General features: G+C 40.8%; 1 protein-coding gene, 1 non-coding gene and 5 pseudogenes across 5 annotated transcripts; 4 read left to right on the forward strand and 3 right to left on the reverse strand.

Annotated features, from left to right (window-relative positions):
• Nucleotides 1–35,440: 35,440 nt before the first annotated feature.
• LOC142422718 (ADP/ATP translocase 2 pseudogene) lies at nt 35,441–36,458 on the reverse strand (annotated as a pseudogene).
• A 47,016-nt stretch (nt 36,459–83,474) lies between these two features.
• Nucleotides 83,475–84,759, reverse strand: LOC142422719 (RWD domain-containing protein 4 pseudogene; annotated as a pseudogene).
• Nucleotides 84,760–109,769: 25,010 nt separating this feature from the next.
• Nucleotides 109,770–221,951, forward strand: ERCC6 (ERCC excision repair 6, chromatin remodeling factor). Of its 4 annotated transcripts, none has more exons than XM_075564170.1 (21): nt 109,770–109,862; nt 116,413–116,863; nt 119,021–119,141; nt 135,295–135,403; nt 140,447–141,149; nt 156,774–156,902; nt 162,659–162,817; nt 170,230–170,365; nt 188,630–188,797; nt 189,305–189,481; nt 195,761–195,877; nt 196,214–196,309; nt 202,715–202,930; nt 203,314–203,424; nt 204,022–204,141; nt 210,913–211,007; nt 212,187–212,332; nt 212,419–213,075; nt 216,097–216,301; nt 217,045–217,123; nt 218,055–221,951. In XM_075564170.1, the coding sequence occupies exons 1-21, from the start codon at nt 109,784–109,786 to the stop codon at nt 218,466–218,468; spliced, it is 4,488 nt and encodes a 1,495-aa protein (XP_075420285.1). In that variant the 5' UTR covers nt 109,770–109,783; the 3' UTR covers nt 218,469–221,951. The 4 variants fall into 4 exon arrangements, with proteins under 4 accessions (XP_075420285.1, XP_075420288.1, XP_075420286.1 ...); XM_075564171.1 differs by having other exon boundaries at nt 109,852–109,909; XM_075564172.1 differs by lacking the exon at nt 109,770–109,862 and adding an exon at nt 109,935–110,232.
• Nucleotides 110,011–113,512, reverse strand: LOC142422233 (eukaryotic translation initiation factor 3 subunit I-like; annotated as a pseudogene).
• On the forward strand, nt 187,835–187,895 carry LOC142423589 (U7 small nuclear RNA). Its single transcript, XR_012779210.1, has one exon. It is a non-coding gene; the product is annotated as a U7 small nuclear RNA (small nuclear RNA).
• Nucleotides 221,952–225,977: 4,026 nt separating the features above from the next.
• On the forward strand, nt 225,978–226,415 carry LOC142423317 (small ribosomal subunit protein eS19 pseudogene; annotated as a pseudogene).
• Nucleotides 226,416–241,675: 15,260 nt separating this feature from the next.
• On the forward strand, nt 241,676–249,074 carry LOC142422720 (PRELI domain-containing protein 1, mitochondrial pseudogene; annotated as a pseudogene).
• Nucleotides 249,075–263,326: the final 14,252 nt, after the last annotated feature.

Raw genomic sequence — 263,326 nt, forward strand, 5'->3', positions numbered from 1 at the left:
ATTAGTCCTGCCATGCTTCCTGCACTCCAGGAGTACCACTGAGCAGTGCAAAAAAAACCCTTGGCTTTGGAAGCAGGCAACTGGGTTATAAGACAGGATGTTTTGTTTGTTTGTTTGTTTGTTTGTTTTGGTGGAGGGAGAGGTGTTATTTCATTTTCTGTTCTTTAGGTTTCTTATCTATAAAACTGGATAATAGTATTACTGCTCAGGTTGGCTGGAACATAGTAAGAACAGTGTAATACTTACTGATGTTATTATCTGTAAAGTGGTCTGCTTTATCTCTATTTCACAGCTTTGGGGTTCATGAAGAGCAGATAAAATATAGAAGGCACCCTGCTTCCTTGCTGCTCCCTCTGAGGTTAGGTGGACATTGTGAATCTGGGCTGTGTCTTGAGTGGTGAGACCCAAAGAGCATTGTCTTGGCTTCTATCCCTGAGACAGCTCTGGGATGAGGTGATGGAGACCAGTGCTTCAGCACAGTAAGGCAGCAGCTTTGTTACCTATTGGCAACTCTTTTCACCCACCTAGGCATCCAAGAGAAATTCATTCATTTAAGAAGCTATCAGGACAGGCTCTGCAATAGCCACATTGCCTTCTACAGTTTCCCAGCGGAGGGGAAAAACTCTGGTATGGACTGAATGGTGTCTTCCCAAAATTTGTCATTGGGGCAGTTTTACATAATTCTGATGTAATTACCCCATGCATTGTAAATCCACATCTCTAGTATGTTGATGAGATAGGGTTAGAGACAGTTATGTTAATAAGGCAGGATTAGGTTTTACTGGGAGAATCTTTGTGTGTGTGTGTGTGTGTGTGTGTGTGTGTGTGTGTGAGAGAGAGAGAGAGAGAGAGAGAGAGAGAGAGAGAGAGAGAGAGAGAGAGAGAGAAGAGATTAAAGCAGTGACATGGGAAGTAATTGTCACCCAGAATTTCCAAAACAAAGACTTTCCTTGGAACCAACAGAGAGAAAACCTGGAGCTGTCACCCAAATCCATAGCTCCTTAAACTGTGGGAAACTTTCCACTTGTCTATAGTATTTCTATGACAGCAGCACAAAGACAGAATGTTGCATTGAGTAAATGAGGTGCTCTTCTAGCATAGCTGAAATGTGGAAGTGGCTTTGTAATTGGTTAATGAATAGAGAGGTTCTGGTGGCAACTACTGCTTTCAACACCAGTCTCCACCCCGCCCCCTCCCCATTCGCTACTCCTCTGAGCAAGAAAGATAAGACCTTCTTCTCCCGTAAAGGCGTTCAACCTTGGAAACCCTATATCACTATCAGTTGGAATTGACTTGACGGTAGTGGACTCATAGGGAAAGGCTAGATTGTCTCAAAGAGACCATTGGTATTATTTTGGACACCTAAGAGAATTCCAGTGAGGATTCAGCTGAAGTGAGGATTGCTGTCACCTTGGGGATGGTGCAGATGGGCAGAAGCAGCAGCAGGGAAACACTGACAGCAGAACTAGGCACCAGGAAGCAGAAGCTGAACAGACAAGGAGTATGTGACAACACAGCTGCCTTGGTCTCAAAATCAGCTTGCCATGACTTCTGAGGTTCAACAGGTGTTTCCTCAAAATATGTGTCATATATCACAATATGATCTGATGTGATCAGCTAATCAGTTTCAAGGGATCAGGGTGGGATGCAGCAATAGGTTCCCTAAGGTGTGGCTGGCAACACATTGTATTTTACAAGAACGAGGAAACAGTAGAGAGAGAGAGAGAGAGAGAGAGAGAGAGAGAGAGAGAGAGAGAGAGAGAGAGAGAGAGAGAGAGAGAGAGACTTAACTGCTTAGACAGTGAAGCTGGGAGTGGAACATGTGCTTGGGACCCAGGGCCTCCGTGCTGTGACCTTCCTAAACCCAGGGCAAGACTGATGTCAAGACACATGGAGATCTCCAAGGGATGCCAAACCCACGGATGTTGAAAGGAGACAAGGATTGTCCTCCAAAGCCAACAATGAGAGAATGCTTTCCTGTAGAGCTGGCACCCTGAATTTATACTTTTGTCTTCTACACAGCGAGAAAATAAATTTCTGTTTGTTAAACGCTTCCACTTGTGGTATTTCCATTATAGCAGAACTAGATGGCTACTGTCCCTCTCTGGGCCATGTTGTTCCCTGTCAAGTAAGGGATTAGGTAAAAGGCCCCTCACTATAACTCTGCAACACCAGAGCTTCAACAAGGTGGTTTGCGTTGAAGAATTATCTAAAATTTTATTTAAGACCGTTAGTCAGTATACACACTCTTACTGAAGCCCACCACCCACCACTCATATATTTTCTGAACACTTGTGTAACTTGCCTGGTTAATTAAGTTTGAGATCTCTAGACCAGCAGTTCTCAACCTGTGGATTTCTACCCCTTTGGAGGTCAACCAACCTTTTCACAAGGGTCACATAAGACTATCAGAAAACGCATATTTCCAATGGTCTTAGGAACTAAGACACCACTGCTCTATGTGTCTCCAGGCAGGTCTGCGCACATGCAGATATGCCCACATACTAGTACCTGGCAAGATGACATCATCGCACCAACTCCATCACATACACCCTGTACAAATACAGGGGTATGTGACTGTGTTGACACCATAATGTACTCATATGGACCAGTCACATCTTTGTAGAGAGCAGCTACTGTGTAAAAAGCAGCTGCTGTGTTGAAAGCAGCTACTCTGTTAGAAGCAGCTACTGTGTTGAAAGCAGCAGTATTGGAGGTAAAATGACACTTCATGAATTATAATTACTGGATAAATGTAAAATCATATACTGTAAAATCATCAACTACTGCTCTCTCTATATATACCTGTACCATGAGACTTTAATCTAGATGATGACTTGTCTTTTTGTATTAAGCTGTGGCTATGTTCAATTTTTAACAGTGAATATATATCCTGCATATCAGATATTTACATTTCAATTTATAACAGTACCAAAATTGAAGTTATGAAGAATCAATGAAAATAATTTCAAGGTTGGGGATCACCACAACATGAGGTCTTGCATTAAAGAGTCACGGCATTAGCAAGCTTGAGGACCACTGCTCTAGACTCTTCTGCTTCTCTCTTTACAAGGCTTTTGAAGTGCTGGTCTTTCATCCTCCAGCACAAAGAGTACTTTCTATTGTTAAAATAATTATGGTTTATTTACTGTTTTCCTTGTCTGTTTAAAAAAGGGAAACAAAGATTTGAGGCAGAGATTTTCTACTGAAGAATTATGAAATTCTAATTGAGAGCAACTTTTCCAAAGTCCTGCAAGGTGGCCGACGTAATTCTTCCAGCCATCTGATCCACATAATTTGTGGTTTTCTAAAGTATTAAACCAGGTTATCTCTGGCTTATGCCCATCCGTTCACTCTTCAAACCCTGTTTATTCTGTGTCAAGACTAATGTATGAAGAGGCTTCAAAAATTTTGTGGAAAAATTGAATGAAATTCAATGGCTTTTTGTCCATTGACTTTTTGATGTCTTCTTGTACATGCAATTTGATTTAATCTTCCTTCTATCCTGTTACAATGTAAGTAACATTCCCCCTGTCTTCTAAAGGAGAACCTTGAGTGTACCCAGGTCCCAGCAGCAACCTGGATGTCAACCAGGCTGACTCTGTCTTGTGGTCCTCATGCTGCTCTCCTATGACCTGTGCCTGCTTGTGCTGTTGATGCTTCACAAAGTGGGCATACTCGAAAGTATAAAGAGATACTGATGGAGACTTCTGGAAAGAGACACAAACTCCCTTAGTCCCTAACCCCCACTCCACTCCCAGCTCAGAAGGCAAACACTATTCATCAGCAGGCCCAAAGGCTAGATTGTGGGTAGGAATCCTGCTGGGAAAGGGGGCAGGAGGAGGCAATGGTGCTCTTCAACTTAAGCCTACTTCCTGAAAGGCAGGATTTGAAAGACAAGCATAGTCCTTCCAATTGTACGCGTGGAACTGTCCGTGGTGCTGGCGGTCTGGCTCTGCAGCTTGACAGACAGCCTCCCACAAGCCACTTAACTCCTTCCACTTACTGTCATAGAGGGGATTTCAACTCACAGCAACCTATAGGCCAGAGTAGAATTTTTTTTTAACAATATATTAGGGCTCTTACAATTCTTATCACAGTTCATACATATACATACATCAATTGTATAAAGCACATCTGTACAGTCTTTGCCCTAATCATTTTTTTCTCCTCTTTTCTTTTTTTTACATTTTATTAGGGACTCATACAACTCTTATCACAATCCATACATATACATACATCAATTGTATAAAGCACATCCATACATTCCCTGCCCCAATCATTCTCAAGGCATTTGCTCTCCACTTAAGCCCCTTGCATCAGGTCCCCTTTCCCCCCTCCCTCATGTGCCCTTGGTAATTTATACATCGTTATTTTGTCATATCTTGCCCTATCCGGAGTCTCCCTTCCCCCCTTCTCTGCTGTCCCTCTCCCAGGGAAGAGGTCACATGTGGATCCTTGTAATCAGTTCCCCCTTTCCAACCCACTCACCCTCCACTCTCCCAGCATCGTCCCTCACACCCTTGGTCCTGAAGGTATCATCCACCCTGGATTCCCTGTACCTCCAGCCCTCATATGTACCAGTGTACAGCCGGCCAGAGTAGAATTAACTACCTTTGTGGACTTCCAACATTGTAAATCTTTTTTTAAAACAGTTTTATTGGCACATAATTTACATATCATACAATTCAATGATTAATCATTTAATCATATCAATGAGAATTGATTGAGAATTGTACAACGAGAATTGTACAACCATTACTACATCTATTTTAGAACAACCCCCCCATAGTTAAATAGCTTTTAAAGTGAGTTGTGCAAGCACAGTCAAGTCTAGTGCTCCCTCCCACCTCCTACCTACACTTTTTATTACTGAAATCCCCTTTTCCTCCCTATCACCCACTCCCGATGCCTGCATCCCCAATCAACCCTAGTATTAGTTATTTCCTCTATGCATCCACTCTTCCTCTGGGTCGCAATCTGAGAATCCCACAGAAACAATAAAAACCAAAATCAAAATAAGTTGGAAAGGATAAAATAATAATAATATAAAGAGAAAAATACAAATAATGAGTAAGAAAGAAAAGACCCTCATCAACATTTCAAAAACCAGGGAAGAAATTTCCATCAGGGAACAAGTAAGAGATACTAGCACCCAGAACCAATTCAGGTTTGGTCTGTAGGTAGGTCATCTGACCAAGTATTGGGGTCGATTCAGGATATTCAAGTGGTCTGTATGGCTGCATGATAGTAAGACTGTTCAAGACTCTTAAAGCAGATCTGCCAGTAGCTCAATCTGACCAGATACTCTGCAGATGGCTTATGGGTTCTCACTGTCTTCCATAGCCTTCTAAAAATTGGGTGTTCATAATTTTAGCTCTGATACTCTCCTCTTTGCTATATTCAAACTTTTTAATTGTCATTTTTGGATCACACAAGCTGGTGTGCTTCTTTTGTGTGGACTTAGTTGACTCCTCACTTAGATGGCTGTTTGTCTGAATACAAGCCTTTAAGACCCCAGACACTATACCAATTGATAGCCAGGCACCATCTACTTTCTTCACCACACTTTACTGTAGTACTCTTATCTTCAGACATCATTTCATGAAGATGAGCATCGAGCAGGGCCATGTTATCAGAACTAACTGTTCTTGAATTGGGGCTAGATGTATGTAGGAGCCTAGGCTCCATCTGCTTTTCCATGGGGTTTGCACATCTCAGGTTTACTTTGGCAGTCATAATATGACAAATTCACAACCCTATAATATAAACTGCATCAATAGCAGCCATAAACCAACCAGCAACCAAACAAACAGAATACATACACCCAAAAAGAAAGAAAGATAAACAAAAACACATAAAAGCAAGCTACAACCAGGAAAACAAAAACCCATATAAAAAAAGATGTGCAGCATTGTCAATCAACCCCCTTGCATATAAGTTGATTGCACTATTATCATCAATTTTCCCCATGATTCAGCACTCCAAACACTGTCAGTATGAGGAGTCTAGGTGTGTACACTTTCACCTTGAGCTGCGACCCTCAAGTTTTTGTCCTACACAGTGTGATCTCTCATTTGACGGGGTTCTGCTGACCCTAAGTATGGGAGTTCACATCAGCAGAAGCCTTCCTGGGTCAATTCGTCCAAGTGTATATCCCTGTTGAACTGTCATGTCACTGCAGGGTGGGCATTGAGGAACTAACTACATGTATGGTGTTCCTGGGACCTTTCCACTGGACACCTGCCAAGTTGGAAGTTCCCCCCAATGCCCAGTGACTGCCACTTCCACAATCCTGGGGCAGCCTCTGCTTCCTCTCCCATCCAAGTACCCCAGCCCTCAGTCCAAGAGTGCAGGCAGCTTCAAGGTAGGGTTCTGGTCATTTAGCGGGACTTCTATGTTAAGTCCTTCTGGTGTAGCCCCTCCGTTGTGCCCTGCTGCCTGACAGGTCAGCTTCTGTGATCCTGGTGTTTCATGCATGGTGTGGTTCATCAAAGGTTAGGTAGGAATGAATTTGTAGTATCCAAACGGATCCCTAAAATCTGACCAGTTACCTCCCTAGTTTCCCTACACTCATTGTTTAACATCCCTTCCTGCTATGTGGTTAGTTCTCCCCAGTCACTCACCATATTCACCAACAGATCAGTGTCTCCTTCACAATGTAAGTGGTCCCCTCTCATGGTTTTGCCTTGAATTTCCAGAGAGGTTCTTCTTCCATTCCTGGGGGGTGGGGGAATATTTTCCCCAGTCTTGTGTTCAGCTGTAAATCATTATGGGAGTAGAAAATCTCATCTTTTAAACAGCAGCTGCTCCTTGGGAGAAAAAGGAGGGTTTCTACTCCACGAAGATTGACAGCCTCAGAAACCCACAGGGGCAATTCTACCCTGTCCTGAGCATCAGAATCAACTCCGTGGCAGTGAGTTTGGTTTTGGCTTTTTAAATGAACACTCAAAAACTGAATGTGTACAGTTGGTTTTGACTCACAGAGACCCTGTAGGATAAAGTAGAACCTCTTGAGAGGGTTTCTCAGGCTGTAAATCTTTACACAAGCAGAATGTCACATCTTTCCTATGAACCCACTGGTGAGTCCCAGCCACTGACCTTTCCGTTAACAGCCAAGAACAAATCACCTGTACTAAACAGAACTCTTGGTAAAGTCCTTTTCTTGTCACTTTTGTCTAAGCATAATTTACCGACAAAACTTCAGATCCACTTCTATAGGAAAATGTGGAAACAATTTTCTACCTTTTCTTAACCAAACAGTTCTTGTTCTTAGTTGGCCCAAAGTCATATTTTTACTCATATCAACAGAACAAAACATGGCCTGATTCTGTGCCGTCCTCAGAATAGTTGCTATGTTTTGTGACTGTGCAGCCACTGTCGATGTCAATCCATCTCATTGAAAGCCTTCCTCTGTTTCTGTGATCCTCTTCTTTAACGTGACAGTGTCCTGCTCTCAGAATTGATTCCTCTTGATGATATATCCAAAGTACATGAGATACAGCTCTAACATTCTTGCTTCTAAGGAGCATTCTGGTTATACTTCCACCAAGACAGATTTGTTTATTCTTCAGCAGCCCATGTATACTCATTATACATCAGTTATTTGGTGTTCCTTATGCATTGTCCAACTTTCATATGTATATGACACAATTTTAAGTGCCCTGGCTTGGGTCAGATACACGTACTTTGCTACTCAAAGTGACATGTTTTGCTTGTTTGTTTTAACACTTTAAAGCCATCTTTTGCATCAGATCTGCCCAAAGTTTGTTATCATTTCTTTTTAAAATTACTGCTTCCATGATGTTGATTGTGGAACTAAGTAAAATGAAATTCTTGGTTATCTTCTCTTATCTCAATTTATCATGATGTTGTCATTGGTTCAGTTTTGAAGATCTTTAAAAATCATTTTAGTGTGATTTAAGTGGAGGTTTACAATTTGGACAATCAAGTTTGTATTCAACAACTTAAAATAATAATCAGCATCCTTAATAGTTTATCCTGAGTTCACTTCTCTTTGTTCTTTTCTGCCTCCTTGTGAAATACTGTCCTTCTAGGCCTCACGGTAACCATCAAAGTCTGTTTCTTTTCGTATTGAGGTAATTAGTTTATTGTGCCAACCTGACCAATAAACACATGTGGGATTAATTTAAGGGCAGAGGGATAAATGACTCGGTGAACCTCACCTTTCTAGTTTTCAGGTCTCTTGCTTTCTGATGGTTAGACCAGGGTGCAGCTGCCTTACCCAGTTCCCTGCATCAGCTGGCAAGGCTCACTTCCTGCAAGACATCTCTGAGGAGAAGCCACATGGACCTACCCTGATAGAGCCCTGGGTGCTGGAGCACCCATGTGGAGAACCCTGCCAGTGCTGAGATGCTTACACCTTCACTGACTGGGCTTTCCTCCTGCAGTCGGCATCTGTTTTGTGAGATGGAAGAGGACTCTGTGGATTGGTGTTTGGACATATGGGTTGATGGGTTAATGTTGCACTTGTGGACTTGGCAGCACTGGGTTGGGATATTTTCTTGATGCGCACTTAACCTTTACATATAAAACTCTCTTATACATGAGTTTCTGTGTGTTTGTTTCTCTACAGTACCCAGACCAGTACAGGTATGAATACTTTTGTCTTGATTTTTTTTAACTTTATAACAGTGATCTCATACAATATTTGTCCTTTTGTGATTGACTGGTTCCAGTCAGCATAATGTTCTTCAGGTTCATCTATGCCATGAGGTGCTTTGAAGTTTCATCATCATTCTTTAGAGATGTGTAGTATTCTCTTTCGTGTATGTACCAAAATTTCTTTATTCATTCTTCTACTGATGGATACTTAGGCTGTTTACATCTTATTAATATTGTGAACAGAGTTGCAATGAACATAAATGTGCACATATCTGCATATTATGATGCTTACTTCTATAGGGCAAATAGCCATAGGAAATTTCTTTTGTGTGTGTGGTTTTTGCTATTTTTTTCCTTTTTTACATTTTATTAGGAGCTCATACAACTCTTATCACAATCCATACATATACATACATCAATTGTATAAAGCACACCTGCACATTCCCTGCCCAAATCATTCTCAAAGCATTTGCTCTCCACTTAAGCCCTTTGCAGGAAATTTCTATTACCAATTGTTTAAAGTAGCAATATACCACTTTCCATAGTGGCTACACATTTTTACAGTCCTTACATTCTTACAGCAATTTAGGGAGGTTCCAATCTTCCAACATTTGTTATTTTTTTGTTTTTATAACCTTACTGTCAGTGCCAGTGGAAGGGAACATCTCATTATTGTTTTGATTTGCACATCTCAGATGGCTAGTGATTGGGAGCATTTCTTCATATGTTTGTTGGTCCTCTGGATGTCTTCTTTGGTGAATGCCTCTTTATGTCCTTTCTAATTTTTTCAACAGTTTTATTAGCATATAATTCATATATCATACAATTCAACAGTTCAGTCACATCAAGAAGAGTGTACAATCATCAGCATAATTAGTTTTAGAACGTTTTTCATCCATTCTTGTACTCATCATTATTAGTTCCCCGTTTTCCCCCAACCTCCCCTGTCACACACTCAAGGAAACATTAATTCAAGTACTGTCTTTACACATTTACCTGTCCTGGATTTCACATGCAGAGAACACTAAAAAAGAAAAAAATTAAAGCCCAAAACTTCACAAGAAAAGAAGGCAGAAAACATAAAAAACTGTTTCAATTTTTTAAATGAATTGTAAGGGAAATCAAATGATGGGATGCTAACCTGTAACCTAACCGCACCTGCAACAATCCACTTTCCAGAAGCACTCTGCATGATAGCGAGGCTCTTCACACCCCTCTTCCATGGTCAGAGGGGGTTCACCAGGGCCTCAATCCACCTGTATTTCCCATTCATTTTTTTTTTTACTGAAAGAGCTTTAAAATGGGTCAAAAGGGAGAGCAAATGAAAAGATATTACATTTTTAACCTACTAACTATATCTGCCATAATCAACTTTTCAATGCCCTCTCCCTGGTATCCCTCAACTATGATCAGAGGGGATTTGCTGGAGCCTTAATCCATGTGTGAACCCTGCACATGGATTTTGGGCTCCTGCTGTCATCTATAGCTTTCTGCACACCAACTGTCCCTAATTCAAGCTCTGGTGCCATTCCCTGCTTTAGAATTAGATTATACTCTTTACAATCTTTGAATAACACAGGCTGGTGTTCTTCTTCCATGTGGACTTAGTTGATGCTTCATTTAAACAGCTGTTTTTTGAAAAGTGAAACAAACAAAAAAGCCATTAAGACCCTAGATGTTTTCTTTCTGAATGTCGGGCATCATTCAGTTTCTTCACCAGACTTTACCACCCATATCTTCAGTGATCTCTTCATGAGGTGACTGCCAAGCAGGACCATGTTTTAAGAACTAATTGTTCTTAAGCTGGGGCTAGAATTAGGTGCAAGTCCCAGATACATTGATGGATTTTTTTATATATGTCTCTGGTTCACCCTAAAGACATCATTGTCATTTTACATTAGAGAACATTATCACCCTGGAGCATCACTTCCACTATCATCAAATAAATTTTGACTCATATAGACTCTTTTTAAAATGTAAAATATTATTTTAGTAATATTAAATTCTTAACTTTTAATGTTCTTAATCTTATTATATATTTTTTATTTTATTACCACATACTCCACATCATCCAATTCAATCATGTCAAGAAGAATTGTACAATCATTAGCATAATCAATTTCAGAACATTTTCTTTTTTCCCCCATGACTAAGTCACCTTTAAAGTGAGTTGTGTAAAGAAAAATATTTGTGTAATCACATTCAATTCTATTGCTCCCCGCCCCTTCTGCCTTCACCGTTTACTCCCCACATCTCCTCACCCTCCTCATTTCTTCTCCTTACCCACCCTACATCTCCTATAAATCCTTTCATCAGTTATTACCTCTATGCATCCACTTCTGTGCTTCATAAACTGTTAAACTCAACAGAAACAATAAAGAACAAAGACAAAATGAATGGGTAAGTATAGAACAGTAGAAATATAAAGGTAAAAATACCACTATGAGCAGGAAAGAAAAGACCTCCATCAATATTTAAAATGCCAGGATCAAGCAAAGATACTTGCACCTAGAACAAATTCTGGTTGGATCTACAGGGAGGTCAACTGGCCAAGAATCAAGTTTTATCCAGCCTGATCAGGATTACAGTGATCTGTGTTTGATAATAAGACTGTTCTAGACCTTTATCTGTGGCTAGAGGGGTTCTACTAGCAGGTTAATCTGACTAGATGCTTTGCAGATGGAATTTGGGCTCCCACTGTCCTCCACAGCCTTCCACAAATTTGGTGTTCACAATTTAATCTCTGATACTTTACTCTTTGTCATATTTAAGTTTTGTATTTGTCATCCTTTGATCACACAAGCTGGTGTGGACATGGTTGGCTCCTCGCTTAGATGGCTGCTTCTTTGAACACAAGCCATTAAGACCCCAGACACTATTCTGACTGATAGCTGGGCACCATCTTCTCTTTTCACCACACTTTGTTATATCATCCTTATCTTCAGTGATAGTTCATGAAGGCAAGAATGGAGCTGGGCCATGTTATCAGAACTAACTGTTCATAATGACCTAAAGGGTCTCTGAGACTGCAAATCTTGACTGATTTTACTCATTTAAAAAATTGTACTATTTATCTTTTTCTTGTTGAGGTAATGTAATTTTCTATGGATTTTAGAGATGATTCCCTTGTCCCAAGTGTCATTGCCAAAATTTTTTCCTGGTCTGTGTGTTTTCTTTTCATCCTGTTTTTAAATCAGCAGTTCTCAACCTGTGGCGCACGACCTCTTTGGAGGGTTGAACCACCCTTTCACAGGGGTTACCTGACTCATAGCAGTAGCAAAATTACAGCTATGAAGTAACAACGAAAATAATTTTATGGTTGGGGGGGAGGTCACCACAACACGAGGAATTGTATTAAAGGGTCGCAGCATTAGGAAGGTGAGAACCACTGCTTTAGATGCACATAACTTTATATGCACATTTCTTGAAGCCCCAGTCATCTCTTTTGTCTTCTACTGTGTTTTTTGCTTTTCATTAAGTTGAGTAGTGTGTTTATGGCCTGTATTCAGGCCCTTTAAGCTTATCCTTATTTTCTCATTGATAGTTTTTTGCTGCTCTGTGATTTGCAGTTAGGTCTTTAATCCATCTTGATTCACTTTTTGCATATGGGTCCTATTTGGCCAACACCCTTTGTTGAAAAGACTATCTCTTCACCATTTAATAGGAGCCCTAGTGGTGTACTGGGGTACATATTGCATAAACCATCAGCCACTCCACAGGGAAAGATGAGGCTTTCTATTCCTCCAAAGAGCTAGTAGTCGGTGAGGAGGATGTAGGAGACCTGGTAAGGCATGATCAAGGGTAATGTAACAAGGAATTACTGAAACCCAAATGAAGGCTGAGCATGATAGTGGGACAAGAGGAAAGCAAAAAGAAATAGAGGAAAGATCTAGGAGGCAAAGGGCATTTATAAAGGTCTAAATACAGGCATGTACATATATAAATATATTTATATATGATGACAGGGAAATAGGTCTATGTGCATATATTTATAGGTTTAGTGTTAAGGTAGCAGATGGACATCGGGCCTCCACTCAAGTACTCCCTCAATGCAAGAATACTTTGTTCTATTAAACTAGCATTCCAGGATGCTCACCTTCCAGACACAGTCGCTGAAGACAAAGCGGGTGCATAAGCAAATGTGGTGAATAAAGCTGATGGAGTCCAGCTATCAAAATATATAGTGTCAAAAAAAAGATAGTGTCTAGGGTCTTAAAGACTTGAAGGTAAACTAGTGGCTATCTAACTGAGAAGCAACAAAGCCCACATGGAAGAAGCACACCAGCCTGTGTAATCACGATGTGTTGAAGAGATCAGTTATCAGGCATCAAAGAACAAAAAATTATGTCATTGTGTGCACACCTCCCCAATATGATCACTGAAGACAAATAGGTTCATGGACAAATGTGGTAAAGAAAGCTGATGGTGCCTGGCTATCAAAAGAAATGGCATCTGGGGTCTTAAAAGCTTGAAGGTAAACAAGCGGCTATCTAGCTGAGAAGCAACAAAGCCACAAGGAAGAAGCACAACAGCCTGTGTGATCATGAGGTGTTGAAGGAATCAAGTATTAGACATCAAAGAACAAAAAAATCATATCATTGAGAATTAGGGGGAGTGCCGAGTGGGGACACAAAACCCATCTATAGGCAACCGGACATCCCCTTACAGAAGGGTCGTGGGGAGGAGAAAAGCCAGTCAGGGTGCAGGGTAGCAACGATTAAACAAACAACTTTCCTCTAGTTCCTAAATGCTTCCTCCCCCCACCCCACTATCATGATCCCAATTCTACCTTACAAATATGGCTAGACCAGAGGATGTACACTGGTACAGATAGGAACTGGAAACACAGGAAATCCAGGACGGATGATCCCTTCAGGACCAGTGGTGAGAGTGACGATACCGGAAGAGTGGAGGGAGAGTGGGGTGGAAAGGGGGAACTGATCACAAGGATCTACATATAACCTCTTCCCTGGGGATGGATAACAGAAAAGTGGGTGAAGGGAGACGTCGGCCAGTATAAGATATGAAGAAATAATAATTTATAAATTATCAAGGATTTATGAGCTAGGAGGGAGCGGGGAGGGAGGGGAAAAATGAGGAGCTGATGCCAAGGTCTTAAGTGGAGAGCAAATGTTTTGAGAATGAGGAGGGCAACACATGTACAAATGTACTTTACGCAATTGATGTATGTATGGATTGTGATAAGAGTTGTATGAGGCTCCAATAAAATGATAAAGAAAGAAAAGAATAAAAGGAAGTATAGTCGTGGAAACCCACAAAAGGCAGTTTCACTTTGTCCTGTTGGATCACTATGAGTCAGAAGCAACTGTATAGCGGTGAGTTTAGTTTTTGGTGTCCCATTTAATGCTTTAAAAAAATTTCTTTTTAAACAAAACCTTTTTCAAGATCAACGGTATTTTGAATGGATTTATTTCTCGGTTCTCTACTCAGTTCCATTGGTCTACATATTTGTCATTGTACCAGTACAAGGCAGTTTTGATTACTGTGGCTGTAGAACAGGTCATGGGGGCGCTTGCTTTTTCTTCTTCTTGAGTACTTTGCTTATCCCGGGTCTCTTTTCTCTCTAAATAAAGTCAGTATTAGTTTGACTGTTTCTTTAAAGAATAAAGTTGAAATCTGGATTGGAATTGCATTATATTTATAGATTGCTTTGGGTAAAATTGACATTTTCACATTATTAAGCCTTTTATCCATAAGCATAAAATATTCTTCCATTTATATAGATCTCTTTTGGTGTTATGTAGTGGTGTTTTGTGGTTTTCTTTGTGCAAATCTTTTGTTTCTCTAGTTGTTTATTCATAAGTATTTCATCTTTTGTGTGGCTATTGTACATGGTATTATTTAAAATAATGTTTTCTTGACGAGTCTTTAGAGTTTTCTATATATGGAATCATATCATCTGCCAATAGATCTTTACTTCTTTGCCAATTTGAATTCATTTGATTTCTCTTTTAATTGCCTAATAGCTCTGGATAACAGTTCCAACACAATGTTAAATAAAAATACTGATCAAGGGCATCCTTGTTTGGCATATTGGGTTACATGTTGGGCTGCTAACTGAAAGGTCAGCAGTTCAAAACCATCAGCTGCTCTGCAGGAGAAAGATGAGACTTTCTGCTTCTTTAGAGAGTTGTGGTCTCAGAAACCTACACGAGACAGTTCTTTTATGTTCTACAGGGCCACTATGAGTTGGAACCAACTCAATGGCAGTGATTTTGGCTTTTTGGTTTTGTCTGGCTCCCATTTGCAAGAAGAATGCCTTCATTTTCTATCCATTTGTCATTGACCTTATATATATGACCTTTATTATGTTGAGAATTACCCTTATATTTTTATTTTGTTGGATGTTTTTATCAGGAACGTTGCTCAATTTTATCAAATGCCTTTCTGCATCAATTGATATAATCATGTATTCATTTAATTTTACCTAAATAGTGAATTACATCCATTGTTTTTCCAATGTTGAATTATTCCATCCCTGGTATGAATCCCCTTGATCACAATGATTTATTTTTGTCTGATAGCTCCGGGTAAGATTTCTAGTGTGGTGTTAAATAAGAATGAAGCTAGGGACACCCTTGTCTGGTTTCCATTTTCATGGGAAATATTTCCATGCCTGAGGGGGTTTAAGCATGACATTGTCTGTTGGTTTTTCAAATATGGTTTTTATTAAGTTGAGGAATTTCCCCTCTCCCTACTTTGTTGAGTTCTTTAAAAATTAGAAATGGGTGTTGTGTATTGTTGAATGTTGATATGGTCTTGTGGTTCTTGTTCTTTGTTTTATTTATGTGGTAAAGTACATTGATAAATTTTTGAATGTTGAATTGTCCTTGAATTCCTGGTATGAATGCCACTTGGTCATGCTGTATTATTTTTGATGTGTTGTTGGAGTCTATTGGCCAGAATTTTATTGAGGATTTTTGCATCTATCCTCGTAAAGGAGGTTGGTCTGTAGTTTCTGTCTTTTGGGAATCTTTGCCTGGTTTTGGTATCAACGTTATGCTCACTTCATAGAATAAGGTTGGAAGTTTGTTGTCCTTTTCTATTGTCTGAAATAGTTGGCAAAATATGGATGGCATTTTCTTCTTGAATATTTGGTCTAATTTCCCAAGAAGCCTCTTAGTCCTGGACTTTTCTTGGTTGAAAGTTTCTTGAAGGCCTCTATTTCTTCTTTCGTTATGGGTTTATTGTGGTTTTATACATCCCTCTGCAGCAGTTAATATTTTTCTATGCATTTGTCCATTTCTTTTAATTTATCAGATTTATTGGTGTACACTCTTTTATAGTAGTATGTTATTGTCTTATTTCATTTGGATCTGTTGTGATGTCACCTTTTCATCTTCTCTGTTAGGTATTTGCATATTTTCTTTCTTTTCCTTTATTAAGTTTGTCCATAATCTGTCAATTTTGCTAATCATTTCAAAGAACTAACTTTTTGTAGAGTTGCATTTTTATTGTTTCATTTGTTTCTTTTTGCATGTTTATTTCTGCTCTGTTCCTTATGCATTCTTTTCTTTAGTTTTTGGAAGATTTATGTTGTTGCCCTTGTTCCGATTGTTAAAGATGCTGTGTTAAGGTGTTGATTTTGTATATCTCCTTTGTTTCCATGTGTGCATTGATTGCTATAAATTGACCCCTAATAACTGCTTTTACTGTGTCCCAAAGATCTTGGTATGCTATCATTCCAGGAATGTTGTTTCCAGGAATTTTTAAACTTCATCCCTTATATGATTTATTACCTCATTGTTTTTAAGTAGTATGTTGTTCAATCTCCAAGTGTTTGTCTTAATGTTTCTGTTCTTCTATTTTTGATTTCTAGTTTTATAGCATTGTGATCTGAGAAAATGAATTGTAGGTTCTCAATGTGTTTTAATTTGTTTTTTATTTGTGGCCTAGTATATGCTCTATTGTTCAGAATGTTCCATGGACCATGTGCACTGGAGAAGAATGTACACTGTGTTTTTATTGGACAGAGTATTCTGTATGTGTCTGGAAAGTCGAGTTACACAATCTGGTGTCAATTTGGGACTTGAGAGGATTCTGAGTGAATGGGTGGAGTCTAGTCTGTCAATCAGGTCATAGCCAATGAGCCCTCTGTGTGGGGATGGTCTTCTCCTGAGGATTCTGGGAACTCTGGGATGTCTTCCTTGGAGCAGAAGACACTCTCTCTCTGCTCACTCCCTTGAAGACTCTCTACTGACAAGGCTCACTCTGAGTAAGACATTTCTGAGGAGGAGCCAAATGAAGCTACCCCAAAGCAGCCAGAGTTTCGGAGCTGAAGGAATCATGTGGAGACACCTGCCAGCGCTGAGATGCTTACAAAGCCACTGGATCCACAATACTTCCCACCCACAGGCCTGTGATGTTCCTGTATTCAGTATCATTGCATGTGTTTTGTGAGTCTGAAGAGGACTTTATAAATTGGTATCAGACATATGGGCTAATATCGAACTTATGGGCTTGAGCTGGGATGTGTTCTCAATATTCAATTGCTCTTATATATAAATCTCTTTCTTATACACATATGAGTGTCCATGAATTTGTTTCTCTAGTCCACCTTGTCTAACATCCACCCTATGTAACACATTTAGTTCTTTTGTGTATTTATTGAGTTTTTTTTTCCTGATGATTTGTCTTTCCTGGAGAGTGGCATATCAAAGTCTACCATTATTTTAATGGAGCTATCCATATCACTTTAATTCTCTGAGAGTTTGATTAATGAATTTTGAGGGTCTTTAATTACATGCATATATGTTAATACAGTTATGTCTTCTTAGACTATTGTTCCTTTAATCACTATATGCCAACAATTCAAGTTTCTCATTATGTTATTTGCCTAGAAGTCTATTTTTTTCAGAGGATGATATTACCACAACTGCTTTTCCCCTTGGAATTTTATTGATAAAATTCAAATATTATTCACTTCCACAGTTGTCACTTCTTAAAAAGGACTGTATTCTTCCCACTTCCCCTCCACCCATTCCCAATAAACTATTACATCAGTTATTCTCTCTATGTTCCAAAAGTTAAGACGCATCAGAAATTACAAGTTAAAAATAAAACAGAAAAACATATTAATGAAAATGAAGCAAGAAATGACCTCCCAGCAATATTGAAATTAGCCAGAGATAAAATTTATGTTGTGAAACAAGTGAGAAATATTTAAACCTAGAGCAAATCCAGGATGCGTCAAGAAGGAGGTTGATTAACCAGGTATCATTTTATACCATACTTCCATACAACATAATCAAGTTTACAATAGTATCCATCTGATAGCAAGTGAGACAGTTAACGTTTATTGTGCCAACATGGCCAATGAACACATGTGAGATTAATTGAAAGACGGAGAGATAAATGTCTCAGTGAGACTCACCTTTCTTGTCTTTTGCTCTTTGATCATAGAACCAGTGTGCAGCTGCCTTGCTTGTTCTGTGCCTCAATTTGCAAGCTACACTACCTGTGGGACACCCAACCTGTGGACTATGTCACTGTAATTTGAGGTTCCTTCAAAATCTGCTTCACTACACTATTGGAATATACATCTCTGGAAATGGGGACTGTTGGACCCTGTCGTCTGGCTGACTATTGGTAACCTACCTGCCTTGCTATTTTCTGCCTGTGGCTGGACAGCCCAAATTGCTCTATAGAGGACTACCCGGCCAACCTCAAGACTAGATGTAGCACCGATGAAGAATACAGCTTTCCTCCATTTCCTAAATGCTTCCTTCCCCCTACCCCCAGCCCCACTACCATGATCCGAATTCTACCTTGCAAGTCTGGATAGAGCAGAGGTTGTACACTGGGGCAGATAGGAGATGGAGGCACAGGGAATCCAGGGTGGATGATACCTTCAGGATCAGGGTTGTGAGGGGCAATACTGGGAGGGTAGAGGGTGAGTGGGTTGGAAAGAGGGAACCGATTACACGGATCTACATGTGACCTCCTCCCTGGGGGATGGACAACAGAAAAGGGGGTGAAGGGAGATGCCGGACAGGGAAAAATAATATGACAAAATAATAATTTATAAATTATCAAGGGCTTAAGAGGGAGGGGGGAGCGGGGAGGGAGGGGAAAAAAGAGGACTTGATGCAAAGGGCTTAAGTGGAGAGCAAATGCTTTGAAAATGATTAGGGCAAAGAATGTACAGATGTGCTTTATACAATTAATGTATGTATGGATTGTGATAAGAGTTGTATGATTCCCTAATAAAATGTTAAATAAATAAATAAATATTTTTTTTAAAGAAGGGGGAAAAAAGACTTATTAAAAGTGTTAAAGAAAAAAATAAATAAAATAAAAGTGTTAAAGAGCAAGGATGTCACAACAGGGACTAAAGTCCACCTGATCCAAGCCATGCTATTTTCAAGCACCTTGTATGCATTGGAAAATTGACAATGGTTAAAAAAGAGAGAAGGATTGATGGATTTGAATTTTGGTGTTGGCGAAGAATATTGGATGTACCATGAACTGCTAGAAGAATAAATAAACGTATCTAGGGAAAAAAAAGACTAGAAGGCCTGCCAGTGTCTCACAGCTGTGTCACGGAGTGAGTTGACTGAGCCAGTTTTTTCTGCTTTATAGATTAATTAACTTTATTTCTTATGCTATCTATCTATCTATCTATCTATCTATCTATCTATCTATCTATCTATCTATCTAATTATTAGTGTTCTGGTTTTTTTCTCTAGAGAACTCTGTCTACCTTAGCAAGGCTGTTCACTTCCCTTGACTGTGGCCAAAGTGTTGTTGGCCCAAGACTTAATATGAATTTTGAGCCTTCAACAAGTTGGGCTACAACTGTTGTCATTTTGGTTTTTTTTTAAGTTGCCAATTGCTTGATATGCTTTGGTCCAGCTTTTGATTTTTAGTCTGCTTTTGTCTTTCTTTCTGAAATGTGTTTCTTGAAGAGTCTTATTTTCTTATCCAGCCTGCTACTCTTTCATTTACTGATGTGTTTAGTCCATTAATGCTCAGTGAGGTTTTGCGTTTGAGTTTGTTGTTTTCATTTTGATTTGGTTTATGAGTGTGTGTTTCTGTGGTGTGATTAGTTTCTTTGATTTTTCTGTATTTCTGTGCTGTTTTAGATACTGCTGTGTGTTGTTTTTTGTGAGACATTGTCTTGTGAGTTGGTCTATGTTTATGTGCTGCTGTTGTTGATTTTTTGGGCTATAGTAGTTCATTTAGTAATTTTTGTAATGTGGTCTTCTTTTTGAAAATTACTTTAATTTATCCTTGTCAGGGAGTACTTTTATTTCTTCCTTATATTTGAGTTATAATTGAGCTGGATACAAGATTCTTGGTTGAGAGTTCCCCCTACCCCCCATTCAAAACTGTATATAAGTAGGTCCATTGATGTCCCTTTGTGTGTGATTGTTCTTTCTTCTCTGGCTCGTCTTAGAATTTTTTCCTTATGTTTGATGTTGGAGAGGTTGACTAAAATGTATTATGGTGTTTTTCTTTAGAGGGTCCCTCCTGATTGGGGTTCTTTCACCTTCCTTGATAGTTGATTTTTCATCTTTTATGCAGAGAGAAAATTTTTCCCCCAGAAATTCTTGTACTATTCCTTTTGAGGATATTTTTGTTTCTTCCCTTCTGGAAGCCTTCAAAGATATAGGCCACTCCTCTTGATTGTGTCACCCATTGTTCTTTGGCTTTATTCAGTCTCCTTTTCTTTGGTAATTTCACCAAGTTTTCTTTTTTTTTTTTTGGTGTTATAGTTCATTTTATTTTTATTAATAATTTTATTGGGAGCTCTTACAGATATTATAACAATCATAATTCAGTTAGATCAAGTATAATTGTACAATTGTTACCACCATCAGTTTCCAAACACTTTCTTTCTTCATGAACTCTGATATCTGCTCCCTTTCATGCCCCTCCCTACCACCCAGGAACCCCTATTATTATATTAGATTATTTTATTTTGCCATAACTTGAACCATCCTATATATCCATTCCCTACAATTCTGTTATTCATTCCCCTCAAGTGGGGTTCTATAATCATCATTGCTATCGGCTTCCCCTTCTCCCATTTCCCCTCTCTTCCCTTCCTCCTTCTCCACGATCTTCTGGGAGCCTCAGGGACATTACTCCTATTACTGTTTCTGAAGGGTTATCTATCTTGGCTTTCATGCATCAAACAATCTTAATTATATAAATGAACATACGCAAGCCTAACAAGGTTAATGAGGTAAAGCAAAAATCATAATAGTCAGGGGAGAAAATCTTAAAGAACTAGAGGATAGTTATATGTTTCATCAGTGCTATACTGCATCCAGGTTTTATCAAACCTTCTGTGTGGCTCTTCTGAGAGGGAGGTACTGTACAATTACCTTACAGTCAGGTTTTGGTTCTCCACTTTGTCCATGCTCCCTCACATCAATTTGATTACTTGTTGTTGAACTTCTGATACCTATTTCTGTAGACACCTCATGATCACATGGGCAGCATTCGTGACTGAAAGGTGTGCTTCTCCATATGGGCTTTGTTGCTTTCCTGCTAGATGGCCGCTTGTTTAATTTCAAGCCTTTAAAACCCCAGAAGCTACATCTTTTCATAGCTGGGCACCTTCAGCTTTCTTTACCACATTTGCTTATATGCTCATTTTGTCTTCAGCGATTGTGTCAGGATCCCCCTTTAGTCCTTAGCATTCGTGACTGAAATCCACACATCCTACAAGTCCCCATTGCTTGTCCTACAGTCAGGGATGGATCAGTCTAGTGCCCCCCACCCCACCCATTACACTTTTAGACTTTAAGTGTGGTCCCTTTGTAAGTAACCCCCAACAAGTTCAGATGAGTTTCCAAGCACTGCCCTCCTAGTCAGAAATTTACAATTGTGATTCCTCAGGGACGTCATGGCTTTGCTCCCATTGCTGCTCTGGTGTGCTTCCCTTTTGGCTTGCTCCCATGTCTGCGAGTCAGATTGGCCACTCTTCCTGAGCTGTATTACCAGTGCTGATACAGTTGATACAGTCCTCTGTAGCACTGTCATCTAGGGAGGGGACATCATGTCTTGAGCTGAGACCAGCCCTGCAATCCTCTATGTGAATGAGTGAATGGGTTGTTCTGAACAGGAATGGCACCCTCAAGGACTGGCGCACTGGAATGTGGTCTTCTCTCTCTTTCTCTCTCTCTTTCTTCTGGAGACATAAACAATACCCTTCCCTTGAGTGGATTAGTTCCCTGGTCCCCCATTGCCATCTTTTTTTTTTCTTTCCCCACCCCTCTGTGAGCCTTAAGGGCATATGAGAAGTGGTGGTGGTGGGGATGGGGGGTAATGTCTTTCAACAGAGGTGTTATCTGCATTTTAAATTATTTATTTATTAGATCACATATAAATCATTGGGTTTGGTCTGGCTCATGCCATAGTCCTCAGCCTGGGAACTATGCATTGGGTGCATTTCCCCCATCCCTGTTTTGCTGTTTGACTCTCAGCGGACTCATGTTTCACTTGTCCTTTTGTGCTTGCCTAACTTCAATCAGAAAAATATCTTCCAATTATTTCTACAACACAAGGTACTTAATCTTTCTTCACTATATTTTAGGGATGTGTAATACTCCATTGTGTGTATATTCCAGAGTTTTTAAAAGTACATGTCCAGTGGTGGAATTGCTGGATTGTAAGGTAACTCAGTTTCCATGTTTTAAGTATTGTTGTATTGCTTTCCACACCAGCAGGGAATGAGAGTTTCTATCTCATAACAACCGCCTCCAACATGTGCTGCTTTCTGCTTTTTTGAATTGGGCTATCTCTGTGGGTGTTAGCTAGTATCTCATAGTTGTTTTAATTTGCATTTTCTGCATGACTAATCATCAGGAACATTTGTCATGTGTTTATTGGTCATTTGGGTCTCCTCCCTTGTGAATCTTCTGTTCAAATCTTTTGCCACCTCCTCAGTGGGCATTTTTTTTTCTTTTGTGTGCTTGCAGGGTTCTGTGGATTTAAGTAATAAGCCCGTTGTCTACTGTGTCATTACTATATATCTTTCCCAGTCTGCGGGCTCCCTTATTTCTCTTTTGATGTATACGAGTGTTTTATCTTTAGTATGTCCTACTCATCTATTTTATTTTCCTCTGAGTGTGTCTCTTTCCTTATATCTAATAACCCATGTATTTCCTGCACTAAGGTTCTTAGATTTGTCTCAATTTTATCATTGATGATCCTGACAATTTGAGGTTTTACCTCGAGGTCTGTGATTCACCTTGAATTTGTTTTTGTGTATGGAGTGATTTAAGGGTCTTGCTTCATTTTTCTGCAAATAGATATCAGTTTTTCTAGCACCATTTGGTAAAAGCACCATTTGCTTCCCATTTGATAGTTTTGGGGCCCTTATTGAAGATCATTTGTTTGTATTCTGCTGTTTTTATTTCTCTTTTTTTCTGTTCTTATTGGTCTGTGTATCTATCATTATACCAGTACAATCTTGTTTGACAACTCTGGCTGTGTAATAAGTTTTAAAAGTGAGGTAGTGAAAGCCTTTCCATTTTATTCTTCTTTTTGAGGAGTTCTTTGCCAATTCTAGGCTTCTTCCCTTTCCATATGTAATTGGTAGTAAATTTTTTCCATTTCTTTTGAAAAAAGACACTGGTATTTGTATCAGCATTGCATTGAACTTATAGAATGCCTTAGGTAGGATTGACATCTTTGCAATATCAAGTCTTCCAATCCATAAGCATGCAATATTCTTCCATTTGTGAAGGTCCCTTTTGGTTTCTTCTAAGACTGTTCTGTAGTTTTCCTCATGCAGATCTTTTGGGTTTTATTTTTGGTTAGATATATACCTAGATATCTCAATTTATGCTTGGTTATTGTGAAGAGTATTTCCTTCTTGATATCATTTTCTGTAATCCCATCAATTGCAGTTAGCAATTCAAAATGACTTCTGTTAGTTGATCTTGTATCAACTACTACTCTACATATTCCTCTTTCACTTCCAGGATTCTTATTGTGGAACTTTTGGGGTTTGCAATGTATAAAATCATATCATCTGCAAATAATGCTAGTTTCACCTCTTTCCTCAGATGAATACTTATGACATCCTTCCTTTGTCTTATGTTATTAACTAGGACCTCCAGGACGATGTTGAATAAAAGTGGGGACAAGGAGCATCCTCATCGCCTTTTTCAGTGGGAATCTTTTTGTCTTTTTCCATTGATTGTAAAGCTCTTAGTGTTTTTATATATAGCTTGTATTATATTGAGATAATTTCCTTCCAATCCTTCTTTTTAAATGTCTTTATTAGAAATGGGTGTTGAATATGGTCAAATGTCTTTTGTGCATGTATTGATATTATCATGTGGTTCTTGTCAGTGTGATGGATGATTTTTCAGACTTTATACTATCCTTGCAGCCCTGGTATGAATCAACTTGGTCATGATGAATTATTCATTTTATATATTTTTGTATTCTATTGGCCAGTTTTGTTTACAATTTTTCCATCAATGTTCATTAGAGACATCGGCCTATAGTTCTTTATGCTTGTGGGATCCTTTCCCGATTTGGGTACCAGTTTTATATCTTTTGATAGCCAGGCACCATCAGCTTTCTGCACCACATTTGCTTATGCACCCCCTTTGTCTTCAGCAGTTGTGTCGGGAAGGTGAGACCATAGAATGCCAATTTAATAGAAGAAAATATTCTTGCATTTAGGGCGTACTTGAGTGGAGACCCAATGTCCTTCTGCTACCTTAATGCTAAACCTAGAAATATATGCACATAGATCTATTTCCCCATCCTCATATATAAATATATTTGCACATATGCATGTCTTTATCCAGACCTCTATTTCCCTTGACTTTCCTCCTCTCCCACTACCATGCTCAGTCCCCACCAGGGTTTCAGCAATTCCTCTTGGTTACATTACCCTTGATCGTGCCATATTAGGCCTCCCACACCCTCCTCACCACCAATTTTGATCACTTGTTGTTCCCTTGTCTCTGGGTTTGTAAACACCACTTCCTTTCACGCCCCCCTCCTCCTCTCCCATGTCCCCCCAAGAACTGTCGGTCTCATTGTTTTCTCCTCCAGATAGTTCATCCAGCCTATCTTATTTTGACAGACCTGCGGAGATAACATGCACAAAAACAAGACAGAGCAAAACCAAGCAACAATATACAACAAAACAACAACAAACAAATGACCCAAAAAAACCCAACTACTCCAACAACAAGAAAGAAAAGCTTGTAGTTAGTTCAAGGATCGTTTGTGGGCCCTTACGAGTGTTTTCCAGTCCAGTCTGTTGGGGCACCACGCCCTGGCCCCAAAGTCCACCTTCAGTATTCCTTGGGGACCTTGCCACTCCATTCCCTTGCTGTTCTGCTGCACCCACTTAATGTTTTGCCTCAGTGTGGCGGGATCAGATCGGTGCAATTCCCTCACTGTGTCTCCAGTGTTGTCCTCTGTAGAGTTATGGTTCAGTGAGGGGCATCATGTCTCATAGTGGGGTTGGCCATGTGGTCCTCTCTGTGGACTGGCTACTCTAATTGGGGTCATCGTCCTCACGGCTTGGTGGGCCAGGGATGTGCTCCACTCTCTCCTCCTCCCCCTTCATCAGCACCCTTGTGCTCCAATCAGATATGTCCCTCTCCCGGAGCTGCAGATTCAATGCCATCTTTTGAAATAAATTCTTCTGGGCAGAGGGGCAGGTGTCCACTTAGGAGTTGGGATTGGGGCCGGCCCCCCAGACCTCTCCACTGGTTCTCTACTCCACGCTGGCATGTTGCATTCACATCTTGGGGCACTGGGTTGAAGTCTGTGTCGAAGTCTGGTTCCTCTTTTCCTGTGGAGATATAAAAAATACCCTCCCCTTGGGTTAGTTATGTTAGTTTATTTTTATCTGTAAAGTGGAATGTTATCTATTAGTCCTTGTTTTAATTTGTTTAGTTTGCTTCACTTTGAGTACTGCTTAAATAGAATATTTTCTCCATAATAATTTCTTTTCCAAAATTTTTAGATCGTTGTCTGTTGTTGTAGATTTTCTGTCCATAGAATTCCTTTTTACTACTTTTGGTAAAAGTGGTCATATTTGTATAAGTTCCTTTAGTTTTTTTCTTATATATAAATCTTTTTATTTCTCCTTCATATTTTGAGGGATACTTTTGCTGGGTTTAGGATTCTTGGTTGGCAATATTCCCCACCCCACCCCTGAATTTTGAATGTATCATTCCATTTTCTTCTTCCTTGAATGATTTTGCTGGAAAAAAAATCTCAACTTATCTTGATTACCTGGCTTTTGCATATTCTTTTTCTTCCGTGCTGCTCTCAGGATTGTGTTCTTATCTTTATTTTCAGAACGTTTGATTTTTAAAAAGGAAAAAAAGAAAGTTTGATTGTTCTACGTTGAGGTGATTTTCTTTTAGGGTCTATTCTGTTTGAAGTTCTATGGATGGTCTTAAACAAGCAGCCCCATAAGTGAGGCTTCCACTAAGTCTGTATGGAAGAAACGCACCAGCCTGTGTAACCCAAGGATTGTAAATAATAAAAAGAAATCTCAAAGAGGAAACAGGATCAGAGCTCAAATTCTGAACATCTTGTTTTCAAAAGGATATAGATGACAGTGGAAGTCCAAACTCCATTTGCAAGGTCTCCATATGGATCAAGCCTCTGATGAATTCCCTCTCTGACGATAGTTTAGGGCTGTGAATGGCCTTCCAATCAGACAGAGAGCAGTATAAAGTAATTTATGGCAGAGACAGTTGAATTAAAATGTACCACCTTATCATTGGATCTCCCTTTTGACCTATTTCATTATTTTAAAATTTTATGATTCTGTTTTCTTTTGGGACCTACTTTAAAGTTGTTTCAGTTGCTAATATTTTCTGCTTTCCTTTTGGTAAGTAAGGTTTTTCTATGTTTTATTTTGTCATTTTTTATTGTTTGTTTCATGTCTTTGTTTTGTATGATATTCTGTATAAGAAATTTGAGATTGGTATTATATATGTAGTTTTGCATATATGTGTGTATGTGTATGCTTCAGGACTGCTGAAGGCTGGCTATAAGTGAGTTATTTGAAAATGCCTGACACTTTGTTCTTGCTAGCTGTCTTAGAGTAGGCTTCTGACTCAGAGTCCCTACAGCACAATAGAACAAAACATGCCCAGTTCTGCACCATTCCCATTATATTCTATAAGATTTTCATTGACAGTTGTTTATAATCAGATCTTGAGCCCTTTTTCCCCTAGTCTGTCTTTGTGTGGAGGCTCTGCTGGAAACCTTTTAATATCATAGCAATAGGCAATACACACATATGTATGTATATACGCTTATATAGCTATATATAGGTATACATTGGTATATATACATGTGTGTATATACACAGACTTATACACACATGCCATATATAGGGATACATATACCTATAGCATACTTATATAGGTATATGTATACTATATATCTATTTTAGTTTTCATATACAGAAAATCATACAAAACAAAAACAAGAAACAAACAACAAAAACCTAACAATGACAAAATAAAACAGAGAAAAATCTTACTTAAGCAAAAGTAGTCATATATATGTAAAAGAATATATGTGTAAAAGAATACACACATATTCATATATATATGTGTGCATATATATATATGAAAGTTGAGCTATAAAGGTTGACTTCAGCTGCAGTCCCAAAGACTGACTAGGGGCCCTAGTCTTGGAGAGTTCATCAGTCTCCATCAGATCAATAAGTCTGGTCTTGAGTTTTATTCCACATTTTTCTCTTACTCTATCTAGGAGATTCTATTGTAATCCTTTCTAGAGGGATGTGACCATTCGGAAGCAGATCACCAGGCCTAACTTTTGAGATACTGTTGGGGTGTTTGACCTTCCAACCTTTCAGCTAGTAGTTAAGAACTTAACCATGTTCATCACTCAGGGAATGAAAGCAGCCATAGGTGACATTTAAGCAATGAGCATGGATGCTGCATACTCATCCTACTGATTTTAAAACAGGCAGTATCCTCTTCTTTGTTTCAAAGTACTGCCTCCTGGTTAAGGTACAGATTCTTCAAAATATTTATCTGATGTTCAATGTATGCTGAATGACTAAAGGAAGTGATTTATTCATTAGACAAAGAGAAGGACTTAAACTCTGTCAGGCAGTGTTGTAGCATTTCCAAAAATTAAGTCATTTAATCCTTTACCAGCCTTAGGAGGTAAGGACTCATTTATATTACTTTTCTATAGACAAGGAAATTGAAGCAATGTAGTTTATCATATGTCACAGAGCTCGCAAATGGTCAAAACAAAATTCATATCCAAGTAATTCAGCTGTAACATACAGCTCTCAAGCACTGTTCTGCACTACTTCAGGACTGCTGACGGTTAGTTATAAGTAAGTTATGTAAAAGTACCTGACACGTTGTTGTTAGCTCTCACAGACAACAGAACAAAACACTGTCCAGTTCTGCACTATTCCCATGATGATCTATAGGATTTCCCCTGACTCTTCTTTTTAAGTAGATCTTAGGCCATGTTTTCCTAGTCTGTCTTTGTGTGAAGGCTCTGTTGAAACCTTTTCAACATCATAGCACCAGACAAGCCTCCACTAACAGATACCCATCTGTTAGCTGTATACGTGCTGCACTTTGCCAGGATTCTCACATGGAAGGCAAAAAATACGACCTCTGAACCATCAATTTCCCCACGCGAGCTACTAAACATGAACTTAATTGTTACTTTGGATAGAGATAGCTTGGTGATTTCGAGCTGAAAACTTTCATTAACTGGCTATAGCTGCAGCGTCGGCCTGATAGAAGAGTCTGTTTCATCCTGGACCGGTGTCATAATCAGACCTTTTTGAGGATGTCGGAAATTTTGGTGCACAGGACCGTGTGTGTGTGTGGAGATGGATAGCCTCTCAGCCTGAGCCCCAGGACCACGTGAGGTCTGGTGTGTGGGAGGATCTTAGGCGGGTACTGAGGGGACACTCGTGCAGGGAGTCATCAGCTCACCTCTCATTTCGGGGAAGACCATGAGGCGAGTAAATCCTTGGGAATCGCTATCTTTTGATTTCCCAGAACATTGATCCTAAAGAAGCAAAATCATCATATTTCTGTGGAGAAGCAGTTTGGTGTTAGTCTCAATAGTGAGTGAGTGGGGCACACACTCATGAATTATTATTTCTTTGTCTCCCTGGTAGTGCTTTAAGACAGGCTTAGTTTCAGTGAAGCACGGAAACCTATTTGGATTCCAGAATTGGAAATAAGGTGGTTTATCCAGCCCTTCACTCCCCCACCTAGGATGCTGCCTCCAGAGGGCTTTAGCATCACTTAATTAATTTAGGCTTCCCCAGCCACATATTCTCAGATCCAAAGGAACAGAGGGGCCCTGCGTCAGCCTTTCCCGGAAGCCTATGAGTCTATTGGCTGGAAGCCAGAGAGACTACGTGCCTGACTGCCCTTGGCCAGCTCTGTCTTCACAAGCTCCAACATAAAATGTTCTTAGTGGAAAAAGAATACTGTACCTCTGCGCTCTGGGCAGACCTTGGAGCTCTTGCTGTATCTTCCCCCACAAGGAGGTCTCTCCCATTTGATTTTCCTCCCCAAACTGCACATGGGCGGCATGATCCTGAAATCCCCTTTGATTTCTGCTCCCTCAAGTCACTTGCCATTTCAATCTGTTCCGCCCTCCCTCCTCCAAGTCCACCCATGCTGTTGCCCCTGCTCCTGCCCAGACCCTACATCTTCCTTTGTGTCCTGACAGTTGTCGCTCAACTTGTCCCTTGCCTCCTGTCCTGGTCAATGTATCCCCGTGCAGGTGCCTAACTACTATTCTTTGTAAAGTTTCAGGCCTATTCCTAGACTGTTCACAAACAGGGACCCCTTTGCTCTGGATGAGAGTCCAGTCTCTTCTCTGAGCCATCATGGACTTCCACAGTCTGGTTACATGCCACCTCTCCTGTTTTCTCTTTCTTCTTCAAGCAAGTGCCTGAAGTTCCCTTCCCTGAAGCTCCTTTCAGTCTTTGGTCCTCTTGAATCTCATACAGATTTACCTCTCCTAGGTTGTCATAAATTCTTCCCTAATCACTAAAATCCTAGGGACGCCTCGCCCTCCCGCACCAGTGCAGAAATCCCGTTTTCTTCTGCCCCTGTTCTGGAACTTAGTTTATGCTGCATGGGATTGCTTCTCTCTGACAGTTCCTTGGACACAAGATGTTCATCTTAGACTTGCTATGTGTTCTGCATAGTAATCATCATGCAAATAAATACACAGTCACTGAGTGGATTCCAACTAATAGAAACCGTATAGGACCAAATAGAACTGTCCCTCTGACTTTCCAATGCTGTAAATTTTTGTGGGCATGGAGAGACTCAACTTTCCCCTTGGGAGCAAGTTGTGACTCCTTATAACTTGCCATAGCACATTTCAATTGGGCTGAAATGTCAGTAGTTTTTGAATCCATTTCTACATCTATTAATATGAATATTTATCACACAAGTAACATACCAATGCATTGTTCATACAGAAATTAAAACATAATTAATATATATTCCTAGTCCTGAACCTGGTCCCCTCTAATGCCTCTCAGATATGACCATTGTAACTTTTTACGTTTATTTTCCAAGACTTTCTAAACTTAAAAAAAAAATAAATCTTCTTATTGGGGCTCATACAACTCTTATCACAATCCATAAATACATCAATTAAGCAAAGCACCCTTATACATTCTACTGGGCATATACTCGGTGGAAGCAGCAAATAAAACACGACCAGTCATATGTGCTCCAATGTTTATTGTGGCACAATTCACAATCGCAAAGACTTGGAAACAGCCTAAGTTTCCATCGATAGATGAGTGGATTAGTAAACTTTGGCACATACACACAATGGAGTACTATGCAGCACTGAAAAGCACGGATGAGCACATGAAACACGTTATTTCATGGAAAGAGCTGGAAGGAATTATGTTAACCAAGGTAAGCCAGATTCAAAGGGACAGGTACAACATGAGTCCCCTGAGGTTAGTATAATTAGCATGACAGAAATAGAAGAATAAACACCCATCTCACAATAAACGGGGGGAAGCATAAACCTTTTTAAAAATCATTTTATTAGGGGTTCATACAACTCTTATCACAATACATAGATGCATCAATCGTGTAAAGCACATTCGTACATTCATTGCTCTCATCATTCTCAAAACATTTGCTCTCCACTTAAGCCCCTGGCACCAGCTTCTCATTTTTCCCCTCCCTCCCAGCTCTGCCCTCCTTCATGAAACCTTGATAATTTAAAAATTATTATTTTGTCATATCTTACACTGTCTGACGTCTCCCTTCACCCACTTTTCTGTTGTCCTTCCCTCAGAGAAGAGGTTATATGCAGATCCTTGTAATCGGTTCCCCCTTTCCAAGCCATTCTCCCTCCACCCTCCTGGTATTGCCACTCTCACCCTGGTCCTGAAGGGATCATCCACCCTGGATTCCCTGTGTTTCCAGTTCCTATCTGCACCAGTGTATATCCTCTGGTCTAGACAGTTTTGTAAGGTAGACCTGGGATCATGATAGTCGGGGTGGGGAGGAAGCATTTAGGAACTAGAGGAAAGTCGTATGTTTTATCATTACTACACTGCACCCTGACTGACTTGTGTCCTCTTCGAGACCCTTCCATAAGGGGGTGTCCAATTGTCTACAGATGGGCTTTGTGTCTCCACTCCACACTCCACCTCATTCACAATGATAGGATTTTTTTTTGTTCTGATGATGCCTGATACCGGTTCCCTTCAACACCTCGTGATCGCACAGGCTGGTGTGTTTCTTCCATGTAGGCTTTGTTGCTTCTGAGCTAGATGGCCGCTTGTTTACCTTCAAGCCTTTAAGACCCGGTGAGATTGTTAGTTTATTGTGCCAGCCTAGCCGATAAACACAAGTGGGATTAATTGAAGGACGGAGAGATAAATGGCTTGGTGAGCCTCACCTTTCTTGTCTCTCACTCTCTGATCATCGGACCAGTGTGTTGTTACCTTGCTTGTACTGTGCCTCAATTTAGAGGCACACTACCTGTGGGACGCCTAGCCTGTGAACTGTGTCGCTGTAAGTTGAGGTTCCTTTAAGACCACACGATTGGAATTTACATCTCTGGAGCTGGAGACTGACAGTCGGTGACCTGGCTGACAGTTGGTGACCTGCTGTGCAAGCTGTTTTTCCACTAGGACCATATGATCCATCTGACCCAATGGTGCTAGAGGTGTCAGTTGTAGATAAAGATGCAGTGTGGAGTCTTTGGCAGACCCAGAATCATAGCGTGGACCATTGGGATTTTGCAGTAAAGTCCTGCCATCCTCTGCAGGCAACTACTCCCCCTTTGAAAAACAGCTGTTGGCCTGTTACTGGGCCTTGGTGGAGACTGAATGCCTCACCATGGACCACCAAGTCACCATGAGGCCTGAACTACCTAAAATCAACTGAGTATTGTCTGACCCACAGAATCATAAAGTTAGACGTGCGCAGCAACACTCCATTGTTAAATGGAAGTGGTATATATGAGATCGGGCCAAAGCAGGACCTGAAGGAACAAGTAAGCTACATGAAGAAGTGGCCCAAATGCCCATAGTCTGTCACATTACCTTCTTTCTCCCAGTCTGCACCTATGATCTCCCTATCATACTTTAACTGAAGACCAAAAATGTCATGCTTGGTTTATGGATGGCTCTGCATGATATGCAGGTGCCACTTGTAAGTGGACAGCAGCAGCACTACAGCCCCTTTCTGGGATCTCCCTAAAGGATAGTGGTGAAGGGAAATCTTCCCAATGGGCAGAACTTTGAGCAGTGCACCTGGCTGTTCAGTTTGCATATCAGGAAAAATGGCCATATGTGAGACTGTATACTGATTCATGGGCTGTGGCTAATGGCTTGGCTGTGGCTAATGGCTTGGAAGGACCATGATTGGAAAATTGGTGACAAGGAGGTGTGGGGAAGAGGTGTGGATAGACCTCTCTGAATGGGCCAAGAAAGTAAAGTTAATTGTATCTCACATGAACACCCACCAAAGGATTACCTCTGAAGAGGAGGACTTTAATAATCAAGTGGATAAGATGACACACGCTGTGGAGACTGGTCCTCCTCTTTCCTCTGTCACCCCTGTTATCGCCGAATGGGCACATGAACAAAGTGCACGTGGCGGCAGGGATGGAGGTTATGCATGGGCACAGTAACATGGACTTCCACTCACCAAGGCTGACTTGGCCACTGCCACTGCTGAGTGTCCCATTTGCCAGCAGCAGAAACCAACATTAAGTCCAAGATATGGGACCATTCCTCGGGGAGATCAACCAGCAACTTGGTGGCAGGTTGATTACATAGGACCACTTCCATCATGGAGGGGACAGCATTTTGCCCTTACTGGAATACTCTGAATATGGATTTGCCTTCCCTACTCAGGATTTGGATATGGGTTTGCCTTCCCTGCACGTGATGCTTCTGCCAAAACTACTGTTCGTGGACTTACAGAATGCCTCATCCACCGGCATGGCATCCCACATAGCATTGCTTCAGATCAAGGAATTCACTTCACAGTCAATGCAGTGCAGCAATGGGCCCATTCCATGGAATCCACTGGTCGTATCATGTTCCTCATCATCCTGAAGCTGCTGGCTCGATAGAACGATGGAATAGGCTCCTACAGACACAATTATGGCACCAACTAGGTGGTAACAACTTGCGGGGCTGAGGCAATGTTCTCCAGTAAGCTGTATACACTCTAAACCATGGCCAATATATGGTGCTGTGTCTCCAATAGCCCGAATGAATGGATCCAGGAACCAAGGGTTGGAAGCTGGAGTGGCACCACTCACTATTACTCCTAGTGGTCCCAGGAAGGATGCCAGTGTATTAAGTGGTGTGATTGATCCTGATTACCAAGGAGAAATTAGACTAGTGTTACATAATGGAGGTAAAGAAGAATGTGTCTGGAATCCAGGAGATCCCATAGGCTGACTCTTAGTGTTACCATGCCATGTTATTAAAGTAAATGGTAAGTTGCAGCAACCCAATCCTGACAAGACTTATAATGACCCAGACCCCTCAGTATTGAAGGTCTGGGTCACCCCACCAGGCAAAAAACCACAGCCAGTTGAGGTGCTTGCTGAGGGCAAAGGTAATACAGAATGGGTAGTAGAAGAAGGTAGTTCTACCTATCAATTACGACCACATGATCAATTGCAAAAGCTAGGTTTGTAATTGTCAATGTATTTTCTCTTTATGTGCTTATTGCATATCTTTCCTTTGCTCAGGTATGATATATCAGATACAATTGGACTCAGTGTGTTTTTGTTTATATGTATGATAGATGATTGATGATAAGTATAAGTGTGATTTCATCAATTTCATCCAGAAATTATATAAGTATATATGGCTAAAGAATTGTGTACAGGTGCCAGGTTGGCAAGGGGTGGATTGAGATAGTTTATTGTGCCAGCCTGGCCTATAAACACAAGTGGGATTAATTAGAGGACGGAGAGATAAATGGCTCTCTAAGCCTCGCCTTTCTTGTCTCTCTCTTTGATCATCGGACCACTGTGTGGCTGCCTTACTTGTTCTGTTCCTCAATTTACAGGCTACACTCCCTGTGGGACGCTTAGCCTGTGGACTGTGTCGCTGTAAGTTGAGGTCCCTTTAAGACCACATGATTGAAATTTACATCTCTGGAGCTGGGGACTGACAGTTGGTGACCTGACTGACAGTTGGTGACCTGCCTTGCTGTTTTGCTGCCTGTGCTGGGATAGCCTAGCTCTCTCTACAGAGGACTACCTGGTGGCTCTCAAGACTTGAAGGACTGCTAGTGTCTCACAAGTCTCTCACGGGAGTGAGTTGCACTGAACCATTTGTACTGCTTTGTAATTTAACTGTTCATTTCTTGTGTTATCTATATATCTATCTGTATGTAATTTAACAGTTTATTTCTTGTGTTATATATCTATCTTTATAAAAATATATATACATATAATTATCAGCAATCTGGTTTTATCTCTCTAGCGAACCCTGTCTAATACAGCCAGGCACCATCGGCTTTCTTCAACACATTTGTTTAGGCACCTGCTTTGTCTTCAGCGATTGTGTCGGGAAGGTGAGCATCATGGAATGCCAGTCTACATCTGTTTTGTATACATTCATGGACCCATAGAAATGTAATATAAAGAACATTTGTATTAAAATATGTATATTTAACATAAGTGTTGCTATATAGATATTATTCGATTGTTCTCCCCTCTCAATAATGTATCCACTTTAGTCTATATGAAAATATCTCATGTTCATAACTACTGAGTAATATTTTGGGTTAGGGACATACCACAATTTTTAGATATTGTTCCATTGCTGGACATGTAGGCTATTTTTAAGTGTTAGAATGTTGTGATGCACAGCTTTTTTGCATTGATCATGGTTTATTACATTGCAATTTTAAAATAATTATTTTTCACATAAAGTGTGAAAACATCAAATTTGTCAATGGACATTATTTTGTAGCAAAGCAATTAAAGATAACAAAAATAGTAATAAGATATCCTATCTTTTCTAACACTTATCTAAAGGTGTAAAGTATAGTGGTTATTCTTTTTTTAAAAAATACTTTCTTTTTGTGTGTGTGTGTTTCAGGTATTTTTTATTTCTTCAAATTTATTTATTTATTAGGAGTGACTGAAATAAAAAACAGAATTGAGTCCCATCATCATCATGATCATTGTGGAAATGGCTTTAAGAGAAAACTGGTCAGATGAATATTATTGCTTCCCATTTTCAATCAATAGGTAGTTGCCATTGATCTAGACAGCCAACCGTCTGCCAAGAATGCTTGGGATATGTTATATAATACAACATGCCCATTCACGGGGAAACCCACTAGGAAATAACTTATGTGTACTTCTTGATTTCATCGTACAAGACCAGCACAAAGGCACCACCCATGCCTCTGAGCACATTGGACCAGGCGCCCTTGAAGAACGCTTTGCTCCCTTCATCCCGAGCGATCTTCCTCCAGCAGTCCAGCATGCCGGTGTAGGTGATATCAGTTCCTTTGCACCCCGACTGCATCCTCATTCGGCGACGAACGGTGTCCAATGGGTAGGATGTCACCCAGCTACGGCTGTGACGGACTGTGCAATCATCCAGCTGACGAAGATGTGGTGTTCTTGGGATCCAGAAGCATTCCCTTTGCGGTGTCATAGATGCCGAAGTAGGCAGCCCCGTAGATGATCATTCCCTGCACAGACACGGGGAAGCCCTGGGACAGGCCCCCAATCCCATCAGACTTGGTGATTTCAACCAAGCAGTCACCGAGGCCTTTGAACTCCCGTTCGGCGCCGGCTTTGCCCACATCAGCTGCTAGACGGGTACGGGCAAAATCAAGAGGGTACACAAAGCACAAAGATGTGGCCCCCGCAGCACCGCCCGATGCCAGGTTCCCTGCAATGTAGCGCCAGAACTGGGTCCTCTTGTCCACACCACCCAGGAAGATCTGCTTGTATTTATCTTTGAAGGCAACGTTGAGAGCCTGGGTGGGGAAGTATCGGATGACATTGGCCAGGTTACCATGCCAGAAAGACAGGACTCCCTGCTCCTTGGGGATACGAACCACACAATCGATGATGCCCTTCTACTGCTTATCTGCGGTGATTTACTTGCTGGCATGCTGCACCTGCAGCAGCAGCTTGACCTGTTCGATGGGCGCTACCGCCGTCTTGGAGATGGCCGCGGCCACTCCACCTGCCAAGAAGTCCTTGGCGAAGGAACTTGGAAGAGAACGAGGCGACGGGCGACCGCTTAGATGGAACAGGAACCGGCTCTGATTCCGGGGCTCTGGGCTAAAAAATACTTTCATTGGGGGCTCTTACATCTCTTATCATAATCCATACATTCATCCAGTGTATCAAGCACATTTGCACATTTGCCACCATCATCATTTTCAAAGCATTCTCTTCCCACTTGAACCCCTGATATCAGCTACTCATTTCTTCCCCTTCCCTCTCCCGCCCACCCTCCCTCATGAACCCTTATTAAGTTATAGATTATTATTTCCATATTTTACATTGTCCTCCGTCACCCCTCACCCACTTTTCCACTGTTCGTCCCCCTGGGAGGGGATTATAGGTTACATGGTGATAGGTTGTGATTGATTCTCCTTTTCTCCCCCAACCCTCCCCTAATCCTCCTGGTATCTCTACTCTCCTTGTTGGTCCCGAGGAGTTTATCTATCGTGGATTCCCTGTGTTGTGGCTCTTATCTGGAGCAATGTGCATACTCTGGTCTAATCCAATTTGTAAGGTAGAATTGAAGTCATGGTAGTGGAGGGAAGGAAGGACAAAAGAACTAGAGGAAAATTGTGTGTTTCATAGGTGCTATACTGCACCCTGACTAGCTCATCTCTTTCCTGTAACCCCTCTGTGAGGGCATGTCCAATTGTCTACAGATGGGCATTGGGTCTCCACTCCATGACCCCCACCCTATTCACCGTGGAGATAGTTTTGTTCTGAGTCTTAGATGCCTGACATCTGATCCCATCGACACCTCATAGTCACATAGGCAGGTGTGCTTCTTCCATGTGGGCTTGTTGCTTCTCAGCTAGATGGCCACTTGTTTATCTTCAAGCCTTTAAGACCCCAGACACTATATCTTTTGATAGCTGGGCATCATCAGCTTTCTTTACCACATTTGCTTATGCACCCATTTTGTTTTCAGCGATTGTGTTGTGAAGGTGAGCATCACAGAATGCCGGATTGTTAGAACAAAGTGTTCTTGTGTTGAAGGAAGAATTGAGTCGAGGCCGAATTTCCATCTGCAACCTTAATTCTTGACATATAGATATATATGAGTACATAGCTCTATTCCCCTCTCATATATATATATATATATATGTACATGTCTGTATATAGGGCTCTATAAATGTCCTTTGCCTCCTGCTTTTCCCCTCTATTTTCTTTTACTTTCCACCTGTCCCACCATCATGTTCAGCCTTCCTTCAGGTTTAGTAATTCCTCGCTGTTACCTTGCCCTTGATTAAGCCCCACTAGGAATCTTATGACCTTCCTTCCATTGATTATAGTTAACTTGTTGTTCCCTTGTCCCTGGGTTTGTTACCTTGCCCCTTTCCTTTTGCCCACCTCTCCTCCCATATTCCCCCCTCCCAGAACCATTGGTCCCATTCATTTCATCTCCAAATTATTTATCCCACCTATCTTACCTACATAGACATACAACTACATTAATAAGTGCAAAAACCTGGCAAAGCCAAATAAAACAACAACAAGGGAAGTCAAAGCCAACAAAACAATAACAACTACAACCAAAAACAAAAACAAAATAACAATAACAAAAGAAAGTCACTGACAAAAGTGGAAAAGCCTATAAATAGTTCAAGGTCTGTTTGTTGGCCTTTACAAGTGTTTTCCACTCAAGTATGATGGAGTGCCACACTCTGTCTCCAAAGTCTATTTTTGGCATTCCCTGGGAGTTCTTCACTCTGCTCCCCCTGCTGCTCTGCTGCATGCCCTCAGTGCCTCGCCCCAGAGTGATGGGGCCAGACCATGCACTATTCCCACACTGTGTCTCCAGTGCTGTCCCTCATAGTGCATGGTTCAGTGAGGGATGCTGTGTCCCATGGTGGGACCAGCCTATGGTCCTCCCCGTGTGTTGTCTGCTCTGAACAGGAACAGTGTCCTCGGGGCTTGGTGGCCCAGGATGTCCCTCTCTATCCCTTTGCATTTCTCCTGTGTGCTCTAATCTGATACAGTGCTCTCCCCAAGTTGTAACGTCAGTGCTGTCCTCTGAAGTGCATTCTTCTGAGGGAGGTTGTCCACAAAGTTGGGGTTGGGGCCGGCCCTGCAGATTTCTCTATTGGTTCCCTGGTACATGTCGGTATGCTCTATTCATGTCTTGGTATGTCGGGTTGAAACCTGGTTGCTCCATCTCCTGTGGAGATATAAACAATACCCTCCCCTTGGGTGTGTTAGTGTCCTGCTCCCCAACAACCCATGTCTTCCCCTACCTCTTTCTTCACCCCCTTATTTAGTTGTCTGTCATATGTATCCCTGGATTGGGTTTGGCCCCTGCCTTAGTTACTGGACCTCACCCCAGGATGTATGTATTTAGTAGTTTTCCCCCCATGACCCTTTATTTTTTTAAAAACTTACTTCAGTGGACTCATGTTGTAATTATCCTTTTGTGCTTGGCTAACTTCATTTTGCATGATTTCCTTCAGTTCTTCCCATGAAGCATTGTGCTTCATGCATTCATCACTGCTTTTTAGGGATGTGTGTATATATATATATACCACAGTGTTTTGATCCATTAATCTGTTGATGGAAATTTAGGTTGTTTCCAACTCCTTGCAATTGTGAACTGTGCCGCGATGAACATTGGAGCACAGATGTCTGGCTGTGGTTTGTTTCTTGCCTCTTCTGAGTTTGGGGTATTGCTGGGTCGTATGGCAACTCAATCTCCATCTGTTTTAAATATCGTCAAATCTATTTCCATAGTGGCTGTACATACCTACAGGTCTACCAGCAGTGGATGAGAGTTCCCATCTTACCACAGCCCCTCCAACACTTGTTGCTTTCTGATTTTTTGACTTGGGCTATCTTTGAGGTGTTAGGTGGTATCTCAGAGTTGTTTTGATTTGCATTTCTCTGATGGCTGATGATCGGGAACACTTTCTCCTATGTATATTGGCCATTTGGATTTCTGCCTTGCGAAACTTCTGTTCAGGTTCTTTGCCCACCTCCTTAGTGGGCAGTTTTTTTTTTTCTTATTGTAAGCTTTCAAAGTATTATAGATTTTAGTAATAAGGCCTTTGTTTGATGTGTCACTGCTAGAGATATTACCCAGTCTGTGGGCTCTCTTATTAAACTATCGGTGAATTCTTTCGATGTACACAGGTGTTTTATCTTCAGTATATCCCATTTGTCAATTTGTGCCTCCTCTGTATTTGTGTCCTTCCCTATTTCTGATCGCCTATGTATTCCCTGTGCCAAGATTCTCAGGTTTTTCCCAATTCCTTCATAACTGGTCCTAATAGTTTGGGGGTTTGCCTCAATATCTGTGATCCACCTTGAGTTTTTTCTTGTGTATGAAGTGAGATAGGGTCTTGATTCATTTTTCTGCAGGTAGATATCCATTTTTTCCAGCACCATTTATTGAAGATAGCATCTGCTTCCCATTTGATATTTTTGGGGCCCTTATCAAAATTCAGTTGTCTGTATGCTGATGTTTTATTCTGGGTTTTCAGCTTTTTCCCATTGGTCTGAATATCTCTCCTTATCCTACTACCACACTGTCTTGACCACTGTGGCCATATAATATGATGTACAGCTTTCTTATTCGTGGGTGGAGATGTCTCCCTACAAGATTCAACACGTGGAATTACTATGTCATGGGGCCTGAACATTTTACATTTTAGAAGAAATTTCCAAATTACTTTAAGTGTCTGATTAAATATTTACTCCAACAAGCAATGCGTAAGAGTACAAGATTTCCCACATTCTTGAGAAAATATGTTTTTATACGGATATTTTTGGGAGAAAAATTATATCTGCTGTTGTTTTATTGCATAAGTATTTTCACATACTTATTGGCCATTGCTATTGTCTTCCTTCTTCCTTTTTTTGTCAGAATTACCTGTTATTTTCTATCTCCATTTTTCTATGTCCTTTTTCTTCTTGGCTTGTAGGAATTTCATTATTTAAAAAATAGATTATCTTTGTCCATGAACATGTCTATTGTGACTGGGAACTATTACTACTTATTCACTACTGAATTTTATAATGTATAATTATTGGACAGTGTAAAGTTGCATTGATGCACCCAATTAAAACCCTTCAGAGTCACTTCAAATTATTTAACGTTACAGAAAAGGTCTCTATAATTTATCTCACTGCCATCGAATTGATTCTGACTCAGAATAACCCCATCATGCAGACTAGGGCTGCCGCGGTGGTTTCTGAGACTGTGATTGTTTACAGGTGTAGGAAGCTTCATTTTTCTTTCACGGAGGGGCAGGTTTTGAACTGTGGATCTTGCAGTTAGCAGCCCAGTGCATAATCACTACATCGACCAGTGGAGCTCCACCACTTGTCTGTCAGTTTGTCATACTGTGGTGACTTATGTGTTGCTGTGATGCTGAAAGCTGTTGTTGTTGTTGTTGTTGTTGTTAGGTGCCATCGGGTCCAGTCCCACCCATAACGACCCTATGCACAACCGAGTGGAACACTGTCCAGTCTTGCGCCACCCTCACAATTGTTTTCATGCTGAAAACGATGTCACTGGTATTTAGACTATCAGCAGAGTCAGCCAACGCGAGCAGTCTTCACTTTCCAAACGAAGAATGAACTAAGAAGAAGGAAGTGGCTGTCCACTTCTGAGGAGTCCCTTCCTTTGTTTCACTGCCATCGAGTCCATGCTGACTCGAAGCGACCCTATAGGAGAGGATAGAACTGCCCCCAGGGAGTTAACTGTTTACTGGAGCGGAAAGCCATATGTTTCTCCCGCAGAGCAGTTGGTGGTTTTGTATTGCTGATCTTGTGGCTTGATTAGCCACAAAAAATCTATGGATAGCGTCAAAATGTTATCAGTTATGGAAAATCTCATGTAGACATGCAGAATATTATAATGATTGTGAGGATGGCAGACACGTCCTGTTGTACCATTGTGAGTCAGAACAAATCTGATGACACCTAACAACAATATAATCCATCTAGATATTCCTGCGTGGCACAGGTAAGTACTTGATGGTCCAAATCCATCTAGAAACACTTTGAGGGGAAAGGCCTTTTAATTGGCTTCCAAAAGATCACAGATACGGAGAACTCACCTTTGACACGGGGTTGCCAGGAGTCAGGATTGATTTGACAGCAACTGTTTGGTTGATTGTTATAATCCATCTACCTCTATAGTTTTATTAAGATGCTTCCATTTAATTCTAGATTCTACTACCTGTCTAATACCTAACCCCAATCACATTTAGTTCAAAGCTCGACACAGTGTTTTCCTCATCCGAAAGATGCCCTGCTCTGCCAGTTTCTAACTCTATGACCTTGTACAAATGACTAATCTCTTCATCCTCATCCATAAATTATTAAAGTGGGTGCAATGTTGGCTACCTTTTAAGGCTTGGTATTGATGAAATGAGAATACTGGTGGAGTGCTCGACACCTGGTAGATCTACGTAAATGGATGCTATTGTTAATGACTTACTCTCCTGTTTGTCTAGACGGCTTCTCGCCATCGTTTATGATCAAATGAGGTCTCATTGTTCACTCAACTTAAAGCAATCCCTAGCATGCCTCTACAAGAGGTTTTAAAAATCTCATGAATAAAGGAATTAAAAGGTAATGGAATTTTTTCACAAAGTTCTTGAAGTCTCCTTGTATCATTGAAATTACCAAATCCCGTCACTAATACGTGTTCACATGACTGTTTCTGTTACAGATTTTACACCCTTGAAGGTAGAAACTGAGGTGGCTAGGTCCCACTCGCTGCCTAGAATACACCTCGTAGATGATTGTAGGATGGAAGAAAAATATATTAGCTATTTTTGAAAAGAACAGGACTTTCCTAACTGTGTAAAAATTTTTCCTGAGCCTGGAGTTAGGATATATTTAGTGGAAAACTAAAAGTTTCCTGAAAAATACCTGGGCACAAATTGGGAAGAAGAAGGAATCAGAGATCCCAATGGCACATGAGCACTGTTACTTGGTTTAAAAATCCCGATTAACTAGTCTGATGGATAAAAAGTTGAGAAATGGGGGACTGGCCACAACCCCAACAATTAAGTGGACACCTGCCCCTCCCCTCAGAAGAATTTATTTTAAAGGATGGCATTGAATCTGCAGCTCCAGGAGAGGGACATATCTGATCGGAGCACACGGGAGCAGATGAAGGGGGAGGAGGAGAGAGTGGAGCACAACCTGGCCCACCAGGCCGTGAGGATGATGTTCCCAATTAGAGCAGCCAGTCCACAGAGAGGACCACATGGCCGGCCCCACTATGAGACATGATGCCCCTCACTGACCCATAGCCCTATAGGGGACAACACCAGAGACACAGTGTGGGAATTGCAACCGACCTGATCCCGCCACACCGAGGCAAATCATTAAGGGGGTGCAACAGAACACCAAGGGAATGGATCAGTGAGGTCCACAGGGAATGCTGAAGGTGAACTTTGGGGCCAGGGTGTGGTGTCCCAACAGACTGGACTGGAAAACACTCGTAAAGGCCAACAAACAATCCTTGAACTAACTACAAGCCTTTCTTTCTTGTTGTATCTTTTTAATCATTGTTTTGTTGTTGTTTTGTTGTGTATTGTTGCTTGGTTTTGCTCTGTCTTGTTTTTGTACATGTTATTATCTCTGCAGGTCTGTCTAAATAAGATAGGCTAGATGAACAATCTGGAGGAGAATACAACCGGGCCGACAGTTCCGGGGAGACATGAGAGGAGGGGGAGGTGGGGGGAAAGGTAGTGGTGTTAACAAAGTCAGGGACAAGAGAACAACAAGTGATCCAAATCAGTGGTGAGGAGGGTGTTGGAGGCCTGGTAGGACATGATCAAGGGTAATGTAACCAAGAGGAATTGCTGAAACCCTGGTGGGGACTGAGCATGATAGTGGGACAGGAGGAAAGTCCAAAGAAATAGAGGAAAGAGCTGGGAGGCAAAGGACATTTATAGAGGTCTAGATAAAGACATATACATGTGCAAATATATTTATATATGAGGATGGGGAAATAGATCTATGTGCATATATTTATAGGTTTAGTATTAAGGTAGCAGAAGGACATTGGATCTCCACTCAAGTACTCCTTCAATGCAAGAATACTTTCTTCTTTTAAATTGGCATTCTGTGATGCTCACCTTCCTGACACAACCACGGAAGACAAAGAGGGTGAACAAGAAAATGTGGTGAAGAAGGCAGATGGTGCCTGGCTATCAAAAGATAATGGCCATCTAGCTCAGAAGCAACAAAGCCTACATGGAAGAAGCACACCAGCCTGTGAGATCACAAGGTGTCGAAGGGATCAGGTATCAGGCATAATCAGAACAAAAAATCTTACCACATTGAAGAGGGGGGGAGTGCGGAGTGGAGACCCAAAGCCCATCTGTAGGCCACTGGAGATCCCCTTACAGAAGAGTCTCAGGGAGGAGACGAGCCAGTCAGGGTGCGATGTAGGAATGGTGAAAAATACCACTTTCCTCTAGTTCTTAAATGCTTCCTCCCCACCCACCACTATCATGATCCCAATCTTACCTTGCAAGTCTGGCTAGACCAGAGGACGTACACTGGTACAGATAGGAACTGGAAACACAGGGAATCCAGGACAGATGATCCCTTCAGGACCAGTGGTGAGAGTGGCAATAGTGGGAGGATATAGGAAGGGGGAACCAGTTCCAAGGATCTACATGTGACCTCCTCCCTGGGCGATGGACAAGAGAAAAGGGGGTGAAGGGAGACATCGAACAGGGAAAGATAAGACAAAATAATAATTCTTAAATTATCAAGGGTTCATGAGGGAGGGGGGAGCGAGGAGGGAGGGGAAAAATGAGGACATGATGCCAGGGGCTTAAGTGGATAGCAAATGTTTTGAGAATGATGAGGGCAATGAATGTACAAATGTGCTTTACACAATTGATGTATGTACAGATTCTGATAAGAGTTGTATGAACCCCTAATAAAATGATTTTTTTTAAAGTTGAGCAAATTTAAATATTACAATCAAATAACTTGGCTAGCAAGACAGATGGAGGTTGCTGAAAATCTCTTCTGGTATGGGAGACTTGCCTTAATTGGAAAGGCAAGCAATGGTCCGTAAGAGGTTCTTCCATCTTCAAACTTGAATAGTGTTGATTTGGACCAAGGAGATCCCAGAAGCCAGTTAAAGACGGAAGACAAGGCATAGGGACAGAGAATGTCTCAGGAGGACTCTATAATCTGTATTAGTGCATACAAGGCTGCAACCAGCTCCCTGCCCCATCTCTCAGAGGGATACAACCTCTGTCAGAGGAACTCCAGCACCTAGCACAATGTCTGGCACAGAGAAGGTCTGAATGAACATCCAAAGTGACCTGAATTGGTCTGAGGAGTTCATACTTATTAATAAGTGGAGAAACCTAATGTGACTGGTTATTATGACCATTGGTTCAAGATGCTCTGTCTTGAAGTTCTGAAAACAGATTCTGTTATGGATAGAATTATATCTCTCAAAACTATGTGTTGAAAGCCTGACCATTGCACCTGTAAATATAGGCTTGTTTGGAAATCATGGATTTTTTGTTATGTCAATGGGGCCATACCCCGGTAGGGTAGATTGTGTCCTAAAACTAATCATTTTTTAGGTATGGAGATACACACAGGGGAGGCCAAATACCAAGGGCTGCCAAGGAAAACCAAAGAACATTAAGGAATGGTAAAGAATTCTTGGGGCTGCCAAAAACAAAAGGCCTCCTCCAAGAGCCACAACCTTGGACTTTTAGCCCAAGAACTATGAGAAAAAAGACTTTTGTTCTTTAAAGTCAACTATCTGCAGTATTTGTGCTCCAATAGAAAATAAGAGAGCATTTGCTATCAGAGAGTGGGGGTGCTGCTCGAACAAATATCTAAATATGGAAGTGATTATGGAATGAGGAAATGGCTAGTGGCTGGAGGAACATTGATGAATATGACAGTGAGATAACAGACTGCCTAGAAGACTCTTTGGTAGAACCAGGGACATTAGGGGTGGTTCTGAAGAGAGAGCTTCCATTGAGTTAAAAAGCAAGGAAGCTACTTCAAGGACTAAGGGGTACCTGGTCCAAGCCATGGCATTTTCAATTGCCTCATATGCATGTGAAAGTTGTGCATTGAATAAGGAAGATCAAAGAAGAATTATGTGTTTGAATTATGGTATTGGCTAAGAATAATGAGAGTACCATGAACTGCCAAAAGAACAAACAAATCTGTCTTGGAAGAAGTACAACCAGAAGTCTCCTTAGAGACAAGGCTGACGAGACTGTTTCATGTCCTTTGTCATGAGGGACGAGTCCCTGGAGAGGGACATAATGTTTGGGAAAGCAGAGGGGCGGTGGAAAGAGGCAGATCCAATACGAGGTAGAGGAACGCCTTGCTTGCAACAATGGGTTCAACCATCAGCACAGTAGTGACCGTGGCACAGGACTGGGCCATGTTGCGCTCTGTGGCTGAGCGGGAACTGACTGGATGGTACCTAACAACAACAATGTTGTTAGCACGGTGGGTGCTAACATGTGCTTCCGATGAGACTTAACAGAAAACAGTGACCATATTATTGGATAATGGAGGAAAGACAGTTTTGTTACAAAATGGCCAAGGAATTGTCTCAAATATGTTAGAGTGTTTTGTGAAAGGTACAGCTTGTAAGCAATGAACTTGCAGATTTCACTGAGATTTTTTAGTAAGATTTCAAAGTTTTTATATGGTTTTTCCTTGTTCATCGTAAAATGTAGGAAGAAAATTACAGGTTGAGATGTGACTATACAAAACAAAAATGAACCAAAGAGACAACAAAACCCAAAGATATGGTAAATTCTGTTGCAAACATTTTTTTAGACACATCTCTTTTTTTTAGAGATTAGGTCTGAAATATGAATCTAATCAATCATTTCGGAAAAAAATTCTACCAGCTAAGACTGAAAAGGACAGAGACAGGACAAACTTAAGGAAAACTATCCAGCTCCTGAAATTCTGTAAGCAGGAAATGGGCCAATGAGCCACTTGGTTGCAAATATCTGCTGTCTTTCAAGAAAAGGAAAGGCCTATTCTGGAAATAAGCCTGTCAGAGGGGCATGGGGGCAGAGGCACTATTTCTTTGGTACAAAGGATATAGTTAGTCACTGCCCATTAGGCTTTACAAAAAATATTACTCCATTATGTTTTCAGTGAAGTTTTGCATAGTAGTTTAGGTTCCTATTAAACAATTTCTACACAGGTTATTCAGTGGCATTGGTTACACTGTTCACGATGTATAAACATTCTAGTTCTTTTTATTCCGGTTGGTCTATTCATCTAGTTTTCCTGCCCCTTTATGTTTTCATCTTTGTTTTAAAGTAATTGATGATTTAGTCTCATATACGCAATTTTAAAAAGGAGCATCTAGTACTTATGGGGGATATTTATTTATGCTTGCGCAGTTGGTTATTTAGCTAAAAGGTGACCTTAGGGGTTAGTTTTACTTCAAAGTTTAAGGAGTAACTCAGGGCAATAGTTTTAGAGAGTTCTCGTGTCTCAGTCATCCCAGTAAGTTTTTCTCTCCTCTATTTGTCTTTTTATAAATTTGCAACTCTGTTCCATTTTTTCCTTCATTCTATCAGGGTCCACTTCGAGTGGCCCTTATTAGACTGTGTGACGTTGGCAGCTAGACAGCATCTAGTGATGCTGGTCTCAGAGCGCTCACCACATTTTAAGGGGTAGACCTCTATTTAAAAGTGGAGCAGGTACCACATCAGTTCTGGTGGGTGGAACTGACTTTCATAAAGCCATTCTGAAACGTACTCTAAATTTGGAATGGAAAAAACAATGAAGTAGAAGAGCTGGACAGAGATTTCGAAGGTGACTCAAGGAAACATTGTAAAGTATTACAATGAAATATTCAAAACCAGGAGTTGTAAAACCAAAAGGGAAGAAGATATTTGGCATTTCTCAAGATTAAAGAAGTTAATAAAAATATAATATTTAGATGGAGGATGATGTAATATATGGAAATAATAATCTATAACTTATCAAGTGTTCATGAGGGAGGAAGGGAGGGAGGGCGGGACAGGGAGGGAGAAGAAATGGGGAGCTGATATCAGGGGCTTAAGTGGGAAGAGAATGCTTTGAAAATGATGATGGTGGCATATGTCCAGATGTGCTTGACACACTTGATGAATGTATGGGTTGTGATAAGAGATGTAAGATCCCTCAATAAAAGTATTTAAAAATACAATATTGGACTGGCAATAATGAATAATTCTATTGGCAAAATATTGAGTGATGTAGGAAGCATTAAAAAGATGAGAAGAATATGCAGGGTCACAATATCAAATAAACAAAGAAAATTGCTCAACGTGCAACCATTTCAGGAGGTGCAAGTACCAACGATACTGAAGGAGAAAGTCAAAGCTGCACTGAAAGCATTACCCCAAAACAAGCCACTGGGAATCCAACAAAGAGAACCTCACTCATCTGGGCCAGGAAAGGAGGAGGACAGCAAGAGTCTTTTGAAACTGATTGTGGTAGCAAATGTACAATACTGCTTGATGTGATTGAGCAATACAATGGTATGATATTTGTATTAACTCCCAATAAAAATTATTTTGAAAGAAAAAGCTGGACAATGAATAAAGAAGACTGAAGTATGTAACATGAATTGTGGTGTCACTGAAGAATGTTGAATATACTATGGACTGTCAGAAGTGCGAATAAGTACGTCTTGGAAGGTGTGCAATAAGATTTCTCCTGGAAGGTGAGGATGGCGTGGCTTGTCTCATGCATTTTGTACATGGTAGTAGGAGGAACCGGTCCCTGATGAAGGATGTCATGCCTGGTAAAGTGGAGGGTCAGAAAACTATAGAGGAAGATACTGAATGAGATGCATTGACCTGTGAGTTGCAACCACGGGCTCCAACATCGGGACTATTCAGAGAGTGGCGAGGAGAGCCGGTGGCCCTCTCGTGAGGTCGCTGTGAGTACAAAGGACCTTTGGCGTCTTTGTAGTTCTCAGATACACTCATTGGGCTTGAGAGTATCTGATACCAACAAAGACACCAAAGTTCCCCTCACGAAGGCCTCCGAGTGCAGACTGACAGCATGTGAGGAAGAAGGTCCATTTGGGAAGAAGGTTTGTTCTTCAGGCCCTGTTGCCCCCTGAAGCTCAGCAGGAGCCTCAACAGAATATCAGTGCCTATAGAGGCTCTGCCCCGCCCCCAGTTGTGATGACTTAACCCTGAGCAACTGAAGCTGACTTTTCTCAGGCATGTCTTTGCTTTCACAGGGAGGTCATGGGGTTCCAACAATGTGCCCAAAGCTTTTAGGATGATTAGCTTTCCTCCTCAGAACATTCTTGTGAGGTAAATTCTATTTTTGGTTTCATTTTATAAATTGAAACTATGCAGCACAGGGAAGCTAGGTAATGGGCCAAGGTCACTTGGCTGTCTGACTCAGGCCCATGTTTATCTACTTGGATATGTAGCTCCAGGGCTTTGGGAGTCTGTGAAATTCTGCTGCCTTCACAACCCTATTTTCCCCACTTCACCCCTAACTGCCGCCTTTCCTTGTAGATTGGGTACCATCCAGCCCAGGTCTCCTTTTCTAGCTATTTTACCCTCTGTCTTTTGCTAGGATTATTGCAGTTGTCTCTGATCTCCGACGTTGCCCCCAAATTCTTATCCTGACTTCTTTCAGAACAGATATTTAAACCATAAATATTCCCCATATATATTTGTTAAATATCCTTGCAACTCCCACTGGCTGAGGGTCAAGTTCACAAGCTTATCTGACTTCCTAGGTCCTTAGTGGGTGAGCTGAGTCCCTCTCCACATGGCTGTTGCTTTTGTAACTCTTCCGGCCACACTTGCACAGGTGCCTTCCCAGGCCTGGGTGCTGCGGTCCTGGTTCTACTGTTGGCTCTGTGGGCTTCAGGATTTAATCCTATTACAGCACTGGGTCAAGTTTTTCCCACTTCTCAGAAGAAATTGGCTCCGGAGCCCATGCCTCTGTCCTATTAGCATGGGCCGAGTTGCTGGGGCTTGAAGGAATGTGTTTTCCCATCATGATGAAGAGCTCCACTCATGCTCCTAAACTCAAAAACTGAAACTCACTGCCACCTAGTTAATTCTGACTCATGGTGATCATATAGGTAGAGTGGAACTTCCCCAGTGGATTTTTTGTGGAGCGGCTGGTGGTTTTGAACTGCTGAACTTTCTATTAGTAGCCTAATGTATAACCCACTATGCCACCAGGGTTCCCCTCACCTCTTGTCAATGTTTTTAATTGATATAACATCTCAAAAGCCCTGAATAGGTCCACAAGGCAGAGCATCACTAGGGATGGTTTGCAGACATACACACACAGATGTGTGCTTTTAGCCCCTCTGAAGGGAGGCACATACTTTTTCTGTCCTGTTTATGTTCCATGCTGGTCACAACTCACTGATGTGATTTTATAACCAACAAATGATTACTGACTCTAAAAGCTTTGTGTTGACACATTAATTCTTCAGAAGAAACTTGCCCTGTTGATGTTATCTTTCCCATCTTTTATATGATGAACTTGAGGCACTGTGTTAGTCCAGGTTGACTAGAGAAACTAAATCATAGACTCTCATATGTGTGTACGAAAGTGCTTTATATCAAAGAGTAATTGTATACTAAGGAAACATCCTAGCCCAGTCCAGATCAAGTCCCTAAATCCACTATTAGCCCATATATCCAACACCAGTAGATAAATTTCTCTTCAGACTCAGACACACATGCAATGACTCTGAATGCAGGCCAGTGGGTGGAAAGTCTTGTGGATGCAGTGGTGGTGGCAGCATTTCAGTGCTGGCATGGGTCTCCACACGTCTCCTCCAGGTCCAGGGTGCTGGCTCCATTAGTGTAGCTCCATGTGGCTTGTCAACAGGAATATGAAGCTGAGCATGTGTGTCTGGCCTCCAGTGAGCAATTTGTCTCTCCTGTGCCTCCAAATGAGGGCATCAAGCTGAAACCTGCTTGACAGGCTAGACTCTACCCCTTTGCAAGTTGATAGGAAATTATGTAACTGCCACAGGTATGGAGAGGTTGACGCACTTATTCAAGGTCACACAGCTAGCAGAAAACAAAGCTGTATTTGAAGCCAGGCAGGGTGGTCCCAGAGCATGCTTCTAACTCCCACAAAGAAAGTTTTGATGGTTGATGAGAGAGTGAATCAGTAGTTCAAGAAAACATACCTCAACAAGAAAGATGGCCACAGGTAGCGGTGAGTCCCCTCCCCCCACTGCCTGTAGGGGTCCAGTGGCTCTACCCAGAATACAACTCTTCCCCACTAGAGTTCCTGGCCATTTAGTTCCTCATTGAACCTCCCAGTGTTGACCTGAGGAGTATCAGAATCATCTCCTCATCTGTGATCTGTATGCAAAGGCCAAAGTTGGGACCAGGAGAGTGGAGCATGTGGAGATTCCAGTGAAACAGATATTTTGATGGCTAGTGGATGCGTGGGAAGCACCAGAGGACAGACAGCAAAGCATAGGACCATGGCTTTCCAAATCACTGGCAGTCATGATCTGTACTCTATGACTCCCTCCAAGTCAACATCCCCATCTCAGCATTTGTTCCCAACTGCTGACTTGCGGCAGCACCATGACTGATGAAGGAGGTGGCTCTGTCCAAGTGGAGGACTCGAAGCACTTGCTGATGAAGATCAAGGATTGCAGCCTTTGGTATGGATTGCAACTCAGTGCAAAGAAGACCAGGACCATCACAGCTAGACTAGTAGGTAACATCATGATAAACAGAGGAAAGTTTGACGTTGTCACAGGTTTCATCTGGCTTGAACCCACAATTACTACTCATGGAAGAAAGAGCCAAGAGATCAAAGGACACATTGCATTGGATAAACCTGCTGCACAAGACCTCTTTAAAGTGTCGAAAAGTAAGGACATTACTCTGAAGATTAAGCTATGTGTGTTGACGAGCGAAACAAATCCAGTGACACTCACACATCTAAGAAAGAGCTTTGTGTCAAGGAGCAATTATACGACAAGGAAGTGTCCTTACCCAGCCCAGCTCAAGTTCATCCATCCAGTGCTAAGAGTCTCTCTTTAAGCTCATGCCATCACATGCAATGACGCAGAATACAGGATGATCGAAGGTGGGTGGGTGCGTGGGAAGTCACATGGATGCAAGTCGGTGGAAGCACCACAGGCCCCATCAACTCTCAGCGTTTCCAGCCAGCAGGAATGTAAAGAAAGGCAGAGAGAGGGGGAGGTTCCCCAGACCTTCCTTATGAGAAGGTCATGCCCACAACGAGGCACCATCTGCTGCGACCCGATTGAGGGCAGATACTTGAAAAGGGTAGATACCACCCCTACAGTTTTATATATCTCCATGTCGACATAAAAGCACATAACTATCACACCCTGGTATCGTCAATCGCCTCATAGGCATGTGGAATTTGGGCATTGAATAAGGAAGATCGGAGAAAAATGGATGCATTTGAATTGCGGAGGTGGTTAAGAATATTGAAGGTACCAGAGACTGTCAAAAGAACAAACAGATCTGTCTTGGAAGAAGTACAGTCACAGTGCTCTTTAGAAGCAAGCATGGCGAGACTTCATCTTATATACTTTGGACATGTTATCAGGAGAGACTAGTCCCTGGAAAAGAATATTATGCTTGGTAAATTAGAGGGGCAGTGGAAAGAGGAAGACCTTCAGCAAGATGGATTGACACAGTGGCTGCAACAATGGACTCACATGGAACAATTGGGAGGGGGGGTAGGACCAGGTGGTGTTTTGTTCTCTTGTGCATAGGGTAGCTACAACTGGAACTGACTTGATGGTACCTAACAACAACAACATGTTGTTGATAACTAAAAAATATGAGTACTGGAGTCCTCAACTTCTCTTGCCAAGGCACAAAGATGTTACAACGCGTGTGGTGTGTGGTTGTGCCTGAACGTGGGCATACTGCCAATTAGGACAGGACCCTGCGAGGGCCTCTCTGTGATGGGAGGACCTGAGGGGTCCTAGCTCCGATGCCCCAGCTGATGTGTGGGAATGGCTTGGATCAATGCTTTCGTTTTCACTGAAAGGTCTGGAGAAATTGGAACTCAGGAAAGTGGCTATGGCTATTCTGATTGAGCTTACCTTTGGACACATCTCCCAAATTCTACAGTGGAGTCGATTAAGGTTATTTGAGGGAGAACAACATTTCCTGAAAACTTCTCCAATTGGTGGATGGAGAGGGCTGAATGAGATATTTTGTGATCTACGATACAGATGTGGCTGTGGCCCCCACCTTCCTGCAGGCATGAAAAGCAGTGCCGCGGATCCAGGCGCCCAGGCAGCTGGAGAGTGTGTCGTATAAAAAGTCAACCCAGCATTAGACTCAGCTGACACATGATCCATTTTGTGTGTCGAGACAAATAACCAGACCACTTTTCCCCCAGTAATTAAAATGCTATTGATTCCCTTCATTTAAAGCTGGTTTCAGACTAATTCTTGATGACACAGATGAGTGAATCCTCATAAGAACCAGACCTGTCTGTCTTCCAAGGTCTACAGGGTCCCAGCAGGGTGCACTTTAACCCTCTGTGAATCCAGGGGCCCACAGGGGCTGGCCCGAGACCTGTGAGCTGCTGCACGATGGGGTGATGAGAGGACCGGGACAATTTCCTCACTTGAACTTGCCAGATGTCAACTGGCAGCGTACGGCGTGACTTGGAATGTTCTTCTGGACTGACCCAGATATTGAGCATATTCCAGACTAAACATCAGTGGAGTGTTCACTCTGCTCATTTGGTTATCTCAGAAAGCCTCTGTCCCTTCCCCTGATCACCAGAGGGAGAAACGACCAGTAAGTCCAGGCCATCACTGGTGACATATGGGGTCACTCTGAGCACAAGTCTCTCAGATGGCCGCTCCAAGCTGTGCCTCTTCTCTGTCAGACCAACCAGCTCAGCCAAGGGTAGAAACAGAGAGGCGCTTGGCCCAGTAATGTGGGCACCTGCAAAGGAAAAGGAAAATAAGATTTTCCTGATGGAAAGTTCCAGAGAAGCACAAAGGGCAGAAAGCCTGACAAAATGTGCAGAGGAAGTGTGTTAGATCGGGTTCTCTAGAGAAGCAAAACCAGTACGCTTATAAGTATGTATGCATAAGTAGATAAGTTTATATAGTGAAAAATAAAATGAACAGTAAAGCCATCCACAGAGCTCAATCTGACTCACACAAATTAATAGACTGAAGGACTTCCCAACTCTGGAGGCCTCTAGACTCAAAGGCCAAAGAAGCAGAAAGTAGGGAGGTGAGGTGGCACAGTGCAGCAGAGGCCAGTATCAGAGCGTGGTGAAGGAAGTCTGGGGGAGCCACGTGGCATAGCAAAGTGAGGTGGCTGGCTGATAGTGCTGGCTGGTAGGTGTGGCCAGTCAAGTGGAGTCGGCCCACTGGAAGCCCTACCCACAAGGTGGAGCGGCCAGGCTCTGAATGGCATGGCATGGTTAGGTGGCTCCACAACGTGGTACAGAGCACACGGCACAGCCCACAGGTAACACAGCAAACAGGATGCAGCTGGGCGGATGGATTAGTCAGCGCACTGATCGGACCAGCAAAGAGGAAAGGAGAGAGGCCAGCTTCCATAGGGCCATTCTATATTAGGCCACACTTCCAGGGAGATCGCAAGGCTGCAGCCTCCCCCCACGTCTTCTTGCAGGTGCCATGCTGACACACAAAGTTACCTAGCACAAGAAGGCATGCTTCGAACAGTGCTGGGGGTGAGGCAAGTGCTCCCGAGGGGAGTCAGGGGCAGGTGCTAAGGGGGCCTGTGGGGCATGAAAAGGAGGTGCCTGGGGCTGCGGGAGTAGTGTGCAGGGCTCCAACGGGCTGTGCACAGCCAAGGGGAAAGAATTAAAATAAGAATCCCCATGTGTGAGATTTTGAAAGGATGCAGTCATAGATCCCGGAAGATAGAGCCATTTACTTCTCATGATACATGAACCAAATGACTAACCAATAGGCTAATACCTGAATTTACTCTCTCCCTCTAGTAATGTCAGTACCTTCAAAAAAGGTCCTGAGATGACCTTTAAACCATCAACAAAAAGCACCTCCTGATATCTACTTAAAACCAAATACGTAATATTTTAGCAGCTGTGGAAGTTAGGTAATTCCACGTCAACTTACAGATACATAAAACTGTAGGGGTGGAGTCTAGCCTGTCAATCAGGTCACAGCCTGATGGTGCCTCCTTGTGGGCATGGCGTTCTCATTTGTTTTGAGAATGATGAGGGTAGCGAATGTACAGATGTGCTTTATACCATTGATGTAGCTATGGATGGTGATAAGAGTTGTATGAGCCCGCAATAAAATGATTTTTTTAAAAAGAATGACTTGGGACCCTCTTCCTTTCTCTCTGCCTTCACCTTCCTGCTGGCAGACCGCAGTTGCTGTTGATATATAATTACTTCTTGATATCAAACTCTCTCTTACACATGTATGAGTTTCTCTGTGTTTGTTTCTCTAGTCAACCCAGCCTAACACAGCGGTTAAGTAGCTGAGAATGTCTGCCATGAGCTTTATACACTTTTAAGATATATCCATCTAGGATCACCTTGACAACCACAACTGAGGAAATTACAGGATGACCTTGGGAGGCAGTGGTTTATGTTAATAGGGGAGAAAAGCTGGTGGAAAGAGGCTGAGGCTGGCTGAACAACTCCAAGAATAGCATGGATGCCACTGAGCTGCTCATGTAGAAACTCTTGGTTGGTGCATGCTTGCTGTGCGTATTCTCCATAGAAACCAAGTACACTGTGGGACCCCCACCTGGAGGAGAGTTGGTCAGGCTCAAACTAGGGATGCTTAACGTAGGTGGGCTGCATCTTGAGATCACAACACCACCTTGTGGCTTACACCTACACCCTAAGCTGCTGAAAAAAGAAGTACCCTGTACATATGTCAATATATTTATATATGATGGTAAATGTATTTATATATGATAGAGAAATAGATCTATGTACATATATTTATAGGTTTAGTATTAAGATAGCAGATGGATATTGGGCCGCTACTCAAGTACTCCCTCAATGCAAGAATAGTTTGTTCTATTAACCTGGCATTCCACGATGCTCACCTTCCCCGACGCAATCACTGAAGACAAAGCAGGTGCATAAGCAAATGTAGTGACTCACTTGCCCTGTGATGATACTCACTCCATGGAGACAGCACCAGGGTGATGATGATGCCCAGGAAGCGGAGACACCAGTCTGGGACATGGAAAAGGAGAGACACCAGCAGCATGTAACCATAACTGTCGTTGACAGCACTCACGGAGGCTTTCTATTTGTGTGTAACAGCTCCATGTCTCACCCACACTCACTCTCTGATCCACTCATTCATTCCCACTCTCTCACCCACTCATTCATTCCCACTCTCTCACTCACTCAATCCCACTCTCTCACTCACTCATTCATTCCCACTCTCTCACCCACTCATTCATTCCCACTCTCTCACCCACTCATCCATTCCCACTCTCTCACTCACTCATCCATTCCCACTCTCTCACCCACTCATTCATTCCCACTCTCTCACTCACTCAATCCCACTCTCTCACTCATTCATTCCCACTCTCTCACCCACTCATTCATTCCCACTCTCTCACTCACTCAATCCCACTCTCTCACTCACTCATTCATTCCCACTCTCTCACCCACTCATTCATTCCCACTCTCTCACTCACTCAATCCCACTCTCTCACTCACTCATTCATTCCCACTCTCTCACCCACTCATTCATTCCCACTCTCTCACTCACTCAATCCCACTCTCTCACTCACTCATTCATTCCCACTCTCTCACCCACTCATTCATTCCCACTCTCTCACTCACTCAATCCCACTCTCTCACCCACTCATTCATTCTCACTCTCTCACTCACTCATTCATTCTCACTCTCTCACCCACTCATTCATTCTCACTCTCTCACCCACTCATTCATTCCCACTCTCTCACTCACTCATTCACTCACTCACTCACTCACTCTCTTATTCATTCTCATTCACTCACTCATTCCTCACTCACTCACTTGCTCAGCCCACTTAGCCGGCCACACTCCCACCACCACCACCAGAGAAAGACCTCGTAATATGCTCCCATAAGGAGTGCAGCCCAGAAACCCCTACAGGACAGTTCTACTTTGTCACAGGAAGTCCATATGAATCAAAGCAGACTTGACTTGACACTTACTGCAGAAAGTTGAGGACAAAAGGGACAAAGATAGATATCGAATGGAGAGCTCCAAGGAGCACCACAAAGAACATTAGAGACACAGAGAAAGACATCTTGCCCAAACGTTGACAAAGTGCTTCCCTTAGGGCTGTTACTCAGAAATCAGATTTCTAGTCAACCAAACTGTGAGAAAATAAAGGATTGTTTCTCAAAGCCATATCCTTCTGATATTTCTGTTATAACAACACTAGATCACTACAACACAACTCATGTCAGGTAGCGTCAGTTTTTGCCGCCAAATGAGTTTAGGCGTGGCATTCCTTGCAGCCATGTGAATTACAAAAAAGTGTTTTGGTGCTTTTTAAAATTTGAAATTGCAGATAAAGTACTATGGACTGTACTTAATCTCTAAACTGAAGCTCAGAGCGATTAAGTGATTACACAAGATCGCACAGCCAGGAAGTGGCAGAGCTGGGGCTGTACCTGCTCTTTGTGGTTCCAACAGACAGGGTCTTAACCGGTGTGTCTCTGATAGCGCCACGACGCTCTTACATCTGTAAGCATTGCTTTACAGCACCAAGTATCAGCATCAAGGCTGGGTATGGAGAAAATGTGTTTTCTAAAATCAGAAACTAACAGAGATTTTGCTGGTTGAAATCATGTGAGAACAGGATAAAGCCCCTTTTGGGGGCACACTTCAGGACTGACTTTGACCCAGAGATCAGTTCCAATTGCGTCGACTCCTGGGTGTCAGAGTAGAACTGTACTCTTCCGGGTAGACTGGCTTTCCACAAGTAGATTATTAGACTTCCAAGGTCTTCCGGGTGGGTTCAAGTAGCTACCCTTTCAGTTCTCAGCTGCATATGGGAAACGCTTTCACTACTCTCTTGGACTCCTGACTCCATCTCCCTTTCCTACTCAGGAAAGTCTACTTCTCAGAGAGCACTTCGTGGGAAGTACACGCAAAGCTTTGCCTTGGCTATGCAAAGTGCTGCTTCATTTAAATTGTGCTCTAGCTCCACAAGTTGCCAGACCCGATGGCAGCCATGTCGCATGCTCCGGTAGGACATCCATGAGTCCCCTGTGTGCAGTCTCCCTCGCTGCAGTAAGTAAACCTAATTTGGAGGACACCAACGGTATATCTCCAATGGTCTCTGTCAACGAGCTTTGCAATATTACAAATGAAGAGAAACACCTCACGCGCGGGCCTCCAGCACCTTTCACACGTACCATTTCTACTTCATTTAGCTGTCTCCAGAAGCTGGCAAAGTAGCTCACTGCCATCCAGAGGATTCTGTCTCATGGCACCGCGCTAGCATGGGGGGTTTCTGAAACTGTTAACGTTTTTGGATGTAGAAAGTCGTCCCATCTTTCTCCCACAGAGCATCTGGTGGCTTTAAACTGCTGACCTTGACGTTAGCAGCCAAACACATAACTATTAGGTTCGCCGCAAAGATAAACTGAGGCCAGACCAGAGAGAAGGAAAAGGAGAAGTTTATTCTGCGCTCCCGGGTTAGATTCATGGGCTCCAGCGAAGATTCATGGGCTCCAGCGAAGATTCATGGGCTCCAGCAAAGATTCATGGGCTCCAGTGAAGTCGTGCTGCCCAGGAGGGAGGAGGGAGCAGAGAGAGATGGGAGCCATGAGCTCTTGGATGGGGTTCATAGACCCCATCCGTCCATCCAACAAGGGCAGGTCAGGCTGTTCCTAATGCCCCCCACTGGTGCCTGACCCAACAATAACCACTAAGCTACCAGAGCTTCTCAGCTCTCAGAGTAGTAGTCATTAAAAGAAAAAAAAAACATTGAGTTCTTTCTTTTTAAAAAAGTCTTTTTTATTGTGTATTAGGTAATGGGTTGTTTTGTTTTGTTTTTCATTCAACAGCGTATCGACCTTTCCAACGGCTTACCTTGTTTCTGGAACCTTTTGCCCGTCTCCCTCTTGTTGGCTATTCTCTGCCCCTTTACCCGAGTGAACACTGTCTACTGTCTAGCCTGTAACTCCCTCCTCCACCCCTGTAACCACCAAAGTCTGTTTCTTTTAGTGTCAAACCTTTTCTTGATGTTTCTGTAAGTGTGGTCTGTACTCATCCTTTTGATTGACAAATTTCACTTATCATAACCTTGACCTCAGCAGCTGAATCCCTCCGTGTCATGAGGGGTTGCATATATTTGTTGTTATTCTTTAAAGTTCCATGGCGTTTTATGGTTGACTCACTTGTTTTCTTGCAGTAATTCTTTATAGTTTCCTTTGCACACGTCTTTTGTTTCTTGGATTAAGTTGATTCCTAAGTATTACATCTTTTGAATAGGTATGATAAGTGGTGTTCTTTTCTCCCCAAGCTTTTTTCTTTAGTATTCAGGAATCTGTTCAATTTTTTTCCTATGTTGATCTTATACTGCACAATATTGCTGAATCTTTCAATTCTAACAATTTTCTTGTTGAATCTCTGGGGTTTTCTACATATAGAATCACATCATCTTAAAATAGAGAGAGTTTAACTTCTTGGTCAATTTGGATGCCTTTGATTTCTTTCCATTGCATACTATTTCTGGCTAAGACTTTGCAATAGGTAAGGTTTATGGTCCAACATGGTTGATAAACACATGTGGGGTTAATTGAAAGGTGGAGAGATAAATGGTTCAGTGAGCCTTGCCTTTTGAGTTCTCGGGTCTCTAGCTTTCTGATGGTCAGACCAGGGTGCAGCTGCCTTAGCCAGTTCCCTGCTTCAGCTGGCAAGGCTCACTTCCTGCAAGACATCCCTAAGAAGCCGAATGGACCTACCTCGATGCAGCCCTGGGTGCTGGAGCAGCCGTGTGGAGACCCCTGCCAGCGCTCAGATGCTTACACATTCACTGACTCTGCTTTCCTCCTGCAGTCAGCGTCATTGCGTGTGTTTTGTGAGATGGAGGAGGACTTTGTAGATGGTGTCGGACATATGGGTTAATGTTGGACTTGTGGGCTTCGGCTGTGCTGGGTTGGGATGCTTTCTTAATGCACATTACTCTCTATATAGCACTCTCTCTTATACATATGAGTGCCTGTGGATTTGTTTCCCTAGTTTACCCAGACTCACACCGACTTGGAGTAAAATATTCAATAAGAGCGTCCTTGTCTGCTTCCTGTTCACAGGGGAATGCTTGCAGTTTCTCCCCATTGAGCAAGCTGTCTGCTGGCCTTCCATTGCTTCCGTTCTACTGCCTTGCTCTTTGAAAGTCTTTTCTGGTTTTATTGTCTTAGTATTAGGGTTCTGGATTCCTACTTTTGTTTTGTTTTCTTAGTTTTTCATTTATTTTTAAAAGCTCCCGACCGTCTTCTGCATCCCGTGAAAGGACCTCAACGCCGTTCTCCTGAATCCCTTCCAGTCTCTGCGGTGCTGCTTCTCCCTTGGGAAGGTCTTTGCGCGAGCACATTGGTCACTTTTTTGTGCCAGCTCTTTTGGCTTTTTCATGTGAACGGACATGACTGTTGTCTCCAAGGTATTGTGTTGCGACGGTTGAAACCGTGAGGGCAGCTGGGTTGTGCGGAGCAGTTCATTTCGTCAAGTGGTGTGAGAAAGGAATAATAAAAGCGACAAATCCAAACATGAAATCAATAAAAGTCCGCTCTCATCCGCTCTGTGGGGTGGAGGAGCTGCTGCCAGGTTATAACGGTCTGGTTCTCAGGGCGTCACCACATGCAGCCCCACAGCTGGAGCAGCTCGGTGCCGCTGAATTTGCCAACGATCACTGCGGGCTCTGCTTCCTGCTTTCCCTGTATGTATATTTGGTCCCCTCAGCTACCCTTTCCTCAGAGATCAGGACTCCGCATTTCTCCACTGCCTGCACTTTGGGGACGCTATAGTAGATGGGAGGAATCACACATCCGTCTCTTGCTGCCGTCTTTTACTGGAACCAACGTTCCGATCTTCACAGAAGCAGAGCGCTACATCGTTCTCCTTCATTAAAAGCACCAGAATCAGTAAGCACCACAACTCAGAAGCGCCTCTAAGTGTTAGCACTGAACTCTAAATTCACCTTGCCGACCGACCCAGTAACAGGCTCTTCCTGTCCTCCGGTCAACTGCCCCTCCGCAAACCTCCGGGGCCGCTTTCCTCCCAGCAGAGCTCTAGGAACCTGGGGCAGCATTTCTCCTGGAAAGTTCTCAGCTTCCTGTTAAAGTGCACATGTCTAGTTTCTCCTAAAAAATAGAAATGGGACCATTCTGCTTGGCGGCGGCAGCTCCCCGGGTGGTAGCTCTGCCCCATCTTGTGCCTCTCGGGCCCCATCTAAGCATTGCACTACTTTTATGCCTCCTGCATTTTGTGTGCATCCGGCTTTATTAGCTAGCAAAATGAGCGACAATCTCTGCTCATATCCTGCCAGACACTGCACCTTCATGAGGGAAGAGTGGGATAGCTCCTCCTATCAGGGGCCTATGCTCTTTTCAAGTGTACTACCCTCCATGCTAGACATTCGGATTTAGAGAACCCAAGACAACTATAGAATAAACTCCATTTTACAGATATGAACGTCGAGGCATGACAAGCTATGATGACTTCTCCAAAAGCTACAGAAACCTGGTCTGCCTTTTCTGCAGTTCAGGCTCTTTCAGCTGCTGACCCTGAACTTTTATGTCAAGGTCTTTTGGACAATATCATATTCATCTAATCATCTGCTGCTGTGTTCATCGATGGGTATGACTCTGGGTATGGCCAAAGCTTTCGAGAATAATCCAGGGACCAAGTGGTGGAATACGAAGGCCGGGTTTCGATTTCCCTCTGCTTTTATTAATTTGGGACTATGGAGCGGGAACTCTGTGGTATGTGATATCTGACCTCTAGTGGCCGAGTTGGGAGGAGTCAGGACTCAGAAATAAAGACGATATTTCCTGGGGAGGGTCATGGGATTCCTTCCCAAGAGGAGACCTCCAGGTCAAGGATAAAAGCCCGTGTCCATGCCAGCAGTGTGAGATGCCTTGAGACAAGAGGAGGCAAGGCTGCAGACAGCTCCAGCAGGAGGACAAATGGCACCCAGGGGTGTCCTTAAAGACACAGAATTTGAACCCGGCTTATCCTTGGTTCAGAACTGGATGCTGGCATTTTCTTTAGTGGTGTTTTTTTTTTTTTTTTAAGTAGTCTAGTGGCTAGGCACACGCTGGTAAAATAAGTACATAATTAACTCTTACAGGAGTGCTTGCTAATGCTGAAGGGGAAACAACCCACTGCATTTGGCTGGACAGTGGTGGTTCTGAAATTTGGTCGTTGTTTGTGGCTGTGAAGATCACTGTGTATAACAGATGAACATTGCCTGGTTTAGGATTGCTACAGGCTCTACTCCATTGTTAGGCCTCTGTATATTTTGAGTTCCTTCCAAATTAACGGTGCTAATTTTTTAGCACTGATCCCAATAATACGTTGTCACGACCCACAGTTGCTACTGGCTCATTTTCCGCACTTGGTCACTAGGCTTTTCTTCCTGATACATCTTCGTCTGGCAGGTACAGCTACGTCTGTTATCCACAAGTGATGCAGTTGGCGCAATCAGAGGCAGTTTCCAGCATTATCGCAGTGTGGAGGCCACCACAGTGGGGCTACTGACAGATGGGCGGTGCTCCTTTAACTGCATCGGAGCCCTCTGGAGGACTTCTTAAAATATGCATTGCTATGCCTCAGTCCTGAGGTCCTGATTCAGTGAGCTGGGGATTTGTACTCATATTAAAATAAGTTCCATAACATTTTATCTCTATTTTTTTTTCTATTTTTATGGAGGGCTATAACATTTTTCTCAGCAGAGCTTTGTTTGCTCTGATTGATATTCTTTAGTATCTTCTGAATTTGCAACAAAGAACCCTGGAGGTAAAGTGGGTTAAATGTGGAGCTGCCAATGGAAAGGTCCATGGTTTGGATCCACTAGTCATTCTGTTGGAGAAAAATGAGGCAGATTACTTTTATAAAGATACACAGTCTCAGAAACCCCAAAGAGCAATTTTAATCTGTTCTCTAGGCTCCTTATGAGTGGAAACCAACTTTATGACAGTAGGTTTAGTTTTGGGTATTGGCTGCTTGTCAGGAGACTGTACTTTGCGAACCACTGAGGAAAGGAGCCCAGTTCAAAACCACCGGCCTCTCTCTGGAGAAAGGGCTTTCTATTCCTGTAAACAGTCACAGTCTCACAAGGGTAGTTCTACCCTTTGCTGCAGAATCACTCTGAATGGGTATTAACAAGCCAGTGCATTTAACTGGGGTGATGCTTCACTGGTCTTTGCTCCCATCGTGTGGTCGCTCTGCAGAACAACATGGTCTTCCTCTTGTGCTGTCAATTACTCTTTCTACTTGGTTGTTGATTTAAAATGTTATTTCCCAGAAAGTAATTTCACAGGGATAAATTTTGGAGTTATCCCTTAGGTTTTAAAATCTTTGTGAAAATATCACAGCATGTTGTGACACGGTGGTGACAGCATGAACAACGTGAGAAATGTTACTGAATTGTATATGAGGAAGTTGTTTTGGTGTGTGTGTCTTCACTATCCCCCGCTGTCTCCCCCCGCCAATTAAGAGAAGAATCTAAATGGTGTGTGTGTGTGTGTGTGTGTGTGTGTGTGTGTGTGTGTTTCAATGTAATTTCTACCTCGGGGAGTTTTATAAAAGGACGTTGTTTATTATTGTTGATGGATTGATTTGAAAAATAAACTACTCATCATGTGTTTATCCTACTGTAGTTCGTGGCTTCTGTGCTAGCTATGACGCTGTTGCTGCAGCATTTAAAATACCAAAAGCACCCCCCGTGGCAGACAAGTTTTAGAAGAGCTTTCAGGCCAAAAAAACGGACTAAGAAGAAAAACCATACATTCTATTGAAAAGTAGCCAATGAAAAATTTATGGATCATATCAGAACATTGCCTAACTTATTTTCTTTGAATGTGCCATTAGGAAGGATTAATCGCTGGTGGAGTATATAATGTTTGGTGAAGGAGAGGGCCAGCCAGGGTCCTGGAGAACCTCAGTCAGCTGGATTGGCACCGCAGATGTAGTGATGGACTTAGAGATGCCAAGAATCAGGAGGATGGCACAGAACCAGTCAACATTTTGTTCTGCTGCATTGCCATGAGTTGGAGCTAACTTGAAGGAAGTTATCTTATCTATCTGTCCCCCAATCTCCCTCCCTCCCTACTTACACTTTATCATCTATCTCTATTTTCTAATCAGTTGGTGTTTTAATCTATGCTACTTTACCTATTTCATTAAAAAATATTTCAAATAAACCTCTCTTTTCCCAGGTGATTTGGCCAGAATTTCATTAGAGTTAAAATGGCAGTGTCATCCAATCCTGCTCTCTTTAATTAACTCAGGATTGTGAAGTGACCACTTTCTAAGCAGCAGCATCCAACCTGAAAACAGTAGGATGAAAGACCCGGATTTAAATTCAGGATCTTTCCATTACCATGTGATCTTCCAGCACTTCACTGCTTTTCTGCTTCCTGAGGTTAGATAAAATCATGTCTATTAAGCGCCGAGTGCATAGTAGGTGTCTACGGCTGCAAGGAGGTAGACTGCACCCCTCTCTGCTTAGACTGTTTTTGTTTTCCCTAAAATGGAAATAGCCCCACCCCAGAATGATGGTTATAGACATAAAATACATATACAAATACATTATAGACGTCAAACACATAGATGATTTATTGACATAAAATACATATCCAAATACATTATAGACATCAAACACATAGATTATTATAGACATAAGATATATATATACAAATACATGATAGACATCAAACACATAGATGATTATAGACATAAGATACATGTACAAATACATTATAGACATCAAACACATAGATGATTATAGATGTAAAACACAGCTCCCAGTAACAGTGTAGTCATCTGAAGATGATCCCATGGAGCTGGTGGTTTTCCTTGGCCTTGGGGGCAGATGTGGTGTTTTCCTGCAGCCTGAGTTAGGCTCCTCTAAGGGAAACTAGGCAAAAGTTGCCCTAAGGAAACTTGTCCCAGAAAAGGGTAAGAATGTTCTGACCGGTTTTGCACTCTTTGGGGCAGAAACTGTGTGTCCATGGTGAGTACCGTGCTTGACCTTGGTGGGCATAAGGGTATGAGCACCACCTCCCCACCCCAAGCCAATTCGTTGACTGAAATATATGCCAAAGCAAGTAGGATCTTTTAAATGAAGAGGAGCCCTGGTGGCAGAAGGGGTTAAGTATTGGGCTGCTCACCGCAAGGCAGCAGTTCAAAGCCAGCAGGTGCCCTGTGAGAGGAAGGTGAGGCGATCTGCTTGTCTGCATATTTACACCCGCAGAAGTCTCTGGAGCAGTTCTGGAAGGCTGCTCTTGAGTCACAAGGAACTCGACGCCACTGAATGTTGTTGACTTCTTATATACCACATGCTGACTTCAGTAGTTTATAGCACGGCATGAAGGCTTCTGGAAAGAAGTAGACTTTCATGCATCTGTCTGAGCAGCAGACGTGCATTCTTTCCTTTAAAACAAGTCCCTTTGTTGGAAGAGCTTCTCTTAAGAACATTCACTGCGCATCGGCCCCGCAGAGAAGAATGGTTTCTGGATCAAGCTATTCCCACAGCCCCACTCAGAGAATTTTTCTGGAAGTTCCCCATCGGTATTATTTTATTAATATTTGGGAAGTGCTACCTGACACCAAATGTCAAAATATTCAGAAATTTTTCTTTGGTTTGTTAAATCCCCCCCCCCCTTTTTTTTAGAACTCAGTACATCATTTTCTGAAGTGACTTGGTTGCATAGTGGTTATGCAATGGGCTGCAAACCACAAGGTCAGCAGTTTGAAACCACCAGCTGCTTCCAGGAAAAAGACAAGGGTTTCACTTCTTATAAATTTCTAGTATCAGAAACTCACAGAGGGGGCCCCACTCTGTCCTGCAGGGTCACTGTGAGGCAGAATTAACTTGATGGCAACGAGTACTGGTGTCTTGAAAATTCACAAAGGTTGAGGTTGAAGAGCAACAACATTAAAGTTTGTTTGTTTGTTTTAAGGGGGTTGTTGTATTTTTTATCTGTACAATCAAAAACATCTATGAGCATTACGTTTTTCTTCCAAACTAATTTATCCACTCCAAACGTTTATTCTCTTGAGCCCTGGTGGCACAATGGTAAAACACGTAGTTGCTCATTAAAAGGTCAGCAGTTTGAACCCACCAGCCACTCAGAGCAAGAAAGATGTCGCAGTCGACTTCTATCAAGGTTTGCAAATTAGAAAACCCTATGGGGCAGTTCCGCTCTGCATTACAGGGTTGCTATGAGGGCGAATCGACACAACAGCAACGGGCTTTGAGTATAGTTTTAAGGAGTAAATATGTATAAGAAACACCCATATAATAAGAAATTACTTGGAGATCAAACTGGAAAGACCAAACATTGTCAACTCCTTCTGTACTCCCAGGTTTCATGAATCAAACTGGATCTCCCCCCTGATCCATGACCATATAGTAACTATGCCAACCCCTGGGAAAGGATGGCTGCTGCATAGATTAGTGTAAATATGCTTGCTGGCTCTTGAGGCAGAAGTCTCCAAAATGTACTGATCTAGTTAGCATCTCTAGTTTCGGGACAAGGAAAGAAGCAAGACTTTATTGATCTTTGTCTTACACAATCATATGTTTTCATGAACAAACTGTGAACACATTGCTGAGCTAGCTGCTAAAGGCTAGGGTAGAGGTCAGCAAGAGTCCTATATCCAGCCTCTTAATACGGCTGCATGATTTACTGAAGTTGATAAGACCGACTCTCTGGTGAAGTCTTTTGTGTTAGGCTCAGTTGTCCAAAGGAACAAAACTAGTAATACTCACATATGTAGGAGAAAGAGTTTTATATCAAGAAGTAATCTTATATTAAAATGGCAGCCTAGTCCAGTTCAGTTTAAGTCCATGAGTCCGATGCTACCCGGAGCCCTCCTCAGACTCACATAGCTGCAGACCAATGACCCAGAAAGGTGAAGCAGGCTGCAGGAAGACCCCAGGCTGGTGACTGTAGAGTCACGTGGATCCAAGGACACATGGCAGGTTGCTGATAGCTCTCAAGGTCAGGCAACCCACCTGTGGCCACCCTTGGAGGCAGGCACAAAGTCCAGCAAGCAGGAAAGAAAGGGGGCAAAGAAATAAGGAATATTCCCAGTTTCTCCTTTAGAAAAAGGCCACACTCCTAGGAGACATCCTCAAGCTGTGACTTGATTGACAGGTTGGACTCCCCCATCCCCCCAAGTGCAAGTTGACATAAAATCTAACTATGACATCGCCAATAGATTACACTGTGTATGTACTATCTTCCTTGCTGTCCTATAGGCGATGTATCCTTCCTTGTTCCACTGGAGTTGGTTTAGGTCTTGTGGTTATTCTGATTGGTGGAATTGTGTTCCGAGGCTTAGAATCTTGTGCTCTGCCTTCTTCCTGAGAAGGTCCTCCTAGGGTGCTGGTGGTTCCAGCATGGAGTCATACTCAGCTAGTATGACACACTGACATGCAGATCAAGAGATTCTGGTTCAAGTAAGACATTGACTTTGGTTTTGTGAAGTGGTAGAATGTTTCCAGATGGTTCAATGGTGAGTGTGCTGCTTACCCAAAAGTTGGAAGTTTGGGTCCACCCAGAGGCATGTTAGGAGAAAGACCTGGTGATCTACTTGAGGAAAACCAGTCATTGAAAAGCCCTTTGCCAGGGACAAGGCAAGAACAAGGGATCCAAAATCAGTGATGAGGAGGGTGTAAGAGGCCTGGTAGGGCTTCATCAAGGACAGTGTAACCGAGAGGAATTACTGAAACTCAAACGAAGGCTGAACATGACAGTGGGACAAGAGGAAAGCAAAAGGAAATAGAGGAAAGAACTAGGAGGCAAAGGACATTTATAGAGGTCTAAATATAGGCATGTACATGTGTAAATACATTTATATATGATGATGGGGAAATAGATCTATGTGAATATATTTATAGATTTAGTATTAAGGTAGAAGATGGTCATTGGGCCTCCACTCAAGTACTCCCTCAATGCAGGAACACTTTCTTCATTAAACTGACATTCTATGATGCTCACCTTCCTGACGTGATCGCTGAAGACAAATGGGTGCATAAGCAAATGCGGTGAAGAAAGCTGATGGTGCCCAGCTATCAAAAGATATAGCATCTGGGGTCTGAAAGGCTTGAAGATAAACAAGCAGCCATCTAGCTAAGAAGCAACAAAGCCCACATGAAAGAAGCACACCAGTCTGTGTGATCATGAGGTGTTAAAGGGATCAGGTATCAAAGAACAAAAAAATCATATCATTGTGAATGAGGGGGAATGCAGAGTGGGGACCCAAAGCCCATCTGTAGGCAACTGGACACCCCCTTACGTAAGGGTCGCAGGGAGGAGAGCAGCCAGTCAGGGAGCAGTGTAGCAACAATGAAACATACAATTTTCCTCTAGTTCCTAAATGCTTCCCCCAGCCCCAAGCCCCACTATCATGATCCCAATTCTACCTCACAAATCTGGCTAGACCAGAGGATGTACATTGGTACAGATAGGAACTGGAAACACAGGGAATCCAGGACAGATGAGCCCCTCAGGAACAGCGGTGATACCGGGAGGGTGGATGGAAGGTGGGGTAAAAAGGAGCAACCGATCACAAGGATCTACATATAACCCCTTCCCTGGGAGACAGATAGCAGAAAAATGGGTGAAGGGAGACGTCAGACAGTATAAGACATGACAAAATAATAATTTATAAATTATCAAGGGTTCATGAGGGAGGGGGGACAGGAAGGGAGGGGGAAAATGAGGAGCTGATACCAAGGGCTCAAGTAGAAAGCAAATGTTTTGAGAATGATGAGGGCAACAAATGTACAAATGTGCTTGACACAATGTATGTATGTGTGTATGGATTGTGATAAGAATTGTACGAGCCTCCAATAAATGATTTTTAAAAGAAATAAAGAAAAGCCCTTGGAAGTTCAGACAGGGCAAGGGACTGCCCTACCTGTCTCCACCAACATTCAGCTGATGCACACACACATACATCCTGTTGTACAGCTCACATTCTTGCCTTAGGTAATGCTGCTTCTCTTTCCCTGTGATAAGTGGTTTGGATCTTTTCTTTGGTTTTCAGAAAATCCCAATGCGAATGAAAGGAGAAGGGAGAGAGAAAACAGAGTAGAAAGCTAATCTTCTAACAGCCAGGTAGTGGTAGAGCCTACTTCCTGGGCTCTCAAGTGGATGCAAGAATAGGTCAGAGTCAGCTGAACATAAAAGAGAAGGAATTGATCTTCCAAATGAAGGCACAGCTCATGTGATGGGGGCCTGCCCTCTCAGAGACCCAGAGGGAGATTAGCAGGGCTAGAGAGAGGTGGTTGGGTGAAAAGAGAAGGCAGAGAGGGTATGATTTAACTAATGGACCGTACCTATAGGTATGTGGTTCTCAAGTTCGATTGCCCATTAAAATAAGTAGGTGAATTTAAAAATCCTGGTGCTCACGTATTATCCCAGAGCAATAAAGCATGATACTCTAGAAGTAGGACCTATGTAACTGTATATATTAAAGTGTCTCATTTGATTAATAAGCCATCAAATTTAAGAAACAATGTTCAAGGGGTTTTCTTAGAGCAGTGATTCTCCGATTTGAGCATACACCAGAATTACCCAGAGGGCTTACTGAATATAGATAACTCGGCTCCATACTCAGAGATCTTGTCTAATTTAATGATGTACACTTAAGTAATTTCTAGAAAATTCCCAGGTGATGATGATGATGATGCTAGTTTGGTGTCACACTTTGAGAAATGTTATGAGTGAAGTTGGGTCCCTGCTCTTTCTGGGTTGTAACTTTGCAAAGGGAAATGAGAGTCATCTTTCCATATTGCAAGATGCTAGTCTTTTTAAAAAATATCCCCCAGATTCCTAAGCAGATAACCCCAGCTGGGGACTGCCAATGCCTCTATGTAATTACCTAATGACAAAGAATACTGGCAATTGGACATCTGGCAGCCAGGGGTTACTTGTACCAAATGACCATGGCTTTTGTACTTTGAAGCTAATGATGTCTCCCTAGGAGTCCAACCCACGGTGGCCAGTGGGGGTGGTGGGGTTTTTAGTAAAGAGCTAGCAAATGCTCATGAGGATGACCTTCGCATATACCTTTCCCCAGGCTTCCTACTCTGGAACAGGTATGAGCAAAATGAAGTGGTCCTTTTAAATGAGATGCATTTAAGTGAAATGGACTTATGTCATCATTATGTTGAACTGGGTTCTTACTATGAAAACCAAGGATAAAATTTGCTTACCAGTATAGCTGGAGAAAGAATGTTGTTTGAGGTTTCACAGAGATTACAAAAGCAATCCACCACTTGCCTCTCCGTTTATTGTACTGTGTTGGCTCGTGTGTTGCTGTGATGCTGGAAGCGATGTCACTGGTATTTCAATGCCAGTGGGTTCACCCGCAGTTTCAGCAGAGCTTCCAGACTAAAAGCAGACTCCGAAGAAGGAATAAGCTGTCCACTTCTGAGTTACAAACTAGTTGTGGAAAACATATGGACAGAATGGAAGCATAGTTTTCAGATACCCAAGACCTCCTGAAAAGAAACAGAGCATTGACAGAGGTCAGAAGGTACTCAAAACACGACTGAGAAGGAGCTCCCTTCTCAAAGTAGAGTTGACCACAATGACACGGATGGAGTAAAGCGCGTGGGAGTCAGGCCTTCAGGACCTTCATTTGCTGCTGGGCACAACTCAAAATAAGAAGAAACAGTGGCAAACAGCAACTAATACTCAGAACTTGGATTCTAGGAAGTATGAGTCTAGGTTGCAAGTTGTAAAAAATGAAATGGAAAGCATAAAAATCGACATTGTAGACCCTAGCGCAATGTGTCCTTTGATCTCTTGACTACTGCTTCCATGAGCATTGACTGTGGATGCAAGCAAGACAAAATCCTTGACAACTTCCACCTTTTCTCCATTGATCATGATGTGATCTATTGGTCCAGTTGTAACCATTCTGGTCTTCTTTACATTGAGTTGTAATCCATGCTGAAGGCTGCAGTCCTTGATCTTCATCAGCAAGTGCTTCTAGCAGGCAAGGTTCTGCCATATACTTAGTGCAGGCTGTTAACAAATCTTCCTCCAATCCTGATGTCTCATTCTTCTTCATATAATCCAGCTCCTCTGATGATTTGCTCAGCATACATACTGAATAGGGATGATGAGACGCTGAGCACATCTTTTCTCATTTTAAACCATACAATATTCCCTTGTTCTGTTCACACAACATCTTCTTGATCCAGATGTTGAACATTGACTAGGAAAGACTGAACAAGAATTGATGTATTAGAATTGTGGTGCTGGGGAAGAATATTGAAAGAACCATTGACTGCTAAAAGGACAAACTGATCAGCCTTGGAAGAAGTTCACCCAGAGTCCTCCATGGAGGCAAAGATGGTGAGACTACCTCTTACATACTTTGGACATATTATCAGGACAGACCAGTCCCTGGAGAAGAATATCATGTTTGATAAAGTAGAGGGGCAGCAACTCAACGCCACCTAACAACGACAACAATAATAATATAATCTACAAAACCAAATATCAAACGCACTGCCAATGAGTAGAGTCTGATTCATAGGGACCCTAAAGAGCAAGTAGAACTGCCCATGGGTTTCCAACCCTGTAACCCTTCACAGAATTAGAAAGCCTTGTCTTTCTCCTAATAAGCTACAAAGTGGATTCAAAGGTAAATGAGACTTGGCCCAGCGATACCTCTGCTGGATATACAGCACAAAGAAATGAGAGGCACACCATGAATGATGTATGGGAGACCATGTCCATTGCAGCTCAGTTCACAACAGCGAGAAGTCGGAAACAGCCCAAACACCCATCTAGAAGAATGGATAAAGAAACTGGTACGTACACACAGTCGAATACTAAGCATCCCTAAAATATATTGACGAAACCACAAAATGTCTCATGACCTGGAAAACATTATGCTGAGTGAAGTTAGTCAGTTTCAAAAGGACACATATTGTATGAGACCATGCAATGGTGTGCCTGCCTAATGTTCACGATCCATATATCATCCCTTTATTTGTACATCTTAATAACCACTTCAACAGAGGAGGTCTCACTTGAGCTAGGATCAGTTTATCATGCTGGGGTCACGGAGGAGAAGACAAATCACTTCTTGCCATATAACATTGTTCGTTCGAACTTCACCCCAAACCAACAGACCTTCACACAATGATACTTAGTGAACCTTAATGGAATTTCAGGTCCAGGGATGGAAATAGGAGATATGTGTTGGAGAAGGTGATTTTAATTCTGTTGGTGGTAAACCAGATGGGGCAACGAGACATTGGGAAAAATATTTATCAAAATGTGAGAGGGCATTGGAGAAGAAGATGACGACTGGTGGGGGGCGGGGTGTCACTGACTTGCCTTTCAATATCAGCTACTCCTCCCCAAAGCACTGCAAACAAGGGATGCCAAACCATGGCGCCAAGCCCCAACCAGGGACTTGCCCTACCCAGATTTTGCTAGGACTGCCGAGGCATGACTGGCCAACTGCTGGGCTTCTCCCTCAAATATCCTGGCCGTGTCTGACCCACTCTGGCCCATCTCCACTGAACTCAGCTGGATCCCCAACTGAGCAATTCCCTCATTGTTTTCTTAAGTAGTATTCAGTCATTTTGTTTTTAATTTGTAGAAGTTCCGTGCATTTTAATCTAATAAACTTTCATATATATATATGTATATATATATATACATTTTCCTTTTCTCACTCATGTTTTAAATTATAAAGTGATATAATTATTAAAATGTCCCTTGAAGGTTATCTATTTTATTTTGCAAGAAACTTATGTTTCTATAGTGACCCATGTGGCATAGCAGGTATATCACTGGGCTGCTAACTGTAAGGTCAGCAGTTCAAAACCACCAGCTGTTCCAAGGGAGAAAGATGAGGCTTTCTGCTCCCATAAAGAGTCACAGTCTTGAAAACCCACAGGGGAAGTTATACCCTGTCCTGTAGGGTCCTCAAAATACACAGAATGATGGCAGAAACCTATTATGAGAAAGTTTTAAGAAAATTGAAAAATATATCGATGAGAAAAAGTCTACAAAATTTATAGAAAGGGATTCCCTGACACCCAGCCCCCCCTTTAATATGACAACACATCTACTCATTCTTCAAGGTTGAGTATATTTTTTCTTCTTAAAAAAAATCACTGTATTAGGGGCTCATACAACTCTTATCACAATCCATACATGCATCATTTATGTAAAGCACATTTGTACATTTGTTGCCTTCATCATTTGCAAAACATTTGTTCTCCACGTAAGCCCCTGGTATCCGCTCCTCATTTTCCCCTCCATCCTATTCCCCTCTCCCTCATGAACCCTTGATAATTTATAAATTGTTATTTTGTCATATCTTACACTGTCCGACGTCATCCTTCACCCACTTTTCTATTGTCCATTCCCCAGGAAGGAGGTTATATGTAGATCCTTGTAATCGGTTCCCCTTTTTACCCAACCCTCCCTCTAAGCTCCAGGTATCACCACTCCCAGCATTGGTTCTAAAGAGATCATCTTCCCTGGATTCCCTGTGTATCCAGTTCCTATCTGTACCAGTTTACATCCTCTGGTCTAGCCAGATTTGTAAGGTAGAATTGGGATCATGATAGTGGTCATGGGAGGGGGGGGAGCATTTAGGAACTAGAGGAAAGTTGTATGTTTTATGGTTGCTACACTGCACCCTAACGGGCTCCTCTCCTCCCCCCAACCCTTCCGTAAGGGTATGTCCAATTGCCTACTGATGGGCTTTGGGTCTCCACTTCACACTCACCCTAATTCGCAATGATATGACTTTTTTGTTCTGATGATGCCTGATACCTGATCCCTTCGACAGCTCTTCATCACACAGGCTGGTGTGCTTCTTCCATGTGGGTTTTGTTGTTTCTGAGTTAGATGGCCGCTTATTTACCTTCAGGCTTTTAAGACCCCAGATGCTATATCTTTTGATAGCTGGGCACCATCTGCTTTGTTCATCACAATTGCTATGCACCCGCTTTGTCTTCAGTGATTGTGTGACAATCCCTGAAGGTGAGCATCATGGAATGCCAATTTAATAGAACAAAGTATTCTTGCATTGAGTGAGTACTTGAGTGGAGGCCCAATGTCCATCTGCTACCTTAATACTAAACCTATAAATATATGCACATAGATCTATTTCCACATCCTCATATATAAATATATTTATATATGCACCTGCCTTTATTTAGACCTCTATAAGTGCCCTTTTTCCTCCTACCTCTTTCCCTATTTCTTTTTACTTTCCTCTTGTCCCACTATCATGCTCAGTCTTCATTTGGGTTTCAGTAATTCTTCTTGGTTGCATTACCCTTGATCACGCCCTACCAGACTTCCTACACCCTCCTCACCACTGATTTGGATCACTTGTTGTTCCCTTGTCCCTGGGTTTTTTAACACCACTTCCTTTCCCACCACCTCCCCCTCTCCCACATCCCCCTGGAACTGTTGGTCCCATTGTTTTCTCCTCCAGATTGTTCATCCAGCCTATCTTATTTAGACATACCTGCAGAGATAATAACATGTACAAAAGCAAGACAGAGCAAAACCAAGTAACAATATACAACAAACCAATGACAAAAAAGCAAAACATAAGAAAGAAAGGCTTATAGTTACTTCAAGGACTGTTTGTTGATCTTTAGGAGTGTTTTCCAGTGGAGTCTGATGGGTTGCTAAGTCCTGGCCCCAAAGTCTATTTTTGGTATTCCCTAGGGACTTCGTTGCTCTGTTCCCCTTGCTGTTCTTTTGCACGCCCTTAGTGTTTTGCCTCGGTGTGGTGAGATCAGATTGGGCAGAATTCCCACACTGTGTCTCCAGTGTTGCCCCCTGTAGGACTATGGGTCAGTGAGGGATGTCATGTCTCATAGTGGGGCCAGCCATATGGTCGTCTCTGTGGATTGGCTGTTCTGAGTGGGCTTGGTGGGCCAGGATGGGCTCCACTCTTTCTTCCTCCCCCTACATTTGCTCCCGTGTGCTCTGATCAGACATGTCCCTCTCTCTGATCTGCAGTTTCGGTGCTGTAAATTCTTCTGGGGGAAAGGCAGGTGTCCATGTAGTTGGCACTGGGGTCAGCCCCTCAGACCTCTCCACTGGTTCCCTACTTCATGCCAGCATGTTGCATTCACATCTTAGAGCACTGGGTTTAAATCTGGTCCCTCTTTCCTTATGGAGATATAAACAATACCCTACCCTTGGGTGGGTTAGTGCCTTGTGCCCCCACTACCCATTTATTTTATTTTCTTCCCTGCCCCCCCTTCCTTTTTAATTGGCTACCATATGTATCCCTGGATTTGGTCTGGCCCCTGCCATACTACCTGGTCTTCACCCCAGGGATGTTTGTATACCATAGCTTTTTTCCTATGCCCCTCTTGCATTTTTTTTTAAGCTTACCTCAGTGGACTCATGTTGTACTTATCCTTTTGTACTTGACTTACTTCGCTTACCATGATTTCCTCCAGTTCTTCCCATACAGCGATGTGCTTCATGCATCCATTACTGCTTTATAGTTATGTTTACTACTCCATTGTATGTATGTATCACAGTGTTTTAATCCACTTGTCAGTTGATGGAAATTTGGGTTGTTTCCAACTCCTTGCAATTGTGAACTGTGCTGCAATGAATACTGGAGCACAGATGTCTGGCTGTGGTTTGTTTCTTACCTCTTCTGGGTATATGCCCAGTATGGGGATTGCTGGGTTATATGGTAGCTCAATATCCATCTGTTTTACATATCACCAGATCGATTTCCACAGGGGCTGTACATATCTACAGGTCCACCAGCAATGGATGAGAGTTCCTGTCTCAACACATTCCCCCCATCACTTGTTGCTTTCTGATTTTTTGAATTGGGGTATCTTTGAGAGTGTTAGGTGGTACCTAATTGTTATTTTAATTTGCATTTCTTTTATGGCTAAAGTTCAAGAACATTTCCTCATATGTTTATTGGCCATTCAGATTTCTGCACCTGTGAAACTTCTATTCAGGTCCTTTGCCCACCTCCTTAGTTTTCAACTAGTTGTTTTTTTCTTTCTGGAAGCTAGCAGAGCATTGTAGATTTTAGTAATAAGGCCTTTGTCTGATGTGTCATTGCTAAAGGTGTTTTCCCAGTCCGTGGACTCTCTTATTACTCTCTTGGTGAATTCTTTCAATGTACATAGGTGTTTTATCTGAAATATATCCCATTTGTCAATTTGTACCTCCTCTGTATTTGTGTCCTTCCCTATTTTTGATAGTTGATGGATTCCTTGTGCCCAAGTTCTCAAGTTGGTTCCAGTTCCCTCACTGATGGCCCTAATATTTTGGGGTTTAACTTCAAGGTCTGTGATCCACCTTGAATTTATTCTTGTGCATGGAGTGAGATAAGGATCTTGCTTCATTTTTCTGCAGGTAGCTATAAATTTTTTCTAGCACCACTTGTAGAGGATGAAATCTGCTTACCATTGGATATTTTGGGGGGGGGCCTTATCAAAGATCAGTGGTCTGTATGCTGATGATTTTATTTCTGGGTGTTAAGTTCTTTTCCATTGGTCTGAGTATCTGTCATTGTACCAATACCATGTGGTTTTGACAACTGTGGCTGTATAATATGTGCTAAAGTCAGGTAAAGCAAGCCCTCCCACTGTGTCTTTCTTCTGGAGGGATTCTCTGCTAATTCTGGGCTTCTTCCGTCTCCATATGAATTTGGTAATCAGTTTTTCCATTTCTTTGAAGAAAGATGAGGGTAATTGTATGGGGATTGCATTAAACTTACATAGTGTGTTGGGCAGAACTGGCATATTTACTATAGTGAATCTTCTGATCCATGAGCATGGGATATTCTTCCATTTGTTGAGGTCACTCTTGGTTTCTTGTAATAGTGTTCCGTAGTTTTCCTCATATAAATCTTTTGTTCTTTTTGTCAGGTATATCCCTAGATATTTCAATTTGTGCTTGGCTATTGTGAAGGGTACCACCTTTTAAATCTCCTCTTCTCTGGTCTTATCCAATGTGTATAACAGTCTGATGGATTTCTGTCTGTTGATCTTGTATCCTGCCACTTGGGCAAAATCCTCATTTGCTTCCAGTGCTCCCCTTGTGGGATTTCCCCAGCCTCGGGCTATGCAGCACAGTGTAGAGCTCACCTAACTGGGTGGGGCCAGGTGTAAATCCCCTAGGCTAAGGGCAGTGGTCTGGAGGTCAGCAGTGGAGTGTGAGAGACCAGGGAAGAGACAAAGAAGAGAAAAAACAAACAAACTAAGCCACTGAGACTGTGGGGTGATAGAGAGGCGAGGGAAACAAAAGTAACAATATAGCTGAGCCCTGAGCCCTGCCCTTGGGGATGCAAAGGTTTAGTTCCTGTCCCAAGGCGGTGGCAAGCTGTGGCTGTGTAGCGATAAAGCCCCTGAGCCACTTCCAAGTGGTCCCGGGCTCCAGCTGAGACAGTGGCAGGGCTAAGGTCAAACCCTAGCCGGCCTCCACTGTGGTAAGTCAAAAGCCCTCAGCCCCTCAAAACCTTGTGGATCTGTGCCTACTTATCTTTATGATGCTCCTCCTGTGACCCAGCAGTGTTGGATTTCCCTCTTAGTAACTCTCCTGGGCTGATTTCTGTGGAGTCCCTCTGGTATGTGTTACTCAGTCGCCATCTTCCCGGAAGTCTCTCCATGGTGAGTATTTTCTGAGCTACCTTACCCCATCCACCCTGCATCTTACTCCTTCAAACTTCTTTTTGTTCTCCAAACTCAAAGAACTTTAAAAGGAACACAGTGTGCGTCCCTTGGGGAGCCCAAGGCTGCCATTTTGATAGGCTATAAATCAAAGTGGACAGAATTCTTCAAGAGATGTAAGCACCACATTCAGAAGTATACAGACCTAGATGGAGGTTATTTTGAGAAACAATAGCTTCACATTTTGGTATATTTGTTAAATAAAGGTTTCCATGATTTTAAACCAATACTTTTTAAACTTATTTTCATATAGCTTACACAAGCATAGTACCTAAGGCAGGCATTTTTATCTAGTTAGCAACACAAAATAGTGCTTGATTTAAAGAGATTCCAGGACGTTTTTCTATTCCCCCTGATGCAATTAATTGTAACAACACTACCCAGTCACCCCTATGCCTCAACAGCTCCAAAGAGTAGGCAAGGATCACTACCCACACCTTTACCACCTGATCAACAAATTGAAACAAATATACTAAACAACGCAATGTCTTGAACACACCATGAATTTATGTTCACAAAAAGAAACTAGCTAAAAGATGGCAAATGACTGACTAATGAACAGATCAAAAGGACCTTTCTGGGGAAGAAAAGGAATGGGAACTACTGTAAAATAAGTCAGAAGATTGGTTCACAAGAACTTTCAACAGCTTGAAAGAGCTGTGGAAAACAGAAGAACTCAGGAAAATGCTAAATGAACAATCTAATGAAATAAATGAAAAGGTCAGAAACTTTACAAAAACACCGTAAGGAAGTCCAGAAGATTATGCCTCCTTCAATAGCTTAGCTGGCAGAGCAGTGGACTGCAGACTGGATGGTATAGAAATCTAGAGGATTAATGCTAAGATAAAAGAATTAGACAACACTTTGAAATACAAAGTAGATGGGAAGCAATAGAAGGCCCAATTAGTGAGAGAACTCTCTCAATTCCAGTCTACAAGAAGAATCAATAAAAAGCAAAACAAAACAAAATCCAAAGAAAGTCTAAGAATTAATTATGTGAGACACAATCAAGAGAAATAACTTACACTTGATTGGTGTTCCAAAACAGAATCAAACAAAAAAATCCCACAGAGAAAATAGTCCAAGAACTGGTGGACTGAAATTTTCTCAGCACCATTAAAAAAGTTCAAGAAGTTGAAAAAACCCTAAACAATATGGATTCCCCAAGAAAATCACCATGACATGTGGAAATCAAACTTTCCAATATGTAGGACCTGGACAGAATCATAAGAATATCTTGGGAAAAATAAAAAAGGTACCTACAAAGAAGATCAATAAGAGTAAGCTAAAATTTTTCCAAGAGTGTAGCTATTTCTGAGAGTAGAAAGCCCAGTCTTTCTCCTGCCGTGCTGCTGGTGGTTTTGAACTGCCAGCTATGTGAATCATAGCTCAATGAACAATCACTACCCCACAGAGGCGGTAACCACTTAATTAGTCATCTCTGCCCCTCTAACCAACTCTTACCTCTTCTCCATATCCATCATGCAGCAGATAAAATTTTGCAATTCCAAGTATGCTCTGCTGAAAACCATTCAGTAGTTCTCTACTACAATTAGAATAAAACTCAGACTCCTATCTGTAGTTCAGAAGGCCATGCATAACCAAGGTCCTGCCCATTCTTGGCTGCATACCATCCTTAAACCCCACTCGATGCCACCCCATGGCTGCTCACTCTGATCACTTCCCTCTACTCTTTAATTACATTTGCATCCTTCTGACCATAGAAGCCTTGCACTCTGGTCTTATCTGCAATACTAACAACTCCCCCTAGTTCTTTCATAACTGGTATCCTCTTGGTTATCCGACCTCAACTCAAATGCTTCTTCGCAGGAAGCCTCTGGACAAAGTCTGTCTATTTAGACACCCCATCACATCACCCTCCTGGATTTTTTTTGCTTGCTCATATCTATACTGTCTTACTTTCCCTATGCAAATGTAACCTCCTCTAAGAAGGGAGTGGAGATTGAATCTTTGCTATTTGCTGTTGTGTCTTCATCACCTAGAATAGTAAAGGTATAGAATAAGCACACATAAATATTTGTTCAGTAAGTGAAAATTAAGGCAACCAAGACTGAGAAATATTAACTTATCTGACAAAAGCACACATCAGTGACTGAGCCAAGACAAAAGGCCAGGTGAGTTGCTTCAAAGCTTGTGCCCTTCCACACATTCCATGACTATAATGAGGAGGAGTATGTAAATGTTCTCTTACAATTCTATGCATGGCAAGTGTTATTAATTAATTTATTTATTTAAAAAACATTTTATTAGGGACTCATACAACTCTTATCACAATCCATACATATACATACATCAATTGTATAAAGCACATCCATACATTCCCTGCCCCAATCATTCTCAAAACATTTGCTCTCCATTTAAGCCCTTTGCATCAGGTCCTCTTTTTTTTCACCCCCTCCCCGCTCCCCTCTCCCTCGTGTGCCCTTGGTGATTTATACATTGTTATTTTGTCATATCTTGCCCTATCCGGAGTCTCCCTTCCCCACCTTCTCTGCCGTCCCTCTCCCAAGGAGGAGGTCACATGTGGATCCTTGTAATCAGTTCCCCCTTTCCAACTCACTCACCCTCCACTCTCCCAGCATCGTCCCTCACACCCTTGGTCCTGAAGGTATCATCCACCCTGGATTCCCTGTGCCTCCAGCCCCCATATGCACCAGTGTACAACCTCTGCCCTATCCAGTCCTGCAAGGTAGAATTCGGATCATTGTAGTTGGGGAGAGGAAGCATCCAGGATCTGGGGGAAAGCTGTGTTCTTCATCGGTACTACCTCGCACCCTGTGTGTGTTGACCTCTAACCCCTGTATTTATAAATACATTCCAAGCTAGGGTAGATCCTAAACCTAATGCTTTATTGAGCTACAAAAATGACAAAATAAGAAAAACCAAAATAACAGTAGTCACATACAATATTTGTCCTTTTGTGACTGACTAGTTTCACTCAACATAATCTTCTCCAAGTCTGTCCATGCGATGAGGTGTGCCAAGATAACATCTTCTTTTTGGGCAATGCATAGAATCCCATTGTGTGTGTATACCGAAGTTTCTTTGTTCATTCTGCTACTGGTGGACCTTTAGGTTGTTCCATCTTCTTGAACAGCGCTGAGATGAAGAAGGGTACGCATTTGTCTGTTCAGATTATGGAAGTGCACATTGGGGTGTCTACTCAGCAGAAGGCTTGCTGGGTTGTATAGGATTACTATGTCCACTTGTTTGAGGTAGTGTCACCTTCCTTTCCACAGTAGTTGCACATTTTTACAGTCCCATCAAAAGTGATTGAGGGTTTCAATATCTTTCCACCCCCCCATTAGCATTTGTTATTTTTTGCTTTTGGGGGCTTTGTTGTCCATGCCGGTGTAAGAGGTTATCTAGATACACTGTTGTTTTGATATACACATCACAGATTGCTAGGGTTTGTGAGCCTTTCTCTTATGTTTGTTGGCCATCTGGATGTCTTCTTTAATGAACTGTGCTTGATTTCCCCTCCTACTTGCTTGGGACCTTAGATTATTCATTAAGAAAATGTGAAAAAATGCAAACAGTGAAGAACTGCCAAAAGAATAAAATGCAAACATTGTGTGGAAGGACCAAGAACACACACTGAACATGCAAGATTCGCATCCGAGTCTAGAGACAGAAAGGGTGGGGTGGGTCCTGGATGTGCTGTAGGCACCTTCTTTCGCCAACCTTCCAGATGCTGCATCACAGGGGACCTGACTGATGGTTAGTTTGGATAGAGACACATTTCTCCTGGGGAGTTTCAGTGGACTAGGAGGAAAGGGTTTCCTGTGGGGTAAAGGTATACAGAGCCCAAGACTTTTTGCTTTTGTCCATCCCACACCCATCTCCACTACCTTAAGAAATAGATCCAGGCTAGGGCAAGAAGACCCATTATGCAGCCATCTTTAATTTGCTGAGCCTTCTGTGCCCAATAACTGTGCCCCCTCCTACCCCTGCCCACATTAGGACAGCCTCATTTTGCTTCGTTTGCGATTACTATTGCCCAGATCTGACATGCCACAGCCTTGTATTTTTTTCTAGCTTTATGATGTCAAAGATGACTCATTAGGTTGACACTAGCTCCACTGATTAATCTTACTTATGCACATGTCTTATTTCTCCCGGAAGGCTTGCTAGAGCATTTATTTCTACTACACCAGGAACAAACTCACAGGCAGGTCTCTGGAGCATTGCATATTGCAGACGCCATCTCTTTGGCCCTCCACATTAATTTACTTCAAATGACACCGAGGGGCCAATATGTTGCATGCACACCTTTGTTTGATGAAATTTTCACTTTCATTTCTAATCATTTGTGTAGAAAGCTCGAGTTCAGATTTGTTTAAACCTTTTGAGCATGGAATTGAGCTCCTCCAAACAATTCCCAAATTGCTTCCACTTTGGAAATTTGCCGAGGCTGGCGTTTTCTCTGTTAAACCAAAAGCTCTGATTCCTTTCTCCATCAGAAAACAACACACACCATATAAGTTTGGATTTATAGTACTTAGCTCCAATAAGGATTTTTATTATTTTAAATTAAAGCTATGATCTCAAGGAATTAATTGTTTGCAAGGGCTTTGTATGATTTTCTTGCATATTGTTTTTGTTAAGTTGGGATTTTTACCTCCTAGGCAACTGCTGATTTCTATACATTTACTCCTTGTTTCCTACCTATATCACTTCTATATGGACCTGCAGGCTAGTACAACCAGTTACAAATAAAATACTACCTTTTGTGAATGGGAAGTAGAAAACAAGGTAAGTTTTTAAAAAATACAATTTATCCACTGATTATTTCTGGGAAGATAAAGAGGTTGGAGTGAATGTAAGGAAAACAGATGTTGGCCAAACCCAAGGCAGTGTGCTAAGGATGAACAATGAAAGAGAAAGGGGCATTTCCTAAAGATAAGATGGGTCAGATATATGCCACTTTGTCTGAGGGTCTTAATGACTAACTCTCATCCTGTATGTGGCCCACGGAGCTAGGGGCATTCCTCGCCGATCCCATATGCCAGCTCCTCATCCATTTTTATAAAAGCCAAACAAACCCAAGGGTACTTTAAGTTTCCACTCTGACCTAATACCATGTAACAATAGGGCACATAAACAAACATTGGAACACAGGTTTACGCTGATCAGATGCTATGTTGCAGTTTAAAACATATCAGTAAATATATATATTGAAATAATTTTAAACTCTTATCACAATTCCTAATACATCCATGGTGTCAAGCACATTTGCCCATTTGTTGCCATCATCATTCTCAAAACATTTGCTTTCTACTAGAGCCCTTGGTACCTTCTCCTCATTTTTCCCCTCCATCCCTGCACCCCTCCCTCATGAGCCCTGGGCAATTTATGAATTATTATTATTTTTTCACCAGTGTCAGCAGTTCAGATCTTGTGTCTGGTTTCAGAATGTGACTGAGACTGGTCTGGGAGAGTTCTCTAGGATATTGTGTCTGGATGCGACACACACACACACACACACACACACACACACTTGTCTGATGAAGGTTTTTCATGTGCATAAGTGTTTTATTTTTAATAGGTCCCAGTCAATTGCTCTGTCTTCCACTGATTGTGCTTCCTTTATTTTATCTGGTAGTCTGTGTATGCCCTGCAATAGAACACATAAGTATTTCCAGTTTTTCTCATTGATGATTCTGATAGGTCTGGGGTTTACATTTAGGTCTCTGATCCATCTTGAATTAGATATTGTGCATGGGGAGAGGTATGGGTTTTGTGTCATTCTGCTCCAGATGGACATCTAATTTTTCCAGTACCATTTGTTGAAGAGGTCCCCTATTTCCCATTTAATTTGTTGTTGTTGTTGTTGTTGTTTTGTCAAAAATTAGTTGTCTGTAGGTGGATGATTTTATTTCTGGGTTTTCTATCTTGTTCCTTTGGTCTCTGTATCTATCATTATACCATTACCAGGCTGTTTTGACAACTGTGGCTGTATAGGATGTTTTGAGGTCAGGTTGTGCAAAACCTTCTACTTCGTTGTTCTTTTTTGAGAAATTATTTTCGTATTTTGGGCCTCTTCCCTTTCCATATGAACTTGGTAATCAGTTTTTCCATTAAAAATGATGTTGGAGTTTGGATTAGGATTGTGTTGTATTTGCAGATTCCAGCTTTCTCCTTGTCTCAGATTTCAAGTTTTATAGTCATCTTTAACCACACCAACTCAGTTCCATCCATGAGGAAGTTTCCCTTTGTTACCGGTTTTATCTGTCAATTTACATTTCTGGGCTGTTGAAAGTTGTTCTTTATTGTCTTTTTTCTTACTTGATGGGGTGGAATTAGGAGTTCCAACTGAGATGATATTGTTTATGGATGTCGTAGAATGAATGGGATGGTGATTCTCCATGACCTGTTCCTCATTTTTCTTGGCATATTCAAATAATGTATAGGTCATAGAAGTTCCAAGATTAACTTCAATTGCTCCTTATAACTTGGCTAATATACTCTGCTTTATAGCTGATGATATGGTATTGTTAAAATGCATTCATAGATATTATCGGAGCTGTTTGGGGATATGTTTCTTTCCAGAAAATCTCTATTAAGAAGGCTTTTCTCCCACATGGAAGAAGCACACCAGACAGTGCGATCAAGAGGTGTCATCAGGGCCAGGTAACAGGCATCAGAAGATTCACAACAAACAGCAAACAAAGAAACCAAAAATGCGTTGGTGAGAATGAGGGGGGTCGGAGCGGAGCCCCAAAGCACATCTGCAGACAATGGAACATCCCCCCACAGAGTGGTCCCACGGAAGGGATGAGTCAATCAGGGTGTAGTAGAGCACCGATGGATCATGCACTATAACCCTGGTTCCTTGAGGCTTCCTCACCCCCCTCTATCATGACCCCAGTGCTGTTTCCCACTCTGGACTGGAACGGAACATGTACATAGGTGTAAGAGCTAAAGCTCACGACACAGAGAACCCAGGAACAGGAATGGGAATAGCAATACCAAAAGGGTAGGGGGAAATGGGGAGGGGTGGAAGGGGGTACCGATCTCAATGAATGGCACATAACCACAAATCCCCCTCCAGGGGGAAGAACAACACGAAACCAGAGGGGAAGGGAGACAGTGGTCGGTATGAGATATGAAAATAATAACAATCTATAATCTATCAAGGGGACATGAGGGTAGGGTGGAGGAGAGAGGGATAAAAGAGGGATGATCCTAAGGGCCCAATAGAAAGTAAATGTCTAGAAAAGAACAATGGCAATATATGTACAAATATGTAATACAATTGATGCATAAATTGTAACAAGATTTTTAAGAACCCCAATAAAATGTTTTTTTTTAAAGAAAGGTTTTTCTCTTATCCTATATTGAAATGAAACTGGACTTAATTTCCAGAAATTTTAATTTCCCTTGTAAATAGAGCCCAACAATTCTTGTTCCATCTCCTGCCCCTCGAGGCACCACATTGAGCTAACTCTGGGGCGTCTCCTTGTGGACAGTCTGTGCCACAACTAAGAGAAAGCAAGGACAGTGATTTGGACCGTGTGACGGGTTCTTGCATGCTCTCAGCTGCAAACACGTCGTGAATGCACACATGCAGATGGGTGTCACACACACCCCTCTGACTTCTTTTGTTGTTTCCTACATTGTTCAATATTTTATCCATAGGACTTTTAAATATTGAAATTTGAGGCTTGATTTTTTTCTTCAGTTCTTTCAGTTTAAGGTGAGCTGAGCATACTCTTCTTTTTGGTTTTCTAGCTGTAGACCTCAGATACTCTTAGCACACTTCAATCCATGCTGATTTTTTCTTCATTTCCTATCTTTTAAGTGAGTTTTGTTTTCCTCATATATAAAGTCTTTCATGTCATCCCACAGCTCATCTGTCATGAGTGTTCAATGCATCAAGTCTATTCTTGAGATGTTTTCTAAATTCAGGTGGCTATACTCAAGGTTTTCCCTTAGCTCTAGTGAACTTGTTTGAATTTTCTTCAGCATCAACCTTAACTTTCATTTACGTAATTACTGGTCTGTTCCCCAGTCAACCTCTGACCTCATTTTAGCTACTGATTTCGAGCTTCTCCATTACCTCTTCCCACAGATGTAGTCACTTTTATTTTTGTGTATTCTAACTGGAGAAATCCATGAAAAGGATCACCATTTGGGTTCTTGAAAGAAGGTATTTGTTATAAAGATGTCATTGATCATGCAAAATCCATCATTTAATCTCCACTTTGTTTCTATCACACTGATCATAGTTTTCCAACTATTGTTCCTTCTTCTTTGTTCCCAACTTTTGCATTAAATTCACCAATAATTATTCATGAATTTTGATTATATGTTTGATAAATTTCCAATTGAAAAATTCTTCAATGTCTGCATCACTAGTGCTAGTGGTTAGTGCCTAAATTTTAACAATTATTGTGTTAGTCTGGGTTGACTCAAGAAACAAATTCAGAGACACTCATATTTGTATAAGAGAGAACTTTATATCAAAGAGCAATTATACATTAAAAAAAACCCAGCACAGTTCAGATCAAGTCCATGAGTTCAATATTAGTCTTTATTAGATATTAGCCCATGAATTCCTCTTGAGATTCATGCTGCACATGCAATGATACTGAATGCAAGATTACCAGCCAGTGGTTGATCCAATGGTGGTGTGAGCTTCTCAGGCCTGGTGCGAGTCCCCACATGGCTCCTCCAGCTCAAGAGCTCTGGCTGTCATCAGTAGGGTTCCATGTGGCTTGTCAACAGAAATGCCATGCAGAGAGGTCTCCCACCTCCAGGGAGGAATTCAGGAGTTCCCAGAATCCTCATGGAGGCCTCATTGAGGCCTCATTGCCTATGGTCTGATTGACAGGCTAGACTCCACCCCTTTGGAAGTTGACAGGAGATTATGTAGCTGCCACAGTTATATTGACTGGTTTTCCTTGTATGCAGATAATATAATCTGATCAAAGACAGCATTGTGTGCTTCAAGATAGATATTGAAATGTCCTTTTGGCAATGAATGTGACACCATTCCTTTTGAATGTAACTGTTCCTATCATATTAAACCATATGATTTTCTGATTAAAAATGGTCAATACCAATTCATTATAGCTCACCAAAGCCCAGAATATTGATATTTATGTGTTATATTTTATTTTTGTCAACTGGGAATATTTCTAAATTCATACTTCATACATTCTAAGTTCCAATTATTGAGGTTAGCAGTTGTTTCTTTTCACCTTGTGTCATGACCCATCAACAAATGAAGGTCTCAAAGGCTTTATCCTCACAAGCCTTTCTTTTTTAAAAATCATTTTATTGGGGGCTTGTACAATTCTTATTACAATCTATACATACATACATGTGTGAAGCATTATTTGTACATTTGTTGCCATCATCATTCTCAACATTTGCTTTCTACTTGAGCCCTTGATATTAGCTCCTCGTTTTCCCCCTCCCTCCCTGTTCCCCCTCCTTCATAAACCCTTGATAATTTATAAATTATTATTATTTTGTCATATCTTATAGTGTCTGATGTCTCCCTTCACCCACTTTATTGTTGTCCATCCCCCTGAGATGAGGTTATATGTAGAGCCTTGTAATCCATTCCCCCTTTCTACCCCCACCTTCAATCCATCTTCCAGGTATCGCCTCTCTGAAGGGATCATCTGTCCTGGATTCCCTGTGTTTCCATTTCCTATCTGTACCAATGTACATCCTCTGGTCTAGCCCGATTTGTAAGGTAGAATTGGGATCATGATAGTGGGGGGAGGAAGCATTTAAGAACTAGAGGAAAGTTGTATGTTTCATCATTCCTACCCTCACCCTTACTGGGTCATCTCCTCCCCACAACCCTTCTGTAAGGGGGTGTCCAGTTGCGTACACAAGGGCTTTGAGTCTCCACTCTGCAGTCACCCTCATTTACAATGATATGATTTTTTGTTGTTTAACGCCTTGTACCTGGTCCCTTCCACTCAAGTACTTACTCAATGCAATAGCACTTTGGTCTATTAAATTGGCATTCCATGATGCACACCTTCCCGACATGATCACTGAAGACAAATGGGTGCATAAGCAAATGTGGCGAAGAAAGCTGATGTTGCCCGGCTATCAAAAGTTATAGTGCCTGGGGTCTTAAAAGCTTGAAGATAAACAAATGGCCATCTAGCTCCCGCATGGAGGAAGCACATCAGCCTGTGTGACCACAAGCTGTTTTTAATCCACATCATTATGGTTGAGTCTACTTTGAAAGACCACTCTTCCTCGGTCATTTTGAGTGCCTTCTGACCCGAAGGCCTCATCAGCTGTAACTACCTGAAAATTTTCTGCTTGTATTCATGAGGTTTTCCAGTATTTGGCAATATTTTGATGCTCTCCATAAGGTTTTCAATGGCTAATTCCTCTGAAGTGAACAGTCTATTTCTTCCTCATTGCAGCAGGGCTGGCTTTTTCCATGTCTTGTTTTCTCATAACCCACTCATAGGACAGGATGCTTTAAACTGTCTGAAGCAGTGAGTGATGATGATAGGTCAAAGGGATGGTTGAGGAACAGCTGCAGACATGCTCTTCCTAAAGCACTTTCCACCCCATCAGGGGCCAGTGTGTTTATGTATTTGCTCTCTTGGATAACTGCACCTTGGGTTGCACTTTTTCTAGAATGCCAACTGCCTTAACTATATGCAAATGAACGTCTGGCAAGATGGTGACTGAATAACACATACCAGAGGGACTCCACAGAAATTAGCTCAGGAGAGCAAATGAGAGGGAAATTCCAATCGTCCAGGTCACAGGAAGAGCATCATAAAGATAAGTAGACAAAGATCCACTAGGTGGGCTGTGGTTTTTGGCTTACCACTGTGGAGGCCAGCTAAACCCTGACACAGTGTCAGCCAGAACCAGGCTCTTTGACCAGTCCAAGAACTTTACTTCAACACAGCCAAGGCTTGTCACAGACTCTGGGCAAGGTTTTAACCCCTCCAGCCCCATGGTCAGGTAGGTATTCGGGGCTCAGCTATATCTTTACTTTTGTTTCTCTCTTATTTCTTTCCCCCTAGTTTCAGCAGGCTTAGATTTTTCCCCCTCTTCTCTTTCCTCTCACATGCTTCAGCTGGTCTCCAGACAACCACCCTTCACCTAGGGAAATTACACAAACCTTCCACCCAGCTAGGGGAGCTCCCACACTCAACAGTATCACATGAGGCTTGAGGAATCCCGCCTGCCTTCCACCATAGGGGAACTCACACCTTTCATCCAAGTCTCTTTAAGCAGCTGAGGGAATTCCTGTCCTCTCTTTGGGGTAATGCACGTGGCTGGGGGAGCCCCTACCCATCGCCATGGTCTCACGTGGCTGAGGGAACTTCCTCACACTTACCATAGTTCTTTACATGGCCTAAAGCAGCTCTGACAACCCTCTCCAGCACTCCATGCTGCTGTAAGAACCTTGGCCTGACCTAAGTGGTGATCTAGCTGAATAAATCAATTCTGCCCACCATCCAGTCTTCTATACAAAAGCGGGCATACCCACCTGCCCTCCACGGCCCACCTGCCCTCCACGGAATTCCCCTTGCAGCAGGCACCCCAACATGCCATCTAAGGGGCTCCAACTCACCCTGAGCCACACCACCATGGCTTCCTGTGAGATCACCTAGTGCAGCGGCATCGTAGAGGGTTCAAAACCACCCAGCCAACATCCACTGAGAGGACTATCCAACTTGCTTCCTAAATAACAGAATACTGGTTGGCTGGGAAAAGAGTGAAACCACAGGAGGATAAAGCAGTAGTTCAACCCGCAGTGGAATTAGCTGCAGGTAGTTCAAAGGAATATTTCTACAAGTCTTCCAAAGAGAAAGCCCAGTGCTCTTTGGTTCTCTGGAAAATGGTGCAGGGCTCCTCTAAAAGAACACAACGCAAACAGAAATCAGCCCAAACAACCTCAACAACAAAACAGGAGAAACAAAAGGCAATGTTGGAAGAAGTCCTGAATCTAATGACGGGCATAGAAGAAGCAGCCATTGATCTGCCACAGAAAGAAATCGATAAAATGCTGCTCAGCATCATACAGGACATAAGGGAAGCAATAAATAAAAGGATGAAATGATAGCGATAAACACCATACACCAAAGGGAAATACAAGACCTAAGGGATGAGATAACAAACGCCAGGAGCAAATTCACAGACTCGAGGAGTCAGAGAATCACACCAGTGACCTAGAGGATAACCAGGCAGACTTCAACAAATGGGAAAGACACTGAAATAAGATAATCAGAGAAGCCGAAGAAAACCTGAGAGCCATGTCTGATGCTATGAAGAGGAACATTAGAATAATTGAACTACTTGAACAAGACAAAACAAAGAAGTCAATGGCAAAAATAGTGAGGGAATTATTAGAGGAAAACCTACCCAGCTTAATGAATGAAAACCAGGCAACCATTCAGGAGGCCAAAAGAACACCAGTTAGACAGAATCCTAAAAAGAAGTCACCAAGGCATATTATAGTTAAACTGTCCAACTTGAAGAAAAGGTGAAAATCAAAAGAGCAGCTAGGGGAAAAACACAGTCATCTATAAAGGCACCCCAATAAGAATATGCTCAGACCCACCAGTGGGCAGTATGAGAAAGAGGAGAGAGTCGAATGACATATTCCAAAAATTGAAGGAAAATAATGCAACCCTAAATACTCTATGCAGTCAAATTATCTATCAAGATAGATAGAGAAGTAAGAGTCTTCCCAGACAAGGAAAAACCAAAAGAAAAATACATGAAAAGAAACCCAGCCTTACATAAGATCCTTGCCGACCCAGTTTGGGCAAAGGAGCAGCACTCACTGAGCACAAATAAGAGTCCACCACATAGAACAACCCCACCCAGGAGAAACAAAGAGAAAATAGCTCCCAAGATAACATTGGCTCAAAGGTGGAAAGAAGGCAAGAATAAACCAAACACACACATATGCACAAAACACTGATAAGAAAGGGAGATAGATACAAGGTACAAAAGGTACAAGATGACATCACAGAGTCCACAGATGGACGTAATAACCCCGAATATTTATGGAATTAACTCAGGAATTAAATGGCAGAGGCTAGCAGACTGGCTTAGAAAACACAACCCATCCATCTGCTCCCTATAGGAGACATATTTCTACACTACAGCCAAAAATAGGCTAAGAATCAAAGTCTAGAGAAAAATATATCAAGAAAATGGCAATTCATAAAAAGCAGGGCTTGTAATTCTAATCTTGGACAAAATTGATCTCAAGGTGCAAACTGTAAGAAGAGATAAGGAGGGGTACTATATAATTCTGAAAGGAACAGTAGACCAAGAACAAGTGAGCATAATAAATATATATGTACCCATCGAGAGACTTACGAAATTCCTCAATGAAATGCTCCAAAAGATGAAAAAAGAAATCACAGTTTCATCAATTATAATATGTGATTTTAATACACCACCCTGCGAAAGATAGGTCACAGGGAAAATAGCTTAACAAGGAGAGAACAAATGTAAACATTACAATTAGGTGACTTCATCTGATAGATACCTTCCGAGCTCTCCACCCAAATGCAAAAAAAATCCACATTCTCTTTAAGTTACATGGCACATACTTGAAGATAGATCACATGCTGGGACACAAATCGAATCTGTGTAAATTGAAGCATGTAGCGATTATACAGACTCCTTACTCTGACCACTATGCCATTAGACGATTATAAAAACAAGGGCAAACAATTGGACAATGAATAACACTCTATTGCAAAAGGAGTGGGTACTGACCCCGATCAGAGATGAAATTAGGAAGTTTCTAGAAACCAGTGAGAATGAGAATATGAGGTACTAAAACCTTTGGGACACAGCAAAGGCAGTTATCAGAGGAAGTTTGATAGCAATACATACAGCAATTAGAGCAGAGTCAACAGGAAAATCCTACTAATAGCAAAAGAAAATAAATAATAAAATAAGGGCTGAGATTCATGAAAGGAAAAACAAGAAAACGATGGAAAATTAATGCATTAATACATTAAAATTAAATTGATCCTTTGAAAGGATTAGCAGAATCAAGAGAGCACTGGCAAACATAACTAAAGAAAGGAAAGAATAAATTTCAATATAAAGGATGAGGGATGAAGCAGGGGACATTGCAATGGACCCCAATGAAATCAAAAGGATAATTACACAATTCTATGAAGGACTGTACTCCATAGAATTCAACAAATTGGAAGACATGGACAAATACTTGGAAACACAATCCCTTCCTAGACTATCCCAGATGTATATCAAGAATCTCAACAGACCCATAGCAATAGAAGAATTAGACAAGATTATCAGGGGATTACCAACAAAAAAAAATCCCCGCAGACCAAATGGCTCCACAAGAAAATTCTACCAAGCATTCAAGGCAGAACTGACACCAATCCTATAGAAATTCTTTCAGAATGTAGAGAAAGACAGCAAACTCTTGAACTCTTTCTAGCAAGTTAGTATAACTCTGATACTGAAACCAGGCAAGGATCCCACAAGCATTGAGAACTACAGACCAATATCCCTAATGATCATTGATGCAAAAATCCTAACCAAGACACTGGCCAATAGAAAACAAAAGTATATAAAACAAATAATTCACCATGACCAAATGGGATTCATACTGGGGATGCAGGGATGGTTCAACATATGAAAGACCATTAATATTATTTGCCACATTGACATGAAAAATTATAAGAACCACATGATAATATTGATAAATGCTGAAAAAGCATTCAACAACATCCAACACCCATTCCTGTTTAAGGCACTCAAGGCGATAGGAAAGGAAAGGAAAGAAAATGCCTCAATAATATAATACAAGCTATATATGAAAACCAACAGTCAATGTGGTAGTAAATGGGAAAAAGACTAAAACAATCCCACCGAAAAAAGGGACCGGACAAGGATGCCCCTTGTCCCCACTCTTATTTAACACCATACTGGAGGTCCTAGCTAACAAGATAAGGCAAAGAAAAACATCAATGGTATTTGCCTGGGGAAGAAAGAGGTGAAACTATCATATTCGCAGATGATATGATTTTATATATGGAAAATCCCAAAAGCTCCACAAGAGGCGTACTGGAAGCAATAGTGGAATAGGGCAGAGTGATAAGATACAAGATCAACAAACAGAAGTCTATCGGACTGTTATACACATCAGAGAAGACCACGGAAATGGTTATAATAAAGGTAGTACTCTTCACAATAGCTAAACACAAATGGAAATATCTAGGGATGTACCTGACTGGAAAAAAAACCCACAAAAGATCTGTACGAGGAAAACTAGAGAACACTATTCCAAGAAACCAAGAGCGATCTCCACAAATGGAACAATATCCCGTGCTCGTGGGTCAGAAGACTCAATATAGTAAAAATGTCAGCTATGCCCAACGCACTATATAAGTTTAATGCTATCCCAATGCAAATACCATCATCTTTCTTCAAATGGAAAAGTATTACCTACTTCATGTGGAGAGGGAGAAGCCCAGAATTAGCAGAGAACTCTTCAAGAAGGACAGTGGGAGGAGGGTTTGCTTTACTTGTCTTTAGCACATATTATACAGCCACAGTGGTTAAAACTGTGTGGTGTTGGTATAATGACAGATACTCAGATCAATGGAAAAAAGCTGGAAACACAGAAATTAAAACATCAGCATATAGACAACTGATTTTTGGTAAGGGCCCGAAATATATCAAATGGGAAGCGGATGTCCTCTTCAATAAGTGGTGCTAGAAAAAATGGATATCTATCTGCAGAAAAAGGAAGCAAGACCCTTATCTCACTCCATGTACAAGAAAAAACTAAAGGTGGATTGCAGACATCAAGGTAAAACCCCAAACCATTAGGGTCATCAATGAAGGAATTAGGACAAATCTGAGAACTTTGGCACAGGGAATACACAGGCTATCAGAAATAGGGAAGGACACAAATACAGAGGAGGCACAAATTGACAAGTGGGATACACTGAAGATAAAACACCCGTGTACATCGAAAGAATTCACCAAGAGAGTAATAAGAGAACCCACAGACTGGGAAAATACCTTTAGCAATGACACCTCAGACAAAGGTCTTATTACTAAAATCTACAGTACTTTGCTAACTTACAATAAGAAAGAAAACTAATGCCCACTGAAAAGATGGGCAAAGGACCTGACCAGAAGTTTCACAAGGGCAGAAATTTGAAAGGTCAATAAGCACATGAGAAAATGTTCCCAATCATTTATTCTCCATAAGATAAATACAAATTAAAACAACAATGAGATACCACCTAACACCCTCAAAATTAGCCCAATTAAAAAATCAGAAAGTAACAAATGGTGGAGGGGCTGGGATGAAATAGGAACTCTCATCTACTGCTGGGAGATTTGGCGTTATCTAAAAAAGATGCAAATCGAGGTACCATATGACCCATCAATCCCCCTACTGGGCAAATAACCAGAAGAGGCAAGAAACAAACCATGGCATACATCTGTGCTCCAATGTTCATCGCAGCACAGTTTACCATCACAAGGAGTTGGAAACATCAAAATTTCCCTCAATGGTAAGGTTGGACAGTCCCAATTTTTAACAATTTTTCCTGCATCCTGCGATGTTATAAAAGCCCCGATTTTTGGAAAGAATGCATGACAAGCTAGGGTATACGGTTTTCGGCTGCCATGTGGCTATTTCACCAGGATATGAGTTTTCTCAATGGTGTCCTGCTTTACCAATGTTAAAATCTAATTACCTTAGTCAATGGGCTAATGGATTTAAAAACTGTGGTACATACATACAATGGAGTATTACATATCTCTATAAAGCAGTGATGAATGTATAAAGCACATTGCCACATGAGAAGAATTGGAGGAAATTATGTTAGGTGAAGTAAGCCAAGCACCAAAGGACAAGTACAACATGAGTCCACAGAGGTAAGCTTAAAATTGCAAAAGGGGCATAGATGAGTAGATCTTGTATACCTACATTCCCTGGGGCGAGGTCCAGGTACTATTGGCCAGACCCAATCCAGGGATACATTTGACAGCTGATGAAAAAGGAGGAGAAAAGAAAGAGAGAGAGAAAAAAGACACAGGTCGTGGGGTTCAGGGCACTAACTCACCCAAGGGGAGGGTGTTGTTTATATCTCCACAGGAGAGGGAGTGAGGGATCAGACTTCAACTCAGTGCGCCAAGAGGAGAATGCAACATACTGGCATGAAGCAGTGAACCGATAGAGATTGCGGGGCTGGCACCAGTCCCAACCACATGGACATGCCCCACCCCCCACTGAAAAATTCACGTCAGAGGACAGCACTGAAGCTATGGCTCAGGGAAAGGGGTGCATCTTATCAGAGCACACAGGAGCAAACGAAAGGGGAAGGAGATAGAATGGAACACATCCTGGTCCACCAAGCCCCTGGATGATATTCCTGCACAGAGCAGCCAATACACAGAAAGGACCATAGGGCCGGCCACACCATAAGAAATTATGTCCCTCACTGACCCATAACACTAGGAGGGACAACACTGGAGGCACAGTGTGGGAATTGTGCCCGATCTGACCCCACTACACCAGGGTGAAACACTAAGGGTGTGCAATAGAGCAGCCAGGGGAGCAAAGCAATGAAGTCCCTGGGAAAAATAGACTTTGGAGCCAGAGCATGGCACCCCATCAGACTCAACTGTAAAATGCTCCTGAAGGTCAACAATTATTTATAGGCTTTTCTCTTTTTTTTGACAATGGTTTTTTGGATGTTGTTTTGTTTTGGTGTAGTGTTGTTATATTTGTGTTTGATGATTCCATGTTGGTGTGATCTTGGGCAATCTTGGTGGATATGCTAGAAAATGTAAGCATGTGCAGAATTCTCTCTAGCATATTTGAGAATGGGTTTGGCTGATATAGGCTACTGTCTATTACTGACCATATCAAACAGGAGGGAATAGTGGCCCTCACCCAGTAGGTGGGGAGCTTCAGGAGATACAAGTGTCACCAGGCCATAGACACAGTAGATGTCTGTCATCAGGTGGGACAAGGGAAAACCATAACAATGACAAAAGAGAAAATTTTAAGAGAATAAAACAAGTAGGGGAAAGAAGGCAATTAAAAGCTAGAAAATTTAATGATTAATAAAGTGAAAGAGGGGAAGAGAAATAGAAAAGAGAAAAAAGAAAGACAATATGATCAGCAACACTGTTATCGCTAGGTCCCATAAAGTCAGTTCAGACCCATATGCACAACATAGAGACCCTGTGCGCAACAGAGCAAAACACTGCATGGCCCTGTGCCATCCTCACAATTGTTGCTATCCCTGAGCCCTTCGTTGAAGCCACTGTCAACCTGTCTCATTGAGGGAAGGGGAAATGTGAAAAAAGAAGAGCGTGGTAAAGGGGAAAAAAACTAAGTGAAAAATTAGAAAGGCATGAAAGAAAAGAGAAATAGAAAAAAGAAAACATAAAAGCTGAGGTGGGGGAAGAATAAAAAACAACTGAAGGTGAAAAAAAGAAAAAAACAACAAATAAAGGTGAAACTTCCAGCAGGGGCAGGGCCCAGACAGCAGAAAACTGTGGAGCAAAGGCGCTCACAGGGCTGGAGGGGAAGAGGGGAGGGGTGTGTGTGATGGGGAGAAGCTCAGGGCTAAATGATGATCCTGCTGCCTTAGCTGCTGCTTTTGTTCAATGACCTGATCCAGAAATAGTTCATGTAGATTCAGATGGTGGCTGAGGTCATGGCATTTGTTTCCAGAAGGAATACTTTCAGGCGCAGAGGGTAGCTGGGAACAGGGTAAGTGGTCAGAGAAGGAGTTCTTACCCACGTAACATGGCTGGTAACAAGCCACTTCGTCCACAGTGCATTTTCTGCTGGTTTGATGAGGACACGTGCATGGGCCTCCAAACATGGGGCTGGTGCACCAGGAGCCCAATATAGTGGCACAACTCTAGCCTAAGGCAGAGAAGGGAATGTTGCGGGATGTAATGGGTTGCTAGGTGGATAGATGGTGACTGGTCACTCCTCCGGTTACGTTAAGGGTGAGGAGAACAAGAGATGATCTCACACTGGGTGTTGCCAGCCATGGTGTGCACCTGTGCTTTTCGACTGTTGCCTCCAATAAACATTACTGGCAGAAGTTCCAGATGGTCACAACAGATCAGACCAGCCAACAATTCAACCATTTGTGTCCTCCCTAGCTATGTGTTTGTTTGTTTTTAAGCTCCTTCTCCTATTTGGTATTCAATCCACTTTTCTATCCTTTCCTTTGAGCTCAGGGTTCCAGGATTATCATGTGTAGCTTTCTTTTGGTCTTTTGTGTCTTTGCTGTCGAGGGTCTGCCTAATCCTATATCTTAACAGAAGTCTTTATGGGGTAAACGTGATCAGTTTTCTCAAATGACACAGGACAAATATAGAGCCTTATTAGGGAGAAGTTTTAAGTAGGTTGAAAACAACATTGGTGGAAAAGACCAGGAACATTGCACTGAGGTGTTTGTTTGTTTGTTTGTTTGTCTCCTCACCTGCCCTATCTTTGAAGGTAGGAAGGTCTGTCTTAGAATAATTTGTTGGGAAACTTGTCTCATGTACCCTGCCACCCTGATCTTGCCCCTTCAGACTTGTTTTTATTTCCCAAACTCAAAAAGCATTTAAAAGGAACACAAGGGAACACAAGTTAAGTTCCTTGGGGATGCCAAATTTTCCACTTTAATGTGTTGCAAGTCAAAGAGCACAGCATTCTTCTGAGAAGAGTTAGAGTGATGGAAATGCCATCGTCCAAGTGCATAGACCCAGATAGATAATATGTCAAGAACCATTAGCTTTAAGTGATATATATATTTTATTATTAAAAAGATCATTTTATTGGGGTTCTAACAACTCTTACAGCAATCCATACATCAATTGTTTTGAGCATGTTTGTACAGATGTTGCCATCATTCTTTTCCAGACAGTTCCTTTCCATTGAACCCTTGGATCCTCTCTCTTTTCTCCCTCCCTCCCCATCCACCTCATGACTCCTTGATAAATTATAAATTATTATTTTCATATCTCACATCGACGCTGTCTCCCTTCCCCATGATTTCTGCTGTTCGCTCCCCTGGAAGGATGTGTGTGGTTATGTATGTGTCGATCATTGTGATCAGATCGCCCTTTCTCCCCTCCTCTCCTCACCATCTCCTCTCCTGACCCATCTGGTATCACTATTCCCATTCCTGTTCCTGTATTCTGTGACATGTTGATATTTTTGTATAATAATGCCTTCTAAGCTTTTGTAGCAATAGTTTTGACTTACTCTCATATTTCTTATTTTCTTGATTTTATACCTAGTAGTGAATATTGATTGCTGGGTCATATGGTATAGTTAAGCCCTTGGCTGCTTAACCAAAATGTCAATGGTTTTACTAACTGGCTCCTCAGAAGAAAAGATCTGGTAAATACCCTGATAAAGATTAAAATTTATGAAACCCTATGGGGAGTTCTACTGTTATATGGGGTTACCAGGAGTTGGAATGGATTCCATGACATCTAACAACAACCCTAACATCATGCCCCACACAATTCTTAGGCTCTCCTCACCCTTTCCTCTAACTGTTCCTCGAGTAGACTAGCACAGAAAGGCGTGTCTTCAGTCTCTTCCTGCTTTCATTGAGTCAGCTGTACTTCTTTGCCTTTTTGATGCATTATCTATTTCAGAAAGCTCAGTAGTAATCTGGATGTTTATCTGCTTAACTTTTCATTTACCTTGTCACTTTGTTTCTGTAGTGTATTCCTGAGTTGTTGTCAAGGTTCCCCTGTGTTTTCCTTGACTTCATCTGTAGCTTTCTCAATCTTTCTCTTAGTCCATGGAAAGTACCTAAATATCATTTTAAAAATCTCTTATCAGGTATTTCAATGTCATTTCTTCCTCAGAAAGGTTTTCTGGCTCTGTGTTTGGGTCACTTGTCTGAGTCACCCTATCTGGTTATTTTGCTGTTGTTTTGTTTTGCATGAGCTGATATTGTCTGTTATCACTAAGACATTGTGGACTTTCGGCATTTATATTTAATTGGTGATTGTATGCTGATGTATTCTTACATGCTCATCACCTGTCTTCTGGTGACTGTGATCAAGCATGGGACTGTGTATGCACTACTCTGTTCACTATAGAGTACAACTGATGACCGGTTGTGCTGAGGCTTGCTTCAGTCTAGCACTGATCACATGGTACAGGAGTGAGTGCTGGTCCTTGGCCAGTGGGCAGGATTGTAGGAGAGGCAGGTGTGGTTACCTTGCTTGCTACTTTTCTTTACCTTATCCTCCTACTTAGTATTCAGCTTTCACTTCTCTGTCCTTTCCTTTGAGGCCGAGGGTTTCAGGATTATCATCCATATGTTTCATTTGGTCTCTTGTTTCTTTTTGGTAGAGGATCTGGGTAGCATATCTGTTTAGGCTGCCATTACCCCAAAGCAATAATGACTCAAGGTTAAGTCTATGTTTAACTCTTGAGGAATTTCCAACATGTTTTCCAAACCACTACAGCTAATAGTAGTGTGTGAGTATTCAAATTTCTCCACAAACTTGCTGACCTTGTTGTTTTCTTTCTTATAGTCATATAAATCAGTGTAAAGTGGTATCACATTGTGGTTTTGATTTATATTTCCTGAATGACTAATTCTAAAATCCACTTGCCATGTTATTATGTCCTGGTGGCTTGTCTGTTGCTATGAAGTGAGAACCTATGCCACCAAGACTTCAAATACCATCAGGGTAATCCATGGTGGACAGGTTTCAGCAAAACTTTTGGACTACGGACTAAGAAGCAAACCAACAATTTATTTCCCCAAACAGTAAGCAATGTTCTGTTTTCAAATGTGAAGCTTTTCTTGACTATCAATGCATCATCAGAAGATGCATAGAGGTCATCAATAGAGGACATCATGTTTGAAGACAGCGGTCAATGAGATGTGAGAGATCTTTGGTGAGATGATAGTCACAATCACACTTCAATGTACTGAAAAATGCTGGCAACGGTGAGGATGATGCAGGACCAGCTTTGTTGTGCTGTATGTATGTGCTTTATGTGCTATGAGTGGAAATCAATTTGATAGCACCTAATAATGGTGACTAATTATGCTAAGCATCTTTTCATCTACTTGTTGGCGTATCTTCTTTTCAGACATATCTATTCAAATCCTCTGCTCACTTTTAAATTGACCTGTCTTTTTCATGTTATTTAGACTCTTGTCAGAAATATTATTTTGAAAATCTCTCATCTGTAAATTATCTGAAAAGATAATTCTTGATAGTGCCCTTTGATATACAAAAATTAATTTGTATGAAATCTGATTTATATTTTTTATTGTTACTGTTGTTTGTATGTTAAATTTTTTTAAATTGTGAAGCAGGTCGGGGTTTATATTCAGATAATAACTTTTGTACTTCACAGCTTAGACTACTTAACACTCTCCCTGTAACTTGTCCGACCCCTTTGTTTCTCTTCTCTCTGTTATAGAATATTATCTTTTCTTTTCCCTGCTTACCCTTTTGTCTGATGCTTCATTTTCTCTGCACTTTCTCTCGCCTCCCTCTTAGTAACCATCAAAGTCTGCTTCCTGTGGTATGAAAACATATCTTGATTTTTTCTTTATAAAAGTGGACTTATACAATATTTTATCCTTTGTGAGCGACTAATTTTACTCAGCATAATGTTCTCCAGGTCCACCCATGCCATGAGACTTTTTGCAGTTTCCAATATTCTTTAATGATGCATAATAGTCCATTGCGTGTGCACCAATGTTTCGTTATCAGTTCTTCTGTTTACGGGCGTTTGGATTGGTTTCATCCTCTTGTGATTATAAGCAGCGCTGTGATGGCTATGGATGTGCTCATGTCTGTTCCTGTTATGGCACTTACTTCTTTAGAGCAAACACCAGCCAGAGGAATGCCGGGTCAGATGAGGTGTCTGGTCCCAGTGGTTTGAGGCAGCACTATATGGTTTTCCACAGTCGTTGCATATTTCCACAGGCTTAGAGGATCCCTGGTGGCCGAGTCGGTTAGGTGCTAGACTGACAACCACAAAGCCAGTTTGAACTCACCAGACCCTCAGCCAAAGACAGACGAGGCTTCTAGTACCAGGAAGAGTTTGTTTCAGAACTAGAGAGGTAGTCCTACTGTGCCCTGGAGGTCACTTTGAGTCGGAGCCACTTGATGGCGGGGAGTTTCTGAAAGACCAACACTAATGAGGGTGCCAATCTCACCACACTCTCCAGCACGTGTTACTTTCTGTTGGTTTCCTTTTAAACTTTACTATCAATGCCAGTGAAAAATGGCATCTCATCATTTTGATTTGCATCTCTCAGGTGGCTAGTGATCATGAGAATTTCCTCATATGGTTTTTGGCTGCCTGGATGTCTTCTTTGGTGAACTCTCTGTCCTTTGCTCATTTGAAAGTTGGGTTGTTCTTTTTATTTCTTGTTGAGAAGATGTCATGTTGTATAGATTTTAGAGATTACGTCCGTGTGCAATGTGTACTTGCCATCCCTCCGCCCCAAGTCTATGTGCTCTCTTTGTACTCTTTTGATGAAGGCTTTTGATACCCAGGGATGTCTTTGGTTTTAGGCATCTGAGTCATCCATTTTGTCTTCTGCCATGTTGTCTATTTCTAATATATTAATATTTATCTTCTTTGTTTCTATTTTGTTGTTTCTGTTGTTGTAAAGTATCTAATTTTTCTTTTTACTCAGCCAAACAATTCTTTTTCTTTCTTGGTGTCTTAGTGTTTAGGCCTGTTCCTGGGGCACTATTAGAAAATTGCATTGGGTAGACCACCTCAGCTCTAGTTTCTTAGCTAGGGTGTTCCCCAATGTCTTCAGCTATTACCCAGTCTATTCATTGCCACCAAGTTGATTCTGACTCATAGCAACCCTCTAAGACAGGGTAGAACTGCTCCTGTGGGTTGCTGAGTAACTGCCCCTGTAACTTGTACAAGAGTAGAAAGCCTTCTCTTTCTACCACTGTCAGTTATTAAGTTACTCTCATTTATTAATTTATCATCCTACTTTTAAATATAAGAAGAATTCAGACCCACAAATTACAGGATAAGACCAAAAAGAAGGCATAAAATATTTAAAGAATTAAGTACTGAGGGACTTCCAAAGAAAGCTGCATATGGAAAAAAAAAAAAAAGAAAGCTGCATATGGATCCATGGTGACTGGATGGTTAAGGATTGAACTACCAGTCATAAGATCAGTGGTTCAAAATGGCCAGCCACTCTGCAGCCTTTAAAAGATTTAAAGATTTGTAAACCCAAAGAGGCAGTTCTTCTTCGTCCTACAAGATCACTATGAGTTAGAATTGATTAGGTGGCAGCAGGTTTTACTTTTTGGTTTGGGCAGCTGTGCAGTATCTGCAGAGACTAAAATGTGGATACTGTAAAGCTAGAACAGAGTTTGAGAAGAGTGGAAACTAAAGCAGAAAATTGAAAAGGCACATATTTGGCAGGTACGAGGGCAATTTGTGTAGGACTTCTTAGCAATTTTTATAAATGTTTAGAAGATCTAAATTTTTCTTCTTCAAAATTATGCAGCAAACATTTCAGAACACATTTAATATATAGAAGTACCTGGATAATTCCTTTGAATGTTTCAGAGGTGAGGTTGGCCCCCAAGATTCTTCATAAAAATATTCTGACTTTTCTTTCAAGAGTTTCTGTACACAGGTGGACAAGTTGTGCCATCTTATAACAAGACCAAAACATGTTGATTTTAATAAAGAAATTTGAACTCTGATAGACTCATTTGAGGTTTCAGAACATTTTGATCTCTTTTTATTGCACTAAACTCACTACCAGTCAGTCGATCAAAACTCATAGCAACCCTACAGGACAACATGAACGTCTCCTGTGAGTTTCTGAGGCTGTGCATTTACCTGTATGGCAGCAGAAAGTCTCATCTTCTGTAGAGCAGCTGTTGGGCTTGAATAGTTGACATGGTAGTTACATAATTTTGTGTTAATTTGATAAATTAATGTAGGGGTGGAGTCTAGCCTGCAATAAGGTCACAGCTTGATGATGCCTTTTTGTGGGCATGGCCTTCTCATGAGGATTCTGGGAACTTCCTCTCTTTGTTTCACCTTCTTGTTGACAAGTCATGTGGAGCCACGCTGAGACCGGAGCCAGCCATGCAGCAGAAGACACCTGTGCCAGCCCTGGAGAAGCATCTGGATCCACTGCCACTGGATCCACAAGACCTTTCACCCACAGACCTGTGATCTTCCTGAACTCTGCAGCATTGCATGTGGCTGCATGAGTCTGATGAGAGATTTATGTATTAGTATCAGACTTATGGACTTGATCTGTACTGGGTGGGGTGTTTTCTTGATATATAATTACTCTTTGATATAAATCTCTTTGATATAAAACTCTTTCTTATACATATATGAGTGTCTCTGAATTTGTTTCTCTAGTCAACCCAGTCTAACACACTGACTAGTGGTTAGCAGTCAAACATATAACCCACTGTGCCATTAGGACTTCTTATTTATTGTACAGTAACTCTTATTTCTAGCCTCTTTTTAAGATAACAAATTGGAATTGTCTGCTATTCGTTTCCTAATAAAGGTAAAGTGATATTTGGGGGAGACTCTAAACTCATGTAATTTGTACTGTTCACATATATCTTTGGATCAAAGAACACCATGTGAATAATAACTTTATTTAAATGTTTGGTAAAACACACACTACTTTAAATAGTGCCAGGTTGTACTTTCTCTAGCCCAGACTAGCTAACATTGCATTAAACATCCCTTTTTGTAAAAAATGGGGGAGTATAGTGAGGAGGGGGCTCTGGCATATGTTCTATATTTCAAAAACTAGAGCTGCTGCTGGTGGTGGTGGTGAACTGGTGTCATTTTTTAAAACCCATAGGTTAAATATGCCCAGAGACAATTCTAACATTTGAAGCACCAAAGTGTGCATTGGCCAGTGTATTTTTTTGTAGCTCTCTTGATCTTTTTCTACACCAATGGAAAATACTTTAACATCATTATTGTAAATTATTTTGCTGGTAGTTCAGAACCTTATCTTCTTCAGCAATTTCTTTAGATCTGGGTATTGTTCACTTGTTTGTGTTTATCTTTGCTGCTGCTTTGCGTGGCCTGAGATTGATGGGGATCCTTGTGATATCCTGATGCAGCTGTGAGGGGTGAGACGGGGACTCGGTCTTGTGGACATAGATGACCCTATCACATAGTGCAGGAAAGAAATAATAGAAATCACAAAACAAAATGTTTCAAAAATGATGTTTGGGTAGATTCTTCCCTGAGTGAGTTTAGTTCTCCAATTTAGACCTTTGATGCATTTTGATTTAATTTTGGTATATTGTGTGAAGTAGGGTTGCAACTTCATTATTGCACATATAGATCCAGTTATCTCAGCTCTGTTTGTTTAAAGGAATATTCTTCCTCCACTGACTTGTCTTCACAGTCTTGTGGAAAATCAAAAGAAATTGATGTATAAGTTTATCTCTACATCATTGATCAGTAGGTCTATCATTATGGTAGAGTACTATTTAAAAATGTAAATAAAAAGATATAAATCCAGTCATGCCACCTCCTTATGTAAAATACTCTAATGGATTTGTCTTGTACTTTAAATAAAATAAAAATTCCAAGCTTACAATACAGAATTGTAGGTGTTTGACATTGACTTTCCCTGCAGCAGCCACAATGGATCAATTTCTAGACTGTAAACTTGTCAAACTTGTTTTTACCTTCACCACTTTGCAGTACTGTTTCCTCTGTCACAAATCTATTTCTGTCTGACTAACGCATAGCTAATTTCTTCCTGCCATTAAGATGGCTGCTTAAACGTCATATATTCAGATAGCACCTCATACCCACTGAAGCTGTAGCACAGTAATTATGATAGTGTGTTAGTTACATAATCTTGTGTCAACTTGAGGTTGTTAACATTGAAGGGGTGGAGTCTAGCCTGTCAATCAGATCACAGACTGATGATGCCTCTTTGTGGGCATGGCCTTCTCATGGGGATTCTGGGAACTTCCTCTCCTCCTCCCTGGAGGCTGGATGCACCCACCCTCTCTTTGTTTCCCCTTCCTGTTGACAAGCCACACGGAACCATGCTGATGACAGCCAGAGCCCTGGAGATGCTTCCACTGCCATTGGATCCATAAGACTTCTCACCCCTTGGCCTGTGTTCTTCCTGCATTCGGCATCATTGCATGTGCTGTGTGAATCTAAAGAGGAATTTATGGACTACTATCAGACATATGGACTAATATATGACTTATGGACTGGACCTGGACTGGGCTGGGACGTTTTCTCAATATACAATTGCTCTTTGATATAAAGCTCTTTCTTACACATGAGTGTCTCTGAATTTGTTCCACTAGTCAATCCAGTCCAACACAGACATTATCCTAATTTATTTTCCTTAATAGTCTTTACTATTTTGTTCTATTTCATTTATTTAATATATCTATTTTAATATCTCTCTGCTACCAGATAAGTCTCATGAGAACAGGAACCTTGCATGCATTGTTCACCTCTGTGCGCCCATATCTAACAGAGTACCTGGTTCACAGTAGTCATTTAATAAAATAAAAGTATTTGGATTACAGAAAGTTGTCCACAACCCAATCCTTTGTTTCATTAGTTTCATTGTGAACATTAAAAAAAACAAAACTTCACTGCAATTTAGTTGATGCTGGCTCATAGCGACCCTTTATAACAGGGTAGACCTGCCCCTGTGGGTTTTCAAGACTGCGCTCTTTATAGACTGGAAAGCCTCCTCTTTCTCCCAAATTTGAATCGCTGACCTTGCAGTTAGGAGCCCAATGCATAAACTAGGACTAGAGAGGAGGAAATGTTTTCTCCAATTTTATATTTTGTAAAAGATCAAGCTGAAGACAGGATCTATCATCTGCAAACTTTAAAATATTTACTCCTTAAAAAGTTTTGATTTTTTAGTAGGGAAGTTGGAGGGGCAGGAGACTGTTTTAATTTTTTTTTTTGATAACTGGCTTATCCCATTCTGGCCATTAGTACACTAGTTCTTTAACACACTGGTCTCTTTTCTTCTTTATCCAGCTTTGGCTGGATAAAGAGACAACTGGAAGAAACATGGCTTAGGTGAAGGTTTCCCTTTGTCCTCAAAGTGACAATCTTGCTCTTGGTTAAGAAAGTCGTTTGGAGCACATTTATGACAGCCATACTTGGTTTGATTTGACTGCTCCATCCATGGGGATTGCTTATGGATTCAAGTAAAACGAAATCCCTGACAACTTCAATATTTTCTCCATTTATCATGATGTTGTTTATTGACCCAGTTGTGAAGGATTTTTGTTTTCTTTACATTGCGGTGTAATCCATACTAAAAGCCATTGATCTTCACCAGTAAATGCTCTAAGTCCTCTGGACTTTCAGCAAGTAGGGTCATGTTATCTGCATATGGCAGGCTCTTAATGAGTCTTCCTTTAATCTTGATCTGCTCTTCTTCATATAGTACAGATCATTTGCTCAGAATACATACTGAATAAGCATGGTGGAAGGATAGAAACTTGGCACACATTTTTCTTAGTTTTAACCCTCTTTGCTCTGTTTGAATGTCTGCCTCTTGGTCTATGAATAGGTTCACACTAGTATAGTTAAGTTCTGGAAACCCCATTCTTCAAAATGCTATCCATAGTTTGTCTTGAAATATACTGTCAAAGGTCTTTGTATAATCAATAAACCACAAATAATCATTTTTTCTAGTAGTCTCTGGTTTCAGTCAAGACCCATCTGACATGAACTATTATATCTCTTGTTATTTCTCCTCTTCTAAATCTGACTTGAATTTCTGGTCGTTCCTTACCAATGTAATGCTTTGACCATTTTAAAATTATCGTCAGCAAAATTGTACTTGCATGATGTGATAGTGACATTGTTCAATAATCTCTACATTCTGTTGGATGCTCTTTCTTTGGAATGAGCACCAACATTTATCTCTTTCAGACAACCGCCTTTCAAATCTTTTGATAAAGTCTAATGAATGCTTCCAGAATTGCATGTGCTTATTGAAACATATCCACTGGTATTCAATCAATTGCCCCCCCCCCTTTATTTTTTGCCAATGCTGTAAGTGTAGTCTGGACTTCTTCCTTCAATGCACCATTGGGCCTTTAAAATGAATTTATTTCATTCTTATTTTTAAGAAAATGTTTAAACAGGGAAAGGGGAAGACAAGCACAAATTATCCAGATGGGGGTAGACTATGGCACAGGACCATAGAGAGTCCAAGTGTTTTCTGATAAACAAAACTTTAGAAAGTTCACACATGCACAGTGTGTGGCAAATCAAATCATCCTAGTTACAGGTGGGTTACTGGGTTAGGAACGGGGCCATGATTAGGATACATATATGACTGTGGTAACAGAGTAGATTATAAGGTTGGTTCAGAGACCTCCAAGGCAGTCAGGAAATTACTCCTGTCTATGTAAACCCCTCACAAAGTGACCTCTATCAAGGACACATTCAGGCAAGCTCCAAAGGAAGACTGCTCCTCTTAGACTTCTCAGGTGGGTGGAGGTAATACCAGTAGTTCTTTTTTAAAAACATTTTTATTGGCACTGCATTTACATGTCATACAATTCAATAATTCAATCATACCTAGAGGAGTGGTACAATCACTGGCACAATTAATTGGTTCTCGATCATGTATCACCTTCTGAAGTGACTGAACACTGACCACTTTTTTTTTGGTGTGGTGACTGTGCACTCATTCCCTTTTGTTTTAATGTTTCCGGCATTGTTTAATATTTTGTCTATTGAATCTTTCACTATTAAAAACCCAGGTTTGAACTTTTTCTTCACTTTCTTTAGCTTGAAAAATTCTGAGTGTGTTCTTCCCTTTTGGTTTTCTAAATCCAGGCCTTTAAAAAAATAATTTTATTGAGGGCTTGTACAACTCTTATCACAGTCCATACATCCATCCAGTGTGTCAAGCACATCTGTACATTTGTTGCCATCATCATTCTCAAAACATTTTCTTTCTACTTGAGCCCTTGGTATCAGCTCCTTTTTCCCCCTCCCTCACCACGCCCCCACCTCAGGAACCCTTGATAATTGATAAATTATTTTGTCATGTCTTTCACTGTCGGACGTCTTCCTTCACCCACTTTTCTGTTGCCCATCCCCTAGGGAGGGAGTTATATGTAGATCCTTGTAATCAGTTCCCCCTTTATAACCCTCCTTGCCTCCACCCTCCTTGTATCACCACTCTCACCACTGGCCCTGAAGGGTTCATCTGTCCTGGCTAAATCCAGGCTGTTATACAATTCATTATATATGGTACTTTGTCTTCTTGGGCTTCGCTTTGAAAATTCACGTTCTCTTCTTTTAGTTCATCATTTCTCCTAGTTGCTTTAGATTCTCTACTTTTAGAGCGAGATTCAGGATCTTTTCTGACATTGACTTTAGTTTTCCCTTTCCTGCTTTAAGTGCTTTCTTGATGTATGATATTCTAGATGTCATCCCAGAACTCATCTTGCCAAGAATGTGGCATCAGCACTGGAGGGAGACTGGTCAACAACCCACAACATTCAAATGATACACCATGCTGACTTAAAGTGAGAGCCTTTGAGACACTCATTGAGAAGACCAAAGACCACAGCTTGGAGTATGGAGTATAACCACATAAAGAAAGTAAAAGCAATCTTCTATCATGTTGTTGGTTATTGGTCCTCACACATAGACCAATAAGCAACAACATGATAAACAGAGAAAATATTGACATCAACGATTTCAGTTTACTTGAATCCACAATCAATGAAAGTTTTAAAAAGCAAAAATGTCCCTTTGAGGACGTGCATTCTCCCAGTTTATAGATCTCACCTTCCTTCAGTTTACTGCTCCTCCCACTGCCCTCTATGGCTCGGTGATTGTCACAGCCACCCCCCCCCCCCACCCCCTCTTCCTTGATAGGCCCAGGGTTAGCACTTTTCTGAGTTGCTTCCTGCAACCCACCCACACCATTGTAGAAGTTATTAACTCTTCAATCACTCCATTTGCATGCTGCATCTATGTCTTACAAAGATTGGGAAACTGTCTTTATCTTCAAGCACTAAATTGAATACCATAACAATTCTTTCCATTTTCAATATTTTAAGAAAAGCACTAGCATCTTTTTTCCCTTAAACAAAGCAAAATAAAATATTTTTACATGAGATATCTGATGCAGCTGTAGGTTGGTACCAATGACAGAAGTTATATGGTAATATTACCAAGTATTACCAAATCTGCTTCCCAACTCCTTTTTATTACAGTACAACTTTAAGCTCCTAAATGGGCTTACCTATTCACCCTCAAATAGTATTCCTCTCGACACCTCCACTTCTGCAGTTTTCAAGCTGCCTTGTAGTTCACACACTATCTACCTTGGCTGCCCTATCCTAAACTGAAGCTCAACTTCCCACCACTGTTGTGAACTTAGGTGCAGGCACTATTTCTTCAAATGCTCCAAATAAAAATCTTTCCTGCCTCTGAGAACGGAGGACAGAAATTATATGGTTAACTAATACAAGTCATTTGTGTAGTCCCACCATATACAACCCCCCCACCCTGTGTGTGCGTGTGTGTGTGTGTGTGTGGTGTACTCTGAAAATAGGTTCCCCATCCCAAACTCATTGCCATCAAATTGATTCTAACGCTTACGGTCCTAGAAGACAGTCTGAGACTAAGATTTTGCAGGAGCAGAAGCCTCCTCTTTGTCCCAGAGCAGCTGGTAAGGTTGAATTGCTGACTCTAAGGTTGGTAGTCCAAGCAGAGATCATAAAAGGTGTGGCTAACACTTAACCCACTGCACCACCAGCACTCCTTTGTGTGTGTACCGCACCCAACCCACTGCCATGCTGTCAACAAGGCTGTCAGTCTTCATCAGAGGAAATGGCCTCATCTTTTTCCCTTCAGGAGGTTCTACAAACCTCACTGCCATTGAGTTAACGCTCGCTCATAGCGACCTCCCATGGATTTCCGACAAGCCCAGGGTTTCTCCCATAGGGCTGCACTGCCCACCCTGTGATCGCAGCCCGACGCGTTAGACAGGAACCTAGTGGATTTGAACTGACACCGTGTGCTTAGTAGCCCGATAGCGTCACCGGGGCACCTTGTCGCTCCTGAAATATGTGGTGCTTTATAGGAATTATCACCTTTCCCGGGTGCTATTTTTTTTCTTTTTAGTTCATGTACGCATTTACATTTATAGGTCCTCGACATATTTAAATTTTTGTAACAGCTTTACTAGCGAGGTATTTTTTCGCTACAAGTGAGGGTTCTAGTCAAAGTCACACAGCTAGTCAGAGCTTACGTGTTTATTACCATTTAATTGGCAGAGGAGACAAGTTTGGCACAGCTCTGGGTCAAAGTCGGTTCTAAGAACGCCGCGCAACCCCGCGCAACCCCGCGCAAGCGCCCTGGGGGCTTCCCGGAGGAAGCGCGAGCGTCACTGTAGGGGGCGGGGTTACGGCGACGAGCAGCGCATGCGCCTTAGTACCGCTCGCTGGGCTCTCTCGCGGCTGGAGGCGGGGCGTCTTTCCTTATCGGCCAAGCCACTTCGAGGTCAGTGTCCGCGCAGCCTGAGTGAATGTCCAGCGAGTGGTGCCTTGGTGGGTGTCTTGGTCTCCGTGACTGGTCGCGGACCCTGCTCGGGCTCTCGGGTGTGGCTGCCACATTGTAGCCCGTCCGGGCGGGCGGATGCGAGCAGCCCTCAGGCGCCGGTGACTTCCGCTCGGCTCTCCGGCGGCCGGAAGTGACGCCGCGGAGCGCCCTTGCACTTGGGTCGGCTGTGCGCTTGGTTGTCCGTCGACTTGACGCTTTTGCCCCCTTGCATCAGTATCTCTGACTTTGTAGGAGCTCCCGCGGCCCAGGGCCACCTGAGGCCTGTTTGATAGCGATTGGAATTCAACCGTGAGTTGTTTGTAAAAAGCCGGTAAGTACCTGTCACGGTGGAGTATGTGAAGGAGTGAGCCATTCACGGTAAATGGTGTTGCTCGCATTCTGTTCCAAGGTTCTGTCATTTTCTTTTTAATCGTTTTATTAGGGGCTCATACAACTCTTACCACAATCCATACATACATCAATTGTGTAAAGCACATCTGTACATTCATTGCCCTCATCATTCTCAAAACATTGACTATCCACTTAAGCCCTTGGCATCAGGTCCTCATTTTTTCCCCTCCCTCCCCGCTCCCCTTTCCCTCATGAGCCCTTGATAATTTATAAATTATTATTTTGTCATATCTTGCCCTGTCCGACGCCTCCCTTCACCCAGAAGGTCTACCACCGCCCCCTGATTTTATACGAAATGATCTTTTACAGCATCCCTCGGTCATGACATCATCACCCAACGTGAAACCCTCCATTGCACTTGGGAGTAAAATTCAAACTCATGTTTTCTCAGGCTCTATGCCATCTGACGCTTGCCCCCCAACATCTCCCCACACCTTGCAGTACTACACAACCAAACCTTCACCAGGATCCAGCTTACCCCTGTGTGCTCAATGGAGGATAGTGAAGATTTATTTTCTCTGATGATTAAGGTTAGCAAACCATCCGGAGATAATTGGTAAAATGTACACAAGAATGCAGTCCTTATTAGTTCTTTTTAACTCAAAGTTATTGTTATAAAAGGAAAAAGTTCTCACTGTGTCCCAGCCATCTTTCATTTCCCCAACGCAGCAGGGCAGCAGCTCCTTCAGCCTCAGGAATGATACATGTTGTTTGCCCAGGAGATGTTCACACCGCTTTTGGTCTGATTGACTCCCATTCATGCTTCAGATACTGCCTTAAATGGTATGTTATCAGAATGGCCACTCTGACCTCACATCTACCTCCTTTAGGGGTTGCTTTGAGTTGGAATTGACTTGATGGCAGTGGGCTTGGGTTTTGGTTTGGTTGTTTTGTGATATGCAGGCTTGTATCTGTCTCTGTCAGCAGTTATAATTGCATACTTATACACGTAACTTTTTAAATGTGTTGTTTTCCCCAAGAGACTTAAAATGGGAAAATGGTAGAACCTGGTTTAAATTTGCCAGGCCTGGTGGATGGAGGTTATATCTTGGGTTCTTGAACACACCTATCACCATGTGGCCTTTGTTGAGAGAAAGGGCAGCTGGGTTGACAGGATGTTCTATCCAGAAAGTCTTCTGGAGTTCAAGAGTCGTGGAGTCAAAGACCTTGGATGCAGTAACAAATAGAGTTATCGGTATGTCCCTAAATAAATAAGTGTCATTGATTTGCCAAGAGTGCTCTGTAGTATTCATTAATCCCTTTCCAGACTTGGCGTTGTAGTGGTTTAGCTCTTTGTTTGAGCGGCTTGTGATGATGTACTTTTTCAGGGGTCCCCAAGCTGCACTGGTGATCCTGGAATTACTGCAAGGTATCTTCATGTAGGGCTTGTTGCTGCTGATGGGGCTCAGGTCCCCCAGGTTGAAGCAGCTCACAAAGCAGACATAGCCCATCTGTTTGCCCATGGAGAGCATGACCATGTCACCCCCAAAGTCAGAACCACAGGTCTGGACACCAGAATTGGTTTTGAGAAGGGCCAGCTGTTTCCATGTTCACAGTCCCAGGTACGACAGCTATTGTCACCTGCACCTGTGAGAACAGATTTGGTGTCTCCTTCAGCATCCACATATCATTGGAGTTCCGGAGGTGCCCAGTCTCGTTCTTTTCATGGATTACCAGGCATTGACTATAGGCTCCTTGGCCACCTTAAAGAGGAAGTTTTCCTTGTGGTTATAATTGATCTCTGTAATAGCTTGTGGCCCTGTGGTAGAATCAGCTTCAGTCTGGCAGTGACCTGAGGAAACCCAGGGCTTGAGTAGGACTGGAAGAATGAATTGATAATTCTTTTGCTTCAACGTATATTAAGTATTACATTTTATACACTAAGAAAGCTAGGTATCAAGGCATTATTTGTTCAGTGGTATAATTCTTGCCTTCAATGGTTCCTAGCTTGGGCCCTTCAAGTGCATTCACTAGCCATTTTTGAGGATAGGCTGTGTGCTGCCATAATGCTGAGCACATTTCAGTGAAGCTTATAGACTAAGATGAGAAAAAAAAGGTCTGGTGATCTGATCGTCAACCAAAGAAAGCCCTGTGGCTCACAGATGTTTTGATGCCTCATAGGGATGGCACAGGACCAGTCAGTACTTTGTTTTTTTGTGCATAGGTGGCCTTGTGTTAGTGTCGACCAAAATAGCAGCTAACAAGTGACTAGCTTGTGATAGAACATCAAGCTAACCCATCTTCTTTCACTAATCAAAAGAACCTAAGAAGGAATAACTTTCTCACTCTCTTGCTCCCCTTTTGCCTTTACTGTAGCTTCTTATCATCTGCCATGATCTCTGGGGTGCATGAGAAAGTGGATTATTCCAGAGATCGGTTAAAATTTAAGACCTTTTCATTTGCTCTCCCCTTGGACCCATTTTAGGATGCCTGCTGGTTTGTAGTTAGACATTGGGCTGCGATCCTTTCGGTCAGCAGTTTGAAACCACCAGCTGTTCCATGAAGGAAAAAACGGCTTTCTGCTCCCTTAAACGGTTACAGCCTCGGAAACAAGAGGTTTCTGAGTCAGCATTGACTTGATAGCAGTGAGTTTGGTTTTGTTTGGGTTTTGACCCATTTAAAATTTGTTCTGGTGTTTAATATTCTCTGCTTTCTTTTATATTGAATTTTTCTCATGTTTTATTTTGTATGTTTTCTTTATATGTCTTTTTCAGGATAGGTAAATCTTTAAAGAATAACAGGATTAATAGTTTCTTAGGAGTATGGCAGGGGAGTTTGTTGGGAAATGGGGAGTTAATTGTAAGTACGAGAGAGAAGAAAATGTTCTACAATTGATTGCGGTGATGATTATACATCTTTTTAATATGATCGAACTATTGTGTAATGGGTGATTTATGTGTCAATAAAACGTAAAATAAAATTATTTCTGGGACCTGTCATAGCCCTTGGAGACACTGAGGCTACTTGCTCTGCTGATGACATCCAAATCTAGTCCATACCTTTCTCAGGAGCTCCAGACTGGCCTCACTATCCCCTTGCCCACCTGCCATCCGCTGCCTTTTAGAGATAGTTGCCCAACCCAGATTAAAAAAAAATTTTTTTAATTAGTAACTTTAGTGAATACAAACTAGGGTTACCCACCAATCAGGTCAAACCACTGTGATTCTGGAATTTGTGAGATTATTTTCAATTACCAACATCGTGTCTTGGTTTTATCAAACACTTTGGCTGTGGGTACGCTGGACTCAGCCCTTTGAAGAAATTTGAAAGAAAAATAAAACTAATACTAGAGGCACTTCTGGGAAGATGATGTCATAAACAGGTCTAAACTTCTGACTGTCTTACACAAGCTCCAAAAAAGCAATTGCAGAACTATAATCGGGATTCTATAAGAACGCAGAGGATTGCAACAATTAATCACAAACTTTAACAAGAAAAACCAGGCGTACAAGGTAAAAAGCAGCAAGCAAACTCTTGTAAGGAGAAAGTTTTGTGTCTGTTTGAGCTGAATTTTTTTTTTTTTGCCACCAAAGACAGACGTGCATTTCAATCTTACGTTTCTTTACATAGCTTTCTTTTTTTATTAAATACTTTTATTGGGGGCTCTTACATCCATTACAGTCCATACATTCATCCATCCATCATGTCAAGCAAATAGGCTGCCATCATTTTCAAAGCATTCTCTTCCCAGTTGAACCCCTAATATCAGCTCCCCATTTCTTCTCCCTCCCTCCCTCACCCGTCCTCCCTCACAAACCCTTGATAAGTTATAGATTATTATTTTCATATCTTGCATTGTCCTCCATTGCCCCTCACCCACTTTTCCATTGTTCATCCCCTTGGGAGTGGGTTATAGGTTTATCCATTTTTGTGATCAATTCTCCCTTTCTTTCCCCCACCCTCCCCTAATCCTCCTGGTATCTCTACTCTCCTTGTTGGACCCGAGGGATTTATTTATACTGGATTCCCTGTGTTGCAGGCTCTTATCTGTATCACTGTACATGTTCTGGTCTAATCTAGTTTTGTAAGGTAGAATTGAGGTCATGATAGTGGGGGGAAGGAAGCACAAAAGAACTAGAGGAAAGTTGTGTGTTTCATTGGTGTTATACTGCGCCCTCTGTAGGGGGATGTCCAATTGTCTACAGATGGGCATTGTGTCTCCACTCCATGCCCCCCTCCCATTCACCTTGGGTATGATTTTGTTCTGGGTCTTAGATGCCTGATACATGTTCCCATTGACACCTTATGATCACACAGACTGGTGTGCATCTTCCATGTGGGCTTTGTTGCTTCTCAGCCAGATGGCCTCTTGTTTCTCAAGCCTTGAAGACTCTAGATGCTATCCATATCTTTTGATAGCCGGGCGCCATCAGCTTTCTTTACCACATTTGCTTATGCACCCATTTTGTCTTCAGCGATTGTGGCCAGACCAGACTTTATAAGTTTACTTCTCTCTGTTCCATATGTCCTTTCTGTAAATACTAATTCCCTCATATATCAGACTTTAGGTCTCATGTTCCAGCTTCATCTCTTTTATAATATTTCTTAGACCCTAGACCTGGCAATCTACTTTTGAAAAATCAGCCATTGATAAGACTATGGAGCGTAGTTCTAACCTTACACACACTCAGGGCTTCATGAATTGTGATCTGCTCCTTGGTAACTTTTTAAAACGGTGGTTATTTCATAAAAATTGAAGTTTCTGTTCTGAAGGAAACCATAGTTCTTCATAGTTAAAATAAAAGATAGACCGTCTCTTGACTATTGTGTTGTTTTGTAATGTATTTATTAGATAGCATGGTTACATAGGTAATATAGGCAATACATTCTCTTTCAAGCAATACCTGTGCACTTGGCATAAAAATGTCAATGTTTTCCTTTGTTCATCTTTGTTCCTTCAGCTCCTGTGTTGCAGGTTCAGGATACAACACTCCAAATGCTTTTCTATGCACACAGATGTATGTGTAATACATTAATTGGTTCATATTCTATGAATTTCACTTACCATGACTTTAATATCAGTACAACTCAAAAATTCACTGCTGTCAAGTCTACGGTGGCTCATGGAAACCTTTTCAGTACAACTACACCTGCTTTACTGGTTTCATTAAACTATTTAAAACATGCAAAGAAGTATTCTTGGACATACGAATTTTTCTTTGGACTAAATATCTAGAATGGGAATTTGTGAGTCAAAGGCCATGTGTACTTAAAATGCTGATACCCAAATCAAATTCACTGCCATGGAGTCAATTCTGACTCAGGATGCTACCCTTTAGGACAGGGTAGGACATCCCCTGTGGATTTCTGAGATTGTAACTCTTTTTGGGAGTAGAAAGCCTTGACTTTCTCCTGAGGAGTGACTAGTGATTTTGAACTGCCAGCCTTGTGGATCGCAACCTAATGCATAACTACTACGCCAAAATGTTGATAAATATTGTTAAATAGCCTAGTTTAAATTCCCACCAGCAACATAGAGCTGCCATCTAGTCTAAACTGGATCTTATGAGACTTTTCATTCTTGCCAGTATGATACTGCATATTGAAGTGGAGTTATTTTTGAGGCTATTTAAATCTTAGCTTCTGATTTGGATAGTGTGGCCATTTTTGTTTAAAGTTCCTATTTATTGAGTTTCTAATGTCAGATTCCTACAGAAATTCTTTGTTTTCATCACTAAGTCTGTACATTAAAATTGATCATATAGCTATAATATAAATCACCTATGCTATAACATAATAAAGTTGGTAAATTGGCAAACAGTGACCAGATATCTTTTTCTCTTCTGGAAAATCTGTTGAGTGTCATTTGGATTCTGGCTGCTGACTTTTCTAGGTGGCTGTGGCACGTCCTTTGTTGATGACACTGCACTTCTCTCCCACCTCTGTCCCTTTTGGTGATGGTTAATTTTTCTTGCCGACTATCAGAACTTAAGGCATGGAATTTGTGACTTGCAAGTATTTCAAATATATTTACATATTGGAGAATTATTACTTTTGAGAAATCAATTTGCCTTAGTTACAAAATAGTTAAGAACATCTGTAAAGATCAATTCTTTATAACCAGAACACTTAACTTTATTTTTCTCTCTCTCTTTGATAGTGTGGAGAATGCCAAATGAGAGAATCTCCCACCCTAGTCAAGCTCAGGACCAAGACTGTGTGCAAAGTCACTATGTCAGTGATGGTGAAGAGATGGTCATCAAGCAAGAAACTGGTGTGCCAGATACAGAGGCGGAGAAAAGCCTCACCTCTGGCTCCTCCAGTAATGGATGGTCCACTTTGTCAGAACCGTGGACATTGGAACTTCCAAGGAAAGGCATGTTCATGGGAAGTTCCAAAGAGAGGATACAGATCGACAGGCGACAGATCCAGGCAGTGGATCCGAGTGCTCAGGCCCTTGAACTGCAGGGCCTGGGTGTGGATGTCTATGATCAAGAAGTGCTGGAGCAGGGTGTTCTTCAGCAGGTAGATTATGTTGTCCATGAAGCCAGCCGTGCAGCGCAGCTTGCTGATGCAGAGAAACAGTATCAGTCAGTCCTGGATGATCGAAAGTGAGTTTGTATGCTGTACATAACACCTCTGCTTTAGAGACTTTGAGAATGTAAAAGATAGAAACTTAGGAAGTTTGTAAAATTTCTTATTCAGGTTGATACAAGTCGATAAAAGTAGTCATCAGCTTTGAATTTGAACATGCCCCCTTTCTCACCGGCGCGACTGCGTAGCACAGGTCTGTGTAGCTCATGAAGAGCCTGTGTCTTCCATAATGCCTAAGGAGAAGTGCTGTACCAGCAGTGCCCTGCGACTTGCGGTGTGTGGAACAGTTCTCTGGAGAACTGCAGCTAAAGCTTTGTTGTTCACCACTTGAGATACCAGGAACAGTCTACTGCCTTCAGATTGTTCTTTGCCTGGTGTTTTTCCCCTAGCCTTTTGTCCCTAAACTGAATGTTCAGTCCTTTGGCAGTTCCTTATATTTGAATTTCTAGGAATAAAAAAATATATAGCTGGAAAAAAAGAGCTCTCTCCTTCCCCTGTTTTCCATTCTAATTTTCAAACGAAAGATGAAGTTCTGTGGAGATAGTTGAGGCTGAAATTATATCATTTATAATATAGACTAAAAATGAGTTTGAGCTCTGTTGAGCATAACACATTGATGGGGATGGGGAGAGGCTTTGAATCTAGGCTAAAGTAGGCTTAGGAGATGCAAGAAGAGGACATGGAGGATTGAATATGTGTGTCAGTTACCCACATTGCTCCCTCATTGAGTAATTCCAGAGCCAGTCATTTGATGTGGTTCTTCCTGTTCCCCAATGTGTTCTTTTGGACTTGTAAGTAGCAGGTATCCTTGCGTAGTTGTGGTTACCATCAGGTGTGTTTGCACCCTGTAACATGTTCCTTTTTACAGATGTCTCAGATAACGCGTGCTATAGTCACAAGGCTGATAGTGTCAGACAGATGGTTACGCGGTGTCTTTGATAGCCAGTGACTCTCATGGAAAACAAATTTCATTCTGAGATTCACATAGGACACAAACAGAAAATTGCCTAAGTGTCAGGAAGATTGGGTTTGTATTTTGAAAATTAGAAACTAGAATTCTGTTTTTATTTTAAGAGTACGGTTCCCCCACTATACTGAAGTAGAGCATTCCTAAGAAACCATTTGTAAGATGAAATGGTGTAAAGAAATAAAGCAGTTGCCATTAATTTATATAGGAAAAAGTATTAAGTGTTCCTTGACTCAAAATAACCTCTCAAATCCCATGCCAAATAATATGCAAAACCTAAAACAAGAGTGCCATGCCTGGTTCACTGAGAACACTTTAGAGCTGTGGCAACTTGACGCTGAGACGCTGAGTATGGTTCCTGGGGAAGGAAGAAGTTGGGCAATTCCATTCCCGCTGCTTGACGTGTGCGCCACCACCTTAAAGGCAGCCTCTCTGCAAAGCAAGCAACACTAGTTTCATTTTTCGCCTTTTTCTCCTAAGAGTGAAAGTCTTCAGATTTCCTTTGCTTAATGCAAACAGGTACTGTGAGTCATTCGTAAGAGTGACATAAAGCGGACTTTCGAAAAAGCTGTCAGCGTGTTGATTCTGGTTCCTCAGTGAACCTACGTAGGCTTCCTAAGACCGTAAGTCTTCATGGTGGCAGTTAGCTTCATCTTTCTTCTGCAGCGCGGCCAGTGAGTTCAGTGTCCGCTTTGTGGTTGGTTAGCAGTCTAATGCTTACCTGAAAGTGCTCACAGGAAAGTGGGAGACACCTGTAATTTATTATTGGCCCCCCCACTACCACCCCCTTTTACCACAAAAATAGTGCTGTGGTCAATAAATCTTCCATTTGTATGAAATAAAATATCCCAGATAGCTAATTTGTTTAAACATTTGTCGGGCTTTCAAAACTTCATATGAAAGGACAATTTATTTCACATTGTTCTAGTGCAGTCAGTGTCTAGTAAATAAAGCACTTAAAAATGATTGAATCAGTTTACAAATGAAAGTGAACTGATTTAAGTCAGCCAGATGAAAGAAAAACACCAGAAGTCAATCCTAAACCTGTGATGACTCTTCAAGTTATAGTTTAGCCAATACGAATGTGCATTCTGGTTGAGTTTCTCTTATCTTTTCGTTAATTAAAAGAAAAAAATTGTTTTTAACATTTGCATTGTGTACTACAAAATGTTTCAGTGGGAACTTGACAACTTCTCTTACTTTTCAGGTCATGTACAGCTTCCCTCAAGCAAGTCAATAAAATTATTGAACAACTTAGCCCTCACGCTTCCACCAGCAGAGACATCAGCAGGAAACTAGATTCTGTAAAACGGCAGAAGTATAATAAGGTAATACAAGTGAACATATTTTGAATTTTAAAAAATCATCTTTTTGGTTCATTTAGTATTTTCAAAGTAGTTCTGTGATGTGAAGCAAATATTTATAATTACACTAGAGAAATGAGTTACTTTTTCCCCCCCAATAGTTTTATGAGCACATAATTTACATATCACACAATTAAATAGTTCAATTTTTTTAATCATATGAAGGGGGATTGTGCAATCACCACCACATCTATCCTAGAGCACCCCCCCAGAATTGAGTAATCACCCCCAAAATGAGCTGTGCATTAGTGATCAGTTCCAGTGTTGCCTCTCCCCTCCTGTGTTCATTGTTTACTATTGACCTCCCTTCCCTCCCTATCACCACCTCCTACTCCTGCATTCCCGATAACACCTTGTATCAGTTATTGTCATTATGCATCCACTCTTGTGCTTCACAGCTGGGAAGCCCCACATTAAACAATGGGGAAAAATCACACATAAGTCACCCTTGTATGTATTTTTCAGCTATACGGACCTGCCCCTGTATGAAAACGAGTTCTTGTTTTGACTTTGCTTGTCTCCCGACTCTCATGAACTTAACTTTTCTTCTTTTAAAAAGCTTTTTATTGTGAATTGAGTGCTCGTTTAAGGGGCAGATGTTCAGCTTCACATCCAACACTTCAGACACGATTTGAGCTCAGCCACGGCAATCTCTTCAGTGTGCCATTGCTAACCCCACTCTTCCCTGTGTTTCCTGTCTCCATTCCTCCTCTCCTAACCCTCAGAACTTCTGAGCTTTGCTCGTGGGTAAATGCTGCCCTTTTGATAACTATACATTGTTGATGATTCTACCACGGATGGTAGACCTAAAGCGTAAGGGCCAGTAATCTCAGGGTGCCGCGTCTCCAAGGTAGTCTCTTCTATATATATGACTTTAAACTTTGTTATACATTTCTCTCCCATTCTGCCCATGACCTTGTAACGTGATCCTTTTTTAGAGCAGTTGGTAGGCATGGCCAGACACCACCTCGTCCTTGTCGTTGCAGGGTTGTGGAGACTGATGTGTTTGTCCTCATTGGTCGTTCATCATTCTGCTTTTCTCGGGAAAGAAGAAACAGTGTTACCTTCCGTGGCTGCTCATGAGCTAGATGCCAGCGGGTGTAGAATATTGTAAACTGTGATATCCCTTGGGACTCGATCGTGCTCCCACAGGGCTAGTGACTCATCCCCTCAAGGAGTTTGGTTATCCATAGGCTTCCTTGCGTCACTCATTTTCCCGTTGGGCTTGCTGACCTTGGAATCAGCTTCTTTATGTTGTATGAACTTGTTTTGGATTTTTCATGCTCAGCTCTTGGTTGCACTGATTACCCGCACTCTGCTTTCTTGTCCTTCCCGGACTTACCGCCGCTGAGCTGAGCTCCTAGGGCTTCCAGTCCTCGCGTAGCCATGTGGGGCCGCATGTGCAGTTGTAGAACGTACCGGGCAGGGAATGTGTCTTCTTAGGTCATCGTTTTAATGAGGTGTAAAACTTTTTTCTTAAAGTAATTTTATACAGGTGTGGATTGGAAACATTTTTAAACATTTTTATTGGCATATAATTTGCCCATTATACAATAATAGTTCAATCATATTAAAAAGTTGTACAATCATCATCACAAGCAATTTTAGAACATTTTCTCTTTTCATGTATTCATTGTTATTAGCTCCCCTCCCCCCCCCAATCTCCCCTGTCATACTCTCAAGAAACTATTAATCCAATTACTATCTTTATAGATTTACCTATTCTGGATTTTATATACTGAAAAACATACACCCCTCCCCCCCAATAAGGCAACAACAACAGTAAAACAGAAAAAAACTTCAATGAAAAAGCAGACAATATTAGAAGCTGAACTTTAAAAGGAGTCAAAAGGGAGATCAGAAGATACGGTGTTCAATCTGCAGTCATAATCTTTCCAGTGCATGATAGCAGGCCTATTCAAATCACTGGCCTTTGGTCAGAGGAGATTCACTAGACTCTCTAGTGACTAGAGGCTTAATCCATGTGTATTTCCCCCTCACTCAAGAAACCTTTGTTTTTTTAACTGAAACATTTTAAAAATGGAGAGCAAATGCTATTACAGACGTGTCCAACATTGTGAGTTTGGAAACCTATTTCAGGATTTATATAATACTTTAAAATATTTTGAAATAGATAGAAATGACTAGTTTTGATCATTTCAGTTCTGCCATCTGAAATGACTAACAGATTCTTTTGCTTGTGATTTATTCATTTTAGCAAGTGGAGTCCGGTCTTTTACAGCTTATGTTGTAGTAGTGGGAGTGTGTTTATAAACATGGTTCACTTTCCACACCTCAGTCCAGCCAACTCCACATTGCAGCCCACATGTTAGAACTGCTTCTGTGCCCTTCCTGAGTCAAAGAGAGGACAGCTGGCCTCATATAGGCACTTGCAGAGACCCTTTCAAGCTTATGGTGGGCTAGGATTTTGAGGGGTAGAGGAGGCCAGATAGGCCGCTCAGTTTCTAGTCAGTGCTCATGGAAGCAGCAGTCCAGAGATCAAACAATGCGCTGAATTGGGCAAATCTGTACAAGACCTCTTTAAAGTATTGAAGAGTCAGGATGTCATTTTGAGGATGGAAGTGAGCTTCACTCAAGCCTTGGTATATTCTAACAGCAGCCATTAGCTTGCCCAGCCTTGCCAACCCCCTCGCCCCCTTTGCTTCTCCCTAATGTTGGATATTGTCTTCCTTATGTCCTATTAATTTTCCTTTCTTATCTTACCCTCCCACACTTGGTAAATTGAAGTCTGTTTCCTTTGGTATAATAACCTTTCTTAATTTGTCTCTATGCGATTGACTAACTTAGCCCAGAATCCTCCAAATCCACCCACGTCATTAGGCGTTTCACAGTGTCATCATCATTCTTTAATGATGCATACTTTTTCATTGTGTTTATATGTCGTAGTTTATTTAACCTTTCTTCCGCTGATAGGCATTTTGATTGTTTTCATCTTCTTGCTATTGTGAATAGTGCTGTGATGAATATGGGCATGCTTATATCTACTTGTGGCTTGTGCTTTGTTTCTTTAGGGTCTATGCTGAGTGGCTGCCACTTGTCTGTCGGTTTGCCATGCTCTGCTGGCTTGTGCTTTGTTTCTTTAGGGTCTATGCTGAGTGGCTGCCACTTGTCTGTCGGTTTGCCATGCTCTGGTGGCTTGTGTTTTGCTGTGATGCTTTAAGCTGTGTCACTGTTAATTCAAATACCAGCTGGTCACCCAAAGTGAAAAGGTTTCAGCAGGTTGTGCTCATGCAGACCCTGTACCTGGACAAAGAGACAGTTGTGCAAACAGTACAAGGGAATACTGCATGGTTTAAAATCAAGCAGGGTGTGTGTGAGGGTCGTATCCTCTCACCATATGTGTTCAGTCTGTATACTGAGTAAATAATCAAGGAAGCTGATTGGATAAAGAAGAATGCAGTATCAGAATTGGAGGAAGGCTTCTTAGCAACCTGTGCTATGTAGATGACACACCTTGCTTGCTGAAAGGGAGGAGAATTTGAAGCACTTGCTGAAGATCAAGATTGTAGCCTTCTGTATGGATTACAACAACATGTAAAGAAAACCAATATCTCACAACTACACTAGTAGGTAACATCACGTTAAATGGAGAAAATATTAAAATTGTCAGGGATTTTGTCTTGCCTGGCCCCACAATCAGTACTCATGGAAGCTGCAGTTGAAATCAAATGATAACATTTTATTGGATCAATCTGTTGCAGAAGACATCTTTAAAGTGTTAAAAAGCAAGGATTGAGGACTAAGCTGCACCTGACTGGTATTTTCAGTTGCCTCATATGTATATGAAAGTTGGGACACTGCGTTCTAGGGGTAATGACTTATTTAATGTGGCTCTTCTAGCCAAAGTGAAGTCTCTAATTTCCACAAAACGACCTTTCCCTGCACGAATCTGGTAAGAAGGTGGGGGAAGAGAGTGCTAGGATTTACCTGTGAGTAATTGTGAACAGTAGTCCGTGGTGTGCCAGCCTGCTGTGTAAAAAGAACCTTCTGAGAAGCAAGAGAAGGGCTTACATTTATCAGCAAGAACCAGCAGTGAAGCATGTCCACTGAACCCAAGATCCCTGCACAGTAAACCTTCTGCAGGACCAGGAGCCAGACCATTGAACAGAGTGGCGGACTTCCCAATCCATGGAGCAGGTAGAGATAAGTGCTTTTGTGCAGGAGGTTGGTTTGAAGAGTGGAGTGCCTCTGGGCACTTAACGTGGGAAGTTGGACTGGCTGACCCACGACAGTGGAGCTGAGTGGGCTGAGGAATACTGGAGTGGGATGCTTCTGAGATGAATGCCTTGTGGCTGAGACTTCTAGCAGTGCTATATGCCCCCTTTGGGCATTTATTAGCAGACCTGAAACTTTATCATATGTCTTGGAAAACAACTACTCTGAGCATTTCTCACTGCCATTGCAACTTGTTAACTTCTTTAATAACCCTTTAATCATGAATTTTGTATGAGTTCTTTGTAGCCATAACAGTGGATATTAGAACCAAGAGAGAGAAAGTAGAGAAGTAGAGCATAGTAGAAGCTAGAGAGGTAAAGCAGAACATTAATGAAACAGCTCAGAATAAGGAAGACCAAAGAAGAGTTGGCGTATTTGAATTGTGTGTTGGTGAAGACTATGGAGGGCAGCATGGGCTGCCAAAAGAGCAAACATGTCTGATTGTCTAGTGAGGTCTCTACCCCAAGCCCTTCTGGCATAGCCTTTGAAGCATGTGTGGCGCTCCTTGAAAGGACAGAGTCTAAGTTTTTTAGTCTTATTAGTCATCTTTTGCTTGTATTGGCAGTTTCTAAAGATTTTAGAAATTTGTCCGTGTCCAATATATCAATGACAAACATTTTTTCCTAGTTTGTGGATTCTCATTTATTCTCTATTTTTCTCTTATTAAAATATTATTTTATTGGAGGCATATATCAGTTGTATCAAATATATTTGTAATATGTTGCCATCATTATTTTCTAAGCATTTGCTTTCTATTTGAGCCCTCTCATTGACTTTTTGATGCATGTAAGTCTTATTTTTAGAGGAGGTTCCAGTCAGTTATTTTATCTTTTGCTGCGATATATTTTTCATTGTATTTGATAGTGTGTTTGTGCCTAGAGTTTTTAAGTTCCTGGTTTTTCATTGATCTTTAGTTCTAGGGTTTATATATTTACCCCATTGTTTTTGTTTATGGAGTGAGGTATGCGTCCTGTTTCATTCTTCTACAAATAGAAATCAAATTTTGCCAGGATCATTTGTTGAAGAGACTATCTCTTCGCCATTTGATTTTTTTTTTGGCACTTTATCAAAGATCACTTGTCTGTAGGAAGGTGTACTAGGGGTTGTACACTGATCATTTTTATTGGTTCCTCCTTTCTCCCCCAGTTCTCCCTACCTTCTCCCTACCCTCATGGCATCGATTCTCTCATTATTGTGCCTGAGGGGTTTATCTATCCTGGATCCTGTGTGTCAAGAGCTCTTACCTGTACCAGTGTATGTGCTCTGATTTGTAAGATAGAACCAGCCAAATTTGTAAGATAAAACTGGGATCATGATAGTGGGGGGATGGAAACATTAAAGAACTAGAGGAAAGTTGTGTGTTTCATTGGTGTTATATAGCGTGCTGGCTGGCTCATCCCTTCCTTGTGACCCTTCTGTGAGGGATGTCCAATTGTCTACAGATTGGCTTTGGGTCTCCATTCCAACCCCCCTCGCTTGCATCAATCTGGTTGTTTGTTTTGGGTCTTCTGATGCATGATATCTGATCCTTGTGATCACAGGTTGGTGTGCTTCTTCCATGTGGGCTTTGTTGCTCCTTGCTAGATTGCCACTTATTTAACTTACTTAAGACCCCAGTCACTACATCTTATAAATAGCTGGGCACCATCAGGTTTCTTTGCCACATTAGTTTATGCACCCATTTTGTCTTGCGCGATCTTGTCGGAAAGGTGAGCATCACAGAATGCCAGGTTATTAGACCAATTCTCGGGATTGCTTATCCTGCTTGGCTTATATAAATAGACATGAAAAAAGGAAGAAAAACCTATGAATAGTTCCAAATCTGTCTGCTGACCCTTATGAATGTTTTCTGATCGAGTCTGATACCAAACCCTGCTTGGCAAGCCAGGCTGTACCAAGCCCTGCTCCCCCAGTCTAAAGTCTATTTTAATAATTTCTCAGGAACTTTGTTGCTTTGATCCCTTTGTTGCTCTGTTGAACTCCCTTTGTGTTATTCCCTGGTTTTTAGGGGGTCAGACTGGGTACAATTCCCACACTGTGGCTTCTGTGCTGGCCCCTGTAGCACTGTGGGTTAGTAAGGGGACATTGTGTCTTGTGATGGGGCCGGCCCTATGGTTCTCTCTATTCATTGACTGCTCCTAGTGGGAAGGTTGTCCTCGAAGCTTGGTGGGGATGCTGTCCACCTCCCCACCCACCATCCCCCAATGTGTCCCGTGTGGTCTGGGCAGACCTGCCACTTTCTCCCGGGCCGCATCTTCAGTGCTGTCCTCTGATGTAGTCGTCTGGGGAGGGGAGTTGATGTAACTGGGACGCATCATTGGGCTTGTTCTGTCCCCTGCCTGTGTGCGAGTTTTTTTTCTTTTAATAATAGCAGTCTCATACTACAATCATTGTCCTTTTGTGATTGACTAATTCCACAATGTTCTTCAGGACTATCCATGCCATGAAGTGCTTCATAGTTTCATCGTCATTCTTTAGCAATATATAATACCATTGTATGTATGTACCAGTTTTCTTACTACTGATGGATATTTATGTTGTTTCATCTTCCTTCTATTGTAAACAGTGTTGTTATGAACATGGGTGTGCATATGTCTGCTTGTGTTATGTCATTTATGTAGGCTATTTGCCCAGCAAAAGGATTGCTGGGTCATATGGAATTTCTAGTCCCCCTTGTGTGAGGTGGCTTTCAAAGTGGCGATATATATGTTTATAGTTACACTCCTAGTGTGTGAAGGCTCCACTTTCTTCATCTCCTCTCCTCTAAAACCAAACTCACTGCCAAGGAGTTGGTACTGACACACAGACCCTATAGAACAGAGTAGAACTGCCCCTGTGTGTTTATGGTACTCATAATGGGAAAAGAAAGGCCCCATGGAGCAGCTGGTGGTTTGGAACTACCAACTTGCAGATTGCGTCCAATGCATACCACTATACCACCAGGACCCCTTACATCTTCTCTGATATTTGTTACTTCCTGCTTTTTTGAACTTTGCTGTCACTGCTAATGTAAGAGGTTATTTCACCGTTTTGATTTACATTTCTCAGATGGCTAGTGATGGTTAGCATTTCTCCATGTTTGTTGCCCATCTGAATGTATTCTTCAATGAACTGTGTGTTCATGTACTTTGCCCACTTTAAATGGGATTATTCATCTTTTCTTATTGAGATGATGTAGTTTTCTATAGGTTTTAGACAATAGTCCCTTGTCGAGTGTGTTGTTCCCCAAATTTTTACCAGTTTGTGGGTTCTCTTTCTACTTTTTTGATGAAGTTGTTTAGTGCACATAAGTGTCTTATTTTTAGTAGTTACCTCTGTTTCTGCTTTTCTGTTACCGCATATACTCGAGTATAAGCCGACCCAAATATCAGCCGAGGCACCTAAGTTTACCACAAAAACTGCACACAAAAAAATGTGCTGAAAAACTTTGCTTATACTCGAGTATATATGGTTTGTTTAGTTGTGTGTTTATGTCTGTGTTAGGGCATTTAAGTTTGTCCCTATGTTTTCATAGTAGATTTTTATAGTTCTTCTATCTGATTGATTTTATATAGTGACCTTACAGGCTGATTTATTTCCAAGAATTTTTTTTGTCGATTGAGGTTTCTATGCATAGGATCATATCATCTGCAAATAGCGAGTGTTCTACTTCTTTGCCTATTTAGATGCCTTTGATTTCTTTTTGTTTCTTAACAGCTCTAACTAAGACTTCCAGCATAATTTTTAATATGAGTGGTGATAAAAGACATTCTTATCTGTTTATTTTGCAAGCGGAATGCTTTAAGTTTCTCCCCATTGAGTGAGATTCTCACCATTGGTTTTATATATATATATATATATATATATATATGACCTTTATTATGTCAAGGATTTTCTCTTCTATTTCTATTTTCTTGAGAATTTTTATCAGGAATGGTTGTTGAAATTTTCCAAATGTGTTTTCTGCATCAATTATAATCAAGTAGTTATTTTCCTTTGTCTTATTTGTATGGAGGATTACATTGCTTTTCTGATGTTGGGTCATCTTTACATACCTGGTATGAATCCCAATTGGCCATGATTAATTTTAAAAATATTGTTTAATTCTATTGGCTTGGATTTTGTTGAGAGTTTTTGTGTATGTTCTTAAGGGATATTGATCTGTAGTATTCTATTCTGGTAATGTCTTTGCCTGGTTTGTGTATCAGGATATATATAGCCTCTTCATAAAATGAGTTTGGGAGTGTTTACTCCTTTATTTTAGAATAGTTTCATAGTTCTGCACCTTTTCTTTTGTTGGGAGTTTAAAATGACCTGGTGTGTTTCTTTTATGGATATTGAATTTTTATATCAGTCTATGTTAATTTAGGTAGATTGTGTGTTTCTAGATATTTTTCCATGTGGCAGTTACGTAACCTGTCAACTTACGAAGGGGTGGAGTCGAGCCTGCCAGTCAGGTTGCAGCTTGATGACCTCATTTGGATCCGCGAAGGAGATAAATAGCTCACTGGAGGCCAGTCACTCTGCTTATTTTCCTGCTGACAAGCCACATGAAGACCCTTGATGGAGCCAGAACCCTGCAACTGGAGAAGCCATATGGAGACCATGCTAATGCTGAGAGTCTTCCACTGCCAGTACATCCACAAGGCTTTCCACCCACTGGTCTGTGATTTCCTGTATTCAGCATCATTGCATCTGTGTGAGTCTATAAAGAGGAATTTATGGACTAGTATTAACATAAAGGGTCATATCGGACTCATGGACTTGATCTGGACTGGGCTGGGATGTTTTCTTAATGTATAATTGCTCTTTGATAAAAAATTCTCTTTTACATATGCATGTCTACGAATTTGTTTCTCTAGTCAATCTGGCTAACACAGTCCATTTCAAATTTGTTGGAGTACAGTCCTTCATAGTATTGTGTTACTAGTTTTTTCATTCAGTTGGTTTTGATGTCATGTCGCCCATTTTATGTCTTATGATATTTGCATCATCTCCATTTTTTAAAATTTATCATTTTTGTTAGTTTTGCTAATTTTTCTAAGAACCAACTTCGTTGTCTTGTTGATTATTTTTTCTGTTTTGCTATTTTCTACTCTGATCTTTATTATTTATTTTCTCGTTGTGGCTGAAGGCATATTTTGCTATTCTTGGTCTAAATGTTGAAGATAGAGGTTAAAGTGTTGATTTTGATGATTTTTTGGTATATGCATTTACTACTCTAAATTGCCCTCTTAGTATTGCTTTTACTGTATCCCAAAAGTTTTGGTATGTTGTACTTTTGTTCTCATTGTATCAATGAATTTTTAAGTTTTATTCCTGGTTTCTTCAACTACTCAGTAGTTTTTAAGCATGGTGTTAAGTTTCCATGGGTTTGGCTTTTTTTCCCCCTTGCTCTTATTGTTGCTGATTTCTAATTTTATAGTGTGGTATGAGAAAATCGTTTGTAATATATCCGTGTTTTAAATACATTAAGGCTTGCTTCATGACCAAATTTATGGTTTCTTCTATATATTCTGGGAAGGATTGTATATTGTGTTTTTTTTTTCAGTTATGTGTTGTGTATATGTCTAAGACAGCGGTTCTCAACCTGTGGGTTGCGACCCCTTTCGGAATTGAAAGACCCTTGCACAGGGGTCACCTAAGACCATCAGAAAACACACAGTTCCGATGGTCTTAGGAACTGAGACACTGCTCCTCTATCTTTCTCTAAGACTGACTGGTCTGCCCACAGGCAGGTGCTCGGCACGAAGACTGTTATCCATGCTACACCATGCTTCAAGACAAAATTTCATTTATTTGTAATTAGAAATAAGTATTTCAGAATATATGATTACATAATTGTGTTTGTGATTAATCACAATGCTTTAATTATGTTCAATTTGTAACAATGGATATATCCTTCATATCAGATATTTACATTACAATTCATAACAGTAGCAAAATTATAGTGATGAAGTAGCAACAAAAATAATTTTATGGTTGGGGGTCACCACAACATGAGGAACTGTATTAAAGGGTTGCAATATTAGGAAAGTTGAGAACCATGGTCTACGAGGTCAAGTTCTTTAATGGTTTTATTTAGTTATTTTGTATCTGTATTGAATTTCTCTCTCGTTCTATACTTCTTCAAAAGTGGTGTATTGAAGTCTCCTGCTATTATCATAGTATTGTATTTGTCTTTCTTCAACTCTAAGAATTTGATTAAGGGGTAGTTCTACCTTGCCCCGTAGGTTCACTGTAAATCAGCATTGACTTGATGGCAGTGAAAGTGATGCTCCAGGGGGATGATTGATAATGTTCTCTAACACAAAATGACAATGATAGCTCTAAGGTGAACCAGAGACATATATAAATCATAGATGCAGAAATGGGGTTTGTGCGTGCACTTAATTCTATCCTCAGTTGATGAACAAGTAGTTCTTATGACATGGCCCTGCTTGATGCTCTCATGAAGACATCACTGTAGATATAGGTGCTGTAGCAAAGTGTGATGAGACTAAATGGTGCCTGGCTATCAGAAAGAGTAGCATCTTGGGTGTTAAAGGCATGTTTTCAATCAACCAGCTGTCGAAATGAAGTGTAAACTAAGTCCACATGAAAGAAGCACACCATCCTATGTGACCCAAGGATTATAAATTATATAGTCCAGATCTAATAAACGAATGATAACAGATTTTAAATTGTCAACACCTGGTTTGTAGAAGGCTATGGAGGACAGTGGAAGCCCCAAATCTATTTTCAGGGTCCCCACATGGATTAAGCCTCATGAAAATAATAATAATACATAACTTCTCAAGGGTCCCTGAGGGTGGGAGCATGAGGGAAGGAGTAAAAAAAAATTAGGTTTTGATACCAAGGGCTCAAGTGGAAAGAAAATTATTTTGAAAAGTATGATGGCGACAAATGTATGGATGTTCTTGTCATAATGGATGAATGGATTGTTATAAGAGCTGTGAGAGCCCCCAAAATATGATTTTAAAAAAAGAAACACCCCCCTCCCCCCAGAAAAAGAACCAAGGTTTAGGGAAAAAGTAGATATATTTCTATGACTGTTACCTCTGACAAACATTTGGAAGAAAGAAAAATAAACCTAAAACTTGTGAGTTTCCGGATGCTAGACAGATCTACTCAAGTATTTTATTAACATATTGGTTTCAAAGAATCAAGCTCTGTGGTAAGGCCGGATTTACAATGTTGGAACACTTGGTTGCTAATTGAAAGTCGGTGGTTTGAACCTACCAGCCACTCCACAGGAGAAAGACGAGGCAGGCTTCTCCTGTGGACATTTACAGCTTGGAAGCCCTGGGGGCCATTGTGCTGTGTCACTGGCCTCAGAGCCACCATTTGTCAGTGTGTCCTGCTGCAGTGGCCTGTGGGTTGCTGAAAGCTAATGTCACTGATGTTTCAAATGCCAGCCGGGCAGTGGAGGTCTTCAATGACTTAACAACTGGTTTGCTGCCCTAAAGACCATTTTAAGTATAAAAAATGGTATATCGAAATGTAGTTTATTTTTTCATACAGTTAATATTAAATCTGAACAACAAAAGAAGTACACAAAACTAGATCATATTATGAGACTTTTAAAATATTAATGAAAAATATTAAATACCTGACAAAATACAATTAAACTATTTTTTCCAGTGACAGATTGTTTTTATATTTAAAAACAAAACCAACCTCCCCCCAAAACTATTATTTATTTTTAAAATATCTATTTGCAGTGTCCACATCTGGATGAAGCCTACCGTGAATCCCCTTTGATCATATTTGAGGAATGTGAATAGTCCTAATGTTAGATTGAGAGCTTTGTAAAGTTAATTATGGCAGACATAGTTAGGTTAACATGTAATATTTTAACATTTGATTTCCCTTTTTAAAAAATGCTCTGGTTTATTTGTTTTTTAAGTGGAGGGGGGATAAATTGGTGTCCAATTTTACCAACACTGTATGTTAAAGAGACTGTTTTTATCCCCACTGAATGGACTTTGACTCCTTGTCCAATGTATCACCAAATCCATTCTGATTCGTACCAACTATGCAGAGCAGAGTCAAACCGCTCCCTAGGGTTTCCCTGGCTTAACTCTTTACAGGACCAGACAACTTCATCTTTCTTTTTAGAACCATTGGTGAGTTTGAACAACTGACCTTATAATGAAGAACCTCAAGGTCAGCAGTTCAAAACCACCAGTGGCTCCAAAGGAAAGATGAGATTTTTCTACTCCTGTAAAGAGTTACACTTTCAAAAACCACAGGAACAGTTCTACCCTGTCCTATAGGGTTGCCAATCAAGCAGAATTAACTTGATGGTAGTGAGGGTTTTGAGTTAGTCTCTTATGATAAAGTAGTGTTTTGTAATTTCATTGTATTTTGTGTTTCCAGTTGTTAGTTCCTAAGTATTTTATAGATTTGGGGGTGATTGTAAATGTCATTGTCTTCGTTTGTTTTCAGTGTAATTTTGTTAGTGTAGAAAAAGCCAGTTGATTTTGTTCGTTGATCTTCTACCCTGCCATGTTAGGTTTTATCACTTTCACTAGTTTTCTTGTGGAATCTTTAGAATCTTCCGAGACTGCAAATAGTTTTGCTTCTTCCTTTCTAATTTTGATACTTCTTATTCCCCTTTCTTCTCCTAGTGCTCTTGCTAGGACTTTGAGTGCAACGTTGAATAAGACGGTTAATAATGAGTATCCTTGTTTTTCTTCTCTCTCAAACTAGTGGCTTTGTCAGGTAACTTTTGGACTGCTGACTCCAAGACCAGCCACTCTTCGGGAGGAAAACGAAGCTGTCTGCTCCCAGAAAGCTTTGGAAACCGTATAGCATCCCTATGAGTTAAAAACTCTCACTGTCAGGGGGTTGGTTGGTTTGTGTCTGCTTGTTTGAGCTGTTTTGCTTTCCCCCTTACTTTTAATGGCAACTTTTCTGGGTAAAGAAATCTTGGTTGGCATTTTTCCCTTCAGTATTTTATATATTTTATTTCATTGTTTTCTGGCTTCTAGAGTTTCTAAGGAGATGTCCATGTTGATTCTTTTGAAAGTCTCTTGTGTTTTATGTTTTTTGTCTTCTACTTTCAGAATACTTTTTTAAAATTGATTTTCAAGAATTTTATTAGCATGTGGCACACAATCTGTTTGGTTTTTTTTTTTTTTTGTCTCTTCTAAGTGGAGTTTGTGTAACTTGTATTTCCAAATACTTTCTTCTCTGTTCAGAACTGAGAAATTCTTTTTGATTATTTTTTGGGAAATAGTTCTTGTGCCTTTGTTGTCATTGTGCTCTGGAGTTGCAGTAATTCTAATGTTTGATTTAGTGATTGAATCCCATTTTTCCTTTTGAGATTATTTTTACTTTCTTTGTTATTTTTTCCCTGGAGATTTGATAAATTCAGTTATTTTGTCTTCTAGTTCATTTATTCTGTCTTCTGTTTTTATTGTTGAAAACTTCCCTTGATTTTCTAAATCAACTTTTATTTTCAGTTCCTGTAGTTGTCTTTGTCTTTTTGGTGTTTTCATTTTCCATGTTGACTCTGGTTTTGTTCTTCTATTTGCTTCTTGCTCTTCTTTAGTTTGTTTTCAGTGTGCTTTTTGCTTTCTTTAAGCTTACTTAGCAGTGTAGTCTGTAATAATTCTTTTTTTAAAATTAAAATATCATTTTATTAGGGGCTGTTACAGCAATCCATACATCAATTGTATCAAGCATATTTGTACATTCCATCATTATTTTCTAAACATTTACTTTCTATTGAGTCCTTAGTATCAGCTTCTCTTCCCCCCGCCCACCCCATTCTCATGAACTCTTGATAAATTATAAATGATTATTTTTATTATCTTACAGTGACCACTGTCTCCCTTCTGGTTATGTGATCGCAATGGTGCCTTCTTCATTATCGATACTACCATTCCTGTTCCTGGATTTGGTGTGTCATGAGCTCTTTATTTCTTATCTGAACCTGTGCACATGCTCTAGTATAGCCCACAGAGAAAGGCAGAATTAGGGGCATGATAGTGGGGGTAGGGTGGGTGAGGAAACCTCAAGGAACCAGAGGGATATTGTGGGCTTCGTTGGTGCTATACCGTGCTCTGGTTGACTCATCCCTTCCTTGTGTCCCTTCTGTGAGGGGATGTCCCATTGTCTACAGATGGATTTTTGGGTCTCTGCTCCGACCCTCCTTGTTCTCAACAATATGTTTTTTTCATTTGTTTGGGGTCTTCTGATGCCTGTTACCTGATCCCTTCGACACCTCATGATCATTTGCCACAACCTGGTGTGCTTCTTCCATGGGGGCTTGTTGCTTCTATGCTAGATGACCGCTTGTTTAACTTCAAGCCTGTAAGACCCCAGACGCTCTACCTATTGATAGCCGGGCACCATCCACTTATGATTATGATCAATTCTTTAAATTATTGTGCCTTCCTTAGTTCATGTTTTGTTTTTGACTGGCCCTCCTGTTCTTGATTTTTGTTTTACTATTTTTTGTAAACCTTTTTGTTAAATTTTACATATGTTCTGGTTTTTGTTGGAAATGTTGACTATGCTCTAGGGGCACAGTGGCCAAGTGCCCATTGGCAACTAAGAAGCTGGGGTACTAATTAACCGCCCCGAGGGTAAAGTTAGACAAGACAAGCTTCCTCTGCCAGGATATACAATCCCCAAACACATGGGGGCAGCTCTTCTTAGTCCACTAGGATTGTTCTCGCTGCCATGCCATCTAGTTCTAGTTGATACCGTCCTGGTGACTTTATAGGACAGAGTAGAACTTCCCCTGTGGGTTTCCATGACAGTCACTTTGTACAAGAATAGAAAGTCTTTCTTCTGAAAGCGGCTGGTGCTTTCAAACTGCTAACCTTGTGGTTAGCAGCCTTATATGTAACCTACTGCTGCAACAGGAGTCATACCAGGTTGCTATGAATCAAAATTTACCCAATGGCAGGGAATGGCATCTTTTGAGAATTACTAGAGGGAATTCTTATCCTTTGGACTTTTTTCACTGTTGATTTAGGAGTTATGGATGCTTTCTCTCTGACATTCAGTATGCATGCATAGGGGAGGGGTTTAACTGGTCACAAGCACTGACATAATTGATGGGGCTAAACTTTCCTGTGGTTAAGGAGGCTGACTCTGTTCTTTCCCTCATGGTGGATGCTCCTGCATAGGGTCACCGAATGGTATGCTGCTGTAGGACATTTCCGTTTATGCTGACCTGTCAATCTGAAGTACTCCCTTTGCCCTGCTGTACGTGCTCTTCCAGTCCTGTGCTTGCCTGTCTTGGGCTGCAGTGAGGTTCGCCAGCACTCTTTTGCAGTGCTCCTGTCTCCCTTTGCCCCTTTCTAGTTGTGTGGCCCGAGAACTTCCACGGCTAGTTAATATTCCTTTAAACAAATTGGGCTACAATTTCCTTCCTCAGATTACTGCCTTTTCTGTGCTCCCTGTTTGGGGTGTTACCTAGTCAGAATGGCTGCAAGGAGCGAGCACTCTTGATGTCAGGGGATTGGTTCTCCCAGTTTCTGTGCCATCCCTGCTTCTCTTAGCTGCCATCCAGAAAGTTCTCTGATCTCAGTCTGGGCTTGCTGTTATTCAGTGTTCAGTAAGTAGGAAGTTGGAAGAGAAAACAGGAGCTTCCGTTCACACTGCCATCCTGTTCTGCCCCTTATTCTACCCCAAAGCAAACTCACTGCTATCAAGTTGGTTTTAACCCAAAGCACTTCTGAGACTGAATCTTTACAGCAATAGACAGCTTCATTTTTTCCTCAGAGTGGCTGGTGGTTTGAACTGCCAACTGTGTGATTAGCAGTGCCACACGTAGTCCACAGCATTATGCTGTTGATTGAAGTGTTTAAGTTTTTAATGGTTCCTTTTATTTAGTAATGATTTCATTGCTGTTGTCTATATTTGGTTTTTGCCATTTAAGGAACAACAGCTAAAGAAGATCACAGCAAAACAAAAACATCTTGAAACCACCCTTGAAAGAGCAGAGGTACAAGTTGAAATAGAGTCTGTCAGCGTGGAGGAAGATGCAGGTAAGGAATCTTTGACCCGTTGTACTGTTCTCTTGAATTGATGCCTCGACTGAGTGGAGAGGATTTTGTTCAGCCTTTGCTGGATTTTGTGGAAAATGCATCTCTTGGCCTTTACTGTCAAAACAGGGAAATTTCATCCTCCATACCTGCAAAACCAAATCTGTTAAGTCATATGGGTTTTTAGAGAACGAAAGTAAAACTTTTTACTTAGCTCATTAGAGGCTTCTGTTGTAAATTTTATTTTATACTTAATAAATTGGAAATTTAGTATGTTTTATGTATTTAAGTTGGTAACAAAACAACATCTTGATTGAATTGTGTACATCTTCATTAAATTGAAAGCTCAGAATCATCAATTAGCTTCCATATAATTGTTTTTATATATCTTTATAAAATATTTTTCAGGCTTTTCAAGCATCAATTTTTTTTAAAAATGCCATCTTTATATGAAACTAATAATCTATAACTTATCAAGGGTTCATGAGGGAGGGAGGGCGGAGGAGGAATGGAGCTTAATGAGCTGATATCAAGGGCTCAAGTAGAAAAAATGTTTTGAAATGATGATGGCAGCATACATGCAAATGTGCTTGTCACAATGGATGAATGTTGTATGGATTGTGATAAGAGATGTAAGAGCCCCCGATAAAAGTATTTAATAAAAAACGCCATCTTTATTTGGGCTAGACAGGGCCATACAGTCTTCCTTGAATGGTCATTTTCTGGAAAACTTTTTGGGAAACTATGTGGCTGTGGAGCTAAATAACTATGCTGTTATTTCCTATGTGTAGACAGAGAGAACAGAGATTATCTACAGCTACTCAGTCATTTGCTGCTTGAAATTCAAGCCTTCTTAGCATTTAAGATCTTCAAGCAAATATCTTCTACTAGCTCCATAAGTTTGCTATCGTAAGATGAGAAAATTTTAACGAATTTATTGAGGCAATAGAAAAAAGATTAGGTGTGCTTTTAATGTTCAGGCTAAGAATTGGCTAGGCCTACAGCTAGTGCTTCCTGCTGCTTGGCTCCATTTCCCTTATTGGAGAGAGTTTTTGTTTTCTATTGTTCACCTCAGGTTGCCACTTTGGTCAGTCTTTGCCTAGAGCTAGTCATTTCTCCAGATCCAGACTCACCTCTTCACCCGTGCAGCCCGACACTTCCTGTGCCCTCTCTCTCCTGGTTTTCTGACTACGTCTGTTCATTTATTTCTGGTCAGCTCTTCTGGCCATATTTTCAATGTTATGTCTGTGGGGATTGTTTAGTGGAGCCCTCTTCTTGAGTCTCTCCCTGAATAATCCCATCTACTTACCGTAGCAGTTATAGCCACCAATGTAATGCCAAACTAACCAACTGCCACCAAGTTGGTTCCTACTCAGAGAGACCCTTTATAGGGTTTCCAAGGCCGTGAATCTCTATGGGCGCAGACAACGTCATCTCTCTCCCATGGAGTGGCTTTCGGGTGGTCTGCCCACCTTATAATGAACAGTTCACCACTTACCCTGCAGCACTACCAGAATTACAGTATCTAACAAGCCTGTAGGTTTCTGACCATGACCTTTTTTCTTAACGCCTGGGTCTTATTGTACATGTGTCTATCTAGGCATTTGCAAACCCTTCAAACGCTTGGCTTCTCTTGCCACCTTTCTTCCAATGATTTTCCCCCTTCATTGGTACCCTGAACCCTATCTGAGATAGTTATAGAACCTAGTATTTAAGAATCCCGACTTGTGGACTCAGCTCTACTTTTCCTAGGTGTGGATTTTGGCTATGAACGTTAACCTCTGTCATTCTGTTTTGTGCCCATGAAATAGGCATGAGTAGCTGACTTTTCACTTTCTGCTCACTTGGTTCCTTGAGCTTTCTATCTCCCCCCCCGCCCCCATTCCCTACATGGTGAGCCATTCCATGAGATTGTTGTGAAGATTATCAACGGGGAATTCTTTCTAGTGTTAGATCCATTGAGGATAAATGGAAGAAGAAAAAACAAAGAAACGTTGTGAAAATTGGCTTTGACCTCTTTCACCTGGGATGAGAGTGTGAGATGAGACAAGTGTGCTTACTGTCAAACATTTTACTGGATGTTCTTAACCAGTGTAGTATTGGAAGAAAAGTCACTAGGATTCAGAAAATAAGACCATCAATATTTACAGATAATATGATTATTATGTAGAAGAGTCAATGGATATTCCATTGGTAGTATTGCGTGACTATAACATAACATCAGTATATAAAAATCCGTTGTATTTCCATATAACTAAAAATATTTAATTTAATAAAGATGCCAATGCCCGCAAAAATTTATACCTAAGAGAGATGTTAAGAAAAGGAAAAACCTTAACCAAAAAAGAAGTAATTTTATGTACTATTTCTACACTAAAGGCTGTAAAATAGCACCAAGAAATTAAAGAAGACCTAAATAAATGGAGAGGAACATTATGATCATTGATTTGAAGATTCAGTATAGTTACGATGTCAGTTCTGCTGCCTATCATTTCATTGCAATTTCAATAAAAAATTTTGGGATTTGGAAGAGACTAGGTTGAGCTAGAATATTTGAGAGCAGATTCTAAAATTTACATGGAAATGCATTGAGCCAAGAATAGCCAATGCAGTCCTAAAGAACAAGATGTCAAGACTCATTATTAAGCTCTAATAAATTAAAATTGTGCAGTTTGGGCACAAAGATAGATTAATGAGGCAGAATAAAGAGCTCAGCAGAGAGCCATCCATATATGAACATTTGATTTATGGCAAGAGGCAGGTCAGTGAAGTGAAGGAGAATAGTGTTTTCAATAAGTGGTGCTAGTTGAAACTATGAAAATAATGGATTTTGACTCCTTGCACCATATGCAAAAATTCTAAATGAATTGTATATCCAAGAGTGAATAGTAAAACAAAGCTTTTAAAATATGACATTAAAAACACTTTTATGATCTTGGGCTAGATAAAGACTTCGTAAACAGGACACAAAAATGCTCACTATAAAGGAATAAACCTATTAAATGGACTACATATGACTAAGAATGTTGGTGTCAAAAGATAGTGTTAAGAGAATGAACAGGCAGGCTATCGTTACGGAGAAAATACGTGTAGTGTATGTATCAGTCAGGACACTTGTATCTAGAATGGGTAAAAACTCTTAGAAATCATTTTTTATAAGAAGATAGACAAAGAGAAAAGTAGATACAATACTGAAGTATTTTCTTTATGAAAGAAAATATCCCAAAGATGGAACCTACTGGTTGACCAGCATTCAAAGCATTTAAGTTTATTAGTCATCAGAGAAGTGCATAAAGCCACAGTGTGATTCCACTGCACATACACCACAAGAGCACAGATGACGTGAAACATATGTGGAGCGGCTAGAACTCTTCAACGCTGATGCAACTGAAAATTAACAAACCACTTTAGAAAACAATTTACAGTATATGTTAAACTAAAGGTTAACTAGCTCATATAATGTTATCCATATATTCTCACAGTATATTCATAGGAACACTGTTCTCAGTAGTTAAAACCTGGAAATTGCCCAAGTGCCTATCAGTAGTAGAGTGGGGAAATTGTGGTACATTCATATAATAGAATACTAGCAACAGTGAGAAGACATAAACTACAGTTACATTCAACAAGTAAAAAATATCAAAAGCTTCTGTAAAAGAAGCTAAACATGAAGTGTTCAGATATTTCCATTTTTAAAATTTCAAAGGTAGGTTACACTTAAAATGTTTGGGCAGCATAGTCATGACTCTTGGGGTGAGGTGATAAGTGGAAGGGGACACCACAGGCACCTGGAGTTGCTGGTGATTTCTATTTCTTGATGTGGGTGCTGGTATGTGGGTATGTTTTCTCTGATGACTCATTAGCTGTACATTTATGATTTGTGCACTTTGATGGATTCATGAAAATCTGGTTGCAGCATTATTAGTATACAAGAATCTGATATTTTAGAATATGAATTCTTTGTCATTAAGCTATTAGTTCCTTTGGTATTTTTGTGATATGGTAAAGTAACTTTGCCAGAGATTAATCCCCACTAATGAAACTGATACTGCACCAGGTTTATACTTATTAGGGCATAATTTCCCTATTTGTCTAAAACAGTGAGGCCGGTTAGGCTGTTCTTCAGTGATGGAAGTACTACATGTTGATGTTCTGTAGCTGCAGTATGAACACATAGCTGTTACGGACCTGAAATGTAGGCAATAGAAATGAGGAACTGAATTTTAAATTTGAGTTTATATAGCTACATGTACTGTTAACTCCCATATTGAGAGTTAATGTTTATATTTCCTATTTAGGTGCATGTGTGTGTACTTTCACCTTTTAAAATCAGGTCCATTTGAATGCTAGTATTTGCAATGATGTGAAAATTTGGGAGAGTGTATCTGCATAGGCTATTCCACCTTGGTAAAGGAGCCATCACTAAATAAGTCTGTCTTTGGATGCACAGGGGAGGATATTAAAATGGCATATCTTGCTGAAAGGGTATTGGAAAATCTGAACAGGATTATTTTGAAAATAACACAGTCTATCCTGTAATAAATTGCACTCTACTTTCCATATCTATTATGTTCTGGTACATTAATGATTTAAAGGAAAAATTTTATGTGGGATAAGAAATGAACTGCTAACCACACAGTCAGTTCAACTCCCCCCTTCCCCCCCCCAGCTACTTCTCAAGAGGAAGATGAGATTGCTAAAGACTTACAGTCTCAGAAACCCTATCTAGGGTTGCTATGGGTTGGAATTGACTCCATGGCAGTAGGTTTGTTTTGTTTGTTTGTTTTTGATATGTATATATTGAAAGGAGCCCTTCTGGTGCAGTGGTTAAGTGCTCACTGCTGTCTTGAAGATGTGGTCAGACTCACCCCTCACTGTAGAAGAAAGCTCTCCAGTCTGCTTTTGTAAAGATTTAAAGCCTTGGAACCCCTATGAGCAGTTCTGCTTTGTCCATAGTGATGCTATAAGTTGGAATTGTTGCTACAGCAATGGGTTTACTGTGTACTGAATAACTGACTCTCTGCTCATGTGGTGTTGTTCTTGCAGAGCCAGGACCATCCTGCCTGGGGAGCATGCTGATGCCTGCTCAGGAGACTGCCTGGGAGGAGCTCATCCGCACGGGACAGATGACACCTTTTGGTACCCATATCCCTCAGAAGTTGGAGAAGAAACCTAGAAAACTAATGCTCAATGAAGTATCAGGCTTTGAAAAGTATTTGGCAGATCAAGCAAAACTGTCTTTTGAAAGAAAGAAGGTTTGTAATAAAAGAGCAACGAGAAAAGCTCAAGTGTCAGCTACTTCTGAGTTGAATCAAACACTAAATGAAAACAAGAGAAGAAAAATTCTCTCAAAAACAGATAAGCGCTTGAAAAGGCATATCAAGAAACTTCAGAAGAGGGCTCTTCAGTTCCAAGGGAAAGTAGGATTGCCACAGGGGAAAAACTCACTAGAAGCAGATAAGCAGGGGGAAGAAGGAGCCTCCCAGAGTGACGAGTCTGATTTTGTACCCAAGGAAGAGGAGAAGGAAGAAGTGGCTGAGTCCGACCTGTCTGAAAGTGTTGATTATGAATTGAAACCTCTGCTCAGGGGTCGGAAACAGCAGAAAAAAGTCACAGTGCAGGAGATTGATGAACAATTTTCACCAAGTTCTGAAGAAGAAATTGAAGCAGCAGGAGGAAGTGGGGGAGGTCGTAAAACAGTGAGATGTCGAGATGACGGAGATGAAGATTATTTTAAGCAGCGCTTAAGGTCAGTCTGCAAAGATTGCAAACAGATTGAAAGATGGAAGTACTTGTTTTGTCTCAGGCAGCAGACTTATGATTAAATAAGAATTGTAGATAGAGTTTTTTAGCCCCCTATTGTATCTGATTTTCTGTAGCCTTAGGCAGTTGGAACCAGCAGAGACCCTGAGTCCTCTGCCTCAAACAAGGTTTATACTTCAAAGTCTTCATTCACATTTGGGGTGGGGTGGTGGTGGCAAAGCTTAGGGGAAGAAACGCTTAGAAGAAAGGCTGGAGCAGAGGCCTGAGTGAGACTTGAGCTGATTGACTTTGACATTGAGAATGTTGCCCTGAATAATGCTCAGGGAAATGAAACAGTTGGCTTTCTTTCAAAGCAGCAAAGTATATTGTTTTGAGAACATTCTTTCAAAAAGCTAAAATTTATTTCAGATTTAGTATATGAAAGAAAAGCTTGCTTTCTCAAGTTCTTCTTTGTTTTGATAAAGTAGTGATCTACAGAATCAAACCACTGCCGTGCCAAAACTATACTTAAGGAATATAGTATGCACTTCCTTTTCATTTTACTTATGGGTAAAATGTCAGCTTCCTTTTTTTACTGTACTTCTACTGTACAGTGTATGCTTCTTTTAAACCCTTGATTTTATACCAGAGATTGACCCTGCTTTTATGTCATTGACTTTGTCAGCATATGATAAAGGTAATGTATAAGAAAAGATAAATATATATAAAAAAATCAGTGCTATGTATTACTTTGTTCTTTGTGAGCCATAAAAATGTGTTTTAACGGTTTCTCAACTGGTTCTGTTGAATGGTAGACCGGCACCTGTTATGTCATATGCAGTCACTTACTAAGCAGTTTAGAGTGAAAAAAAAATCTGTTTGGCTTTAGTAGCAGAATATTCTTTGATGTTTGTTCCTAGAGATGGCTTTTTCATAATCCTAAACATTTTTCTCTATTTCTCAATGGGAAATTGAGGGAGGAGACCTAGTTTATTGTATTTATCATAGCTTTCTACCAGCTTCAGTACATGAAGATTTACCTCTCTTACCCTTCAGTTCTTTACAACTGCTGATACTCTCTGCCCATTTTGCCATCCACATTCTATAACATTTTAAAAGTAGATGCAGCATGTTGTTGTTGTTAGGAGCAATGGAGGCGGTCAAACCCAGAGTGACCCCGTGCACGACAGAAGGAAACACTGCCCAGCCCTGCGCCATCCTCACTATTGTTGCTGTCCTTGACCCCATTGTTGTAGTCACTGTCTCCATCCATCTCGTTGAGGGCCTTCCCCTTTGTCCCTGCTCCAGTGTTTTACCAAGCATGATGTCTGTCTCCAGGGACAGCAGGTGCACAATATGTGAAATGAACTCTCAGCAGCCTTACCTTGCCTCCAAGGAGCATTCTGGCCATTCCTCTTCCAAGATAGCTTGGTCTGTCCTTGTAGCAGTTCATGGTACTTTCAGTATTCTTTTCCACCACAACAAATCAAATGCATTAATTCTTCTTCATTCATCTTTAGTCAGTGTCCAACTTTCACATGCCTATGAGGCAGTTGGAAATCTGTGGGTTGGGTGAGGCGCACCTTAGTTCTCATCCTTGCTTGATCTTCACAGTAACATCCTTGCTTGATCTTCACAGAGATCTTGTATAGCATATTTCCCCAGTGTACTGCATTGTCTTTGCATCTCTGACTGCTTCTTCCATGCGCATTGATTGTGGATCCAAGCAAGACAAACTCCTTGACAACTTCAGCCTTTTCTCCATTTATGATGTTACCTGTAGGTCCAGTTGTGAGCACTTTGATCTTCTTTATATTGAGTCATAATCTGTACTGATGCCTGCAATCCTTGATCTTCATCAGCAAGTTCTTCAAGTGCAGCATAGTTCTTTAAAGAAAATAATTCACAGACGTAATGAACTGACCCATGCTCAGTTCTGAGAGGTGTTGCATTCACATTCTAGTGCTACCTTATGTAGAAAAAAAGTTGAAGAATCACTTAAACTTGTCATTTCTCATTGCTGCTTTGAAGTTATTTTGCACATTAAGATTGATAAAATTGAGTATGGCACAAATACTCATGTGTTTTTTCTTAATTACTTTAGAAAATTAATAAAAGTGTTCATCTCAAGTTATCGATTTTAGAAAACATATTCTTTAATTGAATTGGCTCAATATTAAATATAGTTTACCTATATCAGTGTTTTGATCAAGAGCAATTTATTTTGATGGCATTTTAAGTAAGGGTTTAGTTTGAATTCATGACAATAGTTTTTCTTAATGCTAAGATTATAAAATGGTTTTTATTCCTATTATAAACCTTTTGTAAAATTTTTGCCTGACGTTACTTTAAAACTTCAAATAAATTTCAGAAACAAAAATAATTCTACTTGCCACCAAAATACCGTAACTCTTAAAATTTGATAGCTTGATTATGAAGTCTTCTAAATTGCAGTTATCCGCATTGTATACTTGTATTAATTAAATCTCCTCTGACTCTTTGGAAATGGGCTCACTAAAAGAAAAAGAAAAAAGGCCAGGACTGAGAAGCATATTCAGAACATTTTAGAACTGCTCACCACCCTTCTTTATATTATGTTACTTTCTTTATGTTAGTTTTCTTTATACAGAGAGTTCACAGTTATAAAGAACCTGCTTAAATATAACCCATGACAAACCAAACCCAGTAAAGCCTATTATGAAAACTTAAGGTGTACATGAAATGTACAAAAACCTGAAGTTGTAGCCAAAAGGAAAGAAGATGGTCAGCATATCTCAAAAAACATTAACCCTCACCTTTCAATATTGAAGGATTCTATGAGCAAAATATCGAACAATGAAGAAAAGCATCAAAAAGAGGATGGAAGGAATACATAGAGTGACCAAGAAGAGTTGGTGGCCATTTAGCCACTTTAAGAGGTCAAGAACTGAAGATATCGAAAGAAGTTGCACTGAAAGCATTGGTGAAAAACAAGTCTCATAGAATTGACAGAGCACCAACAGAAATGTCCCAACAAATTGATGCAGTGCTGGAGGCACTGACTTACTTGTTTATGCAAACCATGTTGGAAGACAGCTACCTGACCAACTGATGGGAAGAGATCCATATTTGTGCCCATTCCAAAGAAAGATGACTCAAAAGAAACACGAAATTCTTAAATGATTTCATGACACCTAGCAATTTATTTCCCATTCAGAAAACCTCTTAGGCATTTAGGAAGAATTGTTAGTGAAGATATTGTTGTTTGAGGATTACCATGCTTTTTTGTCCACTCTAGCCCACAGTCAGTTTGATATTCCTGCTGGAGTTAATTCCCACTCTCACCCACTAGAGAGTTCAGAAAAGTTGTTTCAGTAGGTGGTGCTTGATCTCAAATTTTTTGGGACATTGGATTAGTGAGATCATAGCAAAGTATCAATTTGATTTGTGTATGAAAACATGACAATATTAAGATTTTAAAACTACCTAGTCTTCTATTTTTTATTTTTCTATATTTCATTTTACTTTTTGATTCTGTGTTCATTGCTTTAATAAACTGAACACACTTTTTGTCACAATTCTTCAAACTTATATTCTCACAATAACCATTTAGGTAAATATTGTTTTGTGAGGTAATATCTCAATTATATAAGGTTCAGAGAAGCTAATGACCTTGTCTACTTTTCTCGCTCTTAGAAGGATTTGAAGCCAAAATTCTTCCATTTGTTGAATTTGGTGGAATAGCCATTGTCTAGATGTGACCACAAGGTGGTGCCAAAAGACAGCACATGGCCATCGCCATCTCCACCTCCCTGGATGGGAAACCAACCCAAAATCCTAACCCAGACATTTGGGAGTTGTTTGAGAGTGACAGTCTCGGAAACCCATTGGGCCAGCTCTATCCTGCTCTGTAGAGTTGCTGTGAGTTGGCATTAGCTTGATCAGAGTAAGTTTTGTTTGTTTGTTATTAGGGAGTCTAGAAGACCTGACAAGTATGGTGAGAATGAAGATAGAATTTGCATCATGCTCATGTGTCATCTGGGCCTGTTGTAACTAGCTTTTAACACATATTTTCATCCTAAAGATTTTTCTTATCTATATTGTACATTTACTTTGGACTGCGGGAAATCTCCACATGATATAAATACTACAAAGTATTTTCTAATAGTTGCACGGCTTAATCCTTTGGGCAAATCCATCTTCAGTGCCCTCCCACTTGAGCACCGTGGCTACTGTGGCAGGCTGAGCTGGAACCTGTTGTTGAGGGTTCAGTGCTGCGTATGTGGAATTCTGGGAAGAAGGCTGAACATTTTCAGGTGCTGTGAGAACTCATGTCAAGTAGGGGCAATGTTAAAAGTCTAGTAGATTTGGAAATTTGGAACTAAATTGTCTCAATTTCATAGTTCTTATGAAGTCTCTTTCTCCTCTTTGTCTAGAGCTGACGCCTGACCCTCTCTGCACTGGTGGTGGTCCATCTATTCTTCATTATGTTATTTCAGTTGGTGGTGACTCAGGACATTGAGGTTATAATTTGGCAAAGGTTATAGTTTGACAAATGCCAAATTACATTGTAGAGTTGATTTTACTCTTTGAGATTCAACACCTCTCTGTCTCTGGACATCTGAACTTAATAACAGTATGAGCCTAAATTTGTTCCAGAAATTTTAATACAATGATTTGAAAACCCCGCTCTTCTAGCTCTGCACATACCTTCTTCTCTCAGTTCCATTGCGTAATTGTCAGCATCAGTCTTCATTTACTGCAGAAGTTCTGGGGCCTACCTAAGGGTGCTTCATCTGTTAGTATGTGCCAATTAAGCTCACCCAGCTAGACCATAAAAAGGCAGATAAGAAAAGCAAAAACACAGAGTATCTCAATTTAGCAAATTAGACTAATCTGTAAGGGATTCCTAAGTGTCTAGAAGAGAAAAACCTATTGCACTACAGAATTGCAAACTTTATTAAATACCCAGCTTTGTGCTTGAATATATATATATTTTTTGCTTGACTAAATTTTAAAAAATCAAATTGTACTCACTATTCCTCTGATGTAGAATTTCTTTTATGAATGTGGCAATATATGGAGAAGGATCTTGATATTTAAATTTTATCCTACATTAAGAATGATGTAATTGTATGATACACAGTTGTTTTACCTCCCAGTCAGGGCAGAGTTACACTTCTATGAAGCTGGTGACCCTTGCAACATAGAAATAAGACAGAGCAATTGAATCATTTTCAAAATGTTGCGCAGTTCAGTATGGAGTTGACATTTGGGAGAGGGCATGTTCATTTTATTTATTTTTATATGACCTTAATAAAAAAAAAACCAAAGTCACTGCCATTGAGTATTTTATTGCTCCCATTAATATGTATAGTTTTCCTTTTTGTGAGATGCTGTAAGCTATTGCATACATTGATTTGTCTGATGTTAAGTGTATCTTATGTGATTGTTCATTCCAGATTATATGTAGTCAAGAAACTTTATACCAATTTTATTATACCTTGGTAAAGTTTACAAGTGTCCAATGAAAAATGGATTTTTAGAAAATCATTTATTGGGGGCTCATTCAACTCATCACAGTCCATGCATCCATCCATTGTGTCAAACACATTTGTACTTTTGGTGCCATCATCATTTTCAAAATATTTTTCTTCTTGAGCCCTTGGTATCAGCTTCTCATTTTTCCCCTCCCTCCCGCACCCTCCCTCCTTCCTTCATGAGCCCTTGATAATTTATAAATTATTATAATTTTTGTATGTCTTACACCGACCGATGTATCCCTTCACCCACTTTTCTGTTACCCATCCCTCTGGGAGGAGGTTATAGGTAGATCCTTGTGATCGGTTCCCTCTTTCTCACTCCACCTTCCCCTAATCCTTCTGGTATGGCTACTCATTCTTGTTCCTGAGGGGTTTATCTGTCCTGGATTCCCTGTGTTTCCAGCTCTTGTCTGTACCCATGTATATCCTCTGGTCTAGCCAGATTTGTAAGGTAGAACTGGAGTCATGATAGTGGCGGGGGGTGGGGGGAGGAGTGGGGAGGAAACATTAAAGAACTAGAGGAAAAGTTGTATGTTTCATCGTGCTGTAATGCACCCTGACCGGCTCGTGAAAAGTGGGTTTTTCCTTACGCAGGCAGATTGAGGTCTCAAAGGAAGTAATCTTTTCTCCTTTAATCTTTTGCACTGACATTTTAAAAATAAAATTTAAAAGAAGTCTTAGACTTTTGTTTGCTCTTTGACAATTGTTTTTACTTTGTGGCAATTAAAAGACATTACTGACACTTTGGCATTATGAGAAAAAGGACAGTTCTAGGGAGCTTGAAAAATACCTTTTCTCTTTTAATTTATTTTTTGTTGTTGTTTAACCATTTAAAGGGTATGATTCATTTTTACAATACAAGCAGCATTAATTATGCTCAGCAATTTGTTCACACCATTGCTACTCTCTCTTTACGTTTTTCATAAACCTAAACAGAAACTCACTATCTATGGTGCAGTAGGTTGCTGCTCCCCGCCCCCAACAGTTTTATTGGCATATAATTCATATACATATGTCAAGAAGAGGTGTGCAGTCATCACCACAATCAGCTTTAGAACATTTTCTTCATCATTATTGGCTCCTCATTTCCCCAACCTGCCCTGCCACCCCCTAAGCGTCCATTGATCCAGTTACTATCTCTATAGGATTACCTATCCTGGACTTCCTATACGGAAAGCACTTATAGAAACACCACAATAACAAAGTAAAACAAATGTAGTAGGTTGCTTTTATGTGGCCTTTCTTATCATGATTCTGTTAACTCTCGCCAGATGACTGCTTACAGCTATGCAAATTAGGTACACATGGCCCACTAAGGGCATTGGATATCTCACTAATAATATAAATAAAGTGTATGGAATCATAATGAGGGGATTGCTTAGCTTTGTCATCCCACTGGTCTTCAAAAGAATCATCATTGTGGTGGAAAGGGCCACCTCCCGATCACCATGAATGAGAGCGAGCAGTAGAGTGCGGCCTTTGTATTGGGATCCTGGACCCAGGAGACACAGAAAGAGTAGCAACCACAGGGATGGCAAGTAACAGTGATAGAGATTCGACAACAGCAGAAGCAGCAAAACCAGGAGACTGAGGAGATGGTGTAGTAGACTTGGCCCACAGGTTATCTTAAGTCAAAACTGCCCTTAAGGGTTTCAAGACTAACTCTTTACAGGAGTAGAAAGCTTCATCTTTTTCCTATGGAGCAGCTAGTATTTTTGAACTACTGACCTTGCAGTTAGGAGCCCAGTATGTAACCACTATGCCAACATGTTTGACATTATCTTATTAGACATTGAATTTTTTCACCTTCTGACTATTATGACTAATATTGCAGTGAATATTGGTGTACAAACATCTTAAGTGCTTGCTTTCAAGTCTTTGGGGGTATATATATCTAGGAGTGGAATTGGATAAATAATAATTATTTGTTTAACTTTCTGAAGAACTGCCAAAATCTTTTTTAAAAATAATTTTATTGGGGACTCATACAATGCTTATCACAATCCATACATACATCAATTGTATAAAGCACATTTGTACAATTGTTACCCTTATCATTCTCATCTTTCTCAAAACATTTGCTCTCCACGTAAGCCCCTGGCATCAGCTCCACATTTTCCCCCTCCCTCCCCTCTCACCCCTCCGTCATGAACCCTTGATAATTTATAAATTATAATTATTTTGTCATATCTTACACTCTGATGTCTCCCTTTACCTACTTTTCTGTTGTCTGTCCCCCAGGGAGGAGGTTATATGTAGATACTTATAATTGGTTTCCCCTCTCTATCCCACCCTCCTTCCACCCTCCTGGTATCCCCACTCTCACCACTGGTCCTGAAGGGATCATCTGTTCTGGATTCCCTATGTTTCCAGTTCCTATATGTACCAGTGTACATCCTCTGGTCTGGCCATATTTGTAAGGTAGAATTGGGATCATGATAGTGGGGGGGGGGGAAGGAAGCATTTAGGAACTAGAGGAAAGTTGTATGTTTCATCGTTGCTACACTACACTGCACCCGGACTGGCTTGTCTCCTCCCTGTGATCCTTCTGTAAGGGGATGTCCAGTTGCTTACAGATGGGCTTTGGGTCCCCACTCTGCACTCCCACTCATTCACAATGATAGGATTTTTTTGTTCTTTGATGCCTGATACCTGATCCCTTCAACACCTCATGATCACACAGGCTGGTGTGCTTCTTCCATGTAGGCTTTGTTGCTTCTCAGCTAGATGGCCACTTGTGTACCTATAAGCCTTTAAGACCCTAAATGCTATATCTTTTGATAGCCGGGCACCATCAAGCTTTCTTTTCCACATTTGCTTATGCATCCACTTTGTCTTCAGCGATCATGTAGGGAAGGTGAGCATCATGGAATGCCAGTTTAATGGAACACAGTATATTTGCATTGAAGGAATACTTGAGTGGAGGCCCAATGTCCATCTGCTACCTTGATACTAAACCTATAAATATATGCACATAGATCTATTTCCCCATTCTCCAAAATGTTTTCTATAGTAGGTGTACCATGCTATGTTCCGTCCAGTAATGGATAAGGTTTCAAGTTTTTCTACATCCTGTCCAATACTTGGTCTTATATGTCTTTCAGATGAACTTGGCTCAACTCACTGACATTCAGTCAATCCTGATTCATAGCAACTATCCTAAACCCACTGCTACCAAAGACTTGCATTATCCTTGTAGATGTGGAAAGTAAAAAGCAGAGTGACGATTAGTGTTGTGCACACCAAAGCCTTTGCTGTTATAAACTTAGTCTAGTTGATAATTTTTTATACATTTCTTATAATTAAGGCCCACATAGTGACAAAATATCTAAATGAATAAAATACAGTGTTCATGGTTTGGAAGCGGTGATACAGGCACCTTGGACTCTAGACATCAGCTTAGCGGATACAAAAACTTCATACTCTATTCCGTGCTTGTAAGTGTAGATAGGCCAGTGTTGCATTTTAGTTCTTCAACGTTCTCCTTATTCTCAGGTAGCTGTTCCAAATACTTTCGTTGTTCTTTGTATGGCTTGATTTCTAGACCTTTTCCTATTCTGGATCCATACTGACTAGTATCAGGATAGAGTGGCATGGCTGCCTTCCTCAGTTTGAGGTGAACCTATATTTGCTTGAGGTTGCAGTATGTGTCTTGACCTTGTATGTGTCTTGACCTTTGTTATTTGTTCACATTTAACCTATAGTTAACAAAAAAGTCTTAATTTTATCTTTATATGATATGCTACCAATAAGTATCTGATAGCATCTCATGTTTAGCTAGTATAAAATAGTTTTAAAGGTGTTTTATAATTATCATTCCATTTGGTTCTCATTAGAACCTCTTATTGGGATCATGTTGAGATTGAGGTAAAAGTGCAGTGATATCAACTGATTTTTCTGTAGTTTAATATACATACTTAGATTTTACTGTAATGCAACTTTCTGTCTAGCTCTGATTTTTCTTCTCAGTGGATCTTTTACATTATAATTTTTAAATTTATATTTCTGTGAATTGAATGAAGGCTTACAGAGCACATTAGTTTTCCACTTAACAATTCATACTTATTTTGGTTTCATTTCATTGATTGCAATGTTCACAATGTAACACTTATCACACTTTCTCCCTCCGTTTTCTATTTCCATTCTTCTTTCTTTCCTAACTTCAGAACTTTGCCCTTGGGCAAATGGTCTTCAGTGGCTGATTAGTTTAAGGCCTGTGTTATTGTTTCTCGTAAAGCCCTATCTGTTGTGTGACTGAAAATTGAGCTATGGGAGTTAGCTCGTTTTGAGGCTTGAAGGATAGCTGACGGTCTGGGTTTTCGGGGTTCTGTCCATCACTATCCAACCCAGCTAAGCCTGATCTGCTTTCTGATTTTGAGTTTTGGTCCATAGTGTCCTTCCTTAGTGGGTGTTTGAAATCTGTGTGTATTACTGGGTTCTCTTATAATTAGCCACCATCAGTCTGGCAAAGACTATACAAATTGCAACCTGTTATTGTGAAATTTTCACTTATTTTACTTGATTGCAGTTATGCTTAGATTACAAATGTGGATTAGAAAATATGAAGTGCTAACATTTTGGGGGAAAATTTATATACACAAAATTCATGTGTATGTACTTTAACGTTATTTAAAGGTTACTTTTCTTCTATTATAAGAAAAGTTATTTCATAAGAAGTTGAAGTTTTTTGTCTAGTTACCCTAATTAGTTCTTGGGAAAAACTTGTAGGACTCTTTATTCTTAATCTTTCAGTAGATTCAATCTGCAGTTGTCATTTCCTGTTGGTCATTCATTGGAGAGCAATTGGCCATGTTTATTCAGTGGCACAACTGTACAGCTACGTGTAGTATACGTCATTTGATTAGGAAAATATAAAAAATGAGATGGACAGGAAATTTCCAGAACTCTGTTCTTGGTGGCCCACTGTGACCACTTTTAGGCCATGTTTTCCTGTCTCTGGCACCTTCCATATTGCCAAATCAAATTATCAACTTAATTTATTCAGTGTTTTGTTGTTTGTTTGTTTTTTTGTCTGCTATGGAAACACAAAATTCAAGTCTTAAGTTGCAGTATTGAAAGGTTCTATGGGAAAAATGTTGAATGATGCAGAAAGCATCAAAAGAAGATGGAAAGAATACACCAAGTCATTGTACCAAAAAACTAGTCTAAATCCGTCATTTCAGAAGGTTGCATATGAACAAGAAACAATGGTGCTAAAGGAAGAAGTTCAAACTGAACTGAAAGCAATAAAATGCACTGAAAGCATTAACCAAAGACAAGGCTCCAAGAATTGATGGAATACCAACTGAAATTTTCAACAAGCTGATGAAGCACTAGAAGTACTTACTTCTCTATGCCAGGAAATTTGGAAGATAGCTACTTGGCTAACTAACTGGAAGAAATCCATATTTGTACCTATTCCAAAGAATGGTAACCCAAAAGAATGCTCAATTTACATAATAATAACATCGATATCACATGCAAGTAAAATTTTGCTGACGTTCATCCAATGATGGTTGCCAGAGTTACAATGACAGGCCGTGGCCAGAGGTTCAGTTGGATTCAGAAAGGGAACTGGAACAAACATTATCATTGCTGAGGTCAGATGGATCTTGGCTGAAAGCACAGAATACCAGAAAAATGTGTACTTGTATTTCATTGACAATGCAAAGGCATTCAATTGTGTCATAATAACAAACTGTAGATAACCTTGAGAAGAATGGAAATTCCAAAGCACTTCATTGTAGTCATGCAGAACTTGCACATGGATCAAGAGGCAGTTTTGCGAATACTGCGTGGTTTTAAATCAGAAAAGGTGTGCAACAAAACTGTATCCTTTTACCATTCTTATTCATTCTGTTTGCGAAGCAAATCATCAGAGAAACGATTGTATGAAGAATGTAGCATCAGGATTGCAGGAAAGCGTATTAATAACCTTCAATATGCAGATGATACCAACTTGCTTGCTGAAAGTGAGGACTTGATAGTCTTGCTGATGAAGATCAAGTATTGCAGCCTCCAGTATGGATTACAACTCAATATAAAGTAGGCCAGAAACCTCACAATGGGACTTATAGGTAACATCATAATAATTGGAGAAGAGGTTAGAGTTGTCAAGGAGTTTGTCTTTCTTGGATCTACAATCAATATTCACGGAAGCAGCAATCAAGAGATCAAAAGATGAGTTGGATTTGTTAAATCTGCTGGACAAGACCTCTTCAGAGTACTGAAAAGCAGAGATGTTACTTTGAGCACTAAGGGACACCTTATATGCATGTGCAAGGTGGGACATTGAATAATGAACGAAGAATTGATTTGAATTGTGCTGAAAAAGAATATTGAAAGGACCATGGACTGCTCAAAGGTTAAACTGATCTGTCTCTAAAAACAGCCAAATGGCTCCTTTAAGGCAAGGATGGTGAGACTTCTGCCTTTTATACTTCGGACATGTTGTTAGGAGAGACCAGTCCCTGGAGAAAGACATCGCGTCTGGTAAAGTAGAGGGGCAGCCAAAAAGAGAGAGGTCCTCAAGGCAATGGATTGACACTGTTTCTGCGGTTGTCGACTCAAACATAGGAACAACTGTGAAGATGGCGCAGTACCAAGCAGCGTTTTTTTCTGCTGTGCTGCTTTCAGTCAGAACTGATTCGATGGCACTAACAACAATAACTGATGCAGACATGATACTAATACCTAGGCATATAAATGATGAAGTAAGTCATTTTTCTCAAGTAACTCTTCATCAAATGGGGGAGACAGGGATTTTAAAACACGCTAAGACTTGACGAGTGTTCTGGTAGAGTTACCAAGCATCCTTCAGGTTACCTGAGAAGATTAATGCTTTCAGGGAACTTAGGAGACAGAATGCCTAACTTTCTGGGCTGTTTTAGGGAAGGTTTCATCTGGAACCACTGCTAGTGTGGAGGCCCGAGGGCCTCAAGGTGTGCAGATGTATAGAGATGGGGAAGCCACATACATGTTGTGTAATAGCAACAAGCTATGCTTTGCTTTTGTTATATTTTGAACTTCCTTGGAATACTGGAAATTTTCCTATAATAAGTCAACTGTAAATGGGGCAGTGATGGACAGTGGTAATTGATTCTCAGGCATATGTTGGTTTTTCATTGATAGACACCCCAACAGCTTACTACTGGAGGAAGTGTTGTTTCTCCTGCAGTTCAGGTGGTTATGCAGTGCATGTTACTAGCTGTCTGTCTGGTCCTTAATATGAGATACTGCTGGCATGAGATACTGCTGGCATCATTGCAAAATCAGCCCCAGTTCCCACAGGCTGGGCCAGGTTTGCATTCCTATAGGATTGTAGAAAGCCAGGGAGTGTTTTCTCTCCCTACATTCGATTTGAATTACAAGCTTATATATTTACTACTGCCTTCTCTCCAGGTGGCTGCTTGCGGAGTTGGCAGGGGCTGGGGGGCGTTAGTGGAGGAGTTGGAGCATCTGCCAGTAAGCGTCAGGCCATCTGTGACTCTTACATACATAGATGTTTTGACGCGGGAGAGTGGAAACCATTTTTAAAGTTGTCCTTTTCTAAAAATGTACCTGTTGGACTACTTAGTGCCTCTCCTCAAGTTGATTATTTGGATTACTTACTAAAATAACAGAACTTAGACATTTCAGGGCCATTTCTGTTTTTCAATGTTGAGATCAGTTGTACACCCATCTTGTTTGACTTCACGCCTAACCAGTTTTAGAGCCTTCAGTAAGTTTGTTACAGACCATACTTCATTTTATGGCAACTTACTGTTTAAAAATTTGTTCTGGAATTTTTAGCTTCCATATTGCAGAAGGTACTTTCTGAAAGCTAGGGTTCTTCATTTGTACAATGATCACGCTCATATTAATAATGTATTGAGTATCCATTTGATAGCGTATCCTCTTTTTTGTTCAAGTGTATTCTTAGATAAGTCTGCCAAGCATTGCTGATAGAGATTGTAACCCTCATATGCAGATTGTATCACCTTTCCAACTTTAAGCATGGGATAGCAGTGGCAGAAAAGTTGAGGACTTGGGAACAGTGCTAGCTTGTTGGCTCATTAAGCATGTACTGTGTTCTGGGGGCCATACTAAGTGCTTTATACGTGGCCACTTAATAACTTGTCCACTAGACCCAGAGAAGTAGGTGTTGTTGTCAGCGTTTTTCACAGCTGAGAAAATTGAGGTGCTGAGGCGGTCACCCTAGGACTTGATTCCACACTGTCTTGAGTCTAGGCACTGAGCTTTGGCTTGTCTTTACTGCCTGGGCCACATTCTGTTTACATCTGTGTACATCTTCTGGCAGGACAGATAACTTGGCTTGCCTTGTCACTGGGCAAACCTGTGAACAGAAGCACAATTAAATCCTGTCAGATGTAGGATGGGGATATCTCCCAGTGTGCAAGGGAACATGCCTCCTCTCTGGTTTCCTGGTGGTGGGCATGGCTTATTTTTGTTGACCAGCGCTTTAGTGCTGAGCCACTTCTCAGTGGGCAGTACTTAGACAGTCAGGTATATTTTGGCCACAAGCCATTTGAGGAATCACTGCTTTCAATAACAGAAGAATCTCTTTTAGCTTGAGCCACACATGTATGTGGCTTTTAATTTTGATGTTTTCTGTCTTTAATGTGTGTATATGATTCTATTGGAGTGATTTATCTTCACTATAATTCAGATAGTTGTAGACATTAATGATCTCCCCCCTCCACCTTTAGTCATCCATTAGCTAAATAAATATGCAGAGTTTTTTTGTTTTTGTTTTTTTAAATCTTCTTTTGAAGTGCATTGGGAAGGCTCTGGAATGCAATCATTTTTGTAGTGGCTTACATGGTTTCCTTAACGTAAAACTAAATATATGTACATAGATCTATTTCCCTATTGTTTCAGATAAATGCATTTACATATGTACATGCCTGTATTCTATTTCTCGCCTCGTTCTTCCACTATCATGGTGGGCTTTCATTCGGTGTCAGTAATAACACTCAGTTACATTGCCCGTGACCAAGCTCTTTCTTCCTGCTCAAAATTAAGTCTTAGATCTTTTGTTTAGTTTTGTTACTTGGAAGAGTTACATTTCTAACAAGGTAGGAATTTGAATCAGAGGGTTTCTTTCAAGGTCCTCTAGGAGCTTCAGTCACCTGTTTTGTCTTGGTCTTCATTTTGAAATTGAAACTAGAAGACATACCGTACCTTTAACTGAGTAGTATGTGGTTCATTTCTACAATGTTACCCTTTCCATGTCTCCTTTGCTTTCCCTCAGATACTTCAGTAGTCTTCTGTAGTCAATAGCAGATAAAGGGTTTCTTATATGAGGGGGTAGCCACCAAAATAGATTTTTTTCAGTTATATATTGAAATATTTTTTAAAAACATCTTTATCTCCTAATAACTACTCTCCATTACACTTGCTACATTTGTCACACCTGTGATTCCATTTTTGGAAACATTTTTCAAACTCATCTGTTTGCATGGCTGACAGTTCCTCCCTCATTTTTTTTCTGCACCTCCTTTTTTTCCTGCACCTCTTCTATGTCAAATTGCTGCTCTTTCATGCCCCTCTTTATTTGTGGAAACAAAAAGAAGTTGCACTGATTAAGACCAGGTGAATAAGGTGTGTGGGGCAAGAAAAGCATGCTTTTTCTAAGTAATGTAATATCAGTACTTTTATACTATGTACCAATTAAGTAATCACCAAACCATTACTATCATATCTTTAGCACAGAAATAGTAAGTAGTAAATTGATTTACTTTTTGTTACACTCTGTTGCCATTTTGGAGCTATTTAATTATATGGAAACACTCGCTGCACTTTTTTTTTTTTTGTCGAACTCAGCTCATATGTCTTAGATCTAGAAAAAATTTCCCTTAGGCTGTGCCAGAAGAGACACAAGTGGTTTTGACAATACAACGAGGCCTTACCGAAATATTCCTAGAGTAGCTCTGCTGATTAAAGTAGGAATTGAATAAAAAAGGAAGGAAGTGATCATTGTTTTCCTTCTCTGTATATCAGTGTTTTGGGTAAAGATGGCAGCAAAAACCTGAAAGACAATTTTTGTAATTTAAAACTTTAAAAATCTTTTGTGACTAAAATATGGAAACATTTTCATTTTCATGTAGGAAATGGAATAAGCTAAGACTGCAAGAAAAGGAGAAATCTCTAAAGCTGGAAGACAACTCTGAGGACAGTGATGCTGAGTTTGATGAAGGTTTCAAAATGCCGGGTTTCCTGTTCAGAAAGCTCTTTAAGTAAGTATTGTGTGCTCTGCTTTGTGTGTTAGTCATCAAACCTTTATGCACAAATTAATGTTTTAGGAACTGCACCATAGTTACTTTCAGGTACTTGCAGCAATTTATTGCAAATAAAGACATTGTGAAATGATATTTTAACCACATGGTTCATTAAAATTAGATAATAAATTGACTAACGTGTATATTGGCTATGTTTTTCAACTCACAAATCTGTGGACTTATTTCGATTGACTAAGAACAATATACTTTATACTCTATATTTAAACTTTGTTGGTTGTTATTTGTGGGACCAACCTCTGATTTGTAAATCAGACTAATAATAAAGCCAATATTGGAGAAACTTTTAACTTTTACATGTAAATTAAAAACAAACAATTGGGGAGATTATTTTCTAGTTGCCTTATAGTATACCTAAGGTTTTAATACCTTTGAGTTCACCAAATGTGTATCTTATTATTTTATGTAAATGTTCTAATATTAAAAAATGAGGATGTATTCAAGCATAGTCAAGATTAAATTGCTATGTTAAGCTCTGTCTCAGTTGTCAAGTGGCAAGCATAGTAGAGACAAGGTTTCCTGTTAGATGTTGCATTTGTAGTGTATCCCTGAGCTGATGAGTTTTCAGTGATGAATGTAAACACCGAAGAACATTGTCAATCGTGTCACTCATGGGATTTACTTAACAAGATGCTTTAGGAAACCTTACCCTCTTACATGTGTACTGGAAGTTAAACTGTTAAGTAGCTTCTGTCTCTTGTATTATCAATTGGTAGTTGGGCTTAAGATACTGATTTCTTTTGAGATACAGCTGTCAGCCATATTCTAAGTTAGTGCAATGTCTATTTAAAAGTGACATGTTTTTCTATTACCTCTAAAAGAGCTTATTTTATAGTTTTAAATTTTGTCTGGGCAGCAAGGTAGTGGTAGTGGGTAATTATTTTATTCTACTAAGCTTGTAGGAAAGTTGAATCCTAAACATAGGAGTGACTTACTGGATTGCTGTAACAAACAGAACCGCCAGGAATTCAAGTTAGAATCACATGACTAATTTTTGCAGACTGTTCATTTTATAGCTCAGAGAGGTGGCTGGTTTTTTTAATTGCTTCTCCCAGATGAAAATTAATTAGGAAAAGTAAATAAAAACAACATTTATTGGCAACGCTTCTCATCTTCTCTAAAGTGATTTCCTTTTAAGGAACAGTCCAAGTAGTGTCAGTCTTGTGCTAGTGAGAGGAATACTCAAATGATAGGTTACGTTAATTTAGTGAAGACAAGTTATTTCTAAATGTATAGTAAGGGATTTGTCAAATATCCTTCAGAGTCAAATAGATTGTGTATTTTTGTTTAAATGTCCAAGTTTTTTTTCACAAAGAAGATTCACAGTTAATAGAACCAATCATTGCTTACTAAGGGTAGATGGAATTCAGTATGTTAACCTTTTTGTAGTTAATGCAAAAAACCTGGCAAGGTTAGCAGTTCAAAACTACCAGTGGTTCCTAGGGAGAAAGATGAGGCTTTCTGCGTCTGTTAAGAGTTATAGTTTGGGGAACCCTTAGAGGTCCTTCTTCCCTGTCCTGTAGGGTTGTATGGGTCAGCATGGACTCAGTGGCAATGAGTTGTTGTTGAGGTCATACAAATGCATGTTTTTGATTTTTTAAAATTTAATCTTAATTGTTCCTTCCTGGAAATTATTTTCTTTTCATGTCTAAAAACCATTTTAAATATTTATAAGTATTAAAACTTTGATTTATTCTGCTATATCAAAAATTAATAGGATTGCTGTTTTTATTTTGTGATTAGTATTTACCTAAGCCAATTTAATTTTACACTGTAAATGTATTTTTACTATAATAACCACTCTTTGGAATTAAATGAACAGTGTATTGTACTCAAGGGAGTTGGAAGGTAAAAATGATCTATTTATGTGCTATTTTCTGCAAGATAATGTTTAAAATTCGTTATTGAAAGTTTATCCATCAAAGTCATTCTTTTCCATAATTAAACAGTTGAGTAGCAAACTTCAGTCAGTTGGCTTTACTTTTCGTTGGATTAATGTGACAATGCAAACTTGTACCAGCTGTCCATGGTTATTTGGTTATGTGATGAGAGTAGCAGAGTTCAACACTTTCTTTACTATTGTACAACAGCTTGTAAGAATCTGTGACTTTTCTTAAGGAGTGATTTTTAAAAATCTGTATCCCAAAGGTTCTGAAAATTAGATTCTAAAACCCATTTTAGTTTAAGCCATGTATTTGTTCTATTGTGTGTCTTACTAGGAGATTAAGGCAGTAAGGCCAGCCACTCAGTGGCAATGTTAGAACTGGAATCCAGATTCCCTAATGACTCAGCTTAGGATGCATACATACCCAACAATGTGTCTGGAAGGTCCAATGTGCAAATGAATTTCTCTGAGCCATCTTGTGTCACGGATAGAAAGAAAAGGCCACCATTTCCCACCTTTGTACAGGGTCCTTGTTGGAGTTTTCCATTTAGTGATATGACAACGGTATTATGTAGCAGACATACTCACTTAATAACATGCTTAGGTTTAAAAGACCAAGTCATTATATGAAAATCAGTATTGTGTGAAAATGGAGCATGAGCACATCAGATCACAAAATGTAGGATGAGTATATCATTACACATCTGCCAAGTTATATAATTATATAACTGCTATATTTTATCATTTAATAGCTGTCAAGTTACATAACTGCATAACTGCCAAACAACTGAGCATCAGACCCTAGCCAAGTAAGTCATTTTTTGCATGGAGTCCTGGTGGCTTAGTGAGTTATGCACTGGGTTGCTAACCGCAAGATCAGCAGTTCGAAACCACCATGAAAACCACCAGGAAAAGTTGAGACTTAATACTCTGTAAAGATTCAGTCTCAGGAACCCATAGGTGTGACCCTGTGGTTCTACTGTTTTCTAGGGTCACTGTGAGTTGTAATCAACTGTATATACAAAATGTTAAATAAGGAAAAGTGGGTGGAGGGTGTTTTTAAAGTCATTTATTTAGTGCTAATCATCCTATTATAAACACAGTTGTGTGCTGTTTGAAAATCCATATACATTACAGTTGTAGATGAAGAAACACAACCAACAAACTTAACTTTTCTCGTATATAACATAGTATCTAAATGTCCCAATTCCCTCCTGGACTCTTTCTAGTTACTGCACCTGTCTTTTTGTACCGCTTATGATTTCTCACTATCTTTTCTCCCACCCCTTCCTATTTTAATGAACACAGAAAAGCCTCGGGCTCCTGTTGGAGGGAGGTAGTTTGGTGCCTGGTGGTGTAGAGGAGAGGTTGCATGTTGGGCTGTGATCCACATGGTTCACAGTTCAAAACCACCAGCAGTTCTATGAGAGAAAGACTGGACTTTCTGCTCTCGTCAACAGTGACAGTCTCAGAAACCCACAGGGGTCGCTATGAGCCAGCATTGACTCCATGGCATGAGTTTTCTGGGGGTTTTGGCTCTGCCCAGAGAAGCTGATACCACTGTTGTGAACCTCAGGGAATGGATGTCAGTTGCGTAGAATGTAGTGATTCTGGAAACTGATAGTACCTCAAAGCCATTTGGAAAGCTTTGTAAAGTCTGTATTTTTCCAAAGCCAAGGTTCTGCATTTGTTCGAGGGAAGAGTTTCTCAACCTCACACATTTGACATTTTAGGCCAGATAATTTTTGGTTGTAGGGACTCTCTGCTGTTTTTTTTCTACCTCATGGTTATAATAAGTATCTTAATTATAAAAGAAAAATATGGTATCAAATACTACTAGATTAGTATTAATCTATTTATGAAATGTTTACATCTTTAAATTAGATACATGTTAGTATGTTTTTTGACAAATTAAGTTTTTAAAAAACATAATGAGGACATTTACATATGTGTATTACCTATCTTGCAAATATGTCCATGGAGGTGGTAGAACACACAGCAGACCAAGTTATGAAATGTTTAATTTTTTTCCCTTAAAAAAATTGGGACTTAGGTGGATTTTACATTTCAGATCTTTGTATTCCACAGCCTAAACTTTTAATCAGCTCCCACATCAGTGTACCCCCTCCTATTTTTTAACAAACAAAAGTATCCAGACATTGCCAATTACATTATAAGAGAGGAGAATTTCCCCTGACTGAGAACCACTGGTCTAGTTTATCTCCAAAGTAAACTTTGGAATAGGGCTGGTTAGGGTTTGAATTCTAACTTGTTCTTTTTCTATCAGTATGACCTTTGGCAGGGTACTTAAATTCCTTTGAATTTTCCTTTCTTTAAGTATAAAATGGGCTGACTATCTGTTAAGGGTTGTTGTGAGGCTGTATCCAAAGCACGTGGCCTAGTGCCTCCTAAATAGTAACCGTTACTCTCTGGCTACATACCATGTACTGAAAAACCTGCCATCCCTGAATTAATGATCTTCTATACATACTGGGCATAATTTTGTTTTGATTTTCAATCCTGTATCCAAGTTGCATACCCAATGTGTAAATTATACTTAGCAGGTTTAGTAAGCAGCAGATTCTCATTTAATGGCAGTAGATGCAGTCAGACTTCCAAAATTGATTTTCAAATATCGAGAGTAGGGGGCATTCATTAATTGTAGCATCTTTACTGAGAAAAGAAATCAAGTAAAACTAGTTCAGTGTGATCTGAAATCCAAAATGAGCCTTTGAGGCTATATGCCACGGAACAGATAACTGTGAGTTCAAAGGTAAAACAACAAATGCTTAGACTTGTCTTAAATAAAAATAATCCTTTAGCTTTCATTGTCTTTTAAGTATATCTCATCTTAGATAGTTTTTGTTAAAATGGCTAATAAATCTCATATTATTTCATGATGCTAACTCTTCCCCTTTGCCTTTGAAAACATTTTTTCAGTACTCCTTTTTATTTTCCTGTAGGGCATGAAATATTGGTGCTTTGGCGGAGAAAGAAAAATACTAGTCCTGTGTTACCTATTTTTAAGGAGGGGAAATATATAATTCCTATAAGTCCTTATTTAAAATGTTGATCATGCCGATCTTTTTGTGTTTATGACAAAATCATAATCAAGTTTTGGTTTAAAATATTTACAAGCCCTTTTCCAAATTACCCTTTCAAAGACCTTCCATAGCCTTTATCCTTTATTTCATTGTGTATTGTTGTCTTTAAACACTTCTTTGTTGTATCTGTAATATAAAAATCTTTTGTTAAGCACTAATTTTGAGAATGTGTCTTTCAACTGGTTTATTACCTTAAAACTTAATTTTTCTTATGTAAGAGTAATATGATTTTGAAGTGGCTTTTCAACAATATAAGCTGTAAATTGCAGTGTCGTCTGTCTTTCTATTTTGATACTAGTCAGATTGCAAAAATAAACATTAATGCCTCCTTTTTGTGGATAAATTAATGCAACTTTATGTACTAAAATTACTTGTCCCCTTCCTCAGAAAGATAGTGAATAGAAGATAATAACTTCACTAAGCTATTTCTAATGTTGAAAAAGAAATTAAATAGCCCCCTAACTACCCCATCCATCAGTTTAATTAGAAACGTGTTAACGCTCTGTAAAGAAAAATTTGTGATTTTATGCCTAGGTGATCAAAAATGTATGACCTTATAAATATAATACTCATGTAAAACACACATCCGGCATGTTGCTATGACTGGAACTAGAACCTAGACAAATGATTAATTCATGAGTACTTTCTGTTATGTATTATCCAACATTTGCTATTTTCTTTTTTCTTGTTGGTGTTTGTTGTTGTAGGTACCAGCAGACAGGTGTTAGGTGGCTGTGGGAATTGCACTGCCAGCAGGTAGGAGGAATTCTGGGAGACGAAATGGGATTGGGCAAGACCATCCAGATAATTGCCTTCTTGGCAGGTCTGAGCTACAGCAAGATTAGGACTCGTGGTTCAAATTACAGGCAAGTGCTCCTCTGCAGACTGTCAGTCTGTGGAGCTCAATTAATATTTCATCAGATGTATTGCTGTGGAGGAGGGTCTTGTGAATTATTGATGACATTTCAATTACAATATTCCTTTAATTCTTTTAGTGGGGGACATCAAAGGAAAATTTTTACGAGACAATGGAGCTGTAGGGCAGGAGAAATTAAACATGTAACACTTTTAATGAATTCCAAGCATTGATGCTTCATTTTGCAGATGAGCCCCACTAGATATTTTGGGTCAATACAATGTCTAAGGTTAGCTTTTACCAATGGATTGTTTACAAACCAAATTATGTTAATATCAATAGATTATACAATATGGAATTTTAAATTAGACATAATAACTTTTGTTCCATTTATTAAATTTTACATTAAAATATTTGTTCTGGCAAGAGACCCGGTGAGTATTACATAAGTGCAAAGTCTATTCATGGGGAAAGTTGGAGCTTTGGAAGAGTCATTCTCTTGAATTTCTTTTGTAATCAGTATTCATTTTGGCATGTATAGCTCTTTTTCTTTTTTAAATGAGGTTATTTTCTAAAATAGACTGTGCAGTATGATTTTTACTCCCCTCTACAATATTTGAGAAATTTATAAAATTTTAAAGCCAACGCATAAATGGCTGTTCAAAGAAAAAAGAAAATTTTGCTTAAGTTTTAATCACTGTTTTCTTTTAAAATGTGAACAAACTAGTAGGACCTTAGTGTTCCTAAGTAATAAGCATTTATTGAATCTGAGTTAATTCATTATTGCATTGAAATACTTTATATTGCATTACTGTGAGGTTCTCTGTGTTGAAGGTGTCTATTTCTGTACATCCGTTTTTGTAAAAAATGTTTCTGACTAAATTATGTAGACTGTTTCTTTTTAAGCCAGAAATCAAGAACTCCTTGGGTTACAGTGGGGTTATATATAAGAAGGAACAACAAGCTATTTACCACATTGTTGTGTTGTAGAAACCTTAGCCACTTAGTAGTTCAATCTGGAGACATTTCTGAAAGAATGTCCATGTTTTGTAGTTGAGTCAGCAAGTTGGGACCCTACTCTTTGGGAGCCAAAGCTAATCTTAAATTAGGAGTCAGGAGCCGGTTGCAGTCCTCAGAGGCCACCTCTTTGTTTTCCTTCATTACCTTTTCATTCACTTAGCAGACCAAGATCAACACTGGCGTGAAAGATTTTTCAAATATTTAAGACATCCCAGTTGTATTTGTGTAGATATGAGGTGGAACAGCATTTGGATAACTTGAAATATTTCTTGTTGTTATTTAAAAAAGAGTTGTATAGAAACAGGGTTTTTTTCTTCACATTTGGAAATTACATTTTTCCAGGAACACACGAAAGCATTGCAAACCACAGCAAAAGTCCGAGTGGGATATGAGCATTTAGTTTCCTTATTTATGACTCATTCTGCAACTTGAAAATGCTTGCTCTATTCAGAAGAAACCTTTGTTTGGCCTGGTTTCTGTGACTCTACTGGGTTTTTTGTTTTGTTTGTTTGCTTATTGTTGTTTGATAACTGAAATGCCCCCAGCCACTCCAGATGATTTCGAGGACGGTCTCTTTTTCTTTAAATGATTTCTGGGATTTTCTTATTTCCCATCTCTTTTCTTCCTTTCCTGTTATGAAACTTAATACTTAATTCTCTGAGCCTAACTGAAGCCATCCCTACAGTGTATTTTTGATTTAAAAATTAAAACATGCTCTCTTGAGTAGTGGCAATCCTACTAGGAGTGAAGTCAGGGCTAATAATGAGCAGCAGCTGTAATCAATTAACTATCCATGCTCTCATCCTCTTTTCTGTAATGAAATAGTGTGGCATGTTGGATGATAGCCCAGATCATCTTTATTAAAGTAGTATTGGTAGAAAGACCAGCTGTAGACCAAGATCGTCTAAGGAACTTGGTCTCTCTCTTTAAATGTGCCAGAGTGAATTTTTCAACATTTTCATAGCTATTTTAGTTTCTCTCCTAAAGAAAAATGTGTGTTTGTTATAAAAGGAGGCTCGCCCTCTCCCTGCCCTTGTATAGTGCTCATGTGGGACAAAGTAGAACTGCCCAGTGAGTTTCTGAAACTGTAATTGTTGACAGGAGTGGAAAGCTCCATCTTGTTCCCAAGGAGCGGATGGATGGTGGTTCCCAACTGCAAACCTTGCAGTTAGCCACTCATCACGTAACCACTGTGCCCGCAGGGCTCTGTTTAAAAGAGGCACACTCATATTAAAGTCTGGTCGACTGAGGCGACCCCGTGTGTGGAGCAAAGGAACTGCAGGCCATAGCCCTTCAGTGGTTGGAGTTTCAGAAGTAGACCGCCAGGTCTTTCTGCCTTTGGGCAAATTCAGCCTTTGGGTTAGCACAGAGCACTTAACCATCTGCACTGCCCTGGGCTCCTAGGCTCAGGTGACCAGATTTTCACATTGATAAAGCGGGACACCATTGAGAAAACTCATCTTCTGGCGAAATAGCCACATGGCAGCCGAAAACCGTATACCCTAGCTTGTCATGCATTCTTTCCAAAAATCTGGACTTTTTAAAAACGCCGTGGGGCGCAGGAAAAATTGTTAAAAATCAGGACGTCTGGTCACCTTATGGACCTAGAAGCATATTGTGCTTAATAAAAGCTGGTTTTTGTGTTCCCAGTTGATAATTAATATGTTACCATACATATTATGTTGCTGTTGTTAGGTGTCAAGTCAATTTCAACTCATGGTGACTTTATATGACAGAGCAGAACTGCTCCATAGGATTTCCTAGGCGTTATTGAAGAAAATTGTCAGGTCATTTCTCCCACAGAGCAGCTGGTGGGTTTGAACTACTGACCTTATAGTTAGCAGTCAAGTGCTTAAATTTATCCATTGTGCCACCAGGGCTCCATTATGTTGTTGATAGAACCTCTGACACTTTTGATAGAAAGCGAATAAATCACTTACCTCTCAAACTTAAGTTAGTGCTTTACCATGTAAGATATTATTTAATAAGTTTCTAATTATGAATAAGTGTCCTGAAAAAGTTCATTAACTTTTAAGGTAAATATTTCACTTTCTAATTCCTGAAAAATTCTAAGGTTTGGATAGCAAATTTCTGTTCTGCAGATTGAATTGTTTGGCCATGAAGGTATTAGCTTCATTAGGTGATCAATGATAATCAAAGGTGAAATAAATTGTAGCCAGTTTAGTAAATGATCATCATCATCGTTTTTACTCATCTCCCTGGTACTAAGGGGAGGGAAGAGGTGCTTCCATGTGTGAGACAGCTATTGGGTTTTATTGCCTCAGCATTGCTAAAACCCAAATCAATGTGAAAATGCCCATTTCTATTATGTTAGAGGGAGACTGACCAAACGTCTACAGGTGTAATGATAGACGCTTAAGCATAGTGACATGCTGACCTTAAATGACAAAGTCATCACCCTGGCGGTTGATAGAACGTAAGTTAAAGCAGAGGAAACAGTGCTGTGTGACCTGAAAACTCATACACCCGTGCCTCATTATTGACTACTTCATTATCCTACATTTTATATTTAATACTGTGGTAAAAAAATGTGCTGTCCAACTGTTTTGCCCAGTAATGACATATATCTGACAAGCATGGCTGTGATGGTTAAGGTTATGTGTCAGTTTGGCTGAACCATGATTCTCACTGGTTTGACAATTGTGTAATGTGGAGATTGTTTAATGATTTAATGTGACAGATATAGTCACCTGCTACTTGGTGATCTGATGTGGTCATCCTCCATTTTCCCATAATGAACCTTAAAACCTAAATATGTCAGTAAATGAGGAATAGGTGTATTTGTATTTATCCTTATTTTGAGTGAGTTTTTGTTTTTTACTTTTTAAAAATACCTGTAGAACAGCTTTTGATTGTTTCTTAATATCCGCTAAGTACATATTAAAGATAACTTCATTCCTCTTGGAGGTCATAGAAAAACGAATCCGTTTAACCCTTTTCAGAAATGAATATTTCATATTGGGGTAGGGCTGAGCCACTGCTGTGTCCAGGGAACTTTGAGGTGGTACCTGCACAGGACCATGTTAGTGTATTCCACACTTCTTGGTGAGAATCATGACTTGGAATTTCTACATGAAGAAACAATCATCCACTGTAGTCCCTAGCTTTTTGTTGTCTGGATTCTTCCTAGTAAGCAAAGTGGAAGGGCTCCAACTATAGGTTAGGGGCAGAGAGAATCTAGGTGTAGGTAAGAGGCATTTACTCACATTGGAGTCACCAAGAACATGGGAATAGCATCCTTTGGGGCAGAGAACAAGGGTCAGCCTTCTCTGGCTTGACTAAAATTTCAGTTTTCTCATTAGAATTACAGATTACTGTTCAGTATGCAGAAGATTAATTTTAATATTTCAGGTACTTTGGATTAAGCACTGAGATCAAAGGAGAACTTTTCTCTGCCCTTAAGGGGCTCATAAGGGGCATAAACAATTAAAATAAGGGCGCTGAGCGATATAGCAACTCTGGTATAGGCACTAGCTAGATGGATGTACTAAGAAGGAGCCTTAGCCTTCCTGAAAGAAAGAGACAAAAGCTCTATGAAGGATGTGCATCCCTGTCAATATCTGAAGGGTGAATGAATAGAAGTTGGCTAGGATAAGAGATCAAATAGGAACAAGGCAAAAAAAGTAGAAGTTGGGGAAATATTCACCCTCTAAAAACTAGCGGAAGTTTGAGTTGGTGGGGTGCTGAATTGTGGGTGCAAGTGGTAAGGTTAATGAAATGAGAGATGAAAGACTGTAGTGAGCAGAAGCAAGAAGCTCATGGTTTCATAGGCTAGGCTAACAGGTTTAGACTGCCCCAATACCACTAGAGATTATTTAAACAAAAGGATGAAACATTCAGATTTTTTAATTTCTTAGCAATTATGCTGGAAAGTTGTAGAAATTCAGATGAAAGATGATAGAAATGGCCATAGGATAGGTGTGGAGACCTGGGTGACTGGGGAGGACTTTAGGAGGTACAAGTGCCATGACCTAGGTAGGCAGAGATCTGATGCAGCAGAGATCAAGAGGGTGAGGCTCAGATTTCGAGTTTGGGTACCTGGAGAATGGGTGATAATTATGTTCACTGGACTAGGAACACAGGGTACAAGGAGTGGGGAGGGTGATGTGTGTTGCCTTTTAACTGGCAGATACTTAGGCATGTGGTTATTGGGAGTTCAGAAAAGGATGATTGGAGACCTAGCTTTAGATGGCACAGGACAGGTCAATGTTTTGTTCGCCATGAGTTGGAGCTGACTTGGTGTCACGGAACAACAATGATGAAGCTTTGGGAGTTAATAAGATAATACAGGGAAAGAATGAACAGTGGAATATCATGTTCACATTTAATTTCACACATTCAACATACTTATTGGCCATAAATGGTAGAAGAGGGGCAAGCGAGCTAATTTGAATTGCTCCCGAATGAGAGTGAGAGAGAGGCTAGACGAGCTGTGGCTGCTCAGTCAGTCTTGGTTCCCAGTTGCTGTTTGTAGCGTGAGCTTAGTGTGTCAGCTCCCAGCTCCCACTGATAAGTTTGGCTGCTGGCTAATTTTCAACTCTGCAATAGCATCTAACCCTCAGCAAGCCTGAAGACAACGTGGCTAGAAGACAATGGAACATTGATGTAGTGGAGGCATGGGCGCAATGAACCTTGCTAACAGACTTGGTCTCACCCAAGGAGAGGAACTAGTTCCAATGTAATAGGAGGAGAGAAGGGAAGGATGAGTGTAGATGTGCACCTATGGTGTGTATGTCTTCGGAGACTTTGGCTGCAGGTGGATGAGAGCTGGCCTCAAATTGGGTTCAATGAAATGTATGATAAATCTGAAAAGCTAACAGAAAGGGTGAGTTATAGAAGCAACATGATTAGTAGTTCAGTGATAAAATTAAGAGTCTTAAGTGTGTTCATTTCCCCTAGTGGCCAGATCTTGCCCTTGTAGACCCACTGCCCAGTGGCCATTGGGCTATATTGTTTCCCTGTTCACATACAGCAGGAGAACAGGAGAGAGGAATCTGTTCCCCCCAACCTAGAATGTAAGTCCTTCCTCACAGCTTTGTTGAGTGGTAATTGTTTCTAGGAGAATGGGAATCATTAGAAGGCTGTAGGTAAAACAATATTCACTTCTGCTCTCCTCAGTTCATAAAGCTCACATTTACTGGAGGGAAGTGGGGGTACTACACGAGTATATAACTCTGTTAGGAAAGAGCAAGGAGACACATGGATATGAGAACATGTGCTGATCTTCCTGTGTGTCTATGAATCTGGGTAATTCCATAAATCCTTGTTTTTGTTTAAACTGATGAGCATTTTTCCATGTCATTAAATACTCATCGAACTTAGTTTTTAGTGGTTGTTGATGTGCTATCCTATTTATCACACTGTTACATGGCATTTACTATATGCCAGGCATTGTTCTAAGTACTTTATAGATATTAAATGATTTAATAATTCACAATAAGCTTGTAATAGGTGCATTGCTTCCAAGTCTGACGATGAGAAAGTTCAGAAAGGTTAAACTGTGTGTCCAAGGTCGTACAGTGAACGCGATCCTGACCGAGGCAGTGCCCCTGCTAGCCTGTACTCGAGCAGTGGCACAGTTTATTCGCCCCTTTGCTTATTTAATGTGGACATAGAAGTAGTGCCCATTCTTTCTATAGTAGAAATACTGCTACAGTGTATATCCTGATACCCAAGTCTTTTCATTGGGCTCTCATGGTCAACTGGTAACAGCTTTTTTGCAGTGTATAAGCCCATGGGAATAGTGCCAGTCAGCACTCTCCATTCATTGGACCTTCCAGCAGATGCCAGTTAAGGGGATTTCAGCCCATCCACGGAGTTTTCATCACGTGAGGAGCAGCCACAGCGTAGCGTAGCTGGAGGGAGAGGCCTGTGCTCTAATCACTGCCCACGACTGTAGCTGTATTCTGTTAGACACATTCCTCTCCAGAACCCTGCACACGGGAAATTAACCTAGGGAGGAGAACCCTAGGGAACCAGCCTAGGACTGTGAAGATTGAAGTTCTGTGGGTAACTCAGGCTGGCTATAAAGTTTCACACATGTTTAAGACCCCTGTTCACTTATGTGGAAATAGACTTTATACTTACTTCTCTAAAAATGATTTTTTCATTTTCTTTAGCATAGATGCTGTTACCTTTTAATGCCCTGGAGCTTTCTCTGAATACCTGCATCTATAATAGATGAATGATTGGGATTGTAGAGCATTCACTTACTGGGTTTTAGCCTTAAAAGCCTTTTCTTAAAAAAGGAAATATCAATAAATTTCTGTAGCTTGCAATTTCTTTAGAAAACTGTTAAGATTTGGGTGGGTAGGAGGGAGTGTGTTGATTACTCAGTATACCACTTTCATGGTTGTACTTTCTTGAATATTTTGGGTACAGGTTCGAGGGGTTGGGTCCGACTATAATTGTCTGTCCAACAACAGTGATGCATCAGTGGGTGAAAGAATTTCACACGTGGTGGCCTCCATTCAGAGTGGCGGTGCTACATGATACTGGTTCCTGTGCCCATAAAAAGGTAAAGTTTGTCATGCTGCAATATTTTTGTTTTGTTTCAAAGTCCTCCATTTTATTTGGATTTTCATGTTACTCTCAAATTGTATATTTGTGTGTTTCTTTTGTGCATTTAGACTCACTTCATTGTTTTTAGCTTACTTTATAATTCTGCATTTTAAAAACAATTGTGAATAAGCTCTATCTAACCTTTTGTGGAGTTGTGACATGTTGTTGTCCAGAGTAACAAAAGGATGTAGAAAAGATACCACCACTTATCAGTATAAATGGAATCAAGTAACTTAAGTAGCAGTCACTGGCTGGCCTTGGGGCACTAGAGGCTTTAAACCACTTGAGAAATGTGAATACAGAATCACTGCATTAGGAAGGTTGAGAATCCCTGGTCTAGCCTGTGTTGCGAGTAGAAACTGTATCTTTCTCATTTTAGTTATCTCTAGTGCCCCATTTTTCAATCAGGGAGGGGGGGTGTCATTCTTTTACCATATTACTCACTCTGTACACTGAGCAAATCATCAGAGAAGCTGGATTATATGAAGAAGAATGTGGCATCAGGATTGGAGGATGGCTTCTTAACCACCTATGCTAGCAGATGACACATCTTGCTCTGAAAGTAAGGAAAACTTAAAGCACTTGCTGATGCTGATCTCAGATCATAGACTTCAGTGTGGATTTCAACTCAATGTACAGAAAGAAAAATCCTCACAACTGTACCACTCGGTAACATTATGACAAGGAGAGAGAAGATTGCCATTTGTTAAGGCTTTCATCTTGCTTGTATTCTCAGTTAATTTTCATAGAAGCAATAGTCAGGAGATCAGATGATACAGTGCATTGTGTAAATCTGCTGCACAAGACCTCTTTGAAGAGCTGAAAAAGAAGGATGTTATTCTGAGGACTGAGGTGTGTGTCAGACCCAAGCCATGGCATTTCAGTTGTTTCATATGCATGTGAAAATTGGACATTAAATAAGGAAGACTGAAGAACTGATGCATTTGAATTACAGTGCTGGCAAAAAATATTCAAAGTACTATGAACTGCCAAGTCTGCCTTGAAAGAAATACAGCCAACGTGCTCCTTAGAGGCAAGGATAGCAAGTCTTTATCTCACCCACTTTGTTGTCAGGAGGGACCAGTCCTTGGAGAAGGACATCGTGCTTGGTAAAGTAGAGGGACAGCAAACAAGAGGAAAGTCCTCAAGGAGATGGATTGACACCGTGGCTGCAACAATAGGTCCAAGCATAAGAACAACTGTGAGATGGCACAGGCGGACCCGCAGCATTTCCTTGTATTATACATAGGGATGCTGTGAGTCAGAACCAGCCTGACGTCACTCATCAACTACAAGAGTGTCCTCTAGCATTTGCTCAGTAATGCTAATTACACATTTTCTTTGTGGGCCTCAGATTTCTCTGAGCTTCGGAGGTGGCTGTTGGAAGAATGACTTTGTTGGAGGTGGGGTTGTTGTCATTCAGCCGGCCCTGTCCCCAGTGAGATAGGGTGGTGACTTGTTCACACCCACTAGTTAGGTGAACACTCAGAATACAACTCACCTTAATCCTATGCAATAGCATTGCCGCGAGCGCCCCCCAATGTGGGATTGTAACCACAGCATGGAAGCCAGGGTCTGTAACAAGGGGTTATGACACACAACTACACCTCACTTTCCAACTCCTCTCCCCTCAGTGTTACTAAAAACAACTTTCAATTCCTTTCTAAATTTCAATTGTGTATTAGCTTTCAATGTTTTGTATTAAAAATTCCTTCAGTAGTTTATATTTGTCTGAAAAAGATAAACTTTTTGTATTTTCCTGTTTATTATTTGTCTTTTGTTTTAGGGTAGTGTTTATTTATTTCACACATTGTATCTTCTAAGTAGCGTTTGAGCCCCATTGTGTTTCCCTTTCTTTGCATGTCTAGGTCTTTGCACCACTGTCACACACACACTTGCTGGCTTACATCAGGGTTTTACTTTTGTAGTAGCATTTATACTTTTAATTTTTGTTTCAAAACTTCTTTTAAGGCCATTCCATTCTGCTAAAAATATCATTCATGTCGTGCATGGCTTCCAATCTTACCAGGTGATATTTCTTTATTCCACAAGTATGTTTTTGGTTCCCACTGGCTACTGTACCGAAATTGACAAATGAAGCTCAGACGCCGGCTGTTTGGTGTTAGTGAAGGTAGAGAAGATGATGACATTTCTCTTTAGAAGTATTTAAGAGTATACTAGAATTGTCTTCATTGTCATTCAAGTATGTTATCTTTATTTTCCTAATGATACTCCTAATGATATTTTGTGACTAGTATGATCTAATATTTTGACTTTTTGTTTCAAGAATGAATATCAAATAATCAAAGAATTTCTAAATACAGCACGTTTATCATTGTTTTTCTCCAAGTTTCCTTATACGTTCCATCTCTCTTAGCATTTGGTCCTGTATTAGCTTTAATATTTTCTTTGATTGGCAGCATAATTTAGAATTATAAAATAAAATGCTGTTACTTATGAAAATTATGCAGCCAATATTTCAACCAGTAAAATCAGATAAAGAAATTTTCAGACTTCTGAATTTCCTTTAGTGATTAGTTGAAATCTTATATATTGGGATATAAGATTTTCTTTTCCTCATTTGTTTTTGCTTAACTACAATAAAATGTTTTCTTCTTGTTAGAAAGATTATAATCTTTCAAATCTTTATACTTTTATTCCAATTTTTTATTGTGACTTTTTATTGTCATTTTATAATTCAACAGCATAACTTAACCTCAGAATACTTTGTTCTCCCTTCACTCAGGCTCACACTTGTCTGCCCTCTAGTTTATTGCTTCTACTTCTCTCCCTTCACCTCCCACCCCTGGTAGCAATCAACATCTATTTCTTGTGGTATAAAAATCGTTATCTTGTTGTTTTGTCTTTTGCTTTCTATTATAACAATGTAATGTTTTTTAATTTGTGATTAACTAACTTCACTCAGCATAATGTCCTCCAGATTAATCTGTGTGATGAGGTATTTCACAGTTTCATCGTTATTCTTTAGCAATGCTTAGTATTTATTCCATTGTGTGTATGTATCAGAGTTTCAAAATATGCACAGTGTTTGACACTGTGGCTCCCACCATGGACTCAAGCACGCAGAGGAGCAATCGTGAGGATGGTGTGGGACCGGGCAGTGTTTCGTTCTATTGTGCACTTCCGGTCACTGTGGGTTGGAACTCACTTGATGGCACGTCTAATACCACTACCACCACCACCACCACCACCACCAGTTGATTTAACCGTTTCTCCACTGGTGTGAATGGTGGTGGTATGTGGGCACATATGTACTTGTGAATGGTGGTGGTATGTGGGCACATATGTACTTATGCTTTGTTCCATCTTTCTTTAGGACATATGATGAGTAGAAGGATTGCTGTTCTCAGTTGATTCTTACATCAATAGACCACTTCCCACAGTAGTTGTTTGGTTTTGTAGTACCCCTAGTATGAGGGCTTCAGTCTTTCCACACCCCTCCAACATTGCTTCCTGCTTTTTTGAATTTTGCTATCATTGGTAATGTGAAGTGGTATCTCATCTTTGTTTTGATTTGCATCTCTAATGGCTAATTCTTAGGAGGATTATTTCTTTGTGTTTTGGACTTCTAGAATCTTTGGTGAACTGTATATTCATGTCTTTGGCCTATTTTTAATTGGATTATTCACCTTTTTCATGTTGAAGTGATACAGTTTTCTATACCACTTCAGATTTTAGCGACAGTTCTCTTGGCCAATATATCATTGCCAAATATTTTTTCCCAATCTGTGGGTTCTTTTTGCTCTTTTTTTTAAAGTCCTTTTATTGGGGCTCTTACAGCTCTTAAAACATTACACACATTAATTGTATCAAGCATATTTGTACGCATGTTGCCATCATCATTTCCAAAACATTTTCTACTTGAGCCGTTAGTATAAGCTCCTCTTTCTTCCCCTCCCTCCCCTCCCCTCTCACCTTTATGAATCCACAATCAATTATATATTGTTATTATTAGTTCATATCTTGGACTGTCCATTGTCTCCTTCTACCCACATTTCTGTTTTTTTGCCCTTTTTGGAGGGGGCTGTATATTCAATCTTGTGATGGTTGTATATGCAATCTCACTCTTCCCTCTCCCAGACCATGCCCCTACTCTCATGATACCGGTACTCCCACTGCTCTTCCTGGGGGTGTGGGGGGAGATATCATTGCTGAATTCCATGTGTTGAGAGCTCTTAATCTGTACCAATGTGTGTTCTCCGGTCTAGCCAGATTTTTAAGGTAGAAATGGGTCATGATAGGAGAGAGGAGGAAGTATTCAGGAAGTAGCAAAATTATGTGTAATTTGTCAGTGCTATACTACACCGTGGTTGAATCATCCCTTCCTTACAGCCTGTCTGTGGGGGGATATCCAACTGTCTACATATGGGCTTTGGGTCTCTACTCCAACCCCCCCTCGTTTACTTCTATATAGTTGTTTGTTTTGGATCTTTTGATATATGATACCTGATCCTGTTGATATCTCACGATCACACAGGCTGGTGTGCTTCTTCCATGTGGGCTTATTTGCTTTATTGCTAGATGGTTGCTTGTTTGACTTCAAGCCTTTAAGACAAGACCCCAGACACTATATTTTTTGATAGTCAGGCACCATCCACTCTTTTCACCACATTTGCTTATGCACGCATTTTGTCTTCAGGGATCGTGTTGGGAAAGTGATGATCAAAGAGTGCCAGGTTATCAGAACAAAGTGTTCTGTGTTAAGGGAGGCCTTGAGTAGAGGCCCCAAATCTGTTTGCTATCTTAATACTTAACATAAATATAAGTACATTGTCCTCTATCCCTTTCATTTTAAATTAATGCATTTACATATATACATGCCTATAGCTGTAACTCTGTAAAGAGCTTTTGCGTCCTATTTCTTCCCACTACTTCCTTTCACCTTCCTCCTATCCCACTATCATGCTCACCCTCCAGTATTTCCTCTCGGACACATTGCTTTTGAGAACCCTACATGACATTATATCCACTCCCACCATCAATTTTAGCTCTTTTGTTGTTCCCTTATCTTTCAGTTTGTTGGCTCCCCACTCCCCCTCCCTGTCCCATCATCTCCCATGTCTCCCCAGAACCGCCTGTCCCATGTTTTCTCCTCAGGATTGTTCATCCTGCCTGTCTTACATAGATAGACATAGGGTGAAAAAATAGGAAAATCAAAACATAATAAAACAAACAAAACAAGAAGGAAAAAAACAAACCAACCAATAGGTATTTCCAGGTCTGTCTGCTGACCCATATATATATTTTCAGATCAAGTCTGATGAGGTGGGAAGCTCTGTCCCCAAGTTGGAAGTCTATTTTCAGGATTCTTTGGGGACTTGGTTACTTTGTTTCCCTTGCTGCTTAGTTGCACTTCCTTCATGTTTCATCCCCCTGTTCATGGCACAGATCGGGCACACTTCTTTTGTGCCTCTCCCTCTTCCTTCTTTATGCATACAGTAACTCTTCTTTCCAAGACATTTCTTTGTTTGTTTTTTTTTCCCTTTGGAGCTGTTGATCAGGTGTCAGGCTGTGGAATGAGCAATTAGTCTTGCTCAACAACCAGACTCACTTACACACTAACTCACGCTAAACAAATAGCTGCTTTTGTTAGGTTCCTGGGTAGGTGTACATCAGTCAGTTCTTGCTTTCGCAGCACTGAAAGAATTCATCACCAGTAGCACGTTTGTGATTCAAGTGACTTTTTTGAGGAAAGGGGGAGTTTCAGGTTTACAGTCTCAAAAAGCACATGGAGTTTTAGGAAAGTGTGCAAGGTTGTGCAGAACTCATGCAGGGCTTCATGGCTGAAAAACCACGTGGAAAGTATATAGGAACAGGGACGCAAACCCATGCTTGCCGCACTATGAAATCCCAGAGGCCCCGAGAGAGCGGGCCTCCAAGCAGGCCCTGGGGGACATGCAGGCTGGGACTCCACCCTCTGCTTGCAGCGTGCAGCTGAACAAGAGCCGAGTTACAGAGGCCTGCGGTAAACCAAGAAGATGTGCTGGACCCCACACCTACCTGGCTTTTATTCTCTCCTGCCCCACTAGCTGGGGGAGGCATGGTTGAGAGTGTTTCCCGCGATCCTACTGGCTGAGTCTAGTCCAACCTTTGTGATGTGATGTGCCTGGGGCTAGTCTGTGTGCCCAGGTGGACCTCCTACAAGGGCCTAGGGGGCTTGTGTCTGAGCATGCTTAGTTTGAATCTTCCCATAGGTGTCTAATGGGTGCCTGATTTCTCTCCAACTCCATTATTGTGGCATGGGCAGGTAATTTTCATTTAGCACAGGCAGTAGGGAAGTCGATCCCTGTGTCCCTAATCTAGTGACCTGTCACTTTATCTTTCTCGCTTACTAGGGTCCACCCAGGGTGAGCACTGGAAGAGTGCAGTCTTAGGTACCACTAGCTTGGGAGTTAATTACCTCCCTGATTAACAGAGGGTGGTGGGAGTGAGGGATGACTCCATTCCTGTTACACTCTGTCTCTCCACTTGTGATTTATCCAAACAGCAAAAAATTAGCAGAAATATAAAACCCAAATCCAAAATCAATACTGGCCACTGCTTTTTATCAAGGTCACCTTCCAGAATCTGATTTGTGTAGTTGCCAGTGTGTTTGGGCACAGGGGATAGTTCTGCCTCCTGATGCGGCATTTGCTATTTACCAGGACAAAGGCCCAAAGAAGTGAAACCAGAACTAACAAAACCAGCCAGTCCTCTCTGCCACAGAGCTGCTCATAGCCCAGGCCACTTCCCTTAGTCTTAGTCTTCACTGGGACTGAATGAAAAGACCAGGGGTTGAATGGTAGATTGGAGCCTCCATTGCCATCATTGAGGTGTAAATTCATGGGCCTATGTCCCCTATAGGCCCCAGGACTTTGTGGGAACTCAGCCTGCTTCAGCCTCACATTTATTAGGCACTGCTTCTCTGGCCTGTGGTTCTGTCAGAATGCATTCACTTCCTCGGGGTTGTGGAAGGAAGGATTCATTTGCCCTTTGAGTGGACTGCATCGGATCCTGCATATTCCTCCATCCTTCCAGTGGATGTGGGTGTGAGGATCAAGAATGTGGTTCTCCTCTTGCTTGTTGGATGTTCTGGAGGTTGTTCTACCCTGTGGCATGAGTGGCTTGACTCGTGGTTATTAAAAAAAACCCCAAAACTGACTGCCATGGAGCCAGTACCAACTCATGTACCCTTTCGGGTGGGGTAAAACTGCCCTGTGCAGTTCCAAGGCGGTAGGTAACTCTTCAAGGAGTACAGAGCCCCGTCTTTCTGGTTTGAACTGACCTCACATTAGTAACTTAATTTGTAACCACTACACCACCAGGGCTTTCTTGGCTCATTGTTGGCCAGCCGCAAATTCACTCTTCCTCATGATCTCTTTGTGTGGATGCTATCCCTTAATTTTCTCTTGTCAGTGTTTGATTGTTATTTTTCATTCCTCAGAGATTTGGGACACTAGGTTTTTCCTCCATATCTGTCTTTGTTTGTTTTTAAATCACATTTTTATTGGCCAGTCTGTGCACGTGTCTGTTTGAGGCCCTGTTTTTGCTGGAAGTCTCATTTTTTCGCTTTTATGATCACCGTTTTATAACATAGAGTATTGTGTGAATAATTACCTAATTTGTTTACTCAAAAATTATTTGTTGATGAAAATATTTGAAAATATTTATTTTGGTAAATTATTTATTAATAGAGAATAACTTGTTAATTGTATTTGTTAATGAAAATATCAATGTGTTAATGAGAAATATTTTTTCATTCAACAAATGTTTGTTGTTGAATACTTTGTGTTCCCCCAAAATGGATAGGATATTAACTGACAAGCTAAGGGTAGTTAAAAATAAAAGTCTCTGAAAAGAGCATGAGAGACAACAGTTTTATGTAATTATATAGTTGACAGGTGAGTGGGAGCATCTGTAGTGGTGGGTTTTAAAGTTTATTTATGATTATGAGTTCTCTTTAAGTTTATTGGAAAATATATACCATATTTCGTGTATAAGCCGAGTTTTTCAGCACATTTTAAATGCAGTTTTTGTGGTAAATTTAGGTGCCTTGGCTGAACTTCGGGTCAGGTTATCCTTGAGTTTATATAGTAATTAGACATTTTTTGCTTATGCAGTTATTTTAACTCTCTGACCCTTTTCTGCTATGTAGAATCTTGAAATTCTGTGGAATATTTTCTATAATTCTCATTTTGTTGTGCCATGTAGAATCATCAGAGTAGAAAAAATAATTAAGGCATGAAAATTTAAGAGGGTTAGCTTTGTAGTTAACCAGGCCAAGGTTGGAATATTGATTCTGACTTGTGACCTTGGGCCAGTCACTTAGTTACTTTGCATCTAGTTTGATGGCCTGTCAAAGGAGGGTAAAAGTCCTGGGATTGGTGAGAAGGCGTTGGGTTGAGTGCCTGTGTGAAGAGCTTCGTGTGGTCCTCAACGTGTTAGCTCTGGTGGCTCCTGCTGCTCTGAGAAAGAGCGGATTGCACTGAAGAGAGAGCCTAAGAAAGGCATTTTGAGTTGATTCGTTATAAATCTATTCAAGAATGCAGGTTGCCACCTGCTTTACTAAATATATTCATGAATACCACTTCCGTCAACATCTAGACCTTTTTTCTCCTCTCGGATCCAGAGACATTTTGACCCCAACTGTAAACAACAACAGTAAAATTATTTTTTAGAAATACAGTGTGTGATTAAAAAACAAGCCACATAAAAATGTGACTATCTAATGCAAATACCATCATCAGCTCTTTTTGAAAGCCTGTTTAAACAATGCAAGAACGCTATTTAAAAACAAACTGGGAAAGTGTCCAGTAAAAAACTTAAATAAAGCTAGAAAGCACCACATACTCTCCCAACTATCCTAAATATCCCAAGCCTATTCCAAATACATGAATTATAACACAAAATTCCTATTAACTTTTTGGTGTATATGCTTGATATAAGAAATGATAAATGCTAGGCTTGTTTTGTGAGGTATATTATAAAATTATGTTGCTAGAGTCCTTTTTTTTCCTTCATTGTCAGCACAAATCCTTGTTTATTAAAGATTTAGCTTGAAGGAAATTTTAATTAATTACAGGTGCAGCAATCCTTCCTGGGAAGCTGCTGTGCTGTGTTTCCCGTGAATGGCCTTCATGTGCCTGTGCTCCACTCCTGCTCCGCTGCCTGCCAGTGTGATTTATGGCTGTTGTTTTCCACCAGTCCACTGTTTGCCCTCTAGGAGGGATTGGTCTCCTGAGCTTCCATAATGGCAGCAGCACTTTCACAGACATCTTTTAATGACAACAGCCCTGCATTCAGTAAGTCAGGCTAATTGCAGATGTACCCTATTAATTGCAAAAACTAGGAGAGGATACATATTTTACAAGCTTTTAATTTGAAATCGCCCGAGATGATTTGTCTTAAGTGTTTGGATAGAGACGTCCATAATATCCAACAATTTACCATTAATGAAACTCCATTGTAGGCAGTTGTAAAATTCTGATTTTGAATCAGGTAAAAACAAATAGTCTGAGATGTGTTTCTACCCAGTGACTGCAAGCGGAAATTATCTTTCTCAATTACATTTTTTCCTGTTTCTCTTAAAATAATCTTTATTAATTTTTGTTACTCGTTATCTCTTTTTGTACGTGGTATAAAATATGTGTTGATGTAGCTAACTCTAGAATTTTCCAAATAAATTTGAACTTACAAACAAGCAAAAGGATCTAAACATTTTACCAATGTTTGTGTATTTGAGAATCTTGATAGCTCATTTGTTTAATTGCAGTAAATTTCTTAGTACATTCTGTGTGGTGTCCAAAATTCAGCTCAACATTCTATTCTCTGCAGACTAATGCCTAGTCTGTGCATCCAGCAATTAGGAGTTACAGGGATCCATGAGCAGGTTGAGTTATGCAGATTTGTAGAGGTGAACTCTTAATAAAGCAGTCTATTTGTAGAGGAAAGTGGTGATTGAGCCCCCTAACAGTTGTTTTCACCTCTCTAATCTCTGTCCACACACATGGCTCCAGAATACGGTGTGGAGTATTCCCATGTTGCAGTTCGCTTCAGACCCCACCTGCTGGTACAGCTTCTGGTCACATTCCTACAGAGGAGTTTAGGAACAGAATTGGGGGAAACTACCTACCCAGCATTAGGGTAGAAAATAAAGATGTGGAGGAAGCATTACAATCAACTATGATTTCTCACCGTCAACTCGGGCTCAGCTAGGTGGTGATGGAAGTGGAGAGTGCAGCTTCTGAACGCCGTGCCCCTCACCAGGGAAGGAGCATTGAAGTCCTGAGAAAAGACCTATGTGTCGGGGTAAAGCTGTGTGCTCTGAGTATTTCCTGTGCATGTGATAATCATAAAATTAAAATAATAAAATAGTTAAATAAAATTGTAAATAAGATGATAAAAATAGTAATAAATTTTAGAAAATTGTAATAATTTAGCATACTATTAAAATATAATTTGCAGAAGGATGCTCTGGGGCATCGTGGGTTACACCTTTTGCTGCTACCCAAAAAGTCAGCAATTCAAATCCACCAGCCAGCTCCATTAGAGAAGGATAAAACTTTACTCCTGTGAAGATATAAAGGCGGGGTGGAGAATGTCCAGCCCACAGGCCTTATAAGGCCTGCAGAATCATCAGTACCAGCTACCATCACATCCCCCACCAAAGAGAGGCCAGTAGGGCTGAGCTTGTTTGACCAGTATGACTCAAGAAGGATGTTATAAATATCCAAATGGTCCTTGGCAGTTCCTCACTCCCAAGCTCCTCTCTCCTGATTTAAAGTCTGGAAACCCAAAGGAGCAGCTCTACTCTGCCATGGAGGGTTGTTATGAGTTGAAATGATCACAATGGCAGTGAGCATAGTTAGCACCTACTGAGCCTTTAATAGTGTGGAGCATCATTGCTATTTTCCAGTATAATTTTGAAGTCTCTGATCTATGGTGACATAGGAGGGGATAATTTTCCCCTCTCCTTTCCCTTCATAATTTTCTTGATTGTGTATGCTTTGATACTCTATTGATTTAAGAAATAGTAAGTCTTCACATCCCAATTTGCTAAATAAAATTTCTTTGAGGATGTTAATTTTTTTTAAATCATTTCATTAGGAGCTCTGTCCAATTGCTTACAGATGGGCTTAGAGGTCTAAATAAAGGCATGTACATATGTAAATATATTTATATATGAGCATGTGGAAATAGATCTATGTGCATATGTTTATAGGTTTAGTGTTAGGTATTAGGGTAGTAGATGGACATTGGGCCTCCACTCATGTACTCCCTCAATGCAAGAATACTTGGTTTGATTAAACTGGCATTCCATGATGCTCACCTTCCCAACACAATTGCTGAAGAAAAAGAGGTGCATAAGCAAATGTGGTGAAGAAAGCTGATGGTGCCCGGCTATCAAAAGATATAGAATCTGGGGTCTTAATGGCTTGAAGGTAAACAAGTGGCCATCTAGCTGAGAAGCAACAAAGCCCACATGGAAGAAGCACACCAGCCTGTGTGATCACAAGGTGTCGAAGGGTTCAGGTATCAGGCATTATCCAAACCAAAAAAAAAGCATATCATTATGAATGAGGGGGAGAGCAGAGTGGAGACCCAAAGCCCACCTGTAGGCAATTAAACATCATTTTCAAGTTCTTTGTTTGTCTCCTCTGTTTGTCTACTTTTTCTTCAGCTCCTATTGGTTTTTATATACTTTTGGTGAAATTAAACCAAATTTGATATTCGTGAACACTTTTGTATTTTCTTTATCTGTGAATATATACTTTGATCTTTCTAATGCTGTGATTCTGAATTTTTTTCTTTGGTCCTGGTTTTCACAGGTTTGTATATTTTATGTGGTTTTTAAGTTTTTCTTCATGGAGTATTGACACAGAATGAGCATTCTTTCTGTGATCTAAAGCTCTTAGGACAGCGTTTGAAAGGATGCTGATAGTGATATCCACATCCCAAGTATCTTTATTTTTTTACATTTTAAAATTTTCTTTGGTCTTAATTTGTCTCTTTGGCTCGGTAAATTTCTGAAAAAAGCTGTCAGTGGCCTTCCAGCAGGGCTGTTGCGTGGCTGGTCTGTCCAAACAGCTTCAGAGTTTGCTTTTCTGGAATGTTACTTTTTAATAAGTATTGCGTCATGGCTTCCCTTGTTCAGCATTTTACCTTTTTTAAAATGGAAATTGGATTTCTGTGTCCTATTGGTTTCATTTTATCTGATTTATAGTCTTCCCATTTTTGTTTGCATTTATCTGGTATGCCATTAATAAGTCCCTGATTTTAACATTCAGTGCCACTCAGTGTGGCATCTTGCTTACTCACAGTGATCCCCTATTTTTGCCACATTCTGATACTTTCGTCATGTTCATTGGCGTAATAGTTTTCTATACACTCTATAGAACAGGTAGCATCCACCTTACAGTGAAGTCCTATTCCATTGGCTCTCTCATAAACCAGCCAATATAAACCCGTTTGCTTTCAGCCAGCATCATTCTGACCTTAGCAGTATATCCGTCATTCCATGTTGTCTTCTGAATCTGGCTTGAATTTCTGGCAGTTTCCTATTTGTGTCTTGCTGCAATCTTTTTTTAACTACAGAAAAATGTTACTTAATACGGCATTCTGTAATAATTTCTGCTTTCTATTGGATCACTTTTCATGGAATGGGCAAAAAATAGGGATTTCTTCCAGCCAGTATGTCAGGTAGCTATCTTCCAAATTTCTTGGCATAGCCAAGAGAGCTCTTGCAGCATTGTTGTTCCATTAGTTGGTATTCGTTCCATCATTCCCTGGAGCTCTGGTTTTCACCATGCCTTGAGTGAAGCTTGGACTTCTTCCTTCAATACCATCAATACTTAATCATAAGAAATGGCTTTTCTGAAAGAACTTTTATGATCAAGATATATCATAGAATCTGTGGGTAGTCCTTGACTCGAGAGTTCTGTTCTGTGCAATAAGTTGAGTGTTTTGGTGGGTTTTTTTTTCCAGTTGATTTGGTTTTGATGTAAGTTGGAAACTTACAGTCCCCTCCCCCCTGCGCGCTCTGTTTTTATTGTTAGTGCCTTTTGTCGTCAATATCTATAAATTTAATCTTTGTGGAGTTGGAAACATATGAACTTTGCAGATAAATTTTCGTGCATATGAGGGGGCTTCAAAAGTTCATGGGAACTAATCCGTTATCTTTTAACTTCCATCTTTTGACAAAAATTTTGAAGGCCTTTACATGAATAGATACATTTTACTAACAATCTCTACCAATTGCCCTCAAGTTAATTCTGACTCAAAGTGACCCCATTAGACAGAAGAACTGCCCCATAAGATGTTGAAGGCTGTACACTTTTATGGAAGAAGACAGCCATGTCTTTTTCCTCTTGAGTGACGGGTGGGTTTGAACTCCCAGCCTTTTTTATTATCTACTCAACACATAACCACTGTGCCACTAGGGCTCCATTATTAACTACAAAAAGTACTCCCCAAAGTAGTAAGCGTGTCGTGTCGTAACTCGAATGCGCCTTTAGTCTGGGAGTACCAGCAGAATACTCAAGGTTATGAATAACCATTGCTTGTCCTGTTCTACAGATTGCCGCTTCCAAGTAGCAGCTTACTGTGAATGTCTTCCTTTTTTTAGCCTATAAAAAGCTGGTTCTTTTAATGACTGCTATATTCCATTATTTAGATACACTCATCCAGGGATTCCAACTCTTGGTAAAACCCCCTAAGGTAGAATTGCACTCCATAGGGTGTTCAGTGCTCCCCGCTTTGGGGTCAGGGGCGGTGGGGGAGATCTTCTAAGGGATCTCTGGGTAGACTTGAACCTCCAGTTAGCAGCCCAGAATGTTAGCTGTTTACACTATCAAGGTGGTTTCTTTCTGAGCCCTGGCATGTCTGAACGTGAAGTTTATATTTCTATCAAGTATAACAGCTCGTTTGGTTAGCTATAGAATACCAAGGTTACCATTGCCATCCCCTCTCCACTCTAGAATTATGTACAGCTATTCTGTCTTTGTTGTTTAGTACAGTTGTAACAAATTCCATAAGTGGGTGGCTCTAACAAACAAATTTATTTTCTCACAGTTTAGGAGGCCAGAAACCCAAATCCAGGATGCAGTCCTGGGGCAAGATCTTTCTCTTGAGCTTCTTGTAACTTAAAATCATTCCTTTCCTATCTCTGCTTGGATTAGTCTATTCTTTTTATATATGTAAAGGATTGACTCAAGGCAGAACCTACACTAATTGTGTCTCATTAACATAACAAACAACTCATACTTAAATTATAACCATAGGCCGTAAACTAAAAATCCAAAATCTGGTGAGGCAACCCGGGTCCCTCCCCCAGACTTTACACCTGCGCTTGTGCGAGTGCTAGGACCAGGGATGGCCAGGAAAGTTCCAGAACCAGACTCCATGCCATTGAGTCATAGGACAGAGTAGAACTGCGATGTGCATTTCTGAGACTACCTTACTGTTTTGTTGTTTTGAGGCTGGGTATAGTGTACTTTATTGATGTTACATAACAAGATTGAGCTCTCTCAGCCCCTCCCCTTCCTTCAGGGGGTCTGGATGGAAACTCAAGATGAAGGGATATTCTCAATGTGTTGGTGGAACAATTTGAGGGTAAAGACTCCCCAGCAGCTGAGGGTCCCTCTCTTCTTATGCTGTTGCTGGGGTTGGTGGTCCAGTGGAGCTCTTACTCCTTGGATCATAAGGTCCACCGCCCTGTTACTGTAGCCAAATTCATTGTCATACCAGGAAGTGAGCTTGACAAAGTGGTCATTGAGGGCAATGCCAGCCCCAGCATCAAAGGTGGAAGAGTGTGTGACACTCTGTAAGCCTTCTCTATGGTTGTGAAGACACCAGTCGACTGTATGACACACTCGGCAATAGCCTTACCCCACTTGATGTTGGTGGGATCTCACTTCTACAAGATGAGGATGGACTTCCCATTGATAATAAGCTTCCCGTTCTCAGTCTTGATGATGCCAGTGAATTTGCCTTGGGTGGAGTCATACTGGAACATGTAGTTCAGGTCAATGAAGGGATCATTGATGTCAACAGTGTCCATTTTGCCAGAGTTGAAAGCAGCCCTGGTGACCAGGCACCTAATGTGCTCAAATCTATTTACTCCGACTCTCATCACCATGTCTCCGGGATGGGACTGGTAGGACAGGGGACCGGGAAGATGAGGCCGCTGTTGCACGAGGAGGAGCAGTGAGCCTGACATTGTAACTCTTTACAGGAGTAGAAAGCCTTCTCTCTCTCCTGCAGAGCAGCTGGCAGTTTCAAACTGCTGGCCATGTGGTTAGCAGCCCAACTCGTAACCGCATGTACCACCAGAACTTAGGATTTATAACACATATGTTAGCTTAACACAGTTTAATCCACAGCATATTCCCTTTGTCTTTTGCTATCTTCAGTGTTATAGAAAAAATGCCCAATACAGGTCAATTCATTTTTTTTAACAGAGAATCTTTGTCATTGCTTTTGCTTTTCCTATTTTATACTGACTAGATGCTATGGCATTGTCTCTTTATTTTTATATATGATTTATTATTCATATAATTAAGTAAAATATGCTTAGGCGTATGTCTGTTTTTAGTGTTTCTACCAGGCACTCTATGAATTGTTTCACTTTAATTGTGGTGGTGTTAGTACAACTCTTCTTGATGTGATTGAAATATTGAATTGTATGATATGCGAGTCATATGCCAATAAAACTATGGGAGGAAAAAGATTTACTGTCCCGGGAACTTACAGTTACAGTTCTACCCTCTCCAATAAGGGTCACTATGAATTGGAATTGTCAGTGGCCGTGAGTTTGATTTTTGATTTACTGTACTTGAAAGTATGTAAACTGTATCACAACTCTATTTCTAATTCAATGAGTGCCATCAACAGACTGTATGATAAGTCATTTTTGCTGTGTGGTATAAAAGAACAAAAGAAAGAACCAAAGAAAATGCCAGAAGAAAAATTCTGAAACTTGCTCTTGAACTCGAAGTAGCTATTGCAAATGGAAAAAATGACTAACTAAAAGAGCTTATTAGAAAACAACTTAAAAGACAGCTAGAGAAGACAAAGTAAAATATAAGGACTCATGCAAAGACCTGGAATTGGAAGCCAAAGAGGAAGAACATGGTATTTCTCAAGCTGGAAGAATTGCTGAAAAAAGTTAAGCCTCAAGTTACACTATTGATGTATTCTATGAGTAAATTATTGAATGATGTAGGAAGCATGAAAAGAAGGTGGCAGGAATGCACAGTCACTGGAGGAAAAATAATTGATCAGCACTCAACCATTTCAGGAGGTAGCTTATGATCAAAAACCAGTGTTATTTGAAGGAAATCCAACCTGTACTGAAAGCAATGGCAGGAAGCAAGGTTCCAGGAATTGATTGAATACCTTTTGAAATGTTTCAACAAAATGATACAATGCTGAAGGTGCTTATTCTAGTCAGTGCCAAGAAATTTAGAAGATAGCTAAAGATATAGTTAGTTTATTGTGTCAACCTGGCCGATAAACACATGTGGGGTTAATTGAAGGGCGGAGGGATAAATGGTTCGGTAAGCCTCTCCTTTCTAGTTCTCAGGTCTCCTGCTTTCTGATGGTCGGATCAGGGTGCAGCTGCCTTAGCCAGTTCCCTGCTTTAGCTGGCAAGGCTGACTTCCTGCAAGACATATCTGAGGAGAAGCCACATAGACCTATCCCGATGAAGCCCTGGGTGCTGGAGCACTCATGTGGAGACCCCTGCCAGCGCTGAGATATTTACTCATTCACTGACTCTGCTTTCCTCCTGCAGTTGGCATCACTGCGTGTGTTTTGTGAGATGGAGGAGGACTTTTTTGGATTGGTGTTGGACATAAGGGTTAATGTTGGATTTGTGGCCTTGGGTAGCACTAGGTTGTGATGTTTTCTTGATGTACACTTAACCTTTATATAAAACTCTCGTATAATTAGTTTCTGTGGACATGTTTCTCTAAAGTACCCAGACTAACACAGCTATGTAGTCAACTGTGAAAGAGATCCAGATTTGTGCCTATTTCAAACAAAGGTGACCCAACAGAATGTGAAAATTATTGAATAATACCACACAAGTAGTATTTTTTTAAAATAAAAAATGGTTGTATTATAGATCAGCAGAGAGCTATCAGAAATTCAAGCTGTAGTCAGAAGAAGGTGTGAAATGAAGAATATTCTTGAAAGTAAAGAATAACAGAAAAATGTTGACTATGCAAAAGTGTTCAAGATAAACTCTTGATAACATAGCGAAGAATGGAAATTTTAGACCACTTAATTGTACAATGACTAAGAGCAGTGAACAGAACGAAGGGATGCCGCATGGTTTAAAATCAGGAAAGGTGGGTGTTGATGTTTTATCCTTTTACCAAATTTATTAATATGTATGCTGAATAACTCATTCAAGAAGCTGTACTAGTGTTACTGCTCTTTCAGAATTTGTCTAGCAGGTTTTCTGTTTTTTTCTGGACACCCTCCACCCCACCCCACCCCACCCACCACCACCAAAAAAAAAAAAAAAAGAAGCAGCTGTACTATTTGAGGAAGAATGAGACATCAGAAGACACAACCTTGCATGCCAGAAGCAAAGAGGATATGAAGACTGATGAAGACCAAAGCTTCCAATAATGATTACAGTTCAATATACAGCAAACAAAAGTCCTCAGGACTGGACCATTGACATCATGATAAATGGAAGGAAGATTAAAGTTGTCAAGGATTTTTTTTTAACTTGGATCCACAATCGAAGCTCATGAAAGCAGCAGTTATGAAATCAAACATACTACATTGGGCAAGTGTGCTACAGTAGTACAAAAAACCTCAGGAAAGCACAGTTCACCCTCAATCCGATGGATTGACACAGTGGCTGTAACAGTGGGCCCAAAGATAGCAATAATTGTGATGATGGCATAAGCCCTGGCAGTGTTTCCTTCTTTATGTATAGTGTCCTCCTTCATATATATAGTGCACCTATGGGCCAGAACCGATTTAATGTGGCACGAGACAAGAACAGTTACATCAGTGGATCTATTAGTCAGTGTTAACTTTGCAAATGTAACTAAATGTAAACTTCCTGTGTTATACTGTATAGTTAAGATGGCATTGTCGCTATTTATAAAATGTTTAGATAGCATTAGAAAGTTATTTTAATAGTTATGCTTAATTTAACTTCTCATTTAAAATTCAATTTACCATCTTCTGTTTTTTGCAGAAACTAATTGGAGATATTGCTCATTATCATGGAATTTTGATCACTTCTTACTCGTACATTCGACTGATGCAAGATAATATTAGCAGGCATGACTGGCATTATGTGATCTTAGATGAAGGACACAAAATTCGAAATCCAAATGCTGCTATAACCCTTGCTTGCAAACAGGTATGTCCTATTTTTATAAGAAGTGGGATTTCTACGTGGATACAGTATTTAAATCAAAATCAACTGGTCTGCTTAATAAGATTTTAAAAACATTTATTGACTCTTATACCATTCCATAAGAAATTGAAACAAACATTTTTGCCATAATGTCAAACAAAGTTTTATTACTGCTTTTCCTCATCCCCTCCTTCCCCCTTTTCTAATTGTTCACAATATTTAATGTTTTTGGGGGGACTAGTTATTAAAATATTACCAAATCTAACCCTAATCCTTATTATTCACCTTGTCATTAAGAAAACCTTTTCCCCTGTATTTTCCACCTATATGTAATTGAAGAATTATAGCTATATAAATTTTTCTTGATATTTTGGAGAAAACCAAACATAAGCTTTAAGAACTAAAATGATACCAATGTGTTCAGTAATTGTGGGTGGAAGTGTTTGGAACAGGGTTGTTCAGTTTCTGCTAAAAAGTTAATTATATTAAGGTATTGTCTTTCACCAACAGTTCCGCACCCCGCATCGCCTCATCTTGTCAGGCTCACCAATGCAGAATAACCTCCGAGAGCTGTGGTCACTCTTCGACTTTGTCTTCCCGGGAAAGTTAGGAACGTTGCCGGTGTTTATGGAGCAGTTCTCTGTTCCCATCACCATGGGGGGATATTCAAATGCTTCCCCAGTACAGGTAACTATTGAGCAGGTAACATTTTTGACATCTTAATATTTAAACTCTTACTCCTAAATAACTGTAGCTAAGTTATTTCAAGAGATAGGGGAGATGGTCAAGTTTGGTGTTTGATAAAATCACAAACTGTTTTGGCTTAATAGATCATACATTTTTTTTCTAATGAGTTTTCTTTTTGTTCAATTATGGGAGACATCCACTCAGAAAACTTCTTACAAAATAGAATTAAATGGTTTGCTTTGATTATTTCTAGAGCAGTCAGAAATTATGAATCAAAAGTGAATCTGTTCTGGGCAGCATATAACTTATTGCAAATTGGTAGAATGCATCTTATAAAGCATTGTTGAAGCTTAGAAAGCAAGACAGCAGGAGGGACTGGATTATTCCAGGAAGATTTATGAGGTGTGCATGCCCTGACCTGATTCTAGGAAAATGAGCCCAGAGTAAGGAGGGCATTCCGAGTAAGGGATGAATGTGATAAGGGAATCCATGCTGTGTCATCATGAACAGTCAGAATTGGAGATGCTTTTGGGAGAGCAGTGGGGACGCTGTGGAGGGGCCTTGGGCAGGGGTGGGGGTGGGGGGTGGGGGGCTCTTAGGCAAGGCGGAGTCACTGAAGGGTTTGGAACACCAGGTTGGGAATGAGCATTTCAGAATGGAGGCTGACATTGAAAGAATTGATGAGAGGGGTGAAGCATGATGAGGACTGGCACCTGTGCACGGCTGGTGGTCTTGAGAAAGAAGATGACAACCAAGAGGCCCAGGTGGCATGTTTTTAGGTATAACAATTGAGATGTAGAAACTCAAAAAGTAAAGTTAGGGATATGGGAGGCTACGGCAGCAGAGCCAGGGATTTTAGGTGTGACTGACTGGTAAAATGGTGTTGCACCGACAGCAGCATTGTCTGTGAAGCCAACTTGTGGTCAGTTTTAGACCTTTTCTCTTTAAATTGATGTTAAGATACTAAAAAAGGATGTGTACTGACATATCCGCGCTACTCTGATTTTGGTTCCAGACCATTGTAATAAAGCTAGTCACACAGATCTTGGTTTTCTAATACATATCCAGCCATAGTGAGAGTGAGGTCTCTGTGAAACCCTACTCAACCAGACAGGTATGCTTGAACCTGATGAGAAACCTTTTACCTTGAAAGAATTCCCAATGCTTTGAAGTTGAACTAAAAAGAGAATTTTAGACTTTTTTTTTAAAAATAACAACTGCTTTCTACGTTTTCCATTTTGAGAGTGAATGATTTTTAATTAACTGTGGGTAAGGGTTCTTTCATCATTCTGTTAGTCCCTATTGTCCTTGATATATAATATCTTTTTTTAATTCTAAAAAAGGTAATTTCAAACTTAACAGAAACTTTCAAGGATTACAAAGCGAACACCTTTATACTCCGTTGTTACCATTTTGCCTCATTTGTTTTATCCTTTTTTTCTTCCACCTCTCTCTGTGTGTATACAAATTAATGAGATTTTTTTCTCTGGTTCATTTGAAAGTTATAGAAAGCGTGCCTTAGTGGGTATATCCTAAGAACAAGGATTTTTTAAAAACATAATCATATACATAATCAAAATCAGAAACCTAGCGTTGACATAATTCTGTTATCTAATCTTTATTCATTCAGATTTTGCCAATTGTTCTAGTAGTTTCCATGTTTCTTTAGTCTCCTTTAATCAAGAATGGTTAAAGAATGGTCTTGATTTTTGCCTTTCAAGACCTTAAACATTTTTGAAGACTGAACTACAAGAACCAAACTCACTGCTCTCAATTCTGATTCAAGCAACCCTGTAGAACAGTGTAGAACTACCCCTGTGGGTTTCTGAAACTGTAACTCTTTATGGAAGTAGAGAGCATCATGCATCTGGTGTTTTCTAACTGCCGGCCTTGTGGTTAGCAGCACAGTGTACCCACCCAGTATACCACCCAGTACACCACCACTTGAAGAATAGAAGTCATTTGTAGAAAGTACCTCCATTTGGGTTTGTCTTATGTTTATTATTAGATTCAGGTTATGTAATTTTGGCAGGACTTTCACAGAGGCACATGCTGTCGGTGTTTGCCTATGCTGGTGATGTTTACCTCCGATTTACTTGGATAAGGTGCTGTTTGCCATATTTCTAAGCTGTAAAGTTAAAAGCATTTTTCTTGTGTAATTAGTAAGTGCCGTATATACTCGAGTATAAGCCAACCCAAATATCAGCCGAGACCTAATTGTACCACAACTCCATGAAAAAATGTGCTGAAAAACTCAGCTTATACATGAGTATATATGGTAAATTGTTGAGAGATAATTGGAGATCATGCACATATGATCGTTTTCTTTTCTGAAGTTCCTTCTCAAGAGTGGCCTTATCATGAAAACAGCTGTCAGAAAATAAAATTATGTACTGCTGTCAGCAAATCTTCCCAAGGGCGCATCAAAGTGTTAACGATCAAAGATATCATTTGAGAACTAAGGTGGCTTGGGATATACTCATCTAGGTATGTGTTCCATGGAAGGGGACATGGGGTGGTAGGAGGCAGTTAGGAATGGATATAATATATATATAAGGGGCTTCGAAATATTCATGGAAAAAGTCTACCTTTTAATTCCATTTTCACAAACTTTTGAAACCCCTTAGACAGTTTAATCACCCACCATGTGTTGTGTGTGTAGTTTTAAAAATTATTATTATTAAGACTTTCTTATTGTGAATTGGGTGAATGTTTACAGATCAGATGATCAATTTTATACCCACAGTTTATAGTCATTTTGTTTAAACTCATTCATTGCTTATTCCACCTACTTCCTTTGTTTCCTGTTTCCATTCCTCCTTTCCTAACCTTTTGAACTTTGTCCTTAAATAAATACTGCCCACATGGTCTTAAATGATTGATTATTCTAACATGGTTGTGAGTTCTACTCTAGACCAGAGAGTGGAGCCAAAGAGCCTTAAGTTTGAGAATCTCAACACTGTCTGACCAGTAAGGCTGGTCTCTGTTATATGTTTTTTGAGTTTTGTTCTGCATTTTGCTTCCACTTTATTGTGGATCTTTAGTATGATCCTTTTCAGAGATGTTGGTAATGATAGTGGGAATCATCTAGTTCTTCTGATATCTAGGTGTGGAGACTGTTTGTTAAGGCCCATTAGGCCATGGGACTAATTGTTTTCATTATGTATTTCAATTTCCTTCATTGTTTTTTTCTCTGCATGAGGAGAAAAAAATAGTTGCATCTTCGATGGCTGCTCATGAACTTCTAAGACTCCAATTGCTACCCACCAAAGTAGAGGTAGAACATTGTGAACTTTATGCTGTGCCGGTTAACTTGGTGCATGGTCTCCCAGGCCCAGTGACTCATTCCCCAAAGTGTTTGGTTATGTCTAAGAAGTTTTCATAACTTTGCCACCACATTCACAGATATTTGCAGCAAAGACAAATGCATGTATATAAATATCCTCTGTTAAATCCTGTTTTTCCTGGGTTGACTCCTCCTCTCCATCCCATATCTCTTCAGTCTCTTCATCCCATGCCTCTTGTGTTCACTCATCCACTTGTAGATCCTGACTGTTGCAGGCTTATGTTTAACAGTATTTGCTTCTGTTGCCCTGCACTCTTGCAAACTTGTTGCCAGTCCCTATCTCATCGTACATTACCGTCCCTTTACCTAACTTAGCAAGTGTCCATCTATCCGCGGCCTGTAGTCTCTCCACCGCCCCTCTTTTTCTCCTACCCCAGCTCACCATCAAAGAATGTTCTTTTTCATGTGAAAACCTTTTCTTCACTTTTTACAGTAATGGTCTCCTTCAGTATTTATTTATTTGTGATTCCTTAATTTCACTCAGCCTTATAATCTCCAGATTTATTCATGTTATGAAGTGGTTCACAGATTCATCTCAGTTCTTTAAAGTTACATAATCTTTCTTTGTGCATATATTCCAAAGTTTATAATTGATCTTCAACTGCTGGACTAATTAGGTGGTTTCCATCTTTTTTGCATTGTGAATAGTGCTTCCGTGAACATGGGTGTAGATATATTTGTGCCTTGGCTCTTACTGCGGGGTAGAAGGATTGCTGGTCCATCCACTGTATGTTTTTAAAGAATAAACAGATGCAAGAGCCACATGGGGGGGGGGGCAAAAATAAACCCTCACTGCCATTGAGTCACATCTGACTCATAGTGACCCTATAGGGCAGAGTGAAACTGACCCTGTGAGTTTCCAAGAGTGTAACTACAAGAGTAGAAAGCCTCATCTTTCTTCCTTGGAGTGGTTGATGGTTTTGAACTGCTGACCTTGTAGTTAGCAGGCCAACTTGTAATCACTGTGCCACCATGGAAATACAGGATCAGCTTTAATGTCCAATGCACAGGATTCTTTGAAGTTGTGGGGCGTAGACATGATGTTAAGTCTGAAATAGGGCTTTCTCTTCTGTTCCTGCAGTGCTTGGTTGGTAGTGTAAATGGTTAAAATGCTGGCTGCTAACTGAAAGGTTGGCAGTTATTGTCTACCAAGAGGCACTTTAGAAGGGCTGGTGATAAATGAGCCATCGGAGCACAGATTATATTCCTATTCCTGCTGATCCTTGCTCCCCTATCCCCACTCCGGTCTAACGCTTTAGCTCTTCCTTTAGTGAGAGTCAGGTGTGGAAAGCATGCCAGTCTCCAGCCACTGGGGGCCCTGGCCTATGTGAGTTCATCACCTTGGTCCAGAAGCTGAAGAAAACAGGGAGGAGGAATTCTCCACGGAGGTGGGCATGTAAGAGAGCAAGAGCTAAGAGAGCATGATGCTCACAAACATGTACGTGGCATCATTAACCAGCTCATTCCTTCTGGAGGAAAGAGACGTTGGCTGAAATTCATAGTATATGGAGAGTCACGGGCATTTTTTAACACACTTTTATATTTTTAATAAGAATTCAAGCAATGTGTATCATTTTTTAGTAAGACAAAAGTACATTTTAAAATTCTGATATTTAATCTTCTCTGCATTACAAATCATATTTACCTTTTCATTTAGAAGTAATTTTTTTAAATTTGGGGCTCTTACAGCTCTTATACCAACTCACACATCAATTGTTATCAAGCACATTGTACATATGTTGCCATCATCATTTTCAAAACATTTTCATTCTACTTGAGTCTTGATATCAGCACCTCTTTTTACCCTCCCTCCCCTTCCCTCTCACCCTCATGAACCCTAGATAAATTATAAATTATTTTTATTTTCTAATCTTATACTGTCCACTGTCTCCCTTCACCCTAGAAGTAATTTTTATCCATGTCTGAATGACATAAGAGATTACATAAACTAAAAGTTGTGAATTAGTTGAACTTATTACCAGTTATTTCAGGTAGTAAGCATGTTATATTTATACCTGCATTTTATATTCATACTTGCACACAACTACACATACATATGTGTTACAAACTCAAACGAGGTGTTATTGTGGTCTTTAAGATTTTTTTTAAATGTTAAAGTTTTAATATTTTAGCAAAACTTTTATAGTTATTCATTTTTCAACTTTCTTAAAATTTGGTTGAACTTTTTTGTGTTCCATTAAATAGTAATTTGCTTAAGTTGGTAAGTCTGTTTAGGTTTTTTTGTTTTTAAGTATCAATAATTTATTCAATTCTTTGTTCACTTTTAAGTGCATTGCAGGGGGAGTGGTTTTTCTGGGTCGTGGGGGGTCTTTTACAGCTCATACCCATCTCATGTGCATGTGCTCCATTACAGAACCATGTACTCCATTTTAAGACAATGCGACCTTTCATTGCTGGGATCACAAGGCTTTTATTGAATTTATCCTCATCAGTCTCCTGTGGGCAGTAATCTGCTGATTATCCAGCCTCCCGTTGCTGTGCTTTCCCCTAACTTTGATCTTCAGCCTTGCAGATTAGCAGTTCCTTTGTAGCATTTGGAGAATACATGAGTAAAAAATTTATTTTGAAATATTCTACCCCTAGAGACTGATCAAGAACCAAATAAATCTTTAGGGTTTAACTTTGTAATAATAATTAAAGCAAAAGGTAGAAGAATAATGTGCAGCACAGATTACTAATTTGTATTTTGTTGTATATTTTGGTAATGTGACAAATTTATTTACCTATGATATTAGTGTGAAAGCTACAGTGTATGGGACTTATACTTGTTTTTCCAACCATTTCCAACCAATTTTCTACAGGTGTTGTCATTAAAACAACTAATTTACTTAAAGGAGTGGAATCAGTTGGGAGGTAAGGTATAACTGCATTCATTAAACATAGAGCAATTCTCCCACTTGTCTTCATTAAAGGTTAAAACTGCCTACAAGTGTGCATGTGTCTTAAGAGATACCATAAATCCATACTTACTTCGGAGAATGAAGTCAGATGTCAAAATGAGCCTTTCTTTACCAGATAAAAATGAACAGGTGAGTAAATTCCGGAGGTAAAGCACATATATACCCGCATGTTCATTCTGATTCTCCTGTGTGTGTGTTGACAAGACTAGCTGCTGATGCGGAGTTTCAGGCCCGCGGTCAGATGGCAGGGAGCAGACTGGATCAGGGTGTTTGGAGAACTGGAAGGACTGAGGAGAGGAAACAGAAATCCATTTTGTTTCTTTTTTTACTAAGCGGTACATTGTTTAAACTGTAAGCACTATTTTTTAAAGTAGGAAACATGGTGTTTGAATTATAATAGTCCATTTGAAATTTCTTTGTTGCTGTTGCTGGAAATCATAGCTTCTCCATTTTGTTTCCTTGTAGGTTTTATTTTGCCGGCTTACAGATGAACAGCATAAGGTCTACCAAACTTTCATTGATTCCAAAGAAGTTTACAGGATTCTCAATGGAGAAATGCAGGTCAGACAAAGAATAGAAGCAGTCATCCTTGAAGAAAGGGAAGTGAGGAGGAGACGAAACTAACCTTGAAGTATTCAGAATGTTTCAGACATTTCATGTCATATCTCCCTTATCTCCTGTAGTTTTGCATAATAGATGTTGAGTAGCTGGTCCGTGGCTGCATAGTCAATAAGCTATGGAGCATGAATCCCGACTCTAGTAGGACTACAAAGCCCTACCTTTCTATCACTCCAAAGTTCTTACTTGGTAGATGGGTAGTTGTTGGGCATTATATATTCTAGAGCAGGGGTCCTCAAGCTATGGCCCGCGGGCCACATGAGACCTGCTGGGTGTTTTTGCCCCTCTTGTTTTTACTTCAAAATAAGATATGTGCAGTGTGCATAGGAATTTGTTCATAGTGTTTTTTTTTAAGCTACAGTCTGGCCACCCAAAGGGCCTGAGGGAAAGGAAACTGGCCCCCTGTTTTAAAAGTTTGAGGACACCTGTTCTAGAGGTTGATAGCTTTCATCAGCTTTTTAAAGGAACTTCTATGCCATTAAAAGTTCTTGAACTACGGTAATATTAGAAACCAGATATACCGTACATACTCACGTATAAGCTGACCTGAATATCAGCCGGGGCACCTAATTTTACCTCAAAAGCTGCACTAAAAATGTGCTGGAAAACTCGGCTTGTACACGAGTATATACGGTAATCTCTGGTTCTACGATCCCCAGTTCTAATTGTCCCCATGACTGAGAAAACATTCTTTCTTTTGCCTAGAATTCAGAAGTTGTAGATAGCATAGCATCCTCTCGGAAAAGTGCCGTTATAGAAAAAATAATGTGGCATCATAAAATTGGCTTTCTGGAACATGTTGCTCAAACCAGACTGTCCCAGAGCACTGAATAAGAATGACTTGGTGGGAATGTACCAAGGGTGCCAATCTCATACTGGTACTCAAGGCACTGTTTTTATTCAGGTGCATGTGCTGGCCCCTAGGTTAGGGATTCTTTACGACCCTTTAAAAACCCTTGAGTGAGAACTCTAACTTCATGTGAACACTTGCAGAAGTAAGAAGCACATAGCTGTTCTGCATCTTCCCTTTGTGTCTGTCGTGCAGGGCTGTTGTCCTTGAACCCCAGACTGCACGGTGTAGTAGGAGGACTGTGCTAAGGAATTAGGTCTGTAAAGATGAGCCCTGTAGGATCTGCTGATCTTGTACAAAATCTAGGAAAACGGCACTCTGCTTTAGCTAATGCATGGAGGAGAACTTCTTCTAAAACCTCCTGTAAGTAAATAAACATTTGAGCTGTAGGCAGTAGTCAACAGTACACATGGATAGATGTCTGTTCAGTAAGCATAGTATGTGTCTTATAATCAGCATTTAGTCCAGAAAGCTTCAGGTGAGTCATTCGATGCCTTTGAGCACTGCTTACCTGCTTTGTCAGACTTGTCAGAGCTCCAGGAGACTGTTGGCAATGCAGCCATGCTTTCCTTGCTGTCATCTCAGCAGAATTGCTTTTCAGAGATGGTGTCACAATTGGCTGTAGGAATCTAGTCTGTCGGATAGAAGTTATTAGGTCAGCAAGTTCATCCTCATGTGGTCTTTTTTCCCCTCACTGCCACCATCAAGTCCAACTCATAGTGACTCTGTAGGGCAGAGTAGTAGAACTGCCTCTGTGGGATCCTGAGACTGAATCTTCAGAAAGTCTGATTTTTCTCCTGTGGAGCACCTGATAGTTTTGAACTGCTGACCCTAAGTTAGCAGCCCGACACATAACCACTGTGCCACCAGGACAGAAGGACAGGAAATTTTAATTAAATTACATGAGCAAGAGCAAAACGACCAAGTGGCCCTTGCTGCCTTATCTTCATTTAAACAGGCTGTGAATACAAATTGAAATAGGTGAGTCGTGCTCTGTTCTATCAAGCAGTAAAGACACTTCCCAGTATTCAAAGATATTCATCTAATCAGTTATATACATCTAAATATAAAATCAATCTATAGGTTGTGATGTAGCATTCACCATCTTTGTGCAAAATTCAGCATTATTCATCTACTCTAGCTTCAAGTCGATCATATTTTAGGGAAAAGCAATGATGGGCAGAAAGTTCTATCAAAAATTTTATAAAGTTTGATCAGAGTCATTTAACCATAGCCAAACTTGTTTAGTTTAGAACTGTCCAACCAGAATATTGTACCAGGCAATCATGATCTGATTTCTTTGATCTGATTTCTGGTATTTGAGATCAATTTAAATTTGATACCACACTCACTACCGTTGAGTCAATGTCGACGCTGACTGTCTTGTTAAGACAGAGTAAAATGCCCTTGCGAGTTTTCCAGACTGTAACTCTTCATGGGAGTAGAGTGGCTGGTAATTTCGAACTGCTGATCTTGCAGTTAGCAGCCCAACTCATAACCCTACACCACCCAGGGAAGAGAACAAGACATCCCTATCTTACAGTTAAAAAGGCAGTGGCCGACTATTGCTCATGTGTACCTTTCTTGAGATTAGATGTCATATCTTCCCTCTTCCCCTTAATGCCAGTGAAGATGATTTTGTCTTTGGGATACTCCAAGTACTCCCATCAGTGTGTCCTCTCCCCAGGTGACATCTCTGCTGTAGTTGGCACACTTGTAAGGGGATCCAGGGTCCTGACCAGGCTTCTGCCCAAAGATACCATGCAGATTTGGCAGTCTTGTTTTTGCCTCCCTTTTCCACAGTATGGCTCTGGGCAAACTTCTGAACAAAGATTGTCTTGCCCTTGTCAACATCACCCATTTTGAATGAACGCTCTCGTGTGCGTCACATGACCATAACTGGTCAGAAGTTGCATGTCTTGTTCTCCAAGTCATCCTCACATGTTGTTTAACTAATATTGATCCTTTGACCCACATCGTTTGACTTCCTTGGAGATAGAAGAGCAGAGCCGTTTGTCCTCTGTCTCTGTGTTCCATACTTTTATGTAGATAAAGAGATGCATGAATTATATGTCTTCTGTAGAGGTTAACTGCTTTTTTTTATCAGCCTACATAATTTCTATTCTTTTAACCATCTCTCACAATTTCCTAATTTATCCCTCATGTCGATATCTCTAGGAGATTGGTAGAACATTAGCATCTATTCATGTAGCCTAAATATTCCCATATACCCTTTCTGTATCTCCAAATTATGAAGCCATGAGTCTTAGTACTGTGGCTGTGCATTGAGCTGCTAACCACAAGGTCTGAGGTTTTAACGCACCAACTGTTCTATAAGAAAAAGATGAGGCTGTCTGCTCCCATAAAGATTTACTTTCTCAGAAACCCAAAGGGGTAATTCTACTCCTCCTGTAGGGTCACAGTGATATGGAATCAACTCAGTGGCACTGACTTTTGTTTGAGCCTGTTACATGATCACTGTAGATCAGCACTAAGAGATGCAGATGCAAGCCACACAGATAGTTTTTTTTGTTTTCTAATAGTCACATGAAAAACAGTACAAAGTAAACTAGGTAAAATTGATTTTGATATTTTATTTAACTCAATAGATTCAAAATATAATTTAATTTCATCAAAACAAAAATTTACTAAATGAAATATACCAAAAAAAGGACAAATGCTCCACGGGGCAGAGCTTTTGTAGTATGCATTTTTACCGCTAGATGGGCACTGAACAACTTGCTCAGAGTTAGTGCATGCAGTGGTGCCGCCTGGGAAGGTGCTTGCTGCTCACAGTGAAAGTTTTCACAAAGGCGATTTTACTCAAACCCCTTTTCTTGGTGATGGTTGATTTAAGAGAAGAGTGTACGGCAGTGAAATTTTGTTTTCTGCTCAGGAAAAATGCCGTAGAAAAGGTTGTGGTGTTGAACACGTCTTACAAGGACAGTGCTATGGATAAAACACAAGTGTACAAGTGGTTTTCTCTTTTCAAAAACGGTGAAATGATGATTTATGACAAACCTCATTCTGGACGTCCATCCACTTCACAAATGGACGAAAATGCCCACGAGTAGTGCATTTGGAGTTCGTTCCACCAGGTCAAACTGTTAATCAAGCTTTCTATGTAGAGGGTCTGAAAAGATAGCTTAAAGTTGTGCAACAAAAAAATGGCTTGATTTGTGGCTGGCAGGGACTGGTTTTGCCACCACGACAATGTTCTTACAGCCATATTGCCACCAGTTTTGGCAAGACACAGCATGCCTCTCTTGCCCCATGCACCATACTCACCTGACTTTGCTCCATGCAACTTCTTTTTGTTTCTTGCAAATGAAGAGGGACATGAAAGGGCAGTGATTTGAAACGTAGGTAAGAGGAAGATAAAAACCAGGGAGGTACTGTCAAATGAGTTTCAAAAATGTTTCCAAGAATGGAATCTCAGATTTGACAAATGTATTAAGTGTAATGGAGAGTACTATGAAGGTATTAGGTTGTTTTGTAAAAAAAAAAAAAAATAGCTTTGGGGGTGAGAATTCCAGTTCTTTTGGGGTATCCTCTCATATGTACATAGAGATAATTTTTAAAATCATTTTGTTAGGGACTCATTCAACTCTTATCACAATCCATACATACATCAATTGTGTAAAGCACATTTGTACATTCATGGCCTTCATCATTTTCAGAACATTTGCTCTCCACCTAGGCCCCTGGCATCAGCTCCTCATTTTTCCCCTCCCTCCCTGCTGTCCCTACTTCACGAACCCTTGATAATTTATAAATTATTATTTTGTCATATCTTTTCCTGTCTGACGTCTCCCTTCATCCACTTCTCTGTTGTCCGTCCCTCAGGGAGGAGGTCACATGTAGATCCTTGTAATTGATTGGTTCCCCCTTTCCAACCCACCCTCTCTCTACCCTCCCAGTATCGCCACTCACACCACTGGTCCTGTACCAGCGTACATCTTCTTGTCTAGCCATATTATTTGTAATGTAGAATTGAAATCATGATAGTAGGAAGAGGGGAAGCATTTACGAACTAGAGGAAAGTTGTATGTTTAATCTTTGCTACATCGTACCCTGACTGGTTCGTCTCCTCCCCAAGACCCTTCCATAAGGGGATGTCCATTGGCCTACAAATGGGCTTTGGGTCTCTACTTCACACTCCCCCTCTCATTCACTATGATATAATATTTTGTTCTGATGATGCCTGATACCTGATCCCTTCCACGCCTCGTGGTCACACAGGCTGGTGTGCTTCTTCCTTGTGGGCTTTGTTGCTTCTGAGCTAGCTGGCCGCTTATTTACCTTCAAGCCTTTAAGACCCCAGACGCTATATCTTTTGATAGCCGGGCACCATCTGCTTTCTTTGCCACATTTGCTTATGCTGCACCCGCTTTGTCTTCAGCGGTTGTGTCGGGAAGGTAAGCATCATAGAATGCCAATTTAGTAGAAGAAAGTATTCTTGCATTGAGAGAGTACTTGAGTGGAGGCCCAATATATAGAGATAATTATACTAAATCTCGGAAAATAGCTATATGCTTTGCATTCATAGGGCATCTCAATTTTATGTGGCTGGTAGACACTGTATTAAAACTGCACAGGAAAAAAAATCTAAAGATGACTTGTTGAGGAATTTGGACAGTGCTCCTGCGTTTTCTGATCCTTTATTTTTTATCTATTAAACTGCATAATACTAGTTTAAACAACCAAACCCTTTGACAATGAGCTTATTTTGTGATTTAGCTTTTCCTACTTCTAGGTGAGTCCTTCTGAAAGCTGTGAGAGAGCCTTTAGTAAAGTTTCAGTAATGCCCTCTTGGAGGTAGAGGCAGCATACCTTGGTCTCCTGTGCCTTTTGCTGTTCAAGCCATCCTTTGCTTCTTCCCTAGTATTGCATTTTTCATGCAAATATATTTTTTGTAACATAATAAAAATATAAAGGTAAATGGAACTTCATTTTTGAAATTAAATACTAAGCTACAGAATATGTAGTGAAGTACCTTACAATGTAATATTATGTGTGTTTGATTAGTCACATGTAATTTCTCTAAATGTAATTATGTATGGCATTCTTGTTATGAAAGGTGAATCAATCTTTATGTTGAATTTATAATGCTGTGAACAATGTACCGTATATACTCGAGTATAAGCTGATCCAAATATCTGACAAGGCCCCTAATTTTAACACAAAACTGCATCCAAATTGTGCTGAAAAACTTGGCTTATATACTAGTATATATGGTACCTCTTTTTCTACTGAAGAAAAATCATTTTTCAGCATTTGAATATAACCCAAATTAACACACTTGGCCCAATAGAATTATTTTTTCATAGAACTTTCCCTAACAGGAAAAAAAAATGAATAAGGGTTGATGCCTTCCAACTCCTAAGATGCTGTAATCCGGAGTAAATTTGGAATATCCCCTTTTTTCTCCTCTCGTCTTAACTGAATATCATTTTTCGTGGAGTAATCTTGAGTGCACATGCTTGTTTATGCCACAGATCTTCTCTGGACTTACAACCCTAAGGAAAATATGCAACCACCCAGATCTCTTTTCTGGAGGCCCCAGGAATCCCGGAGGTCTCCCTGATGATGAATTAAAGGAAGACCAGTTTGGCTACTGGAAGCGTTCTGGGAAAATGATAGTTGTTGAGTCCTTGTTGAAAATCTGGCACAAGCAGGGCCAGCGAGTATTATTGTTTTCTCAGTCAAGACAGGTGAGTAAACAACGTAGCAAAAACGGAATGGCCTCTAACTATTTACCACTCTTAATTGGGATGAGTGATAGTCTTTAAATCTCCTTGGGAGCTCAAGTCTTTCTCTACCTAGAAGGTGATTTCTTAAGAATCACCAGGTAATTGTGTGGGGATGAGTTTAGACTTGAAATAAAATAAATGCCAGGCTGTTTACAAAATTTCTAAGAATTAACATTAGATAAATTCACTCTTAACTAGCTATATTTAGCAGCCTCAAAACAAGAAAACTGGTCCATAGAAAGTTATCTGGGGGAGATGTCACTATGTTGATAGAAATATAGGGGGTCTCTTTAGGAGTATATATTGCATTTTTAAATTATTCTTTCCACCCCCACCCAAAATAGATGCTGGATATATTTGAAGTATTTCTTAGAACCCAAAAGTATTCCTATCTCAAGATGGATGGCATGACTACAATAGCTTCGAGACAACCATTAATTACAAGATACAATGAGGTAATGAGTAAATGCAGCAATAATGTTCCTTACTATATACAGAGAGAGCATCTCTGGGTTGTGCAAAATTCATTGAGTTGCTAACCAAAGGATTTGGGGTTCAAGTCCATAGAGAAGTGCCTTTGAAGAAAGACCTTATAGTCTACTTTCCCAGAAAATCAACCATTAAAAACCTGTGGAACACAGTTCTGCTCTGACACATAGGGTTGCCCTGTGTTCTGATGTGTTTTCTTTTAATGCAGAGAAGGAGTGAGAGTATCCATGCCAGACAGCACTATTAATAACTGGAGTCGAGCTGGTTATAAAAGGAAGTTTCGCTTTTAATTGTCTTATTCCTGAATTTTCTAAATTACTGAATGTGTGCGTGTGCTTCATATTTAAGAAAGAATGCATACCCCAGTTTTGAATCCCCAGTCTTAAACTATTGCTAATATTAGTGACATTAAAAGTGACCTGGGACCTTGATTCACTGAAGAGCTCTGTGACATAACTGGATCCTTACCCTGGGAAAGACGGGCATGTGTAGCATGTGTACAAATGGAGGCCAAAAGCTGTCATGACTTGATGTGTGTCCTGCGTGTTGTGCATTTCCTCTAGGACACATCCATATTTGTGTTTCTTCTGACCACTCGAGTGGGCGGACTAGGAGTCAACCTGACAGGGGCAAACAGAGTCATCATCTATGATCCTGACTGGAATCCAAGCACAGACACACAGGTTTGTTTCAGATTCTAGAAATCAGTGGGAAAATGGCTTAATTGTCAATACTTGTGATTGTTTTTTGATGTTCTAGTTAACTTCCAGTACACATCTCACATCTTCGGGTTTTTTCTTAGTCTTTAGTGTAGTGCAAAGCATACTCCCAAATATACAGAGATTCTATTTATTTTATTGGGAGCTCTTACAACTCTTGTTACAATCCATACATCAATTGTGTCCGATATATTAGTATATATAGTCCATCGTTCTTTTCTAGACATTCACTTTCTAGTGAGTCCTTGGGATCAGCTCCTCTTTTTTTTTCCTTCCCCACCTCCCAACCCCTGTGGCCCCTTGATAGATTATAGACTGTTAATTATTTTCAAATCTCACACTGACTGCTGTCTCCCTTCCCTCTGGTTTCTCTTGTTCTTCCCCCCTGGATGGGGCTGTGTGGTTATGTGGCATTCATTGTCCCTCCCAATCTCTCCCCCACCATTCCCCCTATCCTTTAGGTATCGCTATTCCCATTCCTGTTCCTGGGTACCATGCGTTGTGATTTTTATCTCTTGCCTGTACCTATGTACACGCTCCCGTCTAGTCCAGAGTGGCAAGCAGCACTGGGGTCATGATAGTGGGTTATCAGAGGTGTATTGTGTGATCCACTGATACTCTATTGCACCCTGATTGACTCATCCCCTCCCCTCTGTGGGGGGGATGTTCCATTATCCACAGATGGGCTTTGGGTCTCCTCCAAACTGCCACCACCACCCCCATTCTCACCAATGCATTTTTGTTTGTTTATTGTTTGTTGTAAATCTTCTGATGCCCCTTGCCCAATCTCAATGCACCTCATGATCGCACCAGAGCTTGTGATGGGGCTTGTTGCTTCACTGTTGGATGGCTACTTGTTTAACTTCAAGCCTTTAAGACCCCAGACACTGTATCTTTTAATAGCCGGGCACCATCCTCTGTCTTCACCACATCTATTTATTTCCCCCTTTTGTCTTCAGCAATCATGTAGTGGGGAGAGGGTGGTGAGCATCACAGAATGCCAGTTTGTTAGAACAAAGTGTTCTTGTATTGAGGGAAGGTATGAGCCGAGGCCCAGGACCTATCTGTAGCCTCAGTCTGGGAGAGAGGCGGGGGCTGCACCTCCTAGCCCGAACTCCATTCTTGGGGCTCCCCAGGGGATCTGTGGATCAGCTTTACAAAAATTTCTGATCTGTTATATTTCATTTCCACACTGTCTCCCCGCCGTGTGTCCCCGTTACCAGATGCTCCTGTTAGGGGACATGTCTTGAGTAGTTGGCAGTCCCGCCATCCTCTCTGTACCTTAGCAGCTCCATGCAGGAACCTGATCCTCCGGGCTTGGTGTGTCTATATAGAGTCTTGGCTGTCTGCCCCTTTCTCTTTTTCCTCTTGGTTTGCTTCCATGTGGGCAGGGTAAGTCGGTTCCTTTCCCTACCTGTTGGTCTAGTGTCGCTTTCTGCAGCACACACTTTTAGGGCGGGGGTCAGGCTGGCTCTGGTTGGGGCCATATTTCTCCACGTGTTATGTTGCCCTCCTGGTTTGGTGCACCGTGGTGGGCTCTGTGTACACAATTCTGTGGAGACACAACCAATACTCTCCCCCTGAATGGCTTAGTGCCTTATTCACCCCATGTTATCATTTCAGTTTCTCCCACTCCCATTCTTCCTCCTCCTTCCCCCTTTCCTCTTCTTTATGTTGGATTGACCTGTACTTCACTGGATTTGGTCTGACTTCTCCCTGACTGCTTATGCTTCCACCCGTATATTGTGAGATAAGTGCCTTTTCTTCTATTCTTACTTTACTGATTATACTTGCCTCAGGGGACTCACGTTATACTTGTCCTTTTGATAGTGGCTGATCTTGCTTCACATAATTCCTTCCAACTCTTCCCATGAAATGGCATGTTTCATGTCATCCATGCTTTTTAGTGCTGCATAGTACTCCATTATTTTATGTGCCAGAGCTTACTAATCCATTCATGTTGATGGAAATTTAGGTTGTTTCCAACTCTTTGAGATTGTGAATTGCGCCGCAATAAACATTGGAGCAGAGATACTGGTCTTACCTCCTCTCTGGGTATATGCCCAGTAGAGCGATGGTTGGGTCATAAGGTAGATCAATTTCCATTTTCTTTAAGTATCTCCAGATTGCTTTCCACAGTGGCTGTACACATCTACATGACCACCAGCAGTGGAGGAGAGTTCCTACTTCACCACAGCCCCTCCAAACACTTGTTGCTCTCTGATTTTCTGATTTGGCTAACCTCAAGGGTATTAGATGGTATCATGGTTATTTTAGTTTGCATTTCTCTTATGGCTAATGAATAGGAATACTTTCTCATGTGTTTATTGGCCATACAGGTCTCCTCCTTAGTGAAATTTCTTTTCAGTTATTTGACCACTTTCTCAGGAGGCTAATTGTTTTCCTCTTTTTGCAGGCCAGGAGGGTGTTAGAGATTTTAGTCTTAAACCCTTTGTCTGATGTGTCATTACTGAAAATCCTCTCCCAGTCAGTGGGTTGCCTTGTTACCCTCTTGGTGAAGTCTTTCGAGGTGCACAGATGTTTTATTCTTGTTAAATCCTATTTTCCAATTTCCATTTCACCTGTGTGTGTACCCTTCCCTATTACAGTGAGCCTATGTATTCACTGGACAAATGATCTGGGCTAGTCCCTATTCCTTCCTTGATGGTCCTGATGGTTTGGTGTTTTACTTCTAGGTCTGTGATCCACCTTGAGTTTGTTCTTGTGCATGGGGTGAGGTAAAGATCTTGTTTCATCTTTCTACATTGGATATCCATTGTTTCCAGCACCACTTGTTAAAGAGGGCATCTGCTTCCCACTTGATGCTTTTGGGACCCTTATCGAAGATCAGTTGTCTGTATGCTGATGGTTTTACTTCTGGGCTTTCTGTTCTTTTCCACTGACCCTAGTGTCTATCATTATGCCAGTGCCACGCTGTTTGGACCACTGTGGCTGTGTAGTAGGTGTTAAAATCAGGTAAAGCGAGCCCTCCGACTTTGTCCTTCTTGAGGCGTTGTCTGCTAAGGAGTTCTCTTCCTTTTCCATATGAGATTGGTGGTCAGTTTTTTCCATTCTTTGAAGGTTGTTGGTATTTGAATTGGAATAGCATTGAATGTATAAAGTACTTTGGGTGAAATTGACATCTTTACTATGTTGAGCCTTCAATCCATGAGCATGGGATGTTCTTCCATATGTGGAGGTCACTTTTGCTTTCCGGTATTAGGGTCTTATAGTTTTCCTTCCATAGGTCTTTAGGGTTTTTTGGTTAAATATATTCCTAGGTATTTCCGTTTGTTCTTGGCTATTGTGAAGGGTATTGCCTTCTTGATTTCCTCTTCCATGATCCTGTCTGATGTATATAGCAAACTTACCGACTTCTATTTGTTGAGTTTGTATCCTGCCACTCTTCCATATTCCTCTATCACTATAGGTACTCCTGTTGTGGAGCTTTTGGGGTTTTCAATGTACAGGATCATCATGTCATCTGCAAATGGCAATAGTTTCACCTCGTCCTCTCCAAGTTGGGTACCTTTAATGCCCTTCCGCTATCTTATGTTGTTACCTGGAACCTCCAGTACAATATTGAATAGAAATTAAGACAAGGGACATCCTTGTTTGGTACCCTTTTTCAGTGGGATTGCTTTTGTCTTTTCTCCATTGACTATGATGTTGGCTGTTGGCTTTTCATAGATAGCTTGTATCAGCTTGAGGAATTTTCGTTCCAGTCCTAGCTTCATGAGTGCCTTAATTAGGAATGGGTGTTGGATGTTGTCAAAATGGTTTTTCTGAATCTATCGATATTATCATGTGGTCCTTATACTTTTTCTTATCAATGTGATGTATAATATTGATGGATTTTCAGATGTTAAACCATCCCCGCATCCCTGGGATAAATCCTACCTGGTCGTGATGGATGGATGATATGTTTTATATACTTTTGTATCCTATTGGGCTATATTTTGTTAAGGATTTTTCTGTCTGTTCATTAGAGATATTGCTCTGTAGTTCTCTATACCTGTGAGGTCTTTGCCCTTTTTGGATATCAAAGTTATACTGGCTTTGTAGAATGAGTTTAGGAGTCTGCCATCCTTTTCTATACTCTGGAATACTTTGAGATGCTTGGTAGAATTCCCCAGTGAAGCCATCTGGTCCGAGGACTATTTTTGTTGGTAGCTTCTTGATAACCCTATCTATTTCTTTCCTTATGGGTTTGTTGAAGATCTGTCTGCGATAATCTAGGGGAGGGACTGTTTTTCCAAGTTTTTATCCATGTCTTTCACGTTTTGTATGGTTTTTGTAAAGATACTTGTACCAGTATCTTCTGTAGGATCCGGTGTGTTGTAGCCTATTCTTAGTCTTTCCTTGTCCTGGAAGACCCTTATCTCCCCATCTATCTTAATAGATAATTTGGCAGGGTCAAGGACTCTTGGGCAGGCGTTTTTTTTTTCTCTCAGCTTTTGGTGGACATTGCTCCACAATCCTCCCCTTCATGGTGTCTGCTGGCTGATAGATCTGAGCATATTCTTACCTGAGCTCCCTTGTATGTGACTGTCTTCCTTTCTCTTGCTGCTCTTAAAATTTCCTTTTTCCTCAAAGTTGGATATTTTTACTATTATATGTCTTGGTGAGTTCCTCTTGGCGGTTTAATCTAGTTGGTAGCCTCTCTGCTTCCTGTATGAATGCCTGATTCTCATTCATTGAGGTGGGAAAGTTTGCTTCCAGAAATTCCTTCTCTATCTGAACTGTCAACTTTTGTGCTGTGTCCTGCTCCGGTAGACCAATTATTCAAATCTTCTTCTTCTTCATCTCAGCTTATCTTCCCCTTCTGTAATTGTCCTATCTCTCTTCCCCTTCTGTAATTGTCCTATCTGACTGTCTTTCTCGCTTTGTGAAGTCTGAGTGTCTTCAAGATAGCTGATAGGTTTCTCTGCCTCCTCAAGTCTAATGATAAATTCTATAGCCTCGGGTGTGGCTTCTGCTACCTCCTACACTAGCTCCTGTATTTCCCTTTGGTGTGTGGGGCTTCATCCCCTTTTGTGGACTTCATATCCGCTATCATTGCATCCTTATTCTGCGTTGCTTCCCTCAACTCTTGTATTACTCCAAGCAGACTTGTGAAGATTTCTTTCTGTGGCAGATCTGTGTCTGATTCTACCATGACAGTTGTTAACTGTTCTGTGTTTTGTCTCTGGTTGACAGTGATGTGGTCTGTTGATGCTTCCTTGACCCCTTAGTAGGCCCCATGTTTCTGGTAGACCAGGGGCTCCTGAGGTCTTTCTCTGTATTGCTGATATGAATGCTTTCAGGGGGTTGCCTGTGATCTATAGAGGTAGGTCAGAGGGCGGTGTAGGCAGAGTTCATTGGTGGTTCAATGGCCAACATGATGAGTTTCAGGACTGGAGTGGGGCCTTGAGCCTATGTATATATGCCCCTGGGCTGCTTTGGCCTGGTCTTTCAGGCCACGCTTAGCAGCCTTTTTGTTTAATTTTTTTAATTTTAATTTTTAAAGATGCCTATTAGAAGTCAAAGGTGGGGCGGGGGTGCTCACTGCCACGGGAGGTGGTGCTGATTGAGGGTTTCTGAATCCAGGCTATGTGTGGGGAATGTCTGCTCTTCAGATCAAACATGCACTCCCCCCTGCTCCCTGCGGGCCTGGAGTGCTGAGCCAATTGGCAGAAGCAGGGAAGTGGTCGTGGCATGAGCCCGCCCTGGCAGGAGTGGGCTGGAGCGGCAAGGCGGGAGCGCTCAGGGTTGCCAGTGCTGGGGCGTGCTGTAGTGACATGCGCTGGCCGGGAGTGGGAGTGGGAGTGGTGCTGGCGGGACTGCAGGGAGCACACTCGTGCAGTGGAAGCAGGCGGGCAAGCTGGGGTGCTGGTGGAGGTGTCTTGAGCAACATAGGGTGTGGATCTCCCCCAGTTGCAGGTCACCTAACCGGCTACAGGTAGACTGCAGGTCAGTTTACGGGTCCTGGGTGAATGGAAGGAAATACCCAAGCCTGGTGGAGTATCTCTGCCAAGTGGGAAGAGGGGAGCCACGGGAGAAGAAAGCCGTTCTCCAAGTGAAGCACTGTGAGTGGGTAGATGCTGCAGGGGGTCCCGCCACAGTTGCGTGTGCCTTGGCGTGTGACAGCCAAGCAACTCCTGGCATGGAGTCCAGGACTGGAGGTGGGGTGAGCCAATCGCTGACCGTGGCGGTGGCTGCAGCAGTGGTGGCATCGGGCTAGGGCATCTGAGCCCGGTGAGCCGAGATGTCCCAAGGATCAGATCCCAGATCTCAGGGGCTCCATCTCAGGACAGATGCATGGAGGTGGAGGGGGGTGTTATCCCAGGGGTCCTCTCATTCACAACAATCCTTCCACGAGGCTGCCTGGACACCAGCCTCTCCTTGCATGAAAGAGTTCTCTGTATGTGCTGCTCACCTGGCCGCCATCTTGACACACACAACGACCCATACCTATGTAGAGATTGTAGCACTTTGTCCCTAACATTTGTTGCTGTGGGAATTATGTGGAGTTACAAACATGCCTTTTTTTACTTCTTTCAAGTAGAGATATCAGTATATCTTTGTTGTTAGACTGTTGATTTTCTATAAATATAGGCCTTTGGTGTATTTGGCTTTGTCCTTATTAGCGAAAGTGCTAACTTTGGGAATGAAATGTCATATACCAGGTCATCATTGTTCCTTTCAGTTAGTTCTCCTTGGGAAGTTGTGTGCTGAGCTGTGTCTCTACTGTAGGCACGGGAGCGAGCATGGAGAATAGGCCAGAAGAAACAGGTGACTGTGTACAGACTTCTAACTGCAGGAACCATTGAAGAGAAGATTTACCACCGGTCAGTATTTGGGTCATCTCGGCTCACCCTGGCTGCATCATATGGAAGATAGAGAAATTAGGCCACCATGAACTTGCGTGAGGAATATCTATGTGTGTGTTTATTAATTAATTTTTGTGAGGAATATTTTTGAAGTGTAAATCATTTCATCATAGAACAATGATTACGCTAAGGGATTGAGGGTGTTTTGTTTCATGGGTTTTTTGTTTGTTTTCAGTTTTTTTAAAATAATTTTCCCCCTTATTCATATAAGCTTAGGTGGCTTTATTTTGAGGTGCTTTTTTAAAGGTATATATTTTCAGTAATGACCATTTTTATGTCTTATTAATCTTAGAGGATCCCTTAATTATTTTCTGAGAAAGATGTTCCTATCAGGTTTGGTGTGCTTCCTGTTTAAGAAAGCTATACACACTACTCAAAAGTATAATTGGTATGAATGCCCTGGCAGTCTCGATGCCCCTGAGAGAAGGCTGAGCAAGAGGAACACCTTTTGCATTGCTCCATATTTTGTTTAATGTCTAAGGAATTTTAGACAATTAGAAGTTTAGCAGTCTAATCAAGGTATTGCTTATCTCCCTCCCCACCAAATACTTTAATTTTGAGCCCTACTTCATCTCCTCAGGTGCGTCTCCTGAGATCCGTGTCTGCAGAATAAGTGACTGGGAGAGGATTGGGCTGCTTGGGGAGATCCATGAAAGAGGGCAGCAGTGTAGAGCTTTAGCATAGAAAGCCTATCAGCAGATGGAGCCTTGGAGGCATGGATCAAAGGGAAATAGCAAAAAGCGCATCATAGGACGTTCCCATATGGGCTAGTCAACAGTCCCAACATCCAGGAGTTGTGGAGACTAACTCTTCCAGCTCAGTCATGGGAAGGTGTATAAAAATGTATTTCTTTAAAAAAAATTTATTTCTTGAAATGTGATAATTCTTGGAGGTTGGAAAAAAATACTGGATATAAAAAGGTGTTTTACAATTTACATTCTGAAGCACTCTGAAGATCAACCCACCTGAAGTACTATGTAATTCCTGAATTGTGATTTCCGAAGGCTAAAGTTTGAGGGATTATTTAGATATTTATGCAGTTGCAATGAACAGTGCTCTCTTGTGTTGTTTTATAACTCAATTTTAAGGTTGAACTGAATATTATTTCATGCCACCTTTTTAATGTTATCTTTCTAGACAAATCTTCAAGCAATTTTTAACAAATAGAGTGCTAAAAGATCCCAAGCAACGGAGATTTTTTAAATCCAATGATCTCTATGAGCTGTTTACTCTGACTAGCCCTGATCCATCCCAGAGCACTGAGACAAGTGCTATTTTTGCAGGTGACTTTACATAAAATCACTTAATTTAAATTACTAAGCCGTACAATTGTCTAAGATAACATTAGTTGTGTTTTCTTTCTTTAAAGGAACTGGCTCAGATGTTCAGGCCCCCAAACACCGTTTTAAAAGAAAGATTCAAGCAGCCTCGGGGGTAGACCAGTATGATCCAAAATGCAGAAAATTACAAGACTCTAACATAGCTGCACATGAGACTGTGTCACCTGAAGAGAAGTCTAAGTTTGCAGGAGCTGAAATACATGCACTCACTTCCGATAGTGGTGAACCTTTGCTAGGTGACCCTCAAACAAGTGATCTTCCAGAAAGCAGTGATACACTTCTAGATGAGGGATGTTTGAAGACAGATGCCGTTTCTCAACTAGCAGAGCCATCGCTGATTATTGGAAACAGGGAGTTGTCTGACTATCCAAGAACATGCAGGACACCTGGTGAGGACAGCAGCCAGCTTCAGACCGTGCCTGGTGGGGAGAATAAACAGTTGGGGAATCATTTTTATAAGTGCAAGTCAAAAAAAAAACATCATGATATGGCAGAAGAGAAGACGCTGGAGAAATATCTGAGGCAGAAGGAAAAGCCAAAGTCCTCTAAGCACTGCAAAGATGCCAAATTTGAAGGGACTCGAATTCCACATTTGGTGAAGAAAAGGCAGTACCGGAAGCAAGAGAGTGAGGCAAAGGAACGGAACAATGATGATTATGTTTTGGAAAAGCTTTTCAAAAAAGCAGGTAATCTCTTGATAAATTTTTCACAAGTGAGCTAAGAATGGAAATGAATACTTCTAGAAATAGTAGCTGTTAATGATAGCGCAGAAAGGACTGAAAATATTTTTCTTTTAAAATTCTTATTTCGAGTGCATTGACATTTTGAAATAGTGTCTACTCTCTTATCTAAAGATTTACAGAATTTTAAATTATTATTAACTTTAGACAATAGTACTTATCACTGTTTATGTGCTGCATACTTTAAATTGATTTGTACTGTCTGAACATTAATAGCCAATTTCTCAAGCACACTTTTTGTTTTTGTTTTTAGCAGAAATGACTGAAATAATTCTGGGCATTTCAATATTTATTATGAAGCTTAGACTTTCTAAACTGATTTTGTTGTTGTTGGGGGGTGCCGTTGAGTCGGTTTTAGCTTACAGTGACCACATGTACAGCCGGATGAAAGCCTGCCCGGCTTGTGCTACCATCACAGGTGTTCTTACCTTTGAGCCCATTAGAGCATCCATGCGTCGAACGTCTTGTTGACGGTATTCTTCTTTTTTCACTGCCTGCACTGCTGTCTCCTGACAGCATGTCCTGACAGCATGTCCAAAGTAAATGAGCTGAAGTCTCACTTTCCCTTAACTCTAAGGCAGCATTCTGGCTGTTCTTCCAAGACAGATTTGTTTATTGATTGAAAGTGATTAAAATATATAAATTTAGTTATTCATTGATGCCTCAAAAAAACCCAAAACTGTAGTAGCAGCTCATCCAGAGGTCTCTTATAAACTGCGTTGGCCTCAGCACTTACATTTGATGGCTGTGAGAGAGGTAGGTAATTACCGAAGAGAAATGGAAATATGTCCATACAAAACCTTGTATATGAATATTCATAGTAACTTTATTAGGAATAGCCAACAACTGGAATCAGCCCATTGTCCAATCAGTAGGTGACTGGTTAAGCTAATCATTGAATATTCCAGCAGTGAATACTACTCAGCATAAAAAAGGAACTATTGGAATTATTGATACACACTACAACATGGATAGGTAACTCAGTACTTATGTTAAGTAAACTATGATTCTATATAAAATTCTAAAAAATGCAAACTAATATATAGTGACAGCAGCACAATGGTTATGTGGAGATAGGACGATTGGCATGGAGTGGAAGGATAGGATTTCAAAGGACACAAGGAAACTTTTGGGGTAATGGAATGAATGTGTTCATTTTTATTATAGTAATAGTTTCATAGATCTTTCAAACCTTATCAGAAAGCTTTAAATAGTTGCGTTATACCTCAGTAACACTCATGGAGAAGGGGAGGCAAAAGTCATGAGTTCATTGTTATCTCTTATTTTAGTCCAACACCATAAGGTCCTTCACATATTTATGGGGGTAAATAAGAGAAGTATTAATATAAAATCATTAAAAAAAACTTTATGCTATTGTCTCTCAACCTATCTTCCATTTAGTTCTATATATTTCTGAAGGCAGCGTTTTCAACAGTTTAACCCTTCCCCAAGGAATTCTGTACTCTTCAATTTAGACCATCAGAACAGGAATTCTGGCATCCATCCTTGAGGGACTCAAAATATGAAGTCTGAAGAAACTGTATCACGTCTGTGGGGTATACAGGGATAAAGTTTGAGTATGATGTTTGATGTTTTACTCTGATGAATTCTTGTAGAATAACCCTTGCTATCCCATTAAAATAAGCCGGAAATCATTGTGATGGGAAAAAAGACCTTGACACAACTTTCCTGGTATTTTTCTCACCAATGCAATTTTCTATTAAACATTTCTTCATAATAAGCCACTGTAACTTATCTTTTTTCCATTAAAAAAATCTTTCAAGATTATCCCTTTGGAATCTCAACAATGGACCACGTGAATATCTAGCTCCATGACTCTGAGGCCCAAAGAACTAGATGGTGCCTGGCTATAATTATGAAGTGCTGTGAAAGGGATTGCTTTAGAAAAGGATTGCTAGATAGAGGGAAAGAAAAATGTACAACAAAATTCAAAATCAAAGAAAGCCCAGGCTCAGTAGAGTGATGGTGGAACCCCCAGGACTATGACCTGTAATCATCCTTCAGGTTCGAGAATTAATTCATTCCCATGACTCATCGTCAGCCAAGTGATAAACAGGTCTATAAGGGGAACAGTCTATAAGGGGAACAGGTCTATAAGGGGAACACCAATGAGATACAAACATTTGAAATCACCTGGGCAGCATTTACCCGAGGAGAAGAGTTTAGAAGGTTAGGAAAGAAAAAGGAAACTCAGGGAGCAAGTCGGCTTTCTTCTGCCCTTTCACCCTGAGGTTAGCAGTCTAGTACTTCCTAAGAGGGGCAGTTAGGTTTCATTTAAGATACTTTGGTTCATCTGTTTGTACATGTGTTCCTTCTAGGCGCCCCCTCCCAAACACCCCCTCCCCCCGGTATGCACACATGTGTTCACTAAGTTCATGGAAAATGAAATTTGAAGGTAATTTTTTTCACAATAGTTTTGAAGCCCCATTGTAAGCATTTAAGACTGGATTTTCTTCTAACCACTGTATTAAATGTATCCTATAAATTTCCATGTAGCATGTGTTCATAATCACTTTCTTCTTTAACACAGAAAATTTGTTATTAGAATCTTCTTCTTTTAAATTTCCAGGTAGAAAGAGGTTAAATGTTAAAGCTGTGATTAAAGCATTATGATTCAGTTCTGGTATTTGAGAAGTTTTGTTATATGGAAAGACAATATTTAAGGGTACACAGGCTTTGAACTCTTATTTTGCCACCTTTGGACCAATGTATCCTGACTGATTCACTGTGTTCTTATCTGTAAAACAGGAATAGTAATAGTCTTTACTTTGTCAGGTGGTGGTGAGGTTAATAGGAACATTATTTGTTAAGTACCTGGGTCACTCAGTAACAGGAGGTAAAGAATTCATTATTTTTACTGTTACAGCACAATAGAATATTATATATAAAAGCATGATTGTCCTTATACAAACTGAAATGTCACTTGGCTTTTTCTTTCGTGGTTAGTTGGCGTGCACAGTGTCATGAAGCATGATGCCATCGTGGATGGAACCAGTGCAGACTATGTGCTGGTGGAGGCAGAGGCCACCAGAGTGGCCCAGGATGCTCTGAGAGCACTGAGACACTCACGTCAGCGCTGTCTGGGAGCTGTGTCTGGTGTGCCAACCTGGACAGGCCAGCAGGGGATTTCTGGCGTGCCAGCAGTAGTAAAGTAAGAGATTGCTGCCCTTCTCGGCTTGTGACAAGCTGAGTGAATTATGCTTGAGCTAGAGTTAGGGCAGGTGGGACAGCTTCCCTTTGAATCTCTGGAGCCATAGAGAAACCCTGAGAGAAGGATTATAAACTGACCTTTTATCCGCTTAATTTAGGTGACCTTGGGGATGGCATTATAATTTTACTGACTTTCACTCTGTCCTACTTCTCAAAGCCAGTTCGTTTTCAGGGAAATGAGAAGATGGTGTCCTTAAACATAGAGATACAGAAAAATCACTAAATTTCAATAAGGCCATTAGTGAATTTGCATTCCTGCCATTTTCAGTGTGCCCTTTTATAATAATTTTCCTACCTAGAATCTGAGACCTGGTGGTCCTAGCATTGAGTTGCTAATTGTAAGGTTAATGTTTCAAAGCCACCAGCTTCTTCTCAGGGAAAAAGGATGAGACGTAAGATTACAGCCTCGGAAACTTTGTATTGTCACTCCGAGTCAGAATTGACCAAACGGCAGAAGACTGGGGTTTCCAGTGTATGCTGAATGAGAATATGGCCGGTTCTCCTCACGAGGCAGCTGTTAATTTCCAAGAATAAAGAGAAGAGAAAGGCCATAGCCAGGAAAGAATCACTTTGTGGATAAAAACTTTTCCAGGGCATTTTAGTTGCTGAATGGCTATTTTGCTTTCTTAAGTTACAAAAGTCAGCGTGCATATTATATTTACTGTAATTGTTTTCCTGACTTAGGAGAAGATTTGGTCTGAAGAGGAATTCTAATGTCTCTGTTAAGCATCCTTCTTTAACATTTCCAAAAGAGAAATACCAGGTAATAGGGTAGTCTCGTGTTTGGGGGAGTATGACTTGCCTAGTGGGTGAACTACTTTGAAACGTACCGTATTCCAGGTGTTAAAGGAACATGGCTACCACTGGTATAGAGATACCCCGGTGCATCTCTGTTGTGTGTGCTAATTTCTGAAACACCTTCATTTGGATATAAATGAACCAGTTGACTTCCTAAAATACAAAATATTTAACCCAAGATAATGTAGCAATATCTCTGCTTTGCTCTCAGAAAGCTAAAGTGGGGATAGGTGAGGTGTGTGTAACTGCTGATGTGGCAGGCCACTGCCAGAGTTGAAGAGGACGCATTTGAAACCCCATGCTCTCTGAAATGAAGGCAAGAGCATTACCTCGAATCCTCGAATGTGGGCATCCATGATTTCGTGGCAGAGAGCCTGTCTCCACCCTGTTCACAACACCCTGCACACTTTCAGCGCTGCTCCGGCGAGGGGCAGTGCTCCTGACCTTACTCACCAGGCCAAACCCCATCATTAAAGACTCTCCTTGGTCTTTTCTGCATAAGCTTATGTTAGTGGTAAAAATTGTAAACGACCAGAATCTAATTTTAGGTCAACATGAGCCATTTAAGAATAGAGACCCTCTTTGGCACCCTGTGGTCTTTCAGCAGGAGGTGCTGAGACTTTTGCAAAGTCAGATCCATCCGTGTCGGTGTTTTCAGGGAAAGCATAGGATCCGAAAGAGTGAAAAGATTGAAAAGTGAAGTAAAATAAGTACAGTTGCACTCGGGTTCCTTCTTGCAGAATGCCCAGGTAAAAGTCATGCTGGGAAGACAGAAGCAGAGAAACAGGTGTTTCATGCTGCTGCTGCTTACTCTACTCACTGCCACATGCACACATTTGTGATATTTCAAAGCCGCTGGGGATGCAAACATAAATGCCACTGTCTTCTTTTTCCAGGATGGCACTGTGAAAAAAGATCACGCTCGTGAACATTTTAGTGGAAAATCAGAGGATGCTGCCTCTCCACCCGTGGCTCCCACCTCGTCATCACTCCTGACTAAAATGAGAGCTAGAAACCACCTAATCTTGCCAGAGCGCTTGGAAAGTGAAAACGTGTCTCTTGCTGAGACTTCTTGCCCTCTCCCTTCCCTCACGGAACATGATGACCTCTTGGTAGAAATGAGAAACTTCATTGCCTTTCAGGCCCGACTTGACGGGCAGGCCAGCACACAGGAAATCCTCCAGCACTTTGAGGCCAAGTTGTCAGTGTCGCAATCTTGTGTGTTTCGAGAACTATTGAGAAATCTTTGCACTTTTCATAGAACTTCGGATGGGAAAGGGATTTGGAAGCTTAAGTCAGAGTACTGCTGAGCAACATGACTTTTTAAGAATTTTAATGGACTTTATTAGAAATTTCTGATTTTTAATCTTGTGATTAAAAATCATATTTGTGTCAACAGAAGTTGGCTGCACCTTGTGTTTACTTAGAATTACAACTACCTCATAACTAAAACTTCAAGGAAAAAGAAACTCCGAATTTCAAAGCGATGATAATGCTGATTAAGGAGAAAATACTTGAAGTGATTCTTTCCCACGATGACTTGTGTCAGTAATCGGGCCTACCATTTGCTCCTTGGAACACATTTGTTTTTACCTAAATAAAAGAGACCGTACATCATTGCTCATTTGGAAGTGTGTGAAACAAATCTCAAGATTTTAAAATATATTGGTACTAAAAACATGGCTTTAATATTTATTACTATTTTGGTGTATAAGGTGTAAACATTTACGTGTATGATTTGCCACTAAGAACAGGATCCATTGATCGCAGAAACGGCCTTCCTTCTGAGGCACTGTTCAGTTGGCAAGTAGCCCTGTCAGTACAGAATAGAGTAGCTTGATCATGAATAGTAAGATAAGTATTTGGTAGGAAGTACCCAGTTTACAATGCCTTTGCTTTAAGGGTGTCTTTCCTCCTCTAACAGTGACCGTTGATTATAAGGAAAAGATAATATATATTTTAATTGTTTTCATCAAAACTACAAGTACAAATAAAACAACTCACATACAGGCACAGGCATCACTCCAGGGCTACACCCAGAAGTAACCATCATTATCATGAAGTAAGCAGCATCCCTCTTGATTTTTAAATGTTGATGGCTATCCTTAAATTGATTTCTTTTTCCTTGTTGAGTGCGCTTCTGCTAAGGATGCCGATTATATGAGAGCATCCTTGGCTTCCTTTATCTGTGGTCTTCCATCCTCTCTCTTGCCTTCACTGTAGACTCTCTTGTGTTAGTGTTTGGTTTTCAGCTCTATGTGTGGCCCATTTCTGGTTGGTGCTTATGTGTTTATAGTTCTGTGTTGGTACATTTTCTTTTTTTTAATCATTTTATTGGGGACTCATACAGCTCTTATCACAATCCGTACATACAACCATTGTGTCGGGCATATTTGTACATTTTGTTGCCATCATCATTTTCAAAACATTTTCTTTTTTTATCATTTTATTAAGGGCTCATACAACTCATCACAATCCATCCATACATCCATTGTGTAAAGCACATTTGTACATTCATTGCCCTCATCATTCTCAAAACATTTACTTTCCACCTAAGCCCCTGGCATCAGGTCCTCATTTTTTCCCCTCCCTCCCCGCTCCCCTCTCCCCGTCATGAACCCTTGATGATTTATAAATGTTCTTGTTTCCTTACTGTTATTTTATCTCCTCCCTCCCTCCCTTTGTTTTTATTATTTTCCTGAATTCGTTGTATTGCTTAAATTTCTTAGCAGTGACACACATTTCTGTAATTATGTTGTTTTCTTTAGCTTGATATCTTCTGTATTATGTTTACTTTCATGCAATGCCATTGCTTATTTCTTACTTACTCTTAAAGTGGGCATACAGGTCCAGATCTTCTGTTTGGTCTCGCAGACCAGAAAGGTGGCGTCTGAAGTGGGATGAGGAGGCCTCTGGCCCTCTGACTGCCTGGGGTGTAGCTGGAACATTTAGGATTCGCTGTTACTGTTCCGAAATTAAACAGCCTGTGCCAAGGGTCGCCCCTTTTAGATAGGAGTGAGTATTCTCATCAGAACTTACCGTTTGGGGGGCCTGACTGGTTTTCTCATTTAATTTATTTTGTTGTTGTTTTAATTTGATGCACTGAATATTAATAGAGGAAATTAAATTATTTTTCCCTAATCTCCCACCAGTATCTACAAGTTATGGGTATGATTATGCATGTACACACACAGGCATAAAAACAATTGTGAGCAAATGGAATGAAAGGATAACGAGTTTTTTCCATAAACTTTAAAAAGCCGTTTCTTTTTATTGTTGAGAATATACTCCGCACAGCGTACTTGAATTCTGACAGTGTCTGCCCATAATGGTTTGTTACTGTTCTTCATGTTGTGCAGCCATCCTCCTCCTCCTCCTCCTCCTCTGAGCTTTTTCCTTAGAGAAGTTTTCCTAGTGGAAAGGACCTTTTATAACAAGTCAAACCCTAAATATGAGTATTTGACTCAAGGGTCAGTCAAAGCTGACTGTTTTTGTTTCTAGGAGGTTCTTTATTATAATCATCAGCCTATAAAAAAATGATGCCCGTTTTGGGGGTGAATTACATCCAGTTTACTGGAGTTTAGACATCATATAATTTTTATTTTATTATGGCATACCTAATTATCCTGTATTATCTAAAACATAAGTTATAAGGAACTTGTAGCCATTTCTAATAAAAACTGCTAAGTTATTATGCAGTAAGAATAATGTACCCCTTCTCATGACTCTTACCTCTGCCTTGGGTAGACCACTGCTCTACCTGTGTTTCCATGTCAATACCTAAACTTTGTCATGCCTCAGGTTGAGAAACTTCTAATTTGGGGCATTTAAAGGTTTTGTACAATGTAGATAAATATCTCCATTAGTTTAAGTACACAAAGTTTTTCAAATAATACTCTACTTGACCACACAAATCTCACTCCTATTCCAGAGCCAAGTACTATTTGATGCATATTGTTCCGGTCTGTTTCACCTTCTCACCTTACTAGGAAATTCTGAATTTTTCTACATGAGCGCCTGGCTGCTAAGCTAAAAACTCTTTCTTAGATTCCTTTCAGTTAGTTTTTAGCCACTTGACTAGGTCTTAGGCACGGAGATTAGGTGAACTTTCCCTACTGGACCTTTAAATAAGTAACTGGGAGTGGACTGAGCGGAATGCTGAGACACAGTCACTTAAGGTGGTCCTACAGCGGTAAAGGAGTCTAGGCTCCACCTTTGACTGTCATCCCATTTCAGAGAGATGTCTCTGCTATGCTAATTGACAGGATTAAGGTGGGATTAAATGTCCCACTGTAGGAGAAGGTATAAACCAAGCCACCACTCTGCTGCTTAGGGATATATAGTCTGCTGCAAAGCAAAGCCCACACGTACATCAAAGCCATTCCTCTGTGTGGAAGAGTCATTTCAGAAGCAGGGTTACAGAGAAGTCCCAGGACCATCAGAAGTGGAGAATGTTTGAGAGCTCTATCTGAATGGCCATGAGATAAGAGCAAAGAGTATCTACATTCTGTGTTAATGTAAAAGTCATGCACATCTTACATTTACTCCAAGTATCATAGTTTTCGTTGGTATCGTAAGTGGTATGTTTTTAAAATCATTTTCTAATTTAGGAGAGTATTGTTTTTTATATTAATCTTACATCTGTTAACCTTCTGAACTCTTATATTTCTAATAGATTATAAATTGGATTATGCATTACAGTTATGTCAACTAAATAGTGACAATTGTATTTTCTCCATTTAAATTCTTATACTTTATAATTGCCAATATATTAACAAATGTAAAATGGGAATGTTGGGCATCCCTGTCTTATTCTTGACATTGGAAATAAAATCTCAATATTTATCACTGAACAAGGCAGTTGCTGTTATTTTGTTTCTAGTGTATGATTGTCTTTACTAGCCTGACTCCCAGAACTCAGTCATCAAGTTGATTCAGACTTTGTACTGACCCCTTAGAGGAGTCGTGGACTGCTCCCTGAGAGTTCCTGAGACCGTGACTCTACAAGAATAGAAAACCTAATCTTTCTGGTGTGCAGTGGTTGGAGGTTTTGAACTGCTGACCCTGTGGTTAGCAACCCAATATGTAACCACTACACCACCAAGGCTTTCTAGATTTAATAAAATGTTCTTTCCAATTATATTTTATAAGGGTTTTTATGCTTTTTGAAAAAAAATGGGTGCTGTATTTATTACTTTCCTGCATATGTTGATGAAATTGTGTTGTTTTCTGCTTTTACTATCTTTTATGGGAGAATGGCAAATGTGTTTATATGTTTATACCACAACAAAAAAATGCACTAAAGTTAATGATACTACTTAAGTAAATGAAAACCATCCGTTGACATTAGATCTGTTGGTTAGAAGGTACAAGTATGGCATTGTAGAATTGTCTAGTCAATTGACTGAACATTGTTTTTAGAATTACTAAATTACTTAGTTCAGTGAGTAGAACTTGGGCTCTTCAAAGCTGGTAAATGACCCTTTATGATATATCAATTGGTTTCTGTTCTTCCACAGAAGTGAAGAAGGAGATCCAGAAATTAAAGAAGGAACTTGACTGTAGGTTGTCTTGCTTCCGGGTACTGCTGACTCCTTAACCAAGAGACCATAGAGCTGGATGGTGTCCAGCTACCATTACTGAATATTTTGGTCAAGGCATAAATAGATCCTGATCAAAAAGGAACGATGTGGACTAGAATTCAAATTCTTCCTGGATCCATGGAGACTGTAGGAACCTCTAAATATATCTCATTGAGAAAAATTTCAAATCATGAAGCAAAATTATTCCTGAAGCCTTGTTTAAACAGTTGTCAAATCAGTAAAAAATATTTGCTGTGATCATTAAGAATTATAAATATGAGTTTAAATGTCAAAAGTAAATAGAGAATAGACGAGAAGTTAAAGTATAATGAATCAAAGTTGATAGTGAAATAATATGGATAGATAGAATGATGACAGTAATGTAACCAGTGTTATTGTACATGTAAATATTAATAGGAGTGTGTATTACTGTGTATAGTTTCACCAAAGTTGTGAGAGAAAAAAGCCTTTATACTTCAACTTCTATGGTCTGTAAACCAAAACCACACTCAACTTCCATCAAGTTGATGCTAACCAGCACCCCAATAGGTGCAACAGCCTTGTGAGTGTCCAAGACTAACTTTACTAGAGTAGAACCCCCATCTTTCTTAGACACTGAAGCTGGTTTTGAACTGCTGACCTTGCAGATCAAAGCCCAAAGTCTAACAACTATACCACCAGGACATATCCTATAGGGTCTACTACCCAGGAAGTAACCATAACTGGCAAAATATGTTTTAGTTTATGTCTTGGACTTCTGGCAAGATGGCAAACTAGGTATACGTGCTATACGAACCCTCCACAACGAAGACAGAAACTTACTGACTGAAAGATACAGCTGATAATCCTGGAAACCTGAACTTCTCTGGAATGATAGAGAAGTGGATTGTCAACTAGGAGAAGAAACTGAACAGAAGTGGCCAGAGTGGAGACAAACATGACTGTCAGCCAAACTGATGTGGTACAGCCATCAGGGGCTAATGACAAAAAAAGTAAAATCATTCCTTATTCCTAATGTGGCTTACCCTTATCCAACAGCAGTTGGTCACACCTCATGGATAATAACTCTGCCTGAGGTAAGATTCTTGTGGATCAGGTGCTGGGTGAACCAACCTTGTGTCTAGGGACCTGAAATGAGAGATCCAGTACTGGGTCCCTTGTTATTCCTGAACACAGAACTACACAACACAACCAACTGGGCCTCATAGACATACACAGAGAACTCCTCCCCAAAATAGTACTATATATATTCCTTTCCAATACACATAGGACATTTTCCAGACTACACCATATGTTAGGCCACAACACAAGTCTCATTAAAATTTAAAATATCAAAATAGTTCAAACCACAATGTTATAAAAATCAACAATAGATTAAAGCAAGAAATGCATGGAAATGGAATTAAGCTCTTAACTACTGGATAATAGAAGATTTTAAAGATGAGAAATTTAAAATCCTTGAATCAAATGAAAATGACGAACACAGCATACCAAAAGGATGCGGGTACCCTTGCTAGAATACAGAAGGCATACGAAAGTGGATTATTGCAGATGTAATTAGATTAAAATCTAATATCATTTGACCCTTTTGACTAATTTTTTTATTAAAATAATTTTATTGGGGGCTCTTACATCTCTTTTAGCAATCCATACATCCATTATGTCAAGCACATTTGCCCTCATCCTTTTCAAAATATTTTCTTTCTACTTGAGCCCTTGGTATCAACTCATTTTTCCCTCCCTCCCTCAACTTCTCTCATGAACCTGTGATAATTTTAAAATTATTATTATTTTCATATCTACACTGGCCTTATGTCCCTTCACCCACATTTCTGTCGTCTATCCCCCTTGGTGCGGGGGCAGTTAAATGTCAACCATTGTGATCGATGTCGCCTTTCTCCCTCCACCTTCCTCCTACCCTCATGATATGGCTACTCCCATTCTACCTGAGGAGTTTATCTGTAGTGGGTTCAGGATAGTTGTTATGAAGCAGGATTGACTGAATGTCAGTGAATTGAGCCAAGTTCATTATCTGAAAGAAACGTAAGAACAAGTATTGGACAGGATGTAGAAAAACTTGAAACCTTATCCATTACTGGAGGGAACATAACATGGTACAGCTAATATAGAAAACATTTTGGATGATGGAGAAATACATCTATGTGCATATATGTATAGGTTTAGTATTAAGGTAGCAGATGAACATTGGGCCTCCACTCAAGTACTCCCTCAATGCAAGAACACTTTGTTCTATTAAACTGGCATTCCATGATGCTCACCTTCCCGACACGATCGCTGAAGACAGCTGGTGCATAAGCAAATGTTAAGAAACCTGATGGTGCATGGTTATCAAAAGATATAGCATCTGGGGTCTTAATGGTTTGAAGGTACACAAGTGGCCATCTAGCTCAGAAGCATCATAGCCCACATGGAAGAAACACACCAGTCTGTGTGACCACAAGGTGTCAAAGGGATCAGGTATCAGGCATCAAAGAACAAAAAATCATATTGTAAATGAGGGTGAATGCAGATTGGAGACCCAAAGCACATCTGTAGGCAACTGGACACCACCTTATTAAAGGGTTGCGGGGAGGAGACGAGCCAGTCAGGGGGCAGGGTAGCAACGATGAAACATAACTTTCCTCTAGCTTCCTCCCCCCCCACCCACTATCATGATCCCAATTCTACCTTACAAATCCAGCTAGACCAGAGGATGTACATTGGTACAGATAGGAACTGGAAACACAGGGAATCCAGGACATATGACCCCTTCAGGACCAGTGGTGAGAGGTGATGCCTGGAAGGTGGAGGGAAGATGGGGTAGAAAGGGGGAACCGATTACAAGGGTCTACATATAACCTCCCTGGGGGATGGACAGCAGAAAAGTGGGTGAAGGGAGACGTCGGACAGCATAAGATATGACAAAATGTAAGATTATCAAGGGTTCATGAGGAAGGGAGGGGGACAATAAGCTGATATTAAGGACTCAAGTAGAAAGCAAATGTTTTGAGAATGATGATGGCAACAAATGTGCTTGACACAATGGATGTATGTATGGATTGTGTTAAGAATTGTACGAGTAAATGAGTACAAAATACCAAAACAGCAATGAGATACCACCTCACTCCAGCATTAATAGCAAAGTTAAAAAACAAACCTGAAAACAGCAAATTCAGGTGATAGTGCAGAGAAAATAGAATAATCATATACTCCCTTTCCCCTGGCCGGCAGAGCATGATGCCTGGTGTTACTGTAAGAGGTGAACCAGCAGGAGTCTGTCAGAGGTCTGGCAGCCTTCCTCAACAAGGTCCGGAAAGCTGAAAGGCCCTGAACGGGTAGACACAGTCAAGTTGGCCAAGCATAAAGAGCTTGCTCCCTATGACGACAACTGGTTCTACGCACGAGCTGCCTCTACAGCACAGCACCTGTACCTTCAGGGTGGCACTGTGGTCTGCTCAATGATGAAGATCTACAGGGGGGCGGCAGAGGAATGGTGTCTTGCCCAGCCACTTCAGCCCGGGTTGCAAGAGCGCGGCCCGCCGGCTCCTTCAAGGCCTGGAAGGGCTCAAGATGGTGGAGAAGGACTAAGACGGCGGCTGCAAACTGACAGCTCAGGGACAGAGAGATCTGGACATAATCGCTGGACAGGTGGCAGCTGCCAACAAGAAACATTAGAACAAATGATGCTGGGTTAATAAATTGCCTCGTTCGTAAAAAAGAAAAAGAATGATCATACAGTGCAGTTGCTCCTGTAAAATGGTGTGATCAGCGTGTAGTAGTATAATAGAAGTACTCGAGCGGCCTCTCGGCCATCCTATTTGGTCTGTATCCCAGAGAAACAATCATGCCATGGCTTCATAGCACAGTATTCAAAAAAGCAAAAAGATGGAAACAACCTAAATGTCCCCAGTGGAAAATGGATTTTAAGAATTGGTAATACATTTAGTGCAATACCACGCAGCATTAAATGATGATGAGTCTTTGAAACCTTACAATCTGTATGAACCTGGAGGATTGATGCTGAGTCGAATTAGTCAAACAAAAACAAACAATTTGTGTGAGACCACTATTATCAAAAACCAACAACAGGTTTCCACACTAAAAGCAACATTGTAGATAGTTCTCAAAGGTAGGAGAGGGGAAATCATTGCTCACAAGATAGAAAGCTAATAACTTTGCTGAAGGGGAAGGTTAACAAAAAAACTGATGGAGGCAGGGGGAAAACACCGGGAGGTTTTTACAAGTTAAACTAACCGATCCTGCAGCCATCACCCTAAATATACATATAACCCTAAATGGGAAGGTGTCCTTGTAGTTGAACTGATAGGGTTTCTAGAGGCTGGAATCAACTTGATGGCACTGAGTTTACGCCGTGGCATATATGAACGGGCAGAGGCAAGATCAGTTTATTGGAGATCGCTCGAGAGAGATTGTGCCTGCTGAATGCAGAGAGAAAAAAATGTTTTTAAATGAGCAGAGCCACAGAAACATGTGAGACACCCTTAAGGGCACCAATATATACCTAATGGGAGTACCACCAAGTGAAAAGAGAGAAAGGAGAAACCTTAATTTTTTTTCAATGCATCAAAATATTGATATTAATTAGACACAATGAATCATTTCAGGGGATTAGTGCTCATGGTTTGGGTTTAGGGCTGTGGTCAGGTTGGACAATCAATTGGCATTATATAATTCTTAAAGTTTATATTCCATCTGCCATTATAATGAATAATGTCTGAGATCTTAAAAGCTTTTCAGTGGCCAAAGAAGACACCCATTGGTCTTTATCTGAAACAAAGGAGAAAGAAGGACATCCATGACTCACAGAAGAAACTAAGTTATAGGACTAACTATAATATAAACTTTACATAAACCACTGCTTCTTCCACCCTGACTCCAGAAGATCTAGATGGTGCCTGACCCCCATTACTGAAGATTCTGATCAGGAACATAATAGAGAAATCTTTGCAAAAAGGGAGAAAATGTAGAACAGAACATCAAATTCTTAAATAATCTAGAATTGCTAGACATATTGACTCTGGAGGAATCAGTAAGATTATGGTCAGAAACTGCATTTCAAACCTTGAATTGAAGGTATTAGCTAAAATGTCCTTTAAACTAACTAAAATTTTAGGCCAAAGAGTAAAAATTGTCATCTTTGAGTCTTGTGCTTAAAAAACAATTTTGTGTGTGTGTGTGTGTGTGTGTGTGCAAGAGGTGTTCAGTTGCTTATATGGTGCATCTAGCCACAATCCTTTATGGTATAGGATTAAGATGGGATGTATTTTTAGGTCTCCACTTGACTAGATGGTGTGACTTGAATCACCATCTATTATTTTCCTTGGCAGTATAGTCTACTGATAGAACCCTAGTAGTAGTGGTTACAAGACGGGTTGTGATCTTCCTGGGCTGGTCGAAACCAACAGTAGCTCCACAGGAGAGATGGGGCTTCCCACTCCTGTAAATAGTTACAGCCACAGAAACTCACGGGGTGTCACTGTGAGTCAGCATGGACTTGATGGCAGTGAGTTTGGGTTGGTGGGGGATTTGGTTTATATTCTACTAAATAACCAGGACTACACCTCCATAAAAACCACTCTTGTGTGTAAGAGCCATCTCAGAAGCAGGAACACACAGAGAGAAGTCCCAAGGCGACTGGAAGAAGGGCATCAATAGAGCACTTTCCAGACCTGCCTGAACTGGCAGAGCTCAAGACCAGAGGCACTAGGAGCTATGGCCTGGAGAGCATAGGACCGAACAAAGTTGCCACATACAGATCAGAGGCCTTGGCAAGGAGACCATGAGACAAAACAGAGGGAACAGTGTCTAGACTATGAGACTGGGAGACAGAACAGTGGAGCGAGTTCCTGGTCAAGAAGGTAGAGGCCCAAGGACCACATGGCTGAGAGGCTAAGGACAGGAGAAAGATTGAGCTGCTGGCTGATCCTGATTTGTGGTAACCTGTCAATTTCCCCAATCCAAATCAAACTAACTGCCATTGAGCTGAATGCGCGGAACCCATGGGCTTCTGAGACCCTAGCTCTTTATGGAAGTAGAATTGAAGCGAAAAACTAGAACATAAATCACACACACACATGCTGATGAAGATAAACAACTGCAGCTCTTTGCAATGGAGCAGCCGGTGGTTTCAAACTCCTGGCCTTGTAACCGGAAACAGACCAGTGCATAGCCATTATGCCACCAGGGATGCGCACCTTCCCTAATACATCCTCTGAAATGTTGAGAATTGTCTGTGAGTTCTGCGTGGCTTTTGCAACAAATTAAGCCCAGAAGTCGTGCCGTGGGAGGAATGGTTGGTGTCAGAATAGATGAAGATGGATGGAGGGTGGAGGCATATTCGACCCTTGCCTCATGGCAATAGGGAAGCCAGAGGTCAGATATAGCCGCTGAGCTATTTTACACAATACATAGGACTAAAGAGTCAACAGCTATTTAAAGTAGAGATGAGAAAGATGGGGTGGGAAGACAGCAGAGAGAATTAGTAAACTGAAGTGAAAAACTAGAACAGAACACATATACATATATATGATGAAAATCAACAACTGCAGCTTTCAGTGTCAATTGGAACTCAGTGTAAAGAAAACCAAAATCTTCACAACTGAAACAAGAGACAACATCATCATAAATGGAGCAAAGATTGGCATTGTCAAGGATTTCCTCTTGCTTGGATCCACAATGAATGCTCACGGAAGTAGCAGTCAAGAAATCAAACAACATATCGCACTGAGCGAATCTGCGGCACACGACCTCTTTGAAGTGCAAACATAGCACTCTGAGAACTCCTGTGCACCAGGTTAAGGCACACCTGCCTGGAGTACTTCGGAAAGACCATAGTATTTTCAGTCACTTCGTATGCATGGAATTGGACACTGAATCAGGAAGACAGAACAAGGGCTCATGCATTTGGATCATGGTGCCGGTGAAGAATATGGACGGTGCCACGGACTGCCAGAGAACAGAACCGAATGCCCCTTAGCGGCAAGATGAGGAATCTCATCTCACACCCCGCGGAGATGCTGTCAGGGGAACCCACCTCTGAAGGGCATCATGTTGGTAAAATGCAGGGGCCAGGTCAAAGTAGAAGAGCCTCAACAAGGTGGGTTGACGCAGTGACTGTAACAATGGGACCAAACAAAGAAGCCATTGTGAGGATGCGCAGGACCAGACAGTGTCTCATTCTGTTGTACACAGTCTCTATGATTCGGAACAAACTTGACAGCACTTGACAAAAACAATGACTCTATCCTACAAGCTCTCTGTGAGTCAGACTCTATCGGGCTGCAGTGGGTTGGGTTCGGTTTTAATCTTTATGGGAGCAAATCACCATGTCTTTTCTTTTGTACAGCTTCCGGGGAGTTCAGACTGCTAAACAGTTCACTACCAGAGCTCTTTAGATGGATAGTAAAAAGCTTTTCATGTGAAAAGCTCTCTAAAATAACCAGGGAAGTGGAAGTAAGCTTTTGTGAAATAGCACACACACTATCATATATTTTTGTTAAAAAACATAAATCTTTTTAAAAGCACACGTTCTAAACAAATTCTATCCTGGACCTTTCAAAAATATCACTGCCCTGAAAGACACAGAAAGGCCTGACTAACTGTTAAAGATGGAAGAAGTTGAAAAGGACACAAGGACTTTGAGAAAAGGAAAAGTTGACATTTGAATAGGAATGTAAACTGAATATTAGATACTGATGTTCTATCACTGTTAAATTTCATGAGGTATGATCATGGGCCTGTCATTATGTAAGAAATTCCCCTTGTTCCTAGAAAACATGCTGAAGTATTTAGAAGAAAGTCATGCATCACGCCACAGCTACCTCTTGGTACCTCAAGCTACCTCTTGAATGACTGGGAAAAAGACATAATGCCTCTGATAAATGTGGGTGAAGAAAATGTGGGAGTTTTATGTGCTGCTCTTGTATCTCTTCTATTTAGATAGAAAATAATTCTAAAACATTAAAAAGTATTCACATGCATGCACATAGAATTCTCTTCTTTATGTACTCATGTGCATGTGTGGTAAGGTGTGGAAAGTTGCTCAACAAGTAGACACCAATGTTTACTTATCAGGAACACATTGGAATTAGAGCTGAAGATTAGTAGGTTAGAAGGTTAGTAAGTAGATTTGTTTCATCTGTTAGGTTTGAGAACACAGATAAGCTCAAGCTATTTATTGGGTGTTCATGCAGCAGCTGCCGACATTAGAGTAGGGAGTGGAGGTTGGGAGTACTGATTTCCTGGTAAAGAAGATAAGGGTGAGGCGAGGTTACTCAGATGCTGGCTTGGGTATCATCTGCACCACACCATGTCCTCAGCATGTTCCCAGACCATTCCCATGACCACAAAAGCTGTGGCAAACGTCACATTATCTATCTGCTCGGCGACTGTGAACATTAGTTGATGTGACTTCAAGTGCCAAGTACATATAGATGTTAACGGTGGTTACTTTTTTTTAGCACAATGCTGAATTCAACTTCTTGCTTTGCCTTTTACTTAAATGGCAATTTTGGCAAGTGGCTCACTTTATCTTCCTCAGGTGACAATGATGCTGGCATAAGACACCTGTCTACATTTTCCTAGATAGGACTGTCCTGGATTTGGAGACTTTGACTAGGCTGATTTTTGGTATTAATGTAACATGGTCTTGTTTTTACATCAATACAGGTTAGGAAGGTGGGGCTCTTTCAAACGCCTGACTTGGCAACATAAAATGGTAGCAAACCTGGTTGACCCCTAATATCTTTTACACTCACCTCTGAAATTAAAAAGGCTGACACTAATTTGGTAAAAATATGGGAACTATGTTGTGGCTCCTGCACTAATTTGGCAGAGGAAAAGCAACATAGTTTGAATCAGATAACTCTACTTTCTTAATCTATCACCTGCATAAATTTGGACATATGATTTGAACTCAAATTCAACATCAATTAAAAAGAAGACTCTTTTTGTAAGGTTCAATGACCATATTTGCTCTGTCTACCCTTCAAAGGTCTTCTTTGAAAAGTACCTGCCGATGGGGGTCTGGTATTAAACGAAGCAAGGAGCATGGTTGCTGACTTACTGCAGTGCGTGGGGCTTCTTTAACGGTCACTGGAGAAATACCCAGGGTAGATGATTGGCTCTGCGGCCACTCCTCCAAGTGACAACCCCCAAGACAAAATAGGGCTTCTGAGGCCCAAATAACAAGACCAAAATTGGAGTCCCTTCCCAGAAGGCATTCCAAATGGGCAGCTGTATTGGAATACAAGGCCGTGCAATAGTTTTCCCTTGGGATGACAACTCCGTTGCCTTCTTTGGAATTTCAAAGTCATTCAGAACCTTATCCTTAGGGCCTTTGAGTGACTAACTGGGGAGAAGGGCTAGAGGCCCCCTGGAAGCCTCCCTTCTGTCTGATTGGTCTTCTGCCTTAATGGTTTAGGGCAGTCTAGAGCTTTTGGCTAATTGAGAACTTGTGCAGCTGCTACATCCTAGAAGACTTCAGACAGAGTTTAAGCCTATGCTCCACTGCTAAATAGATTTATTTATCCTTCCTTGTTAGCTGTAACTCTGAAGCACGGGCATTAGGCTCTGGCCTTCATGGCAGTTTCAAACCACACCCAGGATAGTTCCTACCTAGGGCTAAAAGAATTCTGAGCAAAGGCCTGGGGTGCCTGGCAGGGTGGGTGGTCTAGAAACTGTTCTTTGCTCCTGGAGAAGTTTCCTTCTGATCTATGGTGATAAAGGTAGGTTAAGGAGCTTGAGGTGGCACCTAACACTCTCTAAAGCCCCCAGTGGCTAAGAGGTTGCTGGGATTTTTCCCTGGGCAAGAGGTGAATTCAGAGTAGAATCAAGCCTCTGAATACAGATGCAGACAAACCCCTGCTATTCTAATAATCCCAGCACACAGTGCAATCCTCACAGAGCTGGGTGGACTGACGTGTTCTGTAAGAGGCCTGGAAGTGAAGTGCTAGTTCCCATCTGGAAATAGGGAAATGGAGACAGAACAAAGCAAGAGGACTTGCCCACCCCTGGTTAGTGGCAGTCAGGATCAGAGTCCCACTTTTGACTTTCAGTCTGAATTTAGGGTCTGTGACCCTTCTTCTGTCTGTGTGAGTAAATTCAATGGAAGTTCCACTCTTGCCTCCATGAAGTTTCAGCTTTGGCATAAAAAAAAAAAAAAAAAGATGAAAACAAAAGTTACATGTTGCCTACCTTATCTGCGTTCTTTGAGGAACATGACATTGAACCAGACAAAAGGATTACGATAATAATTTCTGTGAAAGAACACTTGTACTTTCCAAATCCACCTGACACCCATTTGCCCTTGCCAGAAACCCAATCACAGTCAAAGTTGAAGATGTTTCCTGAGACAGCACAAGAGGAGTTCATTGAACTTATTAACAGCGATGCAGTGAGAACTGATTTCTCTACAATGCCAGTTACAAATTTCTGATCAAGTGTTTGCAGTCATATCCTGTTCTGACTGAGACTGTGTTGCACCTTCTTCCTCTATTTTCAACAACAAATATTTTTGAAACAGGTTTTTTCCAGCTTGTTGGCTATCAAATCTAAATACAGACGTAGACTTGTGGAAGATGATCCTTGTTGTGCTCTTGCAAAGTCTGGCCCCCGAGAATTTCTGAGCTGGTGAGAAAGTAGTTATCTCAACCGTCTCTTTGATGCTTTTTTATGCATATGGTTGCAAAATGTAGCAATGTAGTTTACCGTTATTGTATTAAGACTGTTACCCATGCTACACATGCTTCAAGACAAAATTTTATTTGTAATTAGAAATATTTTGCAATATATAATTAGATTGTTTTGTGATTAATCACTATTCTTTATGTTCTATTTGTAACAATGAAAATACATCCTGCATATCAGATATTTACATTATGATTCATAACAGTAGCAAAATTACAGTTATGAAGTAGCAACAGAAATAATTTTATGGTGAGGGAATCATCACAATATGAGGAACTGTATTAAAGGGTCGCAGCATTAGGAAGGGTGAGAACCACTGGGATAAGGCTTGGAAGGAGAAGCTGGTGCAAGATATGGAACACCTGTTCACCATGAGAGAGCTTGGCTATGCGCTGGGCCTGCCCCAACAACCACCAAGTCTTATTCTGGACCTCTTACAAAGGGTGGATGATCCAAAGTGGTCACCAAGAACCCACACACCATCACAGGCAACATGGTTTGATGTTTCCAGAAGGGTAAGCTAGTTTTCAGGATGAGTGGGGGATGGAGTTTGGGATCCAATTTTTCTCTCCCACTTACCCACCGAGCCCCTATATTATCCTCCTTTTCCCAAGTGACTAACTACAGGTCATTATCCAAGAGTCATAGGCTCTGTGGTAGGGCTATCACTGTTTCCCCACTCCTCCTGTCTTCGCAGTGCACATAAGCCATTCCTACTTTTTCTTCTACATCTCCTCTGTGGGCAAGAGAAACAAATCCAGTGCCACTCATGTGTGTAAGAGAGAGCTTTGTATCAACAAGCAATTGTATATTGAGAAAACATCCCAGCTCAGTCCAGATCAAGTCCGTAAGTCCAATATTAGCCCATGTGTCCAGTACTAGTCCACAAATTCCTCTTTAGACTTGCACAGCCATGCAATGATGCCGAATGCAGGAATTCCACTCACAGGCCGGTGAGTGAAAACTCTTGTGGATCCAGTGGTGGTGGAAGAATCTCAGCTCTGGTATGGGTCTCCATGTGACCCCTCCAACTCCAGGATTCTGGCTGTCATAAGTGTGGCTCCATGTGGTTTGTAAACAGGATGTTGGAACAGTGCAAGAGTGTGGCCCACCTCCCTGGAGAAAGAGAAGAAGTTCCTAGAATCCTTATGAGAAGGCCATACCCACAAAGAGATATCATCAGGCTGTGACCTGATTGACAGGCTAGACTACACTCCTTCATTCTTAATATCCTCAAGTTGTCATGAGATGATGATGTAACTACCACAGAAAGCACGAGAAGATTTTGAGAGCAGAGTTCCACACACTAGGCTCCAACAAATGCACAAGACCCTGACCCTCCATTTATAGAAGTCTAGATAAAGACGTGTACATATTTGTCGGCCACTGGAGATCCCCTTGCAGAGGGGTCGATGGGAGGATATCAGTCAGTTAATATGCGATGTAGCAACGATGAAAAATACAACTTTCTTCTAGTTCCTAAATGCTTCCTCCCCCCTGCACTATCATGATCCGAATTCTACCTTGCAAGTCTAGCTAGACCAGAGGATGTACACTGGTACAAATAGGAACTGAAAACACAGGGAATCCAGGACAGATGATCCCTTCAGGACCAGTGGTGTGAGTGGCGATAGTGGGAGGGTAGAGGGAGAGTGGGTTGGAAAGAGGGAACCGATTACAAGAATCTACATGTGACCTCCTCCCTGGGGGACGGACAACAGAAAAGTGGGTGAAGGGAGATGTCGGACATGGAAAGATATGACAAAATAATTCATAAATTACCAAGGGCTCATGAGGGAGGGGGAGTAGGGAGGGAGGGGAAAAATGAGGACATGATTCCAGGGGCTTAAGTGGAGAGCAAATGTTCTGAGAATGATGAGAGCAATGAATGTACAGATGTGCTTTACACAATTGATGTGTGTACGATAAGAGTTGTATGAGTCCCTAATAAAATGATTAAAAAAAACCCAAAAAAGACCCTGATCCTCAGTCAAACCCATCATTTCTAGAGTGAGTGTTAGTCTGGGTTGACAAGAGAAACAAATTCATAGACACTCATATGTGTATTAAAAAGAGGTTTATATACAAGAGCAATTGAATATTGAGAAAACACCCAGTCCAGTCCAGATCAAGTCAATAAGTCTGATGTTAGCCCATATATCCAGTACCAATCTATAGCCCTCTTCAGACTCACTAAACACATGCAATGCAGGAAGAACACAGGCCAGTGGGTAGGAAGTCTTGTGGATCCTGTGGCATTGTAAGCATCTCAGTGCTGGCAGTGGTCTCCATATGGCTTGCCAATGAGAATGTCTCACAAGGACTGAGCTAGTGTCCACCTCCAGTCAGCTATTTATCTCCTTAGCACCTCCAAATGTGGTCATCAAGCTGTGACCCAATTGACAGGTAAACTCGATCCCTTTCCTCATAAATCTCAAATTAACAACAGATCATGTAACTGCCACAGTGAGCAAAGTTTCTGAGTGTATGTACATGCCCACCATGTACAGATAACTGGGTGGGAAGGTTAGTCTCCCATTTTTGTTGCTTTATGTGACTTGAGAGAAAATATTTTGGAAGAAAAGTTCAATCTAAAAGTGTCTTTCCTGAGGCCTTTTGAGGGGGAGGGAATCCATAAGGAAGGTTTCTTTCCTGGCTTTAGTTTCTCATGCATATGAATCATAATTGTCTTAACAACCGTCTGTTTCCCCCTTTATTCTGTTGGGGGATGGGAAGGGAAGCCTGTGAACATTCCTGTGCATGAGGATTTTATTTTTCTGAGCTAGAGTCCCTGGGGGAAGCCAGGTGTCTGGGGTAGTCAATTCAGTCATGTTTCTTGGCATGTAGATCTTAATTCTTTTAAAAAATATATTTTATTGAGGGCTCTTACAGCTCTTAACACAATCCATACATACATCAATTGTGTTGAGCACATTTGTTGCCATCATCATTCTCAAAACATTTTCTAATGGCTAGGTTTTCTTCTTCACTTGGAGACTAAGCTCCGTTTATAGTTAGTTGTTCTGTGATAGTAGAAATGAATGAGATTCTGGACTCCACCCTGGAGTTGAAGGAAGAAACTTCATTTCTCTGATCTCCCAAATCTGGCTCATGTTTGATATCACCCAGATGGTAAAGGGGAGCAGCCATCTGATTGGAGGATCCTGGGAGTGAGAGAAATGGACTGTCAAGGACATTTTATGTGCTCGGCCGACACTCTTGCTGGCATGTACTTAATCTTACAGGAGTTGTTAGATTTGGGGAAGGAAGGCGAGCTTACCTTGGATGCACAGAATAATCACGACCAGTTGAGATGCAAAAGGAGATTATTAGCTAGCTCGAGCTAGGGCTTCCTCCCTCCGCTGGCAGGTGCAGCGGGAACCCAGCATTTAAAGGCAATCAGCCCTGAGCACTTTGTTCTCCGAGTTTTTTATAGGGCCAGGGGCAAGGGGCGGGGCAAGGGGCAGTCCAGGGTTGCTGTTCTTTAAACTTATTGGAGAAAACTTCTGGCACCAGCATTGTCCAGCAGTGATTGGTGAGTAGGTTTGTGCCTGCTTTCCTGATTGGTCGGTCACTGGTGGGCTGTCACTCGAACTCTATTGGCTAAGGTGTCATCAGGAGATGTGTCCCATTGGTTAGGTTGGATCAGGAGATGTCAGGCAATGTGTCCCATTGGTTAGGTTGGAAAAGGAGATGTCCCATTGGTTAGGTGGATCAGGTGATGTGTTGCATCAGTGACCAGGAACTTGAAACCGAAACCGAAACCACAACCGAAACCAAGGCCTACCTCAAACCCTGACTTTCATACAGCCTGTTTTAACTTTTACTCTGCTGATTCTAGTAGTTGCACACCCGTGCCCCACAGAGTCTCTGAAAACGCTTTACAACATCAGGCCTGAGGAGTTTGACTTCAGTTAGCTCAGCTTGAAGCTCAGTTAATGAGTGCACAGGTGGGATTTGTAGCTCAGTTCATGAATGTGTTATATGCTGTGAGAGATGAAAGACGGCTGTAATGCTGTGAAGTCAAATTAGGAGTCGTTATTAAGCTGGCGGATACCAGGAGGACTAGTGTTACTTACAAAATTTAAACCTTGAAGCCTCAAATAGCATCCAGGTAAGGTATATAAAGGCAAAAGCCCTATCCTGTTTTTTTTTTCCAAGCTGAAAAGTACAAGGCACCAACTGTATCCTGCTTTCCCACTCTGATTATTCTAGCTGATTACGGAAGCTAAACTAAGTGTTATTCTACAATAACATCCTGGAACAGGGTAGAGGTAGAGAGTTATCTTAAAGCTACAAACTTAGGCTGGAAAATTTCCAGGACAGCTTGACATAGCAGACTACCAGCAGGGCATTGGGCCAGGATGTCTGCTACACCCTCTTGTCAGTATTTCCCAAAGCAGAATAACTGAGACAGCACATAGATGGAGTGTAAGTGGTTTTCTCATTTCAAAACAAAAGGTGAAATATCAATTGATGACAAACCTCATTCTGGACATCCTTCAACTTCCAGAATGGATGAAAATGTCAACATGTAGTGCATTTGAAATTTGTTCCATCTGGTCAGCCTGTTAATCAAGCTTTCTCCTTAGAGGTTCTGAAAAGATAGTGTAACAGTGCGACAACAAAGGCCTGATTACAGCAGATGGACATTGGACCTCTACTCAAGCACTTACTCAATGAAGGAACACTTTGTTCTATTGAATTGACATTCCATGATGCTCACTTTCCCAACACGATCACTGAAGACAAATGTGTGCATAAGCAAATGTGGTGAAGAAAGCTGATGGTGCCCGGTTATCAAAAGATATAGTGTCTGGGGTCTTAAAGGCTTGCAGATAAACAAGCAGCCATCTAGCTCAGAAACATCAAAGCCCACATGGAAGAAGCATACCAGCTTGTGTGACCATGAGGTGTAGAAGGAATCAGGTATCAGACATCAAAGAGCAAAGAATAATATCGGTGGATGCCCACCTTCCCGATATGATCTCTGAAGACAAATGTGTGCGTAGGCAAATGTGAAGAAAGCTGATGGTCCCCGGTTATCAAAAGATATAGCGTCTGAGGTCTTAAAGGCTTGAAGGTAAACAAGCGGCCATCTAGCTCAGAAGCATCAAAGCCCACATGGAAGAAGCACATGAGTCTGTGTGGCCACAAGGTGTCGAGGGGATCAGATATCAGGCATCAAGGGGAAAAGAAATCATATCATTGTAACTGAGGGTGAATGCAGAGTGGAGACCCACCTGACCTTGCTCCAGGAGACTTCTTTTTGTTTCCACAAGGCAGAGGGACATGAAAGGACAATGATTTGACTGCCATAGAAGAGGTGAATAAAAAAATGAGGGAAGTACTGTCAGTCATCCAAACCCATGAATTTGAAAAATGTTTCTAAGAATGGAATCGCAGATTTGAGAAATGCATTTAAGTGTAATAGAGAGTACTTTGAAGGTGATAAGGTTGTTTTGTTAAAAGATTTAAATACATAGGTTTGAAAAAGAAATTCCAGTGTTTGTCTTTGGGGGGGTACCCACTCATGTGTGTGTGTGTGTGTGTAAATATATTTAACATGGAAACCCCTTAATGCTCAGAGGGAGTAAAGTATATGGCAAGCTTTGTTTCACTGTAAATCAGAATCAACTCTTTGACAGTGAGTTCTTGGAGCTTGTTTAGTCTTAGCCATTCTTCTGTGTCTTTAAAAAATTCCCATATAAAATAAGTAGAAACTTCCTCTAAATTCAGTATAATCTAGAAGAAGCCCAAGCTTGCTAAATCAAAGGCTAAATATTTAAACATTTGATAAATTTCAGAGAAGAGTTTATCAGATTAGGAGATTATTATATTTTTAAATAATTTTATTTGACATGATTTTAAATTTATAGAAAAGTTGTGGGACTGTAATAATATGCTCTCTATCATTGTTCCTCCTCTATTGCCTTTATATCTTCCTTCTTTCTACACACGCACATTTCTCCTAAGCATATCAGAGTAGGGTAAAGACATTATGCTCCTTTACCTCTAAATATTTCAGTATGTGCTTGTAAGAAGGCAAACAGTATCTTAAACACAGTGCAAGATGAGGAAGTTAAACACTCCTATGATTCTATAATGCAACATACAATCCATATTAGGACTGTAATGTACTGCTTTCAGTCTTCACAGTTTTATGGTCTCCTTTAACCTTGGACAGCTCTGTCTTGAACTTCATGAACTCTGTGTTAGTCCAGGTTAACTAGAGAAACAAATCCAGAGATACTCATATATATGTAAGGGAGAACTTTATATCAAGAAGTAAGTATGCATCAATAAAACATCCCACCCCAGTCCAGATCAAGTCCATAAGTTTGATATTAGCTCATTATTGGCTCATGCATTCCTCTTCAGACTCATGCAGCACATGCAATTATGCTGAATTTAGGAAGATCACAGCCAGGTGGGTGGAAAGTCCTGTGCGTCTAGTGGCAGTAAGCACATCTCCAGGGCAGTGGCTGCCATCAGTGTGGTCCCATGTAGGTTGTCAACAGGAATGTGAAGCAGAGAGTGTGTCCTGCCTCCAGGGAGGAAGAGAGGAAGTCCCAAAATCCTCATGAGAAGGCCACACCCACAAAGAGGAATCACCAGGCTGTGACCTGATTGACAAGCTAGACTCCACCCCTTCACTCTTAATCAAGGTGACATGAAATCATGTAACTACCACAGACCACCCCTTGTCAACTTGACATCTTTACACAACTCTTTAGTCACATATAATTCTTAAAATAAGGAAAAAGTAAAATAGTTGTGCTTAACAGGATAAAAGTAAAATGCATTCAATTCAATGTGTCAGTCTCATTTAAATATAATATTCCCTAAGTGAATAAAACAATAGCCTCTCTGTGGAAAAATAGACTGGCCCTCAATTTGGGTTTGTCAAATATTTCTTTGTGGTTTGGATTAGGTTCAATAATTTTAACAGACATAATGGTGTACACTGTATTAAGAGGCACATGATGTGGGCTTATCTCTTTGTTGGTGGTACTGACTTTGATTACCTGAATAAGGTGTGCTTTGCCAAGCTTCTCCATCATAAGTTAGTCTTTCCCCCTTCCACTTTGTAAGTAATTTATGGGGACAGACATTTGAGATTATATAAATATTACATTTCTCATCAAACTCTCACCCACTGGGTTTAGCCTTTATTAATGATTTTGTCTGAATTGGTTTTCACTGTTTGTTGCCAAGTGATTTTCTACCTTTATTATTCCTTCTAACTTTACTATTGGCAGACGTAAGGAAAGACATATTTCTACCTTCTTTCTTATTTATTTCCAGGATAAACCCATGGAATTTTCCCCCAATAGATTATAATTCATTAGTACCATAATTAACTTGGACGCTCAAAGGTTTCCCGACTTAGTCAGGGTCTACTTAAAGCTTTCTTATGACCTTTTGACATGTCCTCACCATTTGTTGTTGTTGCCCCATCCTCATCGTGTGGCCCAGAAAGATGTTCAGGCTCATTGAGCACGTTTCCTGCCATGTTTGAAATTATCCATTCCTTTGAGAAGCCTTGTTTTTTGGTTTTCTTTCTCTTTAAAAAACCTTTCTGCAACAATGCCAAACCTACATAAATTTTGCAAGCATAAATCCTATTTTAGTGGGGAACGGTATTTAGAAATCAGGTTCCCAGTGCGCTCATTGCCACTGGGTCTCATTTTTATTATGTGTTTATTGTTATCTTTATCCTCGTGAAGACAAGGATGCTGTGTTATGCTAGTGTCACTTCAACATAAAATCTGGATTAGAGATCAAGGTGATTTCTAAAGAAAGCACTCAGTCAGTACGGAACCCGGATGGTCCAGAGGCCATCGTGGTGAGAATGAAGGATCAAGGAAAGCGCGGCGCCGGGTTACACTAGGCCTGACTGCGCTCCAAGGGCCCCCCGGTCCACAGCCGACCTGAGGGTAAGTTGGCTTGGGTTAGGAAGGGTGACGTCCGTATTACATGGCCTCATTAATGCTCTCAGAAAACCTATGCGGTTTATGTCTCTGTCATCACTGTTTTACAGATGGGGAAACTGAGTTTCAAAAAGAATACCCTGTTAATAGCTTCCTGAGCCCAAGTTTGAGTCCTGGCAGTAAAGTTTAGGGACATCTTATTTAACTTCTTCTGGTTTGAACCCTAGCACTCAGACGAGGTTCCCAGGTGGCTGCCTTGATCTAGAGCAGGGGATGACTGGCAGTTTTCTGGCGATGGCCACCAAGAATGCGGGCAAATCACTGACATGCAGTAATGGTGAAACTGTCCACAAGGAGACTGGGAAAGGTAGCAGACGCTCCTTGTTGGTCATATACACCAACCACTAGGCAGGACACGGAGCACCTCCTCCTCCCCCCTCTCCATTCCCCCCTCCAAACTACCCCACTCGGCTCACTGGTGAAGTAATTCCATACTCACCCTGAGCCAGGAAGAGCCTTGAGTCTGTCTGGAGAGAGCTCCTCAGAGCTCTGGATAAACAGAGAAGGTACCGAGCACCAGGTATATATGGTGAGGGTAGGAGTCTAGATGGAGATAAACAGGATCATTTGTCTAAGCAGCAGCCTTGTAATGCTACTAGGCCACAGATCATGGGCCGTGTCCTTCATATCCCTCCTCTAATAATATCAGAACCCCAACCCTGCCAAGTAGGTGGTGGTGTTGACATTTCACAAGTGAGGAAACAGAAACACAGCAAGGTCATTTGGAGGCAGTACTTTGTATGGATTAAGAACCTGGGTGCTAAAGCCATACTGCCTGGGTTCAGATCTTAGCTCTGCCACTTGCCTCCTCTTGACTTGTTTAACCTATGCATCTTCCCTAAACTTCATTTCCTTTTCCCCAAAGTGGGGTAAATATTAGTACCATTCTTGGGACAGTAAATGAATAAGACAAGTACAACACATCAACTGGTGCCTGGTACACAAGTGCCATTGCTTACAGTTGTTGCTGGGGTCAGCATTGGAGAGGCAGTAACATGCTGGTTCCTGGTCATGTTGTGTTTGTGGCTACTTCCTCTCTCGAAGGAAGAGGTGAGGTGTGGATGATGTAGGGCCAGGCCAGTACTCAGTGGAAAGCACCATCTTCTACAGCCACCTGCAGAACAAGATAATCTGCCTCCATGGGAGCTACCCTCAGATGCCACTGTTGGCCACCTTTGGCAATCACAGAGGGAAACACTTCCCCCGAGGCCTATGAGCTGCCAGAGCTACCCCTGCTGTATGGTTTTCAGACTATTGGCTGGAGGAACTGGAGAATCTCCCCTCCTGATTACCAAGTCACTTACTGCAAGGGTCAGTGCATCTACAACATTGAGCCATCGGAACCATGCCTCCAATGATGCCTCCATCGTGTCCTTCCTCTTCCCCTTAAAGGTAGCCCTGACATCTCCAGCCCTTCTTGTGTCTCCACCAACTCAACTCTATCAATATCCTCGGCTGTGATGAGCAGAGGATGGTGGTGCTGCACCAGTTTACAAGTACATATACAGGCATGAGGGTGGACTGTTATGGACTGTGGACAGACATTCAGTGGCTGAAAATGGTCTGAACAGTGGGTTCCTGTCTCTTCTGATAAGGAGAAGAAGGGGTAGACTGTGGGAAGGAACAATATCCACTGCTCTAATTTTTAAAAAATAATTTTATTACCTGATGCCAAAGGCTTTAGTGGAGAGCAAATGTTTTGAGAATGATGAGGGCAATGAATGTACAGATGTGCTTTACATAATTGATGTATGGATGGATTGTGATAAGACTTGTATGAGCCCCTAATAAAATGATTTATAAAAAAATAAAAAAATAATTGTATTTGGGGTTCATACAAATCTTATCACTATCCATACATCCATCCATTATGTCAAGCATATCTATACATCATCATTCTCAAAACACTTGCTTTCTACTTGAGCCCTTGGCATCAGCTCCTTATTTTTTTCACCTCCCTTCCAGACCACCCCCCATGAACCCTTGATAATTTAAAAATTATTATTATTTTGTCATGTCTTACACTGTCCAACATCTCCCTTCACCCACTTTTCTGTTGTCCGTCCTGCAGGGGAGAGGGTTATATGTAGATCCTTGCAATCGGTTCCTCTTTTCTACCCCACCTTCCCTCCACCCTCCGTGTCACCACTCTCACCACTGGTCCTGAAGGGATCATCTGTCCTGGATTCCCTGTGTTTCCAGTTCCTATCTGTACCAGTGTACATGCTCTCGTCTAGTTGGATTTGTAAGGTAGAATTTGGATCATGATAGTGGGGGCGTGGGGGAGGGGAGCATTGAGGAAGCATTTAAGAACTAGAGGAAAATTGTATCTCTCATCGTTGTTACACTGTATCCTGACTGGCTGGTCTCCCCCCTGCAATCCTTCTATAAGGGGATGTCCAGTTGCCTACAGATGGGCCTTGGGTCCCCACTCCGCACTCCCTCTCACAATGATATGATTTTTTTGTTCTTTGATGCCTGATACCCGATCCCTGCGATACCTCATGATCACACAGGCTGGTGTGTTTCTTCCATGTGGGCTTTGTTGCTTATGAGCTAGATGGCCATTTGTTTACCTTCAAGCTTTTAAGACCCCAGATGCTATATCTTTTTGATAGTCGGGCACCATCAGCTTTCTTCACCATTTGCTTATGCACCGGCTTTGTCTTCAGTGATCATGTCAGAAAGGTGAGCATCATGGAATGCCAGTTCAATAGAACAAAATGTTCTTGCATTGAGGGAGTACTTGAGTGGAAGCCCAATGTCATCTGCTACCTTAATACTAAACCTGTAAATATATGCACATAGATTTATTTTCCCATCATCGTATATTTACATATGTACATTTCTGTATTTAGACCTCTATAAATGCCCTTTGCCTCCTAGTTCTTTCCTCTATTTCCTTTTATTTTCCTCTTGTCCCACTATCACTCAGCCCATCAGACTTGATCAGAAAACACTCCTTGAACCAGAAAACAGACCTTGAACTATTTACAGGCTTTTCTTAATTTTGTCATTGGTGTGTTGTTGTTGTCTTGTTTCTTTTGTTGCTTTGTTTTGCTCTGTCTTGTTTTTGTGCATATTATTATCTGTTCAGGTCTATATAGATAAAATAGGTGGGATAAACAATCTGGAGGAGAAAACAATGGGACAGATGATTCTGGGGGGCATTGGAGAGAGAGAAGAGATGGGGGAAAGGAAGTGGGTGTTAACAAACCCAGGGACAAGGGAACAACATTGATCCAAAATCAGTGGTGAGGAGGGTGTAAGAGGCCTTGTAGGGTTTAATCAAAGGCAATGTAACTGAGAAGAATTACTGAAACCCAAATGAAGACTGAGCACGATACTGGGCTCTAATTTTTATAAAATGTTGAGCATCTTATGTGACCATGATCAAGGCATAGGTTCTTTCTCTAATATTCTATGATGTTCACAGCAAGATGTTTACCACATATTGTTGAATGAAAAAAAAACAGAAAACAACAGGTGGATCCTGTTTTTTGCTCAGAAACATTTGCATAGAAAGAACATCATAGAAATATATCACACTTACCAATTATTTTTCTCTAGTCTGTGAGATCATGCATGGTCTTTATTTTTTATCTCAGTTATGTTTCTAAATTTTCTAAAATGAAAACATTAATTTTATACAGTGACTATATAATTCAAGGTACTTTAAAAAACAGTGGTGATATGATACAATGAACATAATTAATGTCATTAAATATAAAATAATTGGAATTTAAAATACTTATCATATGTTTTTTACCACAATAAAAAGTTTAAACTATGTATAATCTCAGTCAATGCACCTCATGTACAGAAGCCTCTCTTTGTCAGTGGAAACTTTTTGTTGCTCTGACGCTGAATCGGTTTCAGCAGAGCTTCTAGACTAAGAGAAACTAAGAGAAAAGGCTTGGAGGCCTACTGCCCAAAACCAGCCACTTCTCCCTCTGCTTCCCAACGGAACATTGTTTCGTCTTCAAACCATCATCGGGATGGTTCAGACTCGGGTAGCATTGTGTTGCATTGGGTATGGGGTCATGTGAGTCCGTGCTGCCTCGATGGAAGCTAACAGCAATAAGGTAGAAAGTAGACAAGCGATCGAAATAGGGTAGAGATTCACAAGCTGTTAAATGGTGTGGGAGTGGCACCTACCCTCTTCTCACTTCAAAAGGGAGGCAGATAATCAAAATCAACAACCCAAGGCTGACTTTTATGAGGGGGAAGTCAGAATTGCCTCTGCTCTCCAACATTTTTACTAATTCTGGCACAACTATCTCTTTCACACTCTGAAGGAATCAAAGAATCAACTGTGGTGCTGGAGAATAATATTGAAAGTACCATGGACTGCCAAAAGGATAAACAAATCTTCCTTGGAGGAAGTATGGTCAGAGTGCTCCTTAGAGACAGGGATGACCAAGTTTCATCTTATGTACTTTGGACATGGTGTTAGAAGAGATCAGTCCCTGGGAAAGACATCATACTTGGTAAAATAGAGCGGCAGTGAAAGAGAGGGAGACCCTAAAGGAGATGGATTGAAACAGTGGCTGCAACAATAGGCTCAAGTATGGGAACAATGATGAGGTTGGTGGACAACTGGGCAGTATTTCATCCTGTTGTACATAGGTTCCCTATGGGTCAGATCCAACTCGACAACAACTTTAAGGAAGTAACAGATTTAGGATCAGGAACTCTCAGCATACAATTCTTCCATCATGGCCATCTCTTCTCAGTCATGCTCACAGGCACTCTTCTCTTCAGTCTTGAGCCCAAATTTCAAAGCTTGCTTAACTCAGCCAGTAAGTGGTCAAAGGAATCTCACTCTCCTAGTAAGCCTCCAAAGCACTCAGATTTCTTGCTCTGTGAGCTGGGAAACCCACTGCACCTTCTCCTTCTGGTTTCCTGATTTTGTGGCCTGTGCTATTGTAGCTACTTTGCCACTACCATTTTTACCCTCAACAGTTTTATTGGCATGCAAGCCATATATTATGCAATTCAATAGTTCAATTGCATAAAAAAGAGTACAATCATCACCACAATCCGTTTTAGAACATTTTTTTATTCTTACACATTCTTAGCTTCCCATTTCCCTGCAATACCTCCTGCCTAAGGTGACCAGATTTTAACATTGGTAAAGCTAAAGCGGGACACCATTGATGGGGAGTGGGGGTGGTTCTTGATTAAAAATTTGGTCTATATGGAGCAACAAAAATTTTCATAGAATGCAAAAATAGTATTGTAATATATTTATAAAATTTCAATATAAGTACTATTTACAAATACAATACATTAAAATTATGTATAGTATTATTTTATTCTTTGGCATACTTTTCATTTGAGTGATTTTTTTAGTAGATTGCTGTCATTGTTTAAAAGGTCATGAAAATTTTCACAATAATTTGTTAAATTATATTTCACACATAAAATGGTTTTCAAAGTCTCAACACTTAATTGTGATTTTTCTGATGTCCACACTTTATTTACTGTAGAAAAAACATGTTCAGTCGCAGCATTAGTTCTTGGTAAGGACAGTGCGTATTCCACAATGTTTAGTGTATTATTGTATGGAACATGGTTTGTTTCAAAATGAAATATTTCTAACCATTTGTTCTCTATTGTGATTTTTGCTCATGCCCAAGATTGAACCTTTTCCTTATCAATATATATTTTAATAAGGATACCTCATTAAAATATCATTTTGGAAATATTAATATATGGGAAATTTTGAGTAATATGATCGAATGATCATCATTCCACTTAAGTTCTTGCACATCATTCCTCTTAAGTTCTTGTTTTAATGTAACCCAATGAAATGTTCAATATCATTGTAACGTTCCGTCCACTCTTCTAAATAATCTATGCAGTTACTATAGAACTTTTTAACGTGATTCATGACATCTGCACAATTTATTGCACCTTGTTCTTCTAGCTGGCTTATACTATTACGGATAGTTAACGGAAGAAAATTATTTTCTAACTGCTCTTGACACTGGAATTTTAAATGATTAACTTCATTTGCTACTTCGATTACTGAAATTTTGTCACCTTCAATAAGTCTTATAACATTTTGAAAAAGAGCTGCTTGATTGTGTACAAAGTCTAGCCAGATTTTTGAAGATACTTTTTCAAAATACTCTTCTAAAATTCTAGGACGTTTATCCTGTGATTGAAAGTAGGATTTCAAAGGATCGTATATTTTCAAAATTCTTTTGACAGCTGGCGAAAGAGCTAACCAGCGCGTTTTACTGTATCCAAGTATTTTCTGATATTCTACTTCCGTAGTTTCACAAAATTCTTTAAGCATTTCAACGCGCACAGTGTATATATAGAAATAAGAATATATTTTAATAACGACATTTCCACATCTACGGGCAGCAAATCAGCAGCTGTTTGAATGGCGTTATGTATTACGGTATATCACCTTCCCTATCTCCCGCCGCTCCCTAGCTTGTCGTGCATTCTTTCCAAAAATTGGGACTTTTTTAAAATACCGCGGGACGCGGGACAATTGTTAAAAATCGGGACTGTCCCGCCAAAAGCAGGACGGCTGGTCACCTTACGGAGTCCTGCCATACCCCCAAGGAACCACCAATGCTGTCTCTATGGAATTACCTACCCTGGATTTTATATACAGAAAAACGTTAAAAAAAAAACAAGTAAATGCAAACTAACGAAAGTAACAAAGTAAAATAGACAAAACCGTCAATTGAAAAGAAACCAGAAAATATTACGAATGAGAACAAATTTAAGCGGATCAGAAGGGAGACCAAATGATAGGGTGCTAAATTTTCATTAACTGCTTGTGCGACATCATGCCTGGTGCGGCGAGTTGGGTGCGGGGTTGCGGTAGATGGCTGTGAACCTGGCGGGCGTGGGGCCAGCCGGAGCCCAACCTCCGCGTGCATCCCTGATGCCCTGGGTACTGTGTTGAAGAAGTTCCTGGGCCAGAGCCTGCCCAGGAGTTCCTGGGATCAGGTGTGCGCTGCCTTCTGGCAGTGGGACCCAAAGCCCTGCAGCAAGCATGTAGCACACTGGGAAGTGACCCCGACCAGAAGCTTCCATCCAGGCGACTCCTGACCAGCAGCATGCAACGCTGGGCTGAGCGACTGTTCTCTGTTAATGCCGCTCACTCGGAGTACATCCTGCAGAACTCCACTGTGGACCCACAGAATCAGACCATGACCACCTTCGCACGGTGATATAAGAGGGCTGTTTCCTGTGTAAACGCCAACTGTGCAGAAAGCCACTGAGAACCCTGGGTCTCCTCCAACGTGTTTGGCGTCTCCAGAGCTATCCAGGAATTTGGTCTAAAGGCAATGTGACCAAGACGATGAAAAGCTTTGAGTACATCCTGGCCAAGCTGCCAGGTGAGGCCCCTTCCAAGACGCTTGTTGAAACCGCCAAGGAAGCCACAGAAAAGGCAAAGGAGATGCCAAGGGCAGCTTCCCAGAAGAAGGCAGAGGACCTTGCCAGCAAGGCGGTCACCAAGCAGCAGCAGTTTGTGTGGCCAGCCCAGCCCCCTCCCCCAGCCCCCAACCCCTCCCACACCTGCGACCTGCCTGCCGAATGCTTTCTTTATCAAAAATCAACTTCCAGCCCTATCTCCTGTCTGGGTGGGGTGTCCATTTGACACTGCAGGACACCCAGCACGTCACCTATGTGTGTGCCAGGCCTGCTTATTTCCCCCATGGGCAGCTGAAGGAGGGAGAGGTGCAGACCTGCCCAGGTCTCAGTTGCCAGCAGATGTGGTCATGAACACCAAACTGCTGCAAGCTCTCTGATGTGTCCCAGATACAGAAACAAGACTCAGCCCAGAGGAGGTATTAGATAAATGCTTGTTGAATTAAAAATAACAATAATAAAAAAGAAACAATTTTAAACTGCATCAGCGACACTCCACTTTCCAATGCATTCTGCATGATAACAGTATTCACGTCCCTGGTTCATGGTCTGAGGGGATTCACCAGGGTCTTACTCCAAAAGTATTTCTTCTTCACGGTTTTTTAATTGAAACGGTTTTAAAATGAGTCAACAGGGAGATCAGGTGATAAAATATTGTGTTTTAACCTAACTACATCTGCAATAATGGACTTTACAATGTTATCTCTCTACAACGAGGCCATTCCCATCCTTCAGCTGTGATTGGACAGGATTGACTGGCGATTTAATCCACGTGTTCACTCTGCCAAAGAGTTTTGGGCTTTCCTGTCCTCCACAGCCTCCTGCAAAGCCGGTGCTCACAACTTACGCTCTGGTGCCATTCCCTGCTTAAGACTTGGATTCTTATTATAATCCTTGGATCACACAGGCTGGCGTGCTTCTTCCATGTGGACTTAGTTCACTTAGATGGCTGCTTGTTTGAAAACAAGCCTTTCAGACCCCAGACACTATTCTTTCAGATAGCCAGGCACCATCTAGTTTCTTCACCCCACTTTGCTGTACCACCCATATCGTCAGCAATCTCTTCATGAGGGTTAGCATTGAGCAGGGCCATGCCATAAGAATGAATAATTCTTTGATTGGGACTAGAAATAAGTGCGAAATCCACTCATGCAACGATGGTTTATATGTGTCTCTGGTTCACCTTAGAGACATCATTATTGTTTAATGTTAGACAACATTATCAATCATCTCCCTGGGGCATCATTTCTACTGCTATCAAGTCAATACTGACTCATCGTGACCCTGTAGGGCAGGATAGAACTTCCCCTGTGAGTCTATGAGCCTGGAAATCTTCACAGGAGTAGAGAGCCATCCTTCCCCTGTGGAGCTGGCTAGTGGCTTCGAACGGTTGGAACTGTTGACTTTGTAGTTAGCAGCCCAAGACATAACCCTACTGTGGCAGTTGCATAATCTGTCAACTTGAGGAAGGGGTGAAATTGAGCCTGTCAATCAGGTTGCAGTTTGATGACCTCATTTGGAGACATGACAGAGATAAATAGCTCACTGGCAGCCAGACACACAGTCTCTACTTCACATTCCTATTGACAAGCCGCATGGAGCTATGCTGATGAAGTCAGAGCCCTGGATTTGGAGGAGTCACATGGAGACTCACACCAATGTTGAGAAGCTTCCACTGCCACTGGATCTACAAGACTTCCCACCTACTGGCCTGTGATCTTCCTTCATTTGTGGTCATTGCATGTGTTGCATGAGTCTGAAGAGGACTTTATAGACTGATATCAGACACATGGGCTAATATCGACTTATGGACTTGATCTGGACTGGGCTGGGATGTTTTCTTAATATACAATTATGTTTGACATAAAGTTCTGTATTACACATTTACAAATGCCTCTGGATTTGTTTCTCTAGTCAACTCGACTAACACAACTACTAATTGATAGTGTCATTATTTTAGCCAACATCTTAAACAGAATATAAAACACCATTGAGAAAGGGAAATTACATGAATATAAGCCAGCTATGAACCACAATATAGAAACTGTTGACTTGTATACAAACAATGGGGGTTGATGATAGGGCAAATATTCCAATGATATTCAATCGCAGCACCAGAGCCATGTGTACCAAATTAATGCATATCATAATGAAGCAAGGAGGGCATTAAAATAGTATATAATACTTCTGGGTCACCATTCATTGGGCACCCTCAAGGCAAGAGATTGGAACCAAAGTCCATTGTCCACCAGTTCTATGCCCTTGAGCTGGTCATCTGCTTCTTCTCACACCAGGGAGTCTTAAGTCCAAAAGTTACAAGTTAGTTTGAGGTAAAGTCCTGTTCAATTAATGGGGTTTCCACATTGGGGCCTTCTGGTGTGGCCTATGAAGGATGTTGTGCACCCCAAAAGCACAGAGGCTAAAGTCTCAGTAGTCTGTTCCCCATGGATTGGTCACTAAGGACTACATAGACACTGGGTCAAAAGTGTCCAATTAGGAACCTAGTACCAGGTGTATTTTCCCCTTGGGGTTCCACAGATGTATTGTTATGTATTCCCCCCCCCCATTTGGAGATTGCTCTTCCCAGTTTTCCTACCAATACATGTAATTGCCTACTCTGAGACATATATGTCTCCTCTCCCCACATCTTGACTGGAATTTCTAGGAAGTTTTCCTTTTCACTCCGGTGGTGAGTCTTTTGGTTTGGGGTGATCTTCGCACAATTTGTATTCTTTACCACTACTTTTTGCTGTCACTTGCCATCTCTGTCACTAGTTCTCTGTCTCCTGAATCAAGGAAATTCAGCTCAGGAATATTGAGGTCAAAATAGTGCACTCCACTCTTGGTTCTTCATTTTTTTTCTTTCTTTCTGTTTTTATTATTATTTCCCCAGTGAGAAAATGTTTTATTATTATTTTATTTATTGATTTTATTAAATAATTTTATAATATTGATTTTATTAAATAATATAATATTGATTTTATTAAATAATTTTATTGGGGGCTCTTACAGCTCTTATCACAACCACTATATACATCCATTGTGTCAAGCACATTTGTACATATGTTGCCATCATCATTTTCAAAGAATTTTCTTTCTACTTGAGCCCTTGATATCAGATCCTCATTTACCTCTCCATCTCCCACCCTCACTCCCTCATGAACCCTCGATAAATGATAAATTATTATTATTTTCAAATTCTACATCGTCTGCTGTCTCCATTCACTTTTCTGTTGTTTGTCCCCCTTGTGGGGAGTTATATGTCAATCATTGTCATCAATTTCCTCTTTCTCCCCCCCACCATCCCCTTCCCATCCTGGTATCTCTATTCTCATTACTGGTCCTGAGGGGTTTATCTATCCTGGATTCCCTGTGCTACGAGCTCTTATCTGTACCCGTGTACATGTTCTGGTCTAGGCAGATTTGTAAAGTAGAATTGAGGTCATATTAGTGGGGGGTGGGGGTGGAGGAAGCATTAAAGAATTAGAGGAAAGTGGTATATTTCTTCTGTGCTATACGGTACACTGACTGACCCATCTCTTCCTTGTGACCCTTCTGTAAGGAAATGTCCGATTGTCTACAGATGGACTTTGGGGCTCCACTCGGTTCTTCTTTTTTGATGGGGATGGAATCCTCTTTTTTGTATCTGGGGGAGGCTCATTTTAAATCTAGTGAGATGGTAAAACCGAACAGTTCCCATATTAGGATTCCTTACACTTTATTTGCCTGGTCAACAACCACAAGAGTGGCAAGTATTTTATCTACATTATTGGCAAGCTATCCAACCCTTTTGGTAGGTCACAAACACTTTACATTTGCATGTAGTCATTTGGTGGGAGTTATGAAGACTGGGCTAGAAAAGCCATATTAAGTAAACACTGCCCTTTAAAAATATGAGGTTGAAACAGCTTTAAAATACAATTTTTAAAGATGTGCGTATATTTTTTTCTCTTCTGACACATGGCCACCCCTTCTGTGTCAGAGTAGAACCGATGGCTCTGTGGGGTTTTCCAGGGTAAGTTCAGAGACAGAAGACCAGGACTCTGCTCTGATGTTCCTCTGGGTGGTTTCAAACTGCCAATCTTTCTGGTAGTAGTTGAGAGCTTAACCATTTGTACCACCCAGGGACTCCAAAGAGGGGTGTAGCTGAGGCATGCTGAGATTTAAAGAATTAATACATTTCCAAAGGTCACAGATTTATAAATCAATTCATCTTTAAAAGAAGACAGTAGACTTGTTTCTGTGCCAAGTCAAATGGAGCATTGTGTATGGGTGGTGTGTATCTGAATGGGGGAAAGGGAGAATGGTCTAGGAAGGATGTCCCTGTCAGGCTGTGATGAGCTCCTGCATTACAGAAATCAGCTTTCGTTTGATCTCCAAGACTTCTGTCAATCTGAGGTTCCAGGATCAGTCTAATCTACACCGAAAGGACCATCTCTCAGTGCTCTGAAGCCCCAGGGATGCAGATGGTCGCATTCCAGCCCCCCCCTTACAGTGAGCATGTGTTCAAAGCCCTGTGCTGGTGGCCTAAGGATACTTGTTTTCCTTCTGTGAGCAGGCAGCTCATTGTTGGTAACCACAGGGAACAGGTAACCTCTCCACGAGTTTAATGGAGGACTAAATGTTGTAGGGAACAAATAAAAAGGGTCATTTCTATTAAGGAATGAAACCAACATTAGTTAATTTTACAAAAGTGGCAAGGATGTTACTGGTGGTCTGGACTAGGCATGCCTTCCAGTGCCCAGGCATGGCACAGAGCTGAGGCTGGGTACATGTTTGTGAATTGATGAAGGTCTCCAGGAGATAATGGGGAAGAGGGGAAGGTCAGAGCAGTATACGAATATAGGAGATATTGAAGCTGGCAGATAGCTGGTGCTGACTCAGCATATATGCATTGGATGACTAAATGAATGAATGGATGAGCTGGGTCTAGAACAGGGTTTCTTAACCTCAGCATGACTGACATTAGGAACCAGAAGGTTATTTGTTGTATGTGTGGAGGACACAGTCCTGTGAAAAGCAAAGTGCTTACAGCGTCCCTGGTCTCTGCCTCTAACGCGCTAGTAGCACTGTCCGTCAGATCATGAGAAATAAAAAATATCTCCAGACATTTCCAGGCGTAACTTGTGAGGTAAAGTCTCTCTGGCTGTGAACCACAGGTTTAATCAATATCCCCAGTAGAGAGAGGCACGAAGGTGGCGCTGATAAGAGGAGGGAGGGCCACCGTCCAGAGTGCTGGATGTTCAATAGGCACTTCTTCCAGGGCTCCAGCCTCTCTTCTCCTCTGATGCCTTGTCCCAGCAGGGTCTTACCAGGCCAGCGCATGGTTGCTCTCCTCACCCCCAGCGCAGTCCATCAGAGAGGGTACGGTTGGGGAAGTATGGGTAGCGGTGCTTTGTTTTGGCCCTGGTTTGGTCATTATGCATTTCTGTGACCTTACCCACTCCTCTGATCTTCTGTGGGGTTGGGGTCTCAGAGGCTACGACAGTCAGAGGCTCATGGTCCCATAGCTCCCAAACATCAGATTCCTCTGAGTCCACCTCTGAGTGGGAGGCTTTACTGTTTTCCAGTGAAATCACTGCTCAACTGGAGCCAGCCTGCAGAGGGATGGGCTATTGCAGGAGTCAAGGAGGGTGGGCTCCTAAGCAGACACAAGCAGGGACCTCCATCAGCATGGAGGTGACACGAGAGCAGGATAGTCTATGCTTGGATGGGCCTCCGGGGCTTATATAGTGCTCAGGGTAGCTTGTTAGTTGAATAAATGGGAGCAAACTTGATACCCATGTCTTTTGATAACCCCAGGGCTATGATGAGTTCCCCAAATCATTTCCCAGGATGAACTGCTGAACACACTCTTCTTTACCTGCCTCCGAGGTCTCTCTCCCCAGGGCCAGCCCAGCCCAGCCAGAGTCATGGAGATCCCCCTCATGAGAGAGATATGCCTGTTCCATCCAGGCTCCATGAGGGTTAAGGGCAGTTGGTGAGTAGCTGGCTGTGGCTTTGTAAGCTGAGTTGGCAGCTGAAGCCACAGCTGTTTCAGAGTCTTCCACCTTCCCCACAATCTGACATCCCCTCCCCAACTCTCCCCTAAGAAGATGGGGAAAGGAGCTTCTGCTGAAAGTCTGAGTGTAAATCAGCTTCTAGCTCATAGATCTGCCACTAAAATATCAGCATTTCTATCCAAAGCACTAAAAAGTAAAAGGTAACACATCAGAGATATAACCATCTATTAATTTGTGTGTTATTTCTGCATGTTTCCTTGCCCCATAATTCTCTCACTGGGCACAGACAGACTAGGATGAAAGGTCTGCTGGTCTACTTCCAAAAAAATCAGTTGATAAAAGCCCTATAGATTGCAATAGTCCAATGCGTCTTATGGGGATGACACAGAATTGGGCAGGAATGTTTCAATGTTGTGCATGAGTGACTATTATTTGGGGACCAACTTGAGGGTAGCTAAAAACAGCAGAGTTGGAAAAGATTTGGGGATGGGTGGGCAGGAAGGATGGAGGAGAAACTGAGGTATGTGAGGCAGATGAAATGAGAATCCTCCTTGGGGCTAGAGAAGAAATAGGTGATCCCTCCCAGAGGTTCAGATAAACTGAGTCACCGCGCTAAGGGCCACCGCGCTAAGGAGTGTGCATGCCATTTTCCTTGGCTTGTGGAGGAGGGCTCAGGAGTCTGTTCTCGCCGGCTGTGTGAACCTCATGGTGATCCCAAGTTGTGAAGTCAGCCTTCCTTCTCCCACCAAGTGAGTGGACACATAACCACCACTATACAAGCAACAGAAGATTAAGATTTTATCATATCAAGGTCTCTTACAAACCATTCGGACAAATTCTTCTAGACAGAGAATAAGAAGTACTCCCCCAAAGAATAGTCAACATATATATAGTACTATATATATAGCACATATGGTAAACAGCTTATGATAAACTGTTTAATACAAAGTACAAGATGCTATTTTTGTGTGTGATTTATCAGGCTGCCAGGAATAATTTAAAAAGTTACAGCTCCACCAGAATGGAGACAAGATCCATTTGAGGAATAGTTACCCTCCCCAAAGACCCCCATGTTCCCGTGGCTTTTTAGGAGGGCAGATATCCTGCAGGGGTGCGGGCTTAGAGGGAGAGGCCGAAGAAAAATTTTCTGGGCACAGACCTGCAGGAAGGGAACCTGCATAGCAATGTGCTATCAGTTGCAGTCCAGCACTCGTGGATTCTCTGAATTATCTCCTTTTTGGCATCCTCACCACAGCTTAATTGTGGGTCATTAAATAGAAGTGATTAAACCCAAACCATTGGAATTCTTAGACTTTAGAAGGAAACAAGGTTTGCCAAGGTGTTTGCGGAGGCGGAGGACACCAGTGCCTGTAATGAGAAGAGTAATAAGAAGCATGGCCTGTCTAGTGCATAGGTGAACGTCTCAGGGGTAATAACCTCTCCAAGGGAGGGGTAGTCCTGGCTGGGGCCGACCGAATGGGGACCAGTGCACTGGGTGACTGCTATGTGCAGGCACTGTCCCAGACACCAGGGGGCATTGGAAAAACTGCTGTCAGCATGGAAGCAAGCAGGAAAGGATGCCAATAAAACACCTTGGAAAGGGTTAAGAGCCAAAGGGGAAAACAGAGCAGGGAAGTGATAGTGATTTGGTGTAGAATGTGCACTGTGGTGGCCTGAGAAGCCTTCTCTCAGTAGACAGCACCATCAAGGGCCAGTCATGGCCAGAGTCTTGAAGCCCTGTGGGTGGGGAGAGGGAGCTTCCCAAATAGAATAGAAAGGACAAGGATGGGAAGTGGCTAAGCTAACAGTGCTGGTCAGTCTGGGGAGGGATTGGGTTCAGGAAAGCCAGTTCTCTTGACTGTCCCAGGGTGAGGTGAAAAGTATGAGGAAGTGCTGGCACGGAGTTCTCTACCAGTTTCTAATGCAATATAAATGTAATAAATATCCTAGCCCGGGGTCTTTACCCCAGGTAGCACCAGAAGGCAGAGGCATCAAGAGTATCCTTTGCTGAGCTGAAATGTCCTGTGGGGGTCCAAACGCATCTTGAGCTCTATCTGCAATGCTTACTTCAAGCAGACTCCTCTGTGGAACGTCAAATCCTCCCACCTGCTTATGTACCCATCCATCTCTATCCTCTAACTCACATACATGTGCATATGTTATGAGCCCCCACTCTGAGTCAAGGCCATGGTAGGAGCCAAGTTCCAGTTTTCAATATTGCTTGGCTGAAGAAAAGACATTGCTTCCTTTGCAGTTTGGTGCCACCTTGTGGCAGCTGTCGGTACTGGCTTACATTGATGGGGGCTATTTGGCGGTGTGGTGGGGGTGGGGTTGTTTATTTCAGGGAAACGGGGGGAATTTCAAGTGGCTGAGTTACCTATAGAAGCCAATGTTCATTGGTGATTACCAGGAATGGGTGAGTGTGAATAAAGGGGATCACTTTGTAGATAGTAGACACTTGTTATTTTTGCGATGAAAAAGTATATTATTGACGTGCATACAACTTAATGATGTCCTTTAGAAGTAGACACCCCCTCCCCCCACCCACCCACACGTTATTTTGGGAGATACTACGACAAAAGTAATTTTGCAACAACAACAGCAATAACAACCAAAATTATGTATGTATGTGGTTACTTATATGTGTATGCATGTATGTATATATGTGGGGCTATCAAACTGTTCATAGATATGGAATTAAAAGATATTGGAACTTTACCACCAGCTTTTTGAAGGATATTGATACATCCCCCAAAAGACCAGAATTTTTATGGGTGTAGGGGAGCTTTCGTAGTTTTATTTTTCCCTGCTAGGTGAGCATCGACCATCTTACTCTGAGTTAGTGCACCTAGTGGCGTTGCCTGGGAAGTTTCTCTCAGGTCACAGTGAATTTTTTCATACAAGCAGTTTAGCTCAAGCCTTTTTGTTTTGTTTTGTTTTGTGTGATGGCCGATTTAAGAGAACAGTGTGCAGCTGTGAAATTTTGTTTCCCACTGGGGGAAAATGCTGCAGACTCTTGTGATGTTGAACACAGCTTACAAGGATCGCACTATGGAAAAACTGGAGTATGGGTGGTTTTCTCATTTCAAAATAAGGTGAAATGTCAAATGATAACAAACCTCATTCTGGACATCAGTCAACTTCCAGAACAGATACATATGTCGACTCATAGTGCATTTGGAGTTTGTTCCATCAAGTCAGATTTTTAACCAAGCTTTCTCTGTAGAGGTTCTGAGAAGATTGCACAGCAGTGTGTGACAGAAAAGGCCTGATTTGTGGCACATGGGGGACTGGTTTTGCCACCACGAAAATGTACCTGCTCAAGCAGCCATGGAAGTGCACCAGTTTTGGGGCAAAAAACAGCATGCCTCTCTTGCCCCATGCACCTTCCTCAACTGAGCTTGCTCCTTGTGACTTCATTTTGTTTCCGTGAATGAAGATGGACATGAAAGGACAGCGACTTGATGATATAGAAGAGATGAAGAAAAAAACAAGGGAGCTGCTGTCAGCCATCCAAACAGATGAGTTTGAAAAATGTTTCTGAGAATGAGATTGCAGATTTGACAAATGTATTAGGTGGAGAGTACTTTAAAGGTGATAAGGTTGTCTTGTAAAAAAATTTAAATACATAGCTTTGAAAAAAAATTCTATTTTTTTTGGGGGGGGGGGTACCCATGTGTTTGTCTGGGTAGATTAGAGAAACAAGTCCAGGCAGACAGTCATATGTGTTTAAGAAAGAGCTTTATATACAAGAGCAATTGAATATTGAGAAAACATCCCAGCCCAGTCCAAATCAAGTCCATAAGTTCGATATTAGCCCATATGTCTGATACCAATCTATCAAGTCCTCTTCAGATTCACAAAACACATGCAATGGTGCTGAACTCAGGAAGATCCCAGGCGAGTGGGTGCAAAGTCTTGTGGATCCAGTGGAGGTAGAAGCAGCTCAGCGCTGGCACGTGGCTCCCCCAGCTCCCAGGGCATGGGCTGTAGTAGCACAGCACCATGTGTCTTGTCAGTAGAGCATCTCTCAGGGAGTCAGCACGTGTCCTGCCTCCAGGGAGCTACTTATCTCCTCAGTGCCTACAAATGAGGTCATCAAGCTACTACCTGATTGACAGGCTAGGCTCCACCCCTTCACTCTCAATCCTCAAGTTGGCACCAGATTATCTAACTACCATAACCCTCTTGTATGTATGTATGTATGTATACATGAAGCTACACATGTATATATAGTGTGTGCTCACAGATGCGCTTATATAATAAAGCACGTAGGGAGTACAGTTACAAATAACCAAACACCCCATGAGATTATTTTTCAGAGTTTGAAGGCTTTAGATCAGTGGTTCTCAATCTATCTAATGCTGTGACCTTTTAATACAGTTCCTCATGTGTGGTGACCCCAAACCATAAAATTATTTTTGTTGCTACTTCATAACTGTAATTTTGCTACTGTTATGAATCTTAATGTAAATATCTGATATGCAGGATATATTTTCATTGTTACAAATGGAACATAATTAAAGCATAGTGATTAATCACAAAATAATATGTAATTATACATTGTGAATATTTATTTCTAATTAAAAGTACATGAAATTTTGTCTTGAAGCATGGTGTAGCTTGGATAAGTCTTCACGCCAGGTACTCATATGTGGGCATAGCTGCATGGGGGTGGACCTGCCTGCAGACGGATAGAGGAGCAGTGTCTCGGTTCCTAAGACCTGACCCACAGGTTGAGAACCGCAGCTTTAGACCATAGTCCTGTAGGACAATTCCGTCAATTGATAGGACATAGTTCACAAAGTTCTAATCACAGTTTGGTGAGTAGTGTCTGAAGTCCTCAAAATTATGAAAGGCCATCTAAACTACAACTATCAGTCACTTCTTAACTGGGCAAAAGAAAATGAAGAAAGTACTCGGGGCAGAAATTAATTGACATGATGAACAGCCTACACAGCTTCATTTACCCTGACACCAGAAGGACTAGATGGTGCCCAGGTATCACTAATGATGATTCCAATTAGTGCCACAATAAATGGATCCTAAGAGAAGGGAATAAAATGTGGAATAGAACTCAAATAGTTTAAAAGCTCAGACTTACTGAATTAGTAAAGACTCGGAGACTCCTTAAGATCATCACTGAAACTAACCCCTTTGGTCACTTTTTATCTAAATAATAGATTGACTTATAAAATAAAGAATATTATCAATGAGTACTGTGCACATCTAACCTTTTTCTCTTTGAGACCAAATTGTCAAAATTACTCAGAACAAAAGATGACAGCACAAGAGACAGGGAGACCAGATTACCAGAAAGGAATTGATGAGAATGTAGCACATTGTGAGAAATATAACTAATGTCTCTGAGCAATATATGTAGCCTTTGGTAAGTGAGAAGCTAACTTGCTGTGTGAACTTTCACCTGGAAGACTATCAGATTAATTAGCACAATTTGAGCATATTGGGCTGGGAGAATATTGGGGATAGAGAGACCCTCCTCTCCCAACATCTGCTTCCTGCTTCCCAAGATGAGGTTGCCTAGGCTTCTCCTATTTGGCCTTTTATCTTCCCCTCTTTTCTCTTTAAGGCACCAGTTGCTAATAACAAATTACATTATTGTGTAGTTGATCCAGGGGCCCAGGAAGTATAACCATAGAGGGGTCTCTCGGTAGAAGCCCAGCAGAGTTGCAGTCCTCTCAGACCCAGAGGTGAATAGAGTAGACTCAAAGGAGAGCCTGAGGAGGCTTCTAAATCACCCTCACTTGAGAGAGAATTCAGCAATTTTTCTGAGATCTTGGCTCTCCTCATATTTGACCATATTACTATTTCTTCCGCAGCCCTGCAAGAGAAATCCTTGACTTCATTTTTGATCCAGAACCTACCTTCACAGTGCTCTAATTCCAATTCTGATCCCAGTGTCCTGCAGATTTGAGCTTCCTCGTGTCACTGTCTGTAAGGTCAGACGTTACAGGGACTTCCATCTGGAGCTCTTTCTTCTGACCTCTGTGTCTTCACCAGGAGTGGCGTCTATCATCTCAGACTATTCTTCAGACCCTGGCCAGCTCCAGTCTTGTCTCCCAGAAATCTAGGGGCTGGCACAGAAGCCAGGGAATTTGAATTATCTATGTGGGTTTTCAGCTAAAATACATGTTCATTGAGGTCCACTACATATGCCGGCTGGTTTCTCTGTTCAAGGACGGTGAGTTGAAAGATGCTGACACTGGAAGGGAAGTTAAAAGATAAATTTTTTAAAAGTAAATATCTAGGTGGATATTGACTTTCACAGAAATGGAAATCATTGTGCCCTATTGTGAAGAGTCTTAAACATGCTTGTTCTCTAAGAAATATTTTTTTCTTTTCTTTCTTTTTTTAGGCTTGAGACGAACTTGCTTGTGACTAAAGAAAGATTTTTTCTACTGAAAATTTATATTAAAAATATAACAGTAGATGTGGTAATGACAGATAAGAAGTCCCCTCCCAAATGTGATTGTGGCATCAGATTTTCCCTATAGATGCCCCTGGCTGGACTAAAATCTATGACAATTTGGTTAGCAGCTGAGTGTCGTAGCCTTTTGCACTACCTAAGGACTTCCTCATAACAGGATGCCTGATATTTACCATATATACTCAGGTATAAGCTGACCCAAATATAAGCCAACTTACTTAATTTTACCACAAAAACAGGGGAAAACTTATTGGCTTGAGGATAAGCCTAGGGTGGGAAATGCAGCAGCTACTGGTAAATTTCAAAATAAAAATAGATATCAATAAAATTACATTAATTGAGGCATCAGTAGGTTAAATGTTTCTGAATATTTATTTCAAAGAAAAACAGTAAACTAGCTCTGTAAGTGGAAAAGAGGGTCAACTAAAACAATATAGTATCAACAATAACTTTAAAAGTACAAAAACCTTAGCTCAATCAGCAACCAAGCTAAAACACGAGTTAAAATCCTTAAAAACTGGATTCCTCATCATCATCTGTGTGTCCAAACAGAGCTCCAGCTTGAGCTGGTGTGAGGTCATCAGCATGGACACTGTCGTCATCACTGCGTTCACAGTCATCACCATCACTGCTGTCGTTCTCACACAAAGTGCTGTCGTCACTGCCATCCATACCATTACTGACGCCACAGTTCTTGAACACATGTTGTACCATGTCCTCTGGAATCTCTTCCCATGCATCACGAGCCCACTTTGCTGTCAATTCTATGTCGGGCTTCATCAGATTTCTAACTCTTGTTGATCAGGCTTGACCAGATGACATCCATTCACGCCACATCTTTCACACACGGTCTTTGAAAGGTTTACTTAAACACACATTTCAGAGCTGTAATACAGATGTAAGCCCACCTGGAATAATGGCCAAAGTAACTTGAGAAAACTTTGCCAATTTTTTTATGTCATCAGATGTGTGGGCTCTGAACATATCCCAAACTAGCAGCGATGGTTTTTTTCTTTAAGGCTGCTCCTGGTCATCTGCTCTAAATTACTTCTAGCCATTTTTGTTCTGTCTTTATCCATCCAGCCTTTAATATGTGTATGCAGTATAATTCGTGGTGGGAATTTGACCTTTCTAGGCCAGGTCTTTCTTTCAAAAATAATGACAGGCTGTAGCTTAGTTCCATTAGTCAAACATGACAGATTGAAAATTTTTTAAAATTTCCTGTGGTTCTGAGTAAAATACGGTAATTTTGTCTCCCAAACTTTCCACAGTTCTGTTGTTTGGAAGATCAAAGGTCATAGGCGTTTCATTCATATTCCCAATATCTCCCAGGTCACAGTTATGGAGCCTTCTTTGTTTTATGATGAATGAATGGAATTACATCACTTTTTCATCAAGACCTTTTGGCAACTTCTGTGAAATCTCTCTTCTTTGTTGAAAACATAGGGCAAACCTATTCATAAAATGGGTTCACAATCTTGCTGCTGCAACAAAATTTTCAATGCCTGGTGCTTTTACTTTGTCATCTTTAGCCATTTGAAGGGCATATAAGGGAATCCCCACGTGTTACACAGTAACCATTTTGACGACACTCCATAACCCATTTATGCAATTCAGTCTCTAGACCCCCATATGAACTCAGTAAACCACATCGAGCTTTCTTTGCCTTTGAAATCTTTTTCCAAATCAGCTTTCATTTTCCACCGATCCCTCACTTGTTTATCATCAACACAAAATTCCCTACTTGCAATACTGTTATTGCTTTCTTCTGCTCTTGATACAACCTTAAGCTTGAAACCAGCTTTATATGACCTGCGGGGTTTTTTTTTGTTTTGTTTTTTGTTTTGTCCAGGATTAGAAGTATTGGGATCCATTTCTAACATATTAAAAAGACTTTGAAAAAGAATGTCATACCTCACTGACCCATGGCCCTGCAGGGGACAGCGCCGGAGACACAGTGTGGGAATTGCGCCCGACCTGATCCCACCACACCGAGGCAAAGCACTGGGGGAGTGCAGTGGAACAGCAAGG

Source organism: Tenrec ecaudatus, chromosome 12 (genome assembly GCF_050624435.1).
Source record: "Tenrec ecaudatus isolate mTenEca1 chromosome 12, mTenEca1.hap1, whole genome shotgun sequence".
Lineage (NCBI taxonomy): Eukaryota > Metazoa > Chordata > Mammalia > Afrosoricida > Tenrecidae > Tenrec > Tenrec ecaudatus.

Coding starts and splice junctions, on each gene's coding strand:
- ERCC6 (XM_075564170.1), top strand. CDS start 109,784: ATGCGCCTTAGTACCGCTCGCTGGGCTCTCTCGCGGCTGGAGGCGGGG. Junction 109,863..116,412: donor ATCGGCCAAGCCACTTCGAG/GTCAGTGTCCGC, acceptor TCTCTTTGATAG/TGTGGAGAATGCCAAATGAG. Junction 170,366..188,629: donor GTTCCTGTGCCCATAAAAAG/GTAAAGTTTGTC, acceptor TGTTTTTTGCAG/AAACTAATTGGAGATATTGC.